Raw genomic sequence first — 277,220 nt, 5'->3', positions numbered from 1 at the left:
GTCCAATTTATTATTAACGAGTGTTGTCTGTCTCGTTAGTGTTCAGAACACAGCACTGTAAACATGAACAAAACCAGACGCACCAGGCTAACCTCAGATAATTGCCGTCTTTCTCTTTCTTTCTGCATTCCCCAATTCCCTTTCTCTCGGTCGTTCTGCTGACACCTGCACTTCAATTTTCATTGTTAACCAACTACTGTAGACAAAACTGGTCAGTTTCATACCCCAGCATGCTTATAAATCCATCCATTAATTAATGGGCTACAACTCCTTGTGCCACAGATATAGTGCCCCGCATGGCAGAGGCACATCTTGACTTTCCTTTAGACTCAGAATTTATTTCACTACAGTTTAGCTCAAGCATGTTTCTAAGCTAATAACTTTAATTTCCTTCATCAGTACTGTGAGTCATTGAATCATTTATATGATTCATTCAAACACACAGATTCATTCTGAAATGAAATAAGTGATCATTCACTTATTTGATTTGTTCAACAAGGCAATTCGTTCAGGAACGCAGCTAATGGTGCTAGGAAATGCAGAACTGCTTCATTGTGGAATTGTTTTCATTGGTGGACAAAGTAGCTGTCAATGCTGTTTCTAAAATGTAAGTTACCCAATATTAACATATTGGTTTTGAACTGTTGTAGATATAAAAACGATATCACACTTGCAGTCATGCTGTTGATCTATATATGCCAAGAAAACATTCTTGAAAGTTGATCATTTATCAGGCTGAATATAGCATCAAACATCATTTGGTTCGTTAAAATATGCCCTTAAAAGTAAAAGCAGGCAGATGCAAGTATTTCATTTGACAGAGTAAAGAGCTACACTGCAAATACATAAAGCAATAAATAATTAAATTAATAATTATAAAAAAAAGAAATTTAAAACACAAAGTATCTCCTCTGTAAATGTGCAGACCCCCGATAGCTAAGGGTGCTCTGTTTATGAGCTAGTTAAACAAGTGTGGCTGAGGACTCTGGCTGTTGAGATAATTGCCCTCTTTGCAATGATACTGCTTCGGTAAATAGAAAATAAATGTAAAAGGGCAAACTGCTCTTGGGTCCTACAGGAAACCGTTCTCTCGCAAACACGCGCTTCCCTCCCGCTGACTCTCATTGAAATTCTACACAGTCTTCCGTAGTGTTGTTAGGAACATCTTTCAGAACCAATTAATTTTCCCTACTCATGTCTCTCTCTATCGCTTTCTGGCTTCATGCATTTCCAGTTCCTCTTAACAGTCTTTCCTAAAAGGTGACTTTACAAAACCAACATACTATTGTAGTTAAAGTCATTATGTTGTTCTAAAAAATCCCTACCCTGAGCCTTAAATTTTTAAATGAAACTTCTGCTAGGGCTTTTAAACTACACCCCCTAAACTGCACAGTTCTTAAAGGGGTCATCGGATGCAAAATTCACTTTTACATGTTGTTTGAACTGAAATGTGTGTTGGCAGTGTGTACACAACCACCCTATAATGATAAAAATCCACCCAGTGTTTTTTTTTTAATCCAGATAAATAATATCACCTTTTTCAAATCAAGACGTTCTCATATTATTGGCTGTGTGATGTCATATGGACCCAGGCCCCTCCCACGATTATTGATTGACACGACCATCTTACCTTAGACCCACCCTGAGTGAGCTGTCATCAGTCCGCCATTGTTTTGACGCCGGAGCGGTTGAAGACAAGAATGTCTCCTAAGCGATTGAGGTGTTTTGTTGTTGGATGTAATAAGGAATATAACAGTCGTTATTTACTCCTGACATCTAAATGGCTGAAGACGCAGTGGATTAGCTTTGTTTTTGAAGGGAATGTGTCCCCTGATCTGCAATGGGTCTTTGTTCACACGAATCATTCGTGATTCAGCTTCACCTCCAGAAGAAGCGAGTATAAGTTTTTTTTAATGAATTTTGCAAATTGCCTTTCCTAATAATGTGCTAGTTAGCAAGTTTCACGATGAATAAAGTTTAAAGTTTACAGTCTCTCAGAGAACTGTGCGTCACCCCACGGAGAGAGAGGGGCAGGGATAGCAGGGCTCATTAGCATTTAAAGGGAAATGCACTGAAACGGAGAGCTGTTTTTGACAAAGTAAATAGGGTGTTGTTTTACACTACCATTGAGAAATATTAACCGAAGTATGTTATAGACTTTTCATTAAGACCCGAAAGAATCATATCAACTTGTGGGAAATGGGCATCCGATGACTGCTTTAAGCTTGTTTTGTGATATAAACTTTCTAACCGATCACTATGGATCTGAATGGTTTTCCGTAAACTGACAATCAAATATCCCGAAACTTATAGACATAATCTGGAAATTTTGCCAGTTCCACGTAGATCTTGTAGGCTAGATCCAGTAAATGTAGTAGAAAACATCAGTAAATGCTTTGGGCTGCTAGTTGTTTTCTAACTGTAATATTTACAGATATTTTTCCAAGAGGGCAAGATCAAAATTCCATTATTGCACACTGCTAACTAAAACTCCTCTCAGAGCTTCCAGGTTATGTTCATAAATCTTGGGATAGTCCATTAGCCTGTTCTGACTTACTAAATAAAATAAAAAGAATGTTCAAGTTGGGCTCGGAATGTTTACAATCGTACATGTCAACTTCCAGAAAGAACACCCTAGAAACCTTCTGTTAAATAAAAAAATAAGATATTCCCAAAAATGTTGGGAAACAAACAGTTACCGGTAGCTATTGACTTCCTAATGCCTACTAGTTAATGGCTACAAGCAACTGTTTGGTTACCATTTTTTTTGTATATATATCTTTTAATATATATCTTTATATATATCTTTAATATATATCAGCAGAAGAAAGAAACTCATACAGGTTTGCAACAACTTAAGGGTGAATAAATAATGACAGAATTTTCATTTTTGGGTGAACTATCCTTTTAAGCCTTTTTAGTCTCTCAGCCAAGGCTTTGTCAAGCCATAATAAAAGTTTGTCTTAAGGAATTTTCTTTTTTTAATTTTTCACTATTGTTGTACATTCTTCCCTCAATAGTAAAGTGTAGAAAGTGATTGTAGGGAATGGAAAGACTGACTGTGCAAGAGAAAGAGAGAAGTGAAATGCTCTGTTGGATAGATGGTCTCTGCAGACTGGGAAGAAGGATCAGGATGAAAGGAGTAAAAAGAGAAAGATAGTGAGAGAGAAAGGAGCAGATTGTGTCAGGAGCTTTACCCCTTGAATGTGAATGCAAGCAGAAGCCTTCACTTAACAGAAGGATCTGTCATACCGCGTATGTGGCGCGTTTGCATGCGTGTGAGAATCAGACACTGTTGACAGGATATCTTACAGAGCTTGATGGTATTGACAGAAATCACTGCCTGAAAATAATACAGCGGACATTTCAACATATGGGCCTGCCCTTGTCCACAATGACAAGATGAAATATCACTATTGTATGTGTGTGCGCATGAGCATGACAGTTCTTTTACCTTGACAACATTTCGTGTGATAACAAGTAGCAAGATCTTTTTACATTCAGATTAATTAATTAAGACAGCATTAAAAAATTAAACTTATAATCACACTCAAGTTGACATGAGTCGTTTTTCTGGTTGATGGTGATATTTACAGCATCTTAAAAATAAAAACTCCATAGATATAGTTCTGAAATTAACATTTTCAAGTAAGTTTATTTTTCATTAAATAAAAAGCTACAAAAAAATATATAATAATAATTTTTAGTCTGAGTCTAGTGTTAGCCATTGTTGTTAAAGAGGACGTGAAAATACAAGTATTTGTTTGAATTGCAAAGTCAGTGAGGCTTGGTGTGCCCTTTATCTTCATCAGTTAATTTGGCAGCAGCTGGTTTGAGTCTTCCGCTGATGCTGATTTCGTGGAAGGAAGTGGCCTTTTCTGGCAACACAAGGGAAAATGTTTGTTTTAAGAAGAGCTATAGAGTCTCTCTCTCTCCTTCTCTGTCATGCTCCCTTGCTTCTGCTCTTAAGGTCACGGTTTGTACCCACCGTCACTGACTGTCACTCCATTTCTCTCTTTCTTTCTCACTGTTTCTCTTTCCACCTCTACCCTCCCCCATCTCTCTCTGGCCCTCTGTCAGCCATTTCAGAAACGCTTTTGAAAGAAAGAAAAAAGAAAAGACTGAGGAACAGGAAAAAGGAGGTGAAATAAAAGCAATAGAATCAGACAGAAGAAAGGGAACAAAGACAGAAACGTCAAAATATTTACCATCATTCTGTCAGAATTCCTGTCAGGAAACATCAATCCATTCAACATCAGACTAGTAACTGTCATATTTTGTGTGAGAGCGCTAACAGCTAAACTGTAGCCATGCACTAAAATATTTCAGTATGAATTACAAAGGTCGTTCTTGCTCTGTGGTCTCTGTTTACAGTGCTCCAGTTTTTCATGTCAAATTTTTTTTTTTACCTTAATTCTGACACACAAAACTTACCTGACATTCATATTTAAAAAAAAATCTAAAATACTTTAGCAGAATCCAAATAACAGCCCATATCAATTCATACTGTACTAATATATAAATTGTAAAAAGAAAAGGTTTTAAAACCTCTCATAAATTTTTATTTTATTTTATTTTATTGTGATTAAAGGAATTATTCAACCAAAAACTAAAATTTGCTGAGAATTTATACACCCTCAGGCCAGCCAAGATGTAGATGAGTTTGTTTCTTCATTGGAACAGATGTGTAGAATTTTCTGAAGAAACATTTCTTACTCATGAATGGATCCTCTGCAGTGAATGGGTGCCGTCAGAATGAGATTCCTAACAGCTGATAAAAACATTGTGATAATCCACAAATAATCCCCATGACTCCAGTCCATCAACTGACATTTTGTGAAGTAAAAAAACATTCAAGATGATTAAGATCAAGATGATTAAGACAATTTTATGGATAAAGGACTCATATTTTAGCTGGAAGCAAAAGTTTAAGATAAAAAATGTCTTAATCATGAATTTGTTTATTGCTCCTCTGACAGCACCCATTCACCACAGTGGATTCATTGGAGAACAAGTGATGTCATGCTCAATTCCTCAAAATCTGTTCCAGTAAAGAAATGTAAATAAAAAAACAGGTTTGTTTTTACAGTTTAAGAGTGTGATTTTTAATTGACTTTTGATGGTTTAATTTTCTCAGAAAGCAAAAGTGACATGACATACAGCCAAGTATGGTGACCCATACTTGTGCAAAGTGCACACACACACACCATGAACACACACCCGTAGCAGTGGGCAGCCATTTATGCTGCGGTGCCCAGGGAGCAGTTGGGGGTTCGGTGCCTTGCTCAAGGGCACCTCAGTCGTGGTATTGAGGGTGGAGAGAGCACTGGACATTCACTCCCCCCACCTACAATCCCTGCCGGCCCAAGACTTGAACCTGAACCTCTTGAACCTTTGGATTACAAGTCCGACTCTCTAACCATTAGGCCACAACTTCCAAGTGCAAAATTCAGTGTGGTGTGCACTAACCACATGTAAACCCATATTTAAATGGGTCATCGGGTACTAAATTCACTTTCACATGTTGTTTGAACATAAATGTGTATTGGCAGTGTGTGTACACATCTACCCTGTAATGATAAAAATCCACCCAGTGGTTTTTATTTAATCCCTAAAAATAATATCCCTTTGTCAAATCAGGCTGTTCTCAGCTTCTTGTCTGTGTGACGTCACACGGACGAAGGCCGCTCCCATGATAGATGATTGACATCTTAGACCCGCCCTGAGTGAGCTGTACCAATCCGACCACCATTGTTTCGATGCCGGTGCAGGAGTAAACAAGAATAGCTCCATAGCGATTGAGGTGTTTTGTTGTTGGATGTAATTATGACCATAGCAGTCGTCATTTACTCCCGACATCTGAAGACGCAGAGGATTACATTTGTTTGTGAAGGGAATGCACCTCCTGATCTACTTAAATGTGTTTATGTTCGTTCGTGATCCAGCTTCACTTACAGAAGAAGTGAGTATAAGGTTTTTTTTAATGAAACTTTGTAATTGCTATTCGTAATAACGTGCTAGTTAGCAAGTTTTGCGGTTAAATGCGGCTAAAGTAAACAGTCTCAAGAGCACTGCTCCTCACCCCAGTGACCTCACAGAAGAGAGAGGCGGGGTGAGCAGAGCTCATTAGCATTTAAAGCAACATGCAAAAAACGGATTGATTTCTCCAGAGCTGATTTTGACAAGGTAAAAATGGGGGTGTTTTATGCTACCATTGAGAAATTGTAACCAAAGTATGTTATAGACTTTTCATTAAGACTCTAAAGAATCACATCATGTGGAAAATGGGCATCCGATGACCCCTTTAATATATTCTGGGTCAATTTTTATTTTACCTTATTTGTTTTTTTTTAGGTTGAGTGCTTGTCAAGCAACCCGTCTGTGTTGCCATCTACCTAATTTAGCATAAACAGTGACATGATTTTACACCATTATGCTTGTCATCAGCAGTCTTTGACATCAACAAAATATACAGAAAATGTTGCCTCTTGCCTTTAGCTTACTATACTATGTTCAGTGCAACATTTTATTATGTGGTATTGCATAATTGTGCTGTACTATATATTTTCTTAAGCAAATAATATATCATAAATATTGGTCTACTCACAGAAAAATGTTTAAGCAAACATGCAAAGAAACAGCAAAGTAATTCATTTTCAACACTTATCAGGGATCTCTCAGTTTTCTTTATTCTTTTTTTCTGTTGTTTGATACTTTTATTCTTTTTTTATTCTCTCTCCGTCTGTCTCTGTGTGATCCCTCTCTCTGGACCTGCTGTGGTGCGTTCAAGCGCTCCACCGCCACGCACTAATGAACCTCCAACATCTTGTCCCGTCACGGCAATTACACACACACACACACACACACACACACACACACACACACACACACACACACACACACACAAACATTCACATGCACACAGTGTTTACATTGACACTAATACACGTATTCCCAATGCCCTACACATACACCCTGCCTAAATGAAGGCCTGCATATTATGTAGTAAGGTGTGTTGATGCGATATCATTAACATCAGCCGTCACAGTCGATTTAAATTAAGCACTGAATAAAGATATAGGATGTCGAGGAGACTGGGGTTGGTTGGCTAAAGGAGTAGGTAATTTCTGGTTCATAATTGATGCTGTCATAAAATGTAACATGAATGTTTGCTCTCTTGACCCACACTCATTGATTCTTTTAAGTCTTTAAAAGACTAACTGTTGATTGACGAACAATTTTTCATCAAAACAAAATTAGATAAAATGTTCTATAAATAATGTAAAGATGTTTAAGGGGGTTGATTGGTACTTGTAGTATATTATAAAACTAATTATAAGAGCACTTATATGTCCACATCTTTCTGCATGTTACATCATTATACCAGTAGGTGGTGACAAGGGACTGTTGTTACAATATGAAAAGATTCATTGAACCGATTCGTTCCAAAACATTGATTCTGACTGCTTTTACGAGTGAATCGTTGAATTATTCACTCAACCAAAATGCCACTACTGTGTGTTTCTTGGAGACTCTAGGGTTCACTGTGGCTTTGTTTGGATCTATTTACGTTGGCAGAGCGAAAGACAAAGTAACTTAACGTATTGTCCAGAACGTAAGTGACCTTTATCTTTTTGTGTGTTAAACTGTTATATAAAAGAAACATCACAGTTGCAATTGTCCCATTGTTCATTATAAAAACCTGTTTAAGTTAAGAATATATCAATAAATTGATCATAAATATAGGCCTAATTATCAGGTAATTTGTTTATATATATCAGGTAATTTATTTATATATATCATCATAATTTATTGTGTGAAAATGTAGTGAAGAAAACTGTTCACTCCATAGCCAAACACTATTATATATCTACAGTATAAGGAATAGACATGAATGGTCATAGACACTGTCATCACAGTGATATGATAAAGACTCAGGGTTAATTAAGGCTCAAATTTTAATAACACATACTTAATCATTTATAGCTAAGCTGACTAAAGCAGACCCAGGGCCAGACACACATATATATGCACAGCTGCATGTATTATTTAGCCATATTTTTCTTTTCCCATTGCTCCTGAGTAGACAAACAGACAAATACACACTTCAGAGCTTCTGTTATTAGCTTAGGAGACACAAGGGGTTCAGTTGAACGTGTGTGGGTATTACAGACTCACACTTGGCTGAATAAATTGCTGAAGACTACTGACAAATTAAACGTTTTGATAGCATAGCAATAAAGTTGATGTTAAAAAATGGCCAAGGATTTGAAATTAAAAATGAAATGCAGAGGAAAATTTAAGAGCAGTAATACCGACAAGCAATTGATCATACTGATGCAGAGAATAAACCAAACAACCAATATTTGAGAGTAAATGCACAAGTGAGTGCAGAATAGAGGGCCATGGAGAGGGGTAATATACAGGTCAATCAATACATGCATTTAATAAAATTTTAAAACACACATGAAAAATATAGGTACAAAATTACATTCATACCAAATTAAAATGTTAAACTGTCTTTTGAATAAACCTAAAGCAACTGCAGAACTGTCCTTCTCTTTTTAATCTGAGACATAAATTCAGTGTAAAAAGAAAACAAAAAGTCTACCAGAGAGAGAGAACAAAATAAAATGAGGGAGAAGAGGAGCGCCAAAGAGACTCAAGGGATGGTTAGGATTTATGGTTTAGTAGCTGAACTCACGATCAGATAATTCAAAAGTTAATCGCTTTCCATAACTCTCTTGCACATAATCTTGCTCATCTTTTATCAATGACAACACCAAATACCAGAATAAACTGCATCTCACACGCTTGCATCCACACGCACCGCTTGTTTATGAGAAGAAATGATGCCCATTAAAAAGTTTGCTTTCTATCATGAAATAGCAGCAGTTTTGTGAGCAGTTACAGAGCCTTTAGAAATGTTATGGGGATCAGGGATGCAACATGCTCTATCATTTACAAAGACATTTGTTCTGTTATTTCATTTCAATGTTTGCGTTTAGAATAAACCCCTGAATATTACAGTAGTACTAACTTGTTGTGATTCTCAATTGCATGTTATTGCACATAAACACTTTTTGCAGGAACCCCCTATTATACATAAAGCATAAAACTGAACATTTTGTCAAAAGCCTGGCTTATTATTGTTCAAAAGTTTGGCTCTGGTGAGATTCTTTAATGTTTTTGAAAGAAGTCTGTTATGCGCACAAAGCTGCATTTATGATTGATTAAAAAATTCAGTAAAGACTCTAATATTTTGAAATATTTTTAAAATTTGAAGTAACTGTTTTTTACTTTAATAAATTTTAAAATACAATTAATTCCTGTGAAGGCAAAGCTGAAGTTTTAGCAGTCATTACTTCAATCTTCACTGTTTTTAGGAAATCATTATATATACTGATTCGGTGCTCAGGAAACTTTTCTTATTATCGTCAATGTTGAAAATAGTTGTGCTGATAAATATAACTGTCATATTTTTTCCCCCAGAATTCTTTGATGAATAGAAAGTAAAAAAAAACAGAATTAATTTGCAACAGAAATAAGTCTGCATAAACATATTTCTTTCTTTTAAAAAATCTAACTTAAAAAAAACTTTTGAACAGCAATGTATATATACTGTATGTGAACTTTGTCATAATGATTACATTGCAAAGCCAATTATAACAAACTGATATGCACAGTCAGTGTATTTGTACTTTATATCATAATTTTACTTCATTTGAATGAGGGGAAGGACAATTAAACATTTACTGTCCTTTTTATTATATCTAATATCGGTTAAAGTAAAATTTTTTTTTTTTTTTTTTTACAACAATTATGTACAACTGGCCAACACATACAGTAACACCATAGACTCCATATATAGGGTGTGCGGATCGCTTGTTAAAGATCCCTTGACAAGTCTTTTTGATAGTTTCAAGGATTTTAACATTTTGTTTGGTCACTTTAAAGCCAGTATGGCAAAGGTTTAATTTCTTGACTTTCAGATCTTTTTATCCAGTCCTGTTCTTCTAGTAACAACACTTCAGATACTGTTAGCTGGTTCATGTTTCTACTGAGTTTATACCTGTTGTTAATTAATAACTCCTTTGGTGTTAACAATCAATATCCTCACTGATATAGTCTGTTTATTATTAAAAAACAGAGTGGCTAAGCAACTGAATATCTTCACACCTTCAGAACCGTGCAGGCTATGGTATTTGAAATATGCTCTTGAATGTGTGTCTGTCAAGTTGCAGTCAATACCCACTGGGGTGGATTGAGACATGTGGAGTTGAAAGCATAACGCTAGCAGCCAGTTCAAGCCAGGACAGATAACCCAATACTCTATTTGTTAAAATAATTGCTTCTTCAAGTTATATTTGAAATCTTTTGATGCAATTTGGTGCAATAATAACATGTTCATATATGCATTGGCACCACTTTGTGCCTTGCCTGAACAGGTTTTAAGCAGAAGAGGCAAAATTCTGGTTGTGATGTTATGACATGGTGAAGGCTTATCGGATAGGAATTAATTAGGTAATGCTCAAATTTTAACATAAACTTTTATTTGATAAATACATAGTCTATGTGTATGGTCTTAAAGGGAAATCTGTCATCATTTACTTACCCTCTTCCAAACTTGTATCGCTGTGTAGCGTATCCATGGGAAGAGGTGTGTCAGAATCCATTTTTCAAATGAACTTTATGTTATGAACATCTTGAATACATTATTTTGCATCAATGTTGACAAACCAAAAATGATGGAAATGATGCTTATGTGAAAACAAAATAGTTGCTCTCTTAATTAAATCAATATAGCACTCACTATGACCCTCATTGAACAACGACGCTGGAACATTATTGGGTTATCCAAGTTTGACATTTAAGAACAAAAGACAAGTAAAAAAAAAAAAAAAAAATTATATAATGGCTAACACCAGACTGAAACCCCAAGAAATGTTCTTGGGTGTAGGCTAAATGTTCGCTTTTTAGTGGCAAGATAAAAAGAATGGAAAGATGGAGAAGGAAAAATGGAGGGGTGAGGAGATTTGTTACTATAATTGAATAGATTTGGTTTGTTACCGCACTGTTGTTAGGTGTCAAACTGGGAAACAGTGTGTCTGTGTGTGTGTGTGTGTGTGTGTGTGTGTGTGTTAGCATGAAAGTTAGCACATATACTTATGGGCAAAGTAGCATGAATGTTTGTTAGCGTGTGTGTGTACATATGTCTATGCATCTAAGAATGAGAAAGAGAATTTGAAAAACCACATGCTGATTATTATTTTTCCCCATTCTGGCCACATAGGGTTGTCCTTCTCTGGAAGTATCTTTAATTGGTTTTGTTTTTATAGCGTCTTTCCAAAAACAGGTTTAGAAGTGAAGGTGGTATTTATTATGCTCAATTCCACCAGATCTGATCAGTGTGTACAGTATGTATCCAAGATGACTGAATGTTGACTATATTTTTAGTACCAATGCTAAAGGAATAGTTCAGTCAGAAATGAAAATTGTCATCATTTTCTCACCCTCACTTCTTTCCAAACCAGTATTTTCTTCCTAATCTTTCTTCTACCTTTTTCTGGGTAGGTCTTATCAGCTCTCATCCAATTCCCTTGTAACATTCTTCTGACAGCCCCAGACAATGTTTCATGGGTTGGTGATCAGTACAGCTTCTGAAGCTCATCTAGCAGCCTTCCAGAGATGTTCTGTCCAGCTCTTTGAGTGAACAATGATGTCATAAAGGTACCTGACAGCAGACATGGTGAGGTCTCAGTATTATTCCTCTAAAGAAATTTATATTTTTATTTTATTCAGGACCCATTTCATTGATCAAGAAGTGACAGTAAGGACATTTAAGATTTCCGTTTCAGATAAATTATGTTCTCCATTAAACAATCAGTTTTCACAATATAAAAATGTTTTCTGAGACCCAAATCAACATATTAGAATGATTTGTGAAGGATCATGTGACACTGAAAACTGGAGAAATGATGCTGAAAATTCTGCTTTGTCATCACTAGTATAAAAATAAATTTTAAAATATATGAAAATAGAAAACAGTTATTTTAAACTGTAATAATATTATAGTATATAGTGTGTGTGTGTGTGTGTATATATATATATATATATACACACAGTGCCCTCCAAAAGAACTCCCTGCTTTTAATATCTGAAGAATTAATGCAACAGGACACAGCTGATCACTTAGAAAGACCTGTGAGGCAACTGTTCCAATACTTATGCTCACATCAGATAGAGGGATGAAACTCTAAAAATGCTGAACTTAGCTGGTAAAATGTGTTGAATCACCCATTAAAAAAATGTGACATTCTGTAGTTTTATCTCATATTCATCTTTTAATCATATTTGCAAATGCCTTGACTCCACAGCCAACAGAGCAATTTTGCCTTTACTGTTCCAATACTTATGGAGGGCACTGTATATAATATAGTGTGATTCGATGAAGATCCATAGGGTGTTATGCACATAGCTTAAGAAATTCTTACTTTAATTTTATTCAGCAAGGACCCATTAAACTGATCAAGAAGTGACATTAAAACATTAGTAATATTACAAAAGGTTTCTGTTTCAAGTAAATGCTGTTCTTTTAAAATGTAAAAATAATTTAAAAAAAAATCAGTTTCCACAAAAATATTAAGCAGCTCATCTGTTTTCAACACTGATAATAATAACAAATGTTTCTTGAGCACCAAACCAGCATATTAATGATTTCTGAAGGATCATGTGATTTCTGGAAAGTTTTCTGAAGAAATTCATTGGTCAGATCATTTAGAACAATAATAAAACAACTAGAATGTACATTTCCTGAAGAAAATGTGAGTGGGTGCTTGCAGTGGCAAAACTCGCCACTCGGTTGCTAGGGTACTCTGTTTGGTTGCTAGGGAGTGGCTTGGCAGCTGCCAATCATGAAACTCCAAAGGCTTCTTGTCACTATGAATAATATTAACCAACTCCCATGCCTCTGTGACATTCAGAATGGAAGATATCCCTCTTTGGATTTTCGTTGCTATGGTACTCTGTTTGGTTGCTATGGAGTTGCTTGGCAGCTGCCAATGATGAAACTGCAAAGGCTTCTTGTCACTATGAATAATATTAACCAACTCCCATGCCTCTGTGACATTCACAATGGAAGATATCCCTCTTTGGATTTTGGTTGTTAAGGTGCTCGACAATGGTTGCTAGGGAGGGGCTAGGAAGTGTTGAGGTAATTCATGATTGGTTGTTTGCTGCCCCGAGTCAAATGAGACCACCCTCATGTTTCTATAACAATTCAGTACGGAGATATCCCTTTAATCTCTTTCAATGAATGTCTATGGAACTTGTTGCTAAGGTGCTCTAAATGGTTGCTAGGGCGTGGCTTGATAGCTTCACAATGATTCTGAGAGACTGATTGGTCATCTGAGTAAAATGAGCCCGCCCCCTTGTCTCTATGACACTGTGATCCAGAGCTATGTTCAATACAAAATCCCTATGCAATTTACCATAGTAGGTTAAACGCATGCATTTCATGGGCCGTCCTGCTCCATAGTAAGTCAATGGGGCCACTTTGGGGGGCTCTTGTGCCCCAGGGGTGCAACTTTTACCCCATTGTGAGGTATGTTCTTACAGAGCCTGCCAGCTTCTTCAAATGTGGCAAATCACAAGTTTCTGCGAAATCCTCGCTCTGAGCTATGATTCGTCAAAGTTTGTCGCAATGTTAAGTCAATGCGATTTTTGGGCCGCTTTTTCGCCCCTGGGGCGAACACCGTACCCCCGATCATAGCACACCATTCCCGAATAATCCGCACGATTCGACGCCTCATTCATGGGTCTGTGACAAAAGCTGCGGGAGGAGTAGCGCGCCGAAATAACGGCGGAATAAAGAAGAAAATAAAAAAGAAAATAAGTATGAGCAATAACAATAGTGAGTGCTTTGAAAAGCACCCACTAATAATAAACAATAATAAAAGTTTGTTCCTTTATTAGTTTGTATTGCCAACTCATGTTCACAACACAAAGCTTTAGCATTTAAAAATGGCATACCCAGCTCCACTACACAAACACCCTCCATTTAATTTCTTACACGGCCACACACACACACACACAATTCATATGCAACACAAAGCGTGTGTGTGTGTGTGTGTGTGTTTATGTGTGTGTATTCTCAAGTGTGTGTGCTTTAAATGTCAAGGGTGTAGCATTTCATTTAGCATACAATTAAAAACAGGAAGAGTGGGGATGAGAGAGAGATCATGAAAGAAGGGAAGTTAGGAGAGGGCAAGTCACTAAAATGAAGGTGGGTGGTGGTGGAGGAGGACGGGGAGGGGAAGAGGACAAACAGTAAAATTTATTGAGAAGATAAATGGAAGAAAAGAGAGATGGTGAAAAGGCTAAAGAGAAATTAAATATGGGGGAATGAATCAAGTGAAAATAGCAGACATGATGAACAAATAAAGTAGCTGGAAGAGGAAATAGCTGTACAGTATGAGGTATACACCTAAGAGAGAGAAAAGACTATGAAAGAATGGATTTAAAGATTCTCAGATTTTTCTGTAGAACTTACCACAATACTTTATTACAGAATGGCAACATTAACCCTTTAAATGACTAAGATAGTAAATGAAAAGGGCCATAAAATCCAAGGTTTTGCTGTTGTAGGTCATAATCGTTATGGAATGGTTACCCTCTCTGTATAGCTGTGAGAAGATTTTAAGTAAGAAGCATCTATTTCCACCCACTGGTAAGAAACAGTATTGCAACCTGTTAAATGAATAGTAATATAGAAAAAAGAGAAAGATACTGAATACAAGAAGAATTTTTGTTCTTTTGTCCTGTATGTAATATATGTGTGACATTTCATAATGCAGCCCTAGCTCATGAATATTAATTTATTTAGAAATAAATCAACATAATCTGTTACTATAGTGATAAACAGTCTATGTGATAATCATGTCTGCAATAGAGCATTTGACCTTTTCCAGATCAACTGAAATGAATAATAAAGACCTGATTAGAAATGTTCAATAAATGTTTAAAAAGTTGCTATTTTCTACATAAAAGTTTGCACTGCACAGAATAAGGCAGGACTCAGTAAGGATTAGTTCAGAGCCATTAGTTCAGATTTGTATTTTCATATTTTCACAGCCCCCTTCAAAATTTATCTGGTGATTTTATTCTTGGCAGCATTTCTTTTTGTGTGTGTGCGTGTGTGTGTGTGCCAGAAAATATATATATTTTTTTTATTTAAATATTTATTTCCTCCTAAAAAAAATATTTATTATTATTACATTAGATTGCACTAATCATGTTGGTCAAAAGTGTGGTCTGTTTTTTACTAACCTTTACCCTAACATAGTAGCACATTACCTGCATTAACTCCTGCTTTGATCCAATAAAATCTGCACGTGAACTCTGCTGCATGCAATCCTATTACAGTATTAGACGTCCTCTACTGTTGAGTCCAGCTGATTTCTAAGTATTGAGCCAGCACTAAAATACTATTCAATAATTTGATTAAGAAACAGATCAGTGAACAAATGCAGACTTAGAAGACCAGCGAGTTAGAGAGAGATTTGCTGGAAAATGCAGCAGAAATGAGGATAGTGCTTAGAAAGGGAGAAAATGAGGGAAGGAGAGAGAGAGAGAAAAAAAAAACGTGAGTAGGAACGTGAGGTCAGTTCTAATAATACTGATAAGACCTTGTCATGGCCACCACACCATCTCACTCTACTAGAAAGAATGGAGGCAGTGTTGGACAGCTGTGTGTGTGTCTGGCAGGTGTGTGCATGCATTTGGGATGTGTTTGTATGTGTGTGTCAAATTAGTTTTTGTTTGTTAGAGTTGTGCGAGTGTATTCTGCAACTGTCTTTACTCCTGTTCCACTGGATCCCTCATATTTGGCTGGCGGTGTTCATCTGGCAGTTCACGCACAGGAAGATTCAATTTGATGCTAATCATGTATACGGTACGCATAGTGTTAGTGTGTTTGGATTTATATGTGCGTAAAAATAAAAAAAATGCATGTTGTTTTATGTCTATACTTTGTTGTGACTGGATGTAGCCTTGTGTGTGTGTGTGTGTGTGTGTGTGTGTGTATCTGTGTGTTGAGTACTAGATGCCATGTTTCAGCGGTCAAGCAGGCAGATGACCAAATGACACAGCACTTTAATGTACTGATGTCACAGTAAGCAAGCATTGCTCATAGGGGGATTGATATTTATAAAATAGGAGTGGCTTATTAAACTGTTTGATTCTAGAGTTTTGGATTTCTTGAAGTCAATTCCATCTATTTACTTGATTAAGAAAAATGGAAATTAAATCTTATCTTAATGGGAATGTATCTTGCAATAAACTGTCTAATGGTATATTTTACACTAACATGATTGATAGTATGAATCAGAATGGCACAATAACTTGAGATTTTGTATTCAAATTAAATAGGTCTAATTTTTGTAAACACTCAGTAGCATAGCATAGTTCACCCAAAAATGAAAATTCTGATAAAACTTTGTTACTTTCTTTCCTCTGTGGGAACATAAAAGAAGAATGATGAAAACAAGAAAACATTTTGAAGAATGTTGGTAACCAAACATTTTATTCATACAATGAAAGTCAACGGGAACCAAAACGGTTCGGTTACCAACATTCTTTAAAAATCTTATTTTACAAGACTCTGAGAAGGCTCTGTTAGCTGAGGTGAAAACCTCTGTATTAAAGCATTTATGGTTAGTTTGAAAACAATGAACTTGCCTTTACTTCTTTGATTGCTTTTAAAATCTGTTTTTAAAATTAGTGTTGTTATGAATCTGAATTGAACGAATCGATTAAGTAACAGTGATTCAGAGATTCCTAATGCTCAAAAAAAGTGTTGCCACCAACTGGTGTAATGATGTAACGCATAGAAACAGTCTATGAATTCAGTAATGAATTAATGTCACAGTCATGAATTAATGGATATAAATGTGTTTTTCTTTCTTTCTTTTTTCTTTTTTTTTTGGTAAACAGGATCAAAACATTCAAGTAGCAGTGATGAATCAAAATCCGAACTATGTGCTGGTAAGGCTCTTCTAGAAAGTGTAGTAGTAGTATTTTGGCAATCAATTAAATGGACATACTGTAGTTAAGTCACATTCTTATGTGTAGTCAGTTCCCCCCAGTAACTTTTGGGATCTACCGCCAGCCCTGTGTTCTTTATCAGACACTAGATTTAAAACTAAGCAGACTCAATTTTTAGTACATTTTTAGTTTTGAAAAACTAACTTACAGTAAATGTCAATAATAATGTGCGTATTGTTTTGCATTTATTCATTTGTGTATTGTATGTATACGAAGTGTGTGTGTGTGTGTGTGTGTGTGTGTGTGTGTGTGTATAAAGCAAATTATTATTTCTAATACAATTTGGCCTTGACTTTGCCATCTGAGGCAAATCACATTTCTGTCTACCTTGAGATCACATTGTACAATCTCTCATTACAGTAACTCAAAAAAATCATACAGTATATAGTGGGGTTAAGTCTGATTATTTTGACTGCAATTTCGAAAACCCTTTCAGCATATATTTTTATAGAGAACATGATCACACTATATGTAATTTTGCTGAAGAGAATTATCTGGTGTTAAGGAGGTTTAACTCTTACACTGTAAATAGCTTGTTCAAAACAGGATTGGCAGGTTTGTAGTGTTCAGCTTCTCTAACCATTAACAACTAATTTAGATATAACTGGCTGGGTATAAGCAAAAACACAAGCAACTCTTATTAGTCTGCTGACCCTGATCCACAGCAGCATTCGATCAGTGGACAATAACCTCCTGGAGTCTAGTCATCTAACACCAATGTCATCCAACAACCAACAACTGTTGCACACTGGGACGCTAGAGTCGTAGAGTTTAATCCGGACTCTACTATAATCTCATTAGACACTAATCTTGGTGACTAGAAGTCTTCCTCTTTGTAAATGGAGAAACATAAGATATATTTACTATGTATTTACCTCAAAATTACTGAATTGGGTGGAAAATGAATTTAAACACACACACACACAGATAGATAGACAGATGTAATTTATTTTATTAATTGCATGATTTAATTACCTAATTATAATTTAAACCCATAAAATGTATCAATCCATATACATGTGTGTAGTGATTTGTTTGATGTTTCCAAGATTATCACAAGTTTTTCCCAAGTTTGACAAAACCTGCTGTGTTAGCTAATTAGTATTATTGGTGACCTAAATCTGTGGAATTGGATCATAGTAAAATTAAATCTGCTGAATTTTGTAGACATGTTACTGCATACAGTATATACAAAAAATGCATAGTGATAATGCAGTTCTGGCCATATAGGTAAGTCCTGAGCTTGATAAAAGTCCTTTCTTGTGCCCTTTACAGTAAGGATTATCTGAACTAATTACTGCACTAAACATACAAAGACAAAAACACACACACCTCATCGCCATATAATCATAATATTGTGTTCATAACATTGAGTGTTTTCTCAGAAAGATCAGATGGAAGTGTGATATAAATAATTAAGTCATGCCAGAGCTGTGTTGATTATTCTAGGATGTAGAAGTAAATGAATCTTTTTTCAATGCCCTTGTGTTATAGATGGAAAGCCTACTTCTACAAAGTATTTAGACGGAAACCTGAACAACCTCAGTTGTACCACCACCATACACAATGGCTGTAAGTCTGTGTGCGCACATGTGTGAGTGTTGTGTTGCACTGCATATTCCAGTATGTCCTATGGGAAAAGATATTGTAAAGGTCATGTTGCTGTATGCATGTCCAACATGACCATATGCTTTTGTTTGTCTGTGTATTTGTTTTGTGTTTGTATCTTGTTTTGTTTGTGCGTAAAGATCACATGACATGGGATTAAAGTGACAGTAAATGCAGTGTCTGTGTGTGTTTGTTTTAGTCAGAACACTAGCAGCATGTGGTGCCACTGCAGATAATTTTAAATTTAGTTATGAAGGGGGTGGATACTGTCTGTGACACTGCATGCCAGGGTAGAGGGAGTTCATACTGCTGTCACGTTCCCACTCCACTTTCTCAATCAGTCTTGAAGAGAGGGGTCTGATAGGGAAAGGTGACAGTTCACTTCAAAATTTCTGTTGTCGTCCCAGGCTTTCTCGTCAATATGCAGCGTTCAACATCTATGGACCCCACAAAGATGGGCATTGGAAGAGCCATCGCTGTCCTCACCTCTGGAGGAGATGCACAAGGTGAGGAAGTGTGTATTTGTGTGTAAGGGCCTTTATGGAGACCAACTCTGTGGAAGTAGGGCTTTAAAGAGTTTTGGGGTGCACTCTAAGTCTTGTGCCTTAAAACATAACTTTTTTCCACATTTATGATTTGACAGCTTTATACAACAAAACAAATAATCTACCACTGGTCTTGTAGTTAATGTCAATAGATTATAATGTAAAAACTTTAATATTCTGTAAAGCTGCTTTGCAAGGATTTGTATCATGAAAAGCGTTATACAAATAAATGTGAGTTTAATTGAACTGAATAGATTATTGGGTTATTATGTTTCTGTGTATTCAATGTTCAGTGTCACATGATCCTTCAGGAATCATTCTGATATGCTGATTTGGTTCTCAAGCAACATATCGTACCATTATCGCAGTTGAAAACAATATTTTTGTGGAAACCCTCATCCATTTTGAAAGTTGAAAGCTAAAAAAAACTTTATTTTATTTATTTAAAATTGAAATATTTTGTAACACAAATGTCTTTACTATCACTTTTGATCAATTTAACATGCCGTTGTTGAATAAGAATATTTATTTATTAAAACAAACCTTACTGAATGGTAGTGTAGCTGTTTTTGGGTAGTTAATGCACAACATGTTGCTGATTTTTATTCTGAGCATATTCAACATGCATCAAGATTTTAGGTAAAATAATTTATATGAATCTGTAAGTATTCCCTGGAAGGGAAAGTAGGGAAAATATATTAATTTCAGCTAACTTCAAATTTAAAAAAATTTATTAAATTTTTTTTTTTACTTATATATTTTTGTTCCATAGAACACTAAAGATGTTTATATTATCAAGGTCCAATAAAACACTATAAAATGCTTAGGAAAAAAGTCTTGTTCATGCTTTTGTGTATTCCAAATTGGTGCAATTTGTTCTCTTCCTCCTTGTTGTTGCATAATTTGGACAGTATAGATCACGTTTACTTTTGTTAATACGGAAAAGATCAGCATCGTCATTCTGCTAAACATCTCTTGTGCTTCATGAAATGAAGGAATATGTGTCCAGAATGACATGAGAGTGAGCAAATGATGGCATAATTTCCAGTTTTGGAAGAACTATACCTTTGAAATAGAGTTTCGATTTTGCGGAGTGAGAAGAATATCAGTGTTTGTCATTTAGGAAGGTTTTTGTCTGCATTATCATGAGCGATATGTAGTTTCCACCTCTTTTGCATTAAAATGCAAGGCATAAAGTCAAATGTGTGTGGTATTGAATTTTCTGCATAACTTGATAGATGATCATTTGAAGTGGTTTTGTTGGATGCTTGATTACCTGATTGAACTACCACCTCCTCCAGCAGCCATGTTGAATGAGCAACAGGAATCGTATATCAGAGAGGTCATGAGAGGTGCTAAAGCTTTCACACTGACCTTTTATCCAACCTTTAGCAGTAGGAAAAAGAACCGACCTTTAACCTTATCTGGTACCAGCTAGAGAATAAGTCAAATAACTGTGTAATGTCAACTAGTAGAAGAACCTTAACTATGGTCGGCCCATCATTCCCTCTCCCTCTCACTCAATTCCTCTCCATGATCTCTCTGTCTCTCTCTCTCTCTGTCTGAGGGGTGTTATATTTAGCCGGTGACCTTTGGGGAAATGTGGTTGCTTTAGAGAGCTGGGCAATGAAGCTTGCCTGTTGTCCTCTCTGGTTCAATCTTAAATGAAACTCGAGCCACTTAGATTGCCTTTTTCAATGGAACTTAACCACCATGTGTGTTTGTGTGACCAGATGACAAGATAACAGGTTTAGGATAAAACCAAAAGCAGTTTTTTCTCACACTCTTTCCAGTTAATTAGGTACCTTCATACATTTCACGAACAGTCATCAAAACTTAATTAAATGTAATGCTTTTGACAAATTAAAGACAACCTTAGACCTCTAGTTCTGGAAAATCAAAAGTCTAGAAAATATGTGCAATATTGATGCTTCTTTATTTATTATACTGTATGTCAGGTATGAATGCTGCTGTCCGAGCCACGGTGAGAGTTGGGATCTACACCGGTGCTAAAGTTTATTTTGTACATGAGGTTTGTACATTTAAGCACACACACATAAGTTACAAATTAAATGAAAGAATGTCATTCGCTGTACACAGAACTAGAGAATTTGTAATTCTGAATCAATGTTATGCAGATGAAATTCACTTTCTAATTCACTCAGCTCTTGCTCAATTCAAAATCCACTCAATCTTTTAAAGTTGATGTATTATGTAACGTGTGTGTGCGTTCCATTATTCATCCTTCAATCTTTGTGTGCGTCTAGGGTTATCAGGGCCTAGTCGATGGAGGAGATAATATCCGACAAGCAACTTGGGAGAGTGTGTCAATGATGCTGCAGCTGGTAATAAACTCATCATCCCCCTTCACCTTCAACCAGGAGCGTCACTAGACTCTTTTACTGGGGCATGATTCACAAAACAGTTCACTAATGCACTTAATCGTCTGTAGAAGGTGTTCTCACATCGTAACAGGATACTTTATAAGAGAAAAAACAAAAATACCGCTGGATGAGATGAAATTAACCCACAGTCCATTCCATTGTATGACACAAAACTCGCAAATGGTAATATCATTGGTGTATCAGCGATGAAGCTGCTCTTTATTGCTTGTGAACATGCAATTTATATCCATATATCCAAAACAGTATCATAAAAGAGTATTACAATTTTAAAACACTTTTTGAGGTGAGCCTGTGCCCCAGTGTTTATGGAAGGCTAGAAACACTCCTGCTTTTAACAAGCATGTTTGCCCATTGTATTTATTATTGTGCGCACATCAACATAATTGTAACTAAGGGATGAGTGCATCAGGTTATTTGTGTATATGTGTAAGTGATCATGTTGCATGGTATAACTGCTATGGTCCAGCACAAAATGCCAGAGTTCACCCAGAGACCTGCTTTTGAGACTTAGGGTAATGTTACACACACACACACACACACACACATACATATAAACACTACTGCCCACACCACAAATTCCAATTGAGTAATCACATGTGTCACAGACAAATGACATCATGACAATGCTGGTTGGCTGATGGCACCACAAGAGCATGGGCAGTCTCAAACCCTTATTACCAGCTAAACCTTAATCCTTGGTTTAGTGCTGTAGCCAAAAAGCACTGTGGTCTAAATCGTCCTTCTCATATTATGTAAACCAGCTGAGGTATATCTGAAAAACCTACTAACCATCCACCAACATTTTAAGTTATTTTATTGTTTGGATATTTTTGCTGAAGTGTTTGTGTTTCTTATTATTTTTCTTATCTCTGACTATTTTGTCAGGGTGGCACAGTGATTGGCAGTGCCCGCTGTCAGGACTTCCGCTCTAAGGAGGGCAGAGCTAAAGCAGCATGTAACCTGGTGAAGCTGGGCATCACTAATCTGTGTGTTATTGGTGGAGATGGAAGTCTGACAGGCGCCAATGAGTTTCGCAATGAGTGGAGTGAACTGCTTCAAATCTTGCTAAAAGCAGGTAGGATATATAGATGTTGAGTGTAAGAGATTTCTTTTGAAAACATTAATAAATCCCAAACTTTTGAAAAGTGGTGTATATAGTAATATTTGAAACTATATTTTAACTTTGGTGATATATTTTATATGTAAATATGCAATATTTAGCAGAAAAGACACTATTGCTTAATATAAATAAGAAACCTGATGAGAATATTCAGTGTGACACTTTTTCATATTTAGGGAAAATGCACATCTGTCTGTTGTCTGCTCATAGGTAAAATCACAGCAGAGGAGGCAAAACGATCATCTCATCTGAACATCGTCGGGATGGTTGGCTCCATCGACAATGATTTCTGTGGCACAGACATGACCATTGGCACTGATTCTGCTCTGCACAGGATCATGGAAGTAGTGGATGCCATCACAACAACAGCTCAGAGGTACAAACACACACATGCAAGTAAACATGGCACTACACAGTGGACAACACATTGATTTGTCTGTTCTTATCTCACCTTTGCAGTCATCAGAGAGCCTTCATTCTCGAAGTGATGGGGAGGCATTGTGGGTATGTTGCAGTATGGATTCATGGATATGTAATTTTGTTATTGTATGTTCCCATATTATCTGTTATACAACAAAATCCATATCTTATGCCAATCAGTTCTGATCGTAAAGCAGTCGCAGTAGTATCATTACATACATTATATATAACATTATACACAAGCTTACTGCCAGTGTTATTTAGAGTTTTTTTTTTATTTGTTTGTTAAATTTTTGTATTTTCAAGTTTTATTAATTTCATTGCATGTTTGTGTCATGTTTTACTATTTATTTTATTTTATTAGTTATTATTAGGCGAGTTATTATTTTCATTAGTTAGTTTGTTATTTCAACTCCTACAAATGCACATTCAATAATAACTGTGTCGTTACATAAACAATTTTTTTAATTATTATTATTTTTTATTTTAGTTATCACAATGCAGTGTTTCTCTTATGTTCTGCCACTAACTAAGAGTGTATGTACATGTTTATGTGTACATATAGATATTTGGCCTTAGTCACAGCCCTGGCGTGTGGTGCTGACTGGGTTTTTATTCCTGAAATGCCCCCAGATGAAGGATGGGAGGACCATCTGTGCAGGAGACTTACCTATGTAACATCTATACACATTATAACTGTCTTGTTTACCATCATAGTCAACATCATCATATTATATTCTGTCTAATGTCATCATGTTGTCTTGATTGTGCAGCAAAGAAGCATTGGCAATCGTTTGAATGTCATCATTGTGGCAGAAGGCGCTTTGGATCGCCACGGCAAACCTATCACTTGTGAAATGATCAAGAACGTAAGCCAAACATTGCTGCATAAAAATATGATCATTGTGAATTTTTTATCATCTGGTACTTCACAGGACATGGCTAATTCTTCATATTTGTTTGTGTTTGTTTAGCTGGTCACTAAGAAGCTCGGCTTTGACACACGTGCCACTATTCTGGGTCATGTGCAGAGAGGAGGAACACCTTCAGCCTTCGACAGAATCTTGGTATGGTTCAGATTTTGAAAGTATTTTTTGTTTATTTGATGCATCTGTAACATGCTGCCAGTAAGGTCTTCCCCTGTCCGTCTTGTTCTCAGGGCAGTAGGATGGGGGTGGAAGCTGTGATGGCATTGCTGGAGGCCACTCCTGACACCCCTGCATGTGTGGTCAGTCTGTCTGGAAACATGGCGGTTCGACTGCCCCTCATGGAGTGTGTGCAAGTGGTGAGCAGTAACGGACACATTCTGACTTGGCTGCATAATTATCATATTTAATTTGTTTTGTTGTGATTGTCCAAATCAGAATGCTGTTTTCCCAAAATAGAAATGTACAGTATGTGTTTATTTGTTTGTTTGTTTTTATTCTTTTAATGTAAATTAATTTAAGCAGTTCATAGCTCATAAATTGATAAGTTAAGAAGTTTACATTTTATATAATTTTATATTTATATTAACAGTTTAAATATGTGGTCTGTAAGATTTAAAAAAAAATGTTTTTGAAAAAAGTCTCCTGTGCCAATATTGTGCATATTTTGAAATAAAATAAATAAAATAAAGCTAAAGAAAGAAAAAGAAAATAAACAACGGTAATTTTGTGAAATATTAGTACTGTTTTCTTTTTCTTTTTAATATATTAAAAAATAAATGTACTCCGGTGATGGCAAAGTTGATTTTTTTTTTGCAGTAATTACTCAAATCTTCAGTGTCACATGATCCTTCAGAAATCATTCTAATATGCTGATTTGGTTCTTAAGAAACATTTCTTACTATTATCAATAGTAAAAACACTTACTGAATAAAAGCATTTTTTATATTAGTTTTAAAAAATCTTAATGACCCCAAAACATTTATAATAATAATGGTAGTATAGTTATATATATCATAATTAATATATGTTTTTATTTTTGAAGACATACAGTATTTGATGCAAATGTTTGGTTGATTTGTTCCATTGTTAAGCGATTTAATTTTTAATATCTTCCCGTTCTCGTTTTTAGACAAAAGAAGTGACCAAAGCAATGGCAGAGGGCAAGTTTGAGGAAGCTGTCAAGCTCAGGGGAAAGTGAGTTCTTTATCCTCGTCTTTCTCTCTTTCTTTCTTTCTTTCTTTCTTTCTTTTTGTTATATAAAACTAATCTTGTGATTGATTTGCTGTTTCTCTTCTGCAGGAGTTTTGAGAACAACTGGAGCACGTATAAACTCTTGGCTCATGTGACCGCCCCAGATGTGAAGGTGTATAATAAGCAGTATTTTATCACCCTTTTGTTAGGCTTTACTCCAAATATATGAATTTCTCTCTTCTCTACATTTATTTATTAATTGTGATTTTTATCATCATCCTCCTTCTTTGTTTCTCTCCTTGTTTAGAGTAATATGAACATAGCTATCCTCAACGTGGGAGCTCCATGTGCAGGAATGAACGCAGCAGTCCGTTCAGCCGTCAGGATCGGTATCCTTCAAGGACACGACATGCTAGCTGTACATGATGGCTTTGATGGACTTGCACACGGAACTGTAAAGTATTTAAGATACATGAGGAATCCATGAGTCCACATGAAGACACGTGTCTATTCAATTTCATCTCTGTCTCCTGCTTTTCACAGATTGAACCAATGACATGGGGCTATGTTGGAGGCTGGACAGGCAAAGGCGGTTCTAATTTAGGAACCAAGCGGTACGACAGAAATGTTTATTCAGTTCATTTTATAACTCTTTATAGAACTTTAATATTACAACCCAACTACATCACCGTTTGGGTATTAGTAATATATTTTCAAAAAACTTTCAAAAATCCTTTGGATGGTAGTACCTGTAGTGTGAGTTCCAGCATTTAGTTGTTGTTTTTGTTTCTCCCTGGAGGTCACTGCCAGCTAGTATGATTGAAGAGATCAGTCTGAATATAGCCAAGTTTAACATTCATGCCCTGGTTATCATTGGAGGGTTTGAGGTGAGAAAATCCTGAATATTAGTTCCAATGTGAATAAAAACATTCTTTTTATTTGCCCTTCTGATACTACCTCACCTTTCTGTTTCCTTCTTCACACTCTCTCTCTTGTTTAGGCTTTTGTTGGAGGTTTGGAATTAGTGACTGCCAGAGAAAAATACGAGGAGTTGTGTATTCCCCTGGTTGTAATTCCAGCTACTGTGTCTAATAACGTTCCTGGATCAGATTTCAGCATCGGTGCTGATACCGCTCTCAATACTATCACAACTGTGAGAAACCACACACTATAAAAAAATATATATATTTACAGTTCACAGACATGTAAGTCCACAACTATATGTGTAAGCATCTGTTTTGTGTCTTTTAAGACATGTGATAGAATCAAGCAATCCGCTGCTGGAACAAAGCGTAGGGTCTTCATCATTGAAACAATGGGGGGATACTGTGGATATCTGGCAACCATGGCAGGACTGGCTGCAGGGGCTGATGCTGCTTATATCTATGAAGACTCATTTGGCATTCACGACCTGGAGGTGAAACATGTTTGGTTAGAGACTGATGCTTTATTGAGTGCATGTACCTTATTTTGCTTGTTTTTAACCATTAAATGTCTGGTTGGGAGATAGACAAACGTGGAGCACTTACTGGAGAAGATGAAGACCACAGTGAAAAGAGGCCTCATCCTTAGGTTGGTCATTCTGCTACACAATCTCCTTCTGGGTCTTTTTGCTCTCTCTTTTACATTCAATCAACTTCTCCAGTAATCTAGACAAATGACTCCAGTCTTATTTCATTCTTGGACCAGCACTCTAAATAACATCAAACTGTTTTCCCTCAGGAATGAGAAATGTAATGCAAACTATACCACAGATTTTCTCTTCAACTTGTACTCAGAAGAGGGCAAGGGAGTTTTTGACTGCCGCAAAAATGTGCTTGGCCACATGCAGCAGGTCTGTGTGTACAATATTGATAGCATTCTTTGTTTTAACATTAGAACAGAGCTGAGATTTCCCTTGTCATTATCTCTTTTCTCATGGTATTTCAGGGTGGAACCCCTACACCGTTTGATAGGAACTTTGGTACAAAGATGGGTGCTAAAGCAGTGCTATGGTTGACTGATAAACTGAAGGAGTGTTACAGACATGGTGAGTGAACAGTAATTTCAATGAGGGGATGGCTGAGTAAAGGATTTTAACTGTATTTGAATTGTGTTTAAATGTAAAGCACGTGCCAGGTAAAAATAGTGACTGGAGAGAGAGAGATAGACAATTTTATAAAAATGTCATAAAATGTATATAAAATGCTAATAGTCAACTTTACGAGGTCAAACTAAATATTATATGAGCTGTTTGTACAAAATTGTGGTTATGCGAGAGTTATTTTTTTAGCAACAAACATTAAAAAAACATTTTTAACTTAAGTTTAAGTACTACTATTACTAATAATAATTTATAAATATCTTAATTAAATATAAATATTTTTACTAATGAATTGAATATCAGTGTCAAAATTGTGGCTTGACTTGGTTTTTTTTTTAAATTGATGGTTACAGTCAAGAAGGGTTTAAAGGCCAAAATCACCATTTTAAGAGAGGGATAATGACATTTAATATGTTTTAGCTAGCTACTTTTCATGCTAGGTTAATTTTATCTTACAAAATAGTGTAACATATCTAATAATATAAAAGCAGTGGGACACCAAAGTGTATCATATTCATGGAAAATGCCTTACATATGAACATGACCTGTTTGTGTGAATAATGTTCTCTTTTTGTCATCATGTGAGCAGGCCGTATCTTTGCCAACACACCAGACTCTGCCTGTGTTTTGGGAATGAAAAAGAGAGCCATGATCTTCCAGCCTCTCTCTGATCTCAAAGAGGACACTGACTTTGAGTGAGTGATCCCGCTGTTTCATTTTTCAAAGAGCTGATAAAAAATGTAAAAAAACCTGTAACTTGAATGCAATGTAAGTCGCTTTGGATAAAAGCGTCTGCTAAATGCATAAATGTAAATGTCCACCTGGAAGAGGCATACTGCGGAGTCACCTCCTCCCAGAGGGGGTTAAGTGACATTTCTCACGTGAAGTAACCCGTAGGTCCCTATTGCACATGGAAGTCTCTGAGATGGCTCAGGCTGCATCATTTAGAGATGGCAGAATGCGGTCTGCCAGGGAAAACACGGCCCTATTAAGTGTACCGTGGAAATAACATATGGGATTCCAACAGGGTCACTCATATGGGCACTAGCCTCACACCAGATTTCAAGAATTCATTGGCTGAAAGGCCTGGCGCCAGACACTCCGCCACGCCTGGCCGCCGGAGTGCTGGAGGACTCGACAGGGTTAGACGGGTAGGGAACTCTCTTCAGAATTTAGGCGTTAAGGACGCCACAAGCCGACTCTGAACCGGGCCTCTCAGTGCCACTACCCGTTTAAGGTGAGAACACAGGAGGAAACCGGTTCGACACGCAGGCTATAGAACCTAGCAAGCGTGTTAGGAGTCGCCCAGCCCGCAGCTCTACAAATGTCTGCTAGCGAGGCACCACGAGCCAGTGCCCAGGATGATGCGACACCCCTAGTGGAGTGAGCACGCAGCCTGAGCGGGCAGGGCACACCTTGTGCTTCATAGGCCAAGGTGATGGCATCCACTATCCAGTGGGCCATCATCTGCTTGGAGACAGCCTTCCCCTTCTGCTGTCCTCCGTAACAGACAAAGAGCTGTTCTGAGATTCTAAAGCTCTGAGTTCTATCCACGTACTATCGCGGTGCGCGTTCAGGACCGAGCAAAGCTAGGGCTAGGTCTGCCTCCTCCAGGGGCACCACCTGGTCCCTGAAGGGAGTGGTAGGAACCTTGGGCACGTAGCCAGGCCGGGGTCTCGGTGTTGCACTAGAGTTATCCGGCCCGAACTCAAGGCACGATTCGTCGACCGAAAATGCCTGTAGGTCCCCCACCCTCTTGACCGAGGCCAATGCAGTCAGGAGTAGGGTTTTCATAGAAAAAAACTTCAACTCGACTGACTGCAAAGGCTCGAAGGGGGTAGTTTGAAGGGCTCTTAGCACCAATGCCAAATCCCAAGAGGGTAGGGAGGGAGGCCTAGGAGGATTTAACCTCCTGGCCCCCCTAAGGAACCTGACGACCAGATCATGCTTCCCCACCGACCTTCCCTCTATGGGGTCATGGTGGGTGGAAATAGCAGCAACGTAAACCTTAAGGGTGGAGGGGGACAGCCTATACTCCAACCCTTGCTGCAAGAAGGAAAGCAGAGCTCTGATCGAACATCTCCGGGGGTCCTCATGGTGAGAGGAACACCATTCGACGAACAGGTTCCACTTCAGAGCATAGGCCCGTCTAGTGGACGGTGCTCATGCTGAAGCGATAGTGAGCGCTACCTCCTGGGGTAGGTTACCTAGAACCTCCGCATCCCATCCAGGGACCACACGTGGAGTTTCCACAGGTCCGGACTCAGGTGCCAGAGGGTGCCCCGTCTCTGAGAAAGCAGATCCTTCCTCAGAGAAATCGGCCAGGGAGGGGCTGTTGTGAGGAGCATGAGTTCCGGGAACCATGTCCTGTTGGGCCAATATGGAGCCACTAACAGGACTTGCTCCTCATCCTCCCTGATCTTGCACAGTGTCAGTGCTAGTAGGCTCACTGGGGGAAACACATATTTGTGCAGGCTCCGAGGCCAGCTGTGTAACAGTGCATCTGTGCCGAGCGATGCCTCGGCTAGGGAGTAGAACCACTGGCAGTGGGTGGTTTCTGGAGATGCAAATAGGTCTACCTGAGCAACTCCGAACCGCTTCCAAATCAGCTGAACCACCTGGGAATGGAGTCTCCACTCCCCTGGAAGTGCTGCTCGAGACAGCTTGTCGGCTGCCCACCTCGGGACTCGGCCATGGAGCCAGTGCTGAAGCTGTCTGATGTGGAGCAGACTGAGCAGAACTACCGCCACAGCTACCGCCATTTGCCCATGGAGCCTCTGAAAAGGCTGGAAAGCTGCTGCGGCTACGTGGGAGCGGGGATGGCCACAGGGGGGCGCCCACAGCGACAAGCAGGCTGAGGGGCTGCAGCCGGAGTGGAAGCAGCAGGTTTTCTCCGGCAAATGATGAGTTTGATTGCCTCAGTCTGCTTCTGTGCTGCCAAGAACTGCTGGGCAAAGCTCTCGACAGCGTCGCCGAAAAGGCCGGTCTGCGACACAGGAGCATTCAGGAACTATACATTCTCATGCTCCTTCATGTCAGCTAGACACAGCCAGAGATGACGCTCCTGGACCACTAGCATGGACATCGCACAGCCCAGAGACTGTGCAATCACCTTCGTTGCTTTTCGTCGCTTCGTCGTTTTTTTTAGTCTCGAGCAAGAGACTGTTCACGACATTCACGTTACATGATTTGACAATTTTTACTTAGAGACGGTCACAGCGCACCGCAATAAAAGACATGATCATTCATGATTTCATAACCGCTGGCCAAACTCAGAAACGAAACTAAAATTAAAACATCTTTGAGAGCAAGGGGGCCCCCTGGTGTTTCGGGGGCCCTACGTAGCTTGAGTATTCTGCATGTAGGGAGGATCGGCTCTGCCCAGTGTGCTCCTTCGGCAGCTCCACCAGCTTGAGGGGTGAGGGACTCCACTTGGGGAAGCCCTCACTGTGATCCTCAATTCACCTCTGACTCCACTGGACGCACTGACTGAATGCCCAGACATGTGAGGCAGCGATTGTGATCGTCCTGAGGCGCCAGGAAACGACCACACCATCTTTAAAAAGACGCGATCACCCGTGTTGCTCTTTTAGGGAAATGCTCCTTTAGTGCTGAAGCACGCAGGGGAACTGGTCACCGCACACTCCTGGTGTGGCTGTCAGCATGAACTCGATAGCTGCGAGACTGTGACCACCGCTGCTGTTGCCGTAACGCCCGCACTCTCGTTCTCTCTGCAACACCGAAGTAAAGAGCAGTAGTAATGCACCACCGCTCGGCTCTGAAGTGAAAGGATGAATTAATGCGGTGCACCTGCTGCCTCTTATACCTGCGCTGCCAGATGCGAAATATCACATGCCAATGTCCATTGGCTTGTTTAGTTACAATCAAAGTGGATTGGTCTCTCTGGTGAGATCCCAATTTGTCGGTCACCAACGTGACTCAGAGTGACCGACTGAAAGGGAACCTATCTTATCACTGCATCCTCATGTGCTCACACTGTCTGTTTCTGTTCCAGACATCGTATACCGAAGACTCAGTGGTGGCTGAAACTTAGGCCCATTCTCAAAATTCTGGCTAAATACAAGATCAGTTTGGACACCTCAGAGACAGCTACAATGGAGCATGTAATCAAGAAGAGAGAGACAGTCTAGACAACACACACACACACACACAATTACAGTGGAATAGAAAGGTTTATGAGCCATATGATCTTAGTATACAAGAACATTCAGTTAATCACCCTCATGTTCTTCATAAACCATATGAACACAAAAGGAAATATAGGTTACACGAGTGAACAAATAATGTCAGAATTTTTGGATGAAGTATGCCTTTAAGTACAAACCCCCACTAAAAGACATTTTTTTCAGTATCAATTGGAATTTTACTATTTCACTACTGGATTTCTCATTTTGGATTATGTCTGATTAAATTGTACTATTGTTTGAAAATAAATAAAACGAGCTAAATGCAACCTGTACATTTTACAAGTTTTCACTGAACACATAGAGATATTTGAAAAATAAAATGATGGTGAAAAACAATTTACATAAATTGAAATTCATTAAGACATTACATATTTTCAATGCGTTTTGGATTTTTATTCTACACGGCCAACAAATGATTTACAAAATGTTTCCAAATTTCAGATTTTCTTATGTATATGGTATCCCCCCAAAAAACTGTACAATTTATTATTTTTTATTACATTATCATAATTAAAACATCAAATATACTAATCCTAGCACACATCCCAGTTTTCTTCCAATATGTTCCAGAATATCGTTTAACATCCTTGAAACCCTGACTACACAGTACACCTTTCATCATATTCATGTGGTGTTAAAATAAATATGCTTGTCTACAGCTGTGTTGTTATGCACTTCATTTTATAGTTAAAAACACAGGTTTTCTAAAGCACAATTTTCAGATTACAAATGTGAGATTCCAATACTAAAGATGTTAGCAAACATGCAAAAGCAGGAAACAAGTCACAAGAGCGCTGCCATGTTGCGAAAATATTCTTACCCTATAACAGTAATAATCTATCAGAAAGTAATAACAAAAGTGCTGGCTAATAGATTAGGCAAACATATTGCAACAATAATACATCCAGATCAAACTGGGTTCATACCTAGCAGGTTCTCTTTTTGCAATGTTCTTTACAAGGACTATGGAAAAGATCATTTCATTAAATGCTCAAAAAGCTTTTGACCAAATAGAGTGGCCATTTACGCTAAAATCGCTTGAGCGTTTTGGATTTGGAAGCGGTTTTATTAAGTGGGTAAAAATTTTGTATTGACGTCCTTCATCATCCATTCTAACGAATGCTAATAAATCTAAACCATTTGAGTAACATCGTGGAGTTAGACAAGGAGATCCTCTTCTTTTTGATATTGCCTTGGAACCATTGGCAGTATTAGAAGTCACCCCCATATTCACGGAATAAAGTTAGGAGGTAATGAAGTACTGGTTAGTTTATATATGCTGATGACCTCTTAATATATCTCTCTGATCCAATCAAATCAGTGCCTCATATGCTTAATTATGTTAACGCCTTTGGCAAGTTATCCGGGTATACTATTAATTGGTCCAAAAGTGAATTTATGCCACTAAGCATACAAATCCCAATCACTTTGGTTCTTTGCCTTTCAAACTAGTTGAAGATCACTTCACTTACCTTGGCCTAAAGATTCCAAAGAATTTTTTATCAATGACTGATAAAGTGAAGGATAATATTGGTAAATGGAGGCTACATCCTTTATCAATGGTTGGAAAGATCAACGCAATTTAATGATTATTTTACCACAGATTATATACCTTTTTCAAAATCTTCCCATTTATACACCCATGTCCTTTTATAAACTTTTAGATTAAATTATCATGCCATTTATCTGGGCCTATAAAACTCCCCGCATAACAAAAATACATTTACAAAAACCCACACAGATAGGAGGCTTTGGGCTTCCAATATTTAAATTTTACTATTGGGCGGCAAATGCTAGAGCTCTGTCCTACTGGCAGAAGGGTGTTCTTAGTGAAATTTCCTTTATTACTGATCCACTATGGCTTAAAATAGAGACAATATCCTTAACTAAATCTTGTCTTCCAGTTCTACTTTTCTCCAAGGTGTCTCCTTCATCAAAATCTATTGGAAATAATTTTATGATAAAAAAATTCAATACGAATATTAAACCAAATAAGAAGTTATTGTACTTTGCCTGATGTCTCTGTTAATACTCCAATTGCTTACAATCATTTGTTTAAGCCATCAGAACTTGATTTGGTATTTGTTGCATGGAGAAACAAAGGTTTAAAGTCCATTGGGTACCTCTATGTAGATTAAATGTTTGCATCCTTTAGTCAATTACAGTCTATATTTAATCTTCCTGGGTCTGATTTCTTTCGGTATTTATAAATAAGGCATTATGTTAAAGAAGTCATTCCACAATTTGTTAGCAAACCAAAGACTAATACATTTGATGAATGTATTATGTCAAATCCAACCTCTAGACATCTGATCTCACAATTTGTTAATGTCTTCCCAGTGTCTGTAAACACAAACCATGCACATAAAAGAAGCTTGGGCCAAGGATTTTGGAGTAGACTTGTCCGATGAAATATGGAATGATTGCCTTAGTAAGGTCCAATTTTGTTAAATAAATGCCAGACACAGGCTGATCCAGTTTACATAGATTGTACTACTCCAAAGTTAGACTAAATAAAATATACAATACTATTTCTCAAATATGTGATAGATGTACCCGTTCTGGTTTTGCCCTAACTTGGTTGATTTTTGGAGTAGCATCTTTGGGTTTTTTTCAAAGGTTTTTCAAAAGGTTGTGAAGCCTGATCCCATTCTAGCAATTTTTGGGACTTCTGAGGTACTGAACACTTTTTTTTCAAGCTCTCAACAACCATCACTGTTGTTGAGTATGGTACTTGCCAAAAAGATAATACTTTTAAACTGGAAATCTTCAGATGCCCCTTTTTTCAAAATCTGGTTGTCTGAGTTGTTCCATTTTATACGATTGGAAGGTATACATTTATTGGAGCCCAAACCACATTGTCGATTCCAGGCTGTATGGCAGCCCTTCCTTGATTTCCTCAAGCCTGTCTAATCTACTTTTATGTAAAACTGCTGTATTCCAACAATCCATGTTAGCCCATTCCATACCTTCTTTTTTTTTTTTATTTAGTATTATTGTATTATATTGTTTAAATATGTTGTTTTGTATGTCATTACAAAAAGCTTTTATTTACTTATATATATATATAATAAAAAAACAGTATTACTCTAGAGTAAAACTTATAATAACTGCTGTCTTGAGTAAATAAAATATATAATAAATAAAAAATAAATACTCTCTTATCCAAGTGTGTAGCTTTAGTTGAGCAAATAGTATTCTTCAGCTGATTTGAATATTTTTAAGGGTGTTGCATTTGGCTTGTGAGGGGAAAGTTACAAAAGAGAAAAAAAAGACACGTACAGACAATATATAGACAGGAAGAGGTCAAGTGCCCACATAATTCCTGTATCGCTTGCACGCTAACTTTACTTCTGTGATATGATCGATATGCTGTGTCTCAAATCATAGTGCGCTGCCTGTCTAGACAGCATATTTAAACATTATAGGCGCGCAACCTTTATGGGAATCACATACACGCGCAGTATTTTTATTTTGTTAGGCTGATAGCCGCGATACCTGCCTAAAAATGTTGCAGCACCTGTCTGTAACGACCAAACATGCTGTCTGTTAGGTAGAAAGTTCACTAGGTTTTGAGACACAACCATAGACGTTCTGATGAGAATGATGGTGACGCCTCAAGTGACGCATTGAATTCACTTTCGAACGCTCCTCGCGACATCTCCCATTTATGGTAAGAGACTCATTTCGAATTATTATAAATTTCGTCGAACTCTTTAATAAAAACTCTATATAAACGGTTAGGTTTTGTTAATGCTTGACAGTTTTAGTTTCTAACAGTTTGTAAAGTAACATTTGATGTTTAACATTTAATTACTGGTTGGGCGTACCACTTTGTTTTAAGGAACGAAAATTATTAAATAAATTAATTTATTAAATTAAAAGCCTATGTAGTTAAATTGAGATGTGTCATTTTCAGTTTTTCAAAGGGTTAAAAACTTTGTGTTTACATGACAGTAATGGCATTAACTCCTATAATATATGAAAGTACCAAGTACATGATGAACTTAAGATATGTAATTTCTTAGGGGTAACTAGACATTTATATTGTTTTTAGCTTAATCGATTAGTTATAGTACCTTCATACAGTACATTGAAAACTGTGAAGTATATTATATTCATTAAAAGTGGCTATAGGGCTTTTCTCCCTCTAACTTTGACCCCAAAACAATTTAAAGGTTTTCTAGAAAAACAACAAAAATGCATACAAACTGTATTTTTAAAGCTTATTGCAAATCTGCTCTTTCTCTATTTAATTATTAGGTTATTGTAACAAAATTTAATTTAGTCTAGCATTTCTGTTTTCTTTATAATTTTTAACTGTTGTCTACAATATGGAATGTATAAGCAAATCTGTAAGATAATTCGATTTTTAGCCCTGTGCTCTGTTAGAATAGCCTATATACTGGCTGCTTTACTAAATTATATAATGAAACCCCATCAGGTGTACTCTTTCTGTCTGTTTCCTCTCTGAACATTTCTGTTACTGAAACAGGGTCAACCCACATCTAAATATTTGAGCATGTTCTTTTTTCCGTTCGCTATTTAAAAAAAGAACAGTGGTTGCACCTCTACCAAGTTCTACTTATTGAGTATGCAAGAATGTGTTTTCACCCTTGGATTTACTGTCTCTCACACGGTCTATGACTCTGTGCTGTTTAAATGATGAACGACAATTAAAAGAGGAAGAAGTGACATTCTGTGGTTTTGTATTTTGTATGTCTGTCTGCCACTTTGCTTGCAAACTTCCATCTTGTAATGCCTGACTCATTGTCAGGTGTCTGGTGTTGAAAACATTCTCATGCATAAAAAGAACAGTATGTGGCCTGGTGGAAGTGCAGTGGTGATTTTAAATATATTTAGCTCTGTTTCTTTTTATTCATGTGCTGGTCACATGGTGTAGTATGTCACGCAAGTGTAGAATTTTTTTTTTTTTTGTAAAATGTAAAAAAGAGAACCGATTTGTTTCTGGTCCCAAAGAACATGACAGTTGAAAAAATATTTATTTTTATTGATAGTGAAACATAATTTGTGTAAAAAGAAATAGTTTTGATTAAAAGTTATGTACATATAAAAACATGAGCGTTATGTGGAGACAGGTATATATTTCATATTAAAATATGTTAAAAATTAAGAAATGTTAATAAAATGTACTCAAAATGAACCTTTTGTCATTGTAACCTCAGAAGTTTAATAAAACTTTCCTTTCTCTGCAGATGAAGGCTATTTTGATAGCTGTGACGGTTTTCTTTCACTGTTTTGGAGAGAGGTGTATATTTGGTAATGCACTTGTCTCTTTATCCATGACTTAAATAAAAAAAAAATGTAATAGTCTTTGATGCCTTTATATTTGAAATGATCTGTATATGTGCATTTTAGGCCAGGAACCACTTTGTCAATCTCACTCTTCATGCGCTGAATGTATAAGGAGTCCTGGATGTGCGTGGTGCACACAGACGGTGAGTTATATCATGTAAATGAATCAGTTTGCAATTGAATTGAACCGTTTCCCATGATCAGGAAAGAGTCTTTGTCAGCTGGAGAGAACTGAGAAAAGAGATAACTGAGAAACAAAGAATCCATTGTACATTAAACCCTGACCAAGTTTTTTAGTTTGCACATTGCTTTTTGTGCCCCTTTGAAGGCTCGTTTCCTGCTGTCATAGCTGTGGCTGTGCATGTTTTTCTGTGCAAACTAACCAGCTGCCTCTTCAGCAATTCATGCTCTTTTCATGATTTTTACACATGGTGATCTTCAAGGTATTGTCTGTCAGCTGCTTCCAAAATTAAGTGTTACAACACTACATGCAAACTGATATAGCTTATCTGTTGTGTACGTCTCATCTACTATTTCCTGCTTTTTAACATCTAAAATAGGGTAAGCTCAAAGTACTTTTAGTTCATTTCGGAAGCCTTCAGAAGAAAATGGATTGTTTGCAAAATATATTATATACATTTACTATTTGTGCATTTTTTAAATCATGAAAACAATCAAATAGACCATTATCACATTTCTAAACATGGATAAATGGGAAAAAAATCAACAATTTGATAATAATAAGAAATCAATTATTAAACTTTAACAAGAATAACACCCCCCCCCCCTCCTAAATTGTAAAAGTAAAAACAGTTGTTAGCTTAAATCATTATTTCTGATGTGATTTGATGTAGGTTGATTCAGTTAATAAATACTGTTATAACATTTAATTTAGATGTTACCATGCGAAGCACAATTGTCAATAGCAAGTTGCAAAATAAAACAAAAAATGCAATTATCACTCTGTAAACTGTAAAAATATATATTTAAAATAAAAAAGAGTATATTTTTCCAAAAAGTGGCTTTTCGGGTTTTCTAAATTTTATGTTAATTCAATGTGTTGCATGCCATTTCTTTGGGATTATTTGATTTCTGATTTATTTAATAAATTATTGTGCTTGTAATGCAAATTTCCTTGTAATGCAGGACTTTCTAAAACCAGGTGAGTCAAATGAACGGCGATGTGATTCTCCCAAGTCTCTGATGGAGAGAAGTTGTAAAGGGGATCATGTGATCAATCCTGGAAAACATCCCTTAACCTTTGTGAAGAACAGTGACCTCAACAGCAATCATGAAAATGTGGTCCAACTCAAACCTCAAAATATCAACATTACACTCAGAATTGGTGAGCTTAAGACTTCTGCTCAGACATACAGCAGCATGTTGGAACATATTGGAACATAAGCTAAAAGCCATGTGCAGAGCATTTACACTTCAGTGCAATTATACACCTTAGTATGCAGATGTAACATTATACAGCAAAGATGCACAGTCATATGTATCTTGCACTTACAAATAATACAAATTGGCCAAATAAAGCAATTAGCACAAACTATATACAAACCAATCATATTTCTGCAGTCCCTAAATTGCTTTCTCTGATTGTATCTTTTAAATGTGCAGGAGTTCCATTTGAATTCAAAGTTGAGTTTAAGAGGGCTGTAGGTTACCCTATAGATCTGTACTACTTGATGGATCTGAGCTATTCCATGAAAGATGATCTGGAGCAAATTAAAACCCTGGGGCAGAAAATCCTCAAGAAGCTGAAGGACATCACAGACACCGTCCGGATCGGTGAGACTATATGCTAACTGAAATATGGTGACTGGTCAATGGTGAATTTTCATCATCATTAATAAATAATAGTAACCAGTAAATACATTTGAACTACTGTATTACAGACAATAAAAATAGTTGCACATTTGTGTATTCCCAGTCTGAAAAAGATATAGTGAGTGAATTAAAGTTATGGAAATTTCTATGTTAATTATTAATATATTGTTATTATTTATTTAAAATTATTAATATATTACTTTCTAGTTATACTCTGCCTGAAAATATTTCTTTAGTTATAGACTTGCTAGAAAATAAAAATGTTCTCATTATTTTTTTATTTTGAAGTGCACTACTGTTCAAAAATCTTTTGAAAATTCTGTTTAATTCTGTAACTTTCATCAAAGTATCCAAAAATTAAGCTGCAGAACTGTTCGTCAACATTGGTAATTTTTTAAGCATCAAATCAACATATTAAAATAATTTCTGAAGGATCATGTGACACTGAAGTAATGTAAATAAGTTTCAAGGCATCAAAGTGGAGTAATGGCTGCTGTAAAATCCAGCTTTGCCGTCACAGGAATACATTTGAAAATATATTAAAATAAAATAAAAACTGTTATTTTAAATTTGACTATTTCTTTATATGCTATTCAATATTTCGCAGTATTGCTGTTTTAATGTATTTTTGATTAAATACATTTTTTCTAAAGATTACAAAATCATACTGATCCCAAATATATACTTAATAAAACATAAAAATGGGGGGGGTTAAATAAAACTATCTGAACTGTAATTTAAAGAAATAGAGCTGCCATGACGTGCATCCTAATCTCATCCTCCATCTTTCAGGTTTTGGCTCTTTTGTTGATAAGGAGATGTTGCCGTATGTCAGTCTGGTGAAGGCAAGACGTAAGAACCCCTGCCCCAATCGCATAGATACCTGCCAACCGGCTTTCAGTTTTAAGAATGTCCTGCCCCTGACTCACGATGCCAGGGAGTTTGAACGAGAAGTTAGCAAACAAAATATCTCTGGCAACCTGGACGCTCCCGAGGCTGGTCTGGATGCTATCATGCAGGCTGTGGTCTGTAAGGTGAAAACTGTGTGCTACCTGTGTGTTGTATGTCGTGCATGTAAAAAAATCAGATTTGAACTAATATGAAAAAAGGCTTATTTTTCCATTTCTCACCACAGGATAAGATCAAGTGGGGTAATGTGACACGGATTTTGGTTTACACATCTGATGATACTTTCCACATGGCAGGAGATGGACGACTAGGTGGTGTCTTTCAGCCACATAATGGACAGTGTCATCTCCCTGAAAATGGTTCCTATAATGGCAGAGCCTATGTGAGCATTGCACATTTAATGAACATTCTTTGCATTTTCTGTTGTAGATGGATGCTAAAAATGGGAAAATTAACCTAAAGAGGAATTTAAGTGATATACGTAGATTGTATATGAAGATATAAAATATTTTTAAATTGTCCTATAGGATTATCCATCAGTGGGCCATGTATCTAGAGTTCTGCAGGATAACAATATTCAGCTCATATTTGCTGTGACTGAGGACATCTATCCAGAATATAAGGTTTGAGGGTGCTATATGTTCTGCTGTTTAAATATGTGGGGGTCAGTAAAAGTGTTGGAATGCATTAAATGTATTAAAAGTGACAGTAAACTCTTATAAATTATTGCAAATTTAATTTGATCATGTGATCATGGGAGAAAATAAATGTACACTCTCAGAAAAAAGCTCAAAAGCTGTCTTTTTTTGAAAGGGTACTGCACCTTTTCAAAAAAGACAGATTTTGAGCTTTTTTTCTGTGAGTGTACCACTGGTAAACATAAATAAATATTATCAACCCCAAACCTTTGTATGGTATTGTATAAATAGATTTAATAATAATAATTTAAGTGAGTTTTTAAAATAGAATTATTCTCTCTCTTTTCCATCATTCACACACACAAACATTCACAGGCACTGAGTGCATTGATTCCTCAGTCAGTGGTTGGTGTATTAAAGAATGACTCAAGTAATGTTGTGGATCTCATCTCTGAAGCCTATGGGGTGAGTCTTTTCATAATTTAATCTTTTGACCTTGTTTAGTGATGTTGGCTTGTGCACTGACTCAACTTCCCATTTAACTAACAGTGATTATAAGTGACTGCTAGAACAAAACAGTCAGCATTACCACGCAACCCTGTTTTCCACTTCTGCTTAAATGGTTAAATCATTTACTAAATGAACTGAAACTGACCTACATACCAAATAAATAACTGCCATATATTAAATGATTTAAGTTTAAGTTATCTTATATTGTGATCATATGAGAGGCAATAAACTAGCACAGTGTTAGAAATTGCTTGCCAGGAATAATGATCAATTATACAGTTTAGTGATCATTATCCAAATATTGGACCACAGAATTAAACATTTAACCATTTAGAATCAAGTATTCCAGAAAGCCACATGATATTTAATTATTTGTTTCTTTTTGTGTACATTTTTAAGGATTCAAATAATACACAAAAACTTTTGTCATAGACACACTTTTTTGCTTTAATAATTCATATATCACTGTATATTTATTTACATATACTGAAAATACATGTTTATGTGGGCCAGAATTTGTCATCCACGCTGGTGTTAGAGCAGGAGGGAGCTCCAAAAGAATTGGACGTGTCCTATATGTCTACATGTAAGGGGAATCAGGCAGATACAGAATGGAAGGAGAAAGGAGTGTGTCAAGGCATCAAGCATGAGCAGGTAAGCACCACCATCAGTGGTTTCATCTGAATTATCAGCAACCAGGAAACATTTGTTGTTATATCTCATAAACCTGAAGAAGTTTAGTTTTTTCTTTTCATTTATTGATTTTATAGATTACGTTCAATGTACGTTTGAATGCATCTGCATGTCTGAAGGAGCCTCAGACATTTCGGATCAAATTGCAAGGCATCAATGAGGAAGTGAAGATCACAGTCCATACAGAGTGTCACTGTAACTGTGGTGTTCCAGAGATTTATCCCGAACACTGTAGCAGCAAAGGAAATCTCTCATGTGGCGTGTGCAGGTAGGGACCCCTAGCGTCTCAGCAGGGAACTACATCAGCTAACAGACCACTTGATTAGAGGATCTTTGAACTTGAATAATTTAAACAATTAACATTTTGTCATCATGTTGTTCCAGCCCTGTATTTTTTTTATTATTTTCTTACAAAAGTTTTATTTATCTATCTAAAAAAATGTCAGTGTACATTTACACGTCGTGGCCTAATGGTTAGAGAGTCGGACTCGTAATCCAAAGGTTGCGGGTTCGAGTCTCGGGCCGGCAGGGATTGTAGGTGGGAGGAGTGAATGTACAGCTCTCTCCACCCTCAATACCATGACTGAGGTGCCCTTGAGCAAGGCACCGAACCCCCAAGTGCTCCCCGGGCACCGCAGCATAAATGGCTGCCCACTGCTCCGGGTGTGTGTTCACGGTGTGTGTGTGTTCACTGCTGTGTGTGTGCATGTTGGATGGGTTAAATGCAGAGCACGAATTCCGAGTATGGGTCACCATACTTGGCAGTATGTCACTTCACTTCACATTCATATATGTACCCAAGTTAGCTATTTTATTATAATACCAAGCTCCAAAAAGAGAGAAAAGCACAATGGATATATCTAATTTGCTATTACAGTCATCAGCAGGTCTTAAAATCACATTTCCAGTCACATTTGTCACTTGTGTGTCTTGATTAGTCACATGACACATGAGAAGCAGTGGGATTTAGTGTCAGATATTTCAAACGTTATTTTCATGACATTTTCAGTTACTAGCAGCCTAAAATCTTCAAAAGACTACTTTTATGATATTTTGTGGTGCCTTTTTGTAGGTTGGCAGTATAAATCATCTTTTGTGTTTCACAGAAGTAAGAACATATATTATGGGGCCGGAATGATGTGATGTGATTTGATTGTCATGTTGATTTATTTAAAAAGCTCTTGAATGAACACCTTTATTTATTTGATTTAACAGCTTTAAATGTTGGTGCATATTGGCAAATACTGTATGTCTTACCAGTTTACATTTTTTAACTTGTAAAGTGTGTGTGTGATGTGTTTGTTAGCTGTGATAAAGGATATTTGGGTCAGCGCTGTGAGTGTGAGCAACAGAGTGATGCGGACTCTATCGTCAACATGCTGGCATCCTGTCGGCCTTACAACGGCTCACTGGTTTGCAGTGGACATGGCATCTGTGAGTGTGGCAAGTGTGTGTGTCATGGCCATTACAGTGGGAAATTCTGCGAATGTGATGACAATAGCTGTGAATACCATAATAGCCTTCTCTGTAATGGTAAGTCCAGTGGATTGGCACAAAAATGCAGCTTTTTCTTTCTTTCTTTTTTTAAATTTCAGATTCAAAACTCACTATCTACTCCTCTGTGCGTTTGTCATAGGTAAAGGCAGATGTAAGTGTGGAACATGTCAGTGTACTAGTAACTACATGGGGTCTGCATGTGAGTGCTCACCTAGCCAAGACAAGTGTATGAAAGACAAAATGCTTTGCAGCGGTCAAGGCAAATGCACTTGCAACCGTTGTCAGTGTAACGAAGGCTTCAAAGGAGAGCACTGCTCTGCATTCACTGATGAGTGCACGCATTTGAAGTGAGTATCTGTCTCTTCCTGTGAACTACTATCTGTGGTTCAAGATTACGTTTAGTGAGGTGTGCATTTGTGTGTGGGTTTGTTTCTATTTGAAGTCACAATTTCAGTTTTCTCTTCCTGTTGTATTTTTTTTTTTTTACTATTATTCATAAACCTTACAATGATCATGATCACAATTGACTTTTGAATTGTGAATCATTGTGTGGCTTATTCCAGCTACCCACTTAGACTGGAACAGACTGTATAATGAACTCTGTTTGGTAAAAAATAAATAAAATAAAATAAAGATAAAATCTTATTTTCATTTAGTTTAAATTGATGTATTAAAAGAGGGGCAGTCGTGGCCTAATGGATAGAGAGTTGGACTTGTAACCTGAAGGTCATGGGTTTGAGGCTCAGGTCCGGCAGGGATTGTAGGTGGGGGAGTGAATAACCAACACTCTCTCCACCCTCAATACCACGACTGAGGTGAGACCCTTGAGCAAGGCACCGAACCCCCAACTGCTCCCCGGGCGCCACAGCATTGGCTGCCCACTGCTCCGGGTGTGTGTTGTACACTTGGATGGGTTAAATGCAGAGCACAAATTCCGAGTATCACCATACTTGGCCACACACCACTTCCCTTTCCCTTTCCCTAAAATAACTAAAAGTAAAACTGAAATCAAAACGAACAAAAACTTAAAGATATAATAAAAAGTAGAAAATGCAAAACTAAAAACTAATTCCAAAATATTACTAAAAACTATAATAGTATCTCAATTATACTAAAATAACACTGCTAGAAACACCAAAGTCAATAATTTACAGAATGACCATGTAGCAAACCATGGGTTTGATTCCCATGGAATGCATGGACTGAGAAAATACCTTGAATGCAATGTACTACAAATGCAAATTCACTTTGGACAAATGTGTCTTTGTTTAAATATGTCTGCAGGGGCTGTGTGGCTTGTCATGTAGAAGCTGGTACTCCTGATACCAATGACTGTGCTGCAAAATGTTTGAATGCTACAGTATCTCGTCTTGATGGCACCCATGAGCTGCGTTGCACATACGAAGCTACCGTTTCATATGATGTGAAACTTGATGACGGCAAAATTGTGCTTCAATATGCAGACCTGCCTCGTATGTGTTACAATCTACTTTAAGTTCATTTGACAAGACTGTAAAATAAGCACACTATTAAACTCATACATGACACAGAATTTATGTAACTGTGAATGTTAAATGTTTGTTATTTTTGTCTCTGTAGGTTCTGTTGATAAGACTACACTTATAATTGGCATCTCTGTGTCAAGCATAATTCTTATTGGCATTATAATAATCATTGTTTACCGTGGCCTGCTGGAGCTGTACGACATTAGAGAATATCAGAACTTTGTCAAAGCGCAGAAACAGACCGAATGGAAAGAGGTGATGTACATGCAATGACACCCTTAAGCACTTAAACACATTTAGCTTTGTAGGATTTAAATGTAGAGCAAATTATAACCTGTGTAGACAACATATTGTTTGTTTCAGTGTGAAATTAAATAATTTACAGAATGACCATGTAACAATCGAATGTCTATTTGTTCTGTACAGGTCCAGAATCCTCTTTTCAAAGGTGCCACAACAACGGTGTATAACCCTTTGCATGTCAAAGACGAAAACGAAAAGGAACATTCAGATTTAATTTAAAGAGAGAGAGGGTCTCTGGGAGTTTGCTATTGTAATATCTTGTTTTTGCATTTTTTTTATTGTACAGCTTTCATTAAAATATATTCTATAGCAATAAAAACATTTAAATACAGGATTACTTGATTGTTAAAAATATTGTGATGTATTTCATGCATATTAATATACATGATGAACGCAAATCCTTCTTTCTCCAAAAAAGGTTGAGAAACTGAACAAGATTTGGAGAATGTTCTTTTATGAGTAAAATAAAGTGTGTTTAAAATTATTTGATTTTTGTGCATATTTTGATATTTTTAAGCAGCTGTATTGATAACTAAAACCTCAAGGATATGTTTTAGTGCTTATACAGCTGGTTTACAGCTTAAATTATGATTTTTTTGTTAAACAGTGACTTCAAGTTATGTTTGCGGTATGACTTGAACAGCTTTATTCCAAAACCTTTAATAGTGTAATTGTTTTGCTTTTGCTTCAATAATAAAAGTGCCATTAAAAATTTCCCAAAAATGTTTTATTCTTTCATCTTTTAATTTTAGTTCAATTAGCAGGTCACAATCTGTTGTCCGTTTCTATTTCACAACAGCTCTGATCACGACTAGAATTCTAAAAACTACAGTTCCCATAGTAAATAGCGCCACTTCCGGGGCGTCTGCAGTTTCCCGATAGGCTTTGCGGTATTTTAAACAAGTGCGCGACAACATTGCGGTCCGCTGCTGTCATCCAAATAACGGCGAAGTGCGAGTGGAAATAATTACTAATTTTATCTTTATTTAACCACATTAATTAAATATATACATGAACGCAATTCACAACACTAAAATAGTATCGCTATTCCTCCATAATTGACCGTTTAACCTAGCATGGTGGTGGCAGGCTAACAGGTTTGGTTGATTTGTTTACACGGATTGTGGGCCTAAGGTAGCTAGCTAACATTTTAGTTTATACTTAAATGTCAAAGTGTACAAGACAACATAGTTGATGATCACGGAACATACTTTTAATGCAGTAACGTTAATTCAATGTAGATTGTCATCCAGACCTTATCTTTTCAAACTTGTATTACATAATTGCGTTTTTTGCCTTTATATGTTTGTCTAAATCTAATATCTGAAATGATTGTCATTTAACAAGCAGTTTGTTTTACAGTCACAACAGTGATAATGAAGTGCATGAGAACAGAGGAGTACGTCCAGCAGTTATCTTGTATAAAGGACACTGTAGTTCTTCACGACGAGCTGAAGGTAAAAATGGATTTCTATGTACATGTGAGATTGGGAACAGTTTCCAATAAGCTAAAGCTTGGGTTTATTTTCTTATTTTCTTTTGTTGCAGAAACATGTGGATGATGGCTTTGGTCCATATGGTTGTACAATGTGCGATCGTATCATCCGGGCTTGCAACCAGCGGCTGGGCAGTGGGAAACTGGACCCTGCCCATCAGGAGAAGATAGTGGAGTTGGTGGAACTGGCCGTCCAAGGTTTTGAATCGCTTGAGGAGTCAGGAATGCAGAGCAACCCATTTTATCTCGAAAAAATAGTGTTCCACATCCTACAGAAAGTCACCAGTCTTGGAGCTCACGGCCCCGCTTGTCGATTGGGCCAACTTATGTACAGAAGATTAAAGCGTTTGTCTGCAGAGGTACAGTGTGCTTGATGACAGTTTTCTTAAGTGTTATTTATATTCCATTATAGTTTATATTCCATTATTTTGAATTAGCCTTTTTTTATACTTTTTTGTTTGGTAATTTTTCTTTTTAAAATTATTTAGGTTTCACTTTATTTTCTTTAAATTTTAGTTCAATTTTCATTTATTATATTTATTTCAAGCTAATTTTAGTGTCTCAGCGTGAACTTATTTTAGGTATTTGGCTAGACAAAATTTCAAGACAACACTTCTTATTTTCTTTGTCATTTTTATCCAGTATTTACAGTTTATTTTATTTCAGCTTTTTTTTTTTAATTAACAAAAATGTTTCTAATATTTTAGTTTTTGTTAATGATAAAAAATGTCAAAGTGTACGAGACTTTGCTGATGAACATGAAATATACCTTTAATTCAGTAACGTTAACCTTAGTTGATAAATAGTCATTCAACCTTTGTATTTTCAAACTTGTATGACATAATTGCATACTTTCCTTCTATATGTTTCACTTTGTTTTATTTAAATTTTAGTGCAATTTTAGTTAATTGCTTATTTCGAGCCAATTTTGAAAAAAATCTAAAACAAATTTTTAGTTTTAGTTAAGGATAAAATCTATGGTCAAAACACTTTTTTTTCCAGCTTTGATACAAAAATTGTGGGAACCTTGGAGACAGTTTGATTTCTTTTGAATGTAATAAAATGTGTCCATATGTCAAGGTGTTTCTGTAAACCTCATATATTTGTTTTTTGTCCAACAGACGGATGACTTCAATGTTCTGGTGCGGAATTGCTTCGCAGTGCTGTGGAACGGTCTCCTGTCCAACAGAGCGAGTGGTTCCACCCTCCTTCCGCAGGACAGACTTCACTGTCAGCTGCAAGCTTTAACTTTCAAACTCCTAGAACATGGGTCCAGCTCGGCCTCTTTTCCATCTAAAGTTCCTCTGTTTGTAGAAGAAGCAGTAGTAGAATATGAACGCTCTTGTGCTGGTTTTACTCATGATGATGTGAGTTTTCTGTCCTCTGAATTACGAGAACTGTTCTTCTGCACGTTAATCAATCTGCAGGACTCTGCACTGACATGTCTCTCGCTAGCAGTGCGGTGTGAGGTGGTGTTTAAGGTTTGTAAACTGCTCTGCAAGAGTCGGTTTTCAGCCGAGGCTGTTGAACTGTTACGTGGTGCTTTGGAGGGTATTGATGGACGTGTGGGTCTGCGGTCAGCTTTGAGCCTTGCAGATCACGCAGTGCAGCTGCAGAGTGCATTAAGCTTGGGAGGTGAATGCAGTAAGGCTTTCACTGAATGTGCACGTTCCCTCAGGGGGCTGCCCCGTTCCATGTCGGCCGCAGAGTCTCATGCCCAATTAGAGGCTTGTCAGCTGGTTGTTTGGGCGATGGAAGCTGGTCAGTGTAAAGGAATGGACGTAACTACATTGCTGGCTTGCTTTTCATTTTTGGAAGAATATCAGGAACTTCTGCTCACACAGCAAAAAGTAAGATTATATAATAATTTAGCTGGTACTCAATAATACGTGCTTGGTATATGACTTTTTTTAAAGGCTTGTGCTTGTGTTTCAGGACTCATTTTCACAGCAGGTGCAGTACTCGCTTTGTTTCAGTTTTTACCAGGGCTTCATTAGCATGTATGATAGTCTTCATGCATCTCAGGTAATATGCTAAACTGTCTTGTGACCATGATTAAGTTTTATGATCAGCTAGATGTTTCACATTCATATCCTTCATTTAACATTTACGTCCTAAGGTGACTGCGGGCGATGCTCTGGGCAGAGTGCTGTTGTACTGCCAAGCAACGGCAGGACGGATGCTTGCTGAACTGCGGACACTCGACAATGACAATTTCTTGCTTAAAGCAGGTACATCTGCCTGAAGTCTGCATGCTGAAACTTTATTGGATGAGTTGTTTGAAGCCATTGTAGATACATTTCAAAACCTTAGGGTCTGTCTGTAAGATTTAGCCTATTAAATGTAAAACTGTATTCTTGTGAAATGTTTACCATTTTAAAATGATTGTTTCCTATTTTAATATATTTTAAAATGTAATGTTTAATGTTATTCCTGTGAGAGTAAAGCAGCCAATTTGCCAATGTCACATCAGAAATCTTTCTAATATACTGATTTGGTGCTCAAGAAACATTTCTTGTCAAAGTTGAAAACATTTAATAATGCCTAATATTTTGTGGAAATTGTGATACACTTTTTGTTAAGATTCTCTAATTAATAGAAAGTTTACAAGAACAGCATTTATTTGAAAGACATTTTGTAACAATGTAAAAGTTAGTCACTTTTGCTCAATTTAGTGTGTTCTTGCTGAATCAATTTTTCTTGTAGTGTGTGCAGTGAATAATGTGGTGTATGAGCTGTTTAACATGAAGCTGTATGAGGGAGCCTTTGGTTTGGCTGTGATTGTGTGTCAGGAGCTGTGTAAGGACTGCCCACCCTCTCTTCCCGTGGATAGGGTAAGAACTACAGTTTTCTTGTGTCATTTTGTTTACTTTGTTTAGGATTAGGAACACATAGAAATTAGCAATATAATATTGTGACATTTTGTGATTCCTTTGGCCCTTGAAGTCAAGTACCTTGCATGTGTGTTGTCTGCTCTATTATGAATATTTGAATATATGTTCTATACGAATGTAAGTTGTACATTCAGTTAAATGTGTAAATGTCAATATAAGCCTCTAAACTGTAGATGTATTATGTGGATGTTTCAGGTCAACCGCTGTTTCATGCTGACAGTGCAGTGTAGCCGGCGTGGGGGTCAGCTGGAGCAGGCTCTGGACTGGATTGTGCGCTGGATTCAGGTTTTGGGCACACAGATTTTGGATCATTTCGCAGAACCTGTCTCGCTGTGGGTCAAAACCAAGTGTGATGCTGCCCGAGCAGGAGAGGACGACACGCGTCTAAAGTAGCTTAAACTTAGTTAATTGAAAAGGGTTTCTGATATACTATTGTTTAAGTGTGATTTGAATGTGCTGATTTATTTTTTTTGGTCAGGACTCTGAGGGATGGGCTGGGAGAAGCCATAACGGATGAGGGGGTGATGATGTGTTTGTTAGAAGAGGAGTTGCGTTTGTATAAAGAACAGACTGGAGACACAGCCCAGGAGCGCTACAACACACTCTGTGACCTCTTGGATATCTGCCATGAAGAAACCCCACACACACTGAGACGGGCAACATATCTGTGTGAGATGGCACAGGTTGTGTGCTATCAGGACTTCAGCCAACAGACTGACTGGTGGGTAAACATGACCACAGGACCGTATTTGTTTTAAAGACTTTTTCTGCTTTTCTCTTATTTGAATTAGAGAAAAAAATATATAAAGCACTTAAGATCTTTTTGTTCTTGGCAATCAGCTCAGCAGTTGACTTCACCCATGAGGCTTTGAGGTTGCTGGATTCGGAGCCAGAGACCGCAGAGAATGCTGATAGGCTGATGGATGAGAAGGCACATGCCTCCCTGTGGCTCTACATCTGTACTCTTGAGACCAACCTGCAGGAGGTCAGTAGCTTCAGTGTACATTACAGATAGAATCTACAGATTCTATTTTCAAAGCGAAATGTTCAAAAAGATTTAACAATTTTACTGACCCCAAACTTTTGAACCATAATATACATATTATAAAAAAAGTCACTATTTTCATTTGGCATGTCACAGGCTGTGGACACAGAGAAGCGATTGCGTGCAGTGCAGGAGGAGAATAAAATAGAGATGAATATGGATCCTGTTCCCACTAATGATCTGGAATACGAAGACAAACAGAAATCACAAGAGAGCCAGTTAGTCTATGATGGACTACGCTTCAATCTATTAGCTCAAAGCAGTAAGTCATACACTCAAATGCAGAATGCAGACACCAGAAGAGATTTAATAAGCAATTCTTTATGGGATAATCTAATGGTTGAATCGTGTGTTTCAGAGCTGAGTAAGCCGTTGGACAGATGTTTGTCTCTGTGGCGGAGTCTGCTCAAGGGGTCTGTGCCTGCAGTTAGAGACCCTAAACTCACTGCTTCTTCCATGACATTGATGGCTGCCCTCTACAATCTTATGGGCAAAGTAAGACTACACACCCACATCTCTCTGTAACTTCAGCTTACTCAAACTCATAACCAAGAGAGAAGTATTTGAGACTCATGCTGAATAATGATTGTCTCTGTTAGCACCTGCTAGCTCTGGAGGGATATCAGCTCGCTGCCGCCCTTTTCCGTAGCCTAGGTGATGCCCAGAATAGTGCAAATGCCTTTTGCCAATCTGCCAGGATTTTTCTGTATCTGGGCTCTCCTCAGCTTGCACAGGTGAACGAATTGTTTACACTATACCTCTGTGCTCTTAACGTGTTATTTACACCAGAACTTTATCTGTATGTTTCAGGTGGAGTTAGAAAAAGCAGAACAGAGTTTGACCTCTGTCCCGAGCTCCGAGGGCACATCTGTTATATATATGCTTGCTATGCTGCAGAAAGCACAGATACACTATGCTTTAGGACAGGTAATGCTTGTTCATATAATTTTTACGGACCAGTTAGTCAATTTAATTCAGGAGTGTCATTTATACTGTATTTGTATACTTGCTCACAGAAGCACTGGTCTCTCTCTCTCTCTCTCTCTCTCTCTCTCTCTCTCTCTCAGGTGGAGCGTGGTGTGTGCTGCCTGATGGAGGTGATAAAGGAGTCTGCTCAGCATCGTTCCAAGAGCTGGTACCTGCTCAGGGCACGAGCACTGCAGACAGCTAGTGAATACTTGAGTCTGGACACACAGACTTTGGACTCACAGCTACGACAGAGCATCACTCAGCATGGTTAGCTCTCATATAATTTGCACATTACACATTTAGGTACCACAAACAAAACACAGGGTTTCTACGGTCATGAAAAACCTGGAAAAATCATGGAATTTTAAAACCGCAATTTCCTGTCCTTGAAAAGTTTTGGAAAAATAAATAAACCCAGAAAGTTTTGGAAAAGTCATGGAAATCTGTTTCACAAATCTCTGTATAATAGAATTATGTTTATTCAGGTCCTGAATTTCTGTGCGGGATTGCGCATAGGCTGCTGCGGGACACTAAACACCGTCCAGCCGCTCTTGACAGTCGCGTTTGCGTGGTCTCGTGTTGTTTCCACCAGCGCGGCAAATCCTTTTCATCACCATAATAATTGATGGATATCTAAAATATAAAAAGGAGGAAGCCTCAAACAAGCCCGATGCCGGCCCGCGTCTAAGCTATGACGTGAAAATTGTCCTGAAGCCGTTGGGGCTGAAATACAGGGCTCTTAAAGCTTGTTGCGTGTAAGCGGCAAAAATACACACAAAATTATGTTAAAATGGCCATCCTGGCGAGTATCCCCCTAAGCATGGTCGGGTTTTTCTTAAGTGAATGTAAACAGTTGCGAAAGTGAAAAGTTTCCAAAACGAAATTCAGGTCCTGCGTTTAACTGAGTTAAATAAATGATAATATTCGGTGATGTGATGTGATATGTTCTCTGTGTGGAGTAAAGGTCCTACTGAGTATTACTTGAGTATTTACTACTAAAACAAGAAAGCAAACATTAGCATTAATAGTCATTAATTTTAGTTAACATATGCTATGATAATTGGAAGGAGATTTTTATTCTTATTGTAAAATATTGGAACATTAGGTCATGAATATTGTCTCAAAGGTCATGGACATTTATTGGTAAAAATGTGTACAAACCCTGAAAACAGTTATATCCCATATGTAAGCTCACACATCATCTTGCATGAACTTTCATTAGAGCTAGGAAAAAAGTTTCTTGGTTTTTAAAAAAGGAAATATAACATTTTCTTATTTCTTGAATTAATTTAAATTCATGTTGGGCTTTGTTTGGGGTTAAAAGATACCTGTCTTGCTCATCACAGCTGCATTTATATGACCAAAAATACAATAATAAAAACAATAATATTGCAATTTAATATAGCTTTTCATAAAATATTTTCAAAAGGGTCACCATGGCTGTATTTATTTGATTATAAATAGTTATAAACAGTAACACTGTGAAATTATTACAATATATTATTATATTACAATTATTGTAATGTTTATATTTTAAAGTGCAATTTATTATTGTGATGACACATCTGAATTTGCATCAGCCATTACTCCAGTCTTCAGGGTGTCTTGATCCTTCTGAATTCATTCTAATATGCTGATTTGGTGCACAAGTTATATTTCATATTCTTGTTGAAAACAATTTATGCTTACTGTCATAAATTTTTTTCAGGATTCTTTGATAAATAGAATGTTTAAAAGAACTGCCATTCATTTGAAACCAAAATCTTTTATAATGTGTTCTTGCTGGATAAATGCTGTTAATGTTAAAGTAAATAATGTTAATATCTGAATAAAATAAAATCCTGATCCCAACTTTTTGAATGGTAGTGAATGTGTATTTGAACAACTTAATAAATACGGACACATGCGGGAGTAAATTAATTAATTGTGTGTGTTGTAGGTCTGAAGACTCCAGACACGGCTCAATATGAGGGGTTAAAGCTTTTGTGCAGCCTGGTGATGATGTTGCTGGGCAATGGGTTTTATGGAGCCCCTGGACCAAACACAGACACACGCTTTGTAGATCAAGGTACAACAAGCTGTAACCACTTCTAAACAGATTTGACTACCTAAAAATTATTCTTGGTAATTTTCAACTTGGTGTGTTTTCTCTCTATAGGAGACAGTGTTGTGTTTAAGTGGCTGTTGCTGAGTGAGGTGCTAGTGTGCTCCGAAAGGTTGGTGATCGTGAGGAGCAGCAGTGGGGCTGTTCATGAAGCTAAAGCTCAGTGTCTAGAGGCTCTCAAACTTGCCACCAAACTGCAGACACTCAGCCAGTGAGTACATACTCCATATCTGTGAATGTGAGAGGCAGAATGTGTGTGACAGATCAGATCCAAACGTGTGTTTCTGACATTGAGGGGCAACAACACAAACCAACTAATGCTTTTTCTTTTAAACCACAAGTAGGCTTGAATGTACTGCTGGGATGCCAGACAAATTGTTTGTGCATTTGTTATTTTGTTTTATAGCTGTGCTGAGCTGTTGGTGTTGAAAGCAGAACTGGAGTTGATGAAGGGTGCGAATGAAGCTAGTAGTTTGGATCTGGAGCAAGTTAGAAACTTACTTGATCTCTGCACAGGTAAAGATATAATCGGAGACATTCAAATTTTTCTCTGAAAGGTTCACACAGAATTACCAAGACAAGACCCCTTGAACCCACTCCAGCCATTATTTTTTATTTTTATATGCAAGGTGGAACAGAAAGGTGTTTAGAAGCATTATTTTAGGGTTATGTATATAATATAAATGTGTTTTATTGGATGATTTTTTTTAATTATTTTTTTTTAATTAAAAATATAAAAGAAAATTATAAAAGATTATTTAAAAATAATAGAAATGTATTTGTATTTAGACTTGTAGGCAATAATTTTAAAAACAAAGTATTTTATTATGGTTTCATCTCCCCTGCTTATAGATTTTGGCCAGGGATGGCAACAGAAATCTGAGGTTAAAATAAAACCACGCAAAGGTCGGCCAGCTGCCCCTTCTTCCTCTGGTCACACCCCAGAGGAAGATGATGATCTGAGTGGAATCCTCAGCTCTCGCGCCCTTCTCAAGGAGCCTGTAGAGACCATGTCTCGATTAGGAAGCCAAGGAGCATCTCCCCCTCTGAAGCCCAAACGCCAGCATGTGCTCTCGTGTCTGACCCATGGAGACACCTGCTCCTGTCCCTGCTGCAGTGAGCTCAGTGTGGCTCGAGTCAGTATCCACTGGGCACTATTACAGGCAGACCTCCAGACAGACCCTGAGCGTTCTCGCCAACTACGCCAATATGCCAGGAAACGCTGCCATAGTGTTGCAGCTAAGCTCCAAAACAGTTTGGCAGCACTTATGTCCTCTAAAAAGTCAACTGGACTATGTCTGTCCCTGCTACAGGTGGAACAAGGCAAAGTGCATTTGGGCACTGTGCTTCAGCTCCTTAGAACAGGAGACAAAGAGAAGGCTACAGTCCTGTGGGAGGAAATAGAGGCAGGATTGGAAGCAGTGACACCCAAAGAGGCATTGACACCAGAGCTTGGGCCCATCAGAGCTGCTCTGCTGGGGGCTAAAGCTGTGGCCTGCTGTTTGGCATTGGCCGTGAAGAAACAGTGTGCCCCTGAAGAACTGTTTTCTTCTGTATGGGGTTGGAATCCACTGAAGATTAAACCACAATTAAAACTCAAAACTGAATCAAAGAATCAATCCAAGAGCCCCGTTTCTGACACAACACCTCCAGAGACAGGTGCTAAATGCCACCCTGACACGAAGAGTGCATCTGCAGAGCCGGAAAGCAGAAAAACCAAAGAGTCCTCTTTAGTTCCTAAGAAACCTAAGGACTTGGTGCCCAAAATTACCTTCACAAAATCTTCTATGGTTTTCAAAACGCCCAAAGCAACAAGGACATCCCGGCCCAAATCTGTCTCCACTAGCTCTGGCATTGGTGACTTAAGAGCCTTTGACTTCACTAATGAGGTCCCTGAAATTTCTGTCAACTTCACACCCTCATTACACCCATCTGCCAGCCATCGTGGAATTGTGAAGTCAAAAACTGGCCCAAAGGGGTCGTTCGAAGTTTACAAAGATTCTTCTCCTGCAGAGGAGAAACCTGTGATTGTGCCAGCTGCGCCTAAACGAACCAAGCGCTCTCGCTTCAAGGTTTGGCCCAGTGGTTTCAGAGACGTTTTAGAAGATATCTTCATATCATAACTGATTAGTGAATTAATTACATCTGCTCTCTCTCTTAGGTTGAGTTCAGTGATGAAAGTGATACTGAAACTGCACCTCCTGCTGTAGTGGAAAAGTCAGAAAAAAAGAGGAATGCCTCCAACTCCAAAACATCTCGCACCCTGAAACCAGCCCTGAACTCCATTCCTAGTGACGCCAAAGTTGTGAACCCCACTGTAGAACCAGAACCTCCCCGACGCACACGGACCACTAAGAAAAGCACAGCCGTCTCCTCTACCAGCTGCCTCTCTTCTGAGGAAGAAACTGGCTTATCCTCCCAGACACGCACACGCAGAGGGCGACCAAAAAAGAGTCAAAGTTCAGAGGCCTCAGAGGAACCTGAGAGGATGAGGATGATTAAAGAGGATGATGAGATTCTTTTGGATATCAGCCTGGAGGAGCTCAGAGGGTCTGACACAGAGATAAATGACACAGGTGTGTTTGTAGAACAAAACTGATATGATTTTATTGCTCATTTGACTAATTATCATTTGGCTAAATTGTGTGTGTATGTGGTTCTAGGCAGCCCAGATGCTGATTGTGAGGTCTTGAGGAGAGATCTGGCTGCAGATGTTGGACGAGAGTGTTTCAGTGAGCTTAGAAGAAATGGATCTCACACAACCCTACCACATGCATCTACACCCCTAGGTAAATACTGTGTGCGCAACTTTTTAAACGTTTGGGGTCAGTAAAAATAATATTGAATACTTTCATTCAGCAAGGATGCAAAAAATTGATCAAGAGTGACAAAGACATAATGTTACAAAAGAAATCTATTTTAAGTAAATGCTGTTCTTTTGAACCTTGTAATCATCAAAGAATCCTGAAAATATTCCACAAATATTAAGTCAAGTCACTATTATTTGTATAGCGCTTTTAACAATGCAAATTTGGTCAAAGCAGCTTTACATCAGCTTGATATAAAGCTGGGTGGTTTTATGTCAGCTTTACAGTATTATTTATCCGGGGAAAAATTAAGCTGCACAATTGTAATAATATTTTACAATTTTATTATATTTACTGTATTTTTGATCACATAAATGCAGCCTTGGTGAGCATAAGCAAAAAAAAAAAAAAAACTGAATGGGTGTTAGGGTGTCTGTAAAAATTTACATTTTTGTTTTTAGGTTCTTGCTATTTAGGGCTGTCAAAGTTGAGTGTCTTGATTACTATTTGCTATTATACTATTTTACTATTACTATTTACTATAAATGTATTTGTTTATTTACTATTTAGCTGACCTGTCAGTAGAGGCAGTCCAGTTGTACCTGCGTTCCTCGTGGCTCCTCCTCCACCATTTCCCACCTCCCTCTCTTTTTCCCCACATCTGCTCACTGTTCGCTCAGTCACTCGGCCAGACGGATCCCATCACTACTGCAATGCTACATGCTCAGTCGCTGGGTGTCTCCACTCGCCACCACATGACCCGTCATGTGGTTAGCCAGTTCAGGTTTGTCAGTTTAGCATGAAATGCAGACCTTTTGACAGAAAAATAGTCACATCCCAAGGAATAGAATCTCTTCTCTCTGTCCATCTCTGTAGGAAGCTTAAGAAATCGTGTAATGATGTAGCAGAAGGTCTTGGTGCTCTGAGTCTGGAGGAAATGTCTGGGGCGACACAGTCTCAGAAACTCTCTGTGCTGGAGCAGATCTTTTCCTTCACCTCCTCACACCCAAAACAGTTCCCACAGACACACTGTCAGCAGTTCACGCAGCAGCTGAAAGATCTGCCAGCAGGTAACAGCTGTGCTGAAAGTGACACAATGAATGGCACTGTTTGTGACAAATATGCTGGTATAATAAAACATTTGTGAAATAGTAAGAATAGGTAAGAAAATGTAAGGTAATATTTGGCCCTGTTGATATGTATTGTAAGAACGAAACAGAATGATTTAATTTTGATGAAACAGTGTTGGTTTAAGGAAATTATATTACTCTGTTACAAGCACTCTTGAAAAAATTCTGAATCCGTATTTGCTTTTATCTAAGGCAAATTTGAAAAACCTGATAGTTCACCATTCAGAAAAGTTTTTAAATTGCTCTTTTATACTCTCCCAGCTTGTTACTTACCATAAAAATAGCCAAAGATGCTGGTGTGGGTTTAAAACACCAAATAACCAACCATTTAAATTTGATGTATTTTTACTCTAGGAATAACAGTGTGCATGCTGTCGCTCACGGGCGTGTATCCTGATGAAATTGGCAGCAATATTCTTTTGACCCGACTGGAGCGTGGCTCTACTCCAATCACGGTTCGAATCCCTACTGCAGACAGAAAGGTACAGATATATTTGGGTGCTGATGTTTTTACTACTTTGGTTTATTACCTAATGCAACAGATTTAAAACATTAAGATCATCTTTTCACATTGGGGAGGTGTTTGCACAAACAATTTGCCTTTATTTTTAGCGCTCCGTTGCTTTGCTGTTGGAAGAAATGGATGGCGTGTTGAAGGGGCAAAAGGAAGTGAGCACAGTGGCTGAGAAATCGCAGTGGTGGGAAGGAAGAAAGGCTTTGGATGCTCGTGTGGAGGTGAGACACGATCTTTGACAATTAGAAAATGATTCATGCAGAAGGAAGGATGTTGGATAGTGTGAGGCTGTCTTTATTTGTCCATCAGAAAATGTTAGAAGAGATGGAAGAGGCTTTAGGGGTGTGGCGAACTCTACTTCTGCCTTTGACCTCTGACCCTGAGCTTGAAGTTCAGGTGAAGTGCTTCCAAAAGGCACTGAAAGGAACAAAGATCACGCAGGACATTCTTAAGGTATGTGGCATCTAGGGCTGCACAATTAATCAAATTTCTAATTGCAATTATGATTATGGATGCCACGATTACATAATTGTTCAAAGCCGCAATTACAAAAATAAATAAACAATTAAAAATGCCCCATTCTGTGTGCTTAAGAGGTGTTTGCAGCGTGGGGTTTAACAAACTCAAACACACTGGATAAAAGACATTTTGTCTAACTGATAGTCGTTGTCACTCTGTTGTGCATGATAGATATGTTAAACGCCAAACGTGTCAAAAGCGGAATAAAATAGCAGTACTCGTTTGAACTACGTGCCTCAAAAGAAAACAGCACAACGTGAGCTTAGAGCGTATGCGTTTATTACAGTAACCAGTTGCGATCACGCACTAAACGCGGTGAAATCCAGTAAGAAGCACTCGAGTTCAGCGCTGAGTTCTCCAGTACAAATCACATCTCTTTAATTTAAACTAGTTTAAAGCCAAATAAATCGGAGCTGTTATTCTCATCAACTCAGTGATACTCAGAGAAACAGTGATAATTACATTATTTTGTTAATTATTCTATCACTTTATGTGGATTTGTAATTGACTGAATGTCTTTAGGCTACTGTTTTTCAATGCAAACACCATAGAAACCATATAGTTAGGCTACGTTTTTGCCATGGTAATGAGGTGCTGTACTTTTGGTTATGTATAAAAGATGAGGCTGTTACAGTTTTCACAATGATACTGTCAAATGTACATCTGCATCCCAACTCAAGCTCCTGCTACTCTGAAGTTAAGCTCCTGTTCTAATGTGCAGTGCTACCAAATCAGGTGCTGGGGCCACTGCTCTTGAATGTTAGTCAGGAGCCCTAATAATATAAATTGTACTGTAAAATGTTACTGTAATTTGAAATTTTTTCTGTTTAATTGTAAATGAAATGTATAGCTTTAGTAAACCATTTTTTCTTTTTTCTTTTAGTTTTAGTATAACATTTATACCATGCATAATTTTACCTTTTGTTGTTTAAAGAAGAAACCAAAACGATGTATAGTTGACATTTGAGGCTCAATGCTATAGTAAAGCAATAAACGTTCAGGAAGAGTGTTTTCAGCCTTTTTTTAAATATATATTTTATATAAAAATATGGCATGCAGCTTCAAACAATGGCATAAATCTGTTCAAAATAATCATTATTAATAATCGCAATTACAATCTAAAGGGAATAATCGACAATTATGATTTTTGTCATAATCATGAAGTTCTTTGCACCTGTATTAGTTTGATCATCACACGTTCCCATCTGTAACACTTTCTCAATACTACTTTTTCTCTGAAGGTGATTCTCTCAGCATCTCCACTCCTGTCCTTGCCAGACCTGCAGTGCCTTGTGGAGGGGATGGGTCAGCAGGACAAGGACTTCCTGAGGCTTCTGCAGGGTGGTGTGACTGAACTGAGAGGAAGGGAGGAGCCAAAGGGACATACAGTTCTCATCTTAGACAAAGTACACGTCATTATTCTGCAAGGCAATTAAATAAGTTGAGCCGAGTCCATATACTGAACATTTTGTGTTTCTACAGTTCTTGCAGAGGTTGCCTTGGGAGAACATTGCTTGTCTGAAGTCTCGTTCTGTCACTCGCATGCCCTCATTACATGCAGTGCTTGGACACAGTCATCTGAAAGAGGTGTATACCCTACTCAGTATAAGCACACAGGGCTTAAAGTTCTCCGGCACCGTGCCGGATCTCTGGCGTGTGGGGTTTGGCAGCGTAAAAAAAAAAGAGAGAGTCCTACATTTAAAAAAACTTGTTGATATCACATTCGAATTCATGAGTTCGCCTACCAATGGTATGAGAGGAACACAGCTTTCACTCTAAACCAAACTAACATTTACTAGCCATCAGAAGTTTTTGCTCATATAAACACAAGACGTGCATAATAGCAGAGGAATGGAAAGAAGCGGCTGCATCTCGAGCGTGCGCCATATTTACATAGAAAAGCTATTTAAAAAGCAGCAGAGCTTTGTAAACAGCTCAAATTAATTACTAAATCTCCATAAGAACTATATGATTGCCAGAACAAATTTACCGGTAGTTTTGAAAAGGATTTTAATTTACCAGTAAAGACTGTATGAGTGAAAGGGGCTAAACTCTTCCTCTGCATATGCGGTGAGTTTACGTTCATCTGGGAAAACTGCGTTGTCTCACTAGGTTTGTAATGTAAACCATTAATAAACCTTATATATATTTCTAATTATGCGATTGATTGTACATCGTGATTTCAAAATAAACGTTTCTGACTTTGCATGTGGCCAAACATTAAAATTAAATGGATTTAAACGTTGAATCACATGAAACATCACCGTGCCCTCTGCAGGTATTATTTTTAGAATATAGGCATATTACATGTATTTTAACAGTGGAACCGTGTAAATAACAATAAAACCATGTAATTACTTGGTTTTGATCATTTATTTGAGCCAATTATTATTGCCGCACATTAGTTTATATATAAATGGTCATATTAAAGCCTGTTTTTCAGCTCATAATTTTCCAAGTGTATGATACAGCTTGCTTCAGGTCAATCATATATTCACGAAAAAAAATCATTTTGAATAAGGAAAGCAGTAACTTTGCCATAGTATCCTTTCAAATGAAATGTTAAAGTTGCCACAGTCATTGCGTTCTTTGCGTGTGCAGCACTTAATTTGTACCATTTTGTTTTATTAGTTTATTTATCAGGTAGTTTCAAGGAAAATCATTTTCAAATGTTTTATGTTTGTTTGCTCGCTAAATAACCCTGTGTATGTCTCCACCCCCGCAACCCCCCAACCCTCGGAAAAAAGTTCAGGCTCAGGATTTTTTTTTTGCTTTAACCCCTGAGCACAACATGTGCAGAATATTACTTGGAGTTAGTTCACCAATCATTCATAATTCTAAATCTTTGGCTTCCATGAAACACAAAGGAGATATTTTGCAGAATTGCTGTTTTGTTTTTTTTCTATTTGTGATAACCATTGATATTTGATGTCAAAAACTTGGCAGGACACAAATGAGATTTGAGAGCTATGGCATAGGTTAATTTAAAATTGTCTATTTCTATATAGTGCTATAGCAGTGAGTCAAAGATTTCATTGTTCTGACTTTTTATGCATGGGTTTTTGGTTCAATGCCTGAAATAAGGTCTTTGGTTAACACAAGCTCAATATTTTTAATATTTTATTTTACAACATAAAATAAATCAGCAATACGCCACCGAGGATTTTTTTAAAAGCTTTTACACGTGTTGGAAACTAACACTCTTGCAGACTATTCTAACTTTCCAACTTGTAGCTCTTAAAGACTGAAAGATGCTTTGTGTTGAAGTCATGCGACCGTAGTTTATTTGCAGCCTAACTTTAGGTTTTTACTTCTGGTAATTGTATTTAGGCTTAAATGTTGTTAGTATGAAGGAAACCTGTAGGAATCATAAACTTTTGTTGGTCACAGAGCAGTAACCCAAAAGCCAAAATGAACTATGAACAAATTTTGAATATTTTTGTTCTTGTCTTTGAAGCTCAGCAGCCCCACATTCAATTCCATTAAAAGACAAATACATTATATTTTGTTAGAATTTTCTCACCCTCATGTTATCCAGAACTTTTATTATATTTAGGGTGAAGTGTTTCTTTAATGTGAATTGTTTGTCTGTCTTTTCTCAGATGGATTCAAGTTGTGTTCTGTCCTGTGGCGTGAACCCTAAGAAAGTTTACTATGTGCTAAACCCAGATAGAAATCTACCTGACACTGAGAATCGCTTTAAAGAATGGTTTACTGGGTAAGTTCACAAAATGTGCACTAACACACTGACAGCCACATGTTTCTGTTATGTAACTGGTCCTGTTTCCAATTTGTCATCTCTGATGTGATTGGCCAGTGAGCGAGCGTGGCAGGGGGTTTGTGGAACTGCTCCAGACCCAGATAAACTACAAGAGGCTGTGACCACCAAAGACCTCTACATGTGAGTGATATTGCAAAGAGTTTCTATTATTTATTTAGAAAATCATTGATGAAATATAAAGTGATTTGTGTCTGACCATATGTATTTGTACCTTTATGTAGTTACATAGGACATGGCGCAGGAGCCCGCTTTCTGGATGCTCAGAGGGTTTTGAAAGGGCCAGTGCGGGCAGTATCTCTTCTGTTTGGCTGCAGTAGTGCTGCTCTCAGTGTACTTGGCCACCAGGAGGGAACAGGAATCATCCTCAGCTACTTGACCGCAGGATGGTAAAGTACCCATCCATGAACGAAAATATTGTTATGAACTGCTTTATCTTTAAATAGGGTTCTTTGTCTCTTCACCAGCCCGTTAGTGCTCGGTAACCTGTGGGACGTGACGGATCGTGATTTAGATCGTTTCACGTCAGCTCTGCTCCAGTCCTGGTTCTCTGCTGGTTCTGGCTCATCCCTTCTTCAGCATTTAGCCCAATCTCGTAACGCCACACATTTAAAATACATAATTGGTGCTGCGCCCATTGCATATGGTTTGCCTGTGTATATTCACTAGCCCAGATTTTAAATTTGAACTTTTATTATTTACAGCTAATATAGTGATATTTTTTTTCAAATGTGTAAATGCAACTGTCCATTATTTAAGGTATGATATAACAATCTCAGGGCTTGTTTACAATGCAAGAATAAGCTCTGCCTGTATGAAAATTAATCTAGAAAATCTTGGACTAAATCTAACCTGTGTTTATGCCACAAGCTCAAAGTGTTTGCCATTTTAAAGTCCTCGTTTGATTTCTGCCATGTTGTTGTGTGGTTGCAGTTGCTTATGTAGTTACCTCAAGATATTTTACTTAAGTATTTTAAGTCCCATTTGTTTTTGATGTACAAGTTATTTCTTGTACATTTTTTATTTTCTGTTTTTTTTTTTTATATCAAATGCTAAACTGCTTTAAAATAAAGTGATTTTATAGCATGTTTTTGAGAGTGGTGGTTATTTCAACCTGATATGGTGTAGTAGACATGAAGGAACTACATTTAAGAATTGAAGAGTACATATTGTGGAAAACAGAGTGAAGAGGGCAAGTGTTAGCAATAATAGATCAACTGACAGGCTGTTCCAGCAGCATGGACCATAAACAATATAAGCCTGTGTCTTCAGAATGTCAAGGACTGCGGTTTTTGACATGCCTCGGATGCTTCTCTGATATGTGTGCAGGAGCAGGACCAGTGATGGATGTGAGAAATGAAAAATATTAATTGGATTTTTAAACTAATTTATATTTTTCAATTATTGAACTTGGTTTCTTTGATTCACTTTTCATCACATTTTGGCCTTCCATAAATAAGTGGATTTAAAATCCACATTACTTTGGTTGTAAAATCTAGATACCATTTTGGCAAAATACCATATATTGAAAGGAACTTTGATACAAGTAAAATAGTTGATGCATTGTATGATGTTACAGGGTGAATCCAGTCTTTTAACTGACATTAAAGACAAAAAGCCATCAAGAATATTTGTGAGTTTTACAGAGTATTAGAAAGATTTTTTTATTTTTTTTTCATTTCTTTTTAAAATATTGTTGAATGATGTTTACTGAAATACAAAATCGTTGCTAAAAGTCCTTCCAGTTGTGTCCGGTTGACCCGGACGCTTTCATCACCCTATTCTATTGTCAACATGGCGGTGAATCTAACTGAATTGTCTCTTCCACAATTAGAAGGTCTGAAAACTCAGCTTGATCAGGTAAATTGTGTTCTAAATATAATCATGTCCTCATTTCATTTGTATGGTAATATGCGCTGATTTAATCAGCCCGTGGTTTAGTGAAGCGTCATGCTGTCTGTACGCGTGCTGCTGGTTGTGCTCTGTAATTCACCATTAAACCGATACTTCAGACAAATTTCAATATTCTGTCATTATTTGTTCTTATAAATCCGTATGACTTCCATGAAACCCAAAATGAGATGCAGATTGACAGTCACCATTCATTTGCATAGAATGGAATGGAAACTGTATGGTGACTGTCAATCATTTGCATCAAAACATTCTGCCTTAACTTAAGTAAATTATGACAGAATTTAACTTTTTGGCTGAACGTTTCCTTTAAACATTTTTGTAACGAGTATATAATGAGCAAAATTATTTATTGTGTATTTTTAGTATAAAAAACTATTTTTTTTTAAGCTAGGATGGGACAAATCTGCACAGAATAAACGTTTTTCTTTTTCTTTTTTTTTTGGTAGTAAACTGCATTTTTTTCGAAGCAATGTCAACAAACAAAATGACATGAATTTGTTTTCTAGGAAACAGAGTTCCTGTCATCATCCATAGGCCAGTTGAAAGTCGTCCAAACTAAATATGTGGAGGCCAAAGACAGTTTGAATGTACTTAACAAAAATAATGAAGGTGAGTATTACTGCTATACTTCATATATTGTTCATTTTAAATAAATTGATTTATTCCACTGTTACATCTTTAGCAAACTCTAATCTGTTCACTGAATGAATTTAACTTTTTTTCCCCTCAGGAAAAGAACTACTTGTCCCACTCACCAGTTCTGTATCCTTTAATCAGCTCAGCTGAGTGATGATTGATTAATGTTTTCTCAGAAACGATCAGCCCATCATCAGACCCTCAAAAAGTCTCACGGACAGTTTGGTGTTTATGTAATTAATTTGTATTAATCTCAGATACGATGTTCCCTTAACTGCTTATTGCAGATGTATGTGCCTGGAAAACTGAATGATGTGGATCATGTCTTAATGGATGTCGGAACAGGTTATTTTGTAGAGAAGGTGAGCCAAGATTTTGCCCATCTGTATAATAGTTTGAAAACATTACCAAATAAATCTGACTTTTTTTTTGTCTTTTCAGAATGTAGAGGATGGCAAAGAGTTCTTTAAGCGCAAAATCGACTTCCTTACGAAACAAATTGAGAAAATTCAGCCTGCCCTTCAAGAAAAACATGCTATGAAACAAGGTGATTTCACTTACATTTATTTATTTGTTTAAAAAACCCCTGCACAAATCATAAATGCATTAAATAAGAGTTTCCTGTGCCTCCAACAGCTGTTGTGGAAGTCATGAATATGAAGCTTCAGCAGCTGCACAGCCAACAAGCATCTCAGTCTGGCACCACTAAAGCCTAAAACGGTTCCAAGCAGTATGGCAGAAAATTCTGTGGAGATCCTGAGTGTTTACTTTCAGATGGATCCATTCTGAACCCTAGAAATGGAGAACCACTGCTCTGATGTCAAAATGTTCACATCTCCTTGGGGGGAGAAGGATGTCCAGCACTTTGCCTGCATAAAACAACTAATCGATTTTTCTGTTCCATGTTTTCACTCATGTTTAGTGAACAAATGAAGCATTGGGCACAGCCTGGCTGTATCCACAAAGCCTCCCAGCACTGGGATTAATGTCTTGTGAGGAGATTTACTTTGTGGCACAACATGGCTTTGTGGCTAACATTTGCTGTTTTTTTTTTTTTTATACATCAAATATTTTGAATGTAAATATTTACATCTGAAATCGGCTAAAGAAAAAGTAGTTGCTTTTCTAAAAGCGAATTTACAGAAATGTACAAGTATCTGCATTTGATTACTAGTATTTTCATGTGTCAAAACAATAAAAGAAATAGCTTGATTTGTTGTCCCAATCATATGAGTTACTTGTCCACGTTACAGAGAGCAGAAATGTTATGACTACTGTAAAATGTTTATGTACAATTTTCCTCCCATGCTGAAAAAAATTAAAAGCTGACATTTAAAACCTAACGCTATATCATTTGTTACATTTATGTAAATTTTCATATTCTGTGTAGACCTCTGAAGATAATTATCTAGACTTATGATGTGTGTGTTTCTCATACAGTACTTGTTGAAAGTTTGTAAACATTATTATCTTTAAATATTTTAATGAAGTATCTTATGCTGACCAAGGCTGCATTTAGGTGCTCAAAAATAGAATAAAACACTAATATTGTTTAATATTACAATTTAAAATAACTTTTCTATTGTAATGTATTTTGTATATTATATAATGTATCTGTGATACAAAGCTGAATTTTCAGCAGCCATTACTCCAGTCTTCAATGTCACATGATCCTTCAAAAATCATCCTAATTGCTGCTCAAAAAGCATTACTTATTATAAATGTTGAGAACAGTTGCGTTGCTTAATATTTAAGCAGACACCATGATATACTACCATTCAAATCTTTGGGGTATGTGTTAGTGTCTCTGTGTGTGTTTAACAGAAATTAATTAGCACTTGCATATTGCTCTTTTGTTGGTTTTGATTGCTTCTATTGAAATTTGAAAGTCGTTTTGGATAAAAAGCATCTGCTAAATGACTAAATGTAAATGTAATGCTGTTATTCAGCAAATATGCAATCAATTGATCAAAAGTGACGGTGAAACATATATAACATTACAAAAGATTTCATTTCAAATAAACACTCTTCTTTTGAACTTTTTATTCATCAAATAATCCTGAAAAAAAGGTTCCACAAAATATTAAGTAGCAGAAACTGTTTTAACATTAATAAGCAGAACCATGATTAAATAACTAAGCACCAATTTAGCATATTGGAGTGATTTCTGAAAGATTATGTGACACTGAAGACTGGAGAAATGACTGCTGAAAATGTAGCGTTGCATCACAGGAATAAATTACATTTTAAAATATATTAAAAAAGAAAGAAATTGTAATATTTCATTATATCACTTTATTTTTGATCAATAATAGCCTATACTTCACTAAAAACATAAGCTTATGACCCATCTCAAATGACACAAAAATAATAAAGAGTTATCATCAGTTTAGGTGGAAGTCTGGAGTAATTACATGTATTATGCGCTGTGTCATGGCTCGCAGTTGCCCGGCTGCGCGTCTGTCGCTATGCGGCGCGAGAGCCTGCTGGTTGCTATGCGGCGCAGCGCGTGTTGCGCTCTGTTGTCAGGGAAGAGCGAGCGCGATGGAGGGGGGGCTCGCATTGTCTGTCGGGACGGTGGCGGCGCGTGAATGTCTGCCCTCTGTCAGAAACGCTCGCTGATGCCCATTAAGGCTTATTAGAATATGAACTAGACCCGTACTGGAGATAGATTTGCAAACGTCAGTCACCCCTTTTCTTTCTTCCTTCATTCGTTGAGTTTCTGAAACGGTAAGACAAACAGACCCTAACTAGCTTGAGCAAGCGCTTGTTGCGTTCAGCCGGCGAGAGGAGGAGAGGAGTGGCGGATCGGCGAGGAGGCGCACGGCGCTTGATCGCCGAGCCAAAGGCGGCTGATGACTTCGGAGAGCAGCAGCCAAGCGCACCAGAAGGAGGAGGTCGAGCCGGGATCGGTCGCCCGAGATCAAGAGGAGAAAACCGGCGAGGACCAAGGCGGCATGGTGAGCTCAGGCCTGTGGTGCTGAATCGGCACTTAACCCTCCCCCTTAACGCGACGTTACTGTGTGATAACTCTTCGTTTATAATGCAGCACGTCCATACTCAGAACAAACGAGTTTAGACCACAGAGTGGCTTTTTATCGAAATGGTAAGCACTAGTATGTACTTGTAATAGGTTGACAAACTTCCTGTGTCCTTGCTCGCTAACCAGATTGCCAGGTCGTTTGTTTAAATTTATAAAACTACATCACGACCACGTGACAGCTTGCTTTAGGCTTTGGGTTATAATTAACTACTTTTTTTAACTATGCGAAAGTTCTATTTTTTTTTCGAGTTGCTTGAGTAATAATAGTGGGTATAACCAAAGTCTCTTTATGACATATTCTATAGTCTTTGTTATAAACCTCTACAATTAATCCAAAATGCCACTGCAAGATTAATCTTTAATGAGCCAAAAAGAACGCAGGTCACGCCTCTGTTCATCAATTTGCACTGGCTACCAATAGCTGCTCGCATTAAATTCAAGGCATTAATGTTTGCCTACAGAACCACCACTGGCTCTGCACCCCTTTACCTAAATTCATCAATTCAGACTTATATGCTCTCTAGAAGCTTGCGTTCTTCAAGTGAACGACGCATTATTGTACCATCCCAAAGACACACAAAAACACTTTCACTGACTTTTTCATTAACTGTTCCCATCTGGTGGAATGACCTGCCCAATTCAATCCGAGTAGCCGAATCCTTACCCATCTTCAAGAAACGGCTAAAAACTCTATTAATATTATCAATAATAATATTTATCTGTACTGCGTTAGCGTTAGGCTAACTGAGACTTGTAATGGCACTTGCACGTTGTTGCTCTTTTGTTGGTTTTGATTGCTTCTTATGTCCTCACTTGTAAGTCGCTTTGGATAAAAGCGTCTGCTAAATGACTAAATAAATAAAAATAACTGTCAAAGAAAAAACATTTCCGTTTAATAATCTATATTGATAAAAAGAGCATTTCAAAATGATTAAAACCTCATTATAAATTAAATATATAAAATTGTTGTCATATAAAGCAATGCTGATGATATTCTTCTCTAACAAATCAAGCAGTATGAGATGTTTTTCCATTTGAACAAGGTTTAATTTCTAGCTGTGACACACATTTGATTACAGGTATATTATACGTTAATAAGGCACATACTGCTGTTAAAGATTTGCTTAGATTCTTGTATCATGCCATTTGTTGAGTATTGAAGAGGCTTAAGTGGCTTGGTCATTGATTTAAGATGGTGAGGAACGTCAGCTTTAACATAAAAACCCTTAATTTTACCTATAAAAGCACCATTATGATGCAGCGATGCTATTCATTGGTAATAATGTGGTAATAATATTAAATATAATATTAAAAGGACACTTGAGTCAGTTGTGCACTTGCAACAGAATGGATTGAGGTTTTGTTTCCAGTTTTCTTAGATGTGCCAAGTCTGTTCTGCGGGAGTCTCTCTATCTTTCAGAATTGTGCAGACATCAATATGACCTGTGAGAATCCTCTGAGAGCGTTTTGACTCCAAGGCCCCCCATTGTCCACAACAATATTTAAAGGCCCCATGATTTTCCAGATGATCATGATTTACTTTTCTTTCTCACACTCTCTCTGTGCCCCACTTTGTTAATTATGGCATTCAGTCATCTGAACTGTCACTTACCACAATGGCAGCATAAAAAAGTGAATGTCAGCCTGGAGAAATGACTATTAATTATAAAGCGCAAAAACAAACTTTGAATGGAAGGAAGTTTTCAAAGATTGTTTTGAGACTGAATATGTAGTCAGTTTGAAAGGAGAGCAGAAATTTCAAGGAATGTAGGCTGCCTAACTATGTGATTGTTAAAGTGCTCAGAGTTGTTGTTTGTTGGGTCATTGCTAGGTGGTTGCTGAGTAGTTGCTAGGAAAGAGAGATAATTCCTAACTCAAATTTGTACAATAACATCATTAAAGAGTCTCATTTGACATCACACTACATACGATAATAAATGGATAGTTGTTCATGATAAGGATTAAGGATAAGTATTTAAAGAACAACTTGTACTCAAAATTTCTACCCCGTAAAATATTTCAGAGCTCGGCAAAACTAGAAAAATGTATATTCATAATAAAAATGCGTTTTACAGTTGTATTAATTGACATGTCTTTTGCAGGTCTAGAAATTATAATTTTAAAAGTAGACTACTTTATTCTATTGTTTTTGAGGAGGTGCATTAAAACAAGAACTATCTTGATACTTAGTTGTGTTGTCATATTTTAATGCTTTTAACCCCCCTAATTTTAAAGTAATTTTGAGGCTACCTAATGCATTTGCTCAAGGCCCCCTTAGTTGGCTCCAGCCCAGTGCTTGAGAACCTGTTTTAACTTTCCTATGTGTAAATTCAGAATAAAATACAATTCACTTTGGTTTCTAACAAGCTAGTGTAGATCAAGATTCCCAGAGTTACAATTCCAGCAGTAGAAAATGTAAATTGTGGCAAACTATGGACTTACCTAAATAATTACATAAACATGAAGTTTTGTATGTTTAATATTGTTTTGAGCAAAAATAGCATGCTTTAATATTTTGCCTTTATATGGCGATTTCAGCTTTTGTCAAGTCTATAATTATTGCATTGAGATCCAACCACCAGATTGTCCATGATCTGAGTTGGGCGTTCCTAGTACTATTTGGTGCTTCGTGACACAATGATATTAGACACCTTGCCATATACAGCAACACAAATTTCATCCTTGAAGTTGGTTTTATTGTTTCGGAACGTACTGTTATTTTGAATTTTTTTATTTTAACTTCATTCATTGATTCATTTCTTGTCAGGCCTGTACAGTATTTAGTTCAGCTGTCGCCACGCGCTCAACAGTGATCTCGGTGGTAGAGGTTACACTTCCGGTAACTTGAGCTGAAGTTTGACAGACGTAAGGCCGCTCCAATCATACGGAGATTCGTTATGACGTATTCCAGCACGCACCAATCACATAACGGTGGGCGGGAAATATTCAAAGCGTGCTGCTGCATGTGATCACAAAAGAGGCGAAGGAAAGATTAGCGCACGGCCAATCAGACTCGTTAAGCGCCGTGTAGACGCTTACGCAGAGCAAAGGGATTGATGCAGATGATGAGTTGCCGCGAAACTCTTTGGCTGTGAACTTGCACTTTTGCTTTGAACAGAAAGAAGTGGAATCCGGTGCTGCGTTATTGTGAGCTAGAATTAATACGCCTAACGTTACTGGATATCTAGCGAGTGATAACACTGTTGGGGGAGAAGACCATGCTGTTGTTTGTGGAGGTGAGTTAAATGAGGTCATTTTGGCGACCGCGAAGGTTCTTTACAGCTGCGGCATGGGTTCAGCTCGATGGCGCCTGCCATGAGTTCAACAAGGAGAAGAATTTGTTGTGGTTTTGTAGTGCAGTCACTTTTCTTACTGGTTTTTATTTTATTTAAAATGAGTAGTTAGCGATAAGCAAGCTTAGTTAAGCTGTTATACAATACTTTGTTTATGCGAACTGACCGTCGATAGCGAAAGATCCATGTGCGCGCAACAAATGCTAGCTGTTTAGCCAGCGTCTTTTATTTAATTTAAGCAAAATACGTAACTTTTATCAGTGCGGATTACAACTAAAGCGAATACCGAAGGTATCCACGAATTGCCTCGGATTTTAATTTAACCTTTAGTTCAAAAATAACTTTAACCCGTCCAAATCCAATAAAGCGCTAGTCAGGTTAACCAGGCTGCGTTTCAGATGCAGGTTTGTAGCCGTTCGCTCTAAACTCCCGATCTGTTTGATCAAAGTGGCTAATCAGATTAAATGGGTGATAGGCCGACTATTTCAAATCTCCAGCCTGTGTGTATTGAGTGTTGCGTCGGGTAAGTAATAGATCTTGTGAATGAGCTTCATCCCTGATCGAGCGCAGTAGTATAGAGTAGTTAGAGGGAGAAGTTGTGCGCAGTTCTGGTTTTTAAACTTAAAGTGTGTTAATAGTTAGTGCCCATGCCATCCTTCGCCAAGGTTGTGGCTATTGTGCAATGCTTCATTTGTTGACATGGCAGATGTAAATTCTGCTTAATGTAATTCGAATTGCGACTTTTACATTAACTTACAGCAAAGTGGAAGTGGTGTTGTAATTTGTGCCTCAGCGTGTCATGTGAAACTTTGATAGCGTCGTATCTGTTAACCCTTGAGAGACGAGACCCCCCCCCCCCCCCCCCCCCCCAAGTGAAAGCGCCCATTAAAAAGTAGTTTTTTAAATCATGTTGTGAATGCATGTTTGGAAAGTTGCAAAAATGCAATACTGTGTCTATGCATGCTTAAATGAGTTGCATTTGTTACTAATAAAGAAACCTGCTGACCTTTTGTAGCCCACTGCTGCATTTTTGGTTAACTTGAAAATGTATGTTATGCAAGTTGATATTGAGAGGAATGTTGTCATTTTGTTATCACTTAACATGTTGAGAATTGAGAAATTTAAGTCAGATATTTGTAAAGTTATTACCGTTATCAGTGATTGTTCAACAGTTATGACTAGCAAATTCTGAGAAGTAGATGCCGCTAATGTGTATTCAGAAGGCAAGTTTTTCAGGATTTTTTTTTTCGTTTTTAGTGGTTACCCTCCCACCATACTGTAAAACAGGGTGGATAACTATTTGCCTAATACACTGCTGTTGTTGCTAACTACATTGTTGCCTGTTCATTAAACATGAACTTTGATAAATTTGTGCTATGATAGATAGCTGTCTATTTCTGATGCATGATAATGGGTTGTTAAATGATCAACAATGTTCTACGTAATAGTCTTATAATTCAGTTTAAATTAAGCCACCGTTAAATGTTGACATTTCTGTTGATTTTTTTTACTGTGTCGTGTAAATCTGACTATAAAAATTAGTACTGTATTAACCCAGAATTTGTTTAACCTTGTTTTCAAGGTGACCACCAAGGGGGCTGGTCTGAATCCCAATGCTAAAGTGTGGCAGGAAGTGTCTGCACCAACCACCCAGGCTCCAGAGGCAGCCACAGAGACGTGCCATTGGCCACAAGCAGATACTGTCTCCACTGAGGAATCGGAAGGTACGTATCTTGATTGCCATTTGTTTAGTGCTGTAATTAAATGTGGAAAAATTGGGACTCATTCATGAAAATTGCGTAAATGAGTAAATGCTGAGTAATTTGCGCCTAAAACAGACCATCCCGAAAACTCTCCTCCGGATTCACAAACGCTTCCGAAACGTCTGATTTGATAGTTAAACGTGCATGCTAATGAATTCCAATCATTCGTAAATGGGATGCTTTTGCACGCTCATTCACAATTATCATAATCCCCACCTATGAATTACAGCTGCACAAATTGCATATCCAGGTTTGCAGTGAAATATTCTGGTCTACTTTCTCAGGTTTGGCTCCTGTATATTGCAAAAAAGACTAATATGACATATGCCTAACAATAAATATTCAATAACGTGTCCACCAAAGGGTTTTTAGCCAGCTGAAAAAATGTCAGGCACTCTTCTTAAAATGACCAGCTGGTGGCCCTTGAGAACACTTTGGTGGCACAGCATTTTTCCAGCTGAGACGCTTTAGTTGCTGTGATTTGGAATATCCACGGCGGCAACGTATTAGTATCTCATTTTTAAGTCATTGTACAAGTAGGATGGTTGGTCATTATTTGTCCCACCCATCCTGTATATACGGCTGGGCAAATAGTGACATTGACGAACGCTGCATTTTACAGTTATCAACCCTCCTGCCAAAAAAAAAAAAAGACAAGGGCAAATAAACTTGTAATTATTATGGCAGTGCATCAAAATTCGGTGTTATCAGTTTGCCAAAAAGAACACACAACGATTTACGCACCATTTACACGTGGTATGGAGCAGGTGTACATTTCTTTCATACCAACCAACATTTTGAAAATACTAACATTTTCATGAATTTGAAAGTTTACGTCAAAACGGCTTTACGGACGATTTACATACAAATTCGTTCTGCTCGTGTTTCATGAATGAGGCCCAATGACTTCGTTGAAAATGTTCAAAATCTGAATGTCATTCAAAACCTATGTGCTTTGAATTATGTGGAGAACTTAAGAGATTTTTATTTCGACACACTAGTTCATCTATTTGGGAAATGGCTAGATTCTTTGCAAGTGGTGCGGGCTGTCTCGTATTTTCTTTGATGCGAAAAGAACTAAAAATACTCCATGAGCTTTGATCGTATAGATAAGAACAAGGTATCGTTTGCAAAGGGTCTACTTTTATATGTGTATAGTCACATTAACAACAAAACAATATGCTTTTAAAAAATAGACAAAATGAACAGGGTGTGCTCTCTGCCGTCTCTGTCACCTCTCTTCACAGACACGTAAATAAAACATGAATCTCTGCGAACACTCGCCTCAAATACATCAGAAATATATGTATAGAAAGCTTGAAATGTCTACTTTTAAATGAAGTAAGTCACGTCCAAAACAAATATTCTATGTTAAAGTAATCCGTATGAAACCAACGCAATGTCCAGTTTTCCTGTCTCAACTCATATCTAATGCGGTCACGCCCACCCGCTGTTCACGTCTTTCACATTCAAACATCCACGTGAGGCATGCGTGAATGTAAACGCCCACATTGCCTCCACGTAAACAAGTTCAGTTGGTTTTGGTGTATATATAGAAATTAAAACTTGTATTTAGCACACAAGTGATGATAAAGACCTTTATCATGTTACAAACATGCTGTTCTTCGAAACTTTCTATTCATCAAAAAGAATAAAAATAAATATTCTTTTCAACAATAATGATGCTAGAAAGTCAGTTTTGATTGTTCCTAATAAAATGTCTAACTGCACTCGCAAGTGAATCTTGATAGCTAAATATAATCTAAATAAACTAAAAACAAATAATATATAAATGTATTTTGTCCTCATTCTTTCTTGTAACGCTTCCCTCTCAGTCACATACTTGACTAAATGGCTCATTATGTGGGTCTTTGTCTTCTCAGGTGTGAATGTGAAGGTTGAACCCTTCTCGCATAGACCCTTTCTGCTCAAAAAGTGACTTAGACAATTTAAATCAATATATTGTTTTCTGTGAGTAAGTAAACAAGATGATTTTCACATTATTTTGAAGCAAAAACTCTACACTACAAGATCCAGTTCTTAAAGTCTTGTGAACAAATTTTTTTTTTTTTTTTTTTTTTTTTTATGGCCTTACTTCAGAGACTTCAACATTTTTGTTTTTCACTAACCACGTATAAACGTTGCTTTCTCAAAAACACAATCATGTACATAAATGCTGCAAACATATTATTGTAGCCCACTTTTGCTGTTTACAGTGTTATCAGACTTTAGCCATTTATGTTTATAAGAAACTGAAAAAAGCACAAATGTCATGGCATGTCAAAACTTCTCCAGGCCCCCAAACACCCTTAGATCCCAGAGGGTTGAAGTTTGCTAAAACCCAGTGATGATCAGTATCGCGCTTGGAAGGACCCAGAACATTCTCACTGTAGAGATCTTTCATTCTCATTTCTCCTCTCTTGCTCTCTCCTTTGTTCTTTTTCAATCGTTCTCTAATTCTCAGGCTAAATTTCTTGCTCGTTCTCTCAGTGGAGTGTGTCTGCCCTAATGACCGTGAGATTATGAGATCTGAGGGTTAAATGGCCTGTCGCTGTTCTTACACTATAAGTGATCAGTAAGCTTGCAAACTCATCTACTACTGTCGTTTCTCCTCTGCTACAGCTACTTTCAAGGAGTATGCTGTTGGCTATGGTGACTCTGAGTCAGTGCCTCCTGTGGAGAGCAGCATGTTGAATGGCATGGAGTCCGCAGAACTGGCTTACCCACTCTACGAACCAGGTCTGTCACTTACACCCACTGTCACATTTCAGTTCCACTCCATTCCAGTGCTGCTTATTGGCTGATTGTCATTGGGGATGTGTTTGTGTTTTGTCTGAAGAGAGTCTGAAGGAGTCACTGAAGAAGCAGCTGGAATTTTGCTTCTCAAGGTAACGCCCACTGTACGCCCAGACATGCTAACACCTGCTCCCCCTTATTACGTAATTGTGTAACGGATGAATGGAAATTCATAATCATCTGCACAGTAGAGCAGTGCTTATTTACGCTTGCTTGAGAAAATTCTCATTCACTAATTAAATGCAATGTCATAATGGACCTATGATATCGGAAGTGATTTGATGTAGATGATCATCCGATTGAAGCCATTTTATTGTCGGTTGCCAAATAAGGAGAGTTTCATTTGAAAATGACACGTAGAAAATAGCTCACCCAAATATTAAATGTTTTTTAAATTCTTTTTTTATTAAACTCTCATTGCTATCCCAGTATGGTCATTGGATTCCAAACGAAATTTTAGTTTTTGTGTGCCATGTGATTAATTGGGAAGTCAGTAAGTATTCAATAACCCATTCCCGAGTTAATAACAAAAAAAAATTATTTTTAATTATTGGTCGTCCGATACTTGTATATTAACCAGATTAAAAAAAACTATTGTAATTAAAGGAATACTCCGCCCCAAAATGCAAATTTTGTCATTAATCACTTACCCCCATGTTGTTCCAAACTCGTAAAAGCTTCATTTGACATCGGAACACAATTTGGATGAAAACCGGGAGACTTGTGACTGTCCCATTGACTGCCAAGTAAATTACACTGTCAAGGCACAGAAAAGTATGCAAAGCATCGTCAGGATAGTCCATCTGCCATCAGTGGTTCAATCTGAATTTTATGAAGCGAGAATACTTTTTGTATGCAAAGAAAATAAAAATAACGACATCTATTAAACATTTCGTCTCCTCTCTGTGTCAGCGTAGCGCTATTTTGGAGAGCATCCGATGGACGCAAAGTGCGTACGCTATTGTCATCAGGAACGCATGGATACGTATTGTACGCTTATTTATGCTTTGATTTGAAAGGAAACCGCGTATCCATGCATTACTGATGACCGAGAATAGCGCATGCACTTTGCGTCCATTGGATGCTCTCCAAAATGGCGCTACGCTGACAGAGAGGAGACGAAATGTTGAAAACTTGTATTTTGGGGTGGAATATCCGTTTAAATATTCAATGACTTGTTGGGTGGTCTGATAATTATATTCCAAATATCAGCCATTTCTATGTATTCATCCACTGTTAGTTTTGGTGTTTTAGCTGCAGTGCTTTTGATTGTTAAAAGCTTCTTTGTCAATGTTTGTGTTTCTTGAGACATTTCTTGCAACCCCAAAAATGTCCGATAAGGTTAACTGAAACCATTCGTATCATATAAGGCTTCCTTGGGACCAAATAGTTGACTAATTGTTCAGGAAAGTCTAGTTTGAAAATGTGTAGTTTTGCACATGGTACAGTGTGTAGGAATAATTCTGTATTCCAGAAGGAATGCGCACTTCTGTGAAAAGTTAGTTCTCAGGTCTATTTTTTTCTATTTGCATGTGTAAACTTAAGTAAACAAGTCCTTTAGTGTTGTGATAACATGGTATTCAGTACTTCATCAATGGAATATGCAAATTATGCAATGGAGGCTTCTAGTTAGCAAAGCAGACATTCAAATTCTGTTTTCCCACTATGTACACTTAAGTATTCAAAGATTTTATCCATTGGAACTCTTATATGCACACTGACCCTGCAGTGAATATCACTGCAAGTGTTCAACATCTGTTCGTTACATTTGTTTCCTACAGAGAGAATCTCTCCAAGGACCTTTACCTGATGTCTCAGATGGACAGTGATCAGTTTGTCCCTATTTGGACTATTGCAAGTATGGAGGGGGTCAAACTGCTGACTACTGATATGGACCTGATACTTGAGGTGCTACGAGGTAAAACAAATAAAACCTGACCACATTTTCAAAGTTTGTTCATGCCTTGCAATGCTTTGTTAATTCCTTGTTTTCTGTCCTCCTTAGCCTCTCCCATGGTGCAGGTGGATGAGAAGGGCGAGAAGGTACGGCCAAACCACAAGCGATGCATCATCATCCTCAGAGAGGTTCCTGAGACCACGCCTGTAGAGGTGAGACCACACTTTATGGTCATCTCTTGTGGCTGTATATGGTAGAGCTTGGTTATTACTGTGGTCACCTCGATGATGATCAGTATCGCGCTTGGAAGGATCCAGAACCATTGCTGCTGTTGAGAATTCATTGTCTGTCTTTTTCTAACTCTTATCTTTCTTTATTTTCTCTCTCTCTCTGTCTGTCTCTCTCTCTCTCTCTCTCTCTCTCTCTCTCTCTCAGTACAGTGGATTTTGACCTAATGACCGTGAGATTATGAGATCTGAGGGATATCTGGCCTCTTGTTTGTCAGTAGCCTTCACTTATTCTTTTGATTTGCTGACTGATGCTTTTGTCTCTGTCAGGAGGTGGAGGCCCTGTTTAAAAGTGAGAAGTGTCCGCAGGTTATCAGTGTGGAATTTGCGCACAATAACAACTGGTACATCACATTTCAGTCTGACACTGATGCTCAGCAGGTATTTTTGACAAACATACACAAAAGGCCTTTCTCATGGAATAAATGTCTGTATAAATAATTGGTAAAAATCAGATGTGAGGATGGTGTGCCACGATATTGTATTTCGGGCTTGTTTTTGTTTAGATCATATGATGCAAGTAAAAATTGCCTGAATTTATTTCCTGTGATTATGGCTTATGACTTCCTAATGTGTAACTTTCTGGTTGCCATTATTATTTATTAAATATGGCCATAAGGAAATCTAAAAAGCAGTAGTTGAAGACTTTGCCTTTGTGTTTTGTATTAATTTATTATAAGTTAACTGCTGATTTAGTTACCTGCTTCATTTGAAAGGGTTAAAACCTTGTAACAGCTGCAGTAGTTGTCTGATACACTTAATAAAATAAGCACATTTGCTCTGCTGTTATTGCATTAATGATGCCTAAAGTGTTTTGCCTTTTCTATGCTGGTTTATTAAATGGAAACATTGTTTTATGCATTGACTCATGTCAAATTGTTTTACAGGCCTACAGATACTTGCGTGAGGAAGTCAAAACCTTTCAGGGCAAACCAATTATGGTGAGTGTACATTGTGTTGCAATCTCTTTTGTTAGGTCAGCTGTAATTTAATCACCCTGAATGTGTGCATTCCTGGCCTACACTTCAAATACAGCTAGTGTCACCTTGACCACTCCGAATGCTGTGATGATTAACAGGATTCTCTGAAGTACTCAACTTTGACCCTTGTTCTTTCAACCAATCAGTGATCGGTTATCCCATCAATATGTAACTGATAGGAAAGACCCCACAGACAGTGTATGGGATTACGTTATCCACAAACCAGGCTGTTTTTGCTCTGTTCAGAGTCTCTTGCATTACAACAAAATGCATTTTATCTTGTGGAGCCTACATCTATAAATAGCCAAACAAAAGCCATCTGTATGAGTAATGCATGAGATAAGTTTGTGCCACATGAAGGGAATCTGCTCTCAAGTGCCCTGCTGAGACACTGGTAGATGTTTATAACAGTAATTTCTGGATTAGGGAGGTGCATGAACCGTTTTATGTTTAGACAAATGTGAATACTGATTTGTCATTTATGGTATCCCTTTAGTTTCACATTTTGAGTAACCCATAATGAATGATCTTTTAGATGTTCTGGTTTTAATACAGGTGTCTTTTGTATGTTTCTGTCTGCAGGCTCGTATCAAGGCCATAAACACGTTCTTTGCTAAGAACGGTTATGGGGCCGTAGACTCTAGGGTTTATTCCACTCCATCACAGTACTCGTCTCCAGTTTACCTGCAGCAGGTGTACCAGCCTCCACAGCAGTACCCTGTCTATAGCCTCCTGCCACAGACATGGACCCCATCACCGACCCCTTACTTTGAAACGCCACTGGTGAGAACTTAAATATTGAAATATGTTGAAGTGTGTTCAAAATGAATCAAAAGATTCAAGCAATTTTGCAGTGAAAATCCCCCATGTAATAAGATGAACACTACCACATGTTCTGCTGATTTGGTGCTCAAGAAACTATTCTTATCATTGTTAAAAATGGTGCTACATAAAATTACGTTAAGCATGTCAAGGCTCGAAATATATGCTCCCATAATTTAATGTGTGCGACCTCAAAATATATTTAGGAGCATCTGTGCGAGTGCATAATTGTTGTAGTGTGACCTGTTTTTCATTTCTCTAAAAATGTACACCGTTATGTGCCTTCTGTGTGCTGCTACGTGACTGGTCTGCCGTTCTATCAAACGTTACATAACATCTTTACATTATTAAGTTTAATGCAGATTTTAGATTGGTTAATATTAGCTGTCAATCTCTGTCGCTGCTTTCTGCTGTCAGGTGACAGGGAGCTAACTAACTTTACCGCGGGAAGTGCAAATGGCTGAAGAAGAGAGAAAATGAAAAAACACAGATTTATTTTGTAAACCACCAAAATTTACAAAAATGCTGGTGACAGCGATCATGTACGGTACCTACAATAATGTACGGTATTTGAAAAATGTGTTTTTTGAACGTTAAAACATGTCAACATTGTTACACCAAATACACAAAATAATGATCTTTAAAAAAGCAGCATATTACCCCTTTAACAATGTAGTCTTTACTGTCACTTGATGAATTTAACACTTCCTTGCCTAAAAGTTATGCATCAAAAACGTGTGTAGATGAAACATGTATATGAAAAAATGTTATGTTTTGACCCAGTGATGATAAACTAAGCGCATAGAGGGGAAGCAGGGAGTGATCAAAAGTTTTTTTTTTTTTTTTTTTTTTTTCTTCTCTGCTACTTTTATCTCACCTCTCTCTCATTCTCGCTCTCCTTTAAGTCTCTGTCACTCCTGTCCCAGTGAGCGTTAAGATTATGAGATCTGAGGGTCACTTTACTTACTATTTGCTATGGCTGAGCATTGTAGCAGTTTATTTAGTCATTTTTGTCACTTTGAATGTGACTCATCAAATAAGCTATCTCTTATGTTAGCCTTTTATTTTGTTACCTTTTGTATGGCAGTCGTGAAGGCTGAAGGTATAAGCTGATGGAGTCACAGTGGGTCTCCTAGTTTGTAATCAGGGTTGTGATTGCAGGCCGAGCTGCAGGGGACTTGCTGCAGTGAAGTCAGGGCAGTTGAATAACTTCTGAATGGTTACCATGCCAACAGTTATTTGGTTCATTTAGCATATCACATTAATGTAAAGAGGTGCTTTGGCCATGTGTCACAAAAATGTGAATTTAATTTGTAGTAGTTTGAGGATGTGTGGGTTAATCTCAGCTGTTGATTCATCTTGCAGGCTCCGTTTCCCAACAGCACATTTGTTAATGGCTTTGGCACAGCAGGAAACTACAAAACTGGCTCCTCTCCAATCAGCCTTACTCGCAACTACCCCCGCAACCGGTAAGATCCTGAAACCTACATTTTGTTTTAAAGGTGCCATAGAATGAAAAACTCTCTTTACCTTGGCATAGTTAAATAATAACAGTTCTGTATATGGAAATGACATACCGTGAGCCTCAAACACCATTGCTTACGTAACACCGACTGTGACGCAACAGTCGGGATTACTACGCCCCCAACATTTGCATATACCTGCCCATGTTCTAGGCCAGCTGCCAGCTGAACCACTAGAAGTTCTGCGGGTTTTGTAAATAAACAAGGGCGGACAACAGCGAAAATGGCAGACCATGGAAATAAATGTTATGTTCCAGGCTGTGCAGGAGATGTGAAGTGCAGGGATGGGTTGATGTTTATTCAGAAAGGCACGGAAAGCAAATAACGCGTTCTTCTAAAATAACGCAAGCCACTAAAGGGGCATGGTTAGCTCCTTGCTATTGCCGCCCTGGTGGAAACAACAGCAGACCGTGCCGCGACTGAGAGCAGCTCGATGGTGTTTAGTGTCCCGCAGCAGGTGCTCAAGTGACTTCAGCACAGCTGAATACTTCTGCGTTCAAATGCACGCAATAGACTAAAGCTTGCTGAAAAACCCCAGCAAACATAACCATGAATGTGTCCGCGCGAAATATTAAGGAGATATTTGAATTATTTATTAATAAACTAGGTTTTCTGAGTATGTGTCGCAAGGATGAAGTTACTGATCCTGACTCGCCGTCTCCTCATTAGATGCGCCTTTAGAGAGAAATGCATCTTTATTGATTATGATTAAGATTATAATAAAAGTACGTTTTTTTCAACGTTTAAACAGTTATATACTTGAACTGTTTTAGTATATCTATAGATTTTATTTTAGGCAAGTCGTGATATGAGAAGGCTAAATTGATCAAACATAGGCTATGATCAGCTCATGCCGCTGGCCGCTTGGTCGTTACTTTAAAAAAACCTAAAACCTATAGGCTATTTAACGAACAAAAATGCTCCAAACGTTTTTCTAAATTAACTTAACAAAACGAAATATAATAATTTTGCCATTACACAAAAAACGAAACTATTTTAATAGCCGAAACAGTAGTATAAGCTGTTTTAGGAGAAGAGGGAAAATAAGACTGGCTCGGGTCGGACTCGGGCCGGTAATTCTGATAAGCTGTCGGACGTGGGCCGGGCTAGGGCCTGAGCGTCTCGGGCCAGGCTAGGGCCTAAATTTGAGGCCCGTGCAGGGCTCTACCTGTTTCCTCCTTGCTGTGAGCTACTGAAATGAGCCGCACTGTGAAACAGCCAATCAGAGCAGAGCTCATTTTTATTCATGACCCTGCCAAATAAGCCAATAACAGACCGTTTCATTCTAGGGAGAAATCCTAGGGATGGACATGTAAAATCGTTTCTGGAGATTTTTTTTGTCCTTACCTAAGCCACATACCTTCTATGTAGATATCAGAGAACAATTTAAAATACTGTATCAGTGCATTCTATGGCACCTTTAAGAATCTCTTTCTTAGTTTATTCCTTTCCCTCTCTGCCAAAAACGTAATGGGTTGTTTTTTCAACCATGGGAACTTCGTATCCCAGGGGCTGGTTTTTAATAAAATCTGATTTGTTTTATGAAGGTCACGGTAGAACCATCTTGCAGACATCAACTTGCTTTGCTGCATTTCAAATATGTTTGCAAGGTTTGGTTTTATGTCTTAATTCATTAGGCAGACACTTTTGTCCAAAGCGCCTTACATTTTAAGCTATACATTGATAAAAATGAGTCAAACTCATGACCTTAGCATTGCTTAGTTCCCTGTTCTACCACTTGAGATGGCAAACACAGTAAAATAAACAATTCTGATAATTGTGCGAGTTATTTATAATACTTAAGCAAATTACAATTGTACCTCAATTATTGTGCATCCTTTCCAATTGAATTTGCTGTACTTTTTGTCCAAGTGTGAAATTTGAGGTTTACCTACATTGATTTCCTTTCATGTACGGAAAGTGAAGCAGAGCTCTGTGTTTGACGCACTGGAGTCACAATGACTTTGTTCCTTTACTTTCTAGACTTCCACTTTATTCCCGAAAGAATGTAATCAATGCCTTCAGGTAGATATGCTCTGCTTTTACTGGAGCATTTCTTCATTTAAAATTTTTGCATGTTCATGTACCATGCAAACTGCTTTAAAAGATAGAATGCCAGATCTGCATTGGGGTGATTAAAATGTTTGGGCTTATGTTAGACTAACGTTATAGCTAAGGGATGGGCTGTATCACATCGCTTCAAAAATAACCAGAACATTTAATGTTAATCAACAATGAGCAAGCACTCCATAGTTATTGACCATCATGACTCAGCTAGAAGCCACATCTTGATGCATGATGCCTTTCACAGTGAATGAATGTCAGTGCAATGTCACATCTGTCATGTGACCGTCCTTTGATGTATCGTCTGTTGCTCTGTGTGTATGAGAGATTCCTGATGGTGTCTTGGGAAGTACATGCATTAGGGCTGTCAAAAAAAAAAGTGAATTTCGAATATTCGCTGAATTAAAAAAAAAAAAATCCACATTTTAGGTATGAGCCAGGCAGCCTTATCAGTGGCGCACGAAATGCGACAATGCAACTGTCGTTGCATTTTAATGCTTTTGTTAGCCTATCCAGCTGAACCCACTGGATGCGGCGCTGCAATGTTGTTCATTTAAAATGGTGCGGAAAACGAGCAAGCCGTTCACACAACGCATATTTATCGCATTTTCTAGAGGGACATCTATCACCGTTGCACTCGCATCTCGCACAAGAGAGCGAGACAGATTTTTAGAAAGCCATGTAAAATAATGTAAGTTCAACTTTAAAATAAAAAAACGCGTCTCGAGGCTTTATGGCGGTTTTTCCCCATCCCACTGCATGTCAAGTTTTTAAATGAAGAAATTATCCTACTCTTTGTGGTTGGTTTTTGGTCCTTTTGTATTAAACTATACATGCATGCATGGTGCTTTTTTTTTTCTAATTGTTTAAGCAACTTTATTAATTATATATGGTTTTTAAACACTATTTTAAACATTTTGCACTCTTTTTCAAAGAGTCTTGTTTTATTACACTTTGAAAAAACATGCATAATATTTTGCTTGATGCGCCCTCTTGTGGCCTCAGGAGAGAAGCCAAAAGCTTTTTTCCCCCTAACTGAAATTGTCTTTTAAATTTGAATATTATTACAATTTTGATATTTATAAGTAAATTCGAATTTAGTTTTTCAGTCATTTTGACAGCCCTAACATGCGTTATTAAAAAAATCTACATAGGGGTTGACCTGATATGAGATCTACAGTACAAGTTAGCCAGTAGTGCATTTATTGCCAAAATATGCTTGACAAATGAGACGTGTAATTTTAGCTGTAAGGAAATAAGCACAGTATTTTACACAAAGGAAGATCAGGGGCAGTTGTAACAAGTGCTGATCATTTTTATCACGTTAGATCAATCTTTCACTTTAGAATCAAGAACAGTCTTTTAGTTCAGTTCTACTTTTTTTTTTTTTTTTTTTTTTTTTTTTTTTTTTACTACATTTTTAGATGTTACCTTCTAAAGACTTTTCTTAAATGATATTTTCTGTACTTTATTGTGGGATAAAAAAAAACCTTTAAGCAAAATTTAAAAGAAGAATTATGCAAGTTTGGAATTAAGGGCTTACACTGGCAGAATTCTATTTGCTTATTGTTGGTTCATCTGTTGGTTTAGTGTTTATTTTATTTTTTTCTGTGCTGCTAAATGGGAGAACATCTGCAAAAGAAATGAAAATGGTGTTACTCTTCAGGAACTTCTCAACCAAACAGGCTTTTTTCTTGTCACTCCATATGTATATCACCTCCATTTGTGATGCTTGTTCTGCACAGCCAGAGAGACCACCCTTAAAGCCCAGCTGGATAAACTATCTGTTCCACAGATGTTTACTCAGCTTTGTTCTGGCTTTAGAGGCTTGGTTATAGTTGCATGCAGTCACCTCTGATTTTTGTGTTCTGTGCAGGAATCATGTAAAGCCACAGCCTCGTGCTGACGTGTGTCAGCTGACAGAGACTTCTTCTGGTACTGGTAGTCCCCAGCCTCCATGCACCCCTACTTCAGACACCACTGCCTCCACCCTCACCCCGCTCTCTGAACCACCAGCTTCCCCCAGAGAGAACCACCACTCAGACCTCGGCATCAGCAGTCGAGCCAGGTCAGTTTTTTTTACGTGTGTGTGTATATACAAGTTAATTTAACTAGACAGCAAATTTGATTGTTTGGACCCAGTGATGATCAACTATGCGCATAGAGGGAAGCAGGGAGTGATGGGAAGACTTTAGGAGTTCTTTCTTCTCTCTGATCACTTCTCCATCCTCTTCTTTTTCTCACTCTCTCTCACTCTCACTCTCTCTCTTTTTCAAGTCTGTCACTCCTGTCCCAGTGAGCGGTAAGATTATGAGATCTGAGGGTCATCTGTTGAGTGTTCACTGAATGGTGACGGGTTTGCTGATAGGATTGTATTTAACGACTTGTGATGTGTCTAGGAGAGGAAGCTATCGTGGCATGAGGAGGAGAAGAGAAGATGAAAGAACGGTAAGTCCTAAATGTTTATTACATGGCTCTCTGAAGTACTTAATTTTTATTGCCCATTCGTGCTCAATTATTTGTGCTTCTCATTTCATTTACGTTTCATTTTTCACAGAGGCCGAATCCTGAATCAGAAGTGAAAGCTCCACCCCCTAAGTTTGACCTTGCAACCACTAACTTCCCGCCATTGCCAGGAGGTGTCCCAAGTCGTCTGCCAGGTGTGACCGTGCAAACTGAGTCGGTGTTGGAAAATCGCATGGCAGATGTTGTTAAGGGCATCAGCAGGGACAAGGTAGTAAGAGCTACTTCCTGTAACCATTTATTCTAAATTACATTTGTTCTGCTTGTACACAGAGAATCTCTGATATCACTCAAGTAAAGTTACTATTTTTCTGTTTGTTTAGCCAGAAACAAGTAAGCAAGATGTCAGTCAAGATCCTGGAACTTGTCCAGTGGAAGCTCAATCGACCGGACCCTCTACTCCAGCGCCAAAGCTTCCTGCCACAAAACAGGACACACCTACCACTAGGTACACACATACATGTACAGTAGGATCTTGTATTCTGAAGAATTTAAAGAATCACATTTCCATTAAAAAATACTTATACTATTATTTGTCTAGGTTTAAATTAGTGAATTGTGAATGTTAATATAATTATAAATTGTAATACCTCTGTCGCCTCTGGCTTGCTCAGTTGGGGACACTTCATTTCTAGCGATTATCGTCAATTTGATTTCACATACTATTTAAACTAAACTGAACTGAAAATTGAATGTTTAATCTTATTATCTGACACTCTATCCTCCAATTTGATACTGTTAAGTGCTTTGACACAATCTGTATTGTTAAAAGCGCTATATAAATAAAGGTGACTTGACTTGACCTATTTATTGGTTAATACTATTTAAATATTCTAAAAATGAACACTATTTTTGCTATACATTTATCAAAACAATTTGATTAATTTATGCGTTTAAAAAATATAATTGAAAGGTTGTACAAATAGAAGCAGGTGGATTCAAATCACATTTCTCTCTACAGTACATCAAATCAAGTGAAGAGACCTGAGAAAGAGGTTCAGGTCTCTGACACACCTCCAGACCTTGCATCGGTGACTACAAAGCACGTCCAGCCCATTTCTGCCCCCAAACCTTCACGCAGCCAATCAAGCACTTCAATCACTGCATCTACACCACCTGTCCCAACAAGCACAACCGTCCAGGTAAATGCATTCATGTGCTAAATTATAAATCTTCCTGTTGCTCGTTCACATCTGAAGATCGTTATGGCGATGTTTGTTGACTTGAAGGTTTTTTTTTTTTTTTTTTTATCCACTCAGGAGCCTCGGAAGCTGAGCTATGCAGAGGTGTGTCAGAGGCCACCCAAAGACCCTCCCCCTGCACCAGCAGCCACGCCCAGCCCCAGTCCCACCCCTTCTCCTACCACAAACCAACCACTACGTGAACTTCGCGTCAACAAAGCGGAAGGCCCAGCCTCATCCCGCTGCAGTCCTGGCGAGAAATTGGAGAAAGGAAACGAGAGTCGGACGTCCAGAGAGCAGACTGGCTACCAACGTGGTAACGGCCCCAGAGGGTCAGGTTTTAAGCTCAGAGAGCAACAGAGACGGCCTCTACAGGGTCGGCGCTCCTCTCCACAGATGGGGTACAACAGACGCAGTGGAAAAGAACAAAACATCCCACCCAGATCGCCAAAGTAATGCCTCGTATGCCCTCAACACATGTGCACACTTGTGTATATGCTTTGATACACAACTTATATGAAAGTTAGAGTATATAAATCTTTATATATATATAAATCTACATATGAAAACTGGACTGTCGCACTGTGGTGTCGAAGAACCCTCTGCTTCCCAAATGACTGTGATATCTGGGAAGTTATTCCTTAAAAATACAGAAGAAATCTAGGAATTTAAGGAAGACAAAAAACCTCTTACACTTGAAAGGAGAAATGGATGCTATGCTTCCTGTGTTGTCTGTGATTTACAGCAATTAATTAGCTTTTACTTGGAGTGTTTAATGTCCTGGCACTAGTGTACAATGCTGTACTTTTTATATATATATATATATATATATATATATATATATATATATATATATATATATATATATATATATATATATATATATATATATATATATATATATATATATATATTTATATATATATATATATATATTTATATATATTAATATTCTCTATAAATGATAGTACTGTTGGTGAGAAATCAAGCCAGTACATGTTCTCCATATGCAACAGATCACACAAAAAGACAGCATGGCAACACCCCACCGGTCCATGAGTCACCTAGTTTTTTTTTTTTTTTTTTTTTTTTTTTTTTTCTCTCAATACTTCCTATGTTTGCACCAGTCCTAAAAGGGGCCGGGGAAAACTTTTGATTCAGATGTGATGCTTTAAAAATGATTGATTGCACAGTGATTCATAACTGTTCTTTAAATTATTCAAAATGTGCTCAAGTAGAGACATAAGATATTGATACAAGGTTCCCACAGTCCTGGAAGACCAGGGAATGTTAAGAGGGAGATTAGGAAAAGTCATATCACTCTAATAATTAATTCTTCAGCTAGGAATTACTTTAATATGAGTCTGATTTTAAATTATTTCAAAAAATGTATTGGCCAGAAATGTTTATATTTGGCATGTCATTTAAAAAAACAACAACCCCCAAGCAGGTATTAAGGCTTTCACGTGATTCGTAAAGCAAATCAGTTGTGCACACATGCCATTGTATTGTAATTGCTTCGTGACTGAATCAAAATTCAATTATGAGGTGCCTATAGATTCCCACCCCAGTGTGTGTATGTTGTTCAGACAAAGGAAAAGGAAGAGGAAAATGTGTAGGTTTGAAGGACACAGTGAGAATGAACAAGAAGTTTGTCATGATGACGAATGGATGAAATAGTACTAGACATCCATTGAAAAAGATTCGGACATAAATTGCGGTGTATATTCTAGGTGGTTTGAGTTGGTGTCGTTTTGTATAATGTCGTACGGTGTCGTGTGTGATGTACAGTGTTTCTGAAGTTTGGGTCTGTCAGTAACCGAAAGATCAAGCTGCTTTATTGAAAGAATGAATAGAAACCATTCGTGTACATGAGCAAAACCACAGTTTGTCTTCCTTTCCCTTGGGAGTGCAAGCCTTGTTGGTGTTTTCTAGTGATCAGTTTGTTTGTAGTGTCTGTAGTTTTGACAATTTTTCTTTTTATATTATTTTTCCCTCCCTCTGCTGTAGATGCTGGTGACAATAATCGGGTTGGATTTTATGCTCTCCGAGTTAGTGTGCTGCTTCAGAATCGCCGTTCATGTCCAGTCTGTGATATTGAGTCAGTCTGTGTTTTTCTTTGTATATTTGTTTAATGATAATCTGTATGTGATGCTTGCGTTAATGCCTGCACATTTTCAGGTATGATTACATGTAATACATGTAATGACTTTGGTAGAAGAGAGAGGACTCAGGACCTCAGAGGAAATTGGTGATGTGTATGACTGCTGATTTTGTCCAGGATTTGCAGGATTTTTTTTATTAATTTTTTTTTTATTATTGGTAGCCTTTTGAATTCAGTAACCACATTAAACTGTTTAGGGGTGTTAAGTTTCAGTGAGTAATGTATATTTGAATGTTTTAAAAAATGTTTAATCAGTTACAGTGTAATGCATGATTCTCTCCTCAATTTGATTTTCCTCCCCTCCTTATCGTCTCATTCACATGTATGGATGGGCTGTGCACAGATCCAGACCAAAGTCAAATCAGCAGAGAGACAATCTCAGGGAAGTGCTGTTAAAATGCAGTAGCTCCTCCCTCACTCTCTTATCATTCTGCCATGGGCAGGGCCACCATTGAATGAGTCAGTGGTTAAAATCGTGATTATGTTGATTTAGTGAGTTGAACAATGTATGTTTTAGTTTTATGAAACTTTGTGTAGAACCTTATAAAGGTGTCCTATGAATAATTTCTCAAAATCCCCTACTTTCTATTTGACTGTTTTAGACGAAAGGATGGAGGGAAAGTTCATGCATCAGTTTTGTTTTAATTTATTTTGTTTTAAATTGTCTGTTTCTTTAACTTTTTCTTTTAGTATGGCTTTCTTGCCCTAACGTGTGTTATTAGTTTGAGATGTTTTCAGATTTTTGTTTTCTATATTTGGCAATATTATCCTTGGGTTCAAATTATTTTGAAACTGTGCCACTAAAATTAGAAAAATCAGTGGACCTGGTTTTATTTTTTTATTCTTTTATCTGAATGAATGGATTTGATTCCTAATTGGTTGGTGAAATGTATTATGTTTTGTTGCTAATCTCGTGACCTGTGTAGGCTGTAAGCTTTTTAGAAATGAAATGGTGCAGTTACGAGTAGCAAGTCTATAGCCAAAAAAGAAAAAAAGTATTGACCATTTCTTGTTAATTATATAGGGGGTAGACATAGCAACTGCTGAGTGAAGTGTTTTGGATGATATTGTAGATGTTCAATAAAAAAAAAAATGCTAAAAGGAAATGAAAGAGAAAATAAATGAGAAAATGATTTTAATCTGTTTGATTTTTATTCTTGGAACAACCTGTAGAAAATGCTAGTATTTATATATACACACGCATGCATATACAGTGGGTATGGAAAATATTCAGACCCCCTTAAATTTCACTCTTTGTTATATTGCAGCCATTTGCTAAAATCATTTAAGTTCGTTTTTTTTTCTCATTAATGTACACACAGCACCCCATATTGACAGAAAAACAGAATTGTTGACATTTTTGCAGATTTATTAAAAAAGAAAAACTGAAATATCACATGGTCCTAAGTATTCAGACCCTTTGCTCAGTATCTAGTAGAAGCACCCTTTTGATCTAATACAGCCATGAGTCTTTTTGGGAAAGATGCAACAAGTTTTTCACACCTGGATTTGGGGATCCTCTGCCATTCCTCCTTGCAGATCCTCTCCAGTTCTGTCAGGTTGGATGGTAAACGTTGGTGGACAGCCATTTTTAGGTCTCTCCGGAGATGCTCAATTGGGTTTAAGTCAGGGCTCTGGCTGGGCCATTCAAGAACAGTCACAGAGTTGTTGTGAAGCCACTCCTTCGTTATTTTAGCTGTGTGCTTAGGGTCATTGTCTTGTTGGAAGGTAAACCTTCGGCCCAGTCTGAGGTCCTGAGCACTCTGGAGAAGGTTTTCGTCCAGGATATCCCTGTACTTGGCCGCATTCATCTTTCCCTCGATTGCAACCAGTCGTCCTGTCCCTGCAGCTGAAAAACACCCCCACAGCATGATGCTGCCACCACCATGCTTCACTGTTGGGACTGTATTGGACAGCTGATGAGCAGTGCCTGGTTTTCTCCACACATACCGCTTAGAATTAAGGCCAAAAGTTCTATCTTGGTCTCATCAGACCAGAGAATCTTATTTCTCACCATCTTGTGTTCCTTCAGGTGTTTTTTTGTGTCTTGCACTGAGGAGAGGTTTCCGTCGGGCCACTCTGCCATAAAGCCCTGACTGGTGGAGGGCTGCAGTGATGGTTGACTTTCTACAACTTTCTCCCATCTCCCGACTGCATCTCTGGAGGTCAGCCACAGTGACCTTTGGGTTCTTCTTTACCTCTCTAACCAAGGCTCTTCTCCCCCGATAGCTCAGTTTGGCCAGACGGCCAGCTCTAAGAAGGGTTCTGGTCGTCCCAAACGTCATCCATTTAAGGATTATGGAGGCCACTGTGCTCTTAGGAACCTTAAGTACAGCAGAAATGTTTTTGTAACCTTGGCCAGATCTGTGCTGTCACAATTCTGTCTCTGAGCTCTTCAGGCATTTCCTTTGACCTCATGATTTCTCATTTGCTCTGACATGCACTGTGAGCTGTAAGGTCTTATATAGACCTTACAGCTATATAGACAGGTGTGTGGCTTTCCTAATTAAGTCCAGTCAGTATAATCAAACACAGCTGGACTCAAATGAAGGTGTAGAACCATCTCAAGGATGATGAGATGAAATGGACATACGTTAAATATATGAGTAGGTGCGTTCGACTTCATGCAGCACTTAGCAGACCGATCGGCGGCTGACTTGAAGCAGTGCATGCCGGTTAGAAATTTAGTCCGACTTGAACCGGCGCCGACCACACGTCACTGTCACGTGTGGCATCAAAGTACCGCGATAGCGTTTCGAGAGCAGCCGGCTGACTCAGCCGGCGCAATTTCTCCAGAGCGACTGCGGGAGCGCTGATGACGACACAGCTGTTTCACGATTGGCCAAATTCACCACATGACAACAACGACGTGTATTTCGGGTTTATTCTGACAACTTCAGTCCCACTAATGCTCATATACGGACTTAATTAAATTAACTTTTCATGTCATCTTCATCTCGTAAGTCATGTTTATTAAAAGATTACAATTATTTTTACTGCAATCACTTTTTTGTTAATTCGTATAGCATAGGTTTATTTTGGACCTTTTTCATACAGACCCTTTACAGTATTAAGCTGCATAACCTATTTAGATAATAATTTTGTTATGGAATAAATCAAATGTCAATCTTACAGACTTTTAATATAATGTGGTCATCATGGATTCTGATTGATACTAATTGTCTAGTTGCTGGGTTCATCCATCTTCACTTGCATGTGATTACTGCCAACAACTCTGGCTGGATGTCAACTTAATACAACATTCAGATCACTTTCATAAGCTGGTATAAATCATAATAGAAAGGCAAATAAATTGGGCTTATCCGTAGGCCTGTTCATGGTGTTCACGTATGAATGTCTTACTAAAATGTGCTTACCTAACTGGAGAAATAGTAAAATAAGTAAACAAATATGTAACATCCTAATTCTTTTATCTGTAATGAAAACCACATTTAGTACATACAATTATTATCTTCATAGATTGTTTTTATTAAGTTGCAGTAGCAAAAACACACGTAATGAATCATACTGCACAAGTCAAATTTTCAATATGTTCTGTTTATTTACTTAAAACTTGTTTCTGTCGTGATGACACCCTTTCAAAATATTACATACATCTTAAAGGTTTATTAAAACAATATTTATTACATTGAACCTTTACTCACTTTCGTTGCTCATTGTGCTCAATTTCATACAACAATAACGGCATTTCTATAGCTTCCAGTTCGTCTGCAATAAAGCAAGCAAACGCCACGTGATCTGCCATGACTGAGGTAGATGCAGCAAACTACGAGAGCCCCGAAGTGTCCGACTTGACGACTCCGTTTTCAACTCCGCCCCTGACTGCAAGCGGCTACTCTCGCTGACCACCGTCTGTAGCCGTGCTTCAAGTCGAACGCACCTAGTGTCGCAGCAAAGGGTCTGAATACTTAGGACCATGTGATATTTCAGTTTTTCTTTTTTAATAAATCTGCAAAAATGTCAACAATTCTGTGTTTTTCTGTCAATATGAGGTGCTGTGTGTACATTAATGGGGGAAAAAAATGAACTTAAATGATTTTAGCAAATGGCTGCAATATAACAAAGAGTGAAAAATTTAAGGGGGTCTGAATACTTTCCGTACCCACTGTATATATATTAGCAATAGCAGTTTCTCTTAACCAAATATTAAATGATCCTGAGTGTTTCAACACACACAAAACAAAAGTAATACATTTTGTATTATAAAACCCTTGTGACTTTCTTTACCTGTCGCAAAATGGTATTTAATTGAATACAAAGTGATTAAGTAAAATCTCTTGTCATTAATCATTAGTAAGTTGGGGGAAAATCCTCTTTATTGGGATTTTATTTGATTGGGCCTAAACTGTGACATCCATATGGAATACTTATTATTTTGCGCGGTTTTTTTTTTTTTTATTATTATTTTTCAACCCTCAACTGGGACATTATGCAGTAATCGGTCACAATGAATAAATTGCATCGCACTGAATTGAAAATGTGAAAATTTGATTGCAATTCTTTACTGATTTGAATAATTTAAAGATAAGTCCAGAGTTCATGGTTATCATTCTGATATCATTATATTAAAAAAAAAAAGCTACAAGGGTTTTAAGAATTTTTTTTTCGTCTCTAATATACCAGTTTTCATTTGGTGCGTTAGGTGTGCAGCACAGAGAATTTTTTTTTTATTACATTTTTTATTTTTTTTATTTTTTGTGCAGCACAGAGATGAGTAAACTAGAGCACCGGATTTTTCATCACGGCTCCAAATCTGTTACGTAACGACTTAAATCTGGTTTTGTGTATTACCTCAACATATCGCGAGATTTACATATTGTGAGCAAGCTGGATGAAGGAGTTCCAAAGGTGGGAACGCGGAGAGAGAGGGAACGAGCGAGAGAGGGAGGAGCAGGGTAAGTTTGTAAACACTGAAACCTTTGGCTGATGAATAGGTGACACGCAACACATTTGGATTATCTGATGCATTGCAATTAGTGACTTCAAGTGTAGCGGCACTGGTCGCGCGAATGGTGGAGGTGTCATGTGCACCGTGTGTACACTGCACGAGCCGCGACACAATTAGAAGACTCCCATTATAACCATCGATTATAATCTAAGGTGCTGGCATTGCAGCGTCGTTTAATAAATAATGGGAGTGTTCTTGTTTTGCCTCTTCGCGTCGCTCGCTTGCAGTGTAAATGGGGTGTTACAGCTTGTTGGCTCATGTGTGGTTAGCATTAGCCTGTTAGCTTTAGTGATGGGAAGTCCAACTCGTTTCCGTGAATCGGTTCTTTTGGAGAGTTAAAAAAAACTCGGCAAAATGATTCAGATATTACGTACGCTACCACGTAATTGCGTCATCTCGTGGTCACAGATTTGTCAACTTTTTGATATTAATAATAATTAATATCAGTTTTTATTATAAAGTAATAATGTCTTGTTTCAGTTTATTTAAAACAGCCTTATTGAACATTAAATATTTCTACAACATTCTACCGTTTTTGCATTTGTTGGTAAAGCTGCTATGCAATCACGTCGTAAATGTATCTACAATATATTTGAATTGTATCATTAAAGTAATTTTACGTTTTGGTTAACTTCAAATGCTCTTACTGTCAGTCAGATTCGTGGACGAATCATTCGGACTGGTTTTGTGAACCGGTTCAGCCAAAAGATCCGACTCAAAAGAACGATTCGTTCACGAATCGGACATCGCTAAGTAAGAACCGTTTAAACGAAACACAAATCCTCCGACACGTTATCGTTTCGTTAAAACGGTTGTTATGGCTTTATTGCATACTAGTGTGGAGTAATTTTTATTGTGTAGATAATTCTGGAATGGTTTACAGAGGAAACGCATGCTAGCTAGCGGTATGTGTTGGTGTGATAAAGCTATGGGTTGAAGCGGGTTTAATTTAGCGGAAATGTTCTTCAAACAGGGATGATCTCAGACAATAGTCAAATGAAAGCATCTTATCATGTAATCATCATGCACATTAGGCAATCAGTTGAACCCAGCAGGCCTCTCTGCTGCAATGAAGTCTGGGTTCATCTGTCAAGAGACTGTGCAACATTTCAAATGCAAAGTTTGGCAGGAATTCTTTTAAATAGGGGTTTATGGTCAGGTAACTGTTTAAAAAAAATTGAGATGAAACGAATAGTATTGAGTTTTTTTTTTTAAAGTCTGGTGTCTCATCAGATCAATCATAACTATTATTTCTGGATGGTGTTTAGAAGTGACACAGGAAGTAGTTGATCTAAAATGGGAGACGATCGACCTTTTGTCTGCACTGCCCCAGGCTGTGGACAGGTAAGAGCTATTTTCTTGCATTATTACTCTTAAATTCTCCTTTTTATGCCGGCCCTGTCCTTCTGCATAAGGTGCATAATAAGGTATAAGGATCTTTATGGCCCTTAATCTTGGGGCCAGAAGCAGATTGTTGCCCTAAACTTTTATTCTAAAATCACACCAGCTGTTTTAATCCCTGCTTCCACTGAGCAACTGTAAGAGGCTCCCATAGCACTGCATAACTGGATAACACAAGCCGTCATCAAAACAACAGATGGCCTGATATCATCCACTGTCTCTCTGTTTCTAGCTTCCATCTGATCTGAATTAGGATGGGACGCAAATTGACTGAAAACTTTGCAGTTTGTTAATGCATGTGTCTCTGTTTCTCTCATGTCAGAGGTTCACCAATGAGGACCATTTGGCAGTGCACAAACATAAGCATGAGATGACGCTGAAGTTCGGGCAAGCTAGAACAGACACGGTTATCATAGCAGGTTTGTGTCCCCTCATAGATGAATTTGTCATCAGTGCTTGTGTTGAAGCCTGTTTACAGCAAGAATAATAATAATGTGTTTATTATAAGCGCACGCTGAAGTTATGTCCTCTAATGTTTTAAATGTTTGAGACCTTTAAAGTCAGGTAGATTCTGATTGGCTGTCAGTGCTTTATCAAAAAATCATTCTTGAAGTGATTCCAACAATATAGTTCCTTTGTGTCGTAACAGATAAGGCAGAATCCATTCTGCTTTAAAAGCACTTGAGCAATTAAAGTGTCAGATGACAGAAGAGTGCTGTTGTATTACATTTTTGACAAAAGTTTGATACAGTAGTTAGCCGCCTTTGACTGTTTGTATTTGTTGCTAATACTGTGTGTACTTGTTTAACTATACTTGTGAGGGCCAAAGGTCCTCACTTATATAGTGAAATAATATGACAACCCACTAGTGAGGACATTTTACTGGACCTCATTAGTTAAAAAGGCTTATGAGTTGGCCAGAGCATGTTTTGATGTGAATCTAGTGTTTTGCACGTTTCTGTGAGGGGTAGGTTTTGGGGGGATAGAAAATATCATTAACCTGGTAGAACATCAATTGAAGTCCATGCAATGTCCTCACTAATAGTCAAACAAACGTGTGGATGTGTGTTTGTGTGTGCAGATCAGACACCCACTCCCACCCGATTTCTTAAGAATTGTGAGGAGGTGGGTTTGTTTAGTGAGCTGGCAGGCTCCTTTGAGCAAGATCTCCGCAAAACACAGGAGGAGGAGGAGAGGAGAATTAAGGGCATGGTAAGATTTCAAATATGGAAAGTGTGCACTATTAAAAGGTTATCAATTATATGCTCTGTTTGACACAATTTCTTTAATGAATTTAATATCTTGAACCTCAAAGCTTGCAGCTCTACAGACACCTACAGAGGTTAAAGAGAGAGAGGGGCCTCTTGAGATTGACTCCTCCCCTCCAGACAGCCCAGACTCCGCCTCCAGCATGACAAACAGCAAAGATGCAGTTGTAATGGCAAAAGAGCCTATTGCTATTAGGAAAGCCAAGGTGATTTAAATTTTGGGGCTAGATTGATTACATTATTTAAAGTTTATTTTATTTATTTATTTACAAGTGCTGCATATAAAATTGTCATGTATCTGACTTTTACAGGATGTTCCTCCACAAACTGCAGCAAGTTCCACCCCTACACCAACCATAGTGCGCCCCGGCTCACTCCCACTTCACCAAGGATTCGACGTCATGAACCCAACTCAGCCCTCTCCCACCTCTGTTATCACCAGGACCCCTCCGTCAAACAGACTCAGGTACAAATACTCTCGTGCAGAGGGTACTTCATGTCTAAAAGCCTTTTTTATGCATTGTAGCTGTTGATCCAACAAAATGAAATCACATGCCTGACTTTGTGATAGGTTGTGTTCATCCTGTGAAGCATATTCACTCCTCCGAGTTGAAACTTCTTTTTTTAATTGCATGAGTCATTTCAGTGTTGTTCACACCTCTGCTTCCTCACTCTGCATGAGGAAAAATGTCCTAAAATAGTATCTCTATGACTCTTTTCAGCTCTCCGTCTGGTTCTTTTCCCATGCTGATGCAGCTTGCAAATGGTCAGACTTTTCCTCTGCTGCCCAGTCCAGGGCAGACTTCAGTCATATCGGTATGAGCTCTCACACATGTGCTCATTATGGGATGAGTCAGGGTTGTCAGTTATCCATTCTCCATCTAACTAGTCAGAATTAGTGAGGTCAGCTAGTTAATGTGTTTTATTTGTAATATTATTACAATTAGTATTAATCTTATTAGTGCTGGTGCTTTAAGGAGGTTGAATTAAGACACAAATTTTGGACACAAAATTCAAGCTAAAAGTGTGCAGTGCAGTTAAACTCTCTCTGATGATTTGCATCCTTAAATTCTTTCCTTTTAAATCATTGCCACTACAGCCAAGAAAAACATTGGCTTTGCAGTTAATTCATTGTCTTCAACAGTAAATTTCAAGACAATTACTCTCAAACTTCAAAATACCTTCTGTAAGCAATGTTCCTTTTTTTACAATTTTTAGGTCTCTTTTTATTTTATAGTATTTTATAGTATTAATTTTATAGTATTTATTCATATTTTGTTTGGGCTTTTTTATATTGTCACTTTTTCTTAGTTTTTTATATTTAGCATTTTTTACTTTTAGTCATTTTAATATTTAATTTAGAATTGATTTAATCCTATTTTATTTTTATTTAGTCACCAGGATAACATTTCTAATATATCTTCAACAAATACTTATATCACATTATTTCAGTTAACAGTAGTTAACAGCAAGACGTTATTTAGCTCAAGTATTTGTAGAATATCTGTTACGCTTATGGAGGAATGTGTTCTTGCACAGTTTTTTCCAACTTCTTGCACCATCAGCATGTCAAGTTAAAAATAGTTCAAAATTTATGCATTCCACTGCACTCTGTCCAGCTGTTTTTTTAATGCAAGAAAACATCCAATGTGTTGAACATAAAATCAGTCGTTTTAATTATACAAATTGTCTTAAAGGGGTCATTGGATGCAAAATTCACTTTACAAGTTGTTTGAACATAAATGTGTCTTGGAAGTGTGTGTACACATCCATCCTATAATGATAAAAATCCACCCAGTGTTTTTTTTTTTAAATCGCTATTTTAAAATCCTCTTTCTCAAATCCGGCTGTTCTGAGATTCCTGTCAGAATGATGTAGTTCTGTACAGGCCCCTCCCACGATAGTTGATTGACAAGGCCGTCTTACCTTAGACCCGCCCTGAGTGAGCTGAAAGCTGTCCGCCATTGTGTCGACTCCGGTGCAGGGGAAGACGAGATGTCTCAGATTAAGCGATTGAGGCGTTTTGTTGTTGGATGTAATAATGAATATAATAGTCGTCATTTACTCCGGACATCTGAGCCGCTGAAAACGCAGAGGATTTGTTACATTTACTTTGAATGCACCGATCCCCGATCTACATAAATGCATCTATATTTGGCCAAATCATTCGTGATCCAGCTTTAACTACACGAAGTGAGTATAAGGGTTTTTATGAATCTTTGCAAATCGCCTTTCCTAATAATGTACCAGTAAGCCAGTTATGCGGCTGAAGTTTAGTATGCTCCATAGTAGAGTTGGGCGATGTCTACCAAATTAGAATCGGACGATGTCTACAGTGAAACATCGTGATGGACGATGACATCGTGGGTCGGGGTTAGGGATGTCCCTGAAGCGTGAATCCGTATGCAGAAAGGCACAGAAAACAAATAACGTGTTCTACAGAGCCACTAAAGGGACATTAGCCACTAGCTAGCGGTTGCCCGTTACGTTACAGCACATGAAAAGTTACTTACCAGACACAGAGTTAGGAGAGATGACTGATAGGACAATGGCAAATGATTTGCAGATACTGAGCACCACTGACAAATATCTAATCTTGTAAAATGTGTGGCAAGGACTACAGCTCCGTAGTATAGAGTCAGTGTGATCGCGAATCTTGAAGGTGAAAGTGAAATGAGAGTGCGCATTTGAAAGCGGTTTCAATACCCTGCATATTAGTAACGGCTCCCTGATGCCCGCAAATTTATATACAATGTAATTACCCAACGATTTAATTGCGAGAGAAAGTATTGAAATATATATCCTCCCATTTTGTAGGCTATTTATTCCCTTTAGGGGTTCCGTAGTACACTTAATTTCCTTTACAAACATGGCATTGGGATGTGGCGGATTGCGGAAGAGGGGGTGGGGGGGAAGGAATCACGATGTCGGCTCAACATTGCGATGTCTGTCAGCCATCGGCGATGGACAATGGCATCGTCTATCGGCCCAACCCTACTCCATAGATACATATTCCTAGATTCCTCATTATCTACTGTTTCTATGGGCCGTGATATATAAGCCATCCGCCATTTTTGGAACGGTCTGTGAATCTTTGAGTGCATTGACTGTGTGGGTTTACAACAGCAAGTTATACGCTTGTATATCTTTGAATATTCATCGATTATTATGGTGAATGCGAGATGGCTGACGCGTCAACGGATCTGAAGTGGTTGAATAGGGAATCTACACACATCTATGGTCTGCTCGTCACTCCACGGAAGAGAGCGGTGGAGTCAGCATACCTCACTAGGGTTTAAAGCAACATTGACTATAATAGCATGCACTTTTACAGGGTGTAGAAGGTGTTTTTTTTACACTACCATTGAGAAATTTTAACCAAAGTATGTTATAGACTTTTCATTAAGACCCGAGAGAATCATTAACTTGTGTAAAATGGGCATCCGATGACCCCTTTAAAGACAACCGACTAAATGAATATGAAAGTATATAGTACTTCTCCACTTGTCAAAACCTCCCACAGACATTATTCTTAAATCAAAACAGTAGCGATTACTATTACCTTTACAGTGTCTGTGATGGCATTTTCAGCAGTATGACCCTCAAACCAAGCTCATATCTGTTTTGTATTTGTGTCTATGCTTTGTGTTTATAGTATGTTAAGCTTGTGTTGTTATGTGTGTATATATAGCTTGCCAGATCATCAAACCCAGTGCCCAATATCCCAGGGATTCCAGGCCCCTCTATTGGTGGGAGCAGCAGTGGCTCCTCCTCTCCGTCTGGATACAGTACACACTCTGATGCCAAGACGGTTAGAATGCGCACACATACACCCACGCTAGAACACACAGTGTTTACTTGGGTATAAATGCTTAACAATGGGCTTATTATGTAAGAATTAAATAACTAAAAAATGTAACACACAGGTTTTGAGCATTAAATTACATGTTGTGGTGTTTCCTTGTGTTTGTGTATGGGATCTGTCTCCATCTAGAGGCTAAAAGCAGCACTATCTCAGCAGAGTCCTATTGGACCAGCACCAATACAAAAAACAGATCAGACTGAGACCCTATCACCTGCTCAACCACAGGTGCTCACAGACATCTCATGTCTGTGTTACATTTATGCTAGTATTTGCCTGTTCTTTTTTAATAGGATTTGTGACGTAAACAAAAAGTTAAATTAATAGGTTAAATGGGATATCTTATAGTAAATAAGCTCAACTAAAGCATTGTATATCTGTATACACCATTTTACTGTTGTCATATGCTTAAGTTCACAATTTATTTGACAGCTCAAGCAATATTTTGCAGGTGTCCCCTGCTCCACCAAAAGGAGGGCGCAGACGACGAGGAGCAGATATTGAGCCAGATGAGCGCAGGCGCCGTTTTCTTGAACGGAACAGAGCTGCTGCTTCCCGTTGCCGGCAAAAACGGAAAGTGTGGGTCAATGCCCTGGAGAAGCGCGCTGAGGAGTTAGCTACTTCAAACGTCACGCTCACGGTGACTCAGACAAATGATTTTGATTCATTATACAGAATTCATAATGTTGTTGAAATTTTCACTACTGTTTGGGGTCAGTAAGATTTAAAAAATAAAAAAATAGTACTTTTATTCAACAAGGATGCTTAAAATTTATCAGAAGCGACAGGAAAGAATTTTACATTGTTAAAAAATCTATGTCAGATAAATGCTGTTTTTTTATTTTCCTATTCATACAAGAATCCTGAGAAAAATGTATCACGGTTTTAAGCGGTACAACTGTTTTCAACATTGATATACACTCACAGGCCACTTTATTAGGTACACCTCTTTAATTGCTTGCTAACACAAATTGCTAATCAGCCAATCACATGGCAGCAACTCAATGCATTTAGGCATCTAGATGTGGTGAAGACTTGCTGAAGTTCAAACCGAGCATCAGAATGGAGAAGAAAGGGGATTGAAGTGACTTTTAATGTGGAATGGTTATTTGTGCCAGACGGACTGGTCCGAGTATTTCAAAAACTGCTGATCTACTGGGATTTTCACGCACAACCATCTCTAGGGTTTACAGAGAATGGTCCGAAAAAGAGAAAATATCCAGTGAGCGGCAGTTGTGTGGATGAAAATTCCTTGTTGATGTCAGAGGTCAGAGGAGAATGGGCAGACTGGTTATAGATGATAGAAAGGCAACAGTAACTCAAATAACCACTCGTTACAACCAAGGTGTGCAGAATACCATCTCTGAACGCACAACACGTCGAACCCTGAAGCAGATGGGCTACAGCAGCAGAAGACCACACCGGGGGCCGCTCCTGTCAGCTATGAACAGGAAACGGAGGCTACAATTCGCACAGGCTCACCAAAATTGGACAATAGAAGATTGGAAAAACGTTGCCTGGTCTGATGAGTCTCGAATTCTGCTGCAACATTCAGATAGTAGGGTCAGAATTTGGCGTAAAGAACATGAAAGCATGGATCCATCCTGCCTTGTCTCAACAGTTCAAGCTGGTGGTGGTGGTGTAATGGTGTGGGGGATATTTTCTTGGCACACTTTGGGCCCCTTAGTACCAATTGAGCATCGTTTAAACGCCACAGCCTACCTGAGTATTGTTGCTGACCATGTCCATCCCATTATGTCTACAGTGTACCCATCGTCTGATGGCTACTCCCAGCAGGATAATGCACCATGTCACAAAGCTCAAATCATCTCAGACTGGTTTCTTGAACATGACAATGAGTTCACTTTACTGAAATGGCCACAGTAACCAGATCTCAATCCAATAGAGCACATTTGGGATGTGGTGGAACGGGAGATTCGCATCATGGATGTGCAGCTGACAAATCTGCAGCAACTGCGTGAAGCTATCATGTCAATATGGACCAAAATCTCTGAGGAATGTTTCCAACACCTTGTTGAATCTATGCCACGAAGAATTAAGGCAGTTGTGAAGGCAAAAGGGGGTCCAAACCGATACTTGCAAGGTGTGCCTAATAAAGTGGCCAGTGAGTGTATAATGTCATAGAATGTTAGAATAAGAAATGTTTCTTGAGCACTAAATCAGCATATTGGAATGGTTTCTGAAGGATCATGTGACACTGAAGACTGGAATAATGGCTGCTGAAAATTCAGAATATTTATAAAATATGTTCAAATATAAAACAGATATTTTAAATTCTAATGATACTTTACAATTTCACTGTTTTTACTGTATTTTTGATCAAATAAATGCAGAATTGGTGAGCACGAGAGATCTCTTTTAAAAACATTACAAAATCTTACTAACCCCAAATTGTGGAACAGTATATTTGTATTTTTGGTCACGCCATTGGTTGAGCCAGTGTTGCTGTGTCCAGCTGATCAGGCACTTTATCGGTTAATACACTTATTAATGGCTTTCTTCTTGTTGTCTCTGCATATTAAGCAGAAATGCTAAATCCAAAAATGCCACTTTGATAAGACTTCCTTGACACAGTCGTGTAAATGTGCTTGACAGAGTGAAGTTTCTTTGCTGAGGACTGAAGTGACACGTCTGAAGGAGCTGCTGTTGGCCCATAAGGACTGCCCTGTTACTGCCATGCAGAAAAAAGCATATCTCGGTAGATCATGTATTAATCATCCTTCACATCCCACATGGCCAACATATTTTCTTTATTTGTCCGAAATTCCTTATACGTAACATTCATACTTTCTCTCCCTTCAGCTGCAGGAGTGGATGAGAGTTCAGTGTCGGCGTTGGTGATGCCCGTGTCGGTACCGGCTCCGGTGTCGGTTAACGGTCTGAGCGTGCGTGCGGCAGAGGCTGTTGCTGTTTTAGCGGGAATGGGCTCGGGCCAGTGGAGTAACGCAGCTGGAGATGCTTCATCCCAATCGCAGCCCACATCCAGATGATGAGCATGTCATTCAGCCATTGGGAACTAAATATACTTTCAAAGGAGCGAATCCCCCTTTTCCCCTCAAAACTGTCAGTCCTGGTGTGTTTGTAAATGCTCTCATGTGACAAATGGGAACCAATGTTACCACGCTCTGACCACACCCTGCTCACCCGTAGCGTATCACAGACTCTCCCCGGGCTTAGTAGAGACATCATAGGACGCCCCTGTCAGACTGCATAGACTAGGAAGCACTGCAGTGGAAATGAAGTCTCTTCTGTCATCTCTATAAAATACACCTTTACATATACTTGTATAGATCTTCTCACTAATGCATTGAGTTGATATTTGTCTCGTTTGCAGGTATTTTTAATTATTTAGCATTTTATTCAATGGTTTTTCTAATATAATGATTCGTTGCATGATTCTGGCCACATTAGAAAGACGATTACTACACTATGCAGATAAGTTTAACACCTTCTTTCTCTCTTGGTGACGCTATCTCACACATACTCGCTTTTTTCCATTTCTCCCAGTTTCCATTTCTCTCTCTTCCTATCTTCTCTTAATTTTATTATTGTATCTAAAGTAACAGGTCCGTGCTTCTGTGGCTGTTTTGGTGGAGATCGTGTCTCACACATTAGCGTAACCTGACGCCGCAGAATGGACTCGCAAAAGCTTAAGAATGGAGAGAAAATATATTTTTATATTTGAATATCGTTATTGGTTTGTCTGCATAACGGGTAGCGTAACCACGTGGACACGTTTTAGATCAGTATGATTATGATATGCTCTGCTGAATTATAGGTATCTTTAACCAAAATACATAAATCCTTTTGCATTAGAGGTTAGACCCCAAAGTTGAAGTGCATCTGGTCTCATAACAGGGAACACGCACACAAAAACTCACGCGTAATGACTTGTGCTTGCGTTTTGTGAATGTACAGTAGTTAACTAACCCGGCTATGAATGTGAAGTCTTGTTTCAGAATAGTTGAAATGCTTTTGCATAAGTGACGGGATGGTGTTATAGAAATAAAACATTATTATTTCTTTGTTGGGGCCCGAAAGACTCACATTTGGCCACCCTGAATGAATTTCATCTGGTGCGCATAACTTACACATAATTTATTGAGTTGTATTCCATTAAACAGTTCATGCTTGATCACTTTTTTTAAAATAGGATAATCTGTGTTCGTTTAAACTTGGCTTTTATATTAAAATTCAGCGTTGAATGTTTTTTTATATATATTTTTTTTTATTTAAATACAAGATAATTTCTGCCACATAAAAAAGAAAACAAGCAGTGATAAATTGTCTATAATATAAAAGTAAAAAAAATATGAGATACGGAGTCAAAATTAATGCATAAAAAGTCATTGAAAAAACTGAAACTTAACAGAGAAAATGAAGTTTTTGAATAACAATGACTTTTTGTCAAACATAAATTTTCATGTTATTATAACTTATCTCATAATTATGATTTACCACAGCATACATTTTCTTATGTAGAGGAAATTGGCATCATATTTCTTCTCATAATGTGTTTTGATAAGATGATGTGTGATTATCTTTTTTTTTTTTTTTTTTTCTCCACTGATCCAATCTGCCATATCAGTTTCAGTCACTGACCTTTCCTTGCATCTGGATTTATCTTATTTGGATGTAGAACATACTGCTATCCACAGTGTGTATAACTCACTGATCCCAAATTGTATAATGTGTAAGTGAAGCCCTTAAACTAGAGCTGTAAATATGAAATGAGTGTCGACGTACAAACATTGCTTACTATATGATATTGACTAGCTGAAACAGTCCTTAAGATATGTTATAATTAAACATCGGAACTCTAGCCTCTTGTGCATTCAGTGAGATGCATTGAGCTGGTTTTCTGCAATATTTATCATCTTGCTTTGAAGTTGATCTATTCCTCTGTGTATATAGAGGTGGTACGGTTGGATTGGTGTGTGTGACTGCTCTGTGTGTATGGATTAGCTTGAATGAGGTGCATATGCATTGTGTTGTTCATCAGTGTGTGTGATATATTATAAACAATACAAACCTTGTACATTGCCCGTGTATTAATTAATATTTACAATGATATGTACACAAGTAGGACATGTTCCTTGGTTTAAAAAATATCTTTGTAAAAATGTAACCTAATTTTACAGGGAATATTGTAAGTGTAACAGAAACAACCTGTTAATTGGTTAATAATATACATTAAAAAAACTGATAGACTTAATGAGGCTTTGAGATTTTACAGTAAAATACTGTTACATGTATAGTTTCTAAGAGTGAAAAGAACTTGCAGAGAGAAAAAAAAGGAAATGATGTAAATTGACATTCCGAGAATTCCCTTTGTAACACTTTTGATGGCTTTTTCTTTTAAATAATTGTTTCTTTTAGTTTGTTGATATCCGTTATGAGTAAAAGTAGTGATCCAGTAACATGCCCTGATTGTGTAAATCACTTCGAACGAATAATCGACCCAAAATTCACCCACTTGTATTGCAAAATCTCTATATAATGTTTTCATTTTTTGACAGACTTAGTAGGCCTATGTTGTATGAAAAACAGCTTCTTCAAAACTTCTCCTTTTGTGTTTCACGAAAGAGGACAAGGATTTAGAAAGACGTAAAGGTGAGTAAATAACGACAGGATTTAACATTTTGGGGAAAAAACATTACTTTAACCATTGAAGCGTTTGAACTGAAGACATTGCATTAGATAAAGATTCTCTCTCGCCACACCAGAGGGAGCAAAACCGCCGCGGCTTCAGACTCGGACTCCTCATCCCGAGCTGGTCATGTGACTCTTCCCATCGGCTGGGATTTCTCTCTCGGCATGGCGGAGATGATGGAGCTTGGTCTGCTGTTTAACACCATTTGTTTTTGACTGTGAGGAGGACACGGGCATTTTTGTTGTCGTTAAACCGTTCTGCTCCTTCTCCCCTCCCGGTTTCGGGCCATAATGGCGGAGCGCGGTGTGGATGTGTCCGCTCTCCCCCAAGAGGTCCGGGAGCAGCTCGCTGAGCTGGACCTGGAGCTGTCGGAGGGTAAGCCTTTAAACAACAACGGCTCGTCCTTCCTTGTTTCAACGCGTGCATTTAGATGGACATGTACTGAATTGACAGGTTCAGTCTTGCATCCTCAATAAGAGCATCCACACACAGGCTCCGTGATGATGATGCCGCTCGCGGAAACATACTGACCTCTTTTTCTGCATCTCACTGGTTCAACGCCGCATTTATCCGCATTTTAAACGTCTGCTCCGCTTTGTTTTGCTCTTTAATTGTCCTGACATTACTCTAATATGTTTCCTTATTTACTGTTACATTGCGCAAAACAAAAAGTGAAGCGCGCTGGATGCATTTATGTGATTATTTACAGGCCACGGTTATTCTGCATATGTGTCTCTTCATACAGACTCCATCAACTAAGAAGTATTCAGTGTTAGTTGTATGTTTAATCTTTACTTAATCTTATAATGGAAAAAATATATAATACTGTTTACAACACAATAGCTTTTGTAATATTACACTATATATGGCTGTTATTATAATGGGTACTCTCTTTATGGGTAAACTATAATGGGCAAACTAACATTTATCCGAAGGCTTGATGCTTCATTAGTGAGTGTACTGCTTCACACATTGACAGTGCTATTAATAGACCTAAACAAATTTTTCCTGCGTAAACAATAAACACCCATATAAGATTCAATGAGAGGTCATGTATGGCAAGCCGTTTTAACATGTATTCCTTAGAATGAAAAGGTACATTTTTTAAATTTCAAGATTCAAGATTCAAGAGTTTTATTTGTCACATACACAATTATACAGAGTATAACCAGCAGTGAAATGTAGGTCAGGTCCGCTCCAAGGACAGTGCAATTATATAGAATACAAATATTATGAAGAAGTACAAACATAAAATAAAATAAGATAAGATAAAAAATATAAATATAAATGTGCAGGTCAGTATGTTGTTGACAAATAGTAATAAGAGGAATGTGCAAAAAATAATGTGCAAAAAGTTGTACAGGGTATTTGAATAGCAGCAATATGAGGTAGAGAAAAATTATGAATAGCTTATTGATATATGATATTTACATGGAGAAAAATTATTATTTCCTTACTGGTACTTATTTTTTACTTATTACTTGTAAGTAATCCAACAATGATTAGTATTTTTTAATTTCTCTAGTACTTGTGCATTAGATATTACCTATTCATTTGCAAATTTTTCCATTGAATTCCACAAAGGTCTATCATTTAGATAATAATAAATAATGTTAATGTATTCTAATCACATATCAGTATGTACTTTTCCCATTTTCAGTAGTACTATTAGGTATTAACAGTTATAACAGTAAACTGAAAATGTGAAGAAAATGCTAGGCACTATTGAATTGCATTTATACATTAAAATAAGTAATAGTAACATTGGCTCTATGGAATAAATGTTAAGACAGCTTGCCACAAGACATGTAAATCTCTGACAATGGAACTTGTCAACATAGAGTGGACCGGTGCATGTGAAACTTTTTCCAGGCCTTTGAATATATACCTTCAATATCATGCCCATAACATATAGGCTATATGCACATGTATAAAAGTCACATAAACAAACTGTTACTCTTTATTTAGGATTTTAAATATGTATGAATGGTGAGTCTATACCTCAGTTAATCAGAAATACACTGTAGAATTATAACACGTGTGTGTGTGTGTGTGTGTGTGGTTGTTTACATGTTGTGTGCAGATATTCTCAATGTGATTCATTGCAGAAGGGGCTTTGTTTGTTTGCGTGTGTGTTTAGTCATCCCTGTGTGTTATATAAGCCTTTCAGCAGTGGTGTATGAAAGATTCAGAAGAGCAAAACAATATCTTAAACAGCATTACCGAAATATAAAAAGAGATTCTCATTTATCTCTGCAACAGAGAATAGTTTGAAATAACAGCTGATCTACCATCAGTGCAACCTGCACTCATTCTCATTGTCTCCCACACAGCAAATCAAGAGAGCACCTGGAGGCAGATTACAAATGATGGGCTAGTTTGCTTTTGGCTTCACTTACTATTGTCGTGTGTTTTTGGATTTTTTGACAGTTGCGTACATCATCTTGTGTTCTGGCTGGTGTAGTTTTGCAAACACACACATGCTTATCTCTTTCTGTCTTTTATGTGTTTTTAATTTTCCAAAGGTTGGCTTCCTGAAGTATACGTTATATATATGTTTATGCATTAGCTAAGACTACGTATCTGTTTCTCAAAGCCCACAATGCAGTCCTGGCACGATTCACAGTCCCCACCTACAGTCCTCACTTTTTGGCTTTTAGACAGGCGATGCCTACTGCAGCATTAAAAATACAGTCAAAACTGACTAAGTAGCAAGGTTTGCTTTAGAGTAACTTTTGGCATGAATATGAGCATATGTTTAGCATCACATCCATATCGTCTTTCCTTTGCACTAATGACTGTATAGATGACAGCACAAAGAAAAGCTCACAATGAAAGACTCTTTCAGTCTTTGAAGGACCAGTTTCCAGCTCACTGCTCAAAGACCCTGCTTCCATGATTTTTGTTTGGGTTCAGACATAGTTGTAGTGTAGTTATGGCCATAGGTTTGACAACAATAGTTTATAGAGCTGCTGTTATTTCTAGCCTGCTGAGTTAATGTAGGCCTTTTATTGTTTTAATAGCAGAGTAATGTGTTATGACAATATTAACACATTTGTATGAATAGTAACAGTTGTCAGTATCAAAATAGTACTGTAAAATATGATGGAATTGGATATGTTACCATGGTAATGGCATGTTTTTTGGACATTGCACCCCACATGTGGCTAAGGATGGTATGAATGATTGATTTATAGAGTGTAATTCTCTCTGATACAGTATAATTCTCCCTCTCTAGGGTTGTGCATTTACTTCTTATTTTACTTCTGTAAAGTGACATTTTAAAGATACTCAACAACAAATGTGAGATTTTTAATTTTTTTTTTTTTAAATCTATCTTTTGTACAGAAATCTTAATTTTAATTAGGCTTTGTTATCAAAATATCCTTACAAATAAAATATACACATTTATAAAATATGTTTTGCAACACTTTCCCTGGGCCAGCAGAAAAAAAATGGTTATTATTATTGAGCCCTGTAAATTAAACAAAAAGTCGTAAATTGTAATTAAAATATCCTTACATATAATATCCATGATAAAAAGTTCTTAAAATAAAATAATAATAAATAAAAATGTACTTGCAAATAATATGTATACATTTAAAAAACTATTTAAGAAACATTTCTCTTGGAGCCAGCAGACAAAGCATTCTTTTTGTCAAGCCCTGTAAATTATACAACTAAATTATATAACTATTAAATTTAAATAAAAAATAACCTTACATATACAGTAACATCCATACATTTATAAATATGTAACTAAATATTGCTATATTTTCCCTGTGCCAATAGAGAAAAATTGTTGAACTCTGTAAATTATACAAATAGGCTTAATATTAAATACAAAATATCCTTGCATATAATATACATACATTTAAAATATGTTGCTAAAATTGCTACATTTCTACTGGGGCAGCAGACAAAACATTCTTATTGTCGAGTCCTGTAAATTATACAAATAGGCTTAATATTACATTAAAAAAAATATTCTTATATGTACATCTAATATGTATACATTTAAACGTATGTAGCCAGGAATTACAAAATTTCCCACACGTTTTATAAAAATTAAGTCATAACACAATATATTTACTAAGTATATATTTGTATAGCGTTAAATTAATTACTTGTGTGCATGTATTTATTTACAGTAACAAGACAGGAGATGAGAGACTCCACCATCATCATGTATTCATTATTTGTAATGAACGTGTGTTGTGATTCTTGTGAATGAAATAGTTTGTTTCTGTTTGCGTGTGTCTTCATGACAGAGGAAGAGGGGTGGAGATAGGAGGTTGTGACACACTCACACACAATGAGCACCATTGAAAGCATCAGGGCTGAGCAGTCGTGATCTCTGCTTGAATTCCCAGCACATACTCAGACGCTTTTATGCATTTAAGCTGATCAAATGAGCTGTGTGTGTGTGTGTGGAAATCCTCTTCCATAGCTGGTCAGCATATACTTAAACTAAAGAGGCTCGGACCAGCTGTATAATGTCTGATTGTGTGCATCTGTTCAGGTAACCTCAGTAGCTGAAGCTCCCACTGTGACTGTAGGAGGACAGGCAGGCTTTCTGAGTTGTAAAGAAAAGAGAGAAAGAGATAGAGTGGGAGAGAGAGACCTAGGGACAAAACAGAAAGAGAGAGATTACTCTAATCTAGGTCACAGAGCATCGGGAAATAAATACACTCATTTTACCCATGATTCACAGCAAGCTTTCTGACATGTTGCGCTGTCTCTCCCACTATCTCCTCTCTGTTTTCTCCTCTTTCCCACCATGTTTGTTGTAAAACTCTATCTTGGTTTCTCTAGCTAGCTCGCTCTCAAGTGCACGTCACACAGGACATGTTAATAGTTAATATCTTTTGCAATGCTTGCGATATGGGTTCCTCTGTAACTGAATTATTCACCGGCCTGTGATGGACATCAGGCTTGAAAAAGAAGAGATGCAAACTTTATTTCTTGCAGACTAGCATATACTAAGCAGAGTTTTTCCAAACTGCCAGTTTCTCTCATAACACATCAGGTAACTATGGAAGCTTGCTTCCACCATGGAATAAAAAAATTAAAATGATAAATTTGACTTCTTATCTCACAAGAGGAGATAGTGGGAGAGACAGTGCAACATGTCAGAAAGTCAGAATTGCAGGACATAAACTTACAATCACGAGCAAAAAACTTTTTTCACTCAATTGTTTAATTCACGCAATTCTGACTTTGTAATTTGCAATTGTGAGTTTATATCACACAAGTAATATAAAATCACAATTTCCTTTTTTTTTTTTTTTTTTTTATCATTTTTTACTCAGTGTTGAGTCAGACCTCCATAGGTAATGTTTAACTAGATAGTATGTTACTGAAAATGGTATTTGTAATGAATTTGTATATTATAATTCTGTTTCTCTTCTGTGTAAATGCATAAAAAAAGTTTCAGAAGTTTGTGGCCGTATGCTCACTCAGAAATTTGAAATGTCCCTGTGCATTTATTGTGGCTAAAATGATCTCTCCAAACATGCACAGATCATTTCTCATCTGAATAGGCTTTTGTTTTATTGGTGTGTGTATGAATGTATTTAAGTGGGTTGTATTTAGAGTCATAGTTGCTATGGTAACAGTAGAGTTCGCCTTAGACTGGTCTCATTCATAATATAAAAGCAGTAAGAAGTCCATATGCCACAAGAACAGCTAAAACAGCATGACGTAAAACCTTTGAACTGTATTACACACACCACACAGTATGATCTTTATTATAAGAGGGCTGCTGGACGTGAAGTGTGTAATTTTCTGTGTCGCAACATAATTGTATAAATAGCTGAGGACAATGGGAATGGTGCTTTCCTGCACAAATCTAGTGGGTTGTGTTGTGAGTGCTGCTAAAAGTGTTGAGTGGTTTTTGGCTTGTTGTCGAGTGGTTGCTAGGTGGTTGCTTGCTGGCACAAGTGTTATGGTATAGTCTGTGTGTGTGTGTGTGTGTGTGTGTGTATACAGGGCTCGCAAAATTTCAAAATCCCTGGTAGCCCTTCGGGCAGGTACTCTTCAGATTTTGGTTGCCCGAAAATTTAGTTAACTAGCCCAAATAAAGTAAAGACCATAAATGTCAATCAAAAAAATTTTCAAAACACAAATATCAACGAATATCAAGGGAAGAGTTTTATTTTACTATTTACAAGGTATCTGCAGAATTCTTAAAAATCTATTTAAAAATTATTTCTTATACCATTTATTTATTTAAAACTGTCTAAGGCCTTAAAAACTCTTCAATTTAGTTGTATCAAATTTAAGGACCCGTGGGAGCAATGTTCCCTCTAACTTTTTCTTGCTGAGCAAAACTTTTCTCTATCGGTCAGACATTTCGGGCACCTGAGCAAAAGCATTCTTTACACCAGACCTGTACAGCATGCACACATTTATATTTGATTTGACCCTTGATGTAAGTAAATGATGTACATTTTAGATTACCTGAGAAAACATTTTTATTGTACAATACACAGCAGTTCAAAAGTTTAGATCAATACATTTTTTTTAAAGAAGTTTCTTATGCTCATCAAGGCTGTATCTATTTGATAAAAAATACTGAATATTATTTCACAAAATAATATTGTGAAATATTATTGCAATTTCAAATAAATGTATTCTGTTTTAATATACTTTAAAATTGAATTAATTGCTGTGAAGGAAAGCAGTATTTTCAGAGTCACATGATCCTTTAGAAATCATTCTAATATGCTGATTTTTAATCAATGTTGGAAACAGTTGTACTGTTGTTATTTGTTATTATACTGTATTTTTTGGGACCTGTGATATTTAAAAAAAAACAAAAAAGTTAAAAAGAACAGTGTTTAGTCAAAATAGAGATTTTGTGTTACAATATAAACTATTCAAAGGTTTGGGGTCAGAATTTTTTGTCTTTCTTTTTTAAAGATACTTTACATTTTTTTAAAGAAAGTTAAATAAACTTTATTCAGCAAGGATGTGTTAAATGGATAAAATAGATAGTAAAGACTTCTATTGTTAGAAAATATTTCTATTTTGAATAAATGCTGTTCTTTTAAATGTTTTATTAATCAAAGAATCAAAGAAAAAAGAAACACAGGTTCCATATAAATATGAAGCAGCACAACAGTTTCAACACTGATAATAAATCAGTTTATTAGAATGATTTCTGAAGGATCATGGGACACTGAAGACTGGAGTAATGATGCTGAAAATTCAGCTTTGATCACAGGAATAAATGCTATTTTAAAGTATAGGCATTAAAATAGGAAACCAATATTAGAAATTGCAATAATATTTCACAATATCACTGTTTTTTCTGAATTTTTGAAATGAATACAGCTTTGATGAGCAAGCGACTCAATGTCAAAGACTCAAAAACAAGGTCAATTATTTATCAGGTTTATAATATAGCCCTAACATAATATATTATCAAAACAAACTATTTAAACTGATAGAATAGAATAGAATAGAATAGAATACAAATTAAAGCAAAACTTAAGCTGAGATCTGTAAGTTAAATATAAAAAAACGTGAACACATGAATTCTTCTATAGCTGTCTAAACATCGATATGAAGTACAGTTTGTACAATACTCTTGTGTGTGACTGTACATGTTTCAGAGTTTTGTTAGCGTTCTTTGCCCATCCTCTGCTATTTCCAGCACTTAGTCAAGCCACTCTTCTTTAATACATGAGGACGTTTTATTTCACGTCATTGCGTTTGCGTTGTCTCTCGTGTTGAGCGCACCGCAACCATTGAAGTATTCAGTTTCTACGGCGACTCATTTGGTGCACATATATACTGTATATATACTGTTCTCTTTCTATGAAACCGGTTCTAACTCTGTCGTGACATCAGCTCTATAGCGGTTTGCCCGAGCCTTGCTATTCTTTCCCTTTTACTGGCGGCATTCAATCAAATGGCTTCCCAACTCATTTTTGTGTGCGCGAGGCACATTATTTCTTCTGCGTGGCCGCGGTGGAAAAAGAGCGTGGTCGCGCACGCACTCAGCTTAGAGGGAACATTGCGTGGGAGCCCTGTATTTAAGGTAGCCCGTCGGGCAGCGCAGTGATACGTTTTGGTAGCCCGACTGGAAAACACAATAGCCCCGGGACGTCGGGCTAGCGATTTTGCAAGCCCTGGTATATATACAGTATATATACAGTCATGTGAAAAAGTTAGGACACCCTATTTAATTCCATGGTTTTCTGTATCAGGAGATAATCCTTGGAAAGTCTTCAAATTTGGAAATAAAGCCTCAGATGAACAATATCACATGAAATATCACACTGTGTCATTATTTGATTAACAAAAACAATGCCAAGATGGAAAAGCCATGTGTGACAAAGTTAGGACACCCTATGATTCAATTGCCTGTAGATTCACTTTTAGCAGCAAGAACTTGAAGTAATAATTTTCTGTATGACTTTATCAGTCTCGCATCATTCTGGAGGAATTTTGTCCCATTCTTCTTTACAGCATTGCTCCAGTTTATTGAGGTTTGTGGGCATTTGTTTATACACAGTTCTCACCACAAGATTTCAGTCAGGATGAGGTCTGGAGAACCTATTACAGAACCTTCATTCTTTTCTTTTCAGCCGTTATGTTGTAGATTTGTTGGTGTGCTTGGGATCATTGTCCTGTTGCATCATCCAATCTTGGCCAAGCTTTAGCTGTTGGATGGATGGCCTCGAGTTAACATGTTACACCTGACAAGGCTTGTTCCCAGGTGTGTAAAGTGGTAATTTGAGTCTTTTTGTCACCTGCATGCACACACCGTGGTAACCCTGACTTTACTGTTTCCATGATCAGGTTTTCAAAGCCGGTTTGTGGATCTAGTTGTATGATACACATTATCAGTGCCAAGAACAGATAAGAATGAATTGAACTCCCTGTTGTGTCTTTTTCACTGTCACTCTCTGTCTGTCTGTGTTTCTCTCTGTCTCTCACAGTCTGTTTTTATATTCTCAGCAGAACAGGAAACCATGTCATAGGGTAGAAGATTTAGCACTGGAGAACATGACATCATCCAGAGGGAAAGGAAATGTGTGTGTGTGAGGAAAGACTGAATGTTGGATGTGGACAAAAGAACAGTGAAGGAGGGCAATGAAATTCAACTTCAGTACAGTGTGATACAGTGTTGGCAGTTGCTGAACGGTGAGTCACCATCTGGTGGTGGGTAACCAAGGCTGTGTGTGTGTGTGTGTGTGTGTGTAGGGACACAATGGAGAGATAGCTGTATTGTGTCTTGAGTGAAAGTCATTGTGAGCGCTCTGTTGTGTCATAGTGTTTCAGGGCCAGTGATGCAGCACACCAGAGGGAGGGTGGATATGAGTATCTGAAAACATTGTAGTCAGGGAAAGTTAATGCTTTTCTAAACAGCAAGACAAGTTCTCTCTCACAGTCAATTAAAAAAAAGATGTTTGTCCATCTCTTTCTCTTTCCCTCATACACACTCTAGTCTGTGAGACACAGATATTCCTGCTCCAGATCCAACTTTCCCATAGTCCGAGCAGCTGGTGTGCATGTCTGTCATACAGAAAGCCACTGAGGGATTAGATGGTTCTGTCTCTATTGTAATTACCTTTACAGAAAATACATAATGTGAAAGTTTTTTTTTTTTTTTGCAACATCAAGAATTTCCATCAAAGGAATAAATCACATTTTAGGCTATATTAAAATAGCAAAGAATTAATTTAAATTGTACAATTATAAATTATTAATATTTTACAAAATTCAATTTTTGCTGTATTTTAAGTAAATAAATGCAGCCTTGCTGAGCAAAAGATACTTCTTTCAAAGGCATGAAATCTTAGTGACCACAAATATTTGAATGGCAATGTGTTTATTTGCTAAAGCCATTATTATTCCATTTAATCTCTTTGTTAATATGAATATGCATGTAAAATGTCAATTTTAAATTTAAGTCACTTGTAGGTTGCCAGAGGAACTTTTTAAGATGATCTCTGATCATTTCTGTTTTGCTAATGCAGTCTAACTGTAACACTCATGTAGCTTTATCTCCTAAAGGAGTGCCGTCCTCCCTCACCTCCTTTTTCTCAGGGCCAAGAAAATCCCCACATGTTTGTATGTGTGTATGCATGCATGCCAGTAGATGTTTATGTATGCATAAACTAAATCATGGAAAATGCCAGAGATAGGAAAAGAAGTGCTGAACTGAAAAAAGTCACTTGTCATAGGAGTTTTGCCCATAATTGCTTGCAAATACAAGATTACAGTGCTGTCATGATTAAAAAGAATTTTCTCTTGATGTTCCGATATCAGCTCAATTCAGACTAAGGATCCATATTAGAAAAGTATTTGAATTAGATTTTTATGATAAATATCGGATTATAGAGTGGATTTGTTGCATTGATACTAGTTAAAAAATAATATTTGGATCTCAGGCCAGTTTGGCTTTAAGTCCTGTAATAATTTATCTTTCAGGATTGCAGGTTATTTGGTTTAGAATGGGGAATTTTACTATATTAGATTGAAAGACACAGTAATAAAATTCCAAATTTCTATGATTTTTTTAGATCAATAATTTGTGGAAGTGAGATTCTGAGGTGGGATTGTAGTATAAATGTTACGGCTTACTGATCTATAGACTGACAGTGTGTGTTTATGTCTAACTTTAGTCTTCTCATCATCATCATTCTCCCAACAACCAACCACTATCCATCTGAGCCTCTGTGTGGAGCGGACCACCTTAGGCCACCAATAAAACCTTCTAGTTTGCGGTTGACTTACAAGAGCGCATTGACTTGGCTTGGAAGTTGACATTCGTATACTTCAGTTCAAAACCACTCTTTCTGAACAACACTGAAAGAATCATACTGAGCATACACATATACTCAACCCCCTTCATAGCTACATAGAACAGTCTGGTGAAGCTAAAAATATCAGCTGGGTTCGGTCCTCATGCATTACTTATGGGAGTTGACTCTTCTTTCGCTATTTTCCCGTTTTTTAATGTTGAAAATGCTTTTGAAAGAATGATTTGTTTAGTGGCCTGTCTCATGAATCTCTGCCGTTTACTGTCAACGCTTAAGCGTACAGGCCAGTCTGATTTCTATGGGATTATAATAAATATTTCTGTGTTATCTCTTTTGAAATCTTTCCCCTTCAGGGGATGTGTTGAAATGAGCTTGAGCTGCTCACGTATCATAACCAAAGCTCCCTCCATCCTGCATAATCCCACTAGATTACACATTCTGCTCTTTTTCACACTCACAAGCACACACGAGTCCAGCACTAACTCACTCAAATCAGTTTGGCTGTTAGAATGTAAAATGGTGATGATCTTTAAGGATTTGGGTGTTTGGGTTTCTCTAAACCTCCTCCATCAACAGCTAAAATGTGTTCCTTTGAACTCGTATTTTAAAAGATTTTATTTAGCTTTATCATTATTAATAATCTACTACTACAATGCCAATGCCTATATCCTACTGTTCAACAATTCAGGGTCATTAAGATTTTTAAAATATTTTTTAAAAGATGTTTTTTGTTTTCTCATGATCAACAAGGCTGGATTTATTTGATCATATATATATACAGTAAAAATGATAATGATAATTTCTTTTGGAATACTTTGATGAATTAAGTTCAAAAGAACAGCATTTATTAGAAATCTAAATATTTTGTAACTTTGTAAATGCTGTCACTTTTGATCAATTTAATGCATCCATGTTGAGTAGTATTAATTTCTTTTTGAACATTAGTGTATATATGCACAAAGACCACAGTTATTTTAATATGCTGACGGTCATTTACTATTTTATTTTAAGTCATAATTTCTGTTTAACAATGCAAAGTTAAAATCTTTTCCTTTTTCTTACACATACCCTTGGTTGGGTTACAAAGGAGATGCGCTGACCCCAAAAGAGTGTTTTGACAATTAAGCTAAATAAATTAATATTTTCGTTACCTTTTATAAAACAAATGCCACTTGATTTCATTTTTTTGTGATCTAATGCAGTCATTTTTTTTGTATTTGAACTGCATAAAAACTTTTTGGAAGGCGACTTCATGTTGAATATTACACAGAAGTGAAATGGAAAAATGTGTTTTGTCCAACCAAAATCTGTCTGACTGTTTTGAAGAACGTTCGACCAAAAATGAATCTCGAAATTTCATGTTGAATTTATGCTGTTTATGTTTTTAATCTTGTTATCTCTCTTTTTTAGGTGACATCACACAAAAAGGATACGAGAAGAAGAGGGCCAAAGTTTTAGCACCCTACTTGACACAAACACAAAGTAAGGACTACAGAAATATCTCTGCTTATGCCCCCTCTTCCCTCCATCTCCTTTTCTGCCATATTATCTCTCTCTCCTTGTTTTTCTCAGTCGTCCACTGACTCATATGATAATGTGGTTATGAAACATCTTCTCAGGCTGTTCCTCTTGAGGTTGGAGGTTCCATTTAGAGTCCCTCTGCACTGCCCTCTACTGTTCATGCATTGGACTGTATCATGAATTGCTCTTATTTTATTGATGCAAGATATGTAGATTTGTTGGTCTGATTTGTCTTTTTTATGCTGGAGAGATATGAGATGAAAACCAAAGCTTTTCACATCTACTTCATATTCATATCTTCCATTTTCTGCTAGTTTGCATGAAGTTCACTGTCTCTTCATTGTCTCTACAGATTTAGCTCCGCCTCCGGCCTATGATGCACAGACTCCTGGTCCAAGCTCCGCCTCTGCACCTGAACCTGGCCCTTCGAACTCGTCCTCCTCCTCTTCTCGCCACCGGCGCACACGGCGTCCACACCGGAGCAGTGGGACGAGGGATGAGCGCTACAGATCAGGTTAGAACAGCCTGACAACATACTAATGCTTTTCTATTATTTATCAGCCATTATAGTGTGAGTCAGTTCATCTTGTGTAAATTCAAAGGTGATGTTTTTGCCTTTAGCGCCACTGAACAAAAAAAAAAAAAATGTTTTTCAGCTAATATAGAGGCTGCCTCTAACAGTACTAAGCAAAATTTAATGAGATTCCAATCATTCTTGTACTCTGGAGCAAAGCATTTAACCCCAGGATGTTCAAGGTTGATTGTACCTGTCAATTTGAATAAAACCAAACATCTGCTAACATCTCACTAAGTGCAGAGGTCCAAGAAAAAAAAAGGCCTGTTACCAGTTTTTTCTTTTTCTTTTTGTCTCAGATATCCACACTGAGGCAGTTCAGGCAGCGTTGGCCAATCATAAAGAGGAAAAGATGGCACTGCCCATGCCAACCAAACGTCGGTCCACATATGTACAGTCACCAATTGACAACTGCTCCCCTCCAGGTAATATGGAAGCACTAATATACTAATATACACTAATATACTAGAGAGCTAGAGAAGAATATCACACGTAAACTTACAGAACCATACCACATATAGTAAGGACATACAGTAGATCATCATATATTTAATAGTATAGCTTATCAAGGTCTTACAATTTTCCTTTTTAAAATGGCAATTTTTCAGTGAAACTCTGACAGCATTAAATCCTTATCCTTATGTATTTTATTTAATAATAATGTAGTCAATATTATATGAGTTAGATCAGTTATACAATTTGTATTTCATGTTGTATTTTTCTATTTCGAACATTTAGTCATTTACTACTTTTAAATTAAATAATTTTTATATCTAATCTTATGAATAGTTTTAATTCAAGGAACTTTTTATTTTAATATGTAATTAGAGTTAATTTAATTTGTTTTTCTAATTTTATAATACATTTGAATTTTAAGGAATAAACCTAAAACTAATTAAATAGTAAAAAAGTAAATTAAAATATTTTATTATTATTATATAAATCTATTTATTATAAATATATATTTATTATCCATTAATGTATTTAAAATATATGTTTAGCATAACTTTTGTTTTTGCTGTGGTGTTAAAATTTGTAGCAAAAATTATGAAATTTTATTGTGACAGCCACATTTACAATTCTTACGGGAAAAAGACAAATAATACAAAAAGGCTTAAATAGTTCTTAGCATTATTTTCTTATACTTATTCTATAATTCTTTGTCTTGTCTTTTAATTTATTTTCTATTCTTCTTTCTGTCCTTCTCTCGCTCTCTCTGCCAGACTCCTCCTCTTCCTCTGATGATGAAGCCGTGTCGAGTGAAAGTGCAGGGCCTCAGCAGTCTCCAGACACCTGGATTAATAGTTCTCTGCATGGCTCCTCCACCTCCTCCTCTGCCTCCTCCACTCTCTCCCATGGGGAGTCTCGGCCCACCCAGGCTCCTCAGCCTCAGTCTCAGCAGGTCGCGCCTCCACCAGCACCTGCCCACCCGCCCCACTCCCACTCCCAGCCCTCCGCCCTGGCAGAGGCCTTCGCTCAGGCACGCATCGGTGAGTCACAGTTACCCCACACTTTTTTGCCATTGTTTATATACTTTAGAGTTTTCATTTGTATCATTTGGTTTTGAGTTTTAATTTGAGCTGTTTTTGCAATGTGCTTTCATTGCTTTATTATTTCTAAATTGTTTTCTTGTGCCAAATTATTATTTTCTGTTCATTTATATCCTTCATGACTGTCAGTGAGAAGAATAGGAAGAGGTAAAATTGAATGTTAGCAGTCTTCCACCTTTCTTTGTGTTTGTAAACTTTGTTGTGAGTTATGAATATTATCTGCCCCTCCACATGCCCCACCCTTAAGCCTCTGCTCCACCTGTGTGTTTAAAGCCTATGAGTGATAGTCTGTCCATAATGAAAAATTAATAAAGCTTCTTAAAAAAGTGGGTGAACTTGTTATGTGGTTCAGGACTGATCATCTATGCCTTAATACACACTTGATCTCATGCTGTCTTTATTCGGTGAGTGTGCTTTTCCTGCAAATAATGTACCTTGAGTGCGTATGAAATGCAGACAATAAGTTTAGACAGTCTGTAGACTTTGTGCTTAGACTAGAAAATCTACCAATAATCACTGAGAATGTATAGACAACATGAAACCGCATTCGCACTCTTGCAAAAACTGTTTTATTTGCATCAGACCTGAAATGGTATATTCAGTAGGCTGATATTATTGGTTAATGTTATTTTTCTCCACCCACACAGCCTTAGCCCACAGAGGCTGAGAAAGTTAATCCATTTTGGTGAAAGATTATGAAAACGATGTACAATGATGATGATACACAATAAACCACAGACAGTTATGTAAGAGGTAATGTACAGACAGTAGGTAAAATAAACCCTGACAGGGTGATCAATATTGTAGCACCCTGAAGAGGTTTATTTTGGGATAACAAGCGACTCACTTTACATTCTCTCATGATAAAGACAGACATTACTCAGCTATGAAAAATATCGTGAAATATTGATATGAGATTAAATGACTTTATAATGTGAGAAGAAAGAGGCACTAAAATGTGTTATTTACTCCTGTAATGACAAAGTGAATTATTCAATTTGTTTTTACATTTGATATTATTATCAATGTTAAAAACAGTGGAAACCATGATACACATTTTTTTAGGATTATTTGATGAAGAGAAAGTTCAAAAGAACAGCTTTAAAAAACAAAAACAAAAAAAAAACCCTTTATTTTAATTTCCCATTAACAATATAAAAGTCTTTATTATCTCTGTTGAACAAGTTAATGCATCCTTGATGAATGAAAGTGTTAAATTCTTTTAAATAAAATCCTAACGACCCAAACTTTGAACAGTAATTTACTATATGTAGGAAATTGGTGTCACTTACACAATTTAAATGATATTGTATAGAAATATTTGAATGTTAGATAAATCAAAATAAAGTATTCTAGAGATACTATAAATAAAGTAAATAGGGGATGTTTGATTTCATGTTGTCTTTAAAATATCTTTGGGCTTATCACCAGTTTATGTAAATCAAGGAAGCATATACTGAAAGCAGTACTGAATGCAGATAGTTTTACACAGACTCTTAAGAGAATAGTTCACGGTTGGATTGAAAAAAGTGGTACAAACATGATTCTGATAAGTTTTGCAGGTTTGGAGGGACAAAGTAATTAGAAATGAACGTTTAATTTTGGGTAAACTATTACTTTAAGAGCTATATGATTTCTTTAAAACTTTTAGCTGGGCTGTGTATGAGTGAGTAATATGTGTAATTTTGTACCAGATCCGGTAGGAGGAGTCGGGCCCCCTGATGTGCCATCCCAAGCTCAGGCCAGAGGCTCTCGTGTGGATCTGCCTGCCAATGCCGTGGTGCGAGGCATGAGTCGAGGCCAGAGCCGGTCCAGCATGATGGAGACAGCAGACGGTACTGAGAGCGTGTGTGTGTCTGCAGGGGAAAAAAAGAGTACTAGAGAAAGAGATAAATAGAGAAACACTTATTTGTAGTGTGCTACATTAGACATACATACTCTCAAAATGTGTCAACCTTTAAGCGCCTTTTCATAACTTTCTTTTCATGCCTCTCAGAGCTTTGTGCTAACATCTCAGTAGGGACATTTCAATAAGTCTTTATAAATGCTGTGTTTGATTGCTTCATTAATCACATCCCGTTTCTTTTTTCTTTTCCACCTTTTATCCACTTGTGTCATGTTGCTTTTCTCTGTCAGTGAGAAGAGTAGGCAGAGGTAATAATTGTTCATAGACATGTCCTGTAGGTTGACTTTAAAAGTGTGTGTTTGTACTTGTGTACTATATATGTGTTACACAGAGGAGATGTGAACCAAGTGAAACCCTGCACTTCTTTAGGAAAATAAATAAACAACAGTTGAGAAGTCATCCCTGCATCTCTGCTTACATGTGGTTTTACTCAGTTCTTATCCTTCACACATCAAGGCTGCTTTGCAAGTGAACTAGGATGATATTTAAAGGAATAGTGTAAATTCTTACAGTATTCACTCACCCAAAAATCCCCATAAATGTTTTATAAAATAATTTCTTACAACTTTTGTACTATACTACAAAGTCCTTTTGTATATTTTTATATAAAACAAATACAAAAATATCTCGGTACAAAAATATGTAAGGATACACTACCTTTCAAAAGTTTGGGTTTAGTAAAAATTTATTTTAATGTTTTAAAGGCTCACCCAGTTTTAGCTTATTTGATAAAATATACAGTAAAACAGTGATATTGTGAAATATTATTACAATTCAAAATAACTGTATTCAGTTTTTTATAGATTATACAATGTCATTTATTCCTTAAAGACAAAACAGAATTTTCAGCAGTCAGTACTCCAGTCTTTAGTGTCACATGATCCTTCAGAAATCATTCTAATATACTGATTTTGTGTATATTTTGGTGCAAGAAAAATCTTTTTATTTAATTTAATATACCGTAGTTTTTGTATCACTGTAAACTCTTTATTATTACACTTTAATGCATCTTTGCTGAAAAAAGTATTCATTTTCTCCCAAAAAATAAAACATTTACTGAACCCAAACTTTGGAACAGTGGTGTATATACACTCACCTAAAGGATTATTAGGAACACCTGTTCAATTTCTCATTAATGCAATTATCTAATCAACCAATCACATGGCAGTTGCTTCAATGCATTTAGGGGTGTGGTCCTGGTCAAGACAATCTCCTGAACTCCAAACTGAATGTCAGAATGGGAAAGAAAGGTGATTTAAGCAATTTTGAGCGTGGCATGGTTGTTGGTGCCAGACGGGCCAGTCTGAGTATTTCACAATCTGCTCAGTTACTGGGATTTTCACGCACAACCATTTCTAGGGTTTACAAAGAATGGTGTGAAAAGGGAAAAACATCCAGTATGCGGCAGTCCTGTGGGCGAAAATGCCTTGTTGATGCTAGAGGTCAGAGGAGAATGGGCCGACTGATTCAAGCTGATAGAAGAGCAACTTGGACTGAAATAACCACTCGTTACAACCGAGGTATGCAGCAAAGCATTTGTGAAGCCACAACACGCACAACCTTGAGGCGGATGGGCTACAACAGCAGAAGACCCCACCGGGTACCACTCATCTCCACTACAAATAGGAAAAAGAGGCTACAATTTGCACGAGCTCACCAAAATTGGACGGTTGAAGACTGGAAAAATGTTGCCTGGTCTGATGAGTCTCGATTTCTGTTGAGACATTCAGATGGTAGAATTTGGCGTAAACAGAATGAGAACATGGATCCATCATGCCTTGTTACCACTGTGCAGGCTGGTGGTGGTGTAATGGTGTGGGGGATGTTTTCTTGGCACACTTACCCTTAGTGCCAATTGGGCATTGTTTAAATGCCACGGCCTACCTGAGCATTGTTTCTGACCATGTCCATCCCTTTATGACCACCATGTACCCATCCTCTGATGGCTACTTCCAGCAAGATAATGCACCATGTCACAAAGCTCGAATCATTTCAAATTGGTTTCTTGAACATGACAATGAGTTCACTGTACTAAAATGGCCCCCACAGTCACCAGATCTCAACCCAATAGAGCATCTTTGGGATGTGGTGGAACGGGAGCTTCGTGCCCTGGATGTACATCCCACAAATCTCCATCAACTGCAAGATGCTATCCTATCAATATGGGCCAACATTTCTAAAGAATGCTTTCAGCACCTTGTTGAATCAATGCCACGTAGAATTAAGGCAGTTCTGAAGGCGAAAGGGGGTCAAACACAGTATTAGTATGGTGTTCCTAATAATCCTTTAGGTGAGTGTACAATTTTACATATACTGATATTATTTAATTTGATCTGTAAGTCATTGTATATCTTGCCATCTTTGGACCAGAACTGGTGATGCCACTGTAGGAGAGTGTAATAGATGTATATACATTCACACATATGCTTTAGTCATGATTTACAAATTCCCAGGTCAGTTGAAAGTGCGTGTGAGTGTGTGTGTTTGTTCGTCTGTCTCATCCCACCCTGCCTGACCCCAATCCTGGTGTAGGTGTTCCAGTGTCCAGTCGTGTATCCACAAAGATTCAGCAGCTGCTAAACACGCTAAAACGACCCAAACGCCCACCACTCAGTGAGTTCTTCATGGATGACCAAGAGGAGATTGTAGAAGGTACATTAATGAATTCAGAAAACATCAAACACACTCTGAAAGAAAGCTGCAGTAATGTAGATCAGCGTATGTCTTCTTCCACAGTTCCTCAGGTAGATCCTAACACCCCGAAGCCAGAAGGCCGGCAGATAATCCCAGTGAAGGGGGAACCGTTGGGTGTGGTCAGTAACTGGCCTCCTGCTCTTCAGGCAGCATTAACTCGATGGGGTGCCACACAAGGCAAGAGCCCCGCTCTCACAGCTCTGGATATCACAGGAAAACCACTTTATACACTTACGTATGGTAAGACTGAGCAAGGGTCAACTGCAAAACACTTACCTTGATTGAAAGCAGATGCTGGAATTAGCAAGAAAGGTCTAAGGTTTTTAAAAACTGAGTGATTGGTGTGTGATTGACAGGGAAACTGTGGAGTCGTAGTGTAAAGCTGGCCTACACTCTCCTCAACAAACTGGGAACCAAAAATGAGCAGATCCTCAAACCAGGAGACCGGGTAAAAAAAATAACATAGTTTAATAATATAATAATTTATTATTAATAAAATAATAATAATAATATAATTTAGATGTTTGCATACTTTTATTTTTAAGTTTGTGCACTTAAACCAATGTTATTTTAGAATTATTTATATGCTACTATAGTATTTATTGCTCTAATAAATTACATTTTATTTTAAGTTTTAGTTTTAGTAATTTTGTTATGTAGTTTTGATAATTTTTATTAGTTTATTTAATATTTCCATTTAGCCTTACTTTATTTTTATTTGAATTTAAAACTTAATTTTATGTTAGTAGCCATAATATTAATGAATATTTAACATAAATGTCTAATATTTATATTTTATTTTTTATTTCAGCTTTATTTAAATTAACATTTCTTAATATAGTTTTAGTTTTCTGATTCCTCTTGCAGGCAAAAAGGACTGAATTTGCTGTGGCTTTTCTAAAAAATTGTGTCCTTTTCATGCTGTTTTGTAGTTTTTAATTTTTAAAAACTAATTTTTGATGTAGTTTTTAAAAACTTAAAAATGATATTGTCTGTGTAATATTGCTTTTGTATTATCGCATTGCTAGTATTGCATTCCCACTCTCAGGTTACCATTTTTTTGTGGAAAAATTGTGGAAATAAGTGAAATATTCAAGTTGCTGCAAATAATGCAGTATTTGCTTTATTTTGGATTAAATTCTGCAATCAAAGAATCATAGGACTAACTATGAGCAGCATATATTGTAAGAAGTACGTTTATTTAAAAAAAAAATGCTGCTATTTCACTTTAATTATTTGTAAGCAATGTCTTTTTATTGATCCAGGTGGCGTTGGTGTATCCAAACAGTGACCCTGGTATGTTCTGGGTTGCGTTTTATGGCTGTTTGTTGGCTGAAGTCATTCCTGTGCCCATAGAGGTTCCACTATCCCGAAAGGTAGTCACAATAATATATTATACATACATAGCTTTCCAATCTAAATAGAGTGCCAGCAGCTCATACTGGTATTTTGTTTTAAATTATTTCTATGTGTTTGCAGGATGCTGGGAGCAGCCAGGTTGGTTTTTTGTTAGGTAGCTGTGGGGTGGGTTTGGCTTTGACCAGTGAGATCTGTTTGAAGGGTTTACCCAAGACCCCCACTGGAGAAATATTGCAGTTTAAAGGTCAGAGGCTTCACATGCAAATTAATGATCCATTTCCTTTCAAAAGCCAGTCGTTGATGGTAATTTTTTATAACGGATCTAATACTAGTTGGGTTTCTGATAGGCTGGCCCAGGTTAAAGTGGGTGGTGACGGACTCCAAATACCTCACAAAGCCTTCGAAAGACTGGCAACCTCACATACCAACAGCCAACACAGACACAGCATACATAGAGGTAAGATCATGTGCATGTTTTATGCGTTTCTGTGTGTGTGTGTGTGTTGAATTGATGTAAATATTCTTCTCTCTTTTTCTTTCATGCAGTATAAGGCCAGTAAGGAGGGCACAGTGATGGGTGTTGCGGTTTCAAAAGTTGCCATGTTAACACATTGCCAGGCTCTCACTCAGGCCTGTAACTACTGTGAGGGTGAGTGATGTTGTTGCTATGGAAACACCATCCTTTTGTTGCAGTTACACTAAACCACAAAACTAGCTATGCAGCTTTATGCCCTGCTCGTTTGGAGATGTAACGGAATATGTCTGCATTCAGGTGAAACACTGGTGAATGTTTTGGACTTTAAGAAGGACATGGGTTTGTGGCATGGAGTTCTCACGGTGAGTGACAAAAATGTCTCATCGATGCTATTACTACAGACTTTTTTTAAATCAAGGTGTGTTGATCTGCCTAATGCAGATGCAAGATGAGATTATAATTGTTATAATAGGATGAATTCCATAACCCTAACCTAGAAGAAATAAATACCTGTCATATTTCTACACCCCCCCCCCCCCCCCAGCCAAAAAGTGTAATATAATATATGCATGTGTGTGTGTGTTTTTTTTTTTTTTTTTATTATTATTATTGTTGTTATTTTTTCTTTATTCATTTATTAAGAAAATAATAATTACAAAAACAGTAATGAAAATGGACAATGGTCAATATTTTCAGATCTGTTAGGTGTTCTAATAATTTGGGCCACCACTGTGTATATGTGTGTGTGTGTGCGTGTGTGTGTGTGTGTAGGTTACTTACAAATTGTTGTTAGCTACTGATTCTAAATTAAATTACAAAAATTGTAATTAATAATTTATATATACACTGCCCTCCAAAAGTTTGGAAACACCCCTGGCAAAGTGTGGTTTTGGACGATATCAGCATAAATAATTTTTTGGTGCAAATACATTAAAGTAACTTGACATTATCATTGAAGACCAGCAATAAAACATAATAATGGCAATATATACATGTCAAAGTCAGACATGCCCCTTTGCCAGCTGTGATGCCTGGTTACTGGTTTAAACTTGGCCCAGGTTTTTAAAAGAGTTTTGGGTCAGCACACCTTAGCTTCAACAATTGATTGCCAATTCAAAGTCAATGTTTGAATAAACTGACAGCTCGGATGCCCAGATTATGCAGAGCTATAATAGCTGCTAATGGTGGATATTTTGATGAATCGAAAGTTTTTTCTATGTATAAACTTTTTATCTAATAAAATATGTTTTGTCCCTTACCAGTGCAAAATTATCACAAATGAAAAAGGATTCATGCCAGTATTGTCCAAAACCCCACTTTTCTAGGGCGTTTCCAAACTTTTGGAGGGCAGTGTATATATATATATATATATATATATATATATATATATATATATATATATATATATAGCATTTCAGTAATTATAATTAGGTTATTGAAAATTAGGCTTTATTGTCTTGAACGTAATGTCACAATGCAAAAAAAACTAAAAAGTTGTGATCCTAAAATAGGCTGATTTCTTTCTTTTCTTTTTTGATTTTAGAATGCAATTTGACCTTGACCATTTTTGAGGAATTCGACCAATAATATCTGTGTATTTCAGAGTGTGATGAACCGAATCCACACCATCAGCGTTCCATATGCAGTAATGAAAGCTTGTCCACTTTCCTGGGTTCAGAGAGTTCACATACACAAAGGTACAACAAACACAAAACCTAATGTATGTCTGTCTGTCATCTACACACATTTGTTTTGATATGAAAAACGTCTGTTTCTATAGCACGGATTGCCCTGGTGAAGTGTCGTGACCTGCATTGGGCGATGATGGCTCACAGAGATCAGAGAGACACCAGTCTGGCCTCGTTGCGCATGCTAATTGTTGCTGACGGAGCCAATCCTTGTGAGTTAAACTGCCAGACCTCCTGCAGAGACTCCATGGGAGATGAAGTTAATTTAATATTCATATTCAACGATTTGACTATTTTCATCTCTGTCTCTCCATCTCTTTGTGATTTAGGGTCGGTTTCATCATGTGATGCCTTTTTAAACGTATTCCAGGCTCATGGTTTGAAGCCAGAGGTCATTTGCCCATGTGCTACGTCACCTGAGGCCATGACGGTTGCCATACGGAGGTATATCATTCTTTTGATGAACTGCAGGGATCCCTGTTTAAAAGCACTAGCTATTTGTTTCCTGATTGTTAAATGTTTCTCCAGGCCTGGGGTCCCTGGTGCTCCTCTTCCAGCGAGAGCCATCCTGTCCATGACTGGGCTGAGCCATGGGGTCATCAGGGTCAACACTGAAGACAAAAACTCTGCTCTCACCGTCCAGGATGTGGGACACGTCATGCCAGGCGGTGTGTGTGTGCTACTAATGCTAAGTTTATATACTACCGATCAAAAGTTTGGAATAATTACAATTTTAAAATGTATTTGAAAGAAGTGTCTTATGTTCACCAAGGATTTGGATAAAAATGTGGGAAAAACAGTCATGTTGTGAAATATTATTATAATTTAAAAGACCTGTTTTCTATTTTAATATATCTTAAAAATGTAATTTATTGCTGTTATGGCAAAGCTGAATTTTCAACATTTTATTTTTGTCAGTGTTGAAAACAGTTGCTGCTTAAACGTTTTGTAGAAACCATGTTACACGAGCATTCAAAAGTTTGGTCTATGTAAAATGTCTATGTAAAAAATACTTTATTCAGGAAGGACACATTCAGGTGATCAAAAGTGAGAGATATTTATTATATAGATATTTATTTATAATTATTTTAAACTTTCTTTTCAACAAAGAATATATTGTTTGTATAATATTTTTCCCAAAAATATTAAACAGCAAAAAGAGTTTATCATTGATAATAATGAAAACCTTTATTAATATTTGACCATCAATAATAATTGATAATGATTAAGCAATAAAACTGCATGTTAGAATTATTTTTGAAGGATTCAAATATTTTAAATTATAATAATAATTCAAAGTATTACTGCTTTTACTGTATTTTTGATTAAATAAATGCAGAGATGTCTTTCAAAAACATTTTAAAAAAAACAAAAATTATTGAAAACTTGGTAGTGTCATTGAATCTTATGTGTGTGACTTGGATTGTCCACACATACAAAATATAATCATGGTATTACTGTTGGTTTATAGAGCTATGGTATCTCACTCACATTTCCTTCAGAGAAAAATCCAGTTCATAATACCATGTTATTTGTCAAGGATGTATGAAGTTAGTTAGTGTGTTTATGTGTGTTTTAGCATTGATGTGCATTGTGAAACCGGATGGGCCACCCATGCTGTGTAAGACAGATGAGATTGGAGAGATCGTCGTGAACTCTCGTGCTGGTGGCAACATGTACTACGGCCTGCACGGAGTCACTAAAAACACCTTTGAGGTATGACGATCAATTTAACAATCACATACACGGACAATGTTGCAACCACGTACTGAATTACACACCATAAATATATTTCTAATGGAATAATGCTGCAGTTTTGATGTGCATGTGAATTTTGTGTTCGTTTGAAATCTGGCAGGTGATCCCAGTCAATGCTAGTGGCACTCGTATTGGTGAAATCCCATTTGTGCGGTCAGGATTACTGGGGTTTGTTGGACCGGTAAGAATTTGAAAATGGAAAACAAGACAGGGACAGTGCATTTTTTTAATGTGAATAAAAGCAGTTTTTTTCCCCTCTCTTCCTTCAATAGGGTAGTTTGATATTTGTAGTGGGTAAGAATGAGGGCTTGCTAATGGTTAGTGGTCGTCGTCACAATGCTGATGATCTAGTAGCGACGGCACTAGCGGTGGAACCAGTCAAAACTGTGTACAGAGGAAGGTGAGGGTTCCCATTTGAATATGGAGAGAACAATGTAGTCTTAACATTTATTTTAATGAGAGAATATTAATCTGAAGTGTTTGTGTGTGTTTTGTAGGATTGCAGTGTTCTCAGTGACTGTGTTCTATGATGAGAGGATAGTGATCGTAGCAGAGCAGAGGCCTGATGCCAGTGAAGAAGACAGCTTCCAGTGGATGAGTCGGGTTCTGCAGGTACAGACAAATTTATAGCACTAATTTTAAATTTAATGTTTTATACTTATACTAAGTCCCGAGTTAGAATCCCGGCTTGAGGACCTTTTCCGATCCCGCCCCATCTCTCTCTCCCACTTCACTTCCTGTTAGATCTAAACTGTCCTATTATAATATAGGCAAAATGGCCAAAAAAAAAAAATCTTATCGGATGTAGGCAGTATATGTATACACACCTGTGACTATACTGCCAATATGTGCTATCTTTTGGTGGAAAAATGGTTTGTAATGAGTATTATTAAATATTGCTAATTATTTAATGAATATTTATGCTTGTGTATTATTTAAAGGTATTTGTCATCAAAATCCTTGTTGTTATTGTTAACTAAAACGATTACAAATCATTTTCATTAATTGAAATAAAATAATAACATTACATGAAAAAAAATTTGTCTTGGCAACTAACTGAAATAAAATAATTGGTATAGTAATAAAACTAAAACTGAAATAAAAATTGAATTAAAGCTAAATAGAAATATCTAAAGGAATAAAAACTAATAAAAATAACAAAAGCACATAAAATTATTGAAAGGGATAGTTCACCCAAAAATGAAAATTCTGCCATTAATTACACACCCTCATGTCGTTCCAAACCCGTTGTCACACTACATTGGAGCCAGGGAAACGAGGAGGCAAGGAACTTCTTCAAACATTGACTTTATTATCCAAACACTGGGAACGCTGGAGACACGGAAGGACAAACTCAGAATGACGATTAAGACCAGACACAGAGGCAGGGAAGCAGAGGACTTATAAACGCTGGGGAAAACTAGATAATTAATGACACACGGCTGGAGACAAATAAACTGATAAACCTAAACGGGGACAGGAACAGGAACAAACCAAATATGGGCACGAGAGGAGGGGAAATAAACAGGAAGCCAGGACTGACAACCGTAAGTCCTGCGTTCATCTCCGGAACGCAAATTAAGATATTTTTGATGAAATCCTAGAGCTATCTGACCCTCCATAAACAGCAACACAACTGAAAGGTTCCCAGGCGCAGAAAAGTAGTTAGGATATCAGTAAAACACTCCATGGGACATCAGTGGTTACAGTACACTGAAAATATAAAAAGAAAAAGATAATTCAAAATATTTGTAATTTTTATGACAGTATATAAATAATACTAAAATAACACTGTTCTTAATTAGATTTATCTAGTTATGCAAATCAGGTTAATGCATTTCCATTGACTATAGTTACATTTTAATTAAGGCAGTAATTTACCATGGTGAATGTAAAATCACAACAGTGTCCTATCACTGCTTGTATAAATGTTAATTCATTGTTTAGTTTAATTTTTTTATATATGATGCATTTATTTGTTTGTTGGTGGTTTTTGTGTATTGTTTCACATCTGTAGGCAATTGACAGTATTCATCAGGTGGGATTGTATTGTCTTGCACTGGTTCCTGCCAACACCCTGCCCAAAACTCCCCTAGGGGGTATTCACATCTCAGACACCAAGCAACTCTTCCTGGAGGGAGCGCTGCACCCCTGCAACATCCTCCTGTGCCCCCACACCTGCGTCACCAACATGCCCAAACCACGTCAAAAACAACCAGGTGTGTATGCAGGGGTTAAATAGAGATCTTAGAGGTGAGGGAACCCTAAAATCTAGAGGTGAAAATCTGATGCATATTATGTTTTTCTCAAAGTGTTCTTTCCTGTTAATATGTCTTTCATAGTCGGTGTTGGCCCTGCCTCCATCATGGTGGGTAATTTGGTTGCTGGGAAAAGAATTGCACAGGCTGCAGGCAGAGATCTGGGACTCATAGAGGACCAAGACCTGGTCAGGAAGGTAAACTGAGACTTATTGTGTATTGTGCCCATACAACAGGAGGTAAATAATGCAAACAGTATAATTTGAAGCAGTTTATTTGAAATGCATTGTGTGGTATTTTAATGCTTTCGTATGGATGCAGCTGTGCATGTGGCCTACAATGATGGTAAGCATTGTGATCTTTATGTCACATGCATGACACGACTTTTGGCATGATACGATTATTTAATGTTTTATTGATGTTATATGTTTGATGTTATTGATGATGAACTGTCTATCTTGTCTCTCTTAGCATCAATTCCTTACAGAGGCTTTACAGTGGAGAGCTCAAACCGATCCTGACCATACACTTTATGTACTTTTGAATGCAAAGGTAAAAAAAAAAACCCATACACATAAAAAACAGAGTGGAAGGACTACACTTGATCAAATCCTAACTTAGAATGTCTGATTTGCTGTGCTCTCTCTCTCTGTCTAGGGAGTGGCAGTATGTACAGCTACATGTGTTCAGCTTCATAAAAGAGCAGAGAAGATTGCAGCTGCTCTCATGGAGAGAAGTGGTATTAACATCGGAGAAAATGTGGTGCTTTTGTATCCACCAGGTAAATCACACATACTTTGTCCTTTTTATAGCAGTTAAAAAACTATATTGGTGTAAACCACAAAAGACATGGTTAATTGAAGAAAAGTGCTCTATTTTATTTCACATGTGAAGAGGATGTTTTCATATCGGTGCCTTAAAGGTGTCATGAACTGCCTTTGTTTTTTATTTTGTACTGTTCTCTGAGGTCCACTTATAATGTTTTTAAGATTTTTACATCAAAAACATAATTTAGAAGTAATAGGTTATTTTCTGTCCAGTTTTTAAACACCCCCCCACCCCCCCCCCCCCTCATCAGAATGCTCTGTTTGAATAGGCGTGGTGGATTGTAGACTTGGAAGTAAACGCCCACTGCTGATTGGCTAATAGTTGTGTATGTTTGACAGCGTACATTCATTCCTCATAGATGGACACTGCTGTGATTTAGGTAAAAAATGTATAAACAACTCAATACATAAGATACGATCTGTAATAAGCGAAAAATCAATAGTGACCACATAATGAAAACAGTTGCTCACACTTGTGTGTTGCGACAATTCTGTCGGATTCAATATAGTCGGCACAGCATCGTCTTTTAGTTGACATTATTTGAAAATCCTGTGTTGAATTGTGCCTTGTTTGTAAAGGAATCCATGGTAAAATGAAGTGAACAAAGGACCGAGTTCTTACTGTCGTGGTCAGCATCTTCATTAAAAATAAAGTTCATCCACTCTTTCCTAACGCTGGGATCAGAAGGAAGTCGATGCCAAGACTGTTTTTCCACAACTTGATACTGCACAGCGTCTTGTTGTCTTTTTCATTTGGTTTCATAAAGAGTCATCTTCATCATTTGGTTTATGCGTAGACCGGCATTCTCCTCTTTATTTACACCACATGCACACCTCGGTGGGCGGGGCTAAACAGGCAGTGATGTAGAAGCAGACATTAGGCGTTTCTCAATGTCAAGGAAGGATCCTCGGAAGCCAGAATTCCGAGGATGCTACGTCATCGACATCCGTCGAAGGACTGTTCCAATGTCGAGGATCCTCGGAATTTCAACCAAGGACTGAGTCCTTAGTTCGAAAAATATCCCATACACAGGAAAGGATGCATAAGTGTAGCCTTCGCGCTCTTCGCGCGCTAAAATCACCCACAATCCTATGCGCGCAGCTTTGCTATCTTGCTCAAAAATTCAAAATGTTGCACGTTAGCGGAGTCGGAGCGCCAACGGGGCAATATGCGTTCAAATGTAAGTATATTTACAAATTACAAATTACTTAAAAAACATTTTTGTATTAAAAAGTATTACTACCGTATTGATATTATAAATTCTAGAAATTACGTTATTGATAGCTAACTGAACCGGACTAACTTAGTTAAGTTGTCCAGAGTAAAAGCGGACCGTTTCACTGACGTAATGACGCAATAACGTGCACTTGCTAGCCTGTTCCATTTACGTGTTCTCCGAATGCTTAAGAGGAGCCTCGCCTAGCCTCTGAAGGAAGTGACTTGGAAGGACCAGTCCTGCCAAGGACGTATCCTTGACATTGAGAAACACCTACTGATCTTCTTCTGCGGAGGCGGTGCTTAGCCACACTGTTACCTCATAGAGTGGCACATTCCAGAACCTGTCGTTTTGGCAGACTGGCTTAAATATTTATTGCTTTTAGACTAACAAGAAAGTTTTGAGTTCTGAAACTCACAGGATGTTTTTATAGTAGAATGACCTCTTATATGTCAAAAGATCACAGGAATGATGGTTTCTCAGTTCATGACCCTAAACTTAACCCTAAAGCAGCAAAAACAGTTTACTTGTAACTAGAACTATTAAAATTTTATATAAATAAATAAATAAAGCTGAAATATAAATATTAGATTATTAGAAAACTTCAATAAAATTAGAAATGTTGTCTTGATAAGCTACTGAATTATGTGCTAAATTGGTAGAACTTTAAGCTAAATAGAAATATAATTTTTTTTATCTTTCCATTCATCAAATAATCCTGAACAAAATGTCACAGGTTCTAAAAATTATTAAGCAGCAAAACTGTTTCCAACACTGGTTATAAATCAATATATTAGAATGATTTCTGAAGGATCATACGACTCTGAAAACAGCTGATTATATGTCAAAGTATATTAGTTATGTATTATTTATGTATGTATGTATACCTCTGACACGGAGAAGAGTGAAAACTCCTCACATGACCGCTAACGAACATCTGAACATAACGAAACACATGCACATTGACGGATCTTCCTCCATCTGTTCTGCAAAATGTAAAAATGTGGCCTATATTTCTGCAAGCGTAAATATTGTGAAAATATCAATATTAAATGTGTCTAGGCAAAAGCATTCCTCCTGAAACAGGTCGCTCGCTGCAGCGCTCAAAGCTCTTGATGTTGTTACACTTTCTGTTACAACTCTGAGTGAGAACCGCTTCAGACGACTCAGCGCGCGCGGCAGGTAACAGAACGAATCATTTAAACTGATTCATGAACCGATTCACTGGTTTGCCAACTGGCCTTTGAACAGAATTGACTCAAAAGAATGAATCATTCGTGAATGGGCATCGCTCATTGCCCAGAGAAAAGTAGACGGCGCGTTTGGAATAAATTGAAGGATTTTTAACTTGTATTGCATTAAGATAAAGTAACGAGAATTAGTTACCCCAAAAATTTACCCAAGTAAATGTAACGAAGTAAATGTAACTCGTTACTACCCACCTCTGTAAATAATACTAAAAAACACAGGTAAAACAGTCTTTAATTCTAAAGGACAGTCCAGGAGAAAATACAGAAAATTCTCATTTAAAAAAAAAATTTGGATTTTTTTTTTTGCACAATTAAAAAATGTTGCCTTACATTTGAATTATGTGTGTGTGCAGGTATAGATCTGATTGCAGCATTTTATGGCTGTTTGTATGCTGGATGTATTCCTGTCACCGTGAGGCCTCCACACCCACAGAACCTCTCTGCCACTCTGCCCACTGTCCGCATGATTATTGATGTAAGTCTATGTGTTTGCTTCTGTTGAACACTTTGATTTGGTTGTGTTTTCTTTTAACTGCTTGGTAGTGAAGGCTCTTCAGCTACCAAACTCTAACATTGTTCACTTTTCTTGCATCTCTCTCCTGGTTTTCTCAGGTCAGCAAGGCTGCTTGCATTCTCACTACTCAGGTTTTAACGAAGATTCTCAGATCTAAAGATGCAGCAGCTACAGTCAACATAAAAACATGGCCCATCATAATAGACACAGGTAACACACACCAGTCAGTTTTCGATACAGCTGCTGTGCAGAATATACTATACTTTGCTTGTATAATAATAGTTTAGAGTCATGATATGATATGGGGTCAGTTTACTAACAGCTTGCGCCAGCGCAAACCGTCTTTAGGCATTAAAATATTACTAGAATTTGTGCCATTATTTAACGCCCAAAAAAGCATGTCTCAAACTATTTTAACTATTTTAGCACTTGAAATGGCTACAATTATTGTTGCTAGGAGGAGGCACCGCAGAGAACAGAGAGCGCGTGGTAGAAGGGAGAGGATTTTTCCACACATATCATTTACGTCCACACTGTCAGTTTTTGGGATTGACAACCGCATTTTCTTTACAGGTGTGAGTCTCGAAATGTCCCGTTCACACAGCAGCTTACAGTTGTGTTTAGAATACTGTTTGTATGAACGTGCAACAGGAGTCAAGCCCGTATTCCACACCAGTAACCATAGCGACAGTGACCAAAGTAAAATCAAGATGTCCATAAAACTGAAAATCTTTCTGACACGACAAGAGTCCAATCGAGCCGCGAGTTCATTCGTCAAATCTTCTTTAACTGACAGCAGCTTTTAAATTTGGGTGGAGAGCGGAGCATTTGAATCGCGCAGATGTGCACAGAACACAAAACTGACGGGAGCGGCTCAGGTGGAAAATTGACGGATTCTAAAAATTTCAGATGACACACAGCTCATTTCTCTGTCACTGTAAGTTACCGAAAACACATGAAAACACGAAACACACGGTAGACATGCGTTTGTGCAGCAGAGCGACTCTCTCGCGCGCTGTATGACGAGTCTTGTTCCGTTCACACAGCGCTTGTGTTCCGAGAATGCGGTTGTGAGTCCTGAAAATTTACAGGTGTGAGTTCGGTTACAGAATGCGGTTGTGAGTCCTGAAAATTTACAGGTGTGAGTTCGGTTACAGAATGCGGTTGTGAGTCCTGAAAATTTACAGGTGTGAGTTCGGTTACAGAATGCGGTTGTGAGTCCTGAAAATTTACAGGTGTGAGTTCGGTTACAGAATGCGGTTGTGAGTCCTGAAAATTTACAGGTGTGAGTTCGGTTACAGAATGCGGTTGTGAGTCCTGAAAATGTACAGGTGTGAGTTCGGTTACAGAATGCGGTTGTGAGTCCTGAAAATGTACAGGTGTGAGTTCGGTTACAGAATGCGGTTGTGAGTCCTGAAAATGTACAGGTGTGAGTTCGGTTACAGAATGCGGTTGTGAGTCCTGAAAATTTACAGGTGTGAGTTCGGTTACAGAATGCGGTTGTGAGTCCTGAAAATTTACAGGTGTGAGTTCGGTTACAGAATGCGGTTGTGAGTCCTGAAAATTTACAGGTGTGAGTTCGGTTACAGAATGCGGTAGTCACACCCGTAAAAAAACAAACTGCGTGTGAACGTAACTGTAGTAAGGACTCAAATACAGGACTGACAACTGTATTCTGCTGCTGTGTGAACGTGGCTTATTTTGAATGCCAGAAGAAAACATGTTATTTTAATTTGCTTCAGGAAATAAAAGATGACTTCAAACCATCAACTAGGAGTCATGCAATACCAGGTCTATCAAAACTTCTTGAAACCCTTCATTTTTTGACCCCTGGTTCTTTTCAGCTTACTGTGGCTTCCTTATTTCTTTATTCTTTATTTGCGACTATGCTAATTCGCGCTGCGCTAGGTATAGTGCAGTGGTCAGCATGTAAATTAGATTTTGGTCTGTGTCCTTTAATTTGCGCATTGTTAGTAAATCACCCGCAGAAATGTCCTCTCCCTTTGGCGCTGTTTTGGAATTGCGCTCTCGCGCTAATTTGCTCTGTTTAGTAAAACTGGCCCATGATATGATATTAGGGATGCACGATATTGGAATTCTGCCGATATTCGATATGCCGATATTTTTCAACTCATTTTGGCCGATATCGATGCCGATACCGATATATTTCCTTTTGTTTGGAAACAACACCAAGTCTCTCCTGTGCAGAAATTATAAGCAAAATATTATTAATTTTGGTTAGTTTTTAACAAGAACTTATTTATTAGAATTAAATAAAAAATAATAAAGGTTTTTTAACAGTACATTGAAGCTTTGAAAATAAATATAAATCAACTATATCAATCGCTGCATTTTTTCCCCCAGAAAGATGCAGTGTTAACCCTAATATTTTATTTTAAGATTTAACATTTGTAGATGGTCTAAAACAAAAGAGTTGTAAAAATTCTGAAAATCTTTTAGAGCTCATGATTTGTTTAAAAAATAAAACGTTACACATTAATGAATAAATCAGTATATATAAAATTATTTAATTTACAAGCGTCATGTTTGTGATTTTTTTTTTTTTTTTTCATGCAAGTTATAGCTTCTGACCATTAAATCAAAACATACTTATTTTATTACATCAATTACTGCTTTATTTAATCAGAAACACAGTCTAAATGTTATTTGTGTAGGCTATTTTACTTTTAATTTAATTAGAAGTAGGCTAACTGCGCCTCTACTATTAAAACTACTTACCGAACGGGCATTAGGACCTGGGGGAGGCTGTCACTGCTGCCCCTGTTTACTCTATCCCACACCGAACGCGTCATTCTGTACAGGCCTTCACACATTAAATGCAGCGATCCAAAACAGTCAATCTATTCATCATTCAGACAAAACTTTGCTTCAAGAATGAGCCACATTGCTGACGTGATCTAATCGCTAGCACACCCTGAGCACACGAGAGTTAACCCCTTCCCCTTATCGGCAAGACATATCGGCATAATTTTGCATGTCAGGCCGATGCCGATATTTACATTCAAAGTCATTATCGGCCGATTTCGATATCAGTCCGATAATATCGTGCATCCCTATATGATATGATATGATGCAATATGATATTATATGGTAATTTAGCATTTACAATAGATCAGGATTTGCTCTTTCAGTGAAACAACTTTTAGTTTTGTATAACAGCTTCACTAATAATAGACTCATCACCATAATACAGTCAATTTAAGCACTTACAAGTCTCCATGTTACATAAAATAACAACGTTAACTAACATAAACTTCCCGTCCAGTAACACGCATAGCAAGAAAGCTTAGAAATATATCCATAATTAACATGTTCATAATTTTCCCCAGATGACTTGCCTCGCAAACGACCTCCCACAATCTACAAACCGCCCAATGCTGAGATGATCGCCTATCTGGATTTTAGTGTCTCAACCACAGGCATGCTGACAGGAGTGAAGGTGAGAGATCTTTTACATCATTTCAATGGATGTGTTTCATAATTATCTTTAGCAGGGTCATTGAATAATTGACCAATCAGAGATGTTTCACCTGGATGGGATGTTGTTAATACACAGTGCTGTCCTAAAACTTAAAACCACCAGTGAAAATGTTTCTGTTTTGCAATTTTCTCATTTAAAATTGCTAAACGTTTCAGTTTATATACTATTTCTTGATTTTCAATGTTTTGGACCCCACTTTATCAAATATCTCCCTCTTAGTTGTACTGTACATTTGAGACTCCCCTCTCTGATTGGCTGTCTATCAGATCTCTCATGCCGCGGTGAGCGCTCTCTGTCGCTCTATAAAGCTGCAGTGTGAACTGTACTCATCTCGCCAGATCACCATCTGCCTCGACCCCTACTGTGGACTTGGTTTTGTGCTCTGGTGCCTTGCGAGGTAACAGATGGATACACACAAACAGCCACATACAAATGATTCATACTAACATAAAAATGACTCACAGCTTTGTGTCATCTCATGCAATGGTTTGTTCTCTTCAGAATGAATATGAGTATGTTTTGAAGGCATTATAAACCTGAAATGTGCCTGTCTTTTACAGTGTATATTCAGGTCATCAGTCCATCTTGATCCCTCCTATGGAGCTGGAGAGCTCGCTGACCCTGTGGTTGGGTACACTCAGTCAGTACCGCATCAGAGACACCTTCTGCTCCTATTCGGTCATGGAGCTCTGCACCAAGGGCCTAGGTGGACAGACAGACATGCTGAAGGTATGCTCATATGCATATATACACACCATTAAAGGCATAGTTCACCCAAAAATAACAATTCTACCATCAATTGCTCACCATCTTGTCATTCCAAACCAGTATGGCTTTCTTTCATAGATCCATGGATTGAAAAGATCCATACAATCATGGGTTCAAAAGATCCATACAATCTTTATTTTGATCTTCACATGTTCTTTTAATGTTCTTCGTGTTCATTTGACTTCAGGCACGTGGTGTGAACCTGTCATGTGTGAGGAGCTGTGTGGTGGTTGCTGAGGAGCGTCCACGCTTGGCTCTCACACATTCCTTCTCCAAGCTGTTCAAAGATCTTGGACTCTCCATGCGGGCTGTCAGCACTGCTTTTGGGTCGAGAGTTAACCTGGCCATCTGCCTACAGGTGAATTATCTCTACAAACTGATTTTCCTTTGCACCTGCTGTAGGCAACGATATATACTCTTCTTACTGATCCATCATCTCTGTTACCAATAAATGCATTGGTGGGAGGTTGTGGATATGTGATGTTAATTATGTGATGTGCAGCTGATCTGTATGTTTGGTGGGTTTGTATTTTTCATAGGGTACCACAGGACCAGACCCCTCAACTGTTTATGTGGACATGAAGTCCCTCCGGCATGACCGGTAAGATAAGGACAAACACACACAAAATAAATAGTGTTTAAAAGTTGAAGTGTGTTAAAATGTGTAAAATGTCACTTTCTGGCCAAATGGAATTGTGTTTGGTGCCATTGAAATAGCAGAAATCACAAAAGTTTTAAATAGTGCAGAATTCGATCAATTATGAGACAGAGTTTTGTCTTATATGAAAAAAGCTCCAGAGCTGCTGGTCCCCCCGGCTCTTAGTGATTATGTCCTGTAGTAAACACTCTTTCTCCTTGTACAACACTGATGATGGTATTTCTGTGTTGCAGGGTGAGGTTAGTAGAGCGAGGAGCGCCGCAGTCACTTCCTCTTGTGGAGTCTGGAACAGTAAGCACATTTCCACTGTTGGATCAAGAATAAATTAAATTGAAAATAGCGTTAATACTTTTTCTCCCTCTTTTAGATTCTTCCTGGTGTGCGGGTGATCATAGTCAATCCAGAAACTAGAGGACCACTAGGGGACTCTCACCTGGGAGAGGTTTACATATGTTTCTTTAGCTTTGTGCTTTTTTTTTTAGTAAATGAACTACCCTATGAACTACCACACTTCTAATCATTCTAATATTATTTTATTTGGATACTAACAATCATAGGAGAGTAATTTTTGGAATACAGTGATTCCTTTGTCCTGCTAAGGCTGATTTTCAAATAGTAATGAAAATAAAAATAATAATTTGGCTAATAATTTGAGAAATCTACAGTTTGACTGGAAATAATGCAAGATAAGTGATATTTACCTGGATTTTTTCTTTGTCCGTGAAAATGGAGAAAATTTCTTATCCAGTAATACACTTCTTTCTTTCCTAGATTTGGGTAAACAGTCCCCACAATGCAACAGGATACTACACTATATACGGAGAGGAAAATCTGCAGGCTGACCACTTCAACACTAAGCTGAGTTTTGGAGATCCTCAAACACTCTGGGCTAGAACTGGATACCTGGGCTTTGTCAAGAGAACTGAACTCACAGACTCCAGTGGAGGTGAGAGAGAGAGAAAAGAAGGGAGGAATTAATGGCAAAGTGCTTATGACACATTGATTAGAGCAATATATTGTATGTGGGATTCTAAAGTCTGAGACCACATTGAATATCTGTTTTTTTTTAATGCACACCCAAAAAAGTTTTAGAATTAAAAAAAAAAGCACAATAAATGAATATATTCCTAGATTCTGAACTGTTTATAGGTCACTAATAAAAAAAAAACATGCATTCTTGTAAAAATGTTCTTGCTTGTTAGATCGTCATGACGCCCTGTTTGTGGTGGGCTCTCTGGATGAGACTTTAGAATTGAGAGGTTTGCGTTATCATCCAATTGATATAGAGACCAGCGTATCACGTGCCCATCGCAGCATTGGTGAAAGGTAAAGTCCCAGCGTCACACTCTTTGCTTAATTTTCATTGTGCAATCATGCTGTCCATTTACTTATTTGTTTTTCCCCTCCGCAGTGCTGTATTCACTTGGACAAATCTGCTGGTGGTGGTGGCTGAACTCTGCGGATCCGAGCAGGACGCTTTAGACCTGGTTCCGCTGGTAACCAATGTTGTATTAGAGGAGCACCATCTGATTGTAGGTGTAGTGGTTATTGTTGACCCAGGGGTCATTCCCATTAACTCCAGAGGAGAAAAGCAGCGAATGCACTTGAGAGACTCCTTCCTGGCAGATCAGCTGGACCCCATATATGTAGCGTACAACATGTGAGTGGAGTAATGGGCGATACAAAGGCTTACCAGAAAGGTGCTATGGAGCCTGGCCTCACAACTGGGATTGGGTTCTTATACAGATAGAATTGGCCCTGTTTTTTTCAGGGATAAGGTGTTATTGAACAAAAATTACAAATGTGTGAGATGACTGTTTTGGAGAAGGGATATTATAATAGAATTTCCTTTTTTGCTCACCTCCTCACCCCCAGAACCCCCCTGCCTCAGATGCATTCCTATTCTAGCACTGTCTAGCTAGTAATTTTCTTTTAATTAAAATGAGCTTAAAGCCTCAGTTTGTAAGTTTTCACCTGGGTTGTTCGATCCTAGAATTGTTGATTCTGATTCCAAGTGTTTGGAATTAATGGAATTGATTCCAGGAGTCAATTCTCAGAATAAGTATAAAAGGGTGACAAATTGAATTCTTAAAAAGTGCAATATAAACTGTAATTTATACGATTATGATCACTAGAATGAATGATAGGAGGTCGTGATGGATGTATGAACTACAAATGACATGAGTCGAGTAATTATGTTTTATAGCAATATAAATTCAGTATCTTAAATTAGTGTTACAGCTCTTTTGGGTTGTGTATTAGTGTGCAAATCTAGTTAATGAACAGACTAGGATGTCATGCCTCTGAATCCCATGGAAGATTAGTTTCTTTTAAGATCTAGCATTAAATGGTTCTGAATATATACACGGAATTGATCTGCAACCCTGCTTATTAATGGTGCTGTGTGTTACAGGGCTTTAAAATTAAACATTTTAGGACAGCATTGGGTTAATAGGGGTATCGATACTCCCCTGGTCATTTGTCATTCATCAGATGCTTTTGTCCAAAGCAGCTTACAGTATACTTATGACACAGGGACAGTCCCTCCAGAGCAACCTGGGGTTAAGTGCCTTTCTCAAGGGCAGTATTGATTATAGGACATTTCTGTAACACTCTGGTTCAGAGAATGCCCTTACCCAGGTTAAAACCCACAGTTTCATCCACCATCGTTTTGGTTAACACACAACTGTGCTACAGAGACTGCAGCCGTCAGCTCATTTTGCTCAGTTTGCTGTCTGTTCTGGAATCATTTAGCACTTTAAATCTTACCACTGGGGCTTTAACTAAAATTCAGATATGGAGCTATTCTGGTTACAAACCTTTATATATTTTAATTTGTTTTAATTCTACAGTACACAATCTACAGCTGTTCTAGAAAAAATTGCAATGTAATACCCAAAAGTATATAACTTTTTTTATTATTTTTTATTATTATGAATTACTTAGTTTTGCAATTAGTGCAATATAAATATTACACTGAAAAACTTCATTCCCTCAACCCCCAGAAGTTCAGCATGAGGATAATCATCCCTATTATTTTTCATTATCCTTTATGCACTTTATTAGATAAATGCAGATGCGTTCTGTAACATGGAATATTGATATCTGTCAACAAGGGCATATGTGTAGTATTATAATTACTTGCATTACTGAGTAGCATATGACTTACACAAAAAAGTGCAGGCACATAAAAAAAAAAAAAAAAACATTTTTGGGGCTTAATGCCCAGTTTAATCTCAGTACCTACATTTACAAATCACACATTCCTTGAGTTTACTTTTCAACATAAAACAATAAGACAAGAGCATTCACCAACTGCAAACCTCATCATCACACACCAAGCCCAAACCAAACACCAACTGAGGTACGTATAGCTCTATTTTTGCTCTCATCTAAAGGTGCTTATACACATCAGGACAAGCCATTTAAACCTCTGAATGGCAAAAAAGGAATTCAGGCATCTGTACAATGAAACAAAACAACTGTAAAATAACAGACTCTGTACAAGCAAGCCCCTCGTGAACATCTAACTGTACAAAGGCATCAATTTTACATGTTTGGCAAAGGATCTTTAAAGGACAGTTGCTGTCTCCTGTACTATAGACATTTTTACTAGGAATGACTAACTTGTAAACCATAAATAATTGTAAATTATTGCTTGTGTACAGATGAAAAATTCTACTGTACTGTACTGTAAGTTAGTTGCTGTATTCTGTCAGATTTTTGGATTAATATTAACTACTGTCATTGACACCCCTTCGTAGCTGAGCGAGGTCTGAAGTTGAAGACTTCTTGTAAATAGCTTGCTCTGTTTCTGTTTTTTCTTTTCTGGTTGATCAGAAATGTGATGGGTTGAAGTCTCTCTGTCATGCATTTCTATTTAGAATTCAGATTCAGAAATCTTACGGTATGTACAAGTCTTTAAGATGTAAGCATGATAAAGTCAAGCACTGTGGGGGCTTGAAAGACTATTTTCAGAGTCCTTACACACCTGATCACTACAGTAAGTTAGCCTGACCTCAGTCTGGGGTTGTATATGTATGCGTATGTATGGTCACCGCGTTGAAAGGTCATTTGTTTGCTGATGAGTTCCACGATACCTTTTCCCAAATCAGAAACACTGTCATGAAATGTATTCTCTCATTCTCACTGTCGTTAATAGCATCAGAGCTGAGCTTATGTGATGAAAGCACATGCGAGTGAATGAGCTTTTTACATATGGGGCATTCAGGGAAATAGTGCTTTCCAGGATGGAGAGGATATTCATTTATAAATATTCACTTTCATGTTTTGCAATGATTTTGTTGTTTAAATAAAAATAATTTATTTGTTGTTTACATAAGCGTTAACCAAGTCTTAATATGGACAAGAAACAAAACAAAGCAGAAAATTAGATAAAGTCGATTGCCAGTTAATTGATAATCTGTCATGCCAGCTAAATGCTGGAACCAAAAGAAATGTTTCACACACTATGCAACCAGCTGCAGTTACAAAGGACACATCCGGCAAAGCAACGCACACACTTAACCACTATACAAGAAATGAAATACAGATTATTTGATTGCTATAAAAAGGGAACATTGTTGAGACAATGCATATTACTTTTCTGTCTTGATTAAAAAGTTATGTCCAATTCTCATAGCATTTTTAATTACAAGATTAAGATATCACATTCCAATTATAAGAATGTGATATTTACCATTTCTTTTAGTCATTCATGGATATAAATGAAAGTCATGAATATGCAAGCAAGCATTTTCCTGTTGGTTCACATATTTCTTTTTTTTTTGTACATTGGTTATTGTAACTGTTTTATACTCCAATGAAAAACACGAAAAAATAATAAAAGGCTTTTATTTTGCATCTCTGAAGTTTGTTTTTTATAACTGCATCTATCCATGCATCTGGCCTTTTGGTGAAAGTAGCCTACGCAATGCTTTAATATCCCAGCCTTTTGGAGAAAAAAAATCATTTCTTATGTCATAAAATGATTTAATTTAATAGATAACTGCACTGTTTTATTTTATTAAGGAATGAAAGTTTCAAACAGATTAGTTATGTCGGTTAATAGCAGACATGTACAGGTTCTTTTTTTTTCAAAAATGCAATATTAACATTAACTAAAATAAATTCCCCAAAACATATTCAACATAATAGTTGGGGGTTGTATAACAGGAAAATTATATTCTTAAAAATGTCTCCCTTAAATTTACTAGGGTTTTATTTGTTTGTTCACAATAATCATTAATAATTCTTGCAGCGACTCCACTTCTAGTAAAAATAATGTACATTTTGAAATACAATTTGTACATTTTTATTTGTGAATATAGTATTTGCCAAGCAGAATATAGAAATTCATAAAGTTGCATTGGTTTCATTCATGTCCCAAGACCCCTTTTACGTTTCAGAAACATTGACCAATCACAAATCTTAATACAGAATTACGTAACACGTCTTTCTAGGGGGCGGCGCTTATTGCGGCCTTTAGAAAAAAAAATCCCTCAAGCTATCTAGATTTTTTCAATGGAAACCGTTCAGGTTTATTCTATGCATTATTAAATAATTTACTTTACAAATTATATCTCGAATCCTGGCATCTCTATAGACGGCGTTATTGTTTCCAGGAGCGGTTCTTAAGGATTGAAGGTAAGGCGTTGCTTTAGTTCTGTACTCTTCCTCCTCTGTCGCTGCAGTCATGGCGCCCGGCCGCTCGGTTCTAGCACTAGTTACGGGAAGCTGTTTTAATGGCTCCCCGTATCGCTGACGTCTGTTGACGCGGGCATTTGCGTACCAGTGACTCGCTTGGAACTTTCTGCAGAGCGCGGCATAAAGTCGCCCACAGGCTTCACAACACACCGCAGCGGCTTGCTTTATTTAAAGATGCGCTTTTGATCAGGATCTCATGGGGGAATAATAAGACACTCGTTAAATATTTTCAACAATCACTAAAAAAAAAGTGATGGAGCTTTTGTGTAACGTTAGTAGAAACAACCCCGCTTATAAATACCGGCCGAATTATGTATTTTGACAGATAACGTTAATCCCTGAAATGAAATCAGAGGCAGTTGTCTTTTTATTTAGCATGTTAGCTGCTGTAGCTTTAGACTTTTTGTTTCAAACCTGGACTTTTAACAGATAATATTATCGAAAATGTTGAATCAACATGTCAGTATAGTTCGCAATGTTGTTATGGCTTTATTTAAATAGAAATTATCCCCATATTGCTTGTATTTTCGAGGATTGTGCGTATTTGATGGGCGTTATTTAGCATCCGGTTCTGCATGGAGTGCTGTTAATAACACAAAGCAGCTCCATCTGATTTACTGCTACAGGAGGAGTTGTGTCCTCCATGTTAAGTAATCTTTCTGTTCGTTTTCCATTATATTGTAATTTTATTTTCCATTTGTACTAACCTCCATTGTACTAACATGATTTTACTGGAATCAAATCATAAATGAGGTTCAGCAATAATGTGTAGAAAGCACTCACTGCACTCACTCACCCCCCCCCCCCCCCCCCCCCCCCCCCAATCCTGTAAGCACATGTTAAAAACAGCCTGTAGTCTTCAGCATTCTCATGTTTGCTGTCAGTCTGCAAAATTGTATATGGACATAGTTTTTCTGTACTTGGTTCAAATGAGAAAAAAAAATCAAAATTCACTGGTCCCCCATTATTATTTAATGTAATTTTTACGAGTAATTTTCCATGTATATATTTTTACACATTATATGTGGATTTTAGTTTTTATTAGAAATTCTAATTTTAAGTGTTTGTTTTCTTTATATGAAATATTAACAAATTATATATATATATATATATATATATATATATATATATATATATATATATATATATATATATATATAATTATTACCAAACTTTTTTTTTACAGTTATTTGAAAGGCATTAAAATGTATGTACATTATCAAATATGTAAGATATTCCAGAAATGTGAGGAAATTGTGATTGAAATAACCTGGAAATTAATATATTAAGTATAAAAATATACCTTTTAATTGATATTATTATTATGACGACCAGCTCTAAATATAACTGGTTATAAATTGCTTTTTTAAAGTAATCTCTGTAAACAGTACATCCTAGTAATCACAGAACTAGGAAATTCAAAAATTGTGGACTGTATAATAAGAACTGGTCATGGAAAGCATCACATCTACATAAAATATTGACCAAAATCTGTCTCATTGTTGATCTGCAGTGGCAATGGAGGAGGTCCAGCAGAATAACAGTAATGGCTCCGATCAAACTGTTGCCATCCCCACAACTATAACTGCCTCTCACATATCACAGATAGCACAGGTACTGTTCATGTATGTACTTATGTACGCACATTTTCATGATGTATATACATATGCATGTTGTGTGACTGAGCATTTGTTTAAAAAAACTGCAAGAAAATAGCTTGTTTCATGTTATGATTATCATATACAAAGATGTCTCTGGGTGGGAATCCAGTGACTGTGGTTCAGCTGCCCAGCGGTCAGTTCCAGGTTCAAGGTGTGATTCAGTCAGCGCAGTCATCGGTTATCCAGTCTCCACCATCACATGCACAGGTAATGTGCGGACATACATACAGTGATCTGAAACGTCCTGATCTTTAAAACTTCTGAATGCTTTTACTTCAGGTTGAAATCAATTACATGTTTCCCCTCCAGTTAAACAATGTTTCCTATTAGGGCCAAGGATCTGACAGTGATGATTCTCAGGAATCAAGCGACAGCGGAGCATCTAACCAGAAGTCAAGAGAGCTCTTGGCTCGGCGCCCATCCTACAGGTAAAAAGCCCAGGGGGCAGGGGCAAATAATTAATGAGTCTGCTGGGCCTGATCATGAGTGTCACCTCAAAATTGCACAGATTCTTTAATTACTTCTAAAGCTGGCAACCTACTAGCCTTCATTTGCATAGTTTTTGGAGAGTCAGAGGGATTGCTCATGCAGACCCTCTGAGCACATGTCGCAAGTTTGAATTTATCAGAGCCAGTCAGTGAGGTGGACTCTCATGGCCTTGGCAGTGACCAGCAAACAGCTTCGCACACTGAAGAACTGGATCTGCTCCAAAATATTCCCTCAGTAAACGCACAGCTCACAAAACTCATTACTATTCATGGTGATTGTGTAAGCGAGCAGTTTCTCCCAAGCATGGTTCTCCTGCACTTTAATGACTAATAGAGTGAGAAAGCGAAGACAAAAGACATTTTTAGTTAAAGTCGCCATATAACCTCCTTTCTTCTCTTGTGATGTATGTCTAAGTGAAATGGCTTCTTGAATTAGAAAAAATGTTGCATGCAATTTGTTTTTGTTCTTCTGGAATTGATTGAGATTGCAGCATGAACAACAATGATACATGTAAGTGACAGGTTGCTGGAGATTATTGCCCAGTGTTTGTTATGAGAGGGGAAGTTATGTTTTTGATTGAAGTTCATGTTGTGCACATGAATAAAAAAAAAAAAAAACGATGTTCACAGATAAATCATTTCTAATAATAATAATAAAACACTGCAGAATTTCATTTAAAAAATAAGAATTGTCAATTCTTCAATAATTGTTTGATTTTCATGGTGACTTGAATGTGAGTTTTTTTCAATGATTATAGTGCTTGTATTGGATTTTTGTTCTAGTTTTGGAAGTCGTTATGACAATCACAAATAAATGTCATTTAATCACTCCTTTTGCAGTCATCATTTACAGATTTTTTTAATGGAGCATAAATTAATATTTTTTTACATTTAACCACATCCTTAAAAAGTTTATTTTTGACTTGATGGGCACTGAACGAATTGACGTTTCATTTACATCATTTACATTTAATCTTTGTGTAGATTTTAGGTTTTTCTTCTGGATATTTTTGTGCTCCATTTCATGTGTCCTTAATTAGACACAAACACAACGTTAGTGAGAGGAGAGTAAAAAGCAACTACACAAAAACTTTGTTCCTTTTTTGTGTTTCAGGAAGATTCTAAACGATCTATCAGCTGAGGAAGTGGCAACTCAGAATGAGGGAGAAGAGGAAAGCTCCACCTCCTCTGCCATAACAAGCGTCTCACTCCCTACTCCGATCTACCAGACAAGCACTGGTCAATATAGTAAGCCAAGCCAGCATATTATTTGCAAACAATGGGTTTTGTGAGGTACTGAGTGCATCATGTGGTAACTTCCTATGTATTTTGCAACAGAAATGAAGCAAATGGTTGCAGTTTTTTTGTTTATACAAACTTGATTTTTCTTATTATTTTACAGCATGAACTAGAGCACAGTTATAATAAGCAATTGCATAATATTATACCCTAAACCATACATCACAGTTTTGTTTGATCCTTTGCAGTTGCGATTTCATCCAATGGCTCTCTGCAGCTGGCCAGTGCTAGTTCAGAGGGTGTGCAAGGCCTGCAGACTCTCACCATGTCCAACTCGAACCCAAGCCAGCCAACTATCCTGCAATATGCTCAGACCGCCGACGGACAACAGATTCTGCTGCCTAGTAACCAAGTGGTGCTCCAAGGTTGGCACACAAAGGCAAAACGACCTTTTCATTTAGCAATCAGCTGGTATTGTTGCTTTAGTACATATGGGACACACTCTGGCTGTGATACTGTGTTATAGGTGCAGGGGGAGAAATGCAAGCTTATCAGATCCGCTCCTCTTCCTCCTCGCTACCTCAGACCGTCGTCATGACATCACCCGTTATGAGCTCTCAGGGCAAAAGCGATGACCCGCAAATGAAGAGAGAGATACGCCTGGCGAAGAACAGGTGGGTGTATTTGAGCGAAAGAGGATTGGTTTATTTAGAGAGATGAAGTTGGTTGATGTTGTATAATATCCTGCGGTTGTTTTCATATGGGTCGTTTTTATTGCATTGTAAGCCTAACTGCATTTTTTGTGTAATTGCGAATCACTGTGTGCAGGGAGGCAGCCAGAGAGTGCCGCAGAAAGAAAAAGGAGTATGTGAAGTGTTTGGAGAACCGTGTGGCTGTCCTGGAGAATCAGAACAAGACTCTTATCGAGGAGCTCAAGACATTAAAGGACCTGTACTGTGTTAAAACTGGCTAGTGGGACATCCATCCAATCATGCTAATGGGACTTTGCTGGCAGACCTGTCTGCCTATGTGCTTATACAAACACAGACACAGGGACTTTTCTTTTGGCATAGGGGATGCATTTAATCCTCATGGCAAATGCTTGTTTTTATACAACTCATTTTTAACTAATAGCCTAAGAACGATTGACCAGAAACAACAGCAACTGTTATGATTTTCAGGATAGATGGAAAGAGGGATACGCTTTTCCATTTACATATTTTTATTTGCAGTCAACAGATGTTTATATTTGTGTATGTATCTTGAGCAAGCATTGGCACGTCTACACTGGGAGATCTCGCTTTATTCTTGACCCATTTGGTTTCCAGGGAATATTGAATGTTAATTTTATTTGAAGTGCTAGCTGAATTTTGCTTTATCCAGATAGAAGACTGGTATTTTTACACCTTATCTCAGATGCGCTTGTACGTATGAAAATTGTGACGCGATTGTGTTTTTCATGAAGTCATGCAGCTGTGTTCTTTGCATTTTTGCTATTTTCCCCTTCTTTGGATGCTATGGTATTCTTATCCCCATTCCATATTTTATTTGAATGAGTTTTAGTGAGATGTTTTCTACAGAGACTGAGCAGAATTTAAGGTGAGGACTTTCAGCTTTATTATTATGGGCAACATGAAACAGTGGTAAGCTCATTTAAGCGTTATTCTGGATTGATAGACTAATATCGTAGAATTCAAACCCATGTGCTTTCTAGTCCAGGTCTTTGTAATGTCTGATTGGTCTTTAAGCCATATACACACTCGAGTTGGGATCGATGTTGGTTTTAGCTGAGTAATAGGCCCGAGGCTTACCACTGTTTATAAGCCAAGCTGTTACGAGACAATCGAATCAGGGAGTATACGATGAAAAAAAACACGATGTCACTTGTTTTTGCTAAAGTGAATCTAAATAAATATTTTTCCAGCCTTTGTTTTTCTCCCTTTAAGTTTCAGTGTTGCTTGTCTAATTTGTGGCTCAGAGGCCCTTGGAAAATCTCCACTCAGTACACTCTTAAAAATAAAGGTTCTTCAAGCGATGCCAGGCATAGAAGAACCATTTTTGGTTCCACAAAGAACCATTCAGTCAAAGGTTCTTTTAAAAAAACATTTCTTCCTTACCTTTTTATAATCTGAAGTACCTTCTTTCACCACAAAGAACCTTTTGTGAAACAGAAAGGTTCTTCAGATGTTAAAGGTTCTTTATGGAACCATTTTGACAAAAAGGTTCTATGGCATCGTGAAGCACCTTTATGTTTGTAATATTTGGAAAACGTAATAAAAGAATAATGACTTTGTTTTAATTTCCATAAATAATTTAAACATTTATTTCCAGGCTTAGGAAAAGTACAAAAACAATACAATCAAAGTCAAATAAATTTCTGTTGTGAAAAAGTGTTTTAAGTTCAATTAATCAGCTATACATGTATGTTGGAAAGGAAGCATCTCAAAATTTAAAGTTGGAGAATGCAAGAGGGTCTTTTTGAGTATTTAGCTAATGCCATAATATTATAACAAGTATGGAAGTAGGAAGGAAAAAATATTAAGGTATGCTTAATTTCTTTTAAAAGTGTTACTTTGTATGACATGCATTCCTCCACTAGACGGCAGTATGGCTCTTAAGCATTAACCATTAACTCACAAATGCTGGCCCGGATTTATATTGATTAAAGTATGTTGTTTTACCTGCTGGTATTTTCAGAGACGCAAACAGGTAAGGGGGTAAAAAGGTGAGAACCGGGGGCATGCGCCACATGGAATTTTTTTTAAAGATATTTGTTTTACATGCTCATTTTTAGTTACTTCCAGGTATTAAAAAAAAAAAATTGTATTACCTTATATGTCCAAAACTAATTTTACGCAAAAAACAAACAAACATCTTTTTGCAACATTTTACAAAAATCAAGACTGAATATATTTGGTCAAAATCCCATGTTATAAAAGATGAAGTGCAGGTTAAGACAATATTGGCTGATTAGACCTAAAATGCAAAATGTTTGCCCTCTCTCTCTTCACCGTTCCCGCATCTCAGACCTCAATTACATAAAATATTACCCTTTTTAGACGGTTTAGTTGAGAGTAAAGAAAATACTATACAAAACTTGCTAGCAGTTGCCAAGTGGTTATCAGTCTTACTTTTCCAATACTAATAAGACCGGTCTACCTTTTCATAACAGAATATTAAATGTTATGACCAGTCTGCAACCGGCCCCAGTTCTTTATTTACCCTTATAAGATCACAAGAACTTTGTATTTTATAGATTCAATACAAATTGCTCTTTCTTACAAACATTTAAATGTCCAAAGTGAAATTAATCAGAATCAGAATGAGCTTTATTGGCCAGGTATGTTTACACGTACGAGGAATTTGTTTTAGTGACAGAAGCTTCACAGTGCAACAGAGAGACAGCAACAGGACAGGGCACAGATAATAAAGAATAATACAAATATCCAAATAGGCAATGTACAAAACAGCAAAAACACAATATATAATATAGACAATTATGTGTGTACAGGTCTGACGTGCAAATCTGAAATGAAAAAATTACATAAAGTAAGCAAGTGTGGTGAATAAATAATAGAGTTGTGTGTTCCGCGTTTTATTGTCAAGTGTTCATGAGTTGGATTGCTTGAGGGAAGCAACTGTTTCTGTGTCTGGTCATTCTGGTTCTCAGAGCTCTGTAGCATCGACCAGGCAGTTCAAAGAGGGAGTGTGCTGGATGTGAGGGGTCCAGAGTGATTTTACCAGCCCTTTTGCTCACTCTGGATAAGTACAGTTCTTGGAGAGTGGGGAGGGTTGTACCAATGATTCACTCAGCAGTCCGGACTACTCTCCGTAGTCTTCTGAGGTCAGATTTGATAGATGAGCTGAACCAGACAGTTATTGAAGTGCAGAGGACGGATTCAATGATGGCAGAGTAGAATTGTTTCAGCAGGTCCTGTGGCAGGTTGAACTTCCTCAGCTGGCGAAGGAAGTACAACCTCTGCTGGGCCTTTTTCACAATAGAGTCAATGTGATTGTCCCACTTCAGGTCCTGAGAGATGGTGGTGCCCAGGAATCTGAATGACTCCACTGTTGTTACAGAGCTGTTCATGATGGTGAGTGCAGGGGGGTTTCTCCTGAAGTCAACGATCATCTCCACAGTTTTGAACGTGTTCAGCTCCAGGTTGTTAAGACTGCACCATACAGCCAGCTTCTTAACCTCCTGTCTGTAAGCAGACTCGTCACCATGCTGAATGAGGCTGATCAGTGTGGTGTCGTCTGCAAACTTCAGGATCTTGACAGAGGGGTCTTTAGAAGTGCAGTCGTTGGTGTAGAGGGAGAAGAGCAGTGGGGAGAGTATGCAGCCCTGAGGAGCTCCAGTGCTGATGGTACGAGTGTTGGATGTGGATTTACCAAGCTTTACTAACTGCTGTCTGTCTGTCAGGAAACTGGTGATCCACTGACAGATGGAGGTGGGGATGGAGAGCTGAGATAGTTTATTCTAAAGGGTTTCTGTGATAATTGTGTTAAAAGCGGAGCTGAAGTCCACAAACAGGATCCTCACATAAGTCCCTGGTCTGTCCAGATGCTGCAGGATGAAGTCCCATATTAACAGCATCATCCACAGACTACTATATACTATATATATATATATATATATATATAGCCACTTGCTAGCTATAGTTATATATAACTAGTTATACCACCTTTGTATTGGAAAAGTAAGACTGACATATATATACAAAACATGAATTTTTTTTAAAAAGTCTTGTCTTATCTGCTTCTCCCAGTCACAGGTGTGTTTTGGGACACAGTCCAACGCTGTGGTCAAAAGCGTTTTTCAAAAATCGCTTAATGCACCTTTAATGTATTTTTTAATAAGTCAATCTCATTATTACGGTCGGGTATTGACGCCAAACACCCATGATTATTTCTTGTCGCAAAAGCTGCTTGAACAGGAGAGTATAAGATAGTAAAAATAATCATGACAATACATACAAAATGCATGCAATGTACACTTGTTGACTTGTAATTACACAATCTAAAGTTACTATTGCTTTTTATCTAAAGTAAGTGACATGTAGGATAAATTGTGACAAAGTTGTTTCTGAGTATTATGCAGTTTCTGTGTAGTAGCCTACGGTTGTGGCTAGAAGGGATACAGCTAAAACCGGAAACTAACAATGAATACAATTTTCAATCTATTAGATTGTTTTATTAACGTCGACACCTACCCCCAACCATAAACCTACCCCTTACAATAATGCAAAAACAGTGATTAATGCTGTACAGTGTGACAAAAACTACACTATATTGATGTGCGCATGCCCAATAGATGAATCTGTACCATCTAGCCTTAACCGTGTAGTAGTCTACGCACAGTGCATTTACGTCACTTCTTGCTGATATAGCGCACTAAACTGCCATGCTATATCACGATTAAAAACTTGGTGAACAAGTGCGTGATTTCAAACACAGCAACTGTTGGGGCTATTCAGAGTCAAGAGTGACTCCCCATTATATGTTATACATTATTCACTTGACATCTGACCAATCAACATCTTCAATGCAAAACAAAATAATCCAATCAGGGCAGTATTTATTTATTTTATTTTTTATATAAATTTGAAGCTCAGTTTCATGGAGGCTCTTGGAAAAACTGGTTAGACAGGAGATGCAAGGTTAGCTTATTATGAAATGATGTTGGTCAATATTTGGGAAAACATGTCTTGGTTGTTGCATTAAAAAGATAGAAAGAGAACTCATATTTACTTCACATTAAAAAAATTATAGCTTTATTTAATTTTTTTTATTCATACCATATTTAAAGAATAGTGTTCCCCACAGTCAAAGACAACATGAAAATATCAGGTCATTTTAAAATGGTTATTTTCCAAAAAAAAAGAGTAAAATTAGTTTCTGTACTAAAAAAAAAATACATTGTTCTATTTTTTTTTTTTTTTTAAGTTTTGGGGGGAAAAAAAGTGTCTGTCAAAATTTAATGGTGGAGAATGCAGTGGTCTTTTTGAGTATTTATGCTATTTATTTAACTATATTACAAAAATATACAGTATGAAGTCTAAATTAAGTATTCAATTATTAATTCCTCCTAACCATAAGATGGCAGTATGGCTCCTTTATGCATTAACAACAACTTCACAAAAGCTGGCCTGCATTTATCTCCAAAAGCCTTTTTATATAGATAAAAGTATTTAATTTTTTTACATGCTGGTATTTTTGTACTTAATCTTAATAGTAATGTGTTTTCACTTCACTTCACTTTACAAACAGGATACTCATGCAACAAGATACAGTCATATCAAATATACAATGCAGTCTTGAGATTTTGCACATTAAACAAAAACTTCTATTTTATGGTTTAATACAAATTGCTCTTTCATATAAAACATTTAAATGGATGGTGAAATTAATTTTGAATGACAGTTGTTGCTGTTTGATTTTATTTTGCAAAATTCATTTTCATTATTTGACTGCATAACCAACAATGTGTGGTTTGATCATAAAAAACAGAGGAGCTTGGATGTGACGTAGCTGCAGGTCAGAGAATCCAACTACCTCAAGGTGCTTCCAAGTAGCACGGGTTGTCTCACAGCCATCACCAAAATAGTACCTGAAAACATACAAGTAAAGCACAGACGTTCTTATTCTATAGTGGTCATATGCTTTGTTAAGTATTGCAGTATGCCATTATTATGTCAAATTGTTAAGAGTATGGTTTCAAAGTAAAAGCAAAAAATTAAAAATAAATAAAATTGTGGGTGATTGAAAGTACATTGTTGCTATATTTACGCAGGTATTTTACCGACTCATATTTTTTCAAAGCTGCAACAGTCTTTTAGCTTTACATTTACATTGGTCACTATATGAAATTTACCCTAATTTTATTTTTTACTTTAGCTTGAGATAAATAACGATTATTATAATGCTTATTATTATAAAAGTCATCAAAATTCAGTGAAGATCATAAGTAAAATATAATGGTGATTTTATAAATACTGCTTGTTTTTATATTACCAGAATGGTTGAAGAACATGTTGAAAAAAGTAAATCCAGCTTGAGGGGTCAGACACCACATGTTCAAGGAAGAAAAATGCACCTCCCTGAAAAAAAAAGCAAAATTATTATATTTATATATATTATATATTTATAATTATACTTCTCAACCCATAATTGTGTATTTGAATATAGGTTGTTTAGCTTAAAATGATTCAGCATTTAAAAACAGCAGCCTAACCTGTATGGTGACATCTGCCCTATAACAAACAGCTGTTTCAAATGGGTTTATCGCAGCTGTGTTACCTTTCATCTCAAATAAACTTAATGTAATCAATAGTTACTGTTTGATGATAAGAGATCGTTTATGAAATACCATCAAATATTGGACTTCCACCACCTGAGCACTGACTTACAGGCCTCAGAACTCTCTTTGCTTCTTGCAGAACCTTCTGCGTATCCTGGACCGAGCACAGAACCAGCGTGCACACCACAACATCCACTGAGTCGTCCTCCACCACCTTCAGATTCTCCCCCGACGCCACAATGAAGCTGTCATAAACGAGGTGATCGTTCTTCGCCATACTTTTCTCCAGGTACTTTTGGAAATGCGGGTTGGGGTCGATGCATGTGATCCTGCAGCCCGTCGGGTAGTGCTCAAAGTTCGCCCCGGATCCGCAGCCCAGCTCCAGGATGCGCAGAGAGCCTTTCGGGGGGAAGAATTTGTCCAAGTTTCGAAATAGTTCCCTTTTGTTTTCGTTCATTTTGCCATTGTAGGAGAACGACATTTTATAGACGATTAGAGGAAAGACGCGTTTGTAGAAAGACAAAAGTCCAACCACCTCCGCAATGTGCAGCGGTAGAGTGAGGACTTTGACTAAAAGAGCGCAAGCGTTCATAAACAGCGTCATTTTTAACACAAATCGGTAACACTAACGGCTAAATTACACAGACGAGAGGGAGTAGCTGTTGCACCTTGTGACAATTGCCCAATCCGCGTCTTTGACGCATGTGATATACTCCAGACAGGCCGTGCTCGAGTCTGTCGCCAGATGGCGTCCGTGTATAAATAATAATAAATAATAATAGAGGAGTCTCCTTTCTTTTCCTCACTAACAGTAACCCTCGAAGAAATGAATAGTAGTTTTGAGAAATAGGTTTAAAAAATATTTAAAAACATGTTTTTAAAAAGCGTATACCTAATACAAGCTTATTCTACATCAGGGGTTCTCAAAGTCTGCATTCAAAGGTGCAAATCTGAATATTCACCGATGTCAAAGGTCCGGATAATTGGTCATTACAAAACTTGTTTTTAATAAACATGCATAAACAAACAAATAAAAACACTAATTAAAAAAAATAAAGTGCTCTTTGCATTCAAAATACATTAATAACAAGTGCAAAAGTGGCAAAACAATTCATTTAAGTGTCTGCCGATAAGGGTTTTTCTCTGGCCGATATGTTTGTTTAAAATTGCAATTTTCTTTTTTTTCCCCCTTTATCTCATAAAAGAGAGTAGAGTAATTGTTTATTGCAGGGCACAAAATGGTAATGGTAGTAATAGTAGTAGCCTAATTCATAGTAGTAATACATGGCTTAAAGGGGACCTAACACACACAGTTTCACCCAATCTCAGGTTAATTTTGAGTACCTATAGAGTAGTACTGCACCCTTCATATCTCCAAAAAGTGTTTAGTTTTATCACATTAATAAAAGAAAGATACAGCTTTATGATTCTCTCCGGAAAAAGCCGAGCTCCTGGAGGCGTGTCGTGTGGGCGGAGCTAAAGAGTGACGAACACTTGCCTCGATCGCCAACAAAACACAGACATTTAATGCCGTTTCACTTAACGTCTGCAGTTCTGAATCATGGCCGGGATCTTTTATAGCTGGGACTGCTCCATCTTTCAGTATCAAACGATGTGCAAATCCAGCGTCGAACTGGGCCTTGTTTATAAAATGTTTGTCAACAAAACACTTCAGGAACTTTTTTTTTTTTTTTTTTATTCGAAGAACTATAACATACAACATGTTATCAAGAAACAAAATAATAAAATAAATAAAAATAAAAGGATAGAAAGACAAATTACAACAAATAAAACAGTAGCCAGGGGGAGGAAAGTATTAAACTTAAAAATAAACAAGAAATACATATATACATGTATATATAAAATCAAATAAATAAATTGTAAAATTCACAAACTTTCAAAGTTCTTACAGCTTTCTTATTCACAGAGTCTCTGATACTGTCAATATAAATACATATTTCAGTTAACAAAACCATAAAAATGGGTTTTTTATTGGTAAATTTACACTTATGAATGTAAAATTTGGTCAACAGAATAAGTAAATTAATTAAGTAAAAGTACTGTTCCTCTTGGTCAGGATAGTCAGTAAAGCCAAAAAGTACATTTTCCCATAAGAGTGAAAAAGGTTTTAAACACTGAATATTCTCCCTAATAAACTTTTGGACCTTACACCACAGTGTAACTGAGTATGTACAGTGCCAAAATAAGTGCAAGGCAGTTTCCTCGTATTCATTACAAAAAGTACAATTTACATTTATTCCTTTTTTAGATTTTTGTAAATAATGATTTGCTGGATAAAATCTGTGAATAGGTTTATAAGAAACTTCTTTAACCTTATTTCTAAGATGATATTTTTGTGGTAACAACCACACTTTCCTCCAGCAAATCAATTTTCCATTTAATAAGGAGATCCAGTGAGACAAAATATAAGGTACAGTAACAATTTCTCTTTGGAAAAGAGTACAAATAGCTCTATTATTATTCTTGAGGTATGATGAAAAACAAATTTTACCAACATAAATTTTAGTAACATCTAAAGACACTGAACCGGGAGAATGGTCTTTGTCAATACCTCTAAATAACATTTGTGTACCAGAAGGAATTGAACCAAAAACCATTGCAAATTCTTTTTGAGTGACTGGTATTTTATAATAAGAAAGGAATTCATCATAAGAAAAGAGTATTCCTTCTTTATTATATAACTGACTAACCAATTTAATATCGTTGTCAAACCAGTTCTTTAAGAAAAGAGATTTGTGTTTATAAAGGATGTTTCTGTTATTCCAGATGAAGTAGCGATGCGGAGAAAAATTGTGCTTATATATTAATGACCAAGATAGGAGCAGTTGTTTGTGGAAAGCAGATAACTTAGCTGGAATTTTATCTATATTATAATTACACAACAGAACAAAACTAAGACCACCAATATTTGAAAAAGCATAGCGAGGGATAAAATTCCAGACAGAAGTGGGGTTTTTTAAGTCATGCTTAATCCAATTAATCTTAAAGGTATGGTTCATTGTGGTGAAATCTAAGAAATTAAGGCCACCATTCTCATATGTATTCATAATTACAGTCTTTTTAACATAGTGTGTTCGATTTTTCCATAAAAAAATCAAATAGCATTTTATCAATATTTTTACTAGTAAGGTTATCAAGATACAAAGATAAGGAGGCATATGTCAGTCGGGCTATACCTTCAGCCTTCGTAAGAAGAACTCTTCCCTTTAAGGAGAGATCTCTTTGAAGCCAGAAGTTGAATTTTTTTTTGGTTTTATCTATTATGGGGTTAAAATTCAGAGAACATCTTTTCAGCTGGTCTTTAACAATAATGATACCCAAGTATGTAATACTATCCTTGACAGGAATGTTACTAATACTTGTTAAATCACAGTCTTTAACAGCCATTAGCTCACATTTACTGATATTGAGATAGAGACCAGAGGCACAAGAAAACTTATTAATAACATTAACTGCAATTGGAATTTGGTCACTATTTAAAAAAAAAAAGGGTTGTATCATCGGCTAACTGGCTTATAATAATTTCTCTATTTGCAATTGAGATACCTTTAAGAATACTTTTTTTAACATGCATAGATAATAACTGGGTTACTAGCAGGAAAAGATACGGAGAAATAGGACAACCCTGTCTAATACCTCTTTTTAAATCAAATCTAGAGGTAGTTCCATGTTTGAGTTTGATTGAGCAATTTGCATTATTATACAGGGTTTCAACTGCTGCACAAAAAAACTCACCAAACCCAAACACCTTTAAAGAAGAAAATAAAAATTGATGCTCCACAGTGTCAAAAGCTTTGCGAAAATCTAAAAATAAAATAAAACTATTTTCATCAATCAAGTATGAATAATCTAATGTATCTAAAACCAACCTTACATTATTCGAAATGTGCCTGTTTTTCATAAAACCTGACTGAGTTTCATCTATAATATATTCTAATACATACTTAATTCTTTTAGCAAATATAGAGGCAATTAATTTATAATCATTATTCAAAAGACTAGTTGGCCGCCAATTATCAATTATAGTCAAATCTTTTTTAGGCTTAGGAATAAGGGTAATTAACCCCTGAGTCATGGTAGATGGGAGGCTGGACTTAGATAAACTTTCACAAAAAACTGAATGAAGAAAAGGGGCTAGTTGCTCAGCAAATAACTTATAAAATTCTGAGGTTAGACCATCCGTTCCGGGAGACTTATTATTTTTTAAGTTATGAATTGAATTGGTTATTTCTTCTAAACTAATAGGTTGATCACACACAGCCTTATCTAAATTATTTATTTTTTTATTCACTCCCACTGAATTTAAGAAGTCATTTGAGGCTTTAGCATCATATTGTCACGCGTAGAGATTACAGTAGAAGGTGGAGCAATACTCTGAAATATCTTTAGGGTCCCTTAATATTTTATCATTAATTTTTAATTGATGAATAGTATTTAACGTAGCTTGATTCTTTTCTAATCTAAAGAAGTAGGAGGTATTCTGTCCACCTTCCTCCAGCCATCTTTTCCTAGGCCTTATAAAGGCTCCTTCAGCCTTTTTTTTATACAGGTCCTTCTCAAAAAATTAGCATATTGTGATAAAGTTCATTATTTTCTGTAATGTACTGATAAACATTAGACTTTCATATATTTTAGATTCATTACAACACAACTGAAGTAGTTCAAGCCTTTTATTGTTTTAATATTGATGATTTTGGCATACAGCTCATGAAAACCCAAAATTCCTATCTCAAAAAATTAGCATATCATGAAAAGGTTCTCTAAACGAGCTATTAACCTAATCATCTGAATCAACTAATTAACTGTAAACACCTGCAAAAGATTCCTGAGGCTTTTAAAAACTCCCAGCCTGGTTCATTACTCAAAACCGCAATCATGGGTAAGACTGCCGACCTGACTGCTGTCCAGAAGGCCATCATTGACACCCTCAAGCAAGAGGGTAAGACACAGAAAGAAATTTCTGAACGAATAGGCTGGTCCCAGAGTGCTGTATCAAGGCACCTCAGTGGGAAGTCTGTGGGAAGGAAAAAGTGTGGCAGAAAACGCAGCACAACGAGAAGAGGTGACCGGACCCTGAGGAAGATTGTGGAGAAGGACCGATTCCAGACCTTGGGGGACCTGCGGAAGCAGTGGACTGAGTCTGGAGTAGAAACATCCAGAGCCACCGTGTACAGGCATGTGCAGGAAATGGGCTACAGGTGCCGCATTCCCCAGGTCAAGCCACTTTTGAATCAGAAACAGCGGCAGAAGCGCCTGACCTGGGCTACAGAGAAACAGCACTGGACTGTTGCTCAGTGGTCCAAAGTACTTTTTTCGGATGAAAGCAAATTTTGCATGTCATTCGGAAATCAAGGCGCCAGAGTCTGGAGGAAGACTGGGGAGAGGGAAATGCCAAAATGCCTGAAGTCCAGTGTCAAGTACCCACAGTCAGTGATGCTGGTGTTGGTCCACTGTGTTTTATCAAGGGCAGGGTCAATGCAGCTAGCTATCAGGAGATTTTGGAGCACTTCATGCTTCCATCTGCTGAAAAGCTTTATGGAGATGAAGATTTCATTTTTCAGCACGACCTGGCACCTGCTCACAGTGCCAAAACCACTGGTAAATGGTTTACTGACCAATTGGCCTGCCAACTCTCCTGACCTGAACCCCATAGAGAATCTGTGGGATATTGTGAAGAGAAAGTTGAGAGACGCAAGACCCAACACTCTGGATGAGCTTAAGGCCGCTATCAAAGCATCCTGGGCCTCCATAACACCTCAGCAGTGCCACAGGCTGATTGCCTCCATGCCACGCCGCATTGAAGCAGTCATTTCTGCAAAAGGATTCCCGACCAAGTATTGAGTGCATAACTGAACATAATTATTTGAAGGTTGACTTTTTTTGTATTAAAAACACTTTTCTTTTATTGGTCGGATGAAATATGCTAATTTTTTGAGATAGGAATTTTGGGTTTTCATGAGCTGTATGCCAAAATCATCAATATTAAAACAATAAAAGGCTTGAACTACTTCAGTTGTGTTGTAATGAATCTAAAATATATGAAAGTCTAATGTCTATCAGTACATTACAGAAAATAATGAACTTTAGCACAATATGCTAATTTTTTGAGAAGGACCTGTATATGTTGTCTAGTTTGCTTTGTAATTCTGCCATATTTGTTTTATCTAAATCTGAAAAGTTATTAGACCCTTTGTTTAGGAGTGAGGTAATTCCAAATATAATTTTATCTTCCTGTTCTTTATTAACTTTAGCAAGATGACTGCCAACATGCCTTAAATATTTAGAAGCCTCAAATTTAAAAAGTTCCCAATTAGTGCAATATAATTTTTCTGTATTAGCCTTTTTAAAAAAATACTTAATGAGACGTGTAATCTCTATTTGTACTGATTCGATTTTCAGTAAAGAATTATTGAGTTTCCAATAAGATGATTTTGCAGGACTATAATAGGTGGATATCTGCATATTGAGAAAACTTCAGGAACTCCATTGCTGCCCCGGAAAACAAACTGCATCCACTGTTCTCGTAACGGTGGGCTCTTTTAGGAAGCTGAACAAGGTAATCTAAGCCTTACAACCAAAAACACACTTCTTTAGAGATATTCTTCCCAAGGGAGTCTCGTGCAGCAGTGCAGTCGAATTAAGCGCGCTCTTGCTCTGGTCTATGCGTGCACGGGCGCGTTCTTCCGGGAGAAATGCCCATATAAGGAGTTGCACCGTCGTTTACGTCAGCAAAAACCACGACCGGAAAAAACTCTCCGAAACCGGAAGTGAAATTTTTGGCACAGAAATACTCTGTCATACATCCAAATTGTTTTTTGAAACTTTGCCCATGCTTCGCATGATAATCCAACTCTTCAACAGTGTAAACAACTCTGAGTGCATGAACAGCATTGTACCCCCCCCCCCCCCCCCCCCCCCTTCAGCATCTTCTCAAAACAGTTCTAGGCCCTGTTTCATTAAACATTTCGTATTATGTTACCTTTGCATCAACACCCCCCCCCCCCCCCCAATAAAAAGAAAAGTTAAATAGTTCTCTCTTCTGAACGCTCTTAGCAGTTTTTTTAAGTCGCGAGAACACTATAATCGTTTTTATTTTGATATTTGAGCAAATGGGAATGCAAAAATGGGTAGTCTCTTCATTGCTATAGAAGTTTACCCAACTGTGACGACTTCTGCTGCACTGAACAAAAAGATTAATTTAATTTAATTTTTTTAAAGCAATCAATTAATTTTAGCTACATTTAAATAAACAAATTTAGTTGACTAACTTTCAACAAAATGTGTTTATTTAAATGTAGCTGAAAAATAATTGATTGCAACCACTTACCTTAAAAATTTTAGTAAATTCAATTAATATTTTTTTTCAGTGTGCTGAGAAACTCGGAAATGTGAAAAGGTCCATTTAGGTCCAGTTTTTGTCCACTCAAAGTTTTTCACAGAAATAAATGTCGTCAGCTGAACAATCGGTATGTTGTTAAACAACAGAACAGTCTATTGAACACACTGTAATACACCTTAAGCAAACTTGACTACTAGGCCTATTTAGAAATCTTATGTCTTTAATGATTACTCACCACATTTGACCACAGTAGACAAGAATAATGATTAAGAGCAATTAGTTTTTTAACTCAGATGTAAAATATCTCTTTATTCTGCTTTTCTATAGTTTCTCTTCCTTTCCGCTATCTAGCAACCCTGACAAATAAGTTGTAACAAACAAATTTGAATGTTCTCAAACATTATGGAGCATTCCCTTTTATTTTCTTGCAAACATTATGGAAACATTACTTTTAAATCTATCTGTCTTCTTGTCAAATGCAATTATTCTTAAAATCCTCCATGGTGACTGAGATTAGGATTTAGGGCTTTCTTACTTGAGATTAGGTATACTTGCAGGCAACAGTCCCAAACAATTTACATCGCAAACACATAAAAATGTATTCTGTTATTCGTCAGCTCTGCAGACAGTGTCATGTGAAGTTTGGCTCACATACAAAGTGGGGCTTCAGCACGAAGGACAGTGAACAAACACAGACAGGGCTGGTGGTGCATTGCACAGCAAGGCTTCATCCACTTGAGGCTCACCAGTGAGGACTAGAAAAAATGCTCAAGTGGCCCAGAAGGGGGAGTTGGAGGTAGTCTTGAGAGCCGTTGTTTCCTTTCACTTCCTAAAAGAATTAGAGGAAGAATTAACTATTGCCTGCAACCTTTGACCATGTACCTGCTTCCTCAACCACACTGCTTGAACCAACCCCACAAATAAAAACAATGCCACAGTCTAATCTTGCACTGACCACTGCACTTAAAATGCCAAAGATACTTTTTCATGCCCAAATGTCCCCAATGTATTTCTTTAGGAACATTTGTCCTCAGAATGTAGAGATTTTAAAGGTATAGTTCACCCAAAAATGAACATTTGCTGAAAAATTAACTTACCCTCTGCAGGCCATTCAAAATGTAGATGAATTTGTTTCTTCATCAGAATAGATTTTGAGAAATTTAGCATTAAATCACTTAGAGAAAGCAAAAAGACATGTATTATTTGCTGGAAGCAACGGTTTGAATTAAAAAAAATGGCTTAATCATGAATTTGTTCATTATAAACCCGCAGCTTTTTGCCTCATCAGATGTTAACTGATAGATTGACTTGTAGATTACTGTGATGTTTTTATCAGATGTTTGACCTCTCATTTTGACATCACCCATTCACTGCAGATGATCTGTTGGTGAGGTGACTGGTTAAGTGATGCAATGCATAACTTCTCCAAATCTGTTCTGATGAAGAAATACACTAATCTACATATTGAACAGCCTACATTTTCAGCAAATGTTCTTGTTTGGGTGAACTATTTCTTTATGTGACTTTTTGCTTCACAGATATTTGAAAGCATACAAAACCTCAAACAAGTTTCTGTAGGAACAATTGTTGTGTATAGCAGAATTATTCCAGGTAATTAGAATACGGATGAAAATTAGCCAGTGTTGGCTAAATCTGGTGCATGTTACATATTGTATGTATTATTAATGTGCATTGTCCCTGATTAAATAAATGAAATGAAAATGAAATTATAGTGAAGATATTGAAATGTGCCTTGTGTAGGCTATGCCAACATCGAAATGTCACCATTTATATATACACGTCCTAAATTTGCCAATACATAATTAAATTTTCATTTTAAAAAATTTAATTAAATTCTATATTGGCAAATTTAGGAAGTTCATTCAGAACACAAAATGAACAATATCAAATTCAATTCTCTGATCAATTTTTTATTATTATGAAACAGTCCTGATCCAATTTTAACGATTAAATTTGAGACAGTTTAACAATTGTTGGAACAGAAATTTGCAGATCAGATTAATTTTACTGAGAAGTGGTAAATATAATTAGACTCAGATCATTGTGATTGATATTCCCTTTTCGCTTACGTTGCAGCGTTCTGTCGGTCAGTACGGAAGTCGGAAATAGGGTACTTGCAGACGCTCCCTAACAATTTGCTGAGAGTCATCAATTATGCAGGCTAGCCGTACGCACTGGGAAGGAAGATAGCGGCAACAATATGGCGACATCCGCAGTTTCTCCTGGGTCTTTTAAACATCCTTAGGCACGCAAAATCTACATGCATCGCTCTTAATGCGGAAAAAGTAAGTAGACTTTCTCTTGTCTACAATGCAAGTGTGGTGGTTTTTTCAGGTGTTTATAGCCTGTTCTGAGCGTGTCTCATACCTGGACTCATCTGCCGCAGAGCGGTCTCTCGCGCTCAGCATCTTTTCTGCTCACAGATGTGGATAGGCTTGCTGCAGGAAAACGCCAATTAACACGCCAGACACTACTAACAGCTATAGTACTGATCAAACAGAGGCTATGCAAAAGGGAAAAGTCTGACTGAGGTAAATGAGGGTGTTGGCCTGGCGCTGGAAACATAACATTAGTGTGTGTGTCGAAATGTAGAACATGCGCATACCATGGGACAGGCAAGTACGACCGCCGCAAACTTTATTGCATGGGAATATTGTACGGACAGACTGACGCAAGACGCAGTATTCAGCATTCAGATGTCATTTGTGACAGTGTTTTGCAACGTAACATGTCAAAATCACTAATGTGGCACCCCCTGCGCCTACATCCCCCCTCCCTTCGAGTCACCCTCGCCATACTTCTTTGGGCTGGACTCCCTAGATTCGGTGCGTTTCCGTTTTTGCCGTCAAAAACGGGAACTACCACCCTCGTTTTCTCATTCACTCCTCCATGGATGATGGTCGATGCGCCCGACCGTGTGCGCGGTTGCGGGTTAAATCACAGAGAGGACGGTCTTACTGCACGGGTGTGGTGCTGGAACGGACAGCGTCCCAAATGTTCTTGAAGTGTTCAGATGCGAACGCTATTGAAACCTAGCGGGATAGAAATCGAGACGTATAATAAAACATCGCAGACACGACTGTCTGAGACGTCAGTGGCGTTCAGATGTAGATGTTTCACAGATTGAGTCGCTCCCCTCAGCTCCACTGCAGTATTTCAGTCGAGAGCGTGGGGCCCACGCGTGTACGTACAGATGCCATAATGACCGCAAACAAACTTGGACATTCTGATCTGCAAATCCCATAACACGTAGCGCCTTCAGATGCACAAAGATTGTTAGGAAGATAAATTGCATAATACGTGCGAGGGGCGGAAGTATGAACCAGTTTTAATATGTTCTTGCCATCGCACATGCTTTATAAATTATATTTGCTTTGAAATGACGAGGACCGTGTCCTGTATGTTAATGTTTGCGCAACCAAACAAATAGGCTATTACAAAGGCAAATGGCGAGATAGCTAAATGTAGTCAAAAAGGACATATTTATGTGTTTATGCGTGTTGAAATCTAATCTTTACGGCCTTTATTCTCCGCACGGGATAGGCCGGCGAGGTTCGTCCTCGTGACAGCTGTGCAGCTCCCCTCCCCTCGATGTACAGTGCCAGAGGCCGAGCTTTCGCTTTCCATATCATTTCGTTAAAGGCATCAAATACGGAAAAGTCATGTTTCATCGTGGCTTGAGGCAGCACCTGTGATTTTTATCTTTAGCCTAAAGGACCAGCGTGAGCTCGGTGCTGGACGGACAGCGCCGCTCAGACTCATTCGACGGCATCTAGAAGACAGCGGACTTGTCTCGGCTTCCTAAAAACATACGACACCTCTTTCTGGCTTGGTAAGGAATACATTTGCGATAGTACGGGAACGTACAGTTTACCAGAGATGAGAGCACGCAATGACTTTGCTTGAAGGCACGTAAGTAGCCTAACCTGTCGAATGGCACCGGTTATTGCGGATTTAACGTGAAGGTGTTTAACTTGGGGAAATCGAAAAGTGGACGTACCATTAAACAGCATATTCTTTTTCTATAACCTATGTTGGCAACACACTGTAGTCTGTAAGAAAGAAAATGCTGTAGTTTTGTTAAGGTCATTGTGTGTATATATTGTCAGGGCCTGTCTATCTGATGTATATCACCTTGAGCCGAGGCGTCTCTACAGTATCCCCAGAAGGAGACTTGGAGGTTGGACACAGCAAGCGTGTAACTTAAAACGCACGTCATAGCGTTTACTTTGTATTTCTTTTGTCTACACAGTCTATTTAAAAAAAAAAAAAAAAGAGAGTTACTTTGATGCTTTACCTAATGTGTCTATGGTAAGCTGGTTTAACAAACATTCATTAAAATGAACTACTAATGCTGTTTTTTTTTACATACTTAATTTTAATAACGAGTAAGTAGTACCTTTGTTTTTGCAAATTTGCTGTTGACTTAAAGCTGTTGCTATAAGTAGTCATTGTATTGTTTCTAGTATAGGCTAACTAGTAAGTTCTACTACCTAATGAATGTACTGATAATTCATTCTACTAATGAATAGTGAAACTGGATCATATACCAGCAATGATTGAAATATTAATTGCAACTGCTACTATGTTCTGAATAAGTGCTAGTGAGTAAATCAATACATAATTGTCACTATTTTAATAAACAACTAGTGTCTAATGAAAACGTTTTAAATAAAAAAATAATAATATTGGAGTACATTTTACAAGAGAATACTATTTCAGTCTTTTACGTAAAACTTTCATGTTTAATTAAATGCTACTTGCCATTTATTTGTAATTATTTGTGAAATTTACTAGCAGTTTCTGAGTGAAAATTGTTTCAAAGCCATTTTTATCTAATGAAAACTGAATAATGAAAAATATGAATGCTAGTCACAATTGGATTGCTTAATCCAATTATATAATTACTTAATAACTGCTTAATAAGTAATTTAAAATAGATGATAGTTAAATAATGCTAGATTACATGAATAAATGTTAAAAGTCCTTGCTATAATAGATTTGCTGTAGATCAGGAAGCCTTTTAATGGTGGTTTAATGGTGATAAAGTCGCCCATCATATTGAGGAGTTGTACTACCTATTGAATAGCTATTAATAAAACTGGATCATGTACCAGCAGTGAATGGAAAACATATTTGTTGAAAGTGAATTCTTGATTTCTGAACCAAAAAGTAAAGAAATAATTACTTAGTACTTGTTCAGTAAAAATAACTCGTCACTAATGGAATGTAAAGCATGAGATTGCTTAATAGTAATTTAAAATAAATGCTAGTTTAAAGGAATACATGTTAAAATGACTTGCCATAGGGCTGCTGTTGATCAGGAAGCCTTTTGTTTTAATGGTGATAAAGTGGCCAATCATAAAGAGCAATGCCACGTGACCGTGGGCACTTCACTATTGATTTGGCCGGTGCTGACTTAACTGAATCCGTTTTTGGTGTATAAATAATTAACAGACTGTGTCATTAAGGATATGGAGAACAGGGATTCAGCATTGGACATCATATAAAACAATCCTGCAAAAAGACCAGTGAAAGAGAATCATTAGTGTTGGCCGTTAGGTTTAATATTTTTGAAAGTGAATGTGAAAGAATGTGATGTCATACAGCACTTACATGAGTTAAGATATGAGGATGTGTGGAGATGATGGTCTGCAAACATGCAGCTTCAGTAATCAGTTCAAGAGGGCATCATGTCATCAATGGTTATGCGCGCTTATACGAAGTGCTTATGTGCTCATATGCTTTTCTTGTTTTTGCTTGTCTAATTAGTTTAGTACTGGAAAAGGACACATTTTACATTGATCAAATGTAAAATGTAAATGAAAGTCAGCCCTGCAATAGAAAATGCCTGTAAAGGGACATTCTGGAAAAGGAATAGCCCAGTTTAGTGGAGCCTGAGGGATTAGGCTGGGAACTGACTCTGCGACACACACCTGGAACACAGGAGAGGGTGACTAAAGCCCTATTCGCACGGGATTAGTATTACCTGGTGACCTCCAGTCATTTGCAATAATTGCGGAGGTTGTCTGTGATCTTAATCCCGTGCGAATCGGCCATGTCTGTAATTTGTAAAGTAAAAATTCCCCTGCAAATGACCTACCATATTTCGCCGAACACCGAGGTCCTGTGATAATATTAGTCCCGTGCGAATCGGCATCTCTGTGATTTGGCCAGAATTTGGCGGGTCGTATATCATTTTTCAAGGTTTTTGTTTCCTGTGTGCCTTTTTATCCATCTTTCGCAAAGAATGGAGCTGCGTTGGAGTGTTTGATAGTATTTTGGGTGCTGTCATATCACTACACCATACAATTTGCAGAAAGAGAAAGCTGAAAAGGTTTAATGTGTTACAAATAAATCAAGCATAAAGCTTGAGATATTATTTTAACCTGGTGAACTGTAAATGACACAGGGCACAAAACTATATTAGTTTCTTTTTTTCTTTCTTTTTAAATCCATCTAATTGGACCATAGAATGGGACTCTCAAAGCCTTGACATCTGGGTATCTGGGAGATAAGTCCGTAATTTCGAGTAAAATCACAGGCTTCGCTTATCCCGTGCGAATGCACCACACGAAATTCAGATGTGGGGGGAGTAATTTCAAAATCACACATGGTCCCCAGATAATACTAATCCCGTGCGAATAGGACTTAAGTAATGTCATTTAGAGTTTTCCCTGCACATTTGTGATAAATCTCCTTGAAAAGGATTGTTCTTCACCGACAAAACTCTATGGGGAAGTTAATTTGTTAACTTGTTTTACATCAAGTGTAGTGTGTAAATTCTACAAATTGTCATGAGTGCAAGAGTGACTAATGCTGCTTTATTGGAGTAAAGTTTTTTTTTGCAACATTGTTTTGTATTTGTTGCAACTGTGTGAGAAGGTATATATTATATTATATTATATATACATACACGTATACATACACACACAGTACCATTTAATAGTTTTCTTAATAAAATAAAATAATTTATTTGACAAGAATTAATTTGTTGATGATGAGAATTATTTCTCAAGAATAATGTGTCACTGAAGACTGGAATAATGGCTGCTTAAAATACAGCTTTGATATCACAGGAATAAATTACTTTTTAAAGTGAATTAAAATTGAAAACAGTTATTTTAAAATGTAAAAAATAAATTTATTTGAACTTCTTTCAGAAACAGTAAACAAAAACCTTTGAATGGTAGTGCCTATCTATCTATCTAGAAAGATAGATAGATGGGTAGATAGATGTACACCAAAATACTAGAATAAAACTAGATTTCTTTTACACAAATTGTACTCAAAATTCACAAAAATGTAAAAGGATATAGTTTATTATCTATTGATAAGTAGATTTTGTAATTGAAACACTTTGGGCAGAGTTAATCTCAAAATGGCCAAATATTGGCTGACTAATCAATATATCAGGTCTGTCGCCTTCAAAAATAAATGGCAAAGGGGCACAGTTCATTTTGTTTTATTTGTTTATTATCAGTATTCTCTGTTCTATAGTGTCTTTATAACAGTCTTTATTAACAGACTCATGATGCCTTGTTTTTTCTGTATTTTTAGGTTAGGGCGATTCAGTCAGAATCAAGATTTTCTCCTGCAATCCTGTGCTAGAGATTCATTGTCAACAGTTAGCACACACATACAAAAATGCATCTTTGCAATAGAAATGTGAAATGACAAGTATGACTTGACAATAATGTTACCTTTAAACTGGTTCAGACTGCTGTCTTGAGCAACTAGACATTTGCATGATGAGATGAACTCTTGCACAGAATCCTCCATTTTATGTTGTCTGAGAAGAAAAAGCCAGAAAGTGTTTAATCAGCATAGTGTGTTTAACGTATCCTTAGTATTAAATGAGTAAAGGGGAGAGTTTGTGATTTGCGATCCACAAACACTTGATTAAATATGGTGATTTCAATCTGAACAATGACATTACGTAATAAATGACATTACATAATAAATCCGGAAGAGACAGATTGAGTATGTCTGAATTGATTGAATGTTTAATATGATGTTTTTTGGAATGGGCTTGATGACATCATGTGCTGGAATATTAGTTCGATATTCCAGGTCATCACAGAGGGTTGAGAAGGGCAGTAATGCAGTTATGACCTTACCCTCTAATGTACATTCTCTCTGTCTCTCTCATGCACACACACACGTACAGGTTGAACCTCCAGTGCTGCAGCGCATTTGGTATTATTCTGCTTGGTCATCTACTTCTTAATGGATGTAATGAATGTGTGTGTGTGAGTGTAAGAGTGAGAAAAAGAGCAAGAGGGAGAGCTGCAAAAGAGGATGACCAATAACAGAGGCCACTGAAATCAATGGATCGTTTGCAAACACACACACATGCAAATATACTTGAAAAGTGGAAATGTTTTATGTTTGCTTTGTTTGTGTGTCATTATTTGCTTTTGAATTTTAACTTCTGTTCTTTTTGTTTCCTCATTGTTCCGTTTCTGCATCTGTCTGGGTAACTCCCTCTCCCCTCCTTTTCCTAGAGCTGGCTGTCCTGAATGGCTTCTAAATAAAGAGGACTCTGCTGCAGGATGACAATATGGCTGCGCCGCTGCTCGCACCTCCAGGCCCCGATAGCTTCAAGAGGTTCACCCCAGAGTCTTTGGCCAACATCGAGAAGCGTATCGCTGAGGAGCAGAAGAAGAAGCCTGTTAAGCCCAGATCTGACAGCAGTCACCGTGATGACGATGATGACAACAAACCGAAGCCCAACACAGACTTGGAAGCGGGGAAGAGTGTGCCCTTTATTTACGGGGACGTCCCTTCTAAAATGTTGGCTGTGCCCCTGGAGGACTTGGACCCCTTCTATTTGAACAAGAAAGTGAGTGAGCTTTGAGCCTATATCATCCCTGATAGAATGTTTGGAAAAGTGCAGAGAGGATAGAAGTCGGTGAATCAAACTTGCAAACTTATACCTAAGTTTGGATGGATGAACAGATTAGATGATATAGTAACAAACAAGCATAAGGATTTGCGATTTTATATAAAAAATAATAATAATGGTATGGTTATTAAAGATGTTTGTTGAAATTAATTTGCTGAAATTAAGATTTCTAACAATTCGCAATATTATTTTCTTGTTTGTATTTTGGGTTTAAATGCATGTTTTTAAATTTACTGTTTTTTCTTTCTCATTTATTCACCCACAAGTTGTTCCATGAGTTTCTTTCTTCTGTTGAAAAATGAAAATGAAAGAAGAAACAGTAGTTGGTCCCCATTAACTTCCATAGTAAGGCCATGACTTCCACCTCGGACTCGTAATCCAAAGGTTGCGGGTTCGAGTCTCGGGCCGGCAGGGATTGTAGGTGGGGGGAGTGAATGTACAGCGCTCTTTTCACCCTCAATACCACGACTGAGGTGAGACCGACCCTTGAGCAAGGCACCGAACCCCCAACTGCTCCCCAGCATAAATGGCTGCCCACTGCTCCGGGTGTATGTTCACGGTGTGTGTGTGTTCACTGCTGTGTGTGTGCACGTTGGATGGGTTAAATGCAGAGCACGAATTCCGAGTATGGGTCACCATACTTGGAAGTATGTCACTTCACTTCACTAGTACGGGAAAAAAATGCTATGGAAGTCAGTGGGGACCAAAAATAGTTTGGTTATCCATATTCTTCACAATATCTTCCTTTATGTTCAACAGAGGAAAGAAACTCATACAGGTTTGTGGGTGAGTAATTGATGACAGGATTTTCATTTTTGAGTGAAATCATAAATCATATCATAAATCTTTCAAATAAAAATGTAAATCATAGAATTAAAGCTATAAAATAATAAAAGTCAAAATGTTTCATTTTAACATTTTAGTTTTAACAAACCCAAACTTCTGAGCAATTAATGTTTAAAAGGAATATAATAAAAAAAATATACTACAATATAATAAAAGGAAAAGGTCTTTACAATTTTTTTCCAGCTTTATTTGAAATGGTATTGGAAAGATCATACTGTTCATACTGAAGTGATCCGCTTGGTAAATTGTGATCTTCGGGTGTTAGAATGTACAATACTGTCCTGAATTTAAGGCAATGATACTTATTTTGGTGTATGTTTGCTATTTAGCTTTTGTTGTTTGATTTGTGGACTAATTAATTCAATAAACAGGCAGTTTAAACTAATGCACAGAACTAAATCAAGCTTACCAGCTCTACTGCTATTTTTTGCTACTGAAGTTTAAATCAGAGATGCTACAACATCTCTTTTTTTGAATTCTCACACTCTCAAAGGATTGTGAAATCATATCGTTGCAGTATTCACAGCGTTGCACAGTATTCTCATGTTTATATCATCAGCAGACTCATATAGCAAATATAGGATGTTGTGAATATTTCATATATTGACCTACAGTGGGGCAAATAAGTATTTGATACACTGCCGATTTTTCAAGTTTTCCCACTTACAAAGAATGGAGAGATCTGTAATTTTCATCGTAGGTACACCTCAACTGTGAGAGACAGAATATAAAAAAAAACAGAAAATCACATTGTATGATTTTTGAATAATTAATTTCCATTTTATTGCATGAAATAAGTATTTGATCACCTACCAACCAGCAAGAATTCTGGCTCTCACAGACCTGTTAGTTTGTCTTTAAGAACCCTTCTTATCCTCCACTCATTACTTGTATTAATTGCACCTGTTTGAACTCGTTACCTGTATAAAAGACACCTGTTCACACACTCAATCAATCAGACTCCAACCTCTCCACTATGGACAAGACCAAAGAGCTGTCTAAGGACACTAGAGACAAAAGTGTAGACCTGCACAAGGCTGGGATGGGCTACAGGACAATAGGCAAACAGCTTGGTGAGAAGGCAACAACTGTTGGCGCAATTATTAGAAAATGGAAGAAATTCAAGATGACTGTCAATCTCCCTCGGACTGGGGCTCCATGCAAGATCTCGCCTCGTGGAGTATCAATGATCCTGAGAAAGGTGAGGGATCAGCCTAGAACTACACGGGAGGACCTGGTCAATGATCTGAAGAGAGCTGGAACCACAGTCTCAACGGTTACCATTAGTAACACACTACACCGTCATGGATTAAAATCCTGCAGCGCACGCAAGGTCCCCCTGCTCAAGCCAGCACATGTCCAGGCCCATCTGAAGTTTGCCAAAGACCATCTGGATGATCCAGAGGAGGCATGGGAGAAGGTCATGTGGTCAGATAAGACCACAGTAGAACTTTTTGGTGTAAACTCCACTCGCCGTGTTTGGAGGAAGAAGGATGAGTACAATCCCAAGAACACCATCCCAACTGTGAAGCATGGGGGTGGAAACATCATGCTTTGGGGGTGTTTTTCTGCAAAGGGGACAGGACGACTGCACGGTATTGAGGGGAGGATGGATGGGGCCATGTATCGTGAGATTTTGGGCAACAACCTCCTTTCCTCAGTAAGAGCATTGAAGAAGGGTCGTGGCTGGGTCTTCCAGCATGACAGTGACCCCAAACACACAGCAAGGGCAACTAAGGAGTGGCTCCGTAAGAAGCATTTCAAGGTCATGGAGTGGCCTAGCCAGTCTCCAGACCTGAACCCCATAGAAAATCTATGGAGGGAGCTGAAACTCCGTGTTGCCCAGCGACAGCCCCAAAACCTGAAAGATCTGGAGAAGACCTGAGTGCTGCAGTGTGTGCAAACCTGGTCAAGAACTACAGGAAACATCTGACCTCTGTAATTGTAAACAAAGGTTTCTGTACCAAATATTAAGTTATATTTTTCTATTGTATCAAATACTTATTTCATGCAATAAAATGGAAATTAATTATTCACAACCCATACAATGTGATTTTCTGGATTTTTTTTTAATATTCTGTCTCTCACAGTTGAAGTGTACCTATGATGAAAATTACAGATCTCTCCATTCTTTTTAAGTGGGAAAACTTGAGAAATCGGCAGTGTATCAAACACTTATTTGCCCCACTGTATATAGTTTACAAATAATTTACAAAATTTCCCCAGTGTGTGTGTGTGTGTTCTCTTTATGGTTGGTTAGTAAGAACTTTTCAGTGCCTTTTTAAATGCCCTTCAGACTCCGTGTAGTTTGTGTGTATATATATGGGTGGAATGGTGCACCCACATCAGCACCTCCTTGTTGGTACACTAGAGGTATAAGTTACATAACCGAGCACAGTGTAGCATGTGTTATACAGTGGGAGCTGAGGAGATATTTTTGAGAGAAAATTAGTAGAGGAAACAGAATATTGGTCTTGTCTGTGTTTTTATCATCTGTTGCACACGTTACCAAATCCACCTCGCATTACCAGAAATAACGTGCATTGCTGCCACCGTGTCCCCTCCAACATATTACATCCCCTTTTTGGCCCTCCCTCCTCCTCTCCCTCTTGGCAATATTATGTTTTTGTTATAACTGCCCCAGTCATGTATTGTGAGGAAGGGTTAAAGTGAATAAAAAGAGAATAGGAATGCAAGGAAGAAGTGCAGAGTTGCAGTTTTACTGGCCCCTTGGTGAAAGAGCCAGTCAGAATGTCAGGAAGCCCTGTAGTCACATGTGTTTGTTTGTATGTGATTGAGAGAGATACGGAATGCAGTTTTTTGATGGAAGTCATTGCACCAGCTGTATGTTAGGGCTTGACATCTGGAGACAGATGTTTAAAAAAAGTTCAGGTCTGTAGATTTACTTTTATGGATAATTTGTGACAGTTATCAGTGAGTATGTTTGTTCATACCATGTTTTATGGATTGATTAGTAGTTAAATTAATGGATTATTTATTACTTTTAGTGATTCAATGTAATTATTTAGTTAATAAATACATTAATGGATGTTTTTAAGTTTTTCTCTATATTATTAATCTATTTTATTCATTTTTATTTATTTTTTTAATTGTATTTTATTAATAGGTAGAAACATTTATGAATTATTTTATCAGTGATTATATTTTCTTTATACCATATTTCATGTCTACAGTATATTATTATTCTGTTTGATTTGATTGATTTTTTTTGTTTTATTTTATTGATTAATAGATACATTAATGGATGGCAGATTTTTACGAATGATTATATTTTGTTTATACCACATTTTGTATCTCTATTAATGTTTTATTTTATTTTATTGGTTAGTAGATTCAACAATGAATGGTTTATTGTTATAAGGGATAATATTTAGTTTATACCATGTTTTATCTTTTTCATCTTATTTAATAAGTGCATACATTAACATATATATATATATATATATATATATATATATATATATATATATATATATATATATATATATATATATATATTATTATGAGTGATTATATTTTGTTTATGCCATATTCGGTTTATACCATATTTTATATTTATATTATTATTACTCCTATTGCTTTATTTAGCAATACTTCAAATATTTTCAGTCATGTCATTATAACTTTATTCACTCTCTAAAAGATAGACAGATAGATGCTTCTTAGCGCATTTTGAAAGCTGTAAATAAAGACTGAGAAATGTTGGTTAGCGGTTGGATGGGGTGTTGGCCATTTGAGGCCTTACGGTAAGTCCATTTAGTGACGTCGAGTAGATCGGATGTACTTGGAGTTAAGTGCACTTTCTATGTGATGCTATATCCAGTTTTTCCTCTATTGACCCCCCCCCCCCCCCCCCCCCCATACAAACACACTTCTCCCTCCCTCGTCCTCCTCCCCCACAGCAGTTCCCTCAGCTCTTGTCCACATCTTCATGTCTCTCTTTCTCTCTTCTCTGTAGATGATGAAATTTTCAGTAGCTTTGCAGCATATCACTTATGCTGTCGGAAGGAAAGACCAATAGGCTGCATTGTGTGTGTGCAGGTGTTGACATAAGGCTGTGATCACATGTACATGACCATTAAGCTCCATGTTTTGGTTTTGCTCATATGCAAAGTCGCTTGCCTTTTATAGATACAAGAGTCAGAGTCACAGTTGATTATTTGTTGTGGTTATGCAGCCTGATAACTGTGTTGCTGGATTGTTGCACACTGAATATGAAAATCGTGTGCTTGTTACATACATTTTAGCATTGTGATAAACAAGATGCTCATTAATATGAAGATTCGGAGAAGATTAGAACGATTTTTAGGCCAGGATACTGAGAGCTACAGCTCCTCAGCAAAGAGTGCAGCATTGTGAGAGTGGGAGCTCCCGCCAGCGGAGGAAGCCCACAGTCTGTCGCAGTGTGTGTGTATGTGTGTGTGAGAGAGACTCTGGGGAAACCAGTGTTCAGTATTCAGTAACACATGGAGCCTTCTGGGCGGTTCACAGCTTTTGCTAGTGTGACAGTCTTTGGGATTCTGTGCCTCAAAATGACAGCTGTCTTCAAACAGAAGACACAACGCTTTCTGTCTGACATACGCTGTCTTTTAATTTATGATTTTGTTAAGCGTGTTTTAGTATTTGACATTATTAAATGCACAGAGAGACACACAGACAAATGCAGTGAAAAAGGAGATAGGGGATGGAGAAATAGAGAGAGATAGGGGCACTCTGAGTTGAATGTGCTCATTCTGTTCTCCTTCAGACAGCTGTCTATTTTTAATCTAATTAGATTTCAGGAAGATTCTCATCTGCTCGTCTCTGTGGTTTCTTGGGTGTGTGTGTATGTGTGTATGTAACTGTAGTGGTGTTTTGTGTAACAAAGTATTCTATGTGTTTAAAGAAATATTGTCTTATTCAGTATTTTGTCTTGTTTTCCAGTAAAACTCTAAATATGCTTAAAACAAAAGAAATATATCAGGACTAGAAAGCTTTTATTAAGGCTTTTTATTTTTATTAAGACTTTTCTAATAAAATATCTCAAATATAGTTTTTTTTGTACCCAGTGGCTACTAAAAAAATGAACTAAAAACAATAGAATAATAATAACAACAATAATAATAATAACTTAAAACAAGAAAGAAAAAATATTCACCAAAGGGATAACAAAAATAAGTTAATAGGGGAAAAGAAAAATAATTGAAGATATATAAATGCACAATTTTATGTCTTTGAACATAACACTGTGTGTAAACTTGGATTCATGTGGTTTCCATGATGAGTATGTGGATGAAGATTCTCTGTCTCTTTTTTCTTACATTATGCAGGATCAAACAGCTTTGCAGGACTTTTGACCCACCTTCCTTCCTTCCTTCCCTCCCTCTCGCTTTTCCCTGTCCCACACACACTATCTGGAGTCAGCACTTCTGCATCTGATGGATCTCAGTGTTAGTGGTTAGCATTAGCGTTAGTATTACTGTCTGAGTTCCTGTAAGAAGTCCATATCTTTGCCAGAGCTCACTGCAGTTGTCTTAGCTCCATTCGCGTAAATACATCCCTAGCTTGGTTTTAATAGGCTTGATTTAGAAATAGCCTTTGACCTGGATTTTATGTTATTTTATTATGAAAAACTTATATGGGTGTATTTTAATAAAGTATACAGTTTGCAAGTTTGTTGAATGCGACCTGTCATTTTTGGATAAAATTGAATTTATTGTCATGTTAACCTGCAATTATATTGAAGGTTAACATTTACTGCCATTTCTCAACTTATTTTTTGTGAATGTGTGTGCTCGCTCACCATGCACCCTGATATATGTAACTAATATCTCTCCTTCTCTTTCCTTCTCTTTCTTCTTTTTTCCTTTTCCTCTTTTTCTCTTCAGACCTTTATAGTGCTTAACAAAGGAAAAACTATCTTCCGTTTCAGTGCCACGCCCTCGTTATATATCATTAGTCCTTTTAACCTATTCAGGCAAATAGCAATTAAAATTTTGATACACTCATATCCTTTTCAGTGCTCTAAACATTGTTCATGTTATTAATGATTCTTGTTCTTGTTTAAACTGCTTTCTAATCTGTGCTTAATCTGTCTGTCTGAAATCTGACAACAATGCTTTGTTAGATTTATAGTGTCACAGTAAATAATTTAAGTATTTTTATTAATTGTTCTGCAAATAAAGAGAGTTCTGAACTAAAGCTAATTCTTCCTTATGAAAAATAGCTGATGCCTATGTCCTCAACCAACAACTGATGTGTGACCCCAGAATTTACCACATAATGTTATGAAATTATTGACACTTTTATTAATGTCCTTATTTCCATCATAGTTTTGATATCTGATCAATATTTATGACATTTCCACAGGATTTCCTTAACTACTTCTTACACTTTTCAGCATGATCATCATGTGTACAATTTTGACAAATTGTGTCTTCATGACATTCAGCAATCCTCCAGAATGGTCCAAACAAGTAGAGTAAGTATTCTATTCTATTCTATTCTATTCTATTCTATTCTATTCTATTCTATTCTATTCTATTGTAGTCTAGTCTAGTCTATGCAGATGTTATTCATCAAAGGGTGATTGTAATTTTTGTTGCTGTTGTTGTTAATTATGTGCACAGATTTAATAACAGCAGCAGCATAGCAAAAAGGGATAGAAGCCAAAGGTCATAAATTTAAACTCTTAACCAGCAACCACTCTGGTGTGAGTGCTGAAAAGCATGGCTTATAATGTTAGTAGAGCGACTGGTTAATGACTGGCTAGGAGGGAGGAAACGCTAAGGACAATGTGAGCTCCACTTGGAAATTTGGCCAGTCCTAAAAATTGCTGGGTCTATTTTTGGGATAGCTGGGGTTAATGGAGTTTCATGGGAGTCCTTAAAAAACTTAGGTTTAACTTTTAAGACATTAACGTTCAAATCTAAGGCAGTGTCACATGTATACTCTGTGCTGTAGCCGATCCCATAATGCATCGTGGCAAGCAAAATAAAAAAATGGTGAGTGAGGGCGAGAGAAATATGAATTATAAACAAACCATTAATTTCATTGAATAATGAAAAAGTATCAAATAAAATAGAAATTCCAAGCATACACTTATATGCACTATTTTTTTTAACTCTGTTAGATACACCTTCACAGGAATCTACACTTTCGAGTCACTTACAAAGATTGTGGCTCGTGGTTTCTGTATAGACGGCTTCACCTTCCTCAGAGACCCTTGGAACTGGCTGGATTTCATGGTCATCTCTATGGCGTAAGTATAATCCTGTTTTAATTCAAACATTAATGAAATATTTTGATAATGTTGCTTTCAAAATATGTTTTGCATTAAGTATTTACAGGCGTGTAACTCTTGTGTGCAGCATTGACTTTTAGGCTATAGAGGAGCTTCAGTTGGTGCCAACTAAGGATTGGAGGAATATATAGTTATATTATTTAGGAGAATTATTAGAAAATAAACAAATAAGGAAGCGGTTTAGCATTCTGTCCTTTTCCTCTTTGCAGCTATTTGAAATGAGCTCTGCAATTCTGGAGCTTTTTCATTTGCACCCACATTGAGTCAAGCTTCTCCACTGATTGCAGGGCAATTTTAGACCAACTTAAAGCCTAAAAGTTTTCAAGAACATGCAAGTTGTTTATTCTAATAAACCGTTTCTTTGAGCATTTACATACATGGATGTTCTGACAGAGACTGAGAGTCATAGTTCTACACAGCAAAGATCTGAGAAAAGAAGTTAAATTCAGTGATTAATCATGACCTTTATTTAGGTCATAGGATGACTTTGGGCCTTGATGTCATGCTTGCACAAAAGAGTGTGTGTGGGCGAATGTGAGAGAGACAGAGGCTCTTATGTCCTGCCTCTCATAGGGGGTGGATGGGAGTTCAGTGCTCAAAGATGACAATGTTTGTGCCTATACTTCTGTGTATGTGTGTGTACATATAAATCATAACTCTCTTTCTTTCGAAACTTTAATTAATCTGTCCATCACTTCTTTTTTTCTCCCTATCTGCATTCTGCATTTTCCCTGTCTGCATCCATTTCTCTGGAGGGTAGCCATTTTCTTCTTACATAAGACAACCCTTGCCCCTAAAAGTAAAGTGTTCACGTTGAGAGAATGGTGAAATAATGACAAGAACTACAAGAAACAAGCTTGTTCCCTTTGGAATGTGTTTGAGTTTTCCAGGTATTAAATGTATGTCATCAATTTTGTATGACATTTTGTGAGAATCTGTTCATATTTGATTGCTTTTATGGGTTCCATAGAAGTTCATCTCTATAGAGAGTATCTGTGACACACAGTCATTTACCACAGAAAAAGATTTCAACTTCAGTTTGTAAAATCAAAGGAAAACAGTGTATACAGTAATGCTATTATAAGTCTACGGGCAAGGCATTACACTGGAATAAGTGCCACAAGATTTAAATCCTTACGCTGGGATCACATCATGTCGGAATTACTGTAATTACGAGATAGCAATTCTTAAGATTGTAATTGGAGCTGTTCACATCCTCGTCTTGAGAAATAAATGGTTTCTTTGGGAATGCTCATAACGCCATGAATCCATGTGTGCGGTGGCAAATAATTTCATCATTACAATAATCCACCTGCAATTGCGTGTTCAACAAAAATATGTTGTTTTTTTGTTTTGTTTTTACCAGTCTGAAATGTGTAATTACAGTAATGCTGTTCTTACTTGGAACCGGGAGCATTGTTTTTATGGGATGCATATGCATATATTTTTATTTTTCCTGTGAACCATCTTCCCTCACTGCTTTTTCATCCTGTATCTCTTCTCCTTTCCATTCTCTCACTGTCTTCTCTCTCTCTCTTGTAACTATGTTGCGATCCATTCTGCAGGTATGTTACAGAGTTTGTAAACCTAGGCAATGTGTCAGCTCTGCGCACATTCAGGGTGCTGAGGGCTTTGAAAACTGTTGCTGTGATCCCAGGTAAGTCCAGCATCCATCAGGTCCAACAGAGGGCGCCGCTCGCTGTCTCTCTTTTCACGCTCCTGTCTTTTCCTTCCTCCTCCGTTCGTTTCTCTCTCTCTTCTCCCGTTAGACAGGCTTTGCGTGATGTCTTCCTCCCAGTTCAGTGGTGGTGCTGGTGATAGTGGTGTGTCGTATGTGTTGTGGTGTTGTGTGTGTGTTGTGTCATGGTGTTTGTTCTGTGTGTGATCCTCCCTTGTTGCAGATATGTAACAGAGTTTGTGGACCTCGGGAATGTGTCAGCCCTGAGAACCTTCAGGGTTCTACGAGCTCTCAAAACTATTTCTGTCATACCAGGTGAGAACGCGTTTAAACACGAAGGCTGAGCTGCTTCCCACGCCGATGCAAACTATTATTATTACCAGTATTACTACTACTGTTATTATTTTTCTCTTAGTTTTTTTTCACTTGACTTGCTGTACTTTTTCAAGAGGATGCTGCTGAAAGAATCCTTTCTTTTATGTTCTATTCACGTTTTAATACCCAAACGATCAAAAATGGTAGCGATACATTTTTGATAGGCTTTGCAGTCTGCAGTCAAATCCTGGAAAAAATCACATGCCTTCCAGTAATCTGGGAATTAAAGATTTTTATTTATTAAAAACTGCATTTGTCAACAGCTGTTTTAACAAAAAGTAGTAATATGCATTTAGCCCTGCTGGAAAACCCATCTTAAGGTGCTAGCTGTGTTTTGTAACATGGTCACTAGTTTAGGTGGGCTAATAGCTAATGAGGGCCTGACTGAGTTAGTATACCAATCATGGGTGGACAAATTGTTGCTGATCCAAAATGGCTGACCAGATCAACTTGACTAACTTAGACAAGTGCATGGAAACCAGGTGCCATGTTTCAAACCACTTTAAGTTGGTTTTAACTTGGATTTGCAGCTGGGAGATCACATTTCCTAGTGTGCAGTTTAGTACTATACATGAAGACACAGAATGCATTTCTTATTACATCCAACCTATGTATGTAAAAAAACAAAACAAAACAAAAACAATTTAGGATTGCTGCTCTGTGTTCTATATTCAAAATGTCCAGCCTCTGAGTTGTCTTTTCTTTGTTGTGTTGAGTTTTAGTTACAGTATCCTAAGCAGACAAACATAAAACTCAACATAGAAAATAGAAAAATATTATATGTGTGAGAAAAAGGTATATGTGCATTTCATACTGTTTAAAAAGCTGGCATCGTTTGCTTTTGATGAACATCTCATCAGAGTTCTTTAAAAGAAGCTGATGTGATGTGTCATGAAGCAAAGGTTTGTGGGTAGAGTGCTTACTGAGACTGCCAAGCCTAGTTGGACACATTTCTGCTGCATGATGCTTTCGAAGACATCTGCTTTTTTTAGTTTGTCTTTCTTTTATTCTGTTTTTTGTATTTTTTTAACAAGTGGCTTTCCTCAAATTTCTGCATCCTTTACACACATGTAGATTTATGTATTTTTTATCTTTTATGCTAAAACTACTGTTTTGTAGCTCCCTCCCTATTCTTATTTCAAAGAACTCGGAGTGGAAAGTAAAACAGAGTCATCAGAAGATTTAAGAAGATTTAAGAAGATTTGTGTGTATGTATGCATTGTAGCAGGGGGACGAAAAATCTGGAATATCCAAGTTAACTCACTAGTTTTGATCTACAGACTTTATAAAACATTCACACAATTACACCCACCTACATTAAACACGTTCACATTCAGGCTTGTCACATTATATCAATTGTTGTAGACTTTACATGTGAGTATTTAGATTAGAGAATGACTTTTTTATTCACCTGGTTTCTCTCGGCTAAGAGAACAGATGAGATATGAAGACAGGTTCACACATTCTGTAGACATGAACGATTGGTTAAACTGATATTGACACCATGGTGATAAAGCAAAGATGATGATGTTGCTGCCTTCAGCCTTGGCGTTTAAATGACCTGCATGCCCTTCCTCCCCTTGCCTGTCCTCTCCTCTTCCTCTCTCTGTGTTGGCTCTCTGCATACTGTTTGTGTATGGCGCCGCTCTCTTCAGGCAGTGTCCATTTTGCTGATATGTGTTGAATATTGTACGTGTGTTTATCTTTTAAAGAGTGCTCCTTGTGTCTCTCCAAGGTCCCTACACAACCTGTCCTTAGTAAAGCGCTCATGAGAAAACTGTAAATGTGCATTTTTGGAAACATTTTTAGCATTAGCATCTACAACATCCAGTTCATTAAATTGGCTACCACTTCATATGAAAGTCCTTTCACACATAAGAAGGAAATAAATGTATCAATTTATACACCATCATTGGAACTTGTGTAGTGAAACGTAAGAAAATGCTAAAGATTTATTTTCAGTGGCTTGTCATTGCCCTATTAGCAGTCACCACTATAATATTGAGTTAACCATTGAAAGTTAACCAGTTAATCAGATCATATGGTTGTTGAGAAGAAGTGTGCTTTTACTTTTCTGAGCAGTGAGATTTATGATTTTAGTTTGGTGGACAATAAAAATACCCCATAGACTCACCCTAAAGTGGGGGGTGGGGGTGGGGGATGTGGGGGTCTGTGCCACACCTCCCATGGGTGTGGGGGGTGTGGCACAGAGTTAAAAAAGCGGGGCACGGCAAGTCTAAGGCATATAGTCAGCAGACTATCCTGCTTAATATGCCACTACTTGTCACAGAAGTAAATAACAGAACACAAAATATTTATTTGACATATTACCTCAAGATGACTCGCAGTGCCCTGCTGGACTCTGTGTCTTTAATCAGTTATTGCGGTTGTTGTCATGGAATAACAAACTTGTAGATGGCACAATTGAAGAATCAGAAATTAGTTGCAGGGAGCTGTGTAAAAAATGAAATAACAAATGCATGGTTCTGCACTAAGGTCCACCAGTTCCTGGTAACATAAAGCAGATGATGAATCTACTCCAAACGTCATAACTAAAACAAAGACGAGAAAATATGGCGAGGCATATCTCACCCTCGGATATACTAATACAACGGTGGGTAATGAAGAGAGACCACAGTGTATTGTGTGCCTCAAAATATTAGCTTCTGACAGCATGAAGCCAAACAAGTTGAGATGCCACTTAGAGACTTCACATCATGAACCTGTTGGTTTTTACGACTCAACTGTCGTGTGCAACACAGTCGCTTTACTAAAGCAGCATCTGTGCCTTCAAATGCTCAACCCGTCTCCTACAATGTGGCCTACAGAGCAGCTCAGTGTCAGAAGCTGCACTCTATAGCTGAGAAATTAATACTTTCTTCTGCTATTGATATGATTTCAAGCAACAACCAGTAAACTAAAGGCTATTCCTCTGTCAAACAACACTATTGTGAGGCTAGAGAAAGATGTAGAGAAACAGCTTAATGACAAGTTACGAGACAGCCATTTTGCTCTGCAGATGGATGAAGCAACTGACAGTAACAAAGACGGTTTATCAAAAATAAATGTCAGGTTCACTGATGCCGATGAATTGAGGGAGGATTTGCTTTTCTGCAAACTTGTAACTAATAGAGCCACTGCAGATTAATTGTTCAAAATCATTGACACTTACTTGAAAGAGGCTGATCTGAAATTGGAGGCCTGTGTGATGATCTGCACAGATGGGGCTCAGGCAATGGTTGGGAAACGAGGAAGGCTGTAAGCACTAGTCAAGCATGTTTACCTGAATCTGCAGTGGACACAGTTTATGATGCACTGGGAGGCGCTAGAATCTAAAGAGATGCGTCCCAAACTGAAAGATGTAATGCAAGTTATTATCGTCACCGGAAGCTACATCAAAACAAGACCGGTCAATGTTTCCACTGAGCAAATAAATGGGATCTGATCACATGGGGTTGTCCCATTTGCTGTTGCGTGGGAAAGTGTTATCCACTTTTTTTTTTAAATTGTGGGATGAGATCAGAATCTTCTCGGAGGAAGAGGGAAATGGACTTGCCCATAAGTTCAACAATAACAACTTTCTCATGAGACTTGCATTCCTCAGTGACATTTTTCAGAAGCTCAATGAACTATATTGTAAACTTATTTGAGAGCCTGAAATCATTCTTTGAGGTCGACAAGCTGCTAAACACAGTAATCCCATGTATGAACTCATATCTCTGCTCTAAAAACATCTTCAGCGGTATTTCCCAGTGCTAATATGACTGGATTCGAGACCCCATCAGTGCAGCACTAGCTGCTGACTTGAGCGCAGCAGAAGAGGAACAGTTTGTTGATGTCATCTCTAATGAGGCTTCAGTTTAAGTCCAATACATTAGCTGCATTTTGGACTGGAGTGGAAAAGGACTACCCACTGCTACCCTACAGCCAGAGCCTTGGCAGTACTCCTTCCTTTTGCCACATACTAACTATGTGAGATGGGTTTTTCTGCAGTTGCCTCAATAAAGACAAAATACAGATCTAAACTGGACATTGAAAATGAGCTAAGAGCAATCTCACAGCTGCATCCCAGATTTGAGAAGATCTGCAGCACAAAACAAGCCCACCCCAGTCACTGAAAAGACTGTGGGACTAGTAAGCATAAGTCTAATAACTACAGATTAGAAATGTTCATTTTTGAGCAGAAGCAAGTTTGAAAATCTGTTGAAAGCAATGAAGGATTTTTTATTTTTTTTTAAGTTGTAATCACTGTTATTACAATGTTTAAAATAAATCCTATACACTCTTAAAAATAAAGGTGCTTCAAAAGGTTCTTCAAGCGATGCCATAGAAGAACCAGTTTTGGTTCCACAAAGATCCATTCAGTCAAACGCTCTTTAAAGAACCGTCTCTTCCTTACCTTTTCATAATCTGAAGAACCTACTTTCGCCACAAAGGACCTTTTCTGAAACAGAAAGGTTCTTCAGATGTTAAAGGTTCTTTATGGAACCATTTAGACAAAAAGGTTCTTCTATGGCATCGTGAAGAACCTTTATTTTTAGTCTAGGAGTTTTGGCAAGCAAGTCCATGTCTGAGAGTGTCTTTATGTAGGTGAATGTAGTTGGGGTGCTTGAAAACATTTTTCTCTACAAAAGGGGGACCCAGAAGAAAAGTCTGGGAACCACTACCCTAAAGAAATAGTCGAGCCATATCTACAGTAGGAACTAGAATGTCATAAAGTCTTGCTACAACCACCTAGAACCCCATAGCAATGCACTAGTAACCACCTAGATCCTTGAACTTTCATTTTGTGCTAAAAAGTTTAGCACACTTCTTCTCGCACAGTTTCTGCTAATGATACCTCAAATCATATGATTAATACTTATCTCATTCACTACTTCTCTTGTCAGACCAAATAAATTGCATATACAGTACTCATAAACATCCACTTGATAACCCTATCAACAAACTAAACAGCCTAGGAACAGCTTAGTAACACCCGAGAAACCACCTATCATTGCAACTACTCAGATCACCTTAGCAACCACCTACACCTAAACGCCCCTAGCATTGTGGTGGTGAGCACTCACATATTTCTCTCTAGAAAAAGTAAAAATTAAATTTTTATAACAAACTAATGTCAGTTTCTGATTTATTATTTGTAACATTTTTGCAGAAATTGCATTGGGGGGATTCAGGAAGACTCAAACATTTCATATAAGTCTCCTTTTCTTTCTTCTCCAAGATCCTTGTGTTGCTGTTGTTACTATTACAAACTATAGATTACACAGGATTGACATTTCAATTGTTCCTCAGTTAATATAATGAAGTGGTATATTTATAGTGACTCAAATTATAAATCAGTGTGGTATACATAATTCCAAATGGTTAACTGATAACAAACTGCACATAGTTCCATTCACTGAGATACAGACAGTTTGTGTGCTGTTGCCCTGAGAGGACGGGAGACTCTTTAAGCTGCTTGTTCAGTGTAATTCATGGTTTTATATAAGCAAACTATTATTTATTGTGATATGTGTAAGAAAGTTAAGGAAACCAGTGGTATGATTGCTTGGATGGCTATCTGATTATGGATGTGATGCTGAAGTAATTGTTTTTTATTATGCAGGAAAAGTAAATGATTATCTTATTTTTTAAGTAGTTAAATACTTAATATTAAATTTAATAAATTATAAAATAAATTTAATAAATTTATAGGGGAAATTTACATCACAAAGTATGACGTGAAAGCGTGTGCATCAAGAAAGTGTTAAACCTGTGTGTATGAGCATTATCACTTGTGTTGCAGACTGTATATTCCTTGTTGTGTTTGTCTCCTCATCTTCCCACAGGGCTGAAAACCATTGTGGGTGCTCTGATCCAATCAGTGAAGAAGCTGTCAGATGTGATGATTCTGACTGTGTTCTGTCTGAGTGTATTTGCCCTCATCGGTCTACAGCTGTTCATGGGTAATCTTCGGCAAAAGTGTGTCATCTGGCCATTCAATCAAACTGATTCCTACCTGGCAAATGGGAGTAGGGGCTTTGACTTCAATGAATACATCATGAATGACAGTAAGTAGGCAAAGCTTTGACTATGTAGGGTAGTTTCTAATACAGTTGTATCAAACAGTGCTGTAAAGTTGGATTTTTTCTACAATACAGTTTCTCCAAAAAAGTTTTTACATTCTTGTCAGATTAAAAATATAAAAAATTAGAAGATTTTTGATTATGTTAGACATGGCTTTCACATTTTACAAGTCTATCTTCTTTTCTCTTTCCACTTTTCACAGAAAACTTCTACTTTCTGCCTGGCACGCAGGATGCGCTGCTATGTGGAAACAGCTCAGATTCAGGGTGAAGACTGAAAACATACACAGACAAACACAATTTTTACAATACTAAATTATCAACAATTTAATGTATTTTTTAAGTCTAAATGATTTTTAAGTCTATTTAAGTATTTCCAAATAATAACACACTTGATGCACTGTTTAGTATTTTCTTTTATTGTCAAGGTATGATCCGTTAAAGACAAAAGCACAGGCATATTTGTAGTATAGTGTGTTTGTGTGTGTGTTTGTGTAGACGGTGTCCGGAGGGCTATACTTGCATGAAGGCTGGACGCAACCCAAACTACGGCTACACTAGCTTTGACTCCTTTGGTTGGGCTTTTCTTGCTCTCTTCCGACTCATGACACAAGACTTCTGGGAGAATCTGTACCAACTGGTGCTCATATATTACTCTCATTCTCAGTGTTTTGACCATGTTGCATGTTTATTATTTAAAAAGGTTTCTAGTTATTATCTTGGAAATAACTATTATTACTAAAGAAAAATTTCAATCACATTTAGTGTAAAAAAAACTGTAAAGGGATTCAGTCATCATTCTTTGTTCTGGGAACCAAATTTTGGCTACCATTGACTTCCATTGTAAAAAAAAAAAGAAATGTTATTTTTATTTCAGCTTTAGTTGTAGTTAATTTAGTACATCAAGCTAAACTAAATGAAAACGAGAAATCTTGCCTTGGAAACAAGCTGAAATAAGTTTTTAAGGTGTTTTGTATTTTATCCGTTAACATATTATTTTATGGTTTTAGTTTTAGTAAACTATAATAACTCTCTAGAGAATTTTAATTTTGTGGTGAACTGTCCCTTTAATTCTTGGTAGTCTGATCTAATAATATGTCAAGTAAGAGTGAAATCGTGGATGATATTACTTCCCATCCTTGCTTGCTAGCTAGTTAGATGCTAACACAATGTTTTCATTTAATTTTTATTTAGAAACAAAGTACAGTAATAGAGTTGATGAAATAAATGTAGTTCCCTTCCAGGAACTCGAGCTGCGACGATGACGCTATGGGAACGCCTTCAGCGTGATCGCACTCTGAACTAGAGTGTAATCTGTCCAATGAAAGGGCGAGACATCATAGGCGGGTGACGTCACCGACCAGGAAGCATAAAAGCACGTGCGGCGGAGCCGGCGTTTGCTTTTTGTCATTCAGCAATCGCCTCTCTGTCTGTGTGTATTGTCCTTGCCTGTTGTGAGTCTTATTTAGTGTTGTCTGTCTCAAAAAGAACACATTATAAGCTCCACTTTATTATGGCGAAAAGTGCTCAGAAAGTAAAGCACTTGGGCGACAGCAGATCGCATTTCAGACCGTGTGTTCCCCCTTGCAGGCATTACATCACTGCGGGGGATACTCACGATCTGTGTGTGGTCTGCTTGGGAGCAAGTCACGCTGTGTCGGCTCTCGAGGGAGAGATTCTATCGTTGCGTGCACTTCGCTCCCGGAAGGCTCTTTTTCGCGAGGGAGCCTTCATCGGCGTTCCCCGCGGTGCTGGTCCCACTTCCGCCGAGGCGGAGCGGCGGCTGCACTCATGGGGTTCGCAGATGGATCTGTTAGTGGGAAGCGAGACGGGCCAGTCCCTATCTCCTTCCCCGCCTATCAGACCCAGCGGCCGCTCCCCGGCATCGGAAGCCCGCTCCGCGGTTTCTTTCCCCCCCGGGACGCGGCTCGACGCTTCTCCTCTCTTCCTCCGAGGAGGTTGAGATGGAGAGCGTCGATGAGGTTTCGCACCCTCAGTCGCCCCAGTATGAGGAGCTAGTGGAGGTGATAACTCGCGCGGCAGCCAAATTAAATATCAGTTGGCCCACCGAGATCTCGGTCGAACCGCAGAGAAGTAAATTAGATGAGAGATTTCTGTGTGTCAGGCCGTCACCTCCACTTCGGAGCCTGCCGTTTTTTCACGATCTCCACACCGAGGTGTCGAGGTCGTGGTATAATCCTCTCTCGGCACGTCTCTTCATCTCCGCCTCTGGTAATTATGGTAATGTGGAGGGGTTGAGTGAGCACGGCTATAGAGCGATGCCCCGAGTGGAACAGACGCCCGCGAGCTATCTGTCCCCTCGCGCGACGTCGTCTCTAAAGGCTCTGTCCTTGCCTACTAAGCCGCTGCGTATAACTTCAGCGCTGGTGGGCAAGGGGTACGCGGCTGCGGGTCAGGCTGGTGCGTGTCTGCACACTATGGCTGTGCTACAGGCGTACCAAGCTGACCTGCTCAAAGAGCTAGATGAGGGAGAGGAGCTCAGGCCTGAAGATATCACTGAGCTCCGTAAAACTGCTGATCTGTCTCTCCGCGCCACCAAAGAGACCGCCCGTGCCATCGGCAGGTCTATGGCAGCACTGGTGGCGGTGGAGAGACATTTATGGTTGACTCTGTCCGACTTATAAGATAAGGACAGGGTCCTCCTTATGGAAGCCCTGCTTGCGCCTTCTGGCCTGTTCTGCGACACCGTAAATTCTGTCGTCGACAGCTACCAGGAGGCCCGTAAATAAGCGGCGCTGTTTCAGCGGTTTCTCTCTCGCCGGTCTCTAGCTCGGAGGGCTGCTGGGCGGGAGCAGCCCTCGTCGCGTGCCAGCTCCTCGTACATGGAGGCACAGAAACAGAGCATGGCTACCCGCGCCCCACCAAGGCGGGGTCGGGGTGGCAAGCGCTCTGGCAAGCGCTAAGGCTAAGCCGGATCTGCGGACCGTACTTAAATTGAAGAGGTCCTTGGCCAAGAAGCCCTGATGAGCATGGCTCCGGGCTTACGAGGGCAGACCCCTCGGGGGCAGAGCGAGTGTCCGCCTCCCCCCAGTGCCCTCTTGAGACCAGTCTGCCAACCCTGCCAGGGTTTCAGGGCGCAGCTCCAGCGAGCAGTGTTCTCAGTTTCTTCCGCCCCGAAGTGTAGCGGAGCTGAGAAGCTCGCCTCCCCTGCGGGGGTCTCGAGAGCTCCTCATGCCAGCAGCTCTGAGTACATCAGAGGCCAGTCTCGAGAGACTGGTTCCCTTAGTAAACCATCTGTCAGCGTGGAAACTACTGCCAGATGTATCTCAGTGGGTCCTGCGTACTGTAGAGAAAGGCTATCGTATTCAGTTCGGCACTCCACCGCCGCCTTTCAATGGGGTGGTTCCCACATGCGTGGGCCCCGAGCAGGCTCTGATCATGGAACAGGAAGTAGACACTCTCTTGAGGAAGGAGGCTATCGAGGTGGTCCCTCCTCACGAAAGAGGGTCCGGGTTCTACAGCCGGTACTTCATTGTCCCAAAGAAGGATGGAGGGCTCCGTCCCATTTTAGAACTGCGTCAGTTGAACCGCTCAGTCAGGCGACTGAAGTTCAGGATGCTTACACTCAAACAGGTCGCGTCTCAGATCAAGTCCGAGGACTGGTTTGTCACGATAGATCTAAAAGACGCATACTTCCACGTCTCCATCCTTCCCACTCACAGGCAGTTCCTGAGGTTTGCTTTTGGGGGCAAAGCTTACCAATATCGGGTCCTTCCTTTCGGCCTGGCACTCTCACCCCGCACTTTCACTAAGTGTGTGGATGCTGCTCGGGCTCCTTTGCGACTCCAGGTCATCCGCATACTCAATTATATCGACGATTGGTTGATCCTAGCTCAATCGGAGCAACTAGCGGTTCGGCATCGAGATGTCGTTCTCGCGCGCATGAAAGCGCTGGGGTTGAGGCTGAACGCCAAGAAAAGTGGGCTTTCTCCAGTTCAGAGAACCTCTTATCTTGGCGTGGTGTGGGATTCGACCACGATGCAGGCACGTATGTCTCCTGCTCGGATCGAGTCGATCCTCACCTCAGTCAAGAGAGTGAAAGAGGGCCAGTCACTCACTGTGAAGCAGTTTCAGAGACGGCTGGGGCTCATGGCAGCTGTGTCCAACGTGATACCTTTTGGCCTGCTGTACATGAGACCCCTACAGTGGTGGCTCAAGACCAAGGGGTTCTCCCCGAGGGGAAACCCGCTTCGCATGATCAAGGTCACGTGGCGATGCCTACGTGCCTTAGACATGTGGAGCCAAGCTTGGTTCTTGTCTCAGGGCCCGGTGTTGGGAGCTCCTTGTCACCGCGTAATGCTAGCGACATGAGTGGCCACCCTGCCCGCGGTCTGTGGAGCGGTCGCCATCTAACGTGGCATATCAACTGTTTGGAAATGTTGGCCGTGTTTCGTGCACTCAAACACTTTCTCCCAGACCTGAGAGACCACCATGTGTTGGTGCGCACCGACAGCACAGCGGTGGTCTCTTACATCAACCACCAGGGAGGTCTGCGTTCGCGCACCTTATGCAAGCTGGCGCACCAGATCCTTGTGTGGTCCCAGGGCAAATTTTTGCTTTTATGCTTCCCGGTCAGTGACGTCAACCGCCTATGACGACTCGCCCTTTCATTGGACAGATTACACTCTGAAGGCGTCATGCTGAAGGCGTTCCCGTAGCGTCGTCGACGCAGCGTCTCGTTCCCTTCAGGGAACCAGGGTTACGTACGTAACCTGAGACGTTTCTTGACATTTCTTCCTAACTTTTTTTCTCGTAGACTCTGCGAGCTGCTGGGAAGACATATATGATCTTCTTTGTACTAGTGATCTTTGTGGGATCATTCTACCTGGTGAATCTGATCCTGGCTGTGGTGGCCATGGCTTATGAAGAACAGAACCAGGCCACCATGGAGGAGGCAGAACAGAAGGAGGCTGAGTTTAAAGCTATGCTGGAACAGCTGAAAAAACAACAGGAGGATGCACAGGTACACAAATACATGCACATGACAAGCAAAACTTCCCTGCAATTTTTTGCTTTTATGTTCATCCTCTTTCTTGTCTGTTTGTCCCTCATCACTAGGCCAATGCCATGGCAACCTCGGCAGGCACAGTATCTGAGGATGCAGTAGAGGACGACGGAGGAGGGCATCTGTCCCGCAGTTCCTCTGAGGTGTCCAAGCTGAGTTCCAAGAGTGCCAAGGAGCGAAGGAACAGAAAGAAAAAGTGGAGGAAAGAACAGGAGGAGAAGGGTGACAGTGAGAAGGTGGTAAAGTCAGAATCCGATGACGGCAGCAAGAGAAGCCGCTTCCGTTTCAGAGACAACAGGCTTGGCCGGAAGGCCTCAATCATGAACCAGGTGAGAGTGAGGTTACTTCCACCGATGCCCCCATAAATATATTGTTCACATGATCTTATGTGGTATATGATATGTCTGGCTAGATAATGATTGCTTTAAAGCTACAATGAATTTCATGAAGAGCAGATCATCATTATGTTCATTCAGACTGGAGTAGATGGATATAAGAGGTGCTGTTGTTTGTTGTCATCACAGAATTATTCTCTTTTTGTTCATTCAAAAAACTATTGACCTTTTTGTCATTTTAAGTATTATTGTCTATATCAAAATAAACGTCCTACATAACTCATTAATTTTATTTGGCTTTTATACCATGTCTGATAGCTATGAGACTTTTTGCAGATATGTAATTGTCATATGGTAGAACAAGCTATACTCCAAAAACGTTCTACATTTAAGAATTATTATGCATGCAGCTTTTATGACTTCATTAATTTATATTCCATGCAGTATTCAATAAAAAATAATTTGTCACACCACAGGACCATTTAAAATAAACTAATTCAAACAAACGAACAAACAAAAAATTAAAACTATTATTATGCATGCAGCTTTTATGACTTTAAACTAATTTATATTTCCTGGAATATTCTTCACCTAATATTTTTTAAAATACATTCATCACACCAAAGGACCATTTAAAAGGAACTAATTCAAACAAACAAAGTGGTAAAATGTTTTGACTATTTATAGAATATAACTATGCACATTTTCTTTTAAACTTACACAACAATTCTCAATGCACAACAAAACCTTAATTCAATAGACATTAGGGATGTAACGATATTATCAATATTGTGATATTGCGATAGCAAAACTGTCTCGATATTATCGTGGTCACATGACGATATGAAACAATCGACGATATGAAAGGTCTTCCGGACAAAAAGTGTAGTTTATTTAAACTTCTTATTCTAATGTAAAAGGTCTTTAAAGTTGTGTTTTGGGCCATTACGCTTTGGCACAGTATCTGTCAAACGAACTAAAACTGAAAGCACAATATGGCTTAATCCCTTCATCAAGTCTGTTTCCGCTGTGTTTCAAAGCGAAGCGCACACATTGTTGAAGCGATCAGCTCGTGATCTGGTGTTTTCCACGCCTTAGAATGGCTCGGTTCACAGTGAATGAATGTTCCCAAACGTGTGTTTGGGAATGCAACAGCCACCAGTTAGGCTTTATTTTCATGGCAGATGATTACAGCATTTCACTAGATTTGTAGTGAGATGCGTCTTTGTAAACATGTTTTCACTGAAGCTGGAGTTTTCCTTCAAAATAAAAGCTCTACTGCCGTTTCTGTCAAAAAAAAGCTTGAAGATTAAAAGTGCAGTATGAATTGCTGTCAGCTAGCAGTTTAAATGCAGTCCAGATTTAAAATATCTCTTTCGAGTGTAGAAATTAGGATAGAAGTATTGTAATTTCCATACTGTAGTGCAACGGTTCCCAATCCCAGTCCTCGCGCCCCCCTGCTCTCTTAGTTAACACACCAGATAACCATTCATGATTCAGATAACCAGCTCGTTAGAAGAGAGCTACGTGCATAAACTGTGTTCCGATTGATATGATCCCTACACAGTGCTCATTGCTTCCTACTCCCTGAGCAGGGAAATCCGTTAAAGTTTACTTCACTTCGGAACATTCATACATACGAAATATGGAGAGTGGGGGGGCACGAGGATTGGGATTGGGAAACGGCGCGTAGTGTAAAGCAAAAATAATATACCTATGAAATATTCATTATCATTTATTTTACAGTGCAATGAATAAAATAAATATCATATCGCTGACTTCATATCACGATATTATCGTGTCGTGAGATTTTTATATTGTTACATCCCTAATAGTCATGTGATGCATCTTCTGGGAAGATGGAGCAGAAATATGTATGACTCATCTTGCACTATGACGTATACATATATCGTTGAATAAAATGCCTTATAGAATAAAATCCCCTCCCCCTTAAACATAAATACCACCTGCCATTAACTAGCAATGTTGCAAATTACATGTAGCAAAATTTGTCTGTTTCCCGTTGAAATTCACCATGCATGTTTTTTTGATAGACAGTATTTTATTATTAGCATTAGTGATTTAAAGCTAACTGCGCTCTCCCATTATACTGCAACAGTTATTTGCAATTTGTTACGTTGCACTAGCAAGCTGCTATAACCTCTGGTGTTTGCTATCACTACCCAGTTCAGCCCAACCCAGCCCTTGATACTACTGTTCTCTGCTCTGTGCAGTCGCTACCACTTTCAGCTGAGTCATCGCCCATATCACCAGGGTGATTAGACAAAGTGCTTCAGCCTTACACTCAAAGATCAGAAGACGAGGAAGTGCTCTTGCTCAGTGCCCATCTATCTATTGCTGTAATTCTTTCCATCTCATTCATTGTCTTGCTTTGGGCAGCAGCGTATGGATTTATGATTTTACATTTCTCCTAATCTCTAAAAGCTCAGTTAAATAACTCAAAACCACGTCAAACCTAGTCCTTTTGAGTTCTTTTATTTGATCCCTCTGTCATCTGTTCATTTTGTCACATTTCTCTGAGGGCGATTTCGAAATCGAAATCGAATCGAATCGAAACCATAAAAATAAGAATTGAATCGAATCGCAGAATTGGTCACAATACCCAGCCCTAGTAAAAAAAGAGGAAAGAGGGATTGGATTCCATAAAAAGGGAGTTCCATTAAGCACATAAAGATGGCTATTTGCAATCAGAGAACGATAGCCCAGAATATGAAAACTACTAGTAAGTGGTTCAATTTGACTATTATCTTACATAACAAAAATACAGAATATTTCAGTAAACAGGCGGTGTGGGGGGGGGGTGTGTACACTGTCCCCTGCATATTCTACTCCCATGTTATAGGGTTGCATGACCCTTTTACATCTGTGTATGTTGTTGTGTAAAGATGTGAAGTATGGCACAGGAACGCTATACTTTCACTGGCCCAGTGAATTATTTATTTACCCGCTATAAATCTTTCATCTGATGAGAGCAGTAATATAGTGTGCTTAAGCAGGAAGTTATACTCCTGGGCCCCACCCTGCAAATTCTGCTCGGATCAACCTCGCAACAATGGATTAAAGTACCTTATTAGACAATCTAGTATTTTACCCCTGGTAGTGTTTTTTTTTCTTCTTAGATTTAGCACAAAAGCCACTGATTGTTATGGATATTTAAGAATCATTATGCAATCTCCATAGGACTTTTCCTTTGTAGTACTGCGGTCTCAACCCTTTACCAGATCAACCCACCTCTCCTAAGTGAGTGATCTGAGTAAAATAGTCCCCGCTGAGAGCGCATTTGGGCCTTTTTCTGCTGTATGTAGTCTGCAGTGGTCAACCACTCCATTAGGGTGAAGGCTCTCAGCCGCAACGCAGAGAAAACGCCTGCGCTAGCAACTAGCGTTCTGCATTATCAGTGAATTTAAGCAAACAGTTAGAACTCTGCAATATTAGTGGTCTAAACTAGCATCTTGGATCATCTGTGAATATCAGATGGGAAGTGAATTTTAGAGAAGGGTCTGGCTGCAGACATGCACTTGCAATTTAAGACTTGCACTCTCAGACACCCACACTTCCGCAATTGACGTCATTTGCAGTCTTTTTTATTTTAATTTTATTTATTAATTATTTTTTAAATTGAATCTCTCAACACTTTACAAAAGTAGCCAGGTGGTGAAGACCAGAAAAAAGAAACTAAATTACAAAATCACTTGCAATCGCCGCTTGCACTCTACGCCACCTGCGACGTCACTTGCAATCCTCACAAATCGTGCGTGTTGCCATTGGTGACAAGATGCTGTATTAAAAAATTAGATCTTTTAATAGCACTATCTTAACACATTAAGCCACATTAAGTGTTTATGGTTTTCTGCGGGAGGTTTAAAAGTGCTTAACGAGAGACTTTGCGCATTGCATTCATATTCTGCTGTTCTGTGGCCACGGATTTGCTGGTCTTGTCTTTTTCTCCTACAGGTGACTTGCAGGACCCTGTATGTTATAGAACTAAATTAGTTTGAATCATTTAACCACCACAGCGTCTTGTCTCCAATAGCAACACCACGCATGGTTTGTGTGGATTACAAGTGACGTCGTAGGTGGCATGAGTGCAAGCGGCGATTGTAAGTGTTTATGTAATTTAGTTTCTTTTTTCTTGTCTTCACCACCACTTGTGTAAAATGTTGAGAGATTTAATAAAAAAAAAAAATGAATAAATTAAATTAAAAAAATTAAAAAAGACTGCAAGTGATGTCACTGCGGGTGTCTGAGAGTGCAAGTCTGAAAATGCAAGTGCATGTCTGCAGCCAGACCCTATTGGAATTTTAGCCACAAGCAAGCATTCTGCAGTAGGATAAATGCTTCTTTTTGGTATATGAGCAAGAGTGTACTTTTGAGAACACATTAAACTTCCATAATGTTACACGTTTACAAGTGAAATAATTGATTTGGATTGATTGGAAGTCAGAGCGAATGCTAAATTCAATAATTAAATAGCTGTCAGCAACACATATTAGGTTATATTAAATCATATTAAGCAGCGTTACTTTAGTATTATTCATTTACTATTAATATTATAGTATTTAGAATTTTTAAATTTGATTTTATTCAATTTATTTTTAATTTTAGTCATTTTGTTGTACGCTTTTGTCATTTTTATGTTTTTTTTTTTATATTTCTATTTAGATTTTATATATTTTTATTTCAGTTTTAGTAATTGCTGTAACTAAACATTTTATTTCAGTTAATTGCCAAGGCAACATTTCTTATTCATCACAGTTTACTTTAGCTTTATTTAATCTTTATTTAATATAATTAAATACGTGATAGCCGACAGCTATTTAGCAATCGTTTTTAGCATTCACTCAGACATTCAGTTTATTTCCAATTAACAAAAGCAATTTTTAAGTGTTAGTTTTAGTTAACAATGACAATGCTTTTCAGTTATCACAAAGATTATGAAGACAAACATTTATTTGTAATCACTTGAATGAAATAATTCTTAAGAAAATGTCATAATAAAAATAAATAAACAAGAATATCAGAAACGTGCAATAAGACAATAAACAGGTCTGTTTTAATTCCATATTGATTTTAAACATTGGTCAGCTTTACAGTACCTAGTCTTGTTTCTTAAACGAATAGAGAACAATGGCTCTCTGAAAACCAGAAGTGACTTGCAGTTAACTGTTAAATTATTAATTTAATGACTTTGCTCAGCAGTTATTGTTCTCCACCTTTCTGAGAGTCGCTAGTATGCAATATGTGGAGTCTTCGACAGACCATTCAGAAAAAATGATTGGGAAAACCTGTGCAGTGCAAGTCTTTTTCTTCTCGTGTGTAAATGTCATGCTCGCTTCTTACACTCACTGAAGATTCCTCGTTCTCATATGTGCCATCCTTCTTTTTTTACAGTCTCTGTTGAGCATCCCTGGCTCGCCCTTCATGTCCCGCCGCAGCAGTATATTCAGCTTCAAGGGCTCAGAGAACGAGTTCGCAGATGACGAGCACAGTACGGTCGAGGAGAGCGAAGACCGCCGCGGCTCCCTCTTTGTCCCGTACAGACGCAGCAGCTACAGTGGCTACAGCCAGGGTTCCTCACGCATTAACCCACTGGCACCCCACCCAGGCTGCAAGAGAAACAGCACGGTGGACTGCAACGGCGTGGTGTCTCTGATCGGGGCTGGGCCTGGCCGGCTACTGCCTGAGGTGAAAATAGATAAGGCAGCTTCTGATGACAGTGTAAGGACGTCCACAAGGGGCAGGTTCAGAGTATAGGCATGACAACAGTGGTCGATTATGATTCCAGTTCAGATTTTTCCTCTCTCTTTCCCTTTTCTTTTACCCTATTTTCACTTTGTCCTTCTAAGTCTCTGAGTTTCTAGTCTGTCTATTCTCTCTCAACCCCTCAACTACTTTTGTCTCTATTTTTATTATTTTATGCAAGTGATCTGCAATCCTACCAGTCCCACTCCCTGCCATCGCTCTGCCTCTGTGAATGGCATGGCCAATCAAAAAAATAAATTGGGAGAGTTTTCGAGGGGCCCGTTTGTTCACATTAATGCCCATTTTTAAACTAATATATGCTGTAGACCCTCCCCTTTTAACCTAATTTACATACTAATTACATTGCCACATTAAAGGTACCTATAATATTTTTCAGGTCACACTCTACCCATTCCACATCAACCCATCAACCACAACCTCAGATTTGTCATTACATTTATTTATTTTACATATATGAAGTTTTCCACCTCAATTTTTTCAGAATTTCAGTACCACTCTGCTCCCTCCAAAAAAGTTTTATGCAAGAAAAACCCATCCTAACCTTACCAATAACAGCATACTGCCTCATTTTAGTTAGCATGGTGGATTGACATCCTTATACTCTCTTTGCCTTCTCCTCCTGTGTGGTCCAGTTTTCACCAAACTTTAAAACGTGCTGTTTCAGACATTCACCTGAACATGCTGCTGTCACCAAGTAAATGCATTGTAAAATCTAGATGATCTTTGAAACAGTGGAAGGAACAATTATAAGATAAACAGATAAACATTGTCTTGACTGACACCCACAATACCAATGAAATGATATTCAAGAGACTTTTCTAATGGCAGTGAAAACTGGGCCTTATGCAATGGTTGAATTTTCTTCTTGCATCATGATATTCTCTGGAGAACAAGTAGGCAACCTTTTGAGCAGCTAGCATTAATGAATAGTCTTGCAACTAAAGTAAATATATAGGTGTCTCATTCGCGATCTCAGATGTAGAGTTAAATGAATTGATAACCCAAAATGAATATATATATATATATATATATATATATATATATAAAATCACTGCCTTTGAGAAATAGTTTGAGAAAAAATAAAAATACTCTTTTTTTTTTTTTTGACAGGAGTTGGAAAATATATAAGAGTATTTTTATTTTTGCTCAAACTATTTCTCAAAGGCAGTGATTCCCATTCTTTGACTCCAAGGTACCCCATTGTCCACAACAATATTTGGTAATGGTAACACTTTACAATAAGGTGTCATTTGTTAACATTAGTTACTGTATTAACTAACATGAACAAACCATGAACAATGCATTTATTACAGTATTTATTCATCTTTGTTAACGTTAGTTAATAAAAATACAATCATTCATTGTTAGTTCATGTTAGCTCACAGTGCATTAACTAATGTTAACAAACACAACTTGTGATTTTAATAATGCATTAGTAAATGCTGAATATAGCTAACTGCTGAATATTAACTAAGATTAATAAGTGCTGTAGTATTATTGTTCATTCTTAGTTCATGTTAACTAATGTTGTTAACTAATGAGCCTTATTGTAAAGCGTTACCCAATATTTAAAGGCCCAAATACTTTTTTTAGTTGATTGTGATTTAATGGATTAAGGATAAGGATTTAAAAAAAATCTACCTGGTGAAATAGTTAGAGCTAGGCCTAACTAGAAAAATGTATATTCATAAAACGCCTATAGATATAAAATATTTTATTAAATTACATTGCTTTTCCAGGTCTAGAAATCACACTTATAATTAGACTACCTTATATATCAAGGTTTTTCAAGACGTTCTTGAAAGGAAGAAAAAAAAACAGTTGAGCAGGTGAACTAAAATAAGAAATATCTTTGTTGTTTGTCTAATTTTAAATTATTTTAGTCATCTTAAGGCCCTCCTAGTTGAGAACCACAACCCTAAGGGTTCAGTTATTTATACAGTTTATATATATTTATAAATGTGTTCATCATCTAGTGTAGAAAAGTTGAAGTAAAGGTTGAAAATGTACATTTATTTTAACTGAAGGTTATGACTTCAGATTGCTACTGTTGGGTCTGTAAGAGAATTAGCTATGATAGGTCCATATGCAAAATCTTGCAAAAATCTAATTGTAGTTTAGTAAAGCCAGTTTGACAAGAGTTTAGATACAATACTTCACAGTTTGGTTTAGAGAGAGAGAATCCACTTAGGAATGTATCAGAGAATTCAGAAATGTCTAAATGGAACAATAAAAATTGAGTGTGAGTTGCAGGTTACTTTGGGCTTGTGTTTTTATTAGCATGCGCATGTGTTTTGGCATGGGTTAAAATGTTTCTTGAAAAACATCCCATCTCTAATTGTTCTTTGTGTTTCTCCACCTTATATCGCTCTTGTCCACAGACCACAGAGGTGGAGGGAAAGAGAAAACACTCAGGTTCTCTTATGGTGTCGGTGGACCAGCTCAATACTTCCTTTAGCCGAAAAGAGCGAGCCAACAGTGCTATGACTGTTGTCACCAACACACTGGTGGAAGGTATTGTGTAACATCTGTCTGTCTGTCTGTATTAATGTTACCAAAACATAGTAAAACAGTAATAAAACCAAATCAGCATTATTAAAAATATCCATTTATAGTTCCATATTACATATTTCATGCTAAAAAAACATAGGCCTCAAACTTTTCTTTCTCCTTATTTTTGTCACCACAGAGCTGGAGGACTCTCAGAGAAAATGTCCGCCCTGCTGGTATAAGTTTGCCAACACATTCTTGATATGGCAGTGCTGCCCACTCTGGATAAAGATAAAAGAGATAATGAACCTCATAGTGATGGATCCGTTTGTAGACCTGGCTATAACTATATGTATTGTGCTAAACACAGTCTTCATGGCCATGGAGCATTATCCCATGACACCACACTTTGAGGAGGTGCTTTCTGTTGGAAATCTGGTAAGAATGTTTTTTTTTTTTTTTTTCTTATTTGTTTTTCTTTTCTAGTTTGTTCTTTTTTTTATAGAAATGACCAAAGTAATGTGAAAAATAATCTGTAACATAATTGTACAGTCATAAAGTAAACCTCATAAAATGTAATTAATTATGCACCAAAAGTGTCTCATTATTTATAGCATTAATTATATTTTGTCATTTTATTTTTAATGTTTTACAGTTCTATTCTGATTGTCTAAGTGTACTTTTTCCCTAAATTGATACAAAACACAAATATTCTGATTCCTTTCATTTGCCATGCAATTGTGCTTTTGAATATCATATATTTGTATATACATATTGATTGGCATATCATGTAATTAACTTAATTGCATTTTTTTAATCACTTGACAGTCCTAAATTCAGTCGTTTCCTTTCTCAGTCCAAAACCATCTCCCTATTTCTGTAACGAGCAGCAATACTGGACCCTGTCCCACATTTCCATTTTAAGTTATGTCTCTGGCAGTGCAGCACTGATGTCTGCTCCTCCGTATCTGATGGACCTGCATTGAAAATGCAGCCTGCATTAAACCAGTCTTTCACCACCATTCTACTTTTTATTATCTTCCACTACCGATCCATTGCACCACATATCCAATTTAGTGATCTCACATTATTCATGATACAGGCACAATCAATGTTAATTTACAATCCAAATACCTTTTTCTATGGACTAGATACTAATATACTTTTATGTAATGTATCATCAACATTTTCCATCAACCTTGTTGAGATCGTCTTAATGACATTTTTCTTTGTCGTCTTATCTCAGGTGTTCACAGGTATCTTCACAGCTGAAATGTTTGCCAAGCTGATAGCGATGGATCCATACTACTATTTCCAGGAGGGCTGGAATATCTTTGATGGCTTCATTGTGAGCCTGAGTTTGGTGGAGCTGGGGCTGGCTGATGTAGAGGGGCTGTCTGTGCTCAGATCCTTCAGATTGGTGCGTATGAGTGAAGACATGTTCATGCACATGTTTTTATATAATAGATAGTACCAAATTTTATTAGAGGTTGAAGCATCACTTTTGTCTTGTATTTGCATTTACCCTTCTCTATTATGTATGTAAGGATGTCAAAAGAACCAGAACTACAGTAGTTTTTTTTTTTAACTTAAAGTTTGATTTCTTAATATTTTAATATATTGTGTAAATATTAAATACACAAAATGAATTGTGTATATTAGCATAGGTTTTTACTGTGGTATCAGATCTAGTGTCAAAATTTTTATATTTTATGGGTATTCGTATCAACTACTGACATTTTTCTATCATGACAGCCATAGTTGTATGTACTTTACCATTCAAAATTCAGAGGTCAGTGTGATTTTTTTTTTTTTTAAGAAATTAGTTTTATTTATCAAGGATGCATTAAAATAATTAAAAAAGGGACAGTGAAGATATACAGTGAAGACATGTTTCAGACATAATGCTGTTCTTTTCTATTCAACTATTTATCAAAGAATCCTGAAAAATATGTATCACGTTTTCTGGTTTGAACACCAAATCTACATATTAGAATGATTTTTGAAAGATCTTGTGACAGAGTAATGGCTGCTGAAATTTCAGCTTTGCCATCAATTTTAAATTGCATTAAATTTCAAGAACAATTTACAATATTACAATTTTACTGTATTTTTTTATGAATAAATACAGCCACAGTGAGTATAAGAGACTTCTTACTGTAACCAAACATTTGAACAGTAGAGATGTCTTATTCTTTGATTCCGAACTTTTTGTGAATCCCAAACTTCTCTCTCATACAGCTGAGGGTGTTTAAACTGGCCAAATCATGGCCCACTCTGAACATGCTGATCAAGATCATTGGTAACTCTGTGGGAGCTTTAGGAAACCTGACCCTGGTGCTGGCCATCATCGTCTTCATCTTTGCTGTGGTGGGCATGCAGCTGTTTGGGAAGAGCTATAAAGACTGTGTGTGTAAGATCGATAAGAAATGCGAGCTGCCCCGCTGGCATATGAACGACTTTTTCCACTCCTTCCTTATTGTGTTCCGGGTGCTGTGTGGAGAATGGATCGAAACCATGTGGGACTGTATGGAGGTGGCTGGACAAACAATGTGTCTCACTGTATTCATGATGGTGATGGTCATTGGAAACTTGGTGGTGAGTTTTAGAGTTCTTCTCTGCTCAGTTACTTTCCATTGTTGCAGTTCTTCCTGTTTCTTTGTCACTATTTCCTAAGAAATGGCCTGCAAGTCTATTTGACCTGTCATTTTGTGGTTCAAATGGATGCTTGCAGGCCTCATTGGGGTTTGCACGTTTGTAAAATAATGGCACATCCAGGATGCATTGCGGTCACATAATGGCAGGGCTTGAGCATTGTGGAGCCAAACAATGACAGATGGGACAGCCTAAGGTCTTGTGGTCTTCAAGTCTTCATCATATGTAAAAGCTAAAGCTGTGATCTTCTCTTGATTAGGTGCTGAACCTGTTCTTGGCCTTGCTGCTCAGCTCCTTCAGTGCTGATAATCTGGCAGCCACAGATGATGACGGTGAGCTGAACAATCTGCAGATTTCAGTGATCCGCATTAAGAAGGGTATCGCTTGGTTCAAAATTCACGTACGTCTCCTGGTGGCCCAAGTTCTGAAGAAGAAACCTTTGGAAGACGAAGACAAGCCTCTTGACGACATGTACGACAAAAAACTCAACATCATAGGTAACCACACCGGTGTTGACATCAGATGTGGCGATCTGAACTACCCCAAGAACGGTAATGGCACCACAAGCGGCATTGGTAGCAGCGTAGGAAAGTACATGATTGATGAGGAGCCCATGTCCTTCATACACAACCCCAACCTAACGGTACGGGTTCCCATCGCTGTGGGAGAGTCGGACTTTGAGAACCTCAACACAGAGGACTTCAGCAGTGAGTCGGATGTGGAAAATAGCAAAGATGTGAGTATTACTAAAGTCCCTTTTAAGGAAAGTCAATTCACTTGGTGGCCACATGTGCAATGCCTCCAGGTAGCTTTTCCAAGACCAACTCCTATCTACTTGAATGGGGAAATGCTGAAATCTCAAAAACTGCTTGCCAAATTCACATTTAAAGAAATAGTTCACCCAAAAATGAACATTTTGTCATCATTTACTCACCCTCATGTTGTTCCAAATCTGTATGAGTTTCTTTCTTATGTTGAACAAAAAAGAAGATATTTTGAAGAATTTTGAAGAACCAAACAGTTTTGGTCCCCACAAGTGTTGCTTTCGTCAACGAAAATTATGACTGACGAGACGAGACGCAACATAAATGCTGGTCATGTGACGATGACGATAACTAAATGTATAATGCAATATTGTCAGTGGTGTAGTGGAGGATATACGCAGGTATACGGCGTATACCCACTTCTTTATCAGTCGGCATTCCGTATACCCACTTCTAAATCCCCTCTGATGCGCACCATTCAGTAGTGTCCTGCATTAGCCAAATCACGACAGTCCAGCATATGAGTAACTAATCCAATCGCATGTGAATATGCGCAAATATTCTCTAAAAACATCCAGTAAAGACAGTGATGCGGTCAGGAATGAGACGTAAACACACTCATGCAGTGTATGTTTCATTTATACTCGAAGCCGGATATCCCTGAAACGGCCTCACTGAATAAAAAGAAACGTGAAGACAGTAAACGCATGATTGCGACATTATGGTTTGTGTGTGTTTTTCCAAGTCATCTACAGGTAATCAAAAACGGAGTGTCTATTTACACTAAGTGCAAATAGCCCATCTTGTTGGCAAAGGCTATTTACACTAACTCCGCCAACTAACGTGTGATTGAGTTAGTCAAGAATAAAAAAAGTTTCAGTTTCAACATCAGTTTCTGTGGCGTAGATGGTTAGGCGCATGCTTTTTGACGCGATCGACCCGAGTTCGCGCCCGCCTTTTGCCAAACATTTTTTTCCCCTTTTCAAATCTCATATCGCATCAGAAAGGCATTTATTTTCAATAAAAATGAAGGAAATAATCAAAAAGTTGAAAATAAAGTATCGGATAGGGTTAGGGTAGGTGTAGGGAGGGCTTTATTGTCCCAATAAGGTGGCATCATTTACACTCAGTACGTTATTATTGTATTACTAAAAAGAATTGTATAGAATTGTATTACTAAAAAGAGACTAAAATACAATTTTCATTGACTAAAACTAAACTAAATGTCATCAGTTTTTGTCAACTAAAACTAGACAAAAATAGTCATGGTTAATTCTGACTAAAATAAGACTAAAATGCTCAGACTTTTAGTTGAATGAAACTTGACTAGACTAAAAAGAGTATGAACGTGACTAAAACTAATAAAAACTAAAATGACAGCTTCACACAAAGACTAGACTAAAACTAAAATTAAAACAGGCTGCCAAAAACAACACTAGTCCCAACTGGCTACCTTAGTAGGGAAAGAAATACTATGGCAGTCAATGAGGACCATTAGCTGTTTGATTATCAGCATTCTTCAAAATATCTTCTTTTATATTCAACATAAGAAAGAAACTCATGCAGGTTTGGAACGACATGAGGGTGAGTAAATGATTTATTTTTGGTTGAACTGTCCCTTTAAATATCACTGACAAAATCTGACATGAACTGTCCTATAAATCTTGTTTCTGATGCTCTAATAACATTAAAAAGCATATATTTCGAGGTCTAGCCAATGTGCATGTGCAGTCCTAAGCGTGACTCTCGGGACACTAAATGTTTCTTTGAGAACTGGAGCTTCTAACATCAGCTACAGTGACACAATGACTTTGCCAACTGGTGATTGGCCCTTTTATTTAGAAGGTGGGACTTATTGCACTTTGAAGTTTCTCCCATTCATAGTAATACGAGTGGACTTGGTGTATGTTGTTGTGGCAAGGATAAATTTAAGGCAGCTTTGATGTACCATTTTGAATATATTGTAAAAACCAAAGCAGAATCAGAGTTGCCATACTTAAATGCTGCACTGGATCTTATAGAGAATTTGAAGGCATCACAGTGTAAAGAAACATCCTTTAACTTTCCTTTTTCTGTATGTATTATAGAAAAAAGAAATTGTTTTGATGACTTGTGATTCATATAATAAAATTAAAGGAGACGCTAAGGTTATTTTGTGTGTGTTTATATATATATATATATATATATATATATAAATGTATGTATGTGTATATATGTAGTACTCTCTTGACAGTGAATGAGAGAGACAGAGACAAGAGTTAGTGGTTGCCCAAGCGGTCCTCTTTGTTGTCTTTAATAAACATTAACACATATAAATACTCAAATCAAATCACAGTAAACAAATAAATATATAATCATATATACAGAAATGTTGTAGATCTTCCACACATCTGGATTTACTCATAAATATCTCAGATCAACTACTCCGGTAAGTATTTCAGGTAGTACACAAACGACTCAGATAAACTTCTCTATGAAACAGGTATTAAAATGACACAATTACACAAATGATCAATTTAAACAAATTATTAACACATTAAAGCATGTAAACTGTAGTTTGGCATTGACTTTTGATAAATGTAACTAACCTTGACAGTGAATGAGAGAGACAGAGACAAGAGTTAGTGGTTGCCCAAGCGGTCCTCTTCGTTGTCTGAGGATGCGCTGCAGTTGTCACGGTAACTCTACTCTCTCTCAACTGCCACCAGAATTCGGAAAATGCAGCTGGACTGTCCAGTGCAAACTCATTATAACACATTCAATTAATTTAAATTAAACTTATATACACATGTAAATAGACATAGACATACATAAATACATAGCAAAATATATATAAATAATTTAATATTTTTATGACTCAAACTCTACGCAGCAGGGTGGTCACATATATATGTATGTATGTATGTGTATATATATTAAAGGTGCCATAGAATGGAAAACTGTATTTACCTTGGCATAGCTAAATAATAACAGTTCTGTACATGGAAATGACATACCGTGAGCCTCAAACACCATAGTTTCCTCCTTCTTATGTAAATATCGTGAATAAAAAAAGACCGACAAACAGGCGAATCAGAACATAACACCGACTGTGACGAAATAGTCGGTCCGGGATCACTACGCCCCCAAAATTTGCATACACCTGCCCATGTTCTAGGCCAGCCACCAGCTGAACCACTGAAAATGGAAGATCATGGAAATAAATGTTATGTTCCAGGCTGTGCAGGAGATGTGAAGTGCAGGGATGGGTTGGCGTCTGTATTCAGAAAGGCACGGAAAGCAAATAACGCGTTCTACTAAAATAACGCGAGCCACTAAAGAAACATGGTTAGCTCCTTGCTAGCGGTAGCCTGTTACATTACAGTAGCCTACATAAGATTTCACTTACCACATAAACAGAGTAAGGAGAGATGAGGATGATGGCGAATGATTTATGGATCCTGAGCACCACTGACAAGCATCTGATCTTGTAAAATGTGTGGTAAGTACTGCCGCTCCATAGTATAAAGAGAGTACGTGCGATCGTGAATCTCGAAAGCGAAAGTGAAACTATAACGCGATCGTTCAAAAGCAGTTTCAACTCCCTGATGCCCACATTTTATATACAGTATAATTACCTGACGATATAACTGCGAGAGAAAGTATTGAAATATATATTTTCTTCCCTGTGTTTCCTCCTTGCTGTGAGCTACTGAAATGAGCAGCACTGTGAAACAGCCAATCAGAGCAGAGCTCATTATTATTCACGACCCTTCCAAATAAGCCAATAACAGACCGTTTCATTCTAGGGAGAAATCCCAGGGTTGTAAATGGACACGTAAGGCCGTGTTCACACTTGGCGTCATTTTTGACTAGAAAAAGTTGACAAGAGCGTTTTTTTAATGAAAAACAAAGCTGGCAGCGTCTGTTACAAATAGCAGCTGAGAGCGTCTTTTGTTGTCATAGCAACAGCTGTAACAGTAGCCTAGCGCTGTGTACTGCAGAAATGTCAAGAAAGAGTAAAAAGTTGGCTCTTGCGTTGGCTTTTGAAGTTAACGGGAAAGAAAATGTCGATTCACAACGACGTTTGTGGGTGCACGACATTATACGGGGAAGGAACCAATATTATGATAGAGTTTTGTGCTCATATCATACAGCTCCTTGTGCTCCGAAACTAGTACGAGCAGTCTATCTACCGGCACCTTCTCCATTTTTCTTGTTGTTGTTATGGAAACGACAGATCTCGCTACTCGCTTGTCATTGGTCAGCTGTCAAAAAGGCGCTTGACGTAGGGCGTTTTTTTCAGAAAAGTTGAAATTTTTTCAACTTGAAAAAACGCTCTGAGCTGCAGAAAAAGACGCCGGCGGTGGCGTTTTAAAAAGCGCTCAGGACTTTTTTGAAAACACGGTTTACTCCATAGGATTATAATGTAAAACAGACGCCGGCAGCTTCGAAAAAGACGCCAAGTGTGAACACGGCCTAAAACCGTTTCTGGAGATTTTTTGCCCTTACCTAAGCCACATACCTTCTATGTAGATATCAGAGAACAATTAAAAAAATTATATCAATGCATTCTATGGCACCTTTAAAGACTGAAGTAAAGCAGAGGAAAAATGTATGTAGCCCTTACAGTATTCTTTGAGGAATTGAAAATGGCTTACTGCTGCTTACTGTACACAATTCACAAAGATCATCATTTTAAGCCCATGTTGCTTTTTGCATCATTTCACTTTCAGAAGGAGTTAGCTTGTGTATTCTGGCAGAGACAGACTTTCTTTTCCCGGCACATTGAAAATGGTTGTGTAACATTCTCTTTATATGCTCTTTATAATTATAATGGATGCATCTCTTTATATATTTCCTGAGGCCATCTTAGGGCTTTTTGATTAAAGACGACTTCTCTATTAATACAATGCCAAAAGAAGTCTCCTTGAGTCAGTAGAGCATGACTCAAATAAATATAGATAATCAGGACTGCATTGACTTGTACAGTCTTAGAGAAGCAATTAATTTTTATTTTGTTTTCAATATTTAGACAAATGCATATATTTTAATTAATCAAATGATAAAAAAACTTTAATTAGGAAGTATGATCAGACTATGGCGGTGTGTGTTTGTAGAGCGTGACTAGATGAAATCAGGGTAACACTTTATTTTAAGGTGTCATAATACAGAGTAATTACCTAGTTAAGTACTTAGTAGCCGTTGTACTTACATGAAAAAAAATGTACTTACCATGTAACTAAGTTATGGAACAGCCTGTTCTTACAGTTTGTAATTATGTAGATGTAACAGGCAGCTACTGTTACACATATGTAACAGACCGAGTCTGTTACACAGCTACTTATGTCACCAAAAGATTGTTACATATGTGTTGCAGACTTTATACAATGTAATTATAAATGTAAGTAAACAGACATAAGCTACTTAAAATAAAGTGTATCAAGATTGTACTTAAGTGTACTTCATGTGTATCTATACTGTACACCTTATCCAGCTGCACCTTAGTTTGATTTAACCCACCAGTACACAGCTTAAATACATGTAATACATTTCTAATTACATTACAATTGCAGAATATTACACAGGCATAAGCTACTTAATATACAGTGTATCAAGATTGTACTTAAGTGTACTAGTAGCTGTGTAACAGACTCGGCCTGTTACATATGTGTAACAGTAGCTGCCTATTACATCTACATAATTACAAACTGTAAGTACAGGCTGTTCCATAACTTAGTTACATGGTAAGTACATTTTATTTCATGTAAGTACAACAGCTACTACTAAGTACTTAACTAGGTAATTACTCTATTATGACACCTTAAAATAAAGTGTTACCGAAATCAGTGTCAGTAGTTGATTACAGGCTGCAGATTACAGCAGTATGGGTGGATTAAGGCTTTGCAGGCAAAATAAGAATGTTGAGTTGTGTTATTCCTGTGATTTATTGTCTTGCTGCTTCTGCTGAGTGCTGAGCCACTCAGCCAAAGAATAGATGCAGTCCACCAGATAATGTAATGTTTTTCCTTTGCATGTGTGTTCAAAAACGTGCATTTCTGTGTACACAAGTTTCAATAAAATTGGGTTATTAAATCTGCGGTAACGAGAGAGCAACAAAGAGCGTAGCTAGCCACTAAAATTTTATATTATTTTATGTATGTTTTAGCATGCTACCAGGCACAAGAATGAACCAGAAAACAATGTCAGCGATCACTTATCATCCAAAATCATATGTAGTTCAAAATTTGAGTTTACCTGCTGCCCTCAAAGTGAGGATCAAGCATGAGTTCACGTGAATTCAGTAATAGTGAGAAATGAGTAAGAAAAATAATGCACTTTTAGGATATTTATCATTGTTATTAGCACACACATACATTTATACTGACTCTCCTGTCATTGTCCTGGTCTCTATGCAAAGACTGGGTCACCTTGACCCAGTTTAGATGTAACAGATTCAGTATGGCTGAACTACACGTGCTGAACATCTAGCCAGTGGCATCACAGTAGATCATTCCTGTTAGCCAATCGAAGCAGTGCTGGTTGGGTCTTCATGTTTGATTGGCCAAGCTGGGTCAGGGAGGACTGCAGTGGTGATGTGTTAGGCTTGTTTGATGCTTTTGACTGCCGGTGTGTGTGTATTAACGATTCAGGTTTTATAAAACCGCTGTGTCATACTGGCCTGTTGTGATCAGGGTCAGGCTTTTCCAGGAGACTGGGGAATATGTTTTTTGTAGTTGTGTGGGTTGTAGTTGTACTCACGTGCCTGTGTGTGTGTGTACTCATTCTTTTTCAATTATGGTAGGTGTTTGCAGTAAGAGAGGGTTTGATGAACTGTGCACAAAGCTTATACGTCACATTTAAGTAGCTTCCTTGTAAAAATATAATTTAAATATAATATAATGTAAACACATCAACATTTAATATGACAACTTGTAGTAAATTAATAATCAGAAATAATGGGATATACTGTATGTTCCAGTTCCATGTTATTATATTAGTATAACAATTTGTGTAATAATAAAATCAGACATTACATTTATTTGTGTAGCGCAATTATCACATGTGGTACTTTCAGTTTTGCAAACAATACATTTTTTAGGCTTTGTGTCTTTAATTAATGTTGTTTACAATGGATGCCACTATAATTTATGTTTGTTTTATACTTATATTTTTCATTCTTGTTCTGAATACCGTTACATTTATAGAATTTGTGGAGTGACTAAAATATGCTTTTATGTTTATAAACATCTTGTTTTATTTACCATGATTTCTCAGTGTAATAACAAAATGTGACTTATAAACCTATGCGACTTATCTGTGTTTTTGTTTTGTATATATCACATATATGTATATATCATAATTTAATAAATTTTATATTACTGTGTATTTATTTTCAAATAATCAAAATATTATTATTATTATAACAATTATTATTATCTTTATTAGATTATATTAGATGTTAATGATGTTAACAAATATATGTTGCCCTTTTTATCTAAGCATTTTTACTTGTTGGTTAGACATAAAGTAATACCATAAAACGTAACAAAAATTAAATCAATACACAACACCTGATTTGCATAAAATACAGCAAAAAGTCATTCATCACTGTCTGATTTGCATATGTAGATGATCATTTTTAACCTTGTTAATTCAGTTAGTGTTGAGTCAAGGTTAATTGTGTCTTGGGTAGAGTGAATGCTAATTAATCTAGACACCCAGAAGAACATTGAAGGTTAGTGCTAGGCCTAGGACACATCTGGCCTAAAATGTTAAAATTTTGACTAACTGTTACTCATGTTCAGGTATCAGTTTATATTGTATCTTGCATTCAGGTATTTCTTTGGACTAACACAACAGCAGAAGGTTTTCACAGGAGAAAGCAGTGATTGGAGAGTTGGATTCAGGATCACCTTGTGTTGACCTTGTTTTGAGAGCATCTGTATTTTTTGGGAAGTTCTTGTTGAAATAAACTGATCAAATAAAAGTAGAAGAATGCATCACAATAAATAAAATGTACATTGATACATCTATGTGTTTTGTTTCTCCTCTAGCTGGATGACACCAGCTCTTCAGAGGGAAGCACTATTGACATAAAGCCTGATGAGGAGGAAATGGCTGTAGTGGAGGTCGTGGAGGAGTACTTAGACCCAGAGGCCTGCTGGACTGATGGTAAACAATGCATGCGTGTTTGTTTGAAAGCAAATGTTCTTGATATAAATCTAACTTTAATATTATATATCTGTGATACTTTGTCTATGATATAATCTGTCAATTAATGTAATTGTTTGAAATAATTACAATTAATTAAATTAATCAATTATATACATATTAGCTGAGAAAAAATAATTGCTTATGCAAAATTAAATTAACAGCCATAGGATATACTGTATTACACATTGAAGTTTCATTGGTAAAGCAGTAAATTTGTTTTAGCTTTAGGCAATAAAGCATACATTGACTATGTTTACATGGACATCAGGAATCAAATTATTTTCCTTATTCTGAATAAGAAAATATTATGATTAAGGTGTTTACAAGAGTTTCTTTTAGAATATTCCTTTCATGTTCCTGGCCATCTGACATCCCCTCCAGAGTTTCATGTATAAACATATAGTTCGTCTTCGTTATGATGCCATATACAGTTTTGGGAGTTTAATTTTTCATTTTATGAAAGCTTCAAGTGCAGTTAATTATTTGTCATGCTATACGTGCAAACAGATGACTGCATTGCTGAAGTCATGCTCTTTTGTTTGCCGTCAACCGGTTGACCACAGCCGTGTGTGTATCCTGTCGCAAAATGCGGCGAAAAGTCCTGCACGATGGTAATAATGTGATTAAGATGTGTGTACATGTCTATATGTGTACTGCACTTCAATAATGCGACTAAAATAGGAATACTCAACATGTCTTAATTCGATTTGTCTTTACTTTGGATTAAGGTAATCAAACATCTCTGTTTACATGGTAGAATCTTAATCAGAGTATTTTATTAATTGTGTTAAAAGCGAAATGTTGTTGTCCATCTAAACGTACTCATTGTGAGTGTTCATTTGATGTAAATGTGTATTCAGTAGGTGTGTAATATGTTTTTTCAGCCTGTGTGGCACGATACAAATGCTGTGACGTGCCTATCACCGAGGGCTGGGGAAAGTACTGGTGGTTCCTGAGGAAAACTTGCTACCTCATTGTTGAACACAACTGGTTTGAAACACTCATCATTTTTATGATTCTGCTCAGCTCTGGAGCTCTGGTGAGGTCACAGGCATGCACACACACAATACAGTTTCCAAAGAAAATTTATATTAATTGCTAATATTCTCTCTAAGTGCTAAGGTGTCAACCACATTCCATGGATGCAATACACTTTGGTGTTCCATTCATTTTTGTACAGTTTTTGAAGAACATATTCCATATTTTTAAAGATCAAGGAAATACACACACACATGCTTACTTGAAAAAATACATTTGAAAGAGTTCTGGGCCTTTAGTTTGTACCCAAATCTTTGAAAGTGATGCAAATAACCTTTATTCATGTTACAGGTAAATTAGTTATTTCATTTGCTATAAATTATTAGATAAAAAGTAGAGACCTCAAAAATGTCCATGCCAATTCATAACCTCTTATGATAACATCAGTGATAAACATTTGCAGAAGCTGAGGGGATTAAAGACTGAGATAAAGATTCTGAAATAGGATTGGAAGATATATGGGCACAGTGTCGATATTTCAGCCTTTCACAATGTATATGTGGGAAACTAATGCGATATAATGCTAGTGCAGGTAGATTTTAATGTGATTGAGGCTGCAGAGCATACTGTGTGGTATATGATCTATGTGAAGTGAAAGAGTGAGCTAATGTATGTGGGGTTGCAGTGCCACACTTTGGTGATGTCCGGTACTGAAAGTGAAGAATGATTGTGGGAAAAGAAGCACTTGATAAATCTTCATAATTTTATCAAACATAACAATATTTGAAAATAAGTTTTGACAAACATGCATCAAGATTGAATTACCATAATTGACTTTTTTTAGCAATGGAAATTTAAAATGTTTTCATGTTCATTACATTACAAAAATTGGTGAGATAAATTGAACATTCAGAAACACGGCTAATTAAATTTCTCTGTTTTGTTTCTAAGGCATTTGAGGATGTATACATTGAACAGAGGAAAACCATCCAGGTCATTCTAGAATATGCAGACAGAGTCTTCACATACATCTTCATCCTGGAAATGTTGCTGAAATGGGTAGCCTATGGCTTTGTCAAATATTTCACCAATGCATGGTGCTGGCTGGACTTCTTCATTGTGGATGTAAGTAACTTAAACTAATATCTATAAATCACTGCTGTTATCCCCTGTACTGCCTCACATCAGATGGATTATTCTTCAGATATATGCAGTAGTTTTGAATATTTCATGGTGTACTGTCAGTCCTTTTGGTGATTAATTATATTCCCAATACAAACAAACATGTTTTTCTATTCTACTCCTTTTGGTCCTCGTGGTCTGCTATGAGGTCAGTGGCCGTTGTCTTCAGAGTGATCTTAAAATTAGATTTGATCTTCACCGCTAGAGTGCTCGGGTGCTGCGGCACTCAGTTTAGTGTTTATTGGTCATGTTTCCAAAATAGGGCTGGGCAATATGGCCCAAAAAATGACCATAATCAGTCGATATAGATAATTATCAAGTAAATGTCAAATCTTTATTTCTTTCCAGTTTAAAGCCAGATTTTTGCTCCAAAGGGAAAGTTGTAGAAAACAGACCATTAATTTTCCTTAACAAAATAAATATCTAAATATATATGGTTTCTGCATGTTCTAATGAGTGATATCGTTTCAAATCAAGAAACAGGTTTGGGTTGCCTGATGATGATAATAATAATATCACTTTTTTGTCTCTGATAGTAGCTTGAGTTAGGATGCAGACGTAAATGTTTGTTCATTATCAAAATCAGTTAGCAAAATTTGTAGCAACCTTATATGGTTAAATTTATTCTGACCAAGTGTTTTTTTTTTTTTTTTTTTTTTTTAATTAAGCATTGGTGTCCCATAGTAGCAAACATTTAAATCATGATAAACACAGTCACACAAAATCATTAAACCACACATATAGCACCTCAACACCATGGTAAAAATATAACTAGGTTTTAGGTAGCCTTTTGTATGAAAAACAGTAACTTAGTCTAAAAACATTCAGTATAAATGTACACATAGCTTAATCACAAATACATACTATATACTATAATGATAATATTACTATAGTACTATAATGATATACCATTTCTCCTGTAATAAAATTCAATGTGAATATACCACATTTCTGCCACAATACCGTGGTGCAGTGAGTGTTACTACAGTAAATCCATGGTAAATGATGGCGATGTGTGGATTGAAACTTCTTCTGACTGTTTCATTGCACACAGTGTTTCTCCTGTTTGGCTTTAAACTAGTTTAAATCACAGAGTCATTCGTGTTTATCGCTGAATTCAAGCGCTTCACACTGGATCTCACAGTGCTGTTTAGTGCTCGCATGACCGAATAAACGCATCTGTTCTAGTGAGCTTGCGCCGCACGGAAGTTTGAACTTTGATCCGAGCGAATAAAGATGTCTGCTTTCAGCGCATAAACATATAGAACATTTTTCGAACTCTTCATATCGTTTTATCAAGGAAAATTGTATTGCGACAATTATCGTTATCGAATTATCGCCCAGCCCTATTCCAAAATATGTATACTAATAATATTTATTTATTCTTGTTATATATGTACTGATGTTATAGAATTTTTTTTTTTTTTACTGTAGAACAGAAACATTGCTACTAGTGACATTGTTACCTTATTTTATTTCAGTGTATTTCCATAAACATCAGCAAAAAAAAAAAAACACTTAATGTGGAAAACAAATATTTAATGTGTATCTTGGGTATTTGAACAGATTGAGCCTGAGTTTGTCTATTTGCGATCATGAAAAACGTAAATGTAAGAAAGTTTAAATATTATATTTTAATTGTATCATTTTATATCTATTATAGATAATTAAATTAGGTAAAACTACATCGAAAAATATCGACATTTAATATGACTCATTCATATTGCTTTTCCATGTCTAATAATTCAAGTGTGAAATCCAAGTTTAAATTCCAGCAAATTTCAAATTTCAAAGTTCACATACATAGGTTTCAAATTATTTTAGCATTTTTTATTAATTAAAAAGTTATTAATGCAATTATTACTTTAATTAATCATTTCTTTTTCATTCATTTCCATGTTTGTAGAGTTTTACTAATGCGTACAAAAAAAATTGAAGTATGTATATAGACATACTTGTAAATTAACTTGTAAAAATGGTTCATTTGGAAATGGTCGACATGGTATTGACGTCAAAGCCATTAACATGTCTAAATGACTTCCCATATTTATATACATAGCCTATTTTGGTTTGCTGCCACTTGGCAGGGGCGGTTGTGTGTTTGATTACATGTCTATGTGGATATAAGTCCTAAAAATGGTTAGTTATTGTCCCTGACAGGCACTGTAACCTTGTCTCTCTATAGTGCTGATGGACACAGAGGGCCTGAGGGGGCATAAGAGGGCCGGGAAGTGAGGGGCCAGGGTAAGGTCTCTGCTAGGACTCTCTTGTTCTTTTACAGGAGTTCCTCTCTCTCTCTGCCTCCTTACTCTCCCAAACCGCCCTGTTACCCCTAATGACTCTCGAATGGTCTCGTGTGTACCGTACGCGGTTGGTGTTTGTATATATTGTGCGTATCTTGTGTGTACAAAGTACAGTGAACGTGCTTGTAAGTTTGTGCACACCTCTTTTCTAAATGTGTCCCTTCACCTGTTTTTTGTATTTCTCAACCAAAAGTTTCCTTCCAGGTTTGCTGTAAGCTGCTTTCCAAGCTTCGTCTGCCTGCGATACCAAAAACGAAACGCATACTAAGATCAAAAGTGCAAACATTTGGGTCGCCCAATATACAGTACCTATGACTGGTTAACCCCATGTTTAACCTGAATCTCTCCTTTCTCTCTCTCTGTTGTCGAATACACATATATGCATACATACATGAGCAAACCCTTCTATATGTATGTATATATCTGTTTACTGCCTCTCCAGCTTAGTGTCAACGTAGGGTCCTCTCTCTTTCACCTTGATGTCCTCCTTGACTCTAACACTTTGGCCCATCTCTTTCTCTCTTCCTCCCTTCCTCTTTCTCTCTTTGTATAGGTGTCTATAGTCAGCCTTATAGCTAATGCGCTGGGCTACTCAGACTTGGGCCCCATAAAGTCCCTGAGGACTTTGAGGGCTCTCAGGCCCCTGAGAGCATTGTCCCGGTTTGAGGGCATGAGGGTAAGATCCAGGGCTGCCCTATGCATGCCAGTCACTCTGTGAGAACACGACTGCATGCCAAAAACCACCATTGTGCAGAAAGCAAAACCACAGCCAGAATAAGCAAACCTATCAGGATTCTGGAAATCCAAATTACATTGTTTTTTGGCTAAACTTATCCTTCAAGTGCATGTATTTTAAAACTCTCCGCATGGAAAACCCTTTCAACATTGCGTCATGATGCAGCTGAAATATGAAGATTTAGCTTCCTTTTATTGATTTCTTAGATGTCTAGAAGAATAATGAAATTCCTTTTCCATTCAAATGACATCGCAAATAATCTTATAGCAACTTTTGGGGAAACTTATGGTTATTAGAATAAAGACGAGAGGGGTTATTATGTGAAGCTGCCTCATCACAACCATTCATTTCTTTTGTTTGGTTACCATTCGTGCAACAAAATTAGTTGAAGGCCTTTTTGTGATGTTTGTAGCATCCAAATGCCTTAAAGGTTCACTGTTTCTCTCAAAGAACATCTGCCATTTTCTTAAGTCGTCCTTTTGTCTCCACCCTGATATTTTCTGCAACCTAATACTTATCCACCAATTCCTGCATCCTTACTCCAGTCATAACAGAATAATGTATAAAAAAGCCAAAGCTTTCCTTTTCAGTTTGTCTGATCGTTTTTCTCAAGGTGTGTAATTACAAAATAATCTGGTTTAGGTTTAGATGGCCGTACAGTCTTGGTCAGAATTATTGGCACCCTTGGTAAATATGATCAAAGAAGGCTGTAAACATTTATCTGCATTGTTAATCCTTTTGAAAAAAAAAAAAAAAATCTAACCTTTCATTGGATAATAAGAATTTAAAATGGAGGGGGGGGGGTATCATTATGAAATAAATGTTTTTCTCTAACACACATTGGCCACAATTAACGGTACCCTTTAATTCAATACTTTTTGAAAGCTCCATTTGCCAGTTTAACAGCTCTAAATTTTCTCCTATAATGCCTGATGAGGTTAGAGAACACCTGACAAGAGATCAGAGACCATTCCTTCATCCAGAATCACTCCAGACCCTTCAGATTCACAGCTCCATGACGGTGCTTCTTCTCTTCAGTTCACCTCACTCATTTTCTACAGGGTTCAGGTCAGAGGACTGAGGCCATAGCAGAAGCTTGGTTTGTGCTCAGTGACCCATTTTGTGTTGTTTTTGAGGTTTGTGTTTGGATTATTGTACGGTTGGAAGATCCAAACATGGCCCATTATAAGATTTCTAACAGAGCCAGTCACTTGTTGATTTTTTTATCTGTTGGTATTTGATAGAATCCTTGCACTGTAACAATATTACACTTAATATTTTTGAGTAGTTTTTGAGGCTTGTTTTTTTTTATGGAATCTACCTGAATAAATCATGTAAAATCTCCTAAATTAATGAATCTATGACACACTGAATTTAATATAATTTGTGAAATATGCTCATTTATTTTAAGTTGATTCTCAAAAGTCTGTGATTTTGAGTGAAGCCAGTTTGTATTTGACTTTGCACTATTTTGTACATTTAAAAGACTGTATACAGCCAAACAGCTCAAGTAGGAAAATACTTGAGAAATACTGGAAAGTACTTAATGCCTTAGAGGAGTAGTATCCATAACCATAAGCTCTACTCTTCTGCACAATGGTAACGATTGCACTGCACAATGGAAACTTCAATGTAACAGAAACTTTCAAATGTCAAACATAACTGAACATTAATAGATGGTTCCATTCACTTAAAAACGCATAAAATAGCTTTTAATTAAAAAATTTACTCTCCATATCCAGCCACATGCAAAGCATGCTGGGAACTAACAATCACCTCTAAAATAAAACTGCAAAATTGAGCTAATTCTTTTCAAATAAATTGGTAGCCTTATATACAGCAGTCTATTTCATTGTACACATGGGGTACTTTTTATCCCTGTGTTCACCAAACCCATCTTGAGTGTTTGCTGCTAAAAATCAAATTTTTTTGTTTCATCTGACCAGAGAGGCCAGTCCCATTTGAAGTTCCAGTCATTTTCTGATAACTGAATATGCTGGAGTTTGTTTTTGGATGAGCTAGGAGAATTTTTCTTGAAACCCTCCCAAACAACATGTGGTGATGTAGGTGCTGTTTGACCATTTTTTAAAGGGTTTCTGACACAGAGACTCAACTATTTTCTGCAATTCTCCAGCTGTGGTCCTTGGAGAGTCTTTAGCCACTCAAACTCTCCTCCTCACCGTGTATTAGGATGATATAGACACATCCTCTTCCAGGCAGTTTCGTAACATTTTATGTTGATTGGAAATTCTTAATTATTGCCCTAATGGTGGAAATGGGAATTTTCTCTGCTTTAGCTCTTTTCTTAAAGCCACTTTTGTGAAGCTCAATTATCTTTTGCTGCACATCAGAAATATATTCTTTGGCTTTTCTCATTGTGATGGATGATTAAGGGAACTTCCTCCTATTTATATTTCTGTGAAACAGGAAGCCATAGCTGGATACTTTCATGTTCATAATCACCCTGGAGTGCTCAAAATGGTAAATATGAATGGGAATATACTTCAGAGACATTTTACTCATAATAATTTCTAGGGGTACCAATAATGTCCAACGTGTATTTGAGAAAAACATTTCAAAATGAGATTTTCCCCCATTTTCAATAGTTTTAGTTCAATGAAAGGTTAGATTTTTGTCATTTTTTAAATAAAAGATCAAAAGGATTAACAATGCAGATTAATTTTCGCAGCTTTCTTTGATCATATTTTCCAAGGGTGCCAACAATTCTGGCCACGACTGTATGTTAGGGTTAAATATATTACTCACTTGATAACTTGAGCTATAAAAGTGACAGCATGGTTAAAAATTGAATTGAATTTTTATGCATCAATCATTTTTTGATCACGCAGAATAAAAAATGTAAATGATGTTAAAAATATTATAATAAATTTATTTTCAGTCCTTTAAGCCAAACGTTAAAGACTAATAGGAAATGTCAATGAAAAGCAACATCAGAAGACAGTAGATCACTTTCTAAATAATTCTTTGATCGCTAGAACTTGAATAGAATTTGTATCCCCATTAAAACTAGTTTATTGAAGCCTTATCTTTTTTTTCCACTGAAGTACTGACTTACTGTACTTTGTATCCACTCAGTTGTTCATAATCTGGTTTTATCTTTTTGCCATTGCATATCATGTAGAATGCATGTTCTTGAAGGTGTAAGAAGAAAGTCATGTTCCCCCCTTGGTTCTATTGTAGCTAATTTCTGCAATTGCATAACCATCGCATTGACTCATATACACCAGGCTTATTTGCTAAGCAAGCTCCACAGGATGCCTGAATGCCAGGAGTATATACAGGTCATATTTCACTACCAGAGAATGATTTGTTTGTACTTATTTTTGAAACTTTTGATTCATTTCAAAATACCACAAATAAATGCATGTTGCACTAATTTATGAAAGCCTGAATAGGAACATTGGGTTCCTTGTGTAAGGATCACTAATTAATGAGTTAGTAAGATCGTTGACATCGTTAACTATCTATTTAAGTGTATAAGGGGGGGGGGGGGGGGGGGCATGGCTACTGCTAGGATTGAGGCCCTGCATGCCCCGTTATTGGCTGACCATCTCTGACATCACCCAACCAGCTTTTGTGTGTACCATGAGTGAGAGGGTGATTGGGTGGGTGGGAGTCTTGCTCTACAATGTCTACCTTTACATTTTTACCAAAAAATTGGGCAGGTAGTTTTCTCTTAATATCTGGGTTCTTTCATGACACTAAGTGGTATACTGGTATGGCAAGAGAAAAAAAGGTGTTTTTGGTGGTTATGTATTTATATATGAGTGAGTAATAATAAATCAAAAGTGGCAATGGTCTACAAATTGAATTCCACATATCCTCTGGATACTGACGTTGTTTTGCTTCTGCTTGTTTCTTACTACTTGATACACTGTTGGCAAGCATGAAATTGCTACCCATTCTTATTTTTAAAAACTCTTCATATTTAGTCAAATTCTGGATTCTTTAGATTATATAGCATTTTATAATAATACTTTTATCCAATCATTGAATGGGAAACAATGTTGACTTGTAAAAAAGGTAGCAAGTAAGTCATGAGAAGCAGATAGAAGCAGAGCATGTCATATCCAGCATGCAGACAGAGAGAAACCACTGTGGCAATCCTGTAAACTTGAACCTTGACGTGATATAAAATTGCTAAAATTTAAATGAAACATTTCATCAAACACTTAGCATAAAGAGTTTTCTTGCATTTTGTCTGTATAACTTTTGCCACTTTAATGCACACTTTGTTTTATTTAAATCTTTTTAATTTTTTTTGTACTTCATTTCTGTTTGTGAATCAAGCCATACCAGTTTACATCATCTTAGTGCTGTCATCTTTAGATTCTATGTTACGTTACTATATATTTGTGTATGTATCTCCTTGCTCTTGCACGAAAAAATACAATTGGACTTTTGGGTAATTCAGTATTAAGGTGTTGGCACAGTAATTGTAGAGTAAATCTTAAACCTCTACCTCTTCATTTTTTTTTCAACAATACATAGTGGTATGTATATAGATAATATTGATCAACAAATGGCCAGATTTTACTACACTTTATTTGTTATTAAACATTTATCACAAAATATAATAAAATCCTAGATATTGTTCTAAAAAGATTAGTTTACTTTTTTGTTCATTGCATAATGTGTAGAGGCCTTCTAAAGTGGAAAATTGGATTTCTTTAATAAGAGCTTGAAGATATGCACATTACATGTTTAACATATGAACATCAGCATAGCTCATGTTTTTCTTCTTTTTTCTTCTTCTTTTTTCCTCTCTCAAAAACTCTATTGAAATCCATCCCTCTTTTTTTGCCCTCTTCCCCCAATTTTTTTATTTTTTTTGTCCTGTAGGTTGTCGTGAATGCGTTGGTGGGTGCCATTCCCTCCATTATGAATGTGCTGTTGGTGTGTTTGATCTTCTGGCTGATCTTCAGTATTATGGGTGTCAACCTGTTCGCTGGGAAGTACTATTACTGCTTCAATGAGACATCAGAGGAGAATTTTAAAAGTGACGTTGTCAACAACAGGACAGAATGCTTTGCACTCATCAGTGAAAACTACACAGAGGTTCGCTGGAAGAATGTGAAGATCAACTTCGATAATGTGGGTGCAGGTTACCTGGCACTCTTGCAAGTGGTAAGTCATCTCATATCTTTTGTATATCAATTGTTTAAATACCCAACACAAATCTTCAAATTTGAATGAACACATGAACTGTTAACTCTTTCCCTGCCAGCATATATGAAAAAAGTTGCCAGCTATTGCCAGCGTTTTTTGATAATTTTCACGAAATTTTCTTGTCCCCCAGAATATTTTTATTGTATTAATCTGTTTTATTCTAGCTTCATTGTTAGTTTGTTTTTATTAACACTTGAATGCAGGTAAATGTAATAAAAAGCAACATTTTGAGCAAAAAGCTGAGAAAATTGCATTTTTATCAAAGACTACATCTGGATTATATTTAGTAAGGATGATCAAAGCATAGATGCAGTAGATGGCTTCCATCAGCACCCCCAAAGCACAGTATCACATTATTTTTCATATGCATCTGCATTATTTTTTATATGCATCTGCATTATTTTTTATATGCATCTGCTTACATATGAGATCTGCGTCTTTCTCACCAGTAATTTTGATCTTGAGATTCTGGTCTCGTTCAGAAGATTGAGTGTAACTGAGTATATAACATTGAAAACATGGAAAGCTGTAAAATCTTGTCTTTGGCGGGGAAGTGTTTTCTCATAAAAGACGAGATAACTTGTCAATGGCGGGGAAAGAGTTTGTGTTACTGTGCAAAGCTTTGAGTTTGGTTTCTTTCTCCATATGACCTAGGCCACATTCAAAGGCTGGATGGACATCATGTATGCTGCTGTGGATTCCAGAAGGGTGCGGATGTTTTATAGTTTTTTTTTTTATATATATATAGCTTTTATAGACACTGTTAGCTCTTTATTCAAGTGAGTCACTTTTTGTTTATTGCTGCTTATAGGTTGAGGACCAGCCCATCTATGAGGACAACATCTACATGTATATATATTTTGTCATCTTCATAATCTTTGGGTCCTTCTTCACTCTGAATCTCTTCATTGGTGTCATTATTGACAACTTTAACCAACAGAAGAAAAAGATAAGTGCTCTCTCTCTTTTTCACCTCTAGAGTGCTGTTTTCACCTAAGTTTCTTCTCCATGCTTTGCACTTTCACAACTTCTCTCTGCATTTTTGTTATCTCCTATTCTGTCTGTATTTTCGTAAGACATGCTTTCAATTTAGTGCTTAATAATTTGAGCACATGTGGTCGAGCAAGAGTGTCAGGTTGTAACCAGTCTACTTTTGTCCCTATACTTTGGAGGTCAGGATATCTTCATGACTGAAGAACAGAAAAAGTACTACAATGCTATGAAGAAACTGGGCTCAAAGAAGCCCCAGAAACCCATCCCTAGACCTCTGGTAAGCAGACAGATTTGGGTTGCTACACATATCTGGCCATTAATGATTGGTGCAGTGATTGACCAATAACGACATATTCAAATGTGTGAATTCTTTATTATCTATAATCTAGATTGGCAAGTGGATAAAAAAATGTATGGCAAAAAATGTTTTAAAATCTTTTGTAAATGTTTTAAAAATGCAATTGCAAATGCAATTTAAATGCAAAAAAGTTGCATTTAAAAATAATTTATAAATGTATTTTTATTGTTACATTTAACTAAATTTTTTAAAAATTAAAAAAGGTTTTAAATGTTTATTTGTCAATTTCAAATATTTGTCAATTTTTATGTATTATTGACGTACTTTTCATATTTTAGAATAAATTATATTTTCATTTAATCTTTAAATAACACTTCTAGTCCTCTATGTTAATCTCCATATCTTCTGTATTCCTTTTTCTTTTCCTTTTCTTACAGAACCAAATCCAGGGGATGGTATTTGACTTTGTCACTCAGCAGGCCTTTGACATTTCCATCATGATACTCATCTGTCTTAACATGGTAACCATGATGGTGGAAACAGATGATCAGTCAGATGAGACAGAGAACATCTTGTACTGGGTAAACTTCGTATTCATTGTGTCCTTCACTGGAGAGTTCGTCCTGAAACTCTTTGCTCTGCGACACTACTATTTCACCAATGGTTGGAACGTCTTTGACTGCGTTGTTGTCATTCTGTCCATTGTGGGTGAGTGTTGTGTCCAAATGTAAATTCATCAATAGACTGCTTATTTCTCTATTTTTCTTGACGTGTCCTTTCACATTTTATGCACTTTGGACAGTTTTGTAATTCATCTTTAATCTGGTTTTCAGGTATGTTCCTGGCAGACCTCATTGAGAAGTACTTTGTGTCACCAACTTTGTTCAGGGTCATCCGTCTGGCTCGAATTGGCCGTATTCTGCGTCTAATCAAAGGAGCCAAGGGCATCCGGACATTGCTGTTCGCTTTGATGATGTCACTTCCTGCGCTGTTCAACATCGGCCTGTTGCTTTTCCTAGTCATGTTCATCTTCTCCATCTTTGGCATGTCTAATTTTGCCTATGTGAAACGAGAACTAGGAATTGATGACATGTACAACTTTGAAACTTTTGGCAACAGCATGATCTGTCTATTCATGATCACCACATCAGCTGGGTGGGATGGCCTCTTGGCTCCTATCTTGAACTATCCGCCTGACTGCGACCCCCAGACGGAGAACCCAGGAACGACTGTCAAGGGCAACTGTGGAAATCCCTCAGTGGGAATCTTCTTCTTTGTAATGTACATTATTGTGTCCTTCCTGATTGTGGTGAACATGTACATTGCTATCATCTTGGAGAACTTCAGTGTTGCCACCGAGGAGAGTGCTGATCCACTGTGCGAAGATGACTTTGAGTCCTTCTATGAAATCTGGGAGAAGTTCGACCCAGATGCTTCGCAGTTCATCACCTTCGCTAAGCTGCCAGACTTTGCTGATACATTAGAACATCCTCTCCGTGTGCCAAAGCCAAACATCATCGAGCTTATCGCCATGGACATGCCCATGGTGAGTGGCGACCGCATTCACTGCTTGGATATTCTGTTCGCCTTTACCAAGCGTGTGCTGGGTGACAGCGGCGACCTGGACATGATGCGACAGCAAATGGAGGAGCGCTTTGTGGCGGCGAACCCCTCCAAGGTGTCATACGAACCCATCACTACCACGCTGCGGCGTAAGCAGGAGGAGGTGTCAGCCGTCATCATCCAGAGGGCGTACCGAGCCCATCTGGTACGCAGAGGCTTCATCTGCAAACGCAGGCCTGCCAACAACAAACTGGAGAACGGAGGGACCAATCAGGAGAAGAAAGAGGGCATGCCTTCCACTGCATCCCTGCCGTCCTATGACAGTGTAACCAAGCCCGAGAAGGAGAAACAGGATGACAACAACGAAGGCAAGGGCCGCAAGGAGAAGGGCCGAAACCAAAAAGACGTCAGGGAATCCAAGTGTTAAGACTGCTGCGGTAACACTCGTGGACAGCGATAATGATCATGACGATATTATAACAAAAACTGTCATTTCAAGCGAATGGAAACCCTGAATCAAACTATACAGATGTACAGATTACTTTCATTTAAGAGGAAAAAATAAAGCCGAAGTTACACTACAAAAAATTGTTTACAAACGTCACTGGCGTATCGAGGTGAAGAAAAGTGTTGGGTTTCCTCAAAGCTTGAAGACACTTACAAGTTAAACCAAACATAATCAGCTTCCTGTGTGACAGTTGCATCAAGACTCAATTTAAACAGAATAAAATATGAATTTAAAGGACAGATACTTGATCAAGTGTATTTTAGAGGGCTATATTGCGCTTCAGTATGGAACTCTTCACCGAGCAGGAATGTGATAATCCAAGGGAGAACTAGGATCGAATCCCATGTTTCTGAACTGTGTCTGCGAACTTTCCATGCAGAAAACAAACACTGCTATTCATGAATGGATCAGCTTCCCGAAGCGGATGGCGAAGGAGTCTGCACCGTTTCATTTCATATATATGTAAGAACTCAACGTTACTGTGAGAGTGAGCAGGATAGACATGAGTGCGAAACAAAACCAAGAGTCTGGCTGATTCCAACGGTCTCTTTGCGTTTGTTAGCATCGAATATATTTTACATTATCTTTACATTATTTGAGCGGCAAAAAAAGGAGAAAACTGGAGGAAAAATACGAATTTAACATTTAACATTTTGCCCATGTCACCCTCAGTAACTGTGTCATGATAACTTTGTTATACTTGCATCAAAAGGCTTTTTCTACATGGGCTTTCACACCGATAGGACCGGGGGCAATAACCAGGGGCCCCCAATACACATCTCCAAATGAATAATAAATTATTGTGCTTGTTCAATGCATAGAAATGACTTGCATGATGGCATGTTTTGATCAGAAATTTTGCATGAGTAATCATAGTCCACAAAACACTAATACAGACCACCACAGTGGCTTGATGATGTTTTAGGCTGTCCACTGGCTAAATTTACGTCCAGAAATCGAATTTAATTTGAAAACCCAATTTGGCTCCTCTACTTAATATTATGAAATATATTGTAAAACATTAGGACAGAATTTGGGATTGGCTTCAGATGGTGCAAAATGCCTGTGACTAGTCAGTGGCTTACGTACATTGAAACAAACACTAGCATTGTGGCACATTATCGGAGAGGAAGGATACAAGGGACATCCCATTTTTTGCTGCTCAGGAGAAAATGAATGGGAAAACTAAATGTGTTGGAATGTGTGTGTATGGAAACGGGAGGAAAATGATACAAAATAACACTGTAATTCCTAAAGCTTCTTATTTTATTTGTATGCAGCAATATCGCTTACCTCACCTACAGCACTATCCGCGCTGCGGTCATATGGTAGGTGGGTCCAGGGAGGGGCAAGAGGGTGGGGGGCAAAGGTTTGGGCATTATTAGGGGTGTAGCAAGTTGGTTGGCATTTTTAATCCTCATCAGGGGTTAGATGAAATGAGCTCTAACCGTTTCTGAGATAGTGGCAGTTTTTTTTATTTTAGAAAAATAGAATTATAATATTTTTTCAGTTGAATTTTACACGCTATATTTCTTTAAAGAATTTAGCAGTGTGTCTACGTCTAGTCTCGTCACGGCTTGTCCTTTGAGGATCAGCCGGACATTTTATCTGTCTATGAAGCCATCACATCTTCAGCAATGGTTTGATTGTAGCCAGGACAAAAGGACAGGACTTGAGAGAGACAGCTGGATGGTTGGGAAGTCAAAGCTGTTTAAGGAGAACCAAAGATGTTTGTCTGATAATCTGGTGTGTGCAATTTGTGTCTGGAAGATTCTGGAATGTCTCAGGGGTGGAGTGATCCTCTCCTGCTTAACACTTTCAGACAGACTGATGCTTGTTGACTTTCCCCATTATTCTCAGGATACAACACAGTGTATCATGTGACTCTGATGTCATCATCAAGGGCCTTCACTAGGTCCAGAGAATGTTTGTAACATGGGGTGGAGCTAAAGCAGGAGCGCTCCCACCACATTGAACTCTTAAGTAGAAAGAAGAGTAGGGCTATCTGACACAGAGCCGAGCTTCAGAGATTTCAGACAGCAGGAAAAGTGTTGTTGTGGAGGTGATGATGAAATGAGATCCAGACTGAGAATATTGCTAATTCTCACCACTGTTCTACGGAGGGCCTTGGTTTTTAAACATGCGGTTATTCGACCCCTGGTCAGCCTTGTTCCTCTTCAGTACACCACCACACTAATGCCAAATAACCATTAAGCACTGGTCCCACAGCAGCTTACTGCGAGCCGGGCAACTCCACACATCAGAACGACTACATTTTTTAGTTTCTTTTAGTGATGTCGGCAGTTTTCCCTTACCCTTCATCTGGTGTCGATGGTCCAGTTGTTGCATGCGAGGGTGTTGACCTGAACCAAAAAAAAAAAACTCTACTCAGCAAAGCTCAACCATTCTCATTTATGCAGCCACGCAGGCTCGTCTGTATGAACGACAACAAAAAAAGAACCAATAACAGATCATACATTCATTTTAAAAAACAAAATGAATGAAAAGTCCATTTAAAAAATATATTGTACAGTATAGGCTATGTTGTAAGCAGCTCAAAAAGCTGAAAAGTTAAGAATGAACTTTTTAAGAGACTATAAATAATGTAATATATAATTTTATTTTAACGGCATGCATAGTTTTTTGTAAATACAGAAATACTTATAAAAAAAAAAAAAAAAAAAAAAAAAAACTACTGCTATTAATCTAATACTGAAAAATAATTATAACCTTAATAGAATGGCTTCACTCATTGCCCTGGTCTCACTAGGTAGACTGTGACATATTTGTTAGAAGGTGTAGATTTTTTTGACACACTTTTCACATTAAAGAGGGGAATCCAATATGTTAAATGCAAAACGTATATATAAATCTATACAGAAATCAAGGTATATATATAGAGCTATACAACATATGTATCTATGTATACATGTATATGTACATATGTGTATATACATGCACACATATACATATGTATGTATGATATGAAAGAGCACTGTTTTCCTCTGTGTTGACCTCTGCTTGGAGTGGAGGTGAAGCACTACTGGCTGTCATTTGCTCACGTTCTTCTTTCTTTTGTGCAATACGTTCGTTGAACGACCAAAACTCTGACCTGGCCCACACAGTGTGTGCTTGTGTGTGTGTTTGAGACGTCTGGGTTTGAGCGAGTGTTGTCTGTGTGCGTGCACGGGTCTAGCTTTCAACGCACGGTGATGTATTGGCTGCTCGCTATGGATTATGTTGCCCGTTTTTGGGAGGGAAATGCACTACCAGCAATTCATTTACACCCTGTGTGAATACGTCCTACCATCTCCAACTCACATACTACGTACATATGCACTGGACGCCACATGTTCTTCCCCCATAAACCCTGTTTTCATCTTCCGGCCTAATCGCCAAATGCCATGATCTTTCAGTCCGAGTCTGAGAGAGCGAGTGTGTGTGCGTGTTTGGGAGAGGGGGGAGGGGACGAAGCGTGCGTGACGGTTTGGTCACTTTAAATGTGTGTGATGCAGCTTGACTTATAAGCTTAGCTTGTTCTTCATCTCTTAGATACACAGCAATGCAATTTGCAGTCTTAGGTTTGGTCAGGCTTTATATTATTCTTTTCTTGTCTTTGTATGTTTGTTTAAGGTGCCTTTTGCTGCCAATTTTGTTTGTCGAAAATGTAGATGATGTTGCATAAAATTCTCCTAAACAAGTGGAGCTTGTTTCAAATGAGCAATGGGAGAAAGAACTGAACTAAAGAATGTCTGTGACATCTATTAAAAAGCAAAAAAATAAACTTGAAAAAAAAAAAGATAAAATACAAAAACAAAAATGACAAAAAGCGGAAAAAAATAAAATAAAAAAAGAAACCTTAACTGGCATCTGCCTGACTTCATCATCAGAGATTGTCAAATAGCATGGGGCGGGAAAAAGAGTGCGTTGGTCACTCAGTGAATCTCTTAAAGGTTGAATCTGTAGAAAGAGAAACAGTTTGCCTTCTGTGCTCAGCTTATGTTAATTTTCAGCCACTTCGTTTATTTTTCTATAAATACTGATTTCTGTCTATTCTTTTGTAGCATGACTGAGATGCTATTTCCTTCATTTGCTGACAACAATTCAAGTGGTTTTTGGTTCATAATGTTGTTCTTATCTCTTGCCACTGATGTTGGAGAGGAGAGGGTGTGTTGCACAACCACTTGACTTAGTGAGAGACAGTGAAAGATTGTCTTCATTTGAGCACGAAATCTTTTCCAAACAATAAAGCAGCCTTCCAGTTATGCTTGAGTGTTTGTTTTTTATTTCTTCTGTTAAAAATATTGAACAATGTACGAGTATTTATTTTTTCTTTCTTCTATTAACCCTCTATGGTATGCATTATGTTCTAACCATGAAATATTTTTTTCAAATTAGCTTCTATTACATGAAATAGCTTCAATCATACAAATTAAAACTGATAAAAAAAGGGGGGGGGGGGGGTACTTAGGGAAAGGTTGCTATATGGCAACGCTGTACCACAATGGAAAATGGTCAAAAAAAGTTGCTTTTCTATAAAATTATTTTCTTTTTTATTTAAATGCACATTTCATTTACAAATTGATAGATTTATGTACTCTGAACTAATGCAAACCAAAATAAGTAGATCCCTATCATTTAACCTTCACTGAAGACTAACTCATCCTTATTCTTATTACATGTAAGAGCTAACTCTGCACTCTTCCTATTGGCCTTTCTGTAAAATATTGTTTTACTTTTTAAAAAAAAAAAAAAAAATAATAATTTTGTTTTGTATACATAAATACAACTATACTACAATAAACACTTCAAATAAATAACTGCAATCATATTACTGATGCTACTATCTATAAAAAAAATCCCAATAGAAAATTACATTACAGCAATTCTACTGTGGTACAGCATTGCCATATGGAAACATTGATATTTTCTCAATTTACAGTATAACTATATTAGATAAAGTTAAATTGTGAATAAAAATATCTAATTTACTGAACAAAAGATAGAAATTAGGTTAACAGCAATTTCTGGAGCACTTCAGCAGCCAGGTGTGTTTAGTGTGAGGGTGATAGTGGGGAAAAAGAGCTTTGGACGGACATTTAAATGTCATGTGTGACTAAAAACAGCACATTATTTGCTACCTTAAGGCCTGCCCTTTTAATTCCCATAGTGCAATATATTGCATTTTTTCAGAATAGCTAGGAAATGAGTAGATATTAATTGTTGCCATATATGGCAGCTCCATGCTACAGAGATGTTGAACAATGTTGAACATGTTGGGTTCACTAACGTTTTACACATAGAGTTACCCTTCTAAACTATACGTGTTGTCTTTTTTTAGTCAATTTATGTATTCAGGTTTGTAATCTTCGTACTGTACAATCGTAAGTTAACGTTCTTATTTGCATATTTGCGGTGTCGATAACATACTGCCACAGTTTGAACACAGACGAACCTGTTTAAAAAACGGCTTGTCTCTTGCGCATCAGTTTGGCTTTATGCTCCTCACTCCAAAACAGATATTTGAACGGTAAGTCTGTCTCCTCTTCACTCCAGTTAATGCGTTGTCCGTCATTTTACCTCAAAGGCCGAAACAAAATCATGAATATTCAATGAGTAAAGGACGGTTCAGGCAATGATTGGATGTTGTTACTACTTAACATTTAAAGCTCTCACTATTCTTTCTCTATTTTGGCCCCGTTATGTGCAAAAATCTACTAAATAAACAAAAATAGAAAATGTAAAACGGTATTTTAGCCGGTGTCCCAGCTAACAATTTTATGTTATAAGAACGTTTCTGCAACGTTCCCATTAAGTTATAAATACGTTATTTCTGAAAGTTCTTAGAACGTTCAAAACGTCGTTTTTAGACGTTGCATTAACGTTCTTATTTGGTTATAAGAACGTTATATAAAACGTTATTAGAACTTTCCAAATTCTCATTATAATAACGTTCTTTAAAACGTTATTAGAACGTCCCATTAACAACGCAATGATAACGTTTTAATGCTCACGTTTTTAGAACACTCCACTAACAATGCAATTATAACGTTTTTATGCAAACGTTTTTAGAACGTTTCTCAATTGTAGATAACGTTAAGGAAACGTTCTACTAAAGTTACTGCAAGAACGTTTTTGATAACTTTGAGAGAACCTTTAGAGAACGTTAGCCAAAGTTATGAGAACGTTCCCTATTAGCTGGAGTTAAACGCAGGGTTCATGTTTGAAAACTCCCAAGTGCCTAAGGAAAATGATCATCTACTCATCTTCAAGAAATTTTACACTAATAACCTTTTATAATTTAAAAGTACTAGCTGAGTCCAGATGAAGTCTGTTGAGGCATACATCCTCTGTTTGGGAATCACTGTTCTGTGGTGTAGGTGGGTTCACGCAACATTGACTTTGTAAGGAGTGCTGACAAAAACACTTCCTAAGGTTTCTGTTTTAGGTGTCATTAAGGGGTTGTGTATGTTCCCTTGCGGTGTTCTTATCATGATGAATTGAAGGCTGTGTTGGCTGTTGAACAGTATTCCTCCACTCCACCCCTTTAAACAGTGAGCCAAACAGAGAATCACTAAAAACAAAAGTCCAAATGTCCTTACATCCAGTTGGTTAAAAAAAGAGAGAGTTAGGTATAGCCTGACTAAAAGAACAGGTATCACATTTTGTGGTACTGTGAAGTGAAATGTCTTTAATTAGACTGAATTACTAACGTTTACCAAACCACTAGGGTCTAGTCTTGTTTTTAATCACTTTATTAAGTTTCTGGTTCTCTTCAAAAGCTGGAGCTCTTTGTTTTAATGATGTTTGAGCCTTATTGAAAGGGTTGGGAAACATTTGGTGATACACGGTCACTTTAAATGTTAATCTTCTTTTGTGTTCCACAGAACAAAAAATGCATTGAAAAGACTGTGAGTCTTCATTTACATGTGCTTGAAGAGCAACTGTGGGTGAATATTAGCTTCAGGAGACAATAACCTGAAGACACACAAATAAACATTAACATGTACAAAACTTCTATATAATAAATAATGTGTCATTCTCTATTTGTTATAAACAGATCCACCTTCACACATTTATCACTATTATATTTTTCGTCATGTTATGAAATAGAGTACATGAAGTGCCAGGAAAGATTTAAATGTTTTCTAAAAGAACTGTAGATGGGAAGATTTTGTCACTTATTAATATGGACTGAGCTAAATCAGAATTTGTGTGAGAGACAAAAATAAAACATGGGTCACTTCAATGTGTAGACCAAGAACCAATCACAAAAATGGTCTTAGGCTGCACAAAGATGTTGATCCCTAAGATGAAAGATCCAATTCATCCGTCTAAGATTAAACGGCTCACACTGAGGCGAGGACAGTATTGAAAAACAAAGCGCCGAGGGCTGTGTGTGCTGGGAGGTGGGGGTGGACGGAGAGAATAGAGCATCTGTCACACTCTGCTGCACATTGACTGCTGGGAGATGTTTTGGGTGGGGGTCACAATAAGGAAGAAGTGGAGAGTCAAAAGTCAGCATCTGTGTTTAGCGTTTACTTTATGAGTGGTAAGGACATCCAAAATGAGTAGAATGTGAAAACTATTAAAAATAATTATGGTGAGAATTGTTTAAAGGGTGTATAAAAATATTTGGTTAAAGGGATTTGCCACTAGAGGGCAACACACAAAATCATGATACTGTATTATAACTGACAATATTATAACTGTGTATAAAACTGTACTTCAATTAAGGATTGGTATTAAAAATATAAAAAGAGAACAAAAAGAACACAAAATAACCTTGACCTTTTCCTTGAAAGATCAAGTGATTAAAGAGCTTATACAGAGATACATCTGCACAGCCATAAGGTTGTGATTTCTGTTGGGAGTTAAAGACCATGATATGTGAATGTTATCCTGGACAGGGTACAAGGTGACCTGACTGCACCAGCTGTGCATCTGGCCCTTATGGAAGTACAGTGCTAAATCATAGTCAAGCATAAATACTGTTTACTGTAAAGTCTGTAAAAGCCGTAAGCAGATTGTGGAATAATGAAACCACTGTGTATTTGAATAAGACTGCAAACATTACTATTCAATATATATATATATATATATACACACAAATATGTTCATTTTTGAAAAAAAAAATTTATTTAGCAAAGATGCATTAAGCTAATAATAATAAAAAAAAGGCTTGAAATTTCTATTCATTAAAGAATTCTGAACATTCTGTCATAGGTTCCACAAAAAGAATAATGGCTGTTGAAAATTCAGCTTTGCCATCACAGGAATTAATCCTATAGGCAATGTCTCAGTTTTTATGCCAAATACACACACAAAGAGAGCAAATTGTGTATTGTTACAATAGGTTTTATTTTGTGTATTTATTCCTTGAGGTAGACATTTTGACATGTAATAAACAATTGCGTACTCCGAACATACAGCATTGTAACAGTGCGGTAGATCATATTTTACATGTATTAATTTGTATGACTTTGTCCAGTATATTGCATTTGTAAGTGTAAAAGTAACATAAAATTTAAATTTAAATATTAACTAGACTGTCATTTTCATTTCGGTTTGTACATTTCAGTGTATGTCCCACTTGCCTCACCATAACAAAAGCTCTCTATTCTTTCACAAGCCTCATTTAAAACAGAGAAGGGTCAGAGGGTCAGAGGAAAACACATCCAGTGATCAACTCAGGGGGCTGGGACAGCTCTGTGGGTTTCCATAGTAAACGTCACAATAGGTGAATAGTGGAAAAGACTGCGAAGAGCCTTTTAGCCTTTTTGCAGTAGCCCTGTGGAAGCCAGATATATTATGTGTCCTGTAAAAATATGTTTTGCATTGTTATCATTGAAATACTGTAAGGTTACAAATACATTTTTTATTATTTTAATGAAAGACATGGCAAATAAACTACGCTAACTAGACAATAAAAGACAAAAACATCTGTCAAACTCAAAAACTGTATAAGATAAACAGTAAGTATGGCTTCATTCGCACTTCCTGAGGGAAAACAGCATTACATTCAAAGTTTATAGAGGAACCTTACCTTATATTCCTAAAATAAGACCGTTTCTTATCTGATTTCAGTGTTGAAGAACATCCACAACCTTACTACTGACACATGCTCGCTAACAAAATGTATGAAAACCTTACATTACACATGACGTATGAAACTCATGTGTTCTCTGATTTACAATACAGTCTTCATTTTTGTGTATTAACAAATTCTTTCTCTTTTCTTTTCGATTCCTCTCTTTCAGTCTTTCTTTGGCTTGGATTTCATTGATTGAAGCAGTGGATTAGTACTTGCCACCATAATGTGCTTCACTGCACAACATAATTATAGAGAGAGAGAGATTAAAAGAGGAAAGGAAGAGAACAAAAAAAAGAAAGTGATTTCAGGGATACAAAAGAGTGTCTGTGCTACAGGTCTCATTAAAGCTGCAGTCAGAATTAATGCTGATGCGCATAAGAGAGACATCTATCATCTCAGTCCGTAAATGGTTTTACACCATAATTATATTTGCCCTGATGTTTGTTAGGTTCAAGTATTGCTATAAACGTGCATAAAATAGGATTGTTTGACATCAAGTAGACTCAGGGATACGTGTACTCTCCCGGGCCTCCATAAGACTGTGTCTCCAGAGGCCGAAGACTACTGGTCTTACCCACAGAATCTGCCTCAAGATCGGACTGAGTGGAAAGTCTATCGGGCCTGTAGCTCTGGAGGTCCGTCCCACAGCTTTCATTGACATTCCCACCACTGTCGCTGTTCTGCCGTTCTGTCTTGTCCCTGATCGTGTATGGTGACACTCTGGCAGTTTTGGACTGGTCGAAGCCAAACTTCCTGTTGCGTGGGAGTTCGGCAGCAGCGTGGCTGCTGTGAAGAGGTGTGGGAGTGTGTAGACCCAAGGGCAGCAGAGAAGGGGTACTTTGAGGGTAACTAGCACTCAGACCACATTGCTGGGTATAAGTGTACCCTGGTGCAGGTGGCAGGTATGCAGACGGCAAAGCAAACGCTGGCGACGGAAGATAGGATGGTTTAGGCAGCAGGTGTTGGCTGCTGTAGGATGATGGGTAATCCTGAGATGTGGGACCAGCACTGTACTGCTGTTCTGAAAGATCACTTGTGCTCCCCTTCAATGGGTCTAAACCAGGAGGCCCGTCTGTGCTGTACCCCCCAGGCCATGGCTCCTGGTGCTGCTCACTTCTTAGGAAACTTCCATGTTCTGGTAAAGCCGAGTTGAAGGAATACCTCTCTGCATAGCGTTTTAGCAAGCTAGAGGCACTGAGGGCACTGATGTCGTCGGTGTAGCCTGAGAATGCAGGGCGACTGGGCTGTGGAAAGGGGAGGGGCTTAGGGTGAACTGGAGGTGATGTGGTGGAGGAGACATCATAGTGTTGCTCCGCCCACTCAGATGACCACTGCATCATTGCCACACCTGGAAAACCAAAATAATAAAAACAGGTTTTTCACATACTGTATGCTAAAAGAATATTTGATGTGACCTGTGTTAAAGGGATTGTTCACACAAAAATTAAATCATGAAAATTCGACATTATGTTACTATTAATTTGTATTAGTTGAGAAATGATTCACAAGATAGCTAGAGCAGGTATTTAAATGGATAGTTCATCCAAAAATGAAAATTTTGAAAATTCCACATGATGTTACTTTTTTTATTCCTTGCTGAGAAATAATGCAAAACAAAGGAAATATGAAAAGGGATCATCAAAAAATTTAAATTCAGCTCTATTTTACTATTAATTTTCATTCCTCCTTAAGGAATAATTCAAAAGATAGAGAAAGGAGGTATTTTAAATGGACAGTTTACCCAAAAATAAAAATTCAGAAAAATTCTGCATGATTTTACTATTTTATTCATCATTGAAAAATAATGCAAAAATTAGGTATTTAAAGAGAAAGTTTAATCAAAAAATGAAAATTCAGATAATTCTGCATGATGTTGCTACTATATTATTTTATTTTATTATAATTTTTTTTGTTGTTGAGATACAGAGTAGTTATTTAAAGGGACACCCAAAAAATGTCAATTTTGACAAATTTGCATCATGTTACTATTACTTTTTATTCATTGCTGAAAAATAATGCACAAGATAGTTGGAGGAGGTATTTAAAGGGCTGGTTCATCGAAAAACAAAAAATTAGACAATTCTGCATGTTAGTATTATTATTTATTCCTTGTTGAAGAACAATGCAGTCATTATTTTACTACTACTTTTAAGTTATCATTGAGAAATAATGCACAAGATAGCTATTTACAGGGACAACTTAATCAATAATTATTCATCATTTACTCAATAAATATTTTATTTCTGAGTAAACCAACCATTTAAATACCTGCTTTAGCTATCTTGTGCATTGTTTCTCCGCCATGAATAGAAAATATTACCAACATCATGTGATTTAGTGGTGTTGGAGGCAAAACCCCTTCAACTTCACAACTGGACTGAAACAAGAATTTACCATATGGAAGCACTTAGTATTCTGGACAAGACGTAATCTATTCTTCACATCTTAATCCGTGCTAATGTAATCTCAGGAACGTTGCACTCATCATCCTCACACATTTTGATGAGTGTAGGACAAATTAAATGAGCGATTGAATGCTGGATTTACAAGCAGTTATATTTATATATGTTTGTGTGTACATCTGTTTCTTTTTTCATGTGCCTTCTGGAAGATGAAGGCAGATTAGAATCAACAGATTAGAACAAAATTCTAGAGAGGGTAGGAGACATTTTAAACAAATATAAATGAACATTATTCACCAGGGTTCTTGAGAGTTGAGATTCCTTGCTATACACAAACACTCTTGTTCATTTAAAAATATCTAATGCAGAAAACCAGTCAAATGTCTGTTTCTATAGATTCATCTGCTTTATCTTTATATTTATATGTTTATGGTGCTCCCCTCCAATTCACACACTCCCTAAAACTTCCATTGAAGAGACAGGATCCCGTTCATCAATATGGCTGCACCCGGAATGCTAAGAATTCAGCCTGGGATCTATTTACAAAGCACATCCTCTACACACACACACACACACACACACACACACACACACGCGCGTGCACGCTTCAGGTTGGACATCATAAGAAGACTTTTTTTTAACGTATGGTCAAAGATCTGCCATGCTAAATCAATTAGTCATAATACTGCAAAATGCTTTGAACTACAAATGATCTTTGCTTAGATGCTGGCCACCATGTAGCTAAAAATTTTAATATAAACTCAATGTAAAGTTTTTATATCAGTAAAAAAAAAATGTATGTATATATATATATATATATATATATATAAAATTCAGGACTTCTTATTCTCCCTATGATTGTGAAAAAACAGCTGGTAAAGTCATTATCCTGATGAACTACTGATGAACACACACTTTCCAGCAGAATCATATTCAACATTTACACACATCTTATAATAATGCATGTTTTACATGCATTAACTCACCATGCTGAATTAACAGAAATTCTGTATCAGCGTGTTATTTTTGTGAGTTGATCGTATATGCTATTGGTGTGCAAAAATCTTTCCACCATAGCTCATAAACCTGAAAGAAAGATAAATTATTACTCCACCTTGCACTTTCTTCAAATAAACATATCACCATCTTAAAATTTCACATACCAACACAACCACATAAACCTATAGGAACAAACAGTAAATGTGACATTATGATGTATAAACACAAAATGCATGTGCAACCAAAAGGATGTTTCTCCTCTCATTCTCTTTAACATGCAAACTTTAGCATCACATGCAAAATCTATTAACTTGGATTTAAACAGTTCATGAGAGGCAGAGATGAAGACAGAGTGATTTTACAATACAAACTGATAAATACTGTCATGGAATTTCACATGCATTAAGAAACATACCAGTCCCTCTCCTTTAATCTTCATTGCATTGTAGCAGTTATAAGTAAATTCCAAGCTTTACGCTGCCATGCCTCTCACACTCTTTTTTGTCTCTTGTCTCTTGCCTCTTCTTTTTTTCTTCTGTCCAACTCTGCACTACCTCCCTCTGTCCCTGTGACAACAGCCCACATGCACAGCCCCTCCCCCACCCAAATACTCCCCTCCCCCTGCCCTCCCTTTTTGTTGAAAGTATTTAAGCAGAGAGAGAGAGCTTGAGGATATTTTACTGTTAAATAACAGGGTTTGTAAACTGTTTCATGCACAAAAATGGCATTTGTATCAGTCTAATGCAATGACATATTCAAATTTTTTATATCAAGTAAACAGCTGAGGGTGCTGTTGGCTGTAATACTACTGCTGGAGTGTTGAAGATTCCTGGAATGCGCATTTGCATCCTTTACCACACACACACACACACACACACACACACACATATATATATATATATATATATAATTATTATTATTTATTTGTTTTGTAAAAGTTTGTTGTGTGAAGTAGGCTATATTATCAATAATAATAATAATAAATCCCCGTTATGTCAGTCTAAAGAGAGACTTAATAAACAGCAGGCACCTGGAGTCACAAAAAGACTTAAATTTAAAAGACTAAAGACTAATAAAAAGAATAAAAAGACTTTTACCATGACATTTTCAGCTGTAGAAATGTTTGTGCAAAGTCATGTTCGAAAAGCTCATATTGTGGAAGTTTTGGATGTTTTTTGTGGAACGCTATCAGTACCCAAAGCAGAGAAACAGTATGTGATTCATATCATACTTTAATTGGACAGCTTAATAATTCAACTAATGACTCCACATGTAGCTTATTTTATCTTTTTTTAACACTGCTGAGACGTCTTCAGATAGAAAAAAAAATGGTTTCAATACACTCACATTTTCCACAAATTCACTATTGCCTTTGACAGGTGATCAATCACATGACAAAGAAATGTTCCTGTAGCAAAGATGGCAGCTTCTAGGGTTGTGGCTAGAAGGAAAGCAGCAAAAAAAACGGAAGCTAGCAATAAATGAAAATTTATACCTATTAGATTGTGTTTCATCTACACCTACCCCTTACAATAATGTAAAAACAGTAATTATTGTTGTACAGTGTGAGCAAAATGCGCTATATTGATGTGTGCATGCCGCATGCCCAATAGTTTTTTTCTGTATCCCTTCTAGCCTTAACCAGCCTCCAGGTTGAATCCTTACGGATCACGGACAAGCCAATTGCCATTGAGATGAATGGGAATGCTAGCAACTTTTCTTCAGATATTGTAGACTTCTATGGTTAATATACCATCAACCATTATAATATGTTGGTCAACAGCCTATATTTTATGTGATTCACCAGATATCAGTTTAATTTGTCTCAAAAATCTCATAGTTTAAACACAGCTGCGAGCTGAGTTGTTGCTGGAAAATATAATGATACAGGCAACTTTTTGAGCAATGTTGCTGGGTATGTTTTTTTTTTTGAGTAATGTTGCCATCAACGGGCAACTAAGTGAGACACAGGGCCCACGGCTGATCCAGGTATAAATTTGTTACCCATTCTCAATGGGAAAGGGCCCAAGCAACATTGCTTAAAAAAAGTTGCATGGCTAAATTGCTCAAAATCAGCCTTAGAGTCAGAATGTTTTACAAAAAAATTTTGTTTGTTAAAGAAAATTATTAGTCCCATTGTAAATGACTATTATTCTTGATATTGCAAAAAAATTTGTGAAGCCAAAGTGTAATTTTTCTGAGGACTCTTATCAAAGCATTATAATATTTTTATTAGAATTAGAAATGGTACTTTTGTAGCTATTCACATTCTCTGAATCTGGTTTGGAGAACTCAAAATCAAGCCACCTAAGCTTTGCTGCTAATCTGTTTAGTTGGAGGCTTAATACAGTGCCCAGGCAATGGATCTCCAGCAAGCTAATTAGCTGTCATGGCATTAGCTCGTTGTGTGGAAGTCCAGTAAACAAATCCCAGTGTCTTTTCCAGATTTATCTATATGCATCATCGTCTTAGGAAAATTAGCACATAGCATGATATCATGTACTAATACATTTAATTTCTTATTGATAAAAAATTACATTTTTGATAGACTAGAATTCATATGGATTTGTAGTATGTTTTTATTGGAGAGGAAACAGATGGTCCTTCACAGCTCTTCAAACGGCTAACATTAAATGCTGTAACAAGCTTGTGTATCTTGTCAATTGTCTATCAAATGTCTGCTTTTTGTATCCTGTCTTAAAACTTTAAACTCAAATATTAAATGGATCACTCCTGTAAAACAAACTGGAGTAATTGTACTGCTAAATATGGAAGGAATGAAGTCATGCCTTAAAAGAGCCAATCACCTAGTTTATTTTAAAATGTGTGTACAAAAATTTTGTCCTGTCTGAAGACAGAATAATGAACAGTAGCTAGACTAAAATGAAACCTTGGTTTTATTGACTTTTTGTGTGAAAAAAACACCATCCTATGATGGTGTTTTTCTTATTTTTCATCTTATGCACACGAAGAGTTAACTCTAATACACAAAACATGCAACTGAAAAGAGGTCCCATTGTATGTAAAAGATTTTTGATGTCTGTCCATGTTCGCTTGACTCCAAATCTCACTTAGAAAGCATGTTTTTATTTCATTATTGCCTTGACTCAGAAGAGAAGTTCACATTTCTCTTCACATTTCAATGTAATAGTTAAGTTTACTGTATAATTTGTGCAATGACATGGAATTATGTATTATAAAGACTCATAATACACAATTGATGTTCTAAAAGCTGCCTTTGTTGTTCTGTAACTTGCTCATCTGTGTAAAGTCAGAGTTTAGGGTGGAACAGGTATTGTTGACAGAAAGGAAGTACCCTATAAATGACATGTTGAAATTGTTGTGTCCTGTTGTATAAACTGTAGTCTAGACAAAGCAGAAGGGGGCTTTTAAATGACAAAGATTCACCACAGGTTTCCATGTGCATGCTATCTAAAATGTTGTTTGTTTTTGTTTGTTTTGTGGTCTGCTCTTCAAGATCGCTGCCTATAATATTACTCTCGGCCATCTAGTGCATCCAGGAGCCTAAACAACAAAAAGAAAGTATACTCAGTAAATATATATGATTCACAGTAAATACAACAACTAAAGATATATTTGATCTCTTACTTGAAGTCGCCCCCATCTAGAAGTTTCTTGTAAGTGTTGATCTCTGCTTCTAGTTTCATCTTCATATTAAGCAGGGCTTCATAATCCTGACCCTGCTCTGTGATCTTTGACCTTAGCTGTGACAGCTCAGATTCAAACTGCAGTACTATGGTGTTGTACTTCTCCATCTCTGCGTTTGAACGTAGCTCTGTGTTCCGCAGCGTGTCCTCAAGCGACGCTTTCTATAGAGTTTCATCAGACAGTTTCATCATAAACTTAAAGTTTTATTAAAAGTGCAACAATCTAACACTTTTATAATAATGTGTGCATGTGCATGTTACCATGTTTTGTTGGGATGCAAGCTCTATTTCTAGCGTTTGAATCTGTCGCCGTAGGTCATTCATCTCCATCTGTGCTCCTTGTAATGCTTCTGTGTTCTGAGCCACCTGCACCTGAACTTCTGAGATCTGAGGAGAAAGTTGGTTAGATTTGCTTGAACGAGTTCAGTTAAAGCAAAATTATTGTTATGTAGTGGTCAGCGGTTCTGTACCTGGGATTCGTGCCACATTTTGAGTTCCTCTGCATTTTTAAGTGCCATTTTTTCATAGTTAGCTCTCATCTCTTCCATTACTTGAGACATATCCTGCCCCTTCGGTGCATCAATGTCCACCTGAACACCTGATTGGGCAATCTGGTTTCGCAGCTCCCCAACTTCCTGTCAAAGTTGAACAGAATGAAAATCTGAGACATTTATAGTATAAAATTATACCTTTCAGTAATATGGTGACTTTTCCTGCATATTGATGATGACGGCATGTTGTGGAAGTAAAAACTCAAGAATATTCTTCTGATCAATCGAATGCTTTTTAAAAGTTAGCTCCAAATTTTTCGACAAAAAAACTGTGCTCATCAAATGATAATCATGGAGTCTTTAAGCTTATTCTGTGTGTCTAGTGCAGCTAATGTTATGTGGCTCTTATGCAATAGTTGCTTACATTTTCATGGTTTTTCTTGAGGAAGATAAGCTCTTCCTTCAAGGACTCAATTTCACCCTCCACATTCACGCGACCAACGTTGGTGTCATCAATGACCTTCTTCAGACCAGCAATATCTCCTTCCACGGACTGCCTGATGGCCATCTCATTCTCAAACCTATAACACACAAAAAATAGCCTTTCAAGTAATGCACTAAAATGTTCTGTGTGCATGTCAACAGTCCTCCATCAAGCATCTGTCAGACTGAAGATTTCTGGCTTGTCTATTTTGTGACTATGAAAATGAGCATTTTCAGAAGCATGTTCTTTCATACCAAGTTACAAGATGTATTTTTAAGTTGTGTGGTGCAATAAGGAAAACTGACTTGACTCTGAAGTCATCTGTAGCCAGACGAGCGTTGTCAATCTGCAGAACAAGACGAGCATTGTCCAAAGTGGCATCAAACACCTACAGGCAAAACAAAGCATATATTTCACCAAACAAAATCTGTTTTTGACGTCCATTCAGCTCTTTTCCCCCTTTAACAACTCTACTGAAGATATGATTTGTCAGATGGTTTTAATTATAGCATTCTTGGAATGAGGTTCAGATGTATGTGTTCTTATCTAATCAACCAATTACCTATAATCAGATTTACTTTATAAAACTTTGGATTAAGAAATGTTCTGATTGAGTAAGACTAAAATATGAGACTGAAGTGTTTTTTGACTTTGACAGGGTATTTTTGGTTTATGGCTATGTTTAATGTACTGTATGAGAGAGAATTTGTGCATATCTGTAAATATACTGTATTATCTATTATAAGTGTGTAGTGCAGAATATTTGAATAGAAGAAATGATCAAATAATGATCGTACTATTTGTCTGTGTGCCACATCCTGCACTGGTGAAAGCGGAAGCTGTTATGCATGATCATGTGCTTCTGCTTATCAGACCTGGCTGTCTGAAATTTTCCTAAATAAAAAATGTTAGCATTTGTTAACATTCTTTTTTAGTTTAGAACCTTTTTTATTAGATTAGTTTTGTACTTTGCAGTTTTACAACTGGAATGATGGCAAAGATTAGACATTTTGGAACAATAAATGTTATGTAACGACTCAACCACATCTGCTATAAATGATGGAGTTCTACTTTTACGTTCTTATTGTGTGCGAGAGTGCCATTGTGGCTGTGTAGGTGCATTTGCGCGTGTGTGTAATTGCTTATCCCACATCTGTTTTGCATTATGACTCTAGTCAGAGACTCTGTAGGAAGTTTCAGCTGGTTGTAATCGGTCAAACATTCTTCTAATGCTTTAGAAATGATTGTGAATATTCTATTTGTTGACCGTTGTCATGGTTGCACAGATTTTTAAAACCAAATGTGGAGGCTTTTGAAGAATTCCCTCAGTCATAACCAGAATACATATAGAGAAAAGCAGAAGAAGCACAAAAGAAAGAGGAGAGAAAGAACAGGGCGTGTGCCACACCCTTCATTGAGATCTGCGGAAATCTGATCATGCGTTTTTATTGCACTGAAGGGTTCCCATGAACACTACAACTTTTTTTATTTTTAATATTCTTAAGAACATTAGTTTTAGTAAAGTTGAAGTAAATATAGTTTTCATGAGTTTAACATCCAGAACACAAGCTGGAAAAAAAGGTTAACCAAGAAAATGTGCTTTATGTTGTAAATTGATTCATTCAAGTTTATATAATATAATATAATATAATATAATAATTTATTATATTACAAACTTTTCTGTCGAAATTAATACATAAGATCTATATTTTCTGCTTGTGCAAAACTTTAATTCTAGGTTTTGCGTCTTCATTTCAGTTAGATTACTATAATTCAAAACATGTGGTCTCTCCTCCTCCTAACATAAATAACAGGCTGCTCTCGCAATCTTTTAAATGCTTCCTTTTGCAGATCGAACTTCCATCAAAAGGAAAATACACACTTAGACAAATCATTTAAACCCAACAATGCCTCTCACCATCCTCCTCAGGTCATCCAGGATTGCGCTGTACTTGCTGTAGTCGCGTGTTTCTGGTCCACCTTTCTCCAGGGCCTCTCTGATCTGCATCTCCAGTTTGCTGTTCTCCTGCTCCAGCCGGCGCACCGTTTCCAGGTAAGTGGCCAAACGGTCGTTCAAATTCTGCATATTGCCTTTCTCATTGCCCAGGATGAACCCTGTGGAGGCAGAGCTTGCCTGGGACCCCGCTGAAAAAGCACCCATGCCGGCTGAGCTCACCTTGAAGGCTGTGGAGGAAGAAATGCCCCCACTTCTAGGAGCAGAACGGAGAGACATGGACGAGGCGGATGAGATCCTGGTGCCCTGTCCACCTGCCCCGCCATACGTACTAGCGGCACGGTGTGCCGGCACAGAGCGGGAAAAGGAGATGTGAGAGGCCTGAGGTGCGTAGAAGCTCATGGTGGTGGAGGAAGGAAGTACTGAGTGCACGAGAAAATGAGTGTATGCTGAGGTACGTCAGCCGTTAAGAGCTACAGGAAGAGAACTGTGTGGCTTTTATACCCCCACCAAACTCTTTCTGTTCCTCCTTTTCTCTCTCTGACTCACAGACACACACGCACACTGACCAGCAAAGACCCTGCCCACATGGTCCGTTTTTTCCCTAACTTTTTTTCAGTGATCTCTAACGCCCTTCCCACATCCTTTCTACCTCCTTTTCTGCCTCAAAATCACCCCTCTACCTCCCTCCATCTGAACCCAATCCTTGAGCTCATCTGGCCACATATACGTACTGCAATGAGATACAGCCCTGAGCTCAGGCTCATTATGTGCTTTCAGTCACACAATGTTTTAGTGAAAGCTTAAATAACAAGTCTATCTAAGAACAGAGGCTGAAAAAGAAAACAATGGTTTATGATTTTAATCAAGCACCTTTGGGACAGGCTACACCTATGTATGCATTTTCCCACATGTGAACTAGATTTAAACTTAAAAAAAAAAACCTTTAGATCCTTAATGATACCATACTTTACTATTTTAAAAAAAATCTTTATGTTCCACAAAAGAAAGGAACTTTTGAGCATGATAATTTAAATTTTTGGCTGAACTATCCCTTTAAGGCATCTAAACGTTTATTCACTGGGATGTTTTTGCAAACTGCAGTGCTACAAATAGTCTCACTTGTTTTTGGCCTTTTAAGGTCTTGCTCAAAATTATATAACTGTCCAAATTTGTGTTTAAAAAAACATTGATAAAGACTCAACACTGGGAGTTGTATAAAAAACAAGGTGATAAATGCAAAGATAATGTCTTAATATTTGGAGTTCATTGAATGGGGAACATTGTGAACATTGTCTCTATCAGGCATATTTGCTGTCTAAGCTCAAATTCTCTTGATGATTTCTCTTGTTGTAGCACAAAACCTGGAAAACCTATGCAAATCTATAGTCTTGGCTGAGATGAGAACTGTACAGTCCAACATAAAGTATTGTTGGTTTTGTGCAAGCTCTCACTGGGATCATATTGAACAATCTGGCATTATAAAGGACTATAAAAACTGTACAGTGTGAACCCAGCTTTAATGACACAGGTTTTGATATCCAAGAATGGCAAAAAACAATAACGAGTAGCCAATTGTTGAAATAAAGATGTTGCTTTGAAATACCTGTGATCCAAAGATCAGGACACCCAGAGGCCTAACACACCCAGGAGGTAAAAGAAACCTGAGGAGTTTGCACAAAGCATTTTTGAAAGCTGATCTTTTCTTTCTTTCTTTCTTTCTTTCTTTCTTTCTTTCTTTCTTTCTTTCTTTCTTTCTTTCTTTCTTTCTTTCTTTCTTTCTTAACATGCTTATCCAAACTTGTGTTTTCTTGAATTCAACGTTCTCAGCCATTTTTTTAAAATACTTACAGTATTAGCAACTTGCTATAAAACTTTTAACGTGCATCAAGAAACAATTCATGTTTCACTTTTTAAAAATAAATGCTTGTATACGCAGTTTAAAATACCTGTGATGTAAAAGGCAGCAGGATTCTATAGAGGCTGAATTAATTTCTCGTGGAACATTTCTCTGACTTGGAAGAGAATCTTTGCTAACTGACTCTTGTTGGTGGTTATAATGCTTTCTCTGTTTCAAGAGTGCAATCTGCAGTGTCTTTGTTTGAATGCGGTGTCCATAGATTCCAGAGAGCTTGGTTACCATATGAGTCATCTGTCCCATGATTTACTGGAGCTCTGAATACAAATCACAGGCTGCCCTGCAGCAAAAAATGTGCATGGTTTGATCCCCTCTTTTTTCTTCTCTCTTCTTCATGCTTTAAGTCTCCTGCATGCTCTCCAGCTAGAGCTTTTGCTCTAGAAGCAGCGAAGTACATCTAGTATTGATGACTCCTCGTGTTTGTTTCAATACACATGGCAACCTTATGTGTGTGTTTTGTTGTACTAGTCTGTTTCTAAGCAACGTTTTCATTTCCTTTCTTGTGGTTAGTCAAAACTGTGATGTGCACATCAACAACAGTCATACTGAGATGCATCACTTAAATCAGGAGGATAGAAAGCTGATCACAAGAAATCCTGTTTACAGTCTCTTCTTACTTCATTATTGAATTATTTCCGGTCAGTAGCCTAGTGGATGTCACATGTCTGGATAAAGATTTGCCGTGTATTGGATAAGGTCTGCAGAGCACAGACACATCACATTAATGGTTTACAAATGAAGAGTCCAATGAAAAGTTGGCAGACACAGCTGGCAGAGAGTAAGCAGACAGAGAGGAAAAGAGTGCCAAAAAAGCAGGAAAACGAAGGGACAGTGAGTCACACTCTACAATGAAGGAATTTGTATCACCCTGCCCCCTTTACCTCGTGTGACCTCCCCCACTCCTAAACTCCTTTTATTTATTTCTCTCTCTCTCACGCACAAACATGCTTGCTGTATTGCTTTATTTCTCAGTTACATGAATGCAGTGTTTTAAACTAGTAGGCTTATGACTTAGCTTCAAATTTACCATCATTATATTTATGAAAATCTGACAGCATTTTTTAACAGACTCAAAAAGGGTGGATTTTTACTCGAGTTGCACCCATTTCCAGATTAATCTAGATGAAATTGGCACGAAAGGCTGTAGAGAGAGAGCGAAATAAATGTCCTTGGCAACCACATTCAGTTCAACTTTTTATTTCTCTTTTGTGTTTGTCTGTTTTTTTATTCATGTTTCCAACTCAAATACTCTCAGGAAAATGAGAATAAAATAGAATAATGGAAAGCACAAGGAAAGGAAAAGCTGAATCTTTCAGTAAAGGGAAACTGGGATCGGATTACTCTTTTCTCACTCCAGCATTGTTTGTATGCTAGCATGTATTTTAGCTGTATACAATGTTTAAAGGTATAACGTTTTTTATGCTTTTTGATATTTTTATTCAGCAGGCATGCATTAAATTGCACAAATGTATAATATAAAAATGCTATTCTCTAACTTTTTTTTTTTTTTTTTTCATCAAAGAATTCTGGGGGAAAAAGTTTCCACAAAAATATTAAGGAGCACAGTTGTCTTCAACATTTATATAATAATAAGAGATGTTTTTGAGCACCAAATCAGCATATTACTGTGATTTCTGAAGGATGATACTGAAGACTGGATTAATGGCTATTGCAAAATATTAAAAAATACTGTAATATTTTAAGTTGTATTAATATTTCAAAATGGTACTGTTTTTACTATGAATAGTGTAATTACATCTCTGTAAGGAAATAAGCTGTAGTAATTACAAATGTGCACTAAAAACATCATACATAAACAATTAAAAGTGAATCTTTTATTTCAACCTAAATAGTTGTTGATATAAAGGCATTTATGTGTATTTATAATATGTCACTGAGATTTTTACTTCATGAGTCATCTTGTTTTGTGTGGCTGTAGACTAAGGCAAAGATAGAAGGCTGTGATTGGTTGGGGTGAGGTAAACTGTTATGATGGATTAGTGCGACAGACACACCCTGTGACATGCCACAGAGATTTTCTCAGCAGATTAAGAAATCATTTTCATGATTCATTTGGTAAGAAAAGGTAAAATTGGGTGAAACTTCAGGAATATGATGTCCTGACAACAATGATTGGCACCACAATACACACAGTCCCAATCCCTTCACTAGCAGCTTCAGATTCATGAAATACTTACGCTGCTTACTTACTTTGTTACTTATTTTGAATTCTTGTCGATGGAGAAAGATGCTTTTTGGCCATGGAACAGTGTAATATCTTTCTACAAGGGTTATTTAGACCTTGCTAACCAGCCAAACCTTGATTTCTTGATCTAAACCAGCAGTCCTCCAACTGCTAGTGTTCTGTAGACATGATGCAATTCCATACTCAGCCACTAGGGAGTGCTAAAAACCGCCAAAACTGTGGAAACACAAAACAGACTTGCCATTATGTTATTAGTTTACTGCTAGCACATGTTTTTACTCAGCTTTTTTTTTTTTTTTCATTTTCAGCTCTCACATTTGTAAAGCATTTGTATTCGTCTTCAGAGCTCACTGTCTATTCATTCTACACTACATTTCTCTCTGTTAATGCTGGGTTGAAATTCAAATTTGCAGTTGCAGTCATCCAACTTCACGTTTTTTAAATTACATATTGTTTGAAATTTCTCAATTTCTCTTTATTACTGTAATTCACAGTTTTGCAACCGTTCCCACTGTGACATAGTCATACATGGATGTGGTAGGCTGACTTATTTGTCTTTGTCTTTTAAGCCTATTAAAATATAACAACACCTCATTGTCTGTTTCTAGTCCCTCGATCTTACCTGAGTACTGTTTATGTAAACCAAACCACTCCTTCATTTCATCACCTTGTACTTACAAAGAAGGCTTTCTCATTCAGTGAAACATTTATCCAAAAGCAAACAGATGTTATGAACACTTTCGCAAAGCTGTCACTCTCGAGCCAATTGTTTGACATTATTGCTGTTATAGATTTACCCCCTGGTGCCCCAAAAGGGAAATCAGTTGTGGTGCAGTTCTCCTGCTTAAAGATCTGTTTTAATGACAATCACCTGTTTTTGCCTGCAGGACACCACACCTTTTTTAATTCACTAGAATTAAACTCTGGAAAAATCATGCCTCAAGCCTGAAACAACAGGTCACCCAGCAGAGCACTTAGCAGGGCTGTTTGTGGTCATGTTACTCTACAAACCAACTCATATGAAAGTGAGAGACGTGCATTCCAGGAGTCACTGATCAGAATGAACATGAAGTAGTAGAAAACCTTCCAGGAGAACTGTGGGTTTCTTGTGCCTTTCCCCATTTTATATTCTCCTTTTATTTATTTTTTTTATGAGTAGAAGAAATTTACTAACTATCATTAAGATAATTATATTATTCATGAATAATTATTATATTCTTGATCAATGTCAATGTACTTACTTGGTCAATGTACTTATCAATAATTAATCACTCTTCTGTTATGATTTCAATCATTTATTATTTTAAGTGGCTGTGTGTGTATTTGTTGAGAGGTGACTAAATGTCTGACACATATCAGGACTAACAGTATTTACTCCTTTACTGTGGCATCTTCCAAAGAACAGATATGCAGATATGCAGTTGCAGTTGATTTTTGCGTAATCTTGTGTAATCTTCAATTCCAGAGAGAAGATTAGTTTCGATTACTTTGTTATTGTATGTACTTTACTGGTCAATAATTGGGGATCAGTCTCTAATACTCACCAAAGCTGCATTTATTTGATCAAAAAAGCAGTAAAAATAATAATATTTTAATATATTTTAAAATGTACTTTATTCCTGTGATTTTCAGCAACCATTACTTCAGTGTCACATGATCCTTCAGAAGTCAACCTAACATGCTGATTTGATGTTCATTAAATATCTTTTATTATTATAAATGTTGATAACAGGCTGAGCTGCTTTATATTTTTGTGAAAACTGTCATGCATTTTTTTTCAGTATTCTTTGATGACTAGAAAAGTGAAATGGAAATCTTTGATCAACTTTATGCATTTTTGCTGAATAAGAGAATAAAAATAAAAATCTAGTATACCTATATCATGTTCATTCTCCATGTTTTCCCCATTTGTGCTGTAATCTTTTTTTCAGTTTTGTAAAAAAAAAAATGCTTTGTAATTACAATACTGTCAATAACTTGCAATATTCCTGTAAAATGCAATATTTGTTGCATTTATCATATGTCTAAACTGTCATGTCTTATCACATATGCATGTGAACACAGGATGTTTGTTAAGCTCAGCTTGAATTAATCTTTGGAGTCTGTCTGACCAGAGGAGAGAATCCGCCCTGCTAGTAACAGTCATTGCACTTTTATATCTAATCTTCATTATAAACCAGCACCATGTCTACAATGTAAGTGTCCAGTTTGAATAGTTCTCTTAGGTTACGATAAGCCACTTACATTGCATTCAAGTTACAGTTTTACATTTTCTCAGCTCTTGCTTTCCCTGGGAATCGAACCCATGATCTTGGCGTTGCTAGCGCCATGCTCTACCATTTGAGCTATAGGAAAGCTATTTGCTATCACTGTACCAATACTGTCAGTATACCTTCATCAAGGGAAAAGACAGTTAAAAAAAACAACAACTTGATTTAGCTGTCTTTAGTCTGCCTTAACCTGTATTAACACAGGAGAACTGAAATTTGCCTATAGTGAAAAAGGGGAACAAAACCTGCCAGGACATTTTATGACAGAAGTACACAAACTTCTCGCTTATAAATCACTCTTGGCATGAATATAACGCACTTACATAAAGAATATAAATTGCACCTCTTTGGGAAGCTGTCAAATTTAGTTTAAAGGGACTTTTATCTAGGAATATAATTGTGTCTTTCCTGTTGATCACATATCTTGATAAAATCAAAATGTTTTTCCTTCAGGTTCAAAAGAACATATATTCATATAATGTTATCAGGAATGTAATGCCATTCCATTTAGGTACTTAAATTAAATGAAATATATTACAAATCTGTATGGATTTAAAAAACAAACAAAAAAAAAAATTAAAAAACGTTTTAGGCTTTCCTCTTAAGTTGTTGTTCCTTTAACTATGTTAATAAAGCAGATATTTTTATTAACATAGTACATTTGTGTACTGAGGAAGTGTGTATTATTTTGAAGTGCCCTATGGTGTGGAGGTCACACAGAAAGAGTATGCAATAGGATGATTGAAACTCAGATGGCTGAAAGCCAGCAAATATTGTACCCAGCAGTTAAGTCTTGGATTGTTATCTTTACAACAATTTACAAGTTGTACAGATCAACCCATGCCTTTTGCCTCCAGAAAAGTACAATATATGACCAACCAATGGAGTGTTTGTATGGAGGAGGCTACAAGGGGAAATCAGAGTTGTTCATGTAATGAGTTTAAAGGGTAATTGTTTTTGCATTTTTGCTGTAGATAGTGGGGACCGGTTCAAGTCAGTTAATTATTGGGTGTATATCGAAATTGCAAAATATATATACGTATATATATATATATATACTCATACAGTGGTTACACACACTCATAAAACATTACACTCTTTTGTGAGCCTGGAACTGCTGTTGCAGTGCACTCATGTCAATTAAGGATGCAAAAGTAAAGTAAAAGTAGAAATGCTTGATGGTGTCTTAGCATGTTCAGATTTGAACATAAAAGTAATATGTAGGCCTTCTGTAAGATTTGGAGTATTCTAAGAATTTCCCCTTTGCTCAGGGATCGAAGTGAAGCAGTTGTTAATGTATAACAGTCCTCTCGTCGTTCAACACCATAACTCTCCATACATATCTTGAAAATTGTTTCTTGACCAATAAGCTGGCATTGAGCCACTCCCTACACTCGATATAAGAGTTTGAGGGAGCGTCTCTCATCCCACCACTTTTGAGTTTCGAACCCCTCAACTCTCTGTTCTCTCTCACTCTCACGGCTGTGTTGTCCAGAGATGCTGAACTCCAAGAAAACTATGAAGTCTTTCAGCAGTCACTCCTCAGTAAGTGTGAGCAGAAACAGGAGGACCCCCCTCACCCGTTCAGGGATGGTTTCGAGAGAAGGTTGGGGCTCCAGTCCAGCCATATGCCCTCCAATTACAGCTGTAAAGGTCAATAAAAGTCTTCTGGCACCTCTGAATTTGGAGATTGACCCGAACATCCAGGCCATCAGGACTCAGGAGAAAGAGGAAATCAAGACACTCAACAACCGCTTTGCTTCATTCATTGATAAGGCAAGTTATCTCCTTTTTCATCTTGTCTTTATTTTTACATTTTGTGTGGACCTTATGTTTTCACATCAAATGAAATTTATTTTTTTGGACCTGCTAGTGAGGATCATATGCTGGTGTGAGGAAGTGATGTGATTGTGATAAAAGTAGGCCCAGTTCTATCTGTGTCATATTTTATCAAGACCCCCACTTGACTGACAAACCTGAAGGGACAATGTCCACCCTCTGTCATTAACACACCTTTGTCGCTTTTTGGGCAATATCAGTTTACTACCAGACGCAACGGCCGCTCCCTTATACAGTACATGCTTTTATAGAAACACACCTATCAGAGCACATACACAGCTAGCTTTGAACTCACATAATCTCTTCAATAAAGCACAGAGAGACTTTTGCACATTAATATGCACTTAAAAACTCATATGTAAAACTGCAAAAAATTAGTGTAGAAACAATTTTCACTCCAAAATTGGAAGTAAATTTCACAAACAATTACAAAGAAACAAAAAGTAACACCGACTGAAAAACGATATATATATATATATATATATATATATATTGTATACACACATACACACACACACACGCACACACACACATTACTTTTACTCTCTGCAACTCTTGATTTATTTTAATAACTTTAATGTACTTAAATTGTGCACCAGACACTATATAAGTATTGGATCGGAACTTGGTATCGGCAGATACTCAGTATTCAATGACTCGGATCAAGGGCACAAAAAAAAACCTGATTGGGACAACCCTAATTATTATTATTGTTATTATTATTAAAATTTTTTTGTAGAATATACTCCAATGATTTTTATTTTATTTACAACTTTTAAAAATCTTTTTTTTTTTTTTTCATTGTGCAGGATTGTTTTCAAAGATTTCAATTAATTAAAATTGTCATTTAAATAATAGCATTATTATTTTTAAGAATATTTTTAAATTGCCATCTAAAAATATACAGTGCCCTCCAAAAGTATTGGAACAGTAAAGACAAAATTGCTCTGTTGGCTGTGGAGTCAAGACATTTGCAAATATGATTAAAAGATGAATATGAGACAAAACTACAGAATGTCACATTTTATTATTGGGTGATTCAACACATTTTACCTGCTATGTTCAGCATTTTTAGAGTTTCATCCCTCTATCTGATGTGAGCATGAGTATTGGAACAGTTGCCTCACAGGTCTTTCTAAGTGATCAGCTGTGTCCTGTTGCATTAACTCTTCAGATATTAAAAGCAGGGAGTCGTATCAGTTATATCCACTACTTCTGTATTCTGAAACTTGCATTCGATGATGACACACACAAACCAAAAAGAGGAAGTCAATTAGAGCTCTAGCAAAAAAAAAGGTCATGGAGAAATCAAGTTTGGAAACCACCAGCAGCCAACAACGACCTGATCGGCTGAGAAAACAACAGTAGTTGATGACAGACAAATCATAAAAGCTGTGAAAATTAATCCTAAAAGACGTGTCTGTAAAATCACCAAGAACTTCCAGAAAGCTGGAGTGATGCTCTGACAATTTACTGTCCTCAGGAGACTTTGACACAGAATTACAGATGCTACACAGCAAGATGCAAACCTCTGACCAGCACCAAAAATAGAAAGGCAAGATTAGAGTTTGCAAAAAAGCACAAAGGTGAGCCAGAAGAATTTTGGAACTGTGTTTATGGACCGATGAGACAAAGACAAACCTTTATCTAAGTGATAGGAAAGCAAAAATGTGGAGAAAAAAAGGGAACCCAAGCATACAGCCTCATCTGTAAAGCATGGTGGAGGTGGTGTCGTGGCATGGGCATGCATGGCTGCCTCTGGAACAGGCCCTCTCAACTTTACTGATGACTTAATGTATGATGACAGTAGCAGAATGAATTTGGAAGGGTACAAAACCATATTGCCTACCAATATTCAAGAAAATGCCACCAGATTAATTGGGAAGTGCTTCATATTGCATCAGGACAATGACCCAAAACACCCTGCCAGCTCAGTCAATGAATTTATAAGGGTAAAGAAATGGAAAGTCTTAGATTGCCCAAGTCAATCTCCAGATTTAAATCTGATTGAACATGAATTTCACCAGCTGGAGAGGAGAGTAAAGGCAGAAACTCCCCAAAACAAACAACAATTGGAATTGGCTGCATTAAAGGCTGGGAAAAGCATTTCAAAGGATGAGACCAAGAGTCTGGTGATGTCTATGGGTCACAGACTCACTGCTGTGATTGTGCGCAAGGGATCTGAAACTAAATAATAGCTTTTAATCTTTTATATCTGCCTTATGTTCAACTGTCCCAATACTTATGCTCACATCAATGAGTGGGATGAACTCTAAAAGTGCTGTTCTTTTTATTTGGTAAATCATATATGTGTTGAAACAGCTAATAATAAAATGTGACATTCTGCAGTTTTGTCTCATATTCATCTTTTAATCATATTTGTAAATGTCTTGACTCCACAGCCAACAGAGCAATTTTGTCTTTACTGTTCCAATACTTATGGAGGGGGAGGGCACTGTACCTTCAGTATATAAACCTTAGTCAGGGTGGCACAAAATTTAATTTATTTAATAATGAAAATGAGGCTGAGGGATAAAATACAGTGTGTTTAATAGATTAGTCCTGTTTTTTGTTTTTATACCAACATTGCAATTATTCAGCTGGTAAATTTAATATATAATTTTAGTAGTATTTTAGTTTAGGATTTTTATCCATGTTATATTCAATATGGCATCTAAATTTTATTCAAAAACTTAGTCATGACAAACATTAATGTCCAAATGTAATCTGTCAACTATCCATGCATGCATTTTCATTTCCGATAAGAAAATGTTGCTTCCTTTTTTTCTTTTTTTTATGCTGCTTTTTCTTCTTCTCTTTCCCCAGGTGTGCTTCCTGGAACAGCAGAACAAGGTGCTGGAGACTAAGTGGTCTCTCCTGCAGGAACAGACGAGCCGCCAAACCAGCATTGATATTATGTTTGAGTCCTATATTGCTAACCTGCGCAGACAGCTGGATGGTCTAGGCAATGAGAAAGTGCGTCTGGAGTCTGGCCTGCGGGACATGACCAGCCTTGTAGAAGACTACAAGAGCAAGTGAGATCACTGGAAACGTCTGCACAGTGTCTTACATCTTGCATGTTTGTACACTTAAGTGTTTAAGGACATTCCACACACACATTCCAACAAACTTTGTACATTCCTCCTCAGGTATGAAGATGAAATTAACAAACGGAATGCCTCTGACAACGAATTTGTGCTCCTTAAAAAGGTCAGCACATGATGTAAAAGCACACACATATCATGTACTTTTAAAAACTGATTATAATGACAGTATAAGGTATATATTTTTCACTGTGCCTATGTTAGGATGCGGACGGTGCGTATCTAAATAAAGTGGACCTGGAATGTAAATTGGACAGCCTAACAGATGAGATCAACTTCCTTTGGCAGATTTACGAGGCGGTACCATTCACTCCCTTCACATTTCAAATAAATCTTTTAGTATAGTCATGTAATTCAATTTGCAGATAAAATGTATTGTGTTAACTGATAGTAAAACATAACTCTTAAGCGCTTATAACTCTTATGGTGTGCAAGCAATGTAAACCCTTTAAAAAAACTGTGATAAATGGAGGCATGAACAGGACTGCTCACAGTAATTCTAGTTCCATGTGTACAGGAGATCCGTGAGCTCCGGACTCAGATAAAGGACACATCAGTTGTTGTTGAGATGGACAACAGCAGAGACCTGGACATGGACGCCATTGTGGCTGAAGTTCGTGCTCAGTATGAGGAGATTGCCAACCGCAACCGTGCCGAAGCAGAGAGCTGGTACCAACAAAAGGTGACTTAACTTTCTTGCATTGCATGTTTAAAGATTGTAATATTCAAGCTTTTCTAAAGCTGCTCAATTGAATAGTAAATATGAGTTTATATGTATGGGTCTTTATGGGAATGTTCGTGTGTGCTATAAAATATTAGTATGAAGAAATGCAGTTGACGGTAACCAAACATGGGGATGACCTGAAAAGCTCAAAGGCTAAAATCGCAGAGTACAATCGAAGAATTGCACGTATACTCTCTGAGATGGAACTGGTTAAGGGACAGGTAAGAACCTTATTTAACACTATTGTCTTCTATAGTTGATTTGAACCCATTTCTCAAAATTACCCATAATGAATTGAACTTTACGTAGTTATTGAACTGAACTGATCAACACTGAACTGACACTAATATTCAATATTTTTGGTGACATCTGACAAGAACAAAGCAAGCATTCTTTCAGTAAATCTAGGTAAAGTCTATTATATGTGAGTTGCTCTGAGATGATCTCAATTAATCCTAGTTGATCTTAAGTTATATGTCAGTGTGGGAAGGATGTAATCTTTTGTCTCCTCTCATTTTAGCATTCAAACTACGAGGCACAGATCAAAGAAGCAGAAGAACGAGGTGAACTAGCTGTGAAAGATGCAAAACTGCGTCTGCAGGAGCTGGAAGCAGCTCTTCTCAGAGCTAAACAGGATATGGCTCGTCAGGTGCGTGAGTACCAGTCATTGATGAACATCAAACTGGCTCTGGACATTGAGATCGCCACCTATAGGAAACTCCTGGAAGGAGAAGAGAGCAGGTGGGTGCAGCTTCAGACTTGAGTGCTTGTTTATTGAAACAGAATCAAGAATTACAATGAACTCCAAAGGAATTCATGTATTCATTGTGTGTTCCTTCACAGACTGTATGGTTCATTCCAGACTCTCGTCATCTCTAAACCACACTGTAAGTTACTTTATTCACATAAAGCATCTCTTTTTATATACACATATGCTTTTTGAAGTATTTCACACCAGCTATGCATAAATGTGAGGTGCAGCTTTTGTGAAAGTGCTCTGATATAATTTTTCATAGCCTTGAACTACGACCTTGAAAGCAGCCAACTCACAAGTGTCTCATTCCAAAGTTCTGGGAAAGATATTCAGAAAACAGGCCTGGTTAAGCAGGAAGTTAAGGGTGACAGCGCTAGCAGCCTCACCAGCAGCACTGCCACCATCACCAAAAACACAAAGACCACCATCATCACCACCAGTGAGACAGGGAAGAAACTCGTAGCCACAGAGGGAAGTGTGCAAGTGATGGATAAGTCTGCAGACAAACAAGAGGAGGATGTTTTTGAATGACGGAAGAACAGATCGATTGTGTTGTGCACATGGCCCAGGATCAGGTTTTTATAGGTTGGCCTCCACCCCCTCCCCTGGGCTCCATGAACATGTCTAGTTTAGTATCTGTTGCTGAGGTGTGGCAGATCAGACTGAATTACAATAAATTGCATTAAATGTGTAGTATATTTCTACGGCCTTGTGGCAAACTCATATATGTGACCTTGGACCACAAAACCAGTCTGAAGTCGCTGGGGTATATTTGTAGTAATAGCCAAAAATACATGGGTCAAAATTATCGATTTTTCTTTTATGCCAAAAATCATTAGGATATTAAGTAAAGATCATGTTCCATTAAGATATTTTGTAAATTTCTTACTGTAAATATATCAAACTTCATTTTTGATTAGTAATATGCATTGCTAAGAACTTAATTTGGACAACTTTGAAGGCGATTTTCTCAATATTTAGATTTTTTGCACCCTCAGATTCCAGATTTTCAAATAGTTGTATTTCAGCCAAATATTGTCCGATCCTAACAAACCATATATCAATGGAAAGTTTATTTATTCAGTTGATATATAAATTTAAATTTCGAAAAATTTACACTTATGACTGGTTTTGTGGTCCAGGGTCACATGGGTCAGAAAGTATGAAAAATATATTTTGTGCACTTTTCTGTTTACTAGGCCCATATTCAAATAAAGTCAATACAACAAAAAAAATCAGTTTTCAACATTGAATTTTTAAGACTTTAGAAGGCTTAACACTGGTGGAACAGAAATAGACATTTTGTTCAAAATATGTAAAAAAACATTGTCTGGATATAATGTTACTTTATCTATCTACCATTTGTAAGGTAAGACTGAGTGCGGACATTTGTAACTTTGTACAAAGCTTCCAGATACATCCGCTTCCAGTTATTTTACGTGTACAAAAACAGTTTGTTAAGCTGCAATCATGAACACACTGGTTTGTAGCACAAATAGTTTTACTATTTAAATTGGCACTTTGTTATTCTTCTAGTTATTTACCTATATGAATTGGAGCTAATGAATTGGAATCTTGCACATTCACCAAAAAATAGCTTACTTCCGCATTGCAAAAAGAGTCTGATTGACAGTAAAAATGCAGCATAGAAATGAAGAGGTCAGGATTTCACCCATCCCTCCAGCTGACTTGAAAAAATAAATAAAAATTGATGCACGGTAACAAAGCAACTTTCTTTGAGCGTTCACATTTCTGCTGTTCTGCATTTTACTTCGAAGTTGCCTGTTTGAATGTGATCCTTCATTGCACTTCAATTCTGAGCCAACAGGAGGGGTTGTGCACAGAGAGAAAAAAAAAAAAAGTTTAACTTAAAACTAAAAAATTCTAATTTTCAGTATATTTAGAAACTTTATTTTAGAGTGTCTTGGCTAAAATGAGCAGAAAAAAAATCTAATGATAGGAACATTTATAATACAATAAACAGAAAGTATTGGTTCAAATTATCACAAGAAAACTCAATTGCTTGCTCTCAATCTTTAATAATAATAAACAATTGTGCAGATTAGTATTGACGTGAGTGAATGTGATATATGCAACTCCAGCATTTCTTAGCATTTCCTATATAAATAAGCCAAAAGATGCATATCGGACAATATTACGAAGTATACAGACCAAATGGAGAGCAGTAATAGTATTGACCAGATTTATGACAGCATCTCCTCTCCCTTTAGCAAACACTGCAGTTGTAAGGAAATTTAGACTCCACACCTATGAACTGGTGTAAGGCTTAAACTGCTCAGACCGGACTAGCCTAATCCTTCTCAGCATTTTAGCACTATGGAATTATTTTAGAAATAATCTATTACTTTCACGAATTAATTAAAGGTCAGTTGTATTTGATGATTATATGTATAAATGATTATACATGTATTTAATACTGACAAAAAAAAAAAGTGTCCTTGTGGTGATAAATAGTCTTGTGGTGGTGACATCCATCCATCCATCCATCTTCTTCCGCTTATCCGGGGCCGGGTCGCGGGGGCAGCAGTCTAAGCAGGGAGTGGTGGTGACATGTCACAGGTTATTGCACTGGAATTTCTCAAGCCTTGCCACAACATGCACAGAGCTATTATGTTCAGTTTTATGTGTCCTCATTGACTCCAGCTGTGCAGTTATTTAGTAGCTATTACTACGGTTAAATTAAAAGCAGTTATGGCAGTTATTGTTTTCTGTAGTTTGTTATACAAAAGGTAGAATGAACTGAAAGGCGAGGTAAGAAAAAATAGCAACCCCTTGTAGAGAATACCATGCATAGCAGCAGCCCGCTGGATGTGTGATTTTGGTGACAAACGTTGACACATGTTGGACTCAGGTGTTTAATCCTGTTCCCAGTTGTACCACACCTTAAACACACCCAACTAACCAGTCCCCTAAGATTTATATCTTCCCTCCCCCAACCCCCTTTTGCAACACATGCACGTTTATTCGCTCTGACTTTCTGCGATCAACAACTGCAGTCTGTTCTAGTTTCTCCTTGCGTTCACTCCTCCCTGTTATTGATTTATCACAGTATTTTATTTTAATTTTTATAATCTCCTGTCAAGGAGTTAAAAAACCCTCACACTTTCTTTCACTCTCTCTATGTCAGTCACTCACTTTCTTTGCAGGCTTCAACAGGCCGATACTTTATTGCGGATACCAACAGAAACTCAAGGGATTACAGGGCTGATGCTCTTGTCAGGCCTGTTAAAGCCTACTTTGATGCACTAAGTCACATTTTTATTACCCATTTATGAGGGATAATTTAATTAAGATGCTTTAAAATGACATTTTGCATTGGATGTGTGCATACAAATGCAGTTATTTATTTGTAATATTTGAAACACAAGCTAATCGTGCCGCTATATTTTTGCTAAAATTTACCTATATATACAATTCACTGCAGTTTACAGCTAAAATGAACACTAATGACAGTAAAACACTAACAAATTTTATTATTTTTTACCAAAAATATGATCATCTATTAATAAAGGCTTATTTTTATGGTTTCTTGCACAGTATTGTTAATGTCTGCATCACATAACAAGCTCTGTATGTATGGCTTTTCTGATGTGGTAAACATACTTGGTAGCACACCTGGTACAGCATTGCACTCACAGTTTGGAGATCTTGGGTGGGATATAATTCCTGTGAAAAACTAGTCATGATAAATGAGCTCATATGCTTGCAGAAGGCAGCTAAAATGTAATCTCTATCTCTTTTGGTTACACTATCGGTAAAGGTTAGGGAAGGGTATAGTGTAGGTTGTAGATGTTATTCTGAAACGTGATAGAGCATGAACCATTTAGCAACAATCACCAGTTGATTTCTGACTAATGCAATAAAACATTGCCAGATTTTCATTCACCTGTTTCGGGTAATACTGAATGCACTTTTAGAGGCACTCACTAGACATTTCACTTTTTTTTGTATAGTATAAGTATAAGTATAATTTTGCACAAATTATATTACGCAACAGTCATGTTTTTCTATTGAGCCTGGCTTGCAAAACAAATACTTAGCAGTTACAGTGTTGCTATTTAGTTTAACATGCATGAGAGACATTCACAATAATATGTATAAACAGTTTAAAGCCAATATAATGTCAAGGCATGTTGCATAATTTTTTTCAAAGTTAAAATCAAAAGTGTGCTGTTGTTATCTTACTCTATTAATCTTGTTATCTACAATATATTTCTTCATAAAATTTTGGTGTAACCTAGTCAGGTTGATTCTGTCATCTTAACTGCACCATATGCATTTGTCACCTGACAGAACATTATTTAAAGTTTTTAAATTCTCGAAATGAACTCAAGTAACTCTTTAACTTTACTTTTGCATGCATGCACACACATACTCATTCAGAATCACAACCAGAGTTTTGGCTTTTATCAAGACAGATCTGTTTTTTGGTGAAACATTCTACAAAGGCCAGATGTTTTGCAAAGTGATAAACAAATGAAATTGCAAAATACACATGCATACACTTGCAACTTGCACCAGCACATGCAAATTGAGTGTGTGTACAGATTTGTACAGCATGTGCTTCTACTAAATAACATATTCTGTTATTTAATAGCAGCACAATCACTTCATCTCAGCCAATCCCAATGCAGAAAATTATTCAACAGCATCTTTGCTCATTCTTTGAACAATTCTTGGGGTATCCCTCCCTCTCCACAATAGCATCTCCACCTTTAATTTGTTGTATAGTTCTGGCTACTATTTGCCATTCTTTCAGCACTTTTTACAGTAGAAATTTTGCAGTTTGCAAAGTGCATTTGCATGCGCAATTGTTATCACAAGTTTTTGCATAGTTAAATTAGTGTTCATTTCTCTGTCCAAGTATACATGACACAAAACTTAATTGAATATTTAAAGGACTAAATACCAGTTGCACATCAACTGTGTCTTTCAGAGATTATGCACAATCCCAAGGCCAACTTTAATGTGATTAATGTGCATACATGATAGTTGAAGCCTAGCTTTTATTGCGTTATCTCAGTCCTGTTAGTTTGAATGTCCAAAAACGTACAGGTACTAATTTAGTGGAACAAAAGTCATTTAAAAAAGTTTCTTTAGTCGGACTAAAACCGACCTTTTAAAGTGTATGTACACACACTTTAATTATTTACTGCGACTTCACTGTAAGGTCATGTGGCAACTTGCCTTTCTATTGCAGACAGCAGTACAAACCAGTTTACCTCTTTCTTAATCTATCATTTTCATTTACAAATATGAACATGTGAAACACAATATGCAGGCTAGAACAAACTGGATCTAGGGTAAGTGGGTGGCGTAAAATACGTGGAAAGCCCACTTATAGCCTACTTTTGATTATGTTTATATATCTTCTATGCTGTTACATAATATTGTGCACATTGTAAGCACTTGACAGTGTAAACAGGTTTTTGTCAGCTCCGTTATGGTCCCAAAACTCTCTATAGAATGTACTGTATGTTTGTGTTTGAGAGAGAGAACAAGGAGTGTGTTCAACATGAGCGGCCCTTGTCAAAGTTTTGACAGAACCTGTTGTTCAATGTACACATAAATCTGGTTTCCCAACCCACCACCGCCTTCTTGAAAGACAAAATATTTTTCTTTACATAATGAATTTGAACAGTTTACTGATATGCTGACATTTACAACCCAAATTCCAAAAATATTGGGACGTTTAAATTTGAATAAAATTAAAACTAAAAGAATTTCAAATCACTTGAGCCAATATTTTATTCACAATAGAACATATGTTTAAACTGAGAAAATTTAACATTTTATGCACAAAATGAGCTCTTCAAATTTGATGCTGGCTACAGGTCTCAAAATAGTTGGCCCGGGTGTATGTTTACCATGGTGTTGCATCGCCTCTTCTTTTCAAAACAGTTTGAAGATGTCTGGGCATCAAGGTTATGAGTTTCTGGAGTTTTGGTGTTGAAATTTGGTCCCATTCTTGCCTGATATAAGTTTCCAGCTGCTGAAGAGTTTGTGGTCGTCTTTGATGTATTTTTTGTTTAATGATGTGCCAAATGTTCCCTGTAGGTGAAAGATCTGGACTGCAGGCAGGCCAATTCAGCACCTGGTCTCTTCTACTACGAAGCCATGCTGTTGTAATAGTTGCAATATGTGGTTTTGCATTGTCCTGCTGAAATACACAAGTTCTTCCCTGAAATAGACGTCGTCTGGAGGGGAGCATATGTTGCTCTAGGAGAGAGGAGAACTGCCCCCCCGACTGAGCCTGGTTTCTCCCAACGTTTTTTTTTCTCCATTCTGTCACAGAGGGAGTTTTGGTTCCTTGCCGCTGTCGCCTCTGGTTTGCTCAGTTGGGGACACTTAATTTCTAGCGATTATCGGCAATTTGATTTCACAGATACTATTTAAACTAAACTGAGCTAGACAACGGCATCTCTGAATTCAATAATGAAATGCCTTTAACTGAAAATTGAATGTTTAATCTTATTATTATTAATCTTTTTATACACTCTTTCACAGATTAGAGAGCCTCTGACCATTTTATTTCTAAGACATCCCTTTTATAGATAATCATGTTACAGACCTGATGTCAATTAACTTAATTAGTTGCTAGATGTTCTCCCAGCTGAATCTTTTCAAAATGTCTTGCTTTTTCAGGCCTTTGTTGCCCCCGTGCCAACTTTTTTGAGACCTGTAGCAGGCATCAAATTTGAAATGAGCTCATTTAGTGGATAAAAGTGTAAAAATTCTCTGTTTAAGCATTTGTTATATTCTTTATGTTCTATTGTGAATAAATATTGGCTCATGTGATTTGAAAGTCTTTTAGTTTTAATTTTATTAAATTTAAAAAACGTCCCAACATTTCCAGAATTCAGGTTTTATTTCTTTAGGCCATATGAATACAGATACTTTGGTTTTTTTCACAGTGCATTTTTTAATTAACAAATTCTAAATGCATTTAAGGGTAAGTGTTTTAGTGCAGTTTTTCAGAATCATTGCTAAGTGGGCTGAGCACGTGTACTGACACAGTTTTGAATACATTCAGGTTTTCGTGCAATTAGGAAAATGCAAAATGCTTAAAACTTTTGTTATTAATGGAAAAACTGCTGGGTTTTATCTGCAGAACAGCATTCAATTTCACTTGCAAAGCTTTTAATGAACATTTAAAAATTCCATTGTTCATTTTCTGTTTCCACCAGCAGAGAAACCCAATGAATTTATTAACACTGATTTTGCTTTCTTGTGATGTCTTTGTCTTGTTAAAAGGTCTTCAGTAACAGGTTTGCTGTGCTTGCATTCCTTTTACTTGGGCTGCAGGGACACATCAAACACCCCCATATTCTTTCTTACTCTCTCTCTCTCCTTGTTTGCATAAACTGATGGATATTTCTGAGAGGTGTGTCTCATTCTTAAGCTGTGGTAAACAATGAAAGTAGCTATTTCAGCTATTCTGCTCCATTTGTCACCATCAATTGCTCCTCAGGTGTTGATGTCCACTCGATACTGGAATGAAACTCGAGAAACCAACAAACCACTAGCGCTGAAATGGCTGGTTCAAGTTATTCTTCATTTTAGGACTGTTTTAACGGCATTAGACTTATTTTATCCAGTAAATGCTTCTTCTTCTTAATTTGCAAATCTACAATTCTGCAAGATAAGTGATACTGCAAAATTGATTCTCATATGAATGCAATGTTTAGAAGATTTTAGACATATAGTGGGATCCAAATGAAAAAAACCTTTATTTCATTTAAACTTATAAAGAAATGAAGCAAAGACAACTTATGGTGTAAAATTCTGTGCTGTTCTGCATCATTTCTGGGTTACTACACAAATGTAAGCAAATTTGTGACACTGACCCTGTAAACTCCTTTGTACAAAAGGTCATTTTTCTTTCCTATTGAAACTCACAAGATACTCCTTGGACCATCCTTAAGTCATGCTGTATAACATGTCGAGTATCATGTTTATTAAACATGAATATGGCTAGTGGTATGTGTTTACTCTACAGAGTAAGGTACGGAACATTCCTTTGAACATACATAAGTTTATGAGGTCAGTGACTGCTGCTGCAAGCCTGCCAGAGCTGTTTGTGTGTGTGTATGTGTGTGTGTGTGTGTGTGTGTGTGTGTGTGTGTGTGTGTGTGTTCATACTGTATAAGTGTGTGGGCACCGGTGGAGTTTGATAGATCAAGGTGCACAAAACAGAGCACTTACACAGACACTCCCAACATAATCAATCAATTATTGTCATATGATCTTATTGCTGCTTTTTTTTTTTTTGCATGGGTGAGAGTGAATTATCTTATAAAGTAGGGATGTTTGAGATGCATACTGTAATCTGCAACTCATTTGACCTGGTATGATAAAAGCTTTTTTTCACCTTGTCTTTTAAAGTAACACTGTTACACTTTAAGATACATACATTGTCATGTGACAGCTACTTCAGGCAGTATTTGCAGTAATGCATGTACAGACTTGTGTACTTATGTTCACTTAGTTTTCTTAGTCTTCAATGTTTCTCAATGCTGAAACTGAAGGAGCTTATTTAGTGACATTTTCTTCTGCCAGAAGCGGCAAATCCTAACACTTGTCTGTCTTTAACTTGACAGTGGGGGCTTTGTTCAAGGCTTGTCAGCTAATCAAACTTCCAGTGTCCCGTAAAGGTGAGAGTAACCTGTATGGGTGTAGATGTGTGTGGAGGGAGTGTCCACTTGTTCAATCACATACCCCCAGCATAAGGGTGATAGCATCTTTTGGGAGATAAAATCTTTGATTATTGTTGTAACACATGAGTTAATTAATTAAATGTATAATTAGTATACATTTTATTGATACTGAATTTGTGAATAAGAAAGTTCTTCATAAAACATTCATTCAGCTCTAAGACTGCAAACTACAAGAGCGAAACTAACCCCCTTGACCCCACCCACATTTTTTTTGTGTTTGGATGACTGCAGTCACAAAGAGATAAGCCTGAGGAACACCTTGGCCTGGCATGATCCACACCCTCAAGGCCCTGTGGATTGAACATTCACTAACCTGTCGCTCTAGGAAAAGACTGTGTGTCATTCAGACCGAGAAAGCTGCATGTCACATTTACATGTAGCAAACACATACATAAACCCACTTAGACACCACGAATATGATTCAGTTCACCTGAAAAATGTGCAAATTCAAGGGAACATCTACTGTAAAGGTGAAATAATACAGTTGAAATTGTGGGTTTGACCCAGATGCGCGTGCCTGTTGAAAGTTTACAAAAGAAATGCATGTGATTGGTTGGTGCGGGTTGCTATGAGCAATGTTACTACAAAGACTGTCCGCTGCCATTGTATTTATGTAATTATGCCATTTAAAGGGCTTGTTTTGTTGATGGGAAATCAGTTATTATGGCCTCAAATTTACTGAATGAGTACCGTTTCTCAACTCATATTCTCATTTTACAGTGTTCTCAGAATAAAGCCAAACAGTAATATAAAATAATTTTACAATAAGTTTCAGTTTATCAATGCCAGTAAATTTATTAGAGTAACAGTGAACATTTTTTTTTACATTTGTTAATATAGTTTAATATACTAGATACTACTAGTTATTGTTTCTTTATAATGCATTAATTCGTTGTATACCATTTGAAGGGTTAAAATAATTACATGATGTAAAATTATAGTTTTGCATTATAAAGGGTGTTTATGACAGATTGCAATAGAAACACTGGTTTAAATTAAAAACATTTATGAAATATTAGTTAATTAACTAAATATGTATAAAATGAAAATGATCAAAATAGGACATTTACATGATTTTTATAACATTCAGCAAATAATTTGTTAAGTTCAATTATTGCCAACAATTGTGAAAATTCATTTTGTTTATTGAAAGGTTATTTGGTTAAAATCTCAGAGTAGTTTCATAATGCATTAATGTTTCGTTATACCATTTGAAATGTAGAAATTAATATTAATTTAGATTGACTGCTGTAAAAAAATTTTTAATTTTTATGATACCTAATATACTAAAAAAACAACAAAAAAAAAAACACTATTGTAAAATGTTATCCTTTTTCAGTATGAAATTCTTCTAATATGCAGTAATCGCAGCTTTCATTACTCCAGCGTAATGACCACAAATGAAAGTAGTAAAGTAGAATAAAAAGTTAAAAGTTTCTCACACAGCTGAGACAAAGTTCTGACAGCATTATGGGCAATCGCATTTGACAGTTCCTTTGTGCATTCTATCAGATTTTAACATAGTTGTCATCAAATGGGTAACTAAAGACTAAACTAAAGGATAGATAATGTCAAAACTAATAAGAAAAATGTGTGTGCACAAATACAAGTGCAACAGATTAGACAGAGTACAACAGATAACAAACAGCAGATGTTTCAGTGGCATTGGGCAAGAAAAGCTCGAGTTTGTATGTTCCACTGTGAGGTTGCTATGGTGAAAGTGCTTGGCATATGTTACCAAGGGCAGAGTGTATGTGAATTGTGACTGTATGTCACCATGGAAATAGAAGATGACTGGAATCAGTGGTTTTAAAAACACATTATTCACCACACATTAATGCACTAGTAACAGAAAAAAACCTACAAGTGAGCTAATGTCTGTTTTTTCCCTTGCGTAGTTCTAGCAGGAAGCCGACCCCCTTTAACAGAAGAAGGTGGAGCTACAAGGCTGTTGTTACATAACAAAACTTCAGCAGTAGGTTACTACTGTTACCTAATTTTCTCTATATGCATATTACTTATGAAAACGACAATTGAAATACATTATTTAGTTTAAAGTATGCATCTATATTGCAAAAGTGAGTCAAAATGTTTAAAAAGTGCAGTTCACTACTATTTTTAAGCTTATGAATGGAAAACATGAAGTGAATGAAATGAAGAGGAGGACTGAATCAAAGCTCACTGTATTACCGTTGACAGGAAGTCTTTGTCATAAACTCAGTGGTTGCTAGGCACTGTAAAAACAAAAAGCAACAATAGTAAATGTTACAGGAATACCATCTTCTGACTGTTGAGACAAGTCCGATCTAAGATATTTTATCCTTTGTAAACAAATGTGATCTCACTGCTTTATGCTAATACTTCAAAATAGGAATCCAAAACTAATTTTAGAACAGACAAGCACTTCCATGGGAAAAACACTCTGTGGTCATGTTACTGTTAGCTGCTAGATTAAAGTGGCATTACCATAAGATGGGAAAATATGACTATCCGCTAATGATGAAGAAATGAACAATTGTACACCACCCAGCCGCCCTTCTCTGACTTCATCTCTCTGACTCTGTCACTGCCTAAAAGACCATCAGGTCTAGACAATATTGGGAAGTCTCCGAGTTTAGCTGGTTAGCATCTACTGGTTGATGATGTAACTACCATCTGGATGCAAAAGCTTCTTTCTGAATTGACAGCCTTTGAAAAGTCATTAGAAAAATTATATTTTTTTGCAAGCAAAATCCGTCCATCCATTTTCAAAACTGCTTGTCCTATGTAGATTTGTGGAATGCTGGAGCCTGTTGCATTTATCCTAAATTGTAAATAGCCTATCTCACTGTATTAGTGTTTGTTTTATGGATGTTTGTGATCGACAGATAGTGACAGAAATCCTCAAGCTGAATTAAATTCAATATTAGGATTTTAAAATATTTAAGAAATGTTTTTTGCATAAAATATGTAAAAAATTAAAACTATGAAAACTTACATGATTTTATTAAAAAAATAAAAAATAAATAAATAGTAGCCTAAATAATTAGGTAATATAATTATTGCCAAAAATTGTGGAATTCATTATTATTAAAGGTAATTTGCTTAAAGGTAGGTTAGGGGATTTCGGAAAGGCTAGAAATAGAAAGCTAGATTTGAAAGCAAGATCCCACCTTCACTGCATAGCTAATCCCTCTGTAAAGCCACGCCTCCTCCAAAACACAAGATGAGAGACGGCGTTGGTGGAGATTTGAATGCAACGCTGTCACATTACCTTATGTCTCATTCACTGGTGAGAAAATATTATGGTACAAAGTGCATAATATTACAATAATAACGCCTTCCTCTGTCTGCAATAGCGTAGGCCTAATGAACCACGCTGATGACGTATCATGTCTGCGACATTGTTATGCAAATACATACGTTGACAGTCAGGTAAGACAGCCTGTCGTAATGTTTGGAATGAATTATCTAATTGGTCAAACATTTCATGGTCCTTTGCCTTCCACAGATTATATAAATACATATAAATACATTTAGACCATTTAATTGATTGCTATATAGGGTTGTTAAGAGACTTAACAAAAATGTTTCTGAACCAAATTTTTGTTTGAACCAAGTTTCACTGAAACTTTATAGGTCATAGAGAAAATATTACTCAACATTGATCATTGTATGCTGCTGTCTTGAGCTACTGTATGCGTTTTATTTATATCTGCTTCACACCTGTGGATCACACCTGCTGTCAAGTTTAAAGCTCTTAGTTCATTCTAAGTTTAAGTATTATTATGTTTTATTACTTATTTTTTTAACTGCACCTTTAGGCTTACACTTGTCTGGCTATAATAATATGGACAGCTCTGAACCTGTTTTCTTTGGAAAAAGAGCTGACTTTATGAATGAGTAATTGCTCAACATGATGTTGAACAAGTAGGTAATTGCTGTCTGAAGTAATGATATCCCAATGAGTAGTAAATGGCCATGAGCAACTGGCAATTAACTGATGTATCAGCCGTATTAAAGCAAATCCTTTCATTCATGAAGTCTTAATGTCCTGCCTGGAGCTGCAATAATGTTCAAGCACCCATAAATCTCCATCTCGCTTTTTTTTAATTCTGCTCTTTCAAGTGTCTAACTTGTACATTTTTATAGAATGAATCACAGATTGTGAAAAAAGTGAACCTTGTCATGTAATGTCTTTTGGTCAGATTTTGTTGCTTAACCATTCCAGCTGTTTTTAATTCAGTGGTCTTTTGAAATGGTGTATAAATGTCAGAAATGCTCGTAAAATAAAGAGAAAATTCCTGCATTTTTAAGGGTAGATTTTCTTAGTTTCTGTATTCTGTACTTTAAAGTCTAAAAACTTTATTGTGCAGAGGAAAAATTTTAAAAAATGTTGACAGGATATGTTAGCACATTCATGTGGCAAGTTGTCAATTGGAAAATGCATTTTTGATCATTATTTGATAATTGTTTTAATACAGAATGTGGAATTTAATACGGAAGCCCTCAAATATCTGTTTTAATGGATTGTCATTCATATTTAAGCAGAAAACACACAAATAAATGACTACAATAAAATAAAAATAAAATATATGAAGAACATAATATACAAAAATGTCAAACCAAGGTTATGATTAACATAAATTATAATTACTGAATTGCATAATATAGCACAATATAAAACATATAACAACTTGCCCCAAACTGACATTTATATATATATATATATATATATATATATATATATATATATATATATAAAGATTCAATTTCTATTGAATTCAGTAGTAAATCTGTTGAAATTATGGGTGTGCCTAAAACACATAAAAACTGTGAACTCTGTGAACTGACACACTAAGAGGTATGATTGCAGCTGTTTATATGAGCACCCTCATTGTTTGAAGGTATTCTCCGTTGGTTCACAGCATTTTCAGAAGTTGCAACTCACTGACAGTGAGTAATAAGATACTCCAGAATGAGTTTCTCTAAATTCTTTAAGCCAACACTCATTCACTAAAAGAAGGCATACTCAGGTTATGAGGTTGGAGAAGGAGGAGAAAAGAGGCATGTAGAGACAGGGCCGTTTATACACTTCTTTCACTCCTTGGCTTTTTAAAACAAATCAAATAAGGAAGAACGGAAAATAAACACACAGTAGATACAAAAGTATCTGGCTCAGTGCTGCACACATAATCATAATGGCCAAGTTTTTCTGCAATGTCTGTTGTCGTTAAAATAATTTAATGACTTCCCTTGTGAAAAAGAAGTGCACTTAAGTATACTTTTATAAAGTGTACTTATTGAAGAAATAATATACTTTAAAAGAACACACATAAGTGCAAATTAAATGTTATTTTCGACGCTTAAATACATTGTATTTGTAATTAACTTCAAATGTATCACTTTTGTACTTTTTAGTACATCTTTATATGTACTTTGTTTCTAGTGTCTTTAAAATATGGTTAAAGTGTACTACTAATTGTCACGTGTGTGTTCCCGTTGAGTTCCGTTTTGCCCTTTTTTAGTTTGTTTCCTGTCATTAGTTAATCATTGTTTATTCTTTTCACCTGTCTTGTATTAATTATCTCGTTTGCTCCTTTCGTTCCTGTCCTTTATAAGCCTTCAGTTTGTGTATGCCCTGGGTCTCAGCTTAATGTTAATTTTGAATGGTCTACGGGTGTTGATGCATATTAAATACTCCTGTCTTCGTGCGCCTTATTCTACAACCATGACTGTGTAACAGAAACCGAGACCTTAAAAAAATAGATGAAAGAACCAAGTTCATCGCCTTGGCTCAGGTGAGCCACGACCCGCTCCCCTTCACGAGGGCATTCGTGCCGCTCGCCCTCACCAGCACCCTCGACGGTGAGGTCCTCAAGACACTGTTCCGGCTCGGGATCTTACCACCAGCCAATGGAGCTCCCGGACACTCTCCATTGGCAGTAAACTTCAAATGTCATGAAGCTGCACACCATCTCTCCACAGTCTCTTTGAACGGAAATGTTCCAAAGAGGCAGGAAAGTCAGAAAAAAATTCATTGAGGAAAGAAAGAAGAACAATTGTTATAAAACATATCCAGTCATTATAAATGGTTCAGTTGAGTGAAAGCAATAGACACAGTTGCAGTTCAAAGTATGTATACACCTTGCAGTATCTGCAAAATGTTAATAATTTAACCAGTAAGAAGGTAGAGGGATAGAATCATGCTCTGATGAAGCAGTTTATTCAGAAAGGTGTATGTAAACTTTTGACCACATCTACATCACCTAAGAGGTGAATTACCTCAATCATCTGGGCAACATCGTAGTAGAATGCTGGGAGATGTTCCTTCAGATTTCTTACAAACACTAGATTTCCTGATCACACCATCTTCACTGACACGGGGCTTTAAAAATAGATAACATTTTTACAAACATTTTTATTCCTACTTTGCAGGGAATAAAACATAACTTTATCAATTACCCAAATATAGATTAATATCCCACAATCTATGAAAATGAAGAAAGGTACCTTAAATTTTTTTCCCTCATCTTGCCTTCCAAGCTTCTCTCGCACATCTTCATAAAGAATGTTCCTGTATTTGCCACGACTGACACAGTAAAGTTGCTGTCCTCTTCCTTTGTTTTGTTACCTGTAAAATATATGATGGTTAGAGGGAGATCTGTAAATGCACAGGTGGGAATATATTACTTGCAAATGGAAAAGATTCAAAGCATTTAAAATCCATAGGGATAGTGACTTAATATAGCACTTTTAGCTTGTCATGTGTGATCAGGGTGAGCTGACTTACTTCTAACATCACGTGTTTCCACACTGTATCTCCAGCAACAAATCTGTACTGATCCTGCAAAATGAATTACTCCGGATAAGTACAAAAATATTACACATTACAAACACAACCAGTAATGCATCTTGCTCTTCAAATGCAACACAAAAACACTACAACATTATTTCTAGAGGTGGCTGTTATTGAATATTACTGGTGGTTATAATATCGACATTAAATATTATAAGATCGGATCTTTGAATTTTGTTTAGTAGCGTTGAATTGAATTTTAAATCGTTTAGTTAAAAATACAATATTGTATATTCAGCAGTCAAATGCCTTGGTCCACGCACGCGATTCCCCTCCCGAGTCCATATAGCAAGAACTGCCGGGTGTGAAAGCTGCAGGAATGGCAAAACTAAATTAAGAATAAAGAAAGCTTATA

General features: G+C 37.2%; 13 protein-coding genes across 22 annotated transcripts; 10 read left to right on the top strand and 3 right to left on the bottom strand.

Annotated features, from left to right (window-relative positions):
• Positions 1 to 15,515: 15,515 nt before the first annotated feature.
• Positions 15,516 to 32,269, top strand: LOC306879258 (ATP-dependent 6-phosphofructokinase, muscle type-like). The gene is made up of 25 exons (XM_079432054.1): positions 15,516 to 15,952; positions 16,993 to 17,043; positions 18,598 to 18,675; positions 19,119 to 19,217; positions 21,215 to 21,288; positions 21,524 to 21,601; positions 22,547 to 22,736; positions 22,992 to 23,157; positions 23,241 to 23,285; positions 23,767 to 23,875; positions 23,975 to 24,070; positions 24,176 to 24,268; positions 24,361 to 24,486; positions 25,260 to 25,324; positions 25,430 to 25,493; positions 25,629 to 25,775; positions 25,865 to 25,935; positions 26,121 to 26,208; positions 26,322 to 26,474; positions 26,574 to 26,738; positions 26,832 to 26,893; positions 27,044 to 27,155; positions 27,251 to 27,350; positions 27,994 to 28,099; positions 31,420 to 32,269. Exons 1-25 carry the CDS (start codon positions 15,727 to 15,729, stop codon positions 31,553 to 31,555), a joined length of 2,700 nt encoding a protein of 899 aa, XP_079288180.1. The 5' UTR covers positions 15,516 to 15,726; the 3' UTR covers positions 31,556 to 32,269.
• A 2,692-nt stretch (positions 32,270 to 34,961) lies between these two features.
• Positions 34,962 to 45,535, top strand: itgb7 (integrin, beta 7). The gene is made up of 16 exons (XM_079431295.1): positions 34,962 to 35,285; positions 36,829 to 36,892; positions 36,992 to 37,071; positions 38,075 to 38,273; positions 38,552 to 38,722; positions 39,554 to 39,795; positions 39,897 to 40,052; positions 40,198 to 40,293; positions 40,684 to 40,773; positions 41,332 to 41,472; positions 41,589 to 41,779; positions 42,818 to 43,044; positions 43,148 to 43,355; positions 44,293 to 44,480; positions 44,608 to 44,768; positions 44,940 to 45,535. Exons 1-16 carry the CDS (start codon positions 35,283 to 35,285, stop codon positions 45,033 to 45,035), a joined length of 2,313 nt encoding a protein of 770 aa, XP_079287421.1. The 5' UTR covers positions 34,962 to 35,282; the 3' UTR covers positions 45,036 to 45,535.
• A 139-nt stretch (positions 45,536 to 45,674) lies between these two features.
• On the top strand, positions 45,675 to 63,160 carry LOC306878843 (separin-like). 2 transcript variants are annotated; one of them, XM_079431404.1, is made up of 32 exons: positions 45,675 to 45,913; positions 46,179 to 46,273; positions 46,365 to 46,670; positions 47,433 to 48,161; positions 48,247 to 48,336; positions 48,431 to 48,542; positions 49,018 to 49,145; positions 49,401 to 49,594; positions 49,684 to 49,926; positions 50,046 to 50,190; positions 50,347 to 50,512; positions 50,609 to 50,745; positions 50,850 to 50,984; positions 51,061 to 51,177; positions 51,318 to 51,486; positions 53,159 to 53,287; positions 53,378 to 53,534; positions 53,730 to 53,839; positions 54,176 to 55,395; positions 55,485 to 55,899; positions 55,987 to 56,112; positions 56,701 to 56,914; positions 57,007 to 57,200; positions 57,615 to 57,742; positions 57,873 to 57,995; positions 58,084 to 58,227; positions 59,535 to 59,699; positions 59,776 to 59,880; positions 61,896 to 62,011; positions 62,111 to 62,194; positions 62,296 to 62,460; positions 62,539 to 63,160. In XM_079431404.1, the coding sequence occupies exons 2-32, from the start codon at positions 46,193 to 46,195 to the stop codon at positions 62,738 to 62,740; spliced, it is 6,549 nt and encodes a 2,182-aa protein (XP_079287530.1). In that variant the 5' UTR covers positions 45,675 to 45,913; positions 46,179 to 46,192; the 3' UTR covers positions 62,741 to 63,160. The 2 variants fall into 2 exon arrangements, with proteins under 2 accessions (XP_079287530.1, XP_079287529.1); XM_079431403.1 differs by having other exon boundaries at positions 45,695 to 45,950.
• A 664-nt stretch (positions 63,161 to 63,824) lies between these two features.
• On the top strand, positions 63,825 to 65,962 carry LOC306879095 (prefoldin subunit 5-like). The gene is made up of 6 exons (XM_079431803.1): positions 63,825 to 63,931; positions 64,492 to 64,594; positions 64,716 to 64,747; positions 64,909 to 64,983; positions 65,063 to 65,168; positions 65,258 to 65,962. Exons 1-6 carry the CDS (start codon positions 63,866 to 63,868, stop codon positions 65,335 to 65,337), a joined length of 462 nt encoding a protein of 153 aa, XP_079287929.1. The 5' UTR covers positions 63,825 to 63,865; the 3' UTR covers positions 65,338 to 65,962.
• A 1,186-nt stretch (positions 65,963 to 67,148) lies between these two features.
• On the top strand, positions 67,149 to 90,094 carry LOC306879283 (la-related protein 4-like). 2 transcript variants are annotated; one of them, XM_079432097.1, is made up of 17 exons: positions 67,149 to 67,581; positions 72,540 to 72,681; positions 75,343 to 75,459; positions 75,560 to 75,608; positions 77,298 to 77,434; positions 77,522 to 77,625; positions 77,971 to 78,081; positions 78,588 to 78,641; positions 79,263 to 79,463; positions 80,868 to 80,971; positions 84,966 to 85,157; positions 85,489 to 85,537; positions 85,647 to 85,823; positions 85,936 to 86,060; positions 86,574 to 86,754; positions 86,872 to 87,245; positions 88,804 to 90,093. In XM_079432097.1, the coding sequence occupies exons 1-17, from the start codon at positions 67,477 to 67,479 to the stop codon at positions 88,811 to 88,813; spliced, it is 2,232 nt and encodes a 743-aa protein (XP_079288223.1). In that variant the 5' UTR covers positions 67,149 to 67,476; the 3' UTR covers positions 88,814 to 90,093. The 2 variants fall into 2 exon arrangements, with proteins under 2 accessions (XP_079288223.1, XP_079288224.1); XM_079432098.1 differs by lacking the exon at positions 67,149 to 67,581 and adding an exon at positions 70,636 to 70,900 and having other exon boundaries at positions 88,804 to 90,094.
• Positions 90,095 to 93,680: 3,586 nt separating this feature from the next.
• Positions 93,681 to 105,895, top strand: LOC306879012 (cyclic AMP-dependent transcription factor ATF-7-like). Of its 5 annotated transcripts, none has more exons than XM_079431671.1 (12): positions 93,681 to 93,873; positions 95,195 to 95,270; positions 95,650 to 95,746; positions 96,409 to 96,539; positions 96,643 to 96,801; positions 96,907 to 97,061; positions 97,318 to 97,411; positions 100,287 to 100,406; positions 100,590 to 100,685; positions 100,909 to 101,097; positions 103,074 to 103,176; positions 103,281 to 105,521. In XM_079431671.1, exons 2-12 carry the CDS (start codon positions 95,223 to 95,225, stop codon positions 103,466 to 103,468), a joined length of 1,380 nt encoding a protein of 459 aa, XP_079287797.1. In that variant the 5' UTR covers positions 93,681 to 93,873; positions 95,195 to 95,222; the 3' UTR covers positions 103,469 to 105,521. The 5 variants fall into 5 exon arrangements, with proteins under 5 accessions (XP_079287797.1, XP_079287799.1, XP_079287798.1 ...); XM_079431670.1 differs by having other exon boundaries at positions 93,794 to 93,873; positions 103,074 to 103,185; positions 103,281 to 105,508; XM_079431673.1 differs by lacking the exon at positions 100,590 to 100,685 and having other exon boundaries at positions 93,776 to 93,873; positions 103,281 to 105,895.
• A 410-nt stretch (positions 105,896 to 106,305) lies between these two features.
• LOC306879013 (disco-interacting protein 2 homolog B-A-like) lies at positions 106,306 to 146,283 on the top strand. Its single transcript, XM_079431675.1, has 39 exons — positions 106,306 to 106,506; positions 118,320 to 118,391; positions 118,783 to 118,944; positions 119,304 to 119,429; positions 120,228 to 120,494; positions 122,249 to 122,389; positions 122,691 to 122,708; positions 124,993 to 125,112; positions 125,197 to 125,394; positions 125,511 to 125,602; positions 126,420 to 126,530; positions 126,634 to 126,757; positions 126,861 to 126,970; positions 127,060 to 127,162; positions 127,286 to 127,350; positions 128,592 to 128,685; positions 128,769 to 128,888; positions 129,006 to 129,344; positions 130,256 to 130,392; positions 130,535 to 130,615; positions 130,707 to 130,834; positions 130,932 to 131,046; positions 132,452 to 132,653; positions 132,777 to 132,889; positions 133,014 to 133,037; positions 133,164 to 133,244; positions 133,350 to 133,473; positions 136,340 to 136,461; positions 136,599 to 136,710; positions 139,851 to 139,960; positions 140,269 to 140,399; positions 140,563 to 140,731; positions 140,958 to 141,128; positions 141,310 to 141,371; positions 141,662 to 141,719; positions 141,796 to 141,870; positions 142,200 to 142,374; positions 142,631 to 142,754; positions 142,840 to 146,283. The coding sequence occupies exons 1-39, from the start codon at positions 106,422 to 106,424 to the stop codon at positions 143,090 to 143,092; spliced, it is 4,914 nt and encodes a 1,637-aa protein (XP_079287801.1). The 5' UTR covers positions 106,306 to 106,421; the 3' UTR covers positions 143,093 to 146,283.
• A 597-nt stretch (positions 146,284 to 146,880) lies between these two features.
• Positions 146,881 to 152,905, top strand: LOC306879011 (cyclic AMP-dependent transcription factor ATF-1-like). The gene is made up of 8 exons (XM_079431669.1): positions 146,881 to 147,074; positions 148,648 to 148,748; positions 148,883 to 149,002; positions 149,126 to 149,223; positions 150,398 to 150,531; positions 150,771 to 150,947; positions 151,049 to 151,196; positions 151,351 to 152,905. The coding sequence occupies exons 2-8, from the start codon at positions 148,653 to 148,655 to the stop codon at positions 151,493 to 151,495; spliced, it is 918 nt and encodes a 305-aa protein (XP_079287795.1). The 5' UTR covers positions 146,881 to 147,074; positions 148,648 to 148,652; the 3' UTR covers positions 151,496 to 152,905.
• A 2,793-nt stretch (positions 152,906 to 155,698) lies between these two features.
• Positions 155,699 to 158,553, bottom strand: LOC306879508 (thiol S-methyltransferase TMT1A-like). Its single transcript, XM_079432508.1, has 3 exons — positions 157,932 to 158,553; positions 157,537 to 157,622; positions 155,699 to 157,132 (listed from the first exon to the last, which is right to left on the bottom strand). Exons 1-3 carry the CDS (start codon positions 158,424 to 158,426, stop codon positions 156,985 to 156,987), a joined length of 729 nt encoding a protein of 242 aa, XP_079288634.1. The 5' UTR covers positions 158,427 to 158,553; the 3' UTR covers positions 155,699 to 156,984.
• Positions 158,554 to 173,766: 15,213 nt separating this feature from the next.
• Positions 173,767 to 229,301, top strand: LOC306878856 (sodium channel protein type 8 subunit alpha-like; the record flags this gene model as incomplete). 4 transcript variants are annotated; one of them, XM_079431425.1, is made up of 26 exons in its annotated part: positions 173,767 to 174,048; positions 180,846 to 180,976; positions 181,358 to 181,438; positions 182,090 to 182,218; positions 184,162 to 184,253; positions 190,145 to 190,366; positions 190,585 to 190,648; positions 190,880 to 191,021; positions 195,159 to 195,365; positions 195,461 to 195,736; positions 201,155 to 201,448; positions 203,908 to 204,040; positions 204,216 to 204,454; positions 205,263 to 205,436; positions 206,258 to 206,614; positions 206,931 to 207,407; positions 215,472 to 215,589; positions 216,516 to 216,670; positions 217,561 to 217,734; positions 220,648 to 220,770; positions 225,694 to 225,978; positions 226,675 to 226,728; positions 226,832 to 226,973; positions 227,193 to 227,290; positions 227,749 to 228,019; positions 228,145 to 229,301. In XM_079431425.1, 26 exons carry the CDS (start codon positions 173,767 to 173,769, stop codon positions 229,299 to 229,301), a joined length of 5,877 nt encoding a protein of 1,958 aa, XP_079287551.1. The 4 variants fall into 4 exon arrangements, with proteins under 4 accessions (XP_079287551.1, XP_079287549.1, XP_079287548.1 ...); XM_079431423.1 differs by having other exon boundaries at positions 201,155 to 201,481; XM_079431422.1 differs by having other exon boundaries at positions 201,155 to 201,511.
• Positions 229,302 to 237,723: 8,422 nt separating this feature from the next.
• Positions 237,724 to 242,429, bottom strand: LOC306879055 (fidgetin-like protein 2). The gene is made up of 2 exons (XM_079431742.1): positions 242,293 to 242,429; positions 237,724 to 239,824 (listed from the first exon to the last, which is right to left on the bottom strand). Exon 2 carries the CDS (start codon positions 239,814 to 239,816, stop codon positions 238,980 to 238,982), a length of 837 nt encoding a protein of 278 aa, XP_079287868.1. The 5' UTR covers positions 239,817 to 239,824; positions 242,293 to 242,429; the 3' UTR covers positions 237,724 to 238,979.
• Positions 242,430 to 244,089: 1,660 nt separating this feature from the next.
• krt18b (keratin 18b) lies at positions 244,090 to 249,192 on the bottom strand. The gene is made up of 7 exons (XM_079432285.1): positions 248,439 to 249,192; positions 246,826 to 246,908; positions 246,461 to 246,617; positions 246,016 to 246,180; positions 245,807 to 245,932; positions 245,487 to 245,707; positions 244,090 to 245,402 (listed from the first exon to the last, which is right to left on the bottom strand). The coding sequence occupies exons 1-7, from the start codon at positions 248,874 to 248,876 to the stop codon at positions 245,372 to 245,374; spliced, it is 1,221 nt and encodes a 406-aa protein (XP_079288411.1). The 5' UTR covers positions 248,877 to 249,192; the 3' UTR covers positions 244,090 to 245,371.
• A 7,173-nt stretch (positions 249,193 to 256,365) lies between these two features.
• Positions 256,366 to 261,820, top strand: LOC306879417 (keratin, type II cytoskeletal 8; the record flags this gene model as incomplete). Its single annotated transcript, XM_079432352.1, has 9 exons — positions 256,366 to 256,644; positions 259,534 to 259,742; positions 259,857 to 259,917; positions 260,016 to 260,111; positions 260,329 to 260,493; positions 260,631 to 260,756; positions 261,056 to 261,276; positions 261,379 to 261,422; positions 261,552 to 261,820. The coding sequence occupies 9 exons, from the start codon at positions 256,366 to 256,368 to the stop codon at positions 261,818 to 261,820; spliced, it is 1,470 nt and encodes a 489-aa protein (XP_079288478.1).
• Positions 261,821 to 277,220: the final 15,400 nt, after the last annotated feature.

This window comes from Barbus barbus, assembly GCF_936440315.1.
Source record: "Barbus barbus genome assembly, chromosome: 13".
In the NCBI taxonomy this organism is placed as follows: domain Eukaryota; kingdom Metazoa; phylum Chordata; class Actinopteri; order Cypriniformes; family Cyprinidae; genus Barbus; species Barbus barbus.
This window is presented reverse-complemented; position numbering and strand designations above follow the sequence as displayed.

Excerpts from the sequence above, each read along its gene's own strand:
- LOC306879258 (XM_079432054.1), top strand. The coding sequence starts at position 15,727 with ATGGAGGCAGTGTTGGACAGCTGTGTGTGTGTCTGGCAGGTGTGTGCA. Across the intron at positions 15,953-16,992 it reads TGATGCTAATCATGTATACG|GATCAAAACATTCAAGTAGC; the intron begins GTACGCATAGTG and ends TTTGGTAAACAG. Across the intron at positions 23,158-23,240 it reads ATCACAACAACAGCTCAGAG|TCATCAGAGAGCCTTCATTC; the intron begins GTACAAACACAC and ends TCACCTTTGCAG.
- itgb7 (XM_079431295.1), top strand. Across the intron at positions 40,053-40,197 it reads CCTATAATGGCAGAGCCTAT|GATTATCCATCAGTGGGCCA; the intron begins GTGAGCATTGCA and ends ATTGTCCTATAG. Across the intron at positions 40,774-41,331 it reads TCATCTCTGAAGCCTATGGG|AATTTGTCATCCACGCTGGT; the intron begins GTGAGTCTTTTC and ends TATGTGGGCCAG.
- LOC306878843 (XM_079431404.1), top strand. The coding sequence starts at position 46,193 with ATGAAGTGCATGAGAACAGAGGAGTACGTCCAGCAGTTATCTTGTATA. Across the intron at positions 57,996-58,083 it reads CTTTGGATGCTCGTGTGGAG|AAAATGTTAGAAGAGATGGA; the intron begins GTGAGACACGAT and ends TTTGTCCATCAG. Across the intron at positions 59,700-59,775 it reads CAGTTCTCATCTTAGACAAA|TTCTTGCAGAGGTTGCCTTG; the intron begins GTACACGTCATT and ends GTGTTTCTACAG.
- LOC306879095 (XM_079431803.1), top strand. The coding sequence starts at position 63,866 with ATGGCGGTGAATCTAACTGAATTGTCTCTTCCACAATTAGAAGGTCTG. Across the intron at positions 64,595-64,715 it reads ACTTAACAAAAATAATGAAG|GAAAAGAACTACTTGTCCCA; the intron begins GTGAGTATTACT and ends TTTTCCCCTCAG. Across the intron at positions 64,748-64,908 it reads TTGTCCCACTCACCAGTTCT|ATGTATGTGCCTGGAAAACT; the intron begins GTATCCTTTAAT and ends TGCTTATTGCAG.
- LOC306879283 (XM_079432097.1), top strand. The coding sequence starts at position 67,477 with ATGACTTCGGAGAGCAGCAGCCAAGCGCACCAGAAGGAGGAGGTCGAG. Across the intron at positions 77,626-77,970 it reads CTGAGACCACGCCTGTAGAG|GAGGTGGAGGCCCTGTTTAA; the intron begins GTGAGACCACAC and ends TGTCTCTGTCAG. Across the intron at positions 85,158-85,488 it reads GGCATCAGCAGTCGAGCCAG|GAGAGGAAGCTATCGTGGCA; the intron begins GTCAGTTTTTTT and ends TGATGTGTCTAG.
- LOC306879012 (XM_079431670.1), top strand. The coding sequence starts at position 95,223 with ATGGGAGACGATCGACCTTTTGTCTGCACTGCCCCAGGCTGTGGACAG. Across the intron at positions 97,062-97,317 it reads CCTCCGTCAAACAGACTCAG|CTCTCCGTCTGGTTCTTTTC; the intron begins GTACAAATACTC and ends GACTCTTTTCAG. Across the intron at positions 100,407-100,589 it reads CACACTCTGATGCCAAGACG|AGGCTAAAAGCAGCACTATC; the intron begins GTTAGAATGCGC and ends GTCTCCATCTAG.
- LOC306879013 (XM_079431675.1), top strand. The coding sequence starts at position 106,422 with ATGGCGGAGCGCGGTGTGGATGTGTCCGCTCTCCCCCAAGAGGTCCGG. Across the intron at positions 133,245-133,349 it reads ATGTACTTTTGAATGCAAAG|GGAGTGGCAGTATGTACAGC; the intron begins GTAAAAAAAAAA and ends CTCTCTGTCTAG. Across the intron at positions 141,871-142,199 it reads GGGACTCTCACCTGGGAGAG|ATTTGGGTAAACAGTCCCCA; the intron begins GTTTACATATGT and ends TTTCTTTCCTAG.
- LOC306879011 (XM_079431669.1), top strand. The coding sequence starts at position 148,653 with ATGGAGGAGGTCCAGCAGAATAACAGTAATGGCTCCGATCAAACTGTT. Across the intron at positions 149,224-150,397 it reads GCTCGGCGCCCATCCTACAG|GAAGATTCTAAACGATCTAT; the intron begins GTAAAAAGCCCA and ends TTTGTGTTTCAG. Across the intron at positions 150,532-150,770 it reads GACAAGCACTGGTCAATATA|TTGCGATTTCATCCAATGGC; the intron begins GTAAGCCAAGCC and ends GATCCTTTGCAG.
- LOC306879508 (XM_079432508.1), bottom strand. The coding sequence starts at position 158,426 with ATGACGCTGTTTATGAACGCTTGCGCTCTTTTAGTCAAAGTCCTCACT. Across the intron at positions 157,623-157,931 it reads CAAAGAGAGTTCTGAGGCCT|GGAGGTGCATTTTTCTTCCT; the intron begins GTAAGTCAGTGC and ends TTTTTTTTTCAG. Across the intron at positions 157,133-157,536 it reads CATGTTCTTCAACCATTCTG|GTACTATTTTGGTGATGGCT; the intron begins GTAATATAAAAA and ends GTATGTTTTCAG.
- LOC306879055 (XM_079431742.1), bottom strand. The coding sequence starts at position 239,816 with ATGATGCAGTGGTCATCTGAGTGGGCGGAGCAACACTATGATGTCTCC.
- krt18b (XM_079432285.1), bottom strand. The coding sequence starts at position 248,876 with ATGAGCTTCTACGCACCTCAGGCCTCTCACATCTCCTTTTCCCGCTCT. Across the intron at positions 245,708-245,806 it reads TTGCATCCCAACAAAACATG|AAAGCGTCGCTTGAGGACAC; the intron begins GTAACATGCACA and ends GAAACTCTATAG. Across the intron at positions 245,403-245,486 it reads CTAGATGGGGGCGACTTCAA|GCTCCTGGATGCACTAGATG; the intron begins GTAAGAGATCAA and ends TTTGTTGTTTAG.